Source organism: Rattus norvegicus, chromosome 11 (assembly GCF_021556685.1).
Source record: "Rattus norvegicus strain SHRSP/BbbUtx chromosome 11, alternate assembly SHRSP_T2T, whole genome shotgun sequence".
NCBI lineage: Eukaryota > Metazoa > Chordata > Mammalia > Rodentia > Muridae > Rattus > Rattus norvegicus.
The window spans coordinates 64,942,671-65,231,028 of record NC_141544.1 but is presented as its reverse complement, the minus strand read 5'-3'; the positions used below and the strand labels follow the sequence as shown (position 1 = coordinate 65,231,028).

The window sequence follows — 288,358 nt, the reverse complement described above, 5'->3', positions numbered from 1 at the left end:
CCCATGTTTTCTATGAGAGACACACATATAGTCTTTATATTTTGATTATCTCTAAAACAGCTCAATGACTGAGCCACTTCCTAACCAACATGTCTACATGTAAGACACTGAGGGAACTCAGCCCCCAGTTGGTTTTGATTGGTAAATAAAGTTGCTGGAAGCTAATGGTTGGGCAGGGAGACAGAGGCAGGACTTTTAGTATTCCCAGGTAAGGGACTGAGGAAGGATAAAGAAGAGAGAGCCACCATGCCTGGGAAGGAGGAGCGACGCCAGGACACAGCATAGCCACCATATAGGAGACAGGATCATGGCCCAAGAGGGCTACATGTCTGGGATGAGGACAGTAAAGATAAAATATAGGTTTTAATAAATAATAACTCAAGAATATGGGAGGGAGTGGATTAGCCATGTGGAGGTTAGGAAGTGGCCAAACATTGAGCTGTTTTTAGACATATCAAAATCTAAAGACTGTATATGTGTCCCCCATTTGAAAATATAAACATTGGGGCAGGTCACAAAAATGCAGCACTGCAGCCACATGCTCTATTGATAACATTAATTGGGTACTGCTACAATGAGGAGCTCAAAGTATTCCATGTAGCAAAGGAGTATGCAGAAGCATGGGTCTCTTTCACCACAGGTGTTCTCTTTCAGGAGCTACTATTTCAATAGAACCCCAGGACAGCCCTCCTAACACCTCCCATTTTAACCTCTTAGTTTGCAGTGCATGTATAGAAAGGGGTGGGGAGTATTATTTATGTAATGTGTAAGGTTTGAATACTGTCAGGAAATGATATAGAAAGGCTGGAGAATGATAATTTGTGGCAGAGCCTCTCAGACTTTCTCAATAGAACTTGACCATGAGTGAGATCTCCAGGTCAGCAGGCTCTCTCAGCCAAAAATAAAGAAAAGGTTCTCAGTAAAGGATTCTGTAACTCACAGTTTCTTGCTCCTTACAGGGAAGGTTAAAGGCTTACATTGATTTAACCTGAAAGGGAAGAACAGATTCTAAATTAAAATCTCTAAATAAATGTTACTCCTCACTCCTTTTATACATCCAGGCTGAGTGCCCAACTTCAGCTAATTGGGAATTTGGAAGTCAGATTTACAGTGTGAGTTAGCATCAGGTTACTGTGTGTCTTAATTCCAAAATTATTCAGCAGTGCACCATAAAAACGGAATGTTGTTCTGGTACTCACAATTAGACAACATTAGACTTTAATGTAACCAATTATGATCCAAGCCAGTTATGTAGGACATTGTGTTTCCATCACAAACCAACCAGTCTTGGATCAGTTCCCAGTTCGTAGTCACTGGATTTCTTTGGCATGATTGTATTTCCGTGTAGTTAATTATAATCCATCAAATCAAATACAATAACAGAACAATCCCTGAGGTTAGAAGTGGCCATGCAGGGGCACATCATGGATAGTTAAGTAACTAAGACAACCTTGTGATAGCCATGCCTTCGAGAATAGAAAAATGGGGCCAAGTATTAGAGATAAATGAATGATTCATTTAGTAGGATTGGCCCTGCAAACAATTACTTAAAGTACTGTAATTCATGTAATTTTTAATTAATTTTTTTGTTCAGAATCCTTCCTTATAGAAATGAACTGGCAGCAAAAAGATGAAAACAATAGGAGGTTGCTTATCCCCTAGGACTAAGAGACTATGGCGTTCATAGCTTTGAACTCAGGCCAGATGAGAACAGTTCCATAATCAGTATTAATCCCAGAGCCTGGAGTTCACAGACACTGTATGTTCCTTCGTGTTCACAGCCCCTCTCAGTATGTAGAGCAGAGACTACTGCATCTTATCGAGACCCCAGCTTGCTCATCTGTCAAATGGGGATAATATCACTCATGCTGCCCATTGAGCTCAACTGACTGGAGAGCTAAGTGAGAAGATGAATACACAAAAGAACCTCGATACCTTATAATGATAGGTCTAGAATGAAAAACAGAAGTCCAGAGTTTCAGGAAAGGAGCTGGAGTCTTTTAAGGATTAAAAAGCCAACAAGTTCCTACCCTAACATGAAATGTAGATGCTTTCTTACATTAGAAGCAAGAGAATGTCTACCTAAAATGATTTGCTGCCGTTCGCTCGCTCCAGCACAAGAACTGATTAGTTTGAGGCATGGCTTTCAAATACTGGCAAGACGCCTGTGCAATAGGAAGTGGTGACTCACATAATTGGAATTATCCTCAACAGACAGATTGTGCAGTCTCTGAGGTGTGTGTGGACTTGACCAGAAGCAAAAAGGAAAAGAAATTGAAAGGGAAAAAAAAAAAAACAAAACAGCTTGCAAGCCTACAGGACACCAAGAATCGCTCCAAGGAAAGCACCACGTGGTGGAGCTTATCAGACCTAGGATTGTTTCCTCCTGAAAGTCCACCTGTTGCTCATTGCCTCAAACAGTCCTGTGAGGGTTAAGTTTCCTCCAGTCAGTATTGAGCCAGGAGTGGAGGTTGAAGTCACTGTTGCAGACGCCTAAGTCAACTATTATAATAAACTGACTGAACCACTTGTAAAAACCACTCAACTAGGATAGTACAAACCAGCGTTTCCTACTGTAAAATACCCAGGATAACCTACGCACACACAAGGAGAGGGAGTGCATAATTGGCTAATGATTGCAAAGGTTTCAATGCACAGTTATATGATCCTATCTCACTGGGCCACAGGTCCTTGTTGTGCCCATTTTGTGAAGCCCTAAAGACCACCAAGGAGCCAACTTCGATATAATCACACTAGGGTCTCCATATTACAAACTCCAGCTTGGGTCACACCACCATCTCTAACAAAGCAGAGCAGAAATGTGAAGCCCTGAGCTCACAGCAAGACACGGTTTTACAGGAAAGAACAAGCAAACGAGGGGGGTTTCTAGCCTGATACACATCTGATTGAGGTGCTATTACGGAATTATGTTGCCCTTTAACATAATTGGCTGGTGTAGTACCCGAAGTATAAACTTAACTTCGGCTTTCCTCCTGATGGTTGGTTGTTAGAAAGTGGAGTGCCAGGGACAGGCCTGTAACCTGGAATGTAGCACTAGATGGCGCCGGCTTATTGGGGAGTAACCTGGGAACCTGTGCTAGGTGTCAGCTTGTTAGTTAACTGGAGTTCAATTTTAGGTCGGGTTCTCTACGATGGAATCTGAACCCAAGATCTGGTCTCTCTCACTTCCAAGCAGAAGGAAGTTACAGGGAAGATACGTTTGCCTCATGCTGACCAATCAATTAGGAGAGAGGAAATGTGGGCACTGGGCCATTTATACAGTGGTTATCAACTTGTGGATTGAGAGCCCCCCTTTGACAAACCTCTATCTATCTCCAAAATTAGTTACATTACAACTCATAACAGTAGAAAAGCATAGTTATGAAGTAGTAACAAAGATAATTTTATGATTGGGGTCACCACAACAGGGGGAACTGTCTTAAAGGGTCACAGCATTAGGAAGGTTGAGAACTATATGTTTTCTTAATATGTCCTTTAAGAGCTTACCCCTCCAGCCCTAACTTTCTTCCCCTAATTCCTACATACTAAGGTTTCCAGTATTCCCTAATAATAACACAGGCTGGAAAACAAGCTTTTAACACAGCCTGGTCATCAGATGCTTTGGGAGAAACTCCATATCCAAATTATAGCATTCCCCACAGACTTGTGTTCACCTCACAGGGAAGAGTCCCCCTGGCCTAAGTTATTGAAGCACTGCTTAAACGTCAAGTCCAAAGTCTCTACTTAATGCTCAAACCAAGCTCTTCACTGAGAGCTGTCAAAAATTTTAAAAGTTAAAACAAACAAAAACAAACAAAGCACCAGTTACCTCATTCCCATTTCAGAACAGAGGAAGAGAGATATAAAAAGTGATCATCAGAAAAACAGAAGACTGAAACCCACTACAGCAAACATTGAACCCTAAGGCTTCATAGCTGATATCCAGGGTACCTTGTTGTAGCATGTATGTTTCTAAGCACTTGGGGACACCCCCCCTATAGAGCTTTGCAGGCTGATTCACACTGGCTACTGTCAGGCTGGATACACTCATTTCCTATAGCTCTCCTTGGCCTTGTAAGCCTTTCATACCCCTCGTTTTCTGAAGTCATCGGCGTTGCTCTCACAGCTTCAGTATTAATCACCTGATTATGGGATGCTTCCAGGAACTCTGAGCACGCCACATCGTGCTTCCTGGGCATTTCTGTAAAATTCCTTGCTGGAACCCTCACTAGCCCTATTATTTTGTGTTCTGAATGGCTGCAAGGGTAGTTTCACATGATGCTAATAAAATCTGTAACCACTGGGAGCTATGTGTGGGCCCAGTTGAGCAATGGTTGCGAATGTCTCTGAGCGTCGTGGCAACTACTTATGCAAAACCACGTCACCTAAAAATAATTCACTACTCAGCCCATGGAAGCTCTTTTTATAAAGAATGGTATTTGAAGTGAGTTTACAGGTTTACTGCCGAGAGTAGGGTCTCACAGATTTTCTAGATTCATTGAATACATCTTTTCTATTGTTCTTGCAGAAAACACTGGGATTCTTTCTAATGACACTATTCGTTTTAGAACTGCACCCTTTTTGGCAGTACCTTCAAACACATTTCCTTTTCCGCTATAGCTCAAATTTTCAGTTTTTCTACTCTGTTCTTTCCTGTTTGTTCTCATAATGATTTTGGCCCAAAAGCAGTCAGTAAAAAAAGATGGTATAATCTAAATGGTGTCTAGAAATTTTATTAATTAGATAAGATAAACCAGTTTGTTTAATCATCTTTACAAATTTAGTTCACAAAACCTTTTATGTCATAAATAACAAACAGCCAAGTCACCCAGTAAAGTGGAAAGTGGGGGGCAGCTCTAGTCTAGTTCCCCCAAAAGATCCCATTGTTACCTGAAAGTGCCTCAATGTAGTCTCTGATGCCCACATTTCTATCTGAATTCTGGATCTTTGGTGATTGCCAGAATAAGTCATTAATCTCTTCTTATAAAATTCTGAGTGGTAAATAATATGCCAACATTTTCAGTCTGCTCCCATAAACCATTTCCAAACCCTTCCAAACAGCATTATTAGCTATACTCACAGCGAGGACCCCACTTTTTGATACCAATTTTCATTATCATTTAGCTTTCAGTCACCATAATAAAATGCCCCATAAAAAATCACATCTTAACTAATACATAGTTGCTCCCCTCATGTCTTGGTATGTGAACAATTTATTGTACAGGTCATTGCCACTGTAGTAAAATTCTGGATACTACTTTTAAATACCATGGTTTAATATGCCTTTCCCAACAGACAGTACCTCTCTAAAACAATTATTCTGGTAGATAGACTTAGCCAATGAAAGGAATTAAAGAAGGAAATTGGTCCAGATCTATAGGAACATAAGTAACCAGGGAAAGTCAAATTCAAATTTAAAATGGTCTTTAACAGTGAAACTTGCTAGGGGCCAATTTATACCTTTCTACATGAACTTGCATTGTGTTCAGTAGTAAAAGTAAAATAAAAATATCTCACTTTCAAAAATAGACATAAAGACATTTATGAACAACTGAGGAAACTAGGATGTAAAGTTCTTACTAAAGGCTATTAAAATTAATAAATTTTGTTAATTTTACACATGTGATAAAACATTATGTGAAAATAAATAACCTCCAGATGTCTTTATTTTATGAGGTACTTGTAGTAGTTAAGGATCAAAAATCATGACGGTAGGCTTGGGATTATGTGTCATGCCTGCATGAAGCTCTGGATACTAGTACCACAGAATGAATCTCGATAATTATGACTGGCAATGAAGAGTTGAACAAAAAGTTAAATAAATAGGATGATGGACAGATGATAAAGGTAGAGGTTGATAGCTCTTTAGGTAAAGCAATCATGAAAAATATTAGTTATTGGATCTAGTATATAATTCTGTAAATATTTATAAATTATGGTTTTGTGTTTGCATATTTTCAAAATAAAAATTAAAGCTAAAACGTGGTTTTATTTTAAATCACTTTTTATTTTTAAAACACTAGTTTGTCTGCAGCGTCTATTGAAAGAGAAAAAAGCAGATCTGGATGCGGATGATTCCCCATCCCTGTTTGTGTCAACTTAAAAAAAAAACCCAGTAGATTTATTGAACTAACATCCAAACGCCATGTATTTTATCCATTTACAGTATTTACTTCATCTGAGCATGGTGATACATACCTATAATTCAAACAATTAAGATGACAAGGTAGGAGAACCAGAAGGTTCATGACAGTCTAGGCTGCAAGTGGGACATTGTCTCAAAAAATATAAATAGAAATAACATTTATTTTAAAGCTTTTGATGTGTTTAAATAATTTGGCAACGATAACATAATTTGAGACTATTTGCCACATCCCCAGCATGTCCATTAACAATCATTTCTTCCCAGCCATTGACTTATCTACTTTCTGCCTTTATCCATTGCATATAAAAGCGTTCCTTTGTGTCTGGTTACTTTTTTTTATATAGTAGTCTTTTTTATAAATTAGTCATTTTATTTGTTTACATTTCCTTTTTTTTTTTGCAGACCCCACTCAAGAAAGAATGCACCAAACACATTCACATTTATTTTTTTAAAGCAAATGACAAAAACCCAAATTACCAGCTTTTCTAAACCTCAGCTTAGCATTACATATTTAAACAATAGTCAAACTGACGAGGTTGCCAGCATCCGTGCACAACTAGAAAACATCCTTAATTTACAGTAAACCAGAAATGTATTACCATTGATGCAGTAATAGCTTTCATCACTAAATACTGAAAATAAAATTGAAATATTTCTGTAGACGATTCATCTGGCAATGGTAACGTCACAGCAGGCTGACATTGCTCATAATTCCGCACAGTGGAAAGCAGATTCATGGTGGTGTTAAAGACGATCTCGTCCTAGCACTACTCAGGAGTCACGGGGCTCATCTCAGATCACGTTCTGTTTAAAGCAAAGCGCGTACAGAGATTACAACAATATTAAAGACAAAAGAAAAAGAAACAAAGGTCCTATTTTGTGGTCCCAACAACAAACTCAAAAATCTGACAAATGGGGGCTCCAATAAGCTATTTTATAAATACTTCGGATTAGGTACAATTATACGGAAAATCGAGTTCGTTTGAAATCTTCAAAAAAAAAGTTGCTGTGATTCCTCAAATGGTGCTTGTTATGGTTTAGCATTTCTGCTAAACGCGTGCGTTGAATTACTTGTTATCCAAGCGTAGCAGGTGCTCCTTACCATTTATCATCAGGGATTTAACTGTCCGTCTTCTTCAACTACTCTTTCTTTTCCTCCACAATTCTCTTTGTAGTGATTTTTTTTTTTTTTTTGCCATTAACTACTTTAGTTGAAGTTGATATTGATTTGAAGTCACCCATTCCACTGAAATGAGACATCATCTGGGTTCCGGAATGTGAAGCCAAACTCAAATGGACGGTCAAAATGACTTCCACCTCCTCCACCACCACCACCATTTAATCCTTCTTTGCCATATTTGTCATAGATGTCCCACTTTTTAGCATCCGATAACACTTCATATGCCTCAGCAACTTGTTTGAATTTCTGCTCTGCTTCTTTATTTTCAGGATTTTTGTCCCGGTGCCATTTAAGTGCCTGTTTCCAATACGCCTTTTTGATGTCCCCAGGTGAGGCATGTCTCTGCACGCCCAGCACTTCATAGTAATCCACCATGTTTTAACAGACTGTTGGAACAAATCAGAGGACGCAGTAGTCAGCGAAGGGGGAAGTCTGGCGGCCGGTCTCCTGGCGGCTCTGGCACAACTGTGCTAGTGGCAGTGGCAATGGTGCCAGCGTCTCCTCGCCATTTGTTTACATTTCGAATGTTATCTCCTTTCTCGGTGGTCTCCCCTTCGCTAACGCCCCACACCCCTCCCCCTCCTTTTTACCTCTGAGTGGGCGCTCACCCACCCACCCACTTCCACTCCACCCCTTCAGCATCTCCCTTCTCTAGGGCATTAAGCCTCCACAGAACCAAGAGCCTCCCTCCCATCCCACTGATGCCAGATGAGTCCTCTGGTACCTATGTTGCAGGAGCCATGGACCACCTAGTAGAGGGATGGAGCCACCAACCCATCTAAATGTTTTAACCCAGAATTGTTCCTTTCTAAAGGAAATGCAGGGACAAAACGGAGCAGAGGCTGAAGGAAAGGGCATCCAGAGACCGACCCACCATGAGATCCATTCCATCCACAGACACCACACCGCAACACTGTTGATGATGCCAAGATGTGCTTGCAAACAGGAGCCTGGTATGGCTGTCTTCTGAGAGTGTCTGGTTACTTTTATTTAGCATATTGATTTAGAAGTTCATAGATACCATGGTACATATAAATACCTTATTCCTTTCATTCTACTGTGGATATAACCTTTTTTGCTTATGGTTCCAGTACCCACTTAGCTCCTTTCCATGTTTGGGCCACCGTGAGTAATAACAAACAAGGGAGCTTTATGGACCGCATGTTTTCACTTTGCCTGTGTATGTGTCTAGGGGCAGAGTCACGGCGGGGTCATATGAAAACTCTATGTTTAGCAGTTTGAGAATGCAGTAGTGTTGTTTTTTTTCAAAGTGGAAGCATCGTTTTCCATTCCACCAGGCAATGAACAACATTACAACTCTACCATATCCACAACCAACAAATGCTATTATCTTTTTATCACAGTAATTCTTGTGCATGTTGAAGTGAATATATAGTATGTAATATGTAATGTGTAACATATAATGTGCAATGTGTTATAAATATATAGTGTGTAGTATATGTTATGATATATAACGCTTGTATACAAAAGTGTACATATAACCCATATATTCATATCTGCATGTCTGAAGTCAATATTAACAGTCTGTTGTTGCTCTCCACATTAATTTTTTGAGACAGGGTTTCTTGCTGAACCTGGGGTTTACTGATTTGTTGTCTGGCTGTCTAGACAGTCCCAAAGAGCCCTCCTTGTGGATGAATCTCATGACTCCTTCCTTTTCTGTGTGGATTCTGTGGAACCAAACACATGTCCTTATGCTTGTACAGCAAGCACTTTATGCACTGAATAATATTCCCCAACCATAAAGTAGAATAGCTGTATGATATTTGCATTTCCTAGGTAATTAATGCTGTCAAATATATTCATTAGGCATTTATATATACTCTCTGAAGACAGACTTCTTATTTTAACTTTTATTAATTATATTATTTATTTACATTTCAAATGTGGTTCCCCTCCCTGGTCCTCCTTCCACAAGCACCCCACTCCTCCTCCCTCCTCCCCTTTGCCTCTAACAGGGTGCTCCCCCACCCACCCACCCACTCCCACCTCACCCCTCTAGCATCCCCCTTCACTGGAGTATCAAGCCTCCATAGTACCAAGCACATCCCCTCACGCTGAGGCCAGATAAAGCAGTCCTCTGTTGGTAGTGGGGACCACAGATTGGCCCATGTATGCTATTTTGTTGATGATTTAGTCCTTGGGAGCTCTGGGGAGTCCAGTTAACTGATATCGTTCTTCTTTCTATGGGGTTGCAATCCCCTTCAGCTCTTTCAGTCCTTCCCCTAACTCTTCCATTGGGATCCCAAGGGTCAGTCTGATGGTTGGCTGTACATACCTGCATCTGTCTTAGTCAGATGCTGGCAAAGCCTCTCAGAGGACAGCCACACTAAGCTCCTGTCTACAAGCACATCTTGGCATCAACAATAGTGTAAGAGTTTGGTGTGTGCAGATGAGATGGATTGCATGGTGGGTTGGTTTCTGGATGGATGGCCTTTCCTTCAGTCTCTGCTCCATTTTTTGTCCCTGCCTTTCTTTTAAGCAGGAACAATTCTCAAGCTCTTTGCTCATTTTTTAGTTGGGTTATTTATTGCCTTTTCATTTTTGAATTGTAGGGGTTCCTTTGGCCTTCTGGGTACAATTTCTTTATCTGATATAGTATATATTTTCTCCCAGTCTATGTGCTTTCTTTTTCTTGATTGTGTCTAAAACAATTTGATTAGGCCTCTAGATGTGTTATGCTCGTCTGAACAAAATTTTCCAAAACTACTGTCTCGTTCTCCACAACTACTAGCTCTTCCACAGTAATTTACATGATTTATGATTGCAGTGTGGTTACAACTCTGAGTTTTAAAATAAATCAGAAGAAGAATAGCAGGCACTGCATTATGGGTGTAGAAGGTTGATTTGAAGGCAGTTTATTGTGTTTAGCTTGTCCTACCGCAGTGCTTGAAAGGTCTCACTCTCCCAGTTCACCATAAGCTGTCTCCAGGTTTCCCCTCCCCCATAGCACAAGGGGCCACATTTGCAAACATCAACAGGGGCAATAAAGATGGCGTGTGTGCAAGTTTCTCTCACAGAGGAAAGGTAGGAATAAAGTAAGATGGGAAAGAATCAGCATTGAGAAAGAAATGTTAGAGGCACTCTACCTCATTATGAAGGAAGGATAGGGCACTTTGAAATATAAAATTAAAAGGATTGAATACACTGTGAGAAGGTCCTGTCTGGAGGGACTGAATACAATGTGAAAAGGTCCTACTTGCAAGAAATGAATTAAGATCACGAAGAATGTGAGAGCCTTGAAAGAAGCCTTCCCTACCTGTGGTGAAATGGGGGAATAGTCTGCTTTCAGTATTTACAAATTGAGAAATGGTTACAGAAAGAACATTAGGAGAGACTGGGCTTGCATCTAAGCAGTAGAAAAATTTCCCTAGCATATGCAAGGCATTGGGGTCTATCCAAAGAACCAGCACACACTTGAGCATACAAGCATGCATATGTGTGCGTGCATGTATGCATGCACACACACACACACACACACACACACACACACACCACAAACACATGCACATACGGACACACACACTTGCAAACACACAATCGAAGTTATTAAGAAACTTTTGAGAAAAGAGGATGAGAACTGCTTGATAGTACAAATGCCCCTTAATAATCAAGATAATTGATATTTGCTGACTAATTACCATGTCTCATATCCTTTTGGAAGACACTAACAATTTTGGTGATTAAGTGAACCACATTGGGTAATATTTTCTTTTCTATGACCTAAATATGGACCTCCTAATTTGCTGAGGAAGATTTCGATCTAGTCTCAAATGCTTAATGGTTAGTTACCAAAAATCCCTGTAGATGGGTTTTTTGTATTCTTACTGTCTTCAAAAGCTGTGCGTGTCAGATGTGATAGCAGTTAGCAGATACCCTAAGGCTGTAGAGGGAATCTCAGGTCCCGATGTTGACCTAACTTTGTTCTGTCAGCTTCAGTTAGAAGTCCCTTCTTCACAAGAATTTAGATCTGTCCTCTTCCATGTTCCCTTATAAGTAACAGCCAAGCCAGCATTATATGACAGGGAAGCCCTGACAAACCTGGGAGTGTTGCTAGTCTATTTTCTGAAATCTACTCTGATCTCTCCTCAGACATGTACAGGACTCTTCTGTGTGGCTATAAACCCTTACAACTGTCTTCCCATGTATCAGAAAGAGGTCATGATCACCAAAAAGAGAAAGAGGCAATCAGAGACTCTCCCTCACATCTTTGCTGTGGCCAATTGTGCTTTCAGGGTATGCTTCACAATAAGTAGATGCCCTACAAAATGAAAAGGGAGAATCTCTAATCTAAGTTTTCTTCATGTCACTAAAGGACATGTAGGCACTGTGACAGAGCATGGCCTCACAGCTGTCTCATCCCTTGAAGCCTCTGTTTCCTTCCAGATAATATACAGGCAATATAGTTGGGCCTCCTATGGTTACAGGGACAATTAGCTTGTACTTCAGAGTGAAAGAATGCATTTGTAGTGCAGGGGCTGGAGGCTGGCCCAGATAATGCCCCCTGCAGATGTCTGCTCTTATTACAACAAGCATCTGCTATACTGTCTGACACACACACAAAAATCTATTCTATAGCAATTATTATGTAATGATTCTTAAAAGGCTGAAATTGGCAACCATTAGTTAGTTACTCGTTATATTTAGAGCAGGGAAATAGGCCTAGAAGCTACCATCTTGTGATTAGACCAGACAGGAAAATCTATTTTATCCTGTGCCATTCCAGTGATATTTTAGTAACTATAAATGAACCATATCCTTTCCCTTGTATCTGATTTCAAATGCAGACAATGGAAGTTTGAATGAACCCATGCCAATGTACTAGCCTCTAATATCAGCATGTTCTGGAATCTCTCCTTCTTATCTAAACTGATCTTATTTAAATTGACTCGGTCTGTATCCTTCATGTAACCACATGTTATGGTTCTCTTTATCCTGCACACAACTTCAATAGAAAAACACACGCATATTTTATCGAGAATAAAATCAAAATCTGACATCTTAGAATTCTTTTCTCTTTAGGGAAAGATATGCTTTGGCGGATATATGCTAAATGGGAATAAGCTACTTGGAAATTTCATGATGTTTTATGAGGGAATTACTATAGATGTGGTGTAAAGGAAATCTGTCTCCATCATTCATGAAACCATTAGAACCACAGTGCACACATTAGGCTCAGACGTTTTCTTGGTGGCTCCATATTCCAAAATGATCATCTTCACAGCCCACAGCACTAGGTAATTAATCCTGGGAATACAATAAATAAGACAGTAGAATGCATAGCATGAATTTCTAGGCAGCCGGATGGACGGGATGTGGCATAGTAGGTACAGTAATGCAGGGTGTGGCTTTGAGTAAAAGAGGATGAGGAGGAAGAAAGAAAGGACCCTAGTAATACTTCACTGTATGTTCATTTGTATCAAAAGAGCATCAGTGAGTCAGGCAAATGCCAGCAGACAGCTGAAACCTAAGAGGCTGTGGAGTTCTTAAGCTGCTGGCCTTCCTTTGCAATGATGGTGCCGCCTCATGTATTTGATCTCTCTTTGATTTCTAGTAGCTCAAAGGAGATCATACGGTATTAGAACCTTAGAGCAACATAAATAGTTTGAATTCAGCCCTTTCCATGAGTGTGGGGCTGGTTTCTGAAGTTTTGTGCATGTAGATAAAGGCAGTCCTTCATGTTTTGGATGAGCAAATGCGGTTGGTTATCAAAGTGAGAGCAGAATCCGAAAGCACGGCTTCCTGGTGAAAATGATCAGTGGGCCATTTTTTTTTTTTTTGAGAAGAGGGTTAGGTCTGATCAGGATTATTTAACTTTCATTATGTTGACATCAGAGCCATCTGTGATTCTGAATTTCAAATCACAGAAGAGAATCTGGTGCTGCAATGATTCTCGGCATCAAAAGTATCATCCAACATCATTATCACCGTAACAGCCATTAGAGAGCCTAGGAAAAAGCTGTTGAGTGAGTGCCGCTTCAGCAAGATAGGGAAAGTCAGGTGACTTCGTTGACTAAGACATGGAGACTCTGCTCTGACTGCTTATAGGGAGTCAGAAGGTGGGGGGAAAAACACATAGAACAATTAGCAAAATATTGAAAAGTCATGTTTCCCATCTTTCTTTGGCTCTTCTGAAAGACCATCAAAGTGCTCCAATCCTACAATATGTGAACATAGGGTTTTAAAAAGTTGTTTCAGATGGTCTCAGAGAGGCATGTGTTGTCTTGGTTTCTGTTGGTTGGACTTTCTGTGTTGTTGTCCTCAAGAAGCAAGTCATCTCACCTCTACTCGTCAAGACCTTGAATATAGATTGTAGTAGTTTGCAGTCTCATCGCTGCAACCAAATATCTGACCAAAGCAATTAAAGAAGGACACATTGGTTTGCATTACAGCTTCAGGGGAATGATCTGTCACCATAAGAAAGGTAAGCCAAGTGGAAGCAGGAGGTGGCTAGCCATGTGATGTGGTGTCCACAGTCAGGAAACACTGAATCTGAATGATCACTGTAACCTACGGAGTAGCAGCACTGTCCATAATTACAGTGAATCTTCCCACCTGAATTAACCCAATCTAGATAATCCCAAACAATCACAGCCAGAGATTTGTTTCCTTGGTGGCTTTTAACACGCAGAAGGTTGACAATGAGGATTAACCATCACAGTTACTTTGGACATCTCCCACATCTAATCCTAAACGTAGGATGTACACACCCCAAACTGTAACACACTTAACATGCTAAACATCTTGTCTCTCCTCTCCTCTCCTCTTCTCCTCTCTCTCTCTCTCTCCCTCTCTCTCTCTCTCTCTCTCTCTCTCTCTCTCTCTCTCTCTCTCTCAGTTTATTTATTTACTGCTGTTTTGTGTGCTGGGAATCAAACCTAGTAGTTTCTTAGGATGAGTAAACCCTCTCCCATTGAGCACCAACTCTAACCTAGTGGCAGTGTTTTAATTAGCTGACTCTGTCTATCTCTCCAACAGATAATGGGCTTCTTCTGGACAACTGCATCATAGTAGTTGGTGTGCAAAATAAAATGACATTCAGTGGAATTTAAAACCAGTTTCTTATGTGTCAACTTACTGAGCAGTTAGATATCTCATCATTGTAATTTTGCCTCTTAATTTGATGGTACATGCTTTCTGCTAATTTTGCAAATCAAAAAGCATATGAAAATAGGCAACGGTTTAGTTTTAAGCTATAAAAAGTTTCCTTTGTAATTACTACAATCTTGAACTTGATTTATTTCTTTCGGCACCATGGAATTCTATTATTACTTTGTATAATTCTATTATTACTATGTATAATTACTTTTGTATGCATCTCAGTTTATTACTGCATATTCATAACTTTGGTCTAGTCATTGAGTCTTCTGACACCAAACTCCGTAATTCATAACACTTCCAAGGAAATTATTGTTTGCACAATTCTTTTACTTCTCTCAAAAACTTATATTACACAAAGGAGATTTAAATGTGCATGTACACACTCACAAACACACACATATAGACACACACACACATAGACACACACACACACATATATATATACATACATACATATATATAATATATATACTTGAATTTCAAACTATGTATTAATTTCCATCACATGGGTTTTTGAGGACAAATGAAACAAACAAACGAACAAAATCCCAAACCATGGTGCAGTGTGGTTGACAAAGTGGCCTATTCAGGCTTACTCTGTCTGTGTAGGTGACCTGTTTCTGCCTTCTGGGTTGTTTGCATATTCCATTTAGTTTAAGAAAAACACAGAAAAGATGCACTGTTTGGTGTGAACACCTAGATCTTCTATGAACAATATGAAAAATATAAATTATATCCATATGTCACAGGTCTGCATTTTACTCATCATGCAATAAGTATCCTTGGGTCTGGATTGTATTGAACAAGAGGGAGTTAATAACGGAGAAATACATGGAATCAACTGAGTCTCGTAAGGCAATACTATTTCTTTTATGTTAGTAAATAACCATTTTGTTTTCACCAAGTCTAACGTCAATCAAAACAGAAGCATGGCAAATAGCTAGGATTTTCTGTTTACTCATAGGATCAATATATATAATGTATATATATATATATATATATATATATATATATGCCAAGCTCTTTTGATCCATCTGTTTTCTTTGCAATCCCATTCCAAAGTAATATTTTCTATCCAAATTTTGAAGCAAGCTTGGATGCTGGTTATCAAAGTCAGAGTGGAGAAATTCTGATCTGGAGATGGAGAACTTGCAAATTAGAATCCTGATAAAAACCTAATCAACTGCATTTCTCATTCATGCATCTCATGGGTATTAGGAAATGCAGTCATTCGGGTAAATCATGAGCACATTTAGTGAAGCCAAATCCTTGAAAAAGTGACAATTCTTCTGATTTTGCATTAAAATAATTTCGCATATATCTGCATATTTTTATTAATTTTGGTAAACATAAAAGCACTGGTTTGTTTATGACATCCATGCGTGTCTATCATTGTAATTTGCTTACACTTGCTCCAACGCCCTCTCGTGCTCCACCTTCCTCCTGAACTTCCTCCCTGTTCTGCCTTCCCACCATTTACATGTGGGTTCTGCATATGGGGAAGTACAAAACTCCCCTTTGTCTTTCTTCCTTTCCTCCTTCTCTGTTTTCTTCCTTTACTCCATCCCTCCCTTTCTCACTCCTTTTCTCCCTCCCTCTCTCCAGCTCTTCCTTCTTTCTTTTCATTTCATTTTTAATACTATGTGGCCTTTACTGACATAGAACCTTACACAGACCAATATGGCCTCCCACTGTCAGAGCATCTCCTGCCTCTGCCTCCTACATGCTGGGATTAATGGCATGCTCCAATATAGCTGGCTTTTCCCCTTTCCATCTCCCCTCATCCTCTCCAGCTCTCTTTCCCAATCCCTCTAGAATTTGTCCTCCCTGTACATAGTCTCCTTTCTGCTTTTCGCATCCTGTCATTATATTGTTCCATCTATCTTATGCTTATAAAGTTACTTTCCACATATGAGAGGGAGAAAACAAGATATTTGTCCTTGTGAGCGTGCCTTATTTCACTTTACATACTCTCCAGTTCCATGCCCTGTCCTACAAATCCTATGTCAATTCTTTTATATAAATAAAACTGTTTTAATAAATAAGACTAAATAAAACTATTGTGTGTATCATATCTTAATTATTATTTTATCTGCTTATGGGCATGTGGATTAGTTCATATCTTGGTTGTTGTCATAGTGCTGCAGCAAATGTTGGTATGCAGGTATCTCTGTGGTATATCTCTGTAGACATCTTTTGCTATAGTATATTTACATCTTAAGCAATGGTAAACTTATTCCTTAGTTCATACATAGGAATCAAATTCCAAAACACCAAAGAAAGTCTTTTATAAAGTCTTTGAAGTAGACAATGTTGTTATTTTTTTTAATTTTTGTGTACATATGGTGTGTGTATGTGAGAGAGAGAGAGAGAGAGAGAGAGAGAGAGAGAGAGAGAGAGAGAGAGAGAGAGAAAGAGAATCTGTATGCCACAGGAGTGTAGAAGTCTGAGGACAACCTTAGTAGTCAGTCATGGCTTCTACCTTGTTTGAAATACAGTGTTTCTTTGTTGTTTATTACTGCATATTCTTAGGAATGCTGGGATTACAGATGCATATGCCAGTGTCCTTTAGGTTTGAACAGTGAGCTTTTTGTCCACTGAGTCATCCTTCCAGTCTTAATAGTGTTGGGTCACAGCCCCCAAATCCTAACTAACCTCATCACTAATTAAAACTACCTGTGTGTATTGTCTGAACAGTTTCTACCTTGGTCAGTTTCAGAAAAATGCTTAGTAATTTTTCATTTCTTTCTCTTCCCATTAGGAAGACCACGCCCTAAAGTCACTGAAATGCTTTCTATTTTATTGTATTTTACATATTTAAAATGGTTCCTCCCACAGGATATCTTATATTTCTCTTTATAATAAACCAAGTAGGTGCCTCTACCCAATTTACTCACTGTGGTTACTGCCTCTGCTGCTGCACATAGCTTCCCTACCACCATGTTCTTCTCACCGACATTGCCTCTGCTGCTACATATGCTGCATACTTCTCACTGGGGATTACTTTTTCTTATGGGGGAAAAGTGCTTTTTAAGTAGCTTTACATAACTAGAAAGCCCATGGCAGAGAAAGAACTTGGATTTTTAAAACCCAATTTCACAAATACATCCTGTGCCAAGAATGAATGGCAGGGAGCCATTGCAGAACTCACAAGGAAGTCTACAGAGGGTTCCCGAGTCTCTGGGCATAGTCATGCAATGCTCACAGGCCGATTTGCCTGATTTCCTTCCTAAGCCTTAGAAGTACTCCGTGCTTTTGGCATTTGGCTAGTATATTACGATCTAATACCAACCCATAAAGCAATTGCTAGTGTTGGTATTGGTTAAAATACTAAAGTCTTTCTTCATTGACTGTGAAAGGAAAGAGGAAGGCAGGGTGAGAAAAAGAGTAAATGTGTAACTTATTCGTTTGAAGACTTTGTTTGTTCTACTTGAGATAGAGTCTTGCTATGACGGATCAGCCTCAAACATAAACTCTTCCTGCTTTACCCGCGGAAGTGATGGTATTACAGGGATGTGCTACCACGCCTTCAGAGGAAAGAGTAAAAGAAAAGGAAGTTAAAGAAAAGGAAAAACAGAACAAGAAGCCAGTAAATAAGGGACAGAGAGGTAGGGGTGTGTGTGTGTGTGTGTGTGTGTGTGTGTGTGTGTGTGTGTGCACGCGCGCGCGCTATGTGTTTAAGAGCAGTGTTGGGATGATTAATCTGATATGACGGGCAGAGCAATGTGAGACAGAAATATTCGAAGGAAATCATTGAAGAAGTCCTAGAATAGAATGACTGTACAGTTAGTGTCTATGGCAATGAAGGGAAATTAATAATTTATGGAAGAATAGACCACCCTGGCGACAGAGATAACAGGAGTGACTTCTCCCAGAAGGACTGGAGAGGTATTTGGCATTGTTAGATTCTGTCAGAGTCTAGATTGTAGACTCTGTTCATATATTTAAATTTTTGTTGTAAGCATATTCTCATGCGCATTTCCCTGCAAACAAATAAAGACCCCGGAAAATGGAACAATTTGACTTCCTAATTAGTAATTGGTAGACTTCCCCTGCCACCCTGGCAATCTCAAGAAAAAGGACCGTCAGCAAAACAACCATATTGCGGTGGAGGTAAATCACCAGCCATCTGGAACACTCCGTGGTTGCCTCAGGAAAACTATGTAACTATCAAAGCGGATTGCCAGTCTTCTGATGGAACAGGTTTTAGCCAGGACTTTTGAAACAGTTTGGATCAGGGGTGTTCTGCTGTCGCAAGCCCTGGGGCATTCTAGAAAACCTGCCAACTGTTTCTACCTAGGCCAGAAGACAGAACGTCCCCTGGCGGCATGCTAGGAGCGCTGCTATGATTGATGCTAGAGAAAGTTCTGATTGGTCTATACACTCGTTCTCTATGTTGCCTGCTAAGATTCACCTAGTGAATCAGCATAGAGACAGTCCCCTGTGCTGCCCTCATAGGTGCTGACATTTCAGCTCCAATAAAAGGCTTTCCCTCGGTGTCTTTTTTTTTTTCTCCCTAACTTGTATTTCAGTAACAAGGGCTGAGCTAGTAACACAGAGAAGGAATCGGTAGGGACAGCAGCGGCCGAGATAACTGTGCAGTCAGAACCGCAAGCTGGAAAAACAGACACAGTCAGATGCAGGACGGCTGAAATAGCTGAAGAGTCAGGGTGACTGGGCGGGGCAAGAGGGGCAGCCGAACTACGGGGAATACAAGGGAAAACAAAGAGCTGAGACTGAAGAAGGATCAAGGTTTGTTAGGAGCCAGAGAAGGGAAGCTGAAGGCCTCAGGCAGCAGAAGCTTTCCAGGAAGTGGTCAAACATTTCAGTCATCCTACACCAAAAGCTGTAGAACTGAAATCTCCATTTCCTAGGCGTGCTTGAAAGTCTAGGAATGTGCCTGAAAGTGGAGGCATCATGGTTGTTGATTGAGATGAATTTATGGCCTTGGGTAATAGAATACAAAAGGCAATGCAGGCGGATGTGGAGAGGGGCCAGGTTGTGGCAACGTACAGGCCGTGACAAACAGGATCAGAATGTTACTGGAAAGAGGTGGTAGGCTGACTTGGTTGCCTTTGAGATAAGACAGTGACGACAGCAACGCATCCACGGGACTGGATGTGAGCTGAGGCTGCAGACCCATATACCGAATTGATGCCACCAGCTCTCTCGCCCATTACGTTTCGATTATGTATAGTTTAATACAGTGGTTCCTAAGGCTGCAACCCTTTGATACAGTCCCTTATGTTTTGGTGACCTCCATCCATAAACTTATTTCCATTGCTACCTCATAACTGTAATTTTGCTACTGTAAATATTTGTGTTTTCTGATGGTCTTAGGTGACCCTTGTGAAAGGGTCACCCAACTCCCAAAGCGGTTGTGACTCACAGGTTGAGAAGTGTTGCCTCTGTTTTAATATGGGCAACTCGGTCTCACCTCGGCATTCGGCAGATGGGTAATGCTAATACTGTACAATTATATTCACCATTCTATGTAACTGCTGACGGGTAAACAACAGCGCTGAGTCTCCTTGCTTTCCCTCTACCTAACTTGGGGAAGTTTATTTTTGGTCTCCCGTGGATAGGCCCGGTCAATTCTAAGACTCTAAATGTGAATCTCTATGTTGTGCAGGGCATCTGAGACAAGGATCTAACATAGAAACAAGCTATGGAGGATCTATGATGATTAATATGTAGGAGCATCAAAACCCTACATACCTAACTACTCGGGGAAAGTGGTGTCTGCCTTGAGTCCCTTCATTTCAGCCTTTGGGCTCCACAGATAGATTGCTTTGCAAAGTCTGACATCTGGTGGTTCAAAGTAGATACAGTCAGTCTCCTCGTTTTCAGTGTTATCATTTGGGGGGTCTTAAAAAAAAGGATCATTTGTTTGCTAAAGAAATACCGTTAGAGTATTCTGAAAAATCATGTAGGAAAGCATATGTTATCAATAGAAATTTATGTCCAGATATTCCAAACTGCGAGAATGTGTCTATACTCTGTGCAAGTGGGTATAGGGAATCCTAAAAGACATGCTTGTTACCACTGAATGAACTGCAGTGGTGAGTCACCCAGGCTCTGTGCTCACTTAGAGTCTACAAAGCTACAGAGGCTCCTTCTTGCCTTTGCTCTCAGTGAAGTCTGGCGTTTATTCCAGGTCTAGCCAAGACGTACTTCCCCAGTCCCCTTTGATACAAGCTTCTTCAAAATCTCTAGTTCTTAGAAGTGTCTATGTAATGACAATTATTTTTAAAATAGCCCATAAATTTGAAAGAGCAAATTCATGCAAGCATGGTACATGGGAGGGTTGAAGGGAGGAAAGGGAAGGGAGAAATGATGTAACTATAATTTCAAAATATAATTTAAAGTCCCTTCTTATTGCTGCCTGTGATCTCTGTATTTCCCCATCTTAAGCTCATTCTTCTACTCTCTATCCCCTTCTCTGTATTCAGTGCACCATTTTCACTACACAATTGTGTGGAAACTCCAGGAGAATAAGTGAGAGACCAAGAAGTCCATGCCCACCGTCTTGCCCAGTACCGCAAATATTAATTTGCTATGGTTTGCAAAACTAAATAGTGAAGAACCAAGCACCAGGCTGGGAAAAGATACAGCAAACCAACTATTTGAAAAGCACTAATACCCTAAATGTACAAGGAACTCAAATGCTTCAATAAAAGAAAAGGATTAAAATTAGAAATTAGGAATTTCTCAAAAAAAAGTCATATGGATCCACAGTAAGTTTATAAAAATGCTGTCATATACTACATATGTCTTAGCTAGAGCAATAAGACAACTAAAGGAGATCAAGGGAGTACACATTAGAAAGGAAGAAATCAAATTTGGAGAAGATTCCATGAAGTGCTGAGAAGAAAGTTTACTCTTTTATGTTTGGGTAAAATGTTTGTAGATATCTGTTAGGTTCATTTGATTTAGAACATCTGTTAGTTTTGTTATTCTCTGTTTAGTTTCTGTTTCAAAGATCTGTTCATTGGTGAGAGTCAGGTGTTGAAGTCTCCAACTATTAATGTGTGTGGTTTGATGTGTGATTCAAGCTTTAGTAATGTGCTAGGAGGAACTTGACAGCACTAAGGGCCTTCAGAAAGAAATTGGAGCATTCTTATGTTAGCAATTTAAAGGCACACTTGAAAATTCTAGAACAATTAATTAAAACAAAGAGAATAGTACATAGAATTAAGGAAACCAAGAGCTGGTTCCTTGAGAAAAATCAAGATAGATGAGTCCATAGCCAAACTAATCAAAAGACACAGAGAGAGTAGTCAAATTAACAACATCAAAAGTGAGAAGGGAGATGGAATGACACTGAGGAAATTCAAAGAATAATTAAGTCTTACTATAAAAGTCTGTACTTCACAAAACTGGAAAATCTAAATGAAATGGATGATTTTCTAGATAGATACCATTTAACAAAGTTAAGTCAAGGTCAGGTAAATTATTTAAATAGTCCTATAACCTCTAAGGAAATAGAACAGTCATTAAAAGTCTCCCAACCAATAAAGGCCCAGGCACAGATGGTTTTAGTGCAGATTTCTACCAGACTTTCAAAGAAGAGTCATTACCAATATCCTCAAACTGTTCCACAAAATAGAAACAGAAGGAACATTGCCAAACTCATTCTATGGGAGGCCACAGTCACCCCGATATATAAACCACACAAAGACTCAAAAAAGAAAGAGAATTTCAGATCAATTTCCATTATGAAAATTGATGTAAACATGCTCAATAAAATACTCACAAACCAAAACCAAAAACACATAACATGATCAAGTAGGGATCATCCTCAGGGATGCAGGGATGGTTCAATATATGATATTCCATCAATGGAATCCAGCATATAAATAAACTGAAAGAAAAAAATTATAGGTCATCTCACTAGATGCTGAAAAAGCCTTTGATAAAATCTGTAGCAGTTAATAGTTAATCTTCTTTAAACTTCTAGTGGGGTTGTGCACGACTTCTCTGCACCCACCAAGAGCTCTGGATTAGCTAATGAAAGATATACACATGCCAGCTAATTTTGATATGCCTTACTAGTTTGATGGTTGGACACTTCCAAACCTCCCTGAGGCTAGCACACACTCCCCTCTGGTTTTCCTGGCTTAACACCTTCAAAATCTGTATTTTATCTTTGCTGCCCCCCAAACCCCTGGGCCACTTTCCCTCTCTACTGACATTGCTGGATGACTTTTCTCCTGCAGCTCTTAAATCTGGTCTCCTTGCCTCTGAGCCGTGGTGATTCTCCTCTCTTCCTTCTCTCAGTCCCTTGTCCACACAATCCAAAAGTCATACCTCCATCTCCTTGTCCAGTCATCGACTGGACAGCAATTCTTTATTATCAATCAAAGCCACCTGGGGGCAGGGACCCTCAGCATCTGGAAGTGTGGCTTTAAGGAGCCAGTAAAATAAAAAAATAAAAATAAAAAAAGCTCTTCTCTCAGACGTAAGTTGAGCATAATCATAACAATTATGTAAATCAAAAAGTATGATATACACTTAACATCTAGTCCATCATGTTTGTCAATTAAATAAAGCACTCTTCCATCTATTCTAACTTAAAGAGCTTAAAATTCTATACCTGAATTATGTTGTGATTTTAGCTTGCATTATTGTCTGAAAACTATCCTTTCAAATCGATATCATCTCTCTAAAGCTAAACAACTTGAGTTTGATTATGAGACTTCAACCCTCTCAGAAATCCAAGAATTACTACCTGAATACATAAGAAGCACAAAAACATACTTCAAAAAGTTAAACAAATTGTAGAAACAGCTAACTACTTGGACAGCCCCCTGTGTGAGAGCATCTATCCTCAGTTTTCTGGCCCAGAACCATCTGGCAGAGCTTGAAATGAAGCAAGAACTATGAAGGACTAGTTTACTCTGTCTTGGCATTGTTAAACTGTTGACTATCCTACACTGCGTGTCCTTTCCTGGAAAGTATTTTTTGTCTGGAGATGAATAGGGCAATTTTTGTCCAGTGGCTGTCTTGCCATATGAAGGTTTTGATGTTCTATTTCTTTGAACCATAAAGGGGGTACTTTCAGGAGCACATATGTCTCTAATCAAATGATCTTTAATAATGAATTAATATTAAATGTCATATTCTGTGAATTTCTAATGTTTTTGAACTATTTTAGCTATTTCTATTTGAATAATATTAAAAAACATTTCATTATAATTAAATCAAAATATAATATAGCCATGAGTTTACTATCTGGCTCTTAACTTGAGTTACTTAATCACCTTAAACAGTTTGCAATAGTAGCTATTAGAAGGACTGGGTCTAAGCCTTAATGAAGCTTAAGTGAGTTACATAGGCACAATGCCTATCTAAGAGTAGCAATATTAATTTCAATTTTTGTATCAATATAAGAAATTTATACTAATGAAAACCTTAACACTAAATCAATCTATAAATTCTGTACCAATGATAAAATTATAATATTGCATCAATTATAAATATTTATACCACTGTAAAATTGTGGCTATAAAATGCTTTGTTTAAGAATAAATTTAGTAATTCATTCTATTTCCTTACTATTCAAAGTTATAAATATTTCCAAATTATCCCTTAAAATGACAACCAATCTATAATTAATAAAATAACCATAACGAGCCACCTAAACCCAAGGAATTGGGATGATACCTCTCCACACTTCCTGCTGAATAGGAGTGATGAAAACTCTTTAAAGAGGTGAAGTAGGACAATTAGAACATTTGGTTAGACTTAAGAAAACTAGCTTTAGCATCTGTTATCTAGTCTCTGTGTGTTTAGAAGGCTCAGGACTTGACTGAGGTTTTGATTGAATTCGTCTGAAAGGTTGGATGAAGAGAGGTCATCTGGAATTATAAGCTATTCCTGAAGCTGTTTTGGAAGCAATTCTCTGGAAAGAGCTTCAGAAGGCAGAAGGCTGGAACAGCAGGTCATATCAGCATCCCTGAGGATGAATCTAGTTATACATTCTGCAATATATGACTCTCACAACCAAAATTTCAGTACTATTGAGATATTCTTATGGATTGTGCACAATGCATAGGTCAGTTAAGGATGAATTTTTGCTTCTTGTTTGAACAGGTGAAAGACAACTGTCTTTTTTATGAGTTAATTTGGTCAACAATCACTTGTAATAAATCTTTATTCATGCCGTTTGAAGGATGGCACAACCAATAAGATTTATTGTCTAATTTCAGATGAAGTTTTGGCTAGAGACATTATTATATCTAAGCCACTTATAGTGCTTTTCCCTGTAAGGAATCAGCAGATCCAGTTACCTGTCCTGTTTGATTTTCTCCCATTTTTCTTTTCAGTAGCCAAGATCTTCAGGGGGTCTTCCCTGTCATATCTGATTCATCTCATTCTAGAAAGTGTCCAAACACAAATACAGAGCCTCTCTCCCAAAATAGTATGTTCTTGGTCCAGTAACTAGAAATCATTAAAAGTATAGATGGAATTAATTTAATAGCTCAATCTCTCTTCCAGAGGAATTTTAATATCATTAATACCACCAAACTCATAATCATCTTCATTTTGATAATTAAACAACTCAAATTAACTAAAAATCTAAACAAATATTATTTGTTGAGACATTCCTCCACTATCTCCTGTTTTTTTCTTAGATGATTCAATTAATTTTAATAGTGAGATCAAGGCTTAAGTTTCTACTGTCAGAGATAAGGTTAGGCTCCCTATCCCCTGCTTTTTGACCTACAAGGTAAGATCAAAAGCCCCAATTATTTATTCATCTATGTATACTTAAATCCTCCCTTCAATGGAGATTAATCTCTCTGTGGGTATAGTTTTTCTTTATGTAACTTGAATTAGCATGTTTCTTTACCGGTCTGACACAACTTTTTCAACTTACCTCCTGCTCTTGACCTACAATATAAGATCAAAATCCTCAAGGTATTTATTCATCTATCTATTTAACTTTAATTAAGTTCCCTTCTCCTTACTGTATAAGCCTATTTCCAGGCTCTAATTTTGTCATACCGAGCAGACCAATCCTAGAAATTCCATGTAAACCATGTTTGAAGATTCCATTTTTCTCATTCCGTTTATTCTCTCTTTTTGCCCTTATTTCCTACATTTGAGATCAAAGGCCTGGATTTCTTTATTCCATATATATTTAACAACATTAAACAACTGCCATTATACTCCCTTCTATCCTTCAAAACAATTACATCACACTTCATTTATCTCTGTCCTTGATTATCTGCTGGTTGGAGGCCAGCAGCCTCAATTGTCTGCCTCTCTCTGCCTTCCTCCAAGCAGCCTGTCTCTTGCATAGCAGGGGCTCTCTGCCCCTCTGAACTCAAGCTCTCTGAGGCACCTTTGAGAAGGGCCCAGGGCAAATAATTGCTGGCAGCTGTTTTCCTTTGTTCTAGTTTCCTGATTTGCATGGCTTGGGAAGGAACCAGGTGACTCCACACTGTTCACTGGTTAATTCTCCCCTACTCCTAATCTTACATCAAGGCACATGTGTATTCCATTTGAGAATCTCCAATTAACTTTTAAAAGTGAGTTCTTGCCTACCAAGTTTCGTACTATCTGTAGTGGTGAAAAATCCAACTCCCCTTCATGTTAAAACTCCTGGACAGATCAGGGATATAAGGCACATGCTTAAACACAATAAAGGCAGTATACAGTGAGCCAATAGCTAGCATCAAATTAAACGGAGAGAAACTTAAAGCATTTCCACTAAAATCAGGGAAAAGACAAGGCTATCCACTCTCTCCCTATCTCTTCAATATAGTACTTGAAATCTTAGCCAGAGAAATAAGACAACTAAAGGATATCAAGGGCTTTCAAATTGGAGAAGTCAAAATATTATTCTTCATACATGATATGATAGTGTACATAAGTGAACCCCAAAAAATCTATCAAAAAATCTCAGGATAGCTAAACAATCCTATACAATAAAGAACTGGAAGCATCATCATCCCCGATTTTCAGCTGAACTACAGAGCAATAGTAATAAAAATCACATGGTATTGACATAAAAACAGATTGATCAATGGAAGTGAATCAAAGACACAGAAGTAAACACACAACTATGACTGTGGGCACTTAATTTTTGACAAAGAAGCCAAAACCATAGAGTGGGGGGCGGGAGCATCTTCATCAAATGGTTCATATCTCTCACCCTGAACAAACTCAAGTCCAAGTGGATCAAGGACATCAACATAAGACCAGATACATGGAATCTGATAGAAGAAAAGGGGGAGAATAACCTTGAATGCATTAGCACAGGAGACAACTTTCTGAACAGAACTCCAATGGCTGAGGCACTATGATCAATAGTCAATAAATGAGGCTTCATGAAATTGAAAAGCTTCTGTAAGGCCAAGGACAATTCGGTAGCCTACAGAATGACAAAAGATCTTCGCCAACCCAAATCTGACAGACAGCTAATATCCAAAATACATAAGAACTCAAGAAATTAGACACCAACAAACAAAATAACCCAATTCAGAAATGGGGTACAGAGCTGGACAGAGAATTCTCAACTGAGGAATCTTGAATGTTCCCGAAGCACTTGAAGAAATGTTCAACATCCTTAGTCATCAGGGACGTGCACATCAAACAGAATGGCTAAAACAAACAACTAAAGAGAAGGGAAATCTGGCATGAGGAAGGCTACCAGGAGTCTATGGGAGTGACCATAATTGATACACCTAACTGCAAGGAGGTGGGGATAAGGAGGCTGCTGTGGCCACCTCATTAGCAAGGTGGGACTTCCAATGGAAAGGGGACACCAAGCCACCCACACAAACATTGACCCAAAATGTATCCCGCCTACAAGATGTGAGTGGATAAAGATGGAGGAGAGATTCAGGACTTGGCCAAGCAGTGACTGAGCCAACTTGAGACCCATCCCATGGGAAAGACAAAGGCAACCCCTGATACTACTGATGATATTCTGCTGTGCTTACAGACAGGAGCCTAGCATAAGTGTCTTCTGAGAGCTGCATCCAGCAGCTGGTGGAAACAGATGCAGAGACCCATGACCAGACATTAGGCAAAGCTCGGGAGTCTTGTGGAAGAATGCAAGGAAGGATCGAGGGAGCCAGAGCTGGAGGGATCAAGAACACCACACGAAGGTCTAGAGTCAACTTACCTGGGCCGGTGGGGGCTCACAGAAATGAACTACCAACCAAAGAGCATGCGTAGGCTGGACCTAGGACCCCTACCTATTTGTAGCAGATATGCAACATGGTCTCAGTGTGGGTCCCTTAACAAGTGGAGTGGGAGGGGTGGGAGGAGTGGGGTTATGGGACTCTGACTCTGTTGCCTCCCTTTGGATCTCTTTCCCCTAGCTGGGCTGCTTTGTCGGGCCTCAGTGGGAGAGATGTATCTAGTCCTGCTGTGATTTGTGCGTGAGGGTTGGTTGGCACCCATGTGGGGCCTTTCCGTTTTCAGAAAAAGGGAAAAGGAGAATGGGGAGAGGAAAGGAGAGACAGGCTGTAATGGGGATGCAAAGCAAATAAAATAAGTAAATTAAAGGGGGATGATGTCAATATTGTTAACTCTTAGGAGTGAAAACAAAAGTTTCCTTGGCCATCACTTCATACAATTTTCAGAAACAGAAGTAGCAGCATTGGTGAGGATGTGGAGCTGGGGATCAGTTAAGCACTGTTGGCGTGATGCGTAGCCACAGAGATGCTGTGGAGGTTTCTTAAGAAATGAAGGGAATTGCTAAATGACTGCCTATGATCAAGCAATCCGATGTGTGGGGGTTACAACCAGAATGAGTAAGATGAATGGTTTGAAGAAATTACTGGTTGCCATTGTTCTTTGCTGTGTTATCCATAATGTCCAAGAGAGTAAGTCTATCTCCGTTCATGAAAGATGAAGCGATAGGAAAGAATGTGCTGTGTCCTCATATCTAATGGACAATTACTATTCAGCCTTAAGAAGAGTGTGCAACAATACGAGAGAACTTGGGGGACTTTGTGCTCGGTGAGATAAGCAAAGTAAAGGCACAGAGTCTCACGAAATTTGGGGCATAAAAAAAACTTCCTGAGCTCAGCAGATTTGTAACACAGCATGGTAATTATAGTGAATAACAATGTTGAAGTATTTGAAAATCGATTAAAAGAATAGATTAAGTTTTTTCTTACTGAAAAATAACTGATATGTGATGTACAGATATACTAATCACCTGGGACAAGGCATTCTGTTCTGTGTACTTATGTCAAAGCATCATCTTATACAAGACATATGTACATATTTTGTCAATTTTTAAAACAAGATTTAAAAATATTGAAAAGATGGGTATATACTTCATAATTTTTGTGTTATAATTCTATAACTAAAAACATTTACTTTCTATGTAATTCTCTTTAAGTTAGCTTAGTTTCCTTATTAATGTTTCATACAGTGATTTTCTTGAGTGTTATTGACATAAACTGGCCAAATGTGTTTGAAATATAAAAATAATAAATGTTGACAAATGTATGTAAAAATATTTCTACAGACATACCCACTGCCCCTTCCCACCAATTGGAAGCCTTCTGTCTCAGCCAGAGTTTCTGTCAACCACTAATACGCTTCCTGTCAGATATGCACTGGGTTGAATTTTCTAGAACTTTGAAATTCAGAGCCATCCACTGCATTTGTGTGGTTGATTTTAGTAAGCCTGGTTATTTTAAAAAATCATGCTTATTGTGCTGTTTTCCTATATTTTTTGAACACACCACACCACACACACACACACACACACACACACACACACACACACACACACACACCAGAGAGAGAGGAGAGGGGGGCAGGGGAGCACAGTTTATAAACCAATTTAACTCCTGATAGGTATTTGGCTTATTTCCTGGCAGTTGCTATGCAACCCCATAGTCTGGTTACTTTGTTTTTTTACTCTTATGGTTCCAGAAAACAGATATCCAGTTCATTTGGTGATCAGCACAAAGAGAAAACCAGCTCAGATAATATTTTAGGGAGCATGTGGTGGGCAACGAGAGGTTAAGGAGACTCTGTCAAATGCTCGGTAGACAGCTTCCTTGGCTTCCTTCTGTGTGTATTTCCTAACAAAGGGAATCATGTCTGGAGTCCTAGACCTACCAGCAGCCCAATGTTAACACTGCAGCTGATATATGGATCACATGAATGACAGACTTGGCTTCCCCTAAGGAAGGGTGGGAAGTGTCAGGGATATGCAGCTAATGTTCCCCAGGGACTGACCCCATCGTTGGCTGCTTTCTAGGTATGGCACTCAAATCTTTACTACTCCTAATTTTACAAAATTTTTCTGTCCTCTGAACCCCAGTCATAAATGTAGGACAAGAAGTACCTGATTTCAAAGTTTTGCCGACAAATATGATCTGATTTTTACCCCTCCCCAATGATTTAAACTGCATCCGTTAAATCTGCTTTTGGATTTGTTCAGGTTGGTATTTTCTTGGCATACTAACATGGGTGAGATTTCTATTATTCTGATGAAATACCATGGGCACACCAACTGAGGAGAAAGGGTTTATTTGGCGTATGTGTCCAAATTACTGTTCATCAGAGAAGAAAGTCAGGACAGGTGCTCAAGAGGGCAGGAACCTGGAGGCAGGAGCTGATACAGAGGCTGTGGCGGGGAGCTGCTAACATGGTTGCTCTCCCTGGCTTATTCAACCTGCTTCTCTGTAGAACCCTTGACCCCTAGACCAGAGGCAGCCCCACATGTAATGGGCTAGCCTTAACCACATCAGCCACTAAAATATATTACAACTTGCCTGCAGCAGACTCACAAAGGCATTTGCTTGGTTGAGTTTCCTTCCTCTCCTAATGGCTCTAGCTGGTGTCAAGTTGAAATAAAAGTAAACCAACACAGACACTTTAACATATGACTCCCATGCTAATAGATGACAAAAACAAAAAACCTGCAGAGGTTGGGTCTAGATTATAGATTTTGTTTTGGCTTTAAAAAAAAAAGTATTGCTTCTCAGCCTTTTGGCTAAGATCAAGTGTAAAAAAAAAATAAGTACTCTGTAAACTCTAAAAGGAAAGATTAGTCAATTGTTTCCTCAAGCCTCATGCTTTTCTCTAAACCATTTCGTGGATAGTTTTCCACTGTGTGCCTGTACTAGTGTCTGCAAACATGTCTGACTTTCTATATTTGCTTCTGTGGACCAGTTGATCTGGCAAGCTTAGATGAAGAATTACTAGCAGCAGAAATAACACTTGCTAGTTGTCAAAGCAAAGCAAGAGTCACAGTCTTCATCTTGAAACCTGGAGGCTTGAATTGCTTTCTTAAGGGTGACTGCTTCTATCAAAGTACTTATAGCATATATACATACATATACATCATATATGTATACATCATATACATATACATATAAACATATACATCATATACGTATACATCATATACATATATACACATACAGCATATACGTATACATCATATACGTATACATCATATACATATATCCGTATACATATACATCATATACATATACACATATACATATACATCATATACATGTATACATATACATCATATACATATACAGCATATACATATATGTATATACATATACATATATTCAAGAATACTTACCGCATATATATCCAAGTACTTACAGCATATTATGTATCTCCTTGAAAATGTATACAGCATATATATTTATATTCTATATATACTCCATATTATATATATACATATATTCTATATATATTCAGGAAAAGTGGCTCTAAAGCTGTGGGAAAGTAGAAAAGAAATGTCAATTCATTGACAAATTTTTATTTGATGTGTATATTTAAAGACTTTTCTGTCTTTACCCTTTGAGTTTTTAGTTACTTTTTATGGGAGAAAGTATATTTAGCTCACAGTTCCACGTTCTGGTTAATCGTGGCAGGAGATGGCAGTGACCGGGCGTTGAAGCATCAAGTCATGTTGTGTGCATGGTCAGAGGAAGAGAGCAGCGATGCCCAATGCTCGCACTCAGCCTGCTCTTCCCATCTGTACACAGCCAGGATTCTCTGCCCAGGGAACAGTGCTAACTACAGTGTGTGAGCCTTTCTACCTCAGTTAAAGTGACGTTATTTGTAATATCACCATGGTGGTTTTCTTCGGTTTATAATAGTGTTACATACCCTGTATGTCTTACAGACTTGGTAACTTCAATTTCATCTTGTAAGCACTTAAAAGTCACCACAAATCCTTCATAAACATTTAAGTGGACACTCAACATTATTCAATTTATTGCTTATTGCACTATTCTCCTTTTCTCAGTCTCAAGCCACATCCCCTTTGCTCTCGCTTGTGAATATCTTTATAAGTACTTTTTCTAATATAAGGTGCAATTTATGCTAGAGTCCCAGAACTGAAATTGCTAGGTAAATAATCTGAGAATTTTTTTCACTTTCTTAATACATATTCTTTAAAATTCAATATAATATTTTATTAATTCTTTGAGAATTTCATACATGGATAAAGTAGTTTTTTTTAATCACATTTACTCCTTACTCCTCTCCCTAGCTCCTCCCCAACATATCCCAACCCCTTTCCAACTTCCCTCTCCTCTCCTTTTTTTTGTTGTCTATATTTTTCTCTATAACCTTTAAGTTCAATTTGTGCTACCTCTAACGTCAGGGGATAGGAGCACCCAGTGTGCTGTGGTTGACTTACATCCTTAAAGAGAACCAGGTCTTCCTCCCAGAGAAGCCAATAGCTCCTCCCCCTCCTTGATAGAGTGGCGACCGCCTTGATCTTGTACTGGTCTTGTGCAGGGAGTCACGGCTGCTATGACTTGATGAGTGTAGCTTCACTGTCTTATCCAGAAAACATTGTTTCCCTGCGTCCTTCTCAACTGTGGGCTTTATAGTGCCTTCCCCCACCTCCTCCATGATGTTCTTGAGCCTCGGGTAAGTGGTCTGAAGTTAGATGTCCTCTCTATGACTGAGCGTGAAGCCGACACTCCTCTGCAATTTGATCAGTTGTGAATTTCTGTGACAAATGCTGCCAGCTGCACAAGCAAACTTTTGTTATATTTCAAGAGCTGCATTCGTCTGCACGTACAGAGAGATAAATTTGGAACGCAGTTTGATACTACGGTCATTTAGCAAAATAATAGTAGTAAGTGAATACACTCAATTAACCACTAGAATGATGTTTTTCTTTCCTGGAATGCACAGGATCACATTTTATCACATACATTGATTCCTTCTGGAGACAGTTCTGTGGTGACATGTGTTTTCTTATACACTCTCTTTCTTTAGCCACATATAGTGCCTAGGACTATAATCCTAGCACCTGGGAGGAAGAATTGGCGTTCAAAGCCAGCCTCCCAAATCTGAAGGCAGCTGTCTGAGACAGAGGAGCTGTCTCAGAGAATTAATTATTACTCAATTAATTAAAACCTAATTCCTTTCACTGGTCTCCGAAATTAGCAGGTTCGATAACAAAACCGGGATTACAACACATGGAATCCCTGAGACAGGGGCTCAGCAGATTCCTCACTAGCCGCCATAATTTTAAAAGACAAAATAATGAACCTCTCGTGGCCACTTAGTGACCCGTTGCTGGAAAGGAGAAGAGAGGAGCAGGGTGTTGAAGGGAACTACTGAAGCTACTGGACACTGGACAAGCCAAGTCCTAAGCCTTCCTAATTCCCCTTTAAAGGACTAAGCAGAGTGCTAGTGGCCAAGTGCCAAAGGGACCAATTTGCATTGCTTTGAGCCCAGCTGTCTCTGGGCCTGTGGTGTTCTGCCTCTCATTCCTGCAGCCCACAGTCTAGTGCAGGGTTGTGTGACACATGGCAGGATGAAGTGCCTACTGGAGCCATCAGACAAAGGAAGGCACAACCAGCCATCTGTTTCTCTTCTCACAGAAAGCCATAGATGTCTTGGGATTTCTCCTGATGAGAAGTTCGGGTGCTATAAGCTCGTTGGAGCCATCATGCACTTTGGAAACCTGGAATTTAGACAGAATCCCAGAGAAGAGCAGCTGGAGGCTGATGGCACAGAAAGTAAGACTTTACCAAGACACAGCTTATACTTCTGTTCCAAGCTCTGCTTTCTTTGCAGTTTGCCTGACTTTCTTGGGTCTTGATAAATGATGAAAAAAATACCATACCCCCTCTATTGTTGTTCCTAGAAAGTATTTTTCCAATCAACATCACGCTGGTGTAATGTCTCCCGATCACAGTAAAAGATGAATTCCTTAAATGGTAATTGATGAAGCCAGTGAGTTTGCTAAATTTGGGTGAATTGGGATTGACTAAATCATAGTTTGCCTCTAACACATAGATTATTGGGTACAGTAACAGACAGGAACAAATTACTATTCAGTGCGACAACTAACACAATGGAAGAGGGAACAAAGGCCCCTGGAATTTCAAAAGCAAATTAAGAAAGTCCACAGGGATAAAACCACAAGCTTCTTCACTTTCATTTGTAAAATCCGCACTCTTCCTTTCATGCCAAAAGGATTTGAAGCATTTTTCCAATAATGATCTGTCTACAGTGACATCATAAGTAGAAAACCATCAGTATGAGAAAGTCTTTCATCAAGTAATTTGATATATATCAAATATATAGATATAAATATATAATGAAATTTAAAAATTTGGCCATCATGAAATGGGATTTAGTGCACTCACATTATTATGTATCCATTGCTGTTGTCTATCTCTAGAATATTCTCATTTTCCTAAATTGAAACTCTAGAACCATTAAACTGAAAGAGTTCTAATCTGCTTGTTATGAAAGCAGTAGCAATTTTCCACAGCAGTGTTGCTCCTGTTTCATCAACCTTCTTTTTTCTAATTAAATCTTTTGCCTGAAAGTTCACTATAGGCTTATATTTTTCAAGACCTACTTTAGTAAGGGTTCTCAAATGCTTTGACTCCCCTTCTAGTCCACCATCCAAAGGTAGCGGAGAAAGTAACAGGACATTAGGAATGTATACCTGTTTAGCCTGGACCTTTCAGAGCTTCCAGAGACTAAACCAAAAACCAAGGAACATACATGGGCTGGTTCGTGGCCCCTGGCACAAGGGTAGCAGAGGACTTCCTTGTATGACCTCAGTAGGAGAGGATGTGTTTAATCCTGTGGAAACTTGGTGCCTCAGGAAAGAGGGATGCTGGTAGAAGTGAGGCGAGGGTAGATGGGTTTGTTGGGAAGGACTATATCAGAGGTGGGGAGAAAGAGGAAGGGATGAAAAACTTGGAGAGGGGAGATCAGGAAGGAGGCAACTTTTAGAGTGTAAATAAATAAAATAATTTAATAAAGATAAAAAATTAAAGTAGTTCTTTGGGGCGATTCCAATCTTTGTTGTCAGGATACCAGCAGTCCAATCCAGTTCAGTAGTGTCAGGATAGCAACAGTCCAGTTCAAAAGGATCACCAAACATGAATCAGCAGTGGCTACACAATCCAGCAGAAACAGCCAGGCCTCAGCTGAATTGACAAGAGTCAGTAGGAGTGATCAAAACCATTTCTGGCAGAAATTCTCTGCCGAGCCTTTCTATGTAAAGATGAGTAAGGATGAAAGTCCAGCAAAGTAAAATATTGTATCACCAGCAATGCAAGCCATTGTCACTGTCTGTTGGGTACTTATACTCAAATATCGTGTCCTCTGATAGGTCTGCTTCAGCAAAACATCACATGAGTGTGTCTGCTCCAGCAAAACATCACACGAGTCTGCTTGAGGACAGCATTACACGATATAACCAGAAATTTCCACTTCAGTTCACACTCTAAGTCTGGAAAATCACTGGTACTAGAGTTCCCTGGTAACCGATATCAAATACACTGTGTTTTGTTTACTTGTTCTTCGGTTGGTGGGCATAGAGCAATGCTGTGACTTTGGCATGTAATACCTGTTTGGGTCTCCTATTTCAATTCTAACTGGATCAAGTGGTTACACTGAGGAGCCACTGTTTGCTTTCCAGAGTTCCTACATTGATTTCCATCATCTCCAACAGTCCACTGCTTTCTGGTTCTCTAATTTCACTCCAACATTTGTGTTTCATTTTTGTTTTCATTTTTTAATTGTAACACCACCAGTGAGAAATACATATGTATAGCACAGTCATTCATGCATATGAACTATAGTAACCTTTACATTATTTTAATAGTAAAAAAAGAAATATACTGTGGTGGTCCGAATGACAATGGCCCCCAGAGGCTATATATTTGACTACTTGGTCCCCAGTTGCTGGAACTCTTTAGAAAGGTTTAGGAGGGGTGGCCTGTTAGAGGAGGTATGTCGCTAGGGGTGAACCTGTAATTCCCAGTATGCATTCTGTGTTGTGGTTGTGGATCAAGATGTGTACTGTTATCTGTTGCTTTGTCATCATGCCTTTGCTCTGTCATCTTAGATTCTAGCCCTGTGAAACCATAAACACACACACACACACAGATACACACACACAGACACACACACAGACACATATACACAGACACACACACAGACACACACACACACAGACACACACACACACACACAGACACACACACACACACAGACACACACACACACACACAGACACACACGTCATCTTGGTCATGGTGTTTTGTCCCATCAATAGAAAAGAAACTAAAATATACCACAGAGTGGAAATTAACGTTTTTTTGTGAGACATGACAGATAAAAAGGAGGACAGCAAGGGAGAACATTTAAGTTTTTGTGGCTGACATTTGGTATGAGAGAACATTCTTATGCAGAGGACACATCTGAAAATGAGATTTTTTTCCTGATTTGTTTAGTGTGGAGCAAAGACAATCAACAGCCAGATGTGTTTTAAAGCATATTGAACTGAAGGCCAAGCAGTGTGAATGAATAAAGTCATAGGAGAATGTGGATGTCATGTCAGAGAAGAGGACATGTGAATACAGAATGAAGTGAGGGTCCTGGTGGGAAGACCATGTGTGTTAGGTAAGGCTCTTCATAATAACAGAATTTATATAATGAATCTCTCTTCGTATCTGTGTGTGTGTGTGTATAATTGACATATAATATATAATATAATATACCATAATACATATACATAATACATTATTCATAATATATAATATAATTAATATGTAAATATTTGTCCTATACATAATATATAATATATATTTATAACACATACATAAATGGAGGATATTGCAATGACATGCAGGCTGCAGTCCAGATAATTCAGCAATGACTACATATGAGAAGAAAGTTCAAGAATCTAGTAGTTGCTCAGTTCACAAGTCTGAGTGCTTCAGCCAGTCTTCAGTATCTGCTGATACCTTGAAGAAGTCGGCTCTAAAGCCAATGAAGGAATCCATGTGTTAGCAAGGTGAGAGCAAGAAGATACAGAGCAAAAGCTTCCTTCTTCCCTGGCCTTATGTAGCCTTCTAGCAGAAGGTGTGGGCCAAATTAAAGGTGTGTCTTCCCTCCTCAAGATCCAGATCAAAGGCAAGTTTCTTCCTACCTCAACGGTCTCAACTAGAAATGGATCCATCTGCTTCAAACCAAGCGACCAGGATCTCACAGGTGTGCCCTCCATCCTGAATTACGGTTCATCCCAAATGTAGTTAAGCTGACAACGAAGAATAGCTGGTCATCACACCATGCAAGTATTTCTCACGGCACCTTATCACTTATACCTGTACAGCTACTGTTTTATTATTTACCTTTTATCCGCTTCTCCATTTATAGAAAACTTACAAGAATCGGGCATGCTGGCTCGTTTCTCACTCCTTTGTGTAATGTTCATAAGAAGCAAGTCGTAGGTTTCACACAATTTCACTCATAAATATTTTAGTACAAGTTTCTGAAAAACAGCCTCATGTTTTCAAAATGATCATAATACCATCATCTCATATTTAAATAAAGTTACTTAATATCAATTATTAAGCCGCTATTGTCTTAAACTTTTAAATATCATTTCACCTCCTCGAGTCAGGAAACAGTTACTGTTTTTACACTGTATTTGTTAATGTATGCATTAAATGATGTGTGTATGCATATGCAGATATGTGTGTGTGTGAGAGAGAGAGAGAGAGGGAGAGAGAGAGAGAGAGAGAGAGAGAGTACATGTGCATGGCCAGAGGAAAATATTGGCATTTTTCAGTCCTTTAAGACAAGGTATCACACTGGCCAGTAACAGACCACATAGATAAGACCCTCAGTTCAGTGCTGTCCAGCAAGCTCCAGGGATCCAACCCCTGTCTCCCTGCTTGGACTATGAACTTTTGTCACCCATACCTGACACTGTTCATAAGAACTCCAAAGATCAAACACAATTCTTGGCTTAGAAGGAAAATAGCAACAGAGCTGTCTCCCCAGCCCTCTCAACTTGTTTTAAATATGTATATTTCATACCATTTTCCCCTTACAAGTCAATCCCTGAACACAAAGCCGTATGGATTTTTCTTCTTTACACCAGAACATGCAGCATTTCTTTGATTCACACAGTTTTTAGAAACTGGATGATAGATCTTGAGTCTTTGTCTCAATTGTGAGTTTTCAGCCAAGAATACTCATGGTTTGTTTGTCTCTCTGCAATGCTGGCATCTGTTTGTAGTTAAGGAGCATGCCAATAATTCAATTTGGTTGTCCATGATGATGCTGTGCTTGTCACCCATTTTCCATTTCATAGTTGGAGTAGTATTTGGTTACCCTGTGCTACCGTTTGCAGAAAAGAGGAACGAGAAATACTTGACTCTGCTTTTATATTTTTAAAATTGTAAGCTGGCTGAGTAGTATCTTCCCATCATGAACAATGTATAATTTGCTTCTATATTGTAAGACTCTCATTTAGTAAGCATGTTTGAAGTGGTCTGGTTTCCTGCCATCGTTATTGGTAGTGGTGCTGAAATTGTTCTGTCTTTGCTCTGTGTTAGCTTGCTCTGTTATGTTAACTCCTGAGGTCGTTGACTTGATCCTGCAGTCATGGGTAGAATCTTTGTCATCCAGTGTGGCAAATGTTCTAGGCTTATCTTTTATCCCATAATTAATGCCTTCTAAAGTTCCTTATTTCTTAGTGGATATGGTATCTCAAGTTCACAGTTGGGTTACCTTTTTATTGTAGATTCTAAGGCTTTTGCAGATGGAGATAGCAAATATAATTTTAAAGATGGAATGATTAATTTGTTCCTAATGATACCTCCTATTGAAACTAATTAGTACAGAACTTTGCCTCTCTTTTATTTAAATGGTTTCTTTTTTTTTCTATCGAAATTCTCAGTAATCCAAGTATGACTATAATTGAATCCAAGTATGGCATACAATTGAATTTGTATTAGTTGCATATGTGTTAATTTTGGATAAAAACAGTAGGGATTCCAGAAATTTAATAATTCCTTGATAATTTCTTTTTTATATTAATTTTTACATCCTGATTGGGAAAACAGTCATACCATTGTATTCTTAGATCATTCATAAAAGTTCCTCAGTTATGACAATATCACCAACTATTAACTATCAATCTATCATCATCTACCTATCTATATGTTTATTTCTTTTTATTTTAAATTGAAATACTTATGTGCCTATATATTTATTTAGTGATAATTTGGTATGTATGTACAACACATAATAATCAAATCAGGGTAACTAACAGTTTCATCTTCTTATATAATTATCATTCCTATTCTTAAGGAGGATTTAGGCTCTTTGTCGTTATTTTGTATAAATTATACAATTTTAGACTGTAATAATCACTTTGCTTGGTTTGCTTGTTTGTTTTGTTTTCTGTGGATTTTTTTTTGAGACAAGGTTTCACTATATAATTCTGGCTGTCCTGAAATGCTCTATGTAGACCAGGCTGGCCTTAAACTAACAGAGGTCTGCACGCCTCTGCCTCTAGGGAGCTGGGATTAAAGGTGTCCACAACCACACCAAGCTGCCCGTAATCATGATTTTGTGATAATGAAAATAGGGATTAATTCTTCATGTCACCTACCATCTAACCTCTTTCAATACCACCACTCATATCTTTTCTAATTCTTCCTTATTTTTTCTTGTTTTCTATACTATACTATAGTAAGTACTTCTATAAGTAAGTGAGAATAGATTAAACTCATCTTTTTGTGCCTGGCTTGTTTCATTTACATGGTACCTTACAGTTTCTTTTATGTTATTGAAAAAATAACAAATATCTCCATTTTTTATTGCAGCGTAATATTGCATTGTTTGTGCATAGCATATCTCCTCACATGTTCATTTATTAATGGATGCCTTAAATTTTTCACAATTCTATTGTTGTAAATAATGTAGCAATTACTAGTAAATTTTAATTAGTAATAAGATTTCTGAATTACATTTTAGCTCTGTCTTTAGGTCGTTGAAGTCTCTATACTGTAATCCGTAGCTGGCTGTAATAATTTACATTCCCGCCAACATATCTCAGTGAATAAAAGTTCTTTATATTCTCGCCTTGACTTTCTTGTTAAGATGTATCCTCTTGATATTAGACATTGTAAATGAGGTAATATAATAGTTCATTGTGGTTTTCATTTGCACTTCTCACTTTTCATATTGATATGAAGTACTTTTTCATATGTCTTTTAACCATAAAATGCCTTCTTTTAAGAATTGTCTATTCAGATCATTACATGTTGTATAAGTGTGTGTGTGTACATGTACATATATATGCATATACATATATGCATATATATACACACACACATATATTGCTGGTTTTAGTTTCTTAGATATTTAAAATCCATTGTTAGATAAATAGTTGATTTTTCCAATATTCCATGTTGCGTCTTCATTTAACTGACTTTTTTTTAGCACTTCTTTGTTTATAATAGTTTTATTTATCTATGTCAGCTTTTGCCAGTGACATTGGTATATTAGTTGAACAATTACTCATACATTGTCTCAGTATTTCTCTTTTTCTTTCTTATGGTTTTAAAATTTTGAGTCTTACATATAGGTCACAGATATATTTGGACTCAGTTTTAATATATGGTAAGATATGGATGGTTGATTTAGTTCCATATAATCTAATTTTTCTCAATACCATTTATTGAGGATACTGTTATTTCTTCAATGTATGTTCTGATATTGTAAATAAACAAATGAACTAGCAATTCCAAATAAGGAGACTAATTTGTAGCTTCTTCATTCTGTATTGAGTCCAACTAGTGATGCTCATATGAGCTTGAGTATGGGAACATCTACAGGACCATGGCCAATATACCAAGATCCACAACCCTGAAAAACACTAAGTCTTCCTCCCCAGAAGCTATCAACTGCCAATAGCTCCCCACCCAGGAGTGGAGCCTCATGGACCTTACCCTGAACGTTGCTAGAATGTTCACTGCCTTGATCTTGTGGAGGTCTTGTGTAGACTACTGTAACCATTGGGAGTTACTGAGTACTCTGTCAAGTCTAAGAGATTCTTTTTCAAAGCAGTCCTCTCCAATCTCTAATTCCTACATTCTTTCTGTCCCTACTTCTTCAGTGTTCCCTGTTGCTTGTGAGAAGGAGACATGATTCATTCATCCCACTTAGGGTTGAACCCTCCACAGACACATATAATCTGCCTTCTTATCAGTTGGGCTTCTCTATATTAACTGCCACTCACTGCAGAAAGACACCTTTCTTGTTACAACTGAAAGCTCTTCTAATCCATGAGTATAGAGAAAACTGTTTGGAAAGAAGTTTGATAGTGTGTCTATCAACCTACAGTAACAGGCTGTCCCCTAGAGATCTCCAGCCATGAGTCCTTGGCCAGGGTAACAATACCAGACATGAATTTCCTTCCATAGAACAGGCCAATCAGAAATTGGTTAGTTATTCCCGTAACATCCATGCCAGTATTGTATCCATGGCCTTATCTTGCCAGATTGGTCATTATTGTAGCTCACATGGTTCGTAACTTGGTAAGTCTATTGAATTATCTCCCTTAGATACATTTGAAGCAACTTCTTGGATTATTAAACCAGAGACAGAGCTTCTATATTTCTCTGCAATTGAAGCATTTGCTATCCTGCAACTTTACTAATTTTGTTACTGTTGATGATTTTATCTACATATAGAAATACCATCTGCAGACAGGAGTAATTCGAATTCTTCTTTTCAAATTTGAATGCCTTTATTTCCTTCTTTGGCCTAATAGCTTTGGCTATGATCTGAACAAGAATTATAAAGTTGACATTCTTATCTTATTTCAGATCTTACAGAAAACACTTTTAGCTGTTCCACATTTAGTACAGGCTTGATCGTGTGTTTCTTACATGCAGTCTTTATTGAGAGATGATTCTAATACTCTGATTTGTAGCAAATATTTATCATAAATGCTGTTCAGTCTTCTCAAATCATATCTATGTTGATATGATTTTATCCCAGTTCTCGCTCTCTCTCTCTCTCTCTCTCTCTCTCTCTCTCTCTCTCTCTCTCTCTCTCACACACACACACACACACACACACACACTCATACACACTCATACCCACACTTCTTCCATCCCTAAGATAAAAGTGTATATTCTTGCTAATGTGACATTGAATTCTCAAAAATGTATTCATATCCTTAGTTTTTAAAACTTGTTCATGTATAATTGTTTATATTGTTGAGACTATCTGATAATGTCATTTTCATATTCATTTCTGAACTGGTATTTTCTTTGCTCTTTTTGTCAACATTGTTTATCTTCAAAAACTCACCTTTGGGAAGTCACCTCTCTAGGGCAGGCACACTCAGGGGCTGTGGCGAAAGTGTCTAAAACTTTCCTTCTCAGGCAAGGAGATTAAATTTTTTTCTGTTTATCTCTCCCTATTTCTTTCATTTCTTTCAAATTGGGCTATGCAAAGAGTCACAACTTCAAGTTTAGACTTTTGTTCTTGGTCTGATCTGCTTTAGAGTTTTTTGTCTTCCCCTTCAATCCCAAGGTTTCAGTTAAGGCTTTTTTTTTTTAACCATGTGTTAATCTTTCATTATGTCACACTTATACCATGAATTGTTGCCCTCATTTCATTAATGGTTTATCTATAGATAGTATTTTATTGATTATAAGATCATTCTATTAAATTGTATCTCAGTCACTTAGCATGTTTCCTCCATGTTGTGCTCTGTTTCTGGGAATTTCATAATGTTCCTTTGGAGTTGCCCTGCTTTGTTATATATTCAGCTTCTTATGTCCCCACCTACTCATCTAGTGTGACAAAAGACTCGTCCAGTTCTAGGGTGCAATGTCAGGAAGGGGGAAATGTTCATTAAGGAGATCACAGGGTATTGATTTTTCAGATGCTTTAGACCTGGATAGGCAAAGAAGTGTAGCCTCTTGATTTCTTCAGCTACGATCAATGTAAGTGATGGCTGTGTTTACCTCAGTGGTCTAGACTGCACTTGCTTATGGAAATAATCGTGGAACTTGGAGGATAACATTAACACAGATCTCATAAAAATAAGTTTTGTTGCTGACTTACAATGCTAATGAAGAAACCCACAGAGGGTTGTGCTGTCACAACACCTAAAGGTTGTGGCTTAGGGACATTATATGGTGAAGAGGTGGGACAATTGTTCCTTAAGTCATAAGGAGTGAACATGTCTGTTTCCATGACCAGGATCAGCAGTCCCTGCCATATTATTCAACCTTTTCTTCTGCTGAATGGCACTATATAAATGGTTCTGTTCTGAAGCACCTTTGGCTTTGGAGGTCAGGAGTCCACAATATAAGGGGTTTTGTTTTTGAGGGAGGATGTTGTTTGGTTTGCTAGAGTGAGACAATTCTGTGGACCCCCAAATAATGATCCAAACTGGGTTGAGGGGTCATCAAGACTGGAATTCTCTTCTATAAGATAATGACACCAGACTAGAGAAAAGATAGAGGGATTTCCTGTCAGCTGTTTTCTGGCAGCGAACCATGCTCTTGGTGGGGAGCTAGAAAACCACAGGTGCACTGCACCGTGCTGCCCTGTCTATGCTGCCATCCTGAGCATAGAACCACTTAGAGCTCCTGCCATCTCTGTGCTGTGTTCCAGTATCCTTTAGTCACCATTCTAGGAAGTTAGCCTGTTGCTCTGACTCTTCTCTGGGAGGCATGAACATGGCCATCTTTAATAATTTTGGGTCTTCCCTCTGCCTGATTTTGTAATTATTCCCAATTGATCATTTAAGAAGGAGTCAGAAGTATTAGGTGAATGATGAAGGGGGTACACAGTGGAAGGCCACCCAAGCCTAAAATGGGATTCTGGCCTTTAAATCCTTTTTGATCTCCAACCCTCTGCTTACTGAATGTTCTCTATGTGGTACAACTCGGGGCATTGTCTCGCCCAGGTCTCACCATCCTGTCGACATTCTCCTTGTGCTCAGTGTATTGCTCTCCACTCTGCTCTTTCAACTGGAAAAGTGCTAGTCATGTCTGCCACTTCCCCTCTTTCACATCACTGCTTTACACCTTCAGCTCCTTTTATACCAGTGTCCTGTCGCAGTCATTACACATGTACTTGTACATTCCTCTCACACTGGTCTGTTTTGTCTACTACTTCTAGAAAACTAATTGCCCCAAAGCATAACTTCTAGCTCACTACATCTCTGCTGTGATCTTTGAACATTTTCCTGGTAATGAATACCCAAAAGCAGCATTAGAGCTCTTAGATAGCCAGAAATGACTGACTTGCCCATCACCTGGCTTCTCTCTTCTGTGATCATACTATGGATGATATCACCTGTATGGGTTTATGTCATGGCACTTTCTGTCTCAGAATGTCTTGCTTTCCCATGTTTGCCTCTTAAATTCTCATGCTTCAGTGTCACAGCGAATGTGCTCTCCTTTAGGAATCTCATCTAATAATGCACTTCACGAGGGTTCTTTCTAATTACAAATTTTCATTATATTTCATTTCTGTGTCTCTTACTTGTTTCACTGACATGGGATTATAGCTCCTGATAATGAAGCCCTTACAGTCAGGAGATTTAGCATTGCGTGTGTATTTTACTATGACATCTGATACATACATACATACACACACACACACACACACACACACAGTATTAGACTTTTCACATTCCAAGCACCCAGTAAATTTGGCCCGATATATCAGTGAAATATGAATATCTCAAAACAATGCCATACTCCTCTGTAACAGTCTAAATTTAATACAAATATCATAGCCTCTCTTAAGAGAAGTGGGGTTTTAGGTTGAGAATACTGATCTTCCTTCCAGATTTATTTTCACCTCTCATTGCATATGTGTGCACACGCATATGCAGATGTGCACATGTCAGTACAATGCTCATAGAGCTAGAGGCAAATGTATCAGATCCTTGGAGTTACAAGCAGCTATGAGCTACCCTATTTGGGTGCTGGGAACAAAACTCAGGTCCTCTAGAAGAGCAGTGACTATTCTAAACCTCTGAGCCATCTTTCCAGCCCACCCTTCACCTTTCCTATATCTGAATATTCATAGATGAGACCTCACTTGGATAAATAATAAAGCTGAAAAATAACGATTTTCTCTGTGATGTCACCTTTTGTCAGGTGACGCTGTATAATGTTCTTTTAATCTCCACGATTCATAAATGTTCTTGTCAAACCTAGCTAACATTGTCCGATGGCGGTTCAAAAACTTGGCTGTACATCCAATTCTCTGTGTGGCCACTTAAGTTCCTAAAGCCCAGACCTCACTGGACCAAGCCAAACAGTTCTCTGCTGTTGTGATGCAGATGTTAGTACTTGTTTCAAGTTGTCAGCTGATCCCAATAGGCAGCTAAGGCTGTTGAAACAAAGACTGTTCTCAAACATTTCTGTGCGTCAGAATTATCAGAGTGTTTTAGTAATCCCTGCGAGCCCTAAACAGAACTCACTGTACTGAACATAGCACTAAAGTCTTTTACTAGATATCAGGGCTATTTGAATATACATTGATGTTTGAGAACAAGTACACTAACTAAACGCTACCTCTCCTAGTTCAGATCATGCTGAATGTTAAAAGCTATGATCAAATTCTAATTAAAATCCATGCATTGTCTCAGCCTGACCATGGGTCATTAACAGAATTCTGATATTTGTTAGTAGGGGTTTTATAAACCATTTGGGAACACAGTGAAAATCCAATTTTAGATATGTTTATGTTAGAAAGGATGTGGAGCTGGCAATGTTATATGCAAAGCCCTGGTTTCAATCTCCAGTGCTGTAAAATGACTTCGTATATAGAAATGAAGGAGAAAGAAATGAAAGTAGGAGAGGACATTAGGGAATTGGAAGAGGGCTGTCAGGAGCAGGTATATAAATGGAAGTAATAGGGAAAGAGTGGGTATGATCAGAGTACTTTATATCCGTGTATGAGAAGGTGTTGCATGCCTTTCCTCCAGAGACATATATAAACATCTATTTATCCTACATAGACTACCAATAACAGAGCAATAGAATTATTTCACCCAAGTCTAGCTAGTCTTGGTGGGTTTCCAGGTATTGCTTTTAGGAGCACAGGTGAGGTTTATTTGTGGGTGCATATGCAGGATAATATGTCATCTTGGCATAAGCTTGGCATAAGTCATCTGAGAGGAAGGGTGTTGAGGAAATGCCTGTATAAGATTAGGCTATAGGCAGGCCTGGTAAAGCATTTTCTTAATTAGTGATTGATAGGGGAGGCCCCAGCCTATTGTGAGTGGTGCCATACCAGGGCTAATAGTCCTGGGTTCCTTAAGAAGGCAGGCTGAGCAAGTCATAGGGAGTAAACCAGTAAGCAGCACCCCTCCATGACCTCTGCATCACCTCTTGCCTCCAGGATCCTGCCCTCACTGCTTTTGATGTTGAGTTAATTATAACATATGAAACCATGAGTGAAATAATCCCTTTCTCCCTAAGTTCCCTTTGACCATGGGTTTTGTGTCAGTAGTAGTTGCAGTCCTAACTAAGGCAGAATATGAGTGGTTTAGACAGCTATACCACCCAAAAGCCCATCAAGTATGGGTGAGGACTCACAAAAGTCACACAACTCATAGATAGCTGTTCCATAGAAGACCCCTTTCTCCTAATAATGTCTCACTGTTTATATCACCCTAAGGAGGGGTCCTGTGAGTCTTATAAGTTTCATGGGCTTCCTATGTTTTGTGCATCTGATTTAAGTCCAAGGGAAGCAACCATATAACAAAATGCATAACAAAACACACTATTCTCTAATAGGAAGTAATTAAAGCTAATCTATCCTGAATGTTTCATGATCATTTATTCATAGATTTGTACTAGATTTTGGTTGTGACACAATATGGTGGAAATGAAGAAATTTGTTTGTAACATGACAGCCACTATTGTTTTCTGACCTGCAAACCAACAGCATACATTATGGTATGTAATGTAAAGCTCCCAGATAAATCCAGGCACACTAGTCCTGTCTATAGTGATTATCTGTCTCTAGAATGAGTCAAAAAACATTCCTCCAATATTCAGTACTATTTTTGTTAAAGATCAAGGTGAGATACTGTACAGAGAATCTGGGTCTCTTTTGTTCATAGATAAAAATAGACTTAAAGTCACGTCCTCTACACTGGGAAAGGACATATTAAGTCTTTCCATGTGAGAAGCTATTCCTGAACACGGTTATTACCTATATTACCCATTTGAATGTTCCCAAAGCTTAAAGGAGCTCACTCTGGCTGCCTTTTCCTTGGGGAAGCATGATGCAATCCTTACTTATTACACGGCCACTCACTATTCAGTCCACTTACACCAATCACACTGCATTTATTTTCTTCTATTCAAATATGTTCGCATTGGGTTAGATGATTTAAAATCTTTTCCAATGGAGAAAGAACTATGATTCTGATTCTCTGGATTCAGAACCTAAAAACCATCAAGGTCTTTGTCCCAAAACATTCATTCGAAACAGGTAGATTTTAACATTGGCTGGGCATGCTGACTCTGGTTTTGATTTTCTACTTACTTTCTTGTGTTTTATTTTAAATGTTATTTTATGTTTATGATTTTCCTGCCTCTGTGTATGTATGATCACCATGTACTTACTTGATGTGTATGGAGTGCAGAAGGTGTCAAATTCCCTGGAACAGGAGTTATGAGTGGCTGTAAACTAAATGTGGGTGCTGGGAACAAATCAATATCTTTTGCCAGAGTCACAGGTGATTTTACAACTTAGCCACGTCTCCAGCCCCCAAATAGGTTTTTGCACCATAAAAAAATTTTATAGTAACTCAGGGGCTCACATCATTATCATTGTGAATGAACTAATGTTAAAACTAGGAGAGTGTTTTGTAGAAATGTATGGTTATTTTAGCTAGTTAACAAATCAAACACTTGAAAGTTTATAAGCCTACATGAAATTTTCAAGAACTCACAAAAAGAAAACTATATTTCTAATAAAAATTATATAATTTTTAACTATACCTGCTTGAAGTGGAAGCTTTAAGGATTCTTTGGAAAGTCAGTTGTGCTGGATGATGCTTTGCTGGGGCAAACACATGAAGGAGTGTTTTGTTAAAGTAGATACAGGTGAAAGACTAAGGCAGATTCATGAAAAACGGTTTCACTGAAGCAAACACAGGTGAAAGGATGCTCCACTAAAATAAGCAGGTACGTATTGGTCCGTCTTACTTTGTGCAGTTGGCCTGTACTTGTTGAGACGCTATAGAGAGAAACGTACCAAAAAACTTCTGGTGGTGTGCTGTAGTTTCTTGCTACTTAAGGGACTCAGGCTGATTGGCAGAGCAATGTCAGCTGAGACATACGCAAGTGCTAAGGCAAGACCCAGGGTCTAAATAGAACTCGATGAACAGTGACATAGGCTGAGCTTGGCTTGTTTATAGAGCAAGCTGTGCAATGCTCGTGGGTCTCTTATCAGAGCTGATCTTTGCTTCCCTGAGAGAGGTGCAGCAGAGAACTTTTCCGGGCATTCCTCTTGGTACCTCTGGTTGACTGGAGCTGAGGCTGAGGACTGGCAGTCTCTGCTAGGTGGTGCCACCACTGCTGATTTGTGTTTGCTATTCTGACTCTACTGAACAGGACCATGAAGTGTTTGTCAGTGGATCAAGCTGCCTTTGCTAACCTGTGAATTGAACTGCTAATCTCCAGACAACACAGACTGGAGTTGCTCCAAAGAATTTTTCTAAGCAAGTCTACTTCCCCCGCATCCTTTCTTTCCCACTACTTCTGGTGGGTAGTGGACTACAAGGGAGGTTAAAGTGTTTAAAAACCATCATTAAAAATAGGTGTTTGAAAAAATTAAATTATACCCTCTCATCAGGGTTATTACTCAGGGATTTTATGTAATTTTCTGTCTCAGCACATATAATGATTCTTTCAACACCCTAACTCTTAGAAGTGGCCCAGGGGGATGAAGAAGGGAAGATGAAAAGTGTGTGTGTGTGTGTGTGTGTCTGTGTGTGTGCATGCGCACGTGCACACGTGTGTGCACATGCATGCACATGTGTATGTGTATAAGGAAAATTGTGTTTGTTATTACTATTAATATTATATAATCTCATTCATAGTTAAAGCATGGCAATCACATAAATGTAGCAAAAACCTCTTTAGAAGGATGCATCAAAATTATGGTACCTGCCCTTACCCCTGTGGTAGGCAGGAGAGCTGTGAGGTCATCAGAGCAGGAGAGCTGGCCCTGACCCTTACCTGCTATAGCACTCAGGAATGCAGGCCTGTAGCTCATCTGGGCAGCACAGTGGAGATGACCTTCACGGCAGGGGCACAGGTGAGCCAGCCCCGATGGTGTGAGATGAATTGCTGAAGTGTACGAAGGAGACTTTCTACACATCCAAAACAGGGCAACAACAGGATAGCCTAATGGAGCCCCAGGAAGGTTCTAGTATCCATAGAGTCGCAAAAGCCACAGGCCTTCTAACCAGTCTAACAAGTCATTTCAATTTGCAAGCAACGTTATGTGGACAAAGGGTATACTGTGGGACACACTGTGACACTCTACAGCTGCCACAGTGAGATCATTTTTCACTGTTAGGGGAGGTCGCAAGGATGGAGGATGGACACAAGAGGAGGGATTTAGTGTGATTCTTCCCTCCTTAGATAAACCATATTGGCTACACCCTTCTAGAATCACCATGAGGTGTGTTTCTGTGGTCCTTTTAAATCCAGTCAAGTTGATGAGATTAACATAAGTCTATTCTCTATCAGCCTGATGTCCAACCATGTTACACATCACTTTACATCACAACATTCCCCTTTTGTGTTGTCCCCTAAAGTCCCATTTTTCTCTCATTAAAAATGAGTTTGAATGTAAAATTCTTCCTAGTCTCTAGTAGTCCTAACATTATTCAGAAGTCCAAATCCTCTTCTGAGACTCAAGGCTATATCTCAACTGTGAATTCTGATACCAAACTAAAAATAAATTATGTACTTTAATACACAATTATGCACAATAAACATTTCCATCCCCAAATAGGGGAATGGTTAAATAGCAGCCAGAAAAGGTCAAGCCAAAGCAAGACCTATATCTTACATATTATACACCAGGCCTAAAGCTTAATATCTAGCAACTGAGGCACATAAAAGAATCATCAGAACTCCAATAAACTTGGGGAGCTCTGCATTTGCAGCTCTGACAGCTACGGTGTGTGTAACCTCTCTCTTATTAGAAACTATTGTGTGTGTGTATGAAATATCTTCATCATACCCACCTCTTATCCTTCCCAGGAGACTTCTAGAACCCTCCCCTGCATCTTCCATGCCTTCATGTCATATATATTCTTACACATATATATGTATATATATATGATGTATATGTATACAATGTACATGTATATATATGTAGATACTGATATTAATGTTGATGTAGATGTTGATGTATATGTATATGTATATGATGTATGTGATGTATCTGTATATGCAGATGCAGATGCACATGTATATGTATTGCATATGCAGATGCATTTGCAGAAGCATACACATATGCATATATATGTATATGCTATATATAATGTATATAATATAAACAATGTAGGTATATATGATGTATACTATATATGTACATGTTGATGTAGATGTATATGTTCATGTGTATGTTGATATATATGATATGTATGCAGATGTATATGATGTATATGATATATATGTGTATTTGTATGTATATGATGTATATGTCTATCTACATGTGTAGATGTAGATATCCCATTGAGCTACTAGATCCCATTAGTGCTGCCCAAATGCATGTGAGTTTATCTCTAACCACTAGGGAATAGTCTAGTGTTCATATCCCAAAAGAAAAACTCCCCTCCAGAAGCTATTAAGCAACTATAGCTCCCATTTAGGAGTAGGGCCTGGGAGCTCCTTCATTATTCATTCTGGACTTTTAGCTGACTTGATCTTGTTCACAGATTGGGAAGAGTGCTGTGAAATCTGTCTTCTAGAATGACATGGCTGTTGCACACATGAATTACAGCATCTGTCCTTACCTGGATGGCTTTCAAGGGATTACAAATAACCCAAAGTTCATTTGGCTCTCGTCTGCAACATTTAACGCTCCCTAATCATGAAGTTCAGGCATCTGGTCTTGTAGAATTTTAATATAGTTATGGATTTTCTTTTTCTGGGAACTTTATTTTATAAAAACAAATTACTTCAAGTGAATTTTAAATCCTTTATATGCTTGTATATGTCATAGATAGAATTCAGACAAATTCCTAAGATGTTCCCCCAAATATCTTTTCAACCGTCACCGTTTGAAGTTCTCAGCTTTTTTTTTTAGTAGCCACACTTTCCTTGTCTATAATTTGATATACTCTTCTTTTCAAATTACATTTTTTCCAGCCCTCAGCTTTTTGCTCAGACTTTTCATTGAATACTACCATAAAAGCAGCCAGCGAAATGCCTGGGCTGCTTTGAAATTTTCCCCACAAAATTAATTAGTCAATTATCTCTAAACTCAGCCTCCCAGGAAGTCCCAGGACATGCACAAATATTCACAAGTTCTGCCCCAACATAATCTGAACAGTTCCGAGTACAATCGCTGACCAAGTCCTCTTCCTCTTAGAAACCTCATGAGTACAATTGTTACTGCCCATATCCCTATCAGCAGTCGGCTGTTCTCCATGCCCATCAGAATCGCTCAGTTACATCACCCTAAATAGGACTTTTCTAATCTTCCTCCCTTCACCAAAGCAATTCAAATGCTTCCCAACTACATTGTAAGAGTTTCAACAAAGACCTCGCGTCCCCCCTACTACTTTAATTATTCATGCATTTTTGTCACTGTAGCAAAAAACACCTCCCCTAAACGACTTAAGTACTGCTCAGGTTTGCTGTTCTGGGGATAAACCCCCAGGAAGGGGATTGTTTTAACTAACAGATTACAGGTCATCACTGAGGGAAGCCAGTGAAGAAACTCTGGAGGCAGGCACTCATCAGTGAGGAAGGCTGCTCACTGGCGTGCTCTCCTTGGCTGGCTTGCAGTGCTTTATGTTAGAAACTGGGACGACTCACCAACCGGTGTTAGAGTAGGGGTCAGGAAGCGGAGAGTATGCTCATTTGTACTAACTGGTGTTTCACCTCCTTGCCTTTATTTCCTCTAGACCACCAGACTGTAGAATCAGAGCTTTTCAGTCAAGATGGCTCTTCGTTTTCATCTCTACGTTTAATTTTGTCTTAATTCTCTCCCCCCAAAGAAGTCTTGTATCCATTAGTAATTGCTTCCCATGTTCTTTAATCTCCTCGGGGCTATGGTAACACTTGTTTTGTGTGCACAGAAATGCAATGCTATAGGCGGCCTTTGGTGTCTTCCCTCTCCTAGTTTAGTTATTCAAGTTTCAGAGCTGTAGAGTGCACACAGTGTTTCAGTCTGTTTGGGGCTCAGTAATATTTCATAGAATGAAGATGCCACATCTTGTTTATTTATTTATCCATTAATAGACATCTAAGTTTTTACTATTATGAAGAATGTGCAATTTTATATAACATGCTTTTATTTCTTCCTATCAATACCTAAGGGAAGACTTGTGTCTATAATAACTCAAGCCCTGATTTGTAATTACAAACTGTTTTTTCTAGGGTGGTCACATTGTTTTCTACTCCTACTAACAGTATAAGGGTTCCAATTTCTGTAAATGTTCGTGAGCTCTTTAGTTCATGATTTTCCTTCCTTCCTCCCTTCCTCCCTTCCTCCCTTCCTCCCTTCCTCCCTTCCTCCCTTCCTCCCTTTCTCTCTCTCTCTCTCTCTCTCTCTCTCTCTCTCTCTCTCTCTCTTTCTCTCTCTCTTCCTTTCTTTCTTTTTTCTGCTTTGGGAAGGCAGCTATTGGGCACCAGAGACTGGCCTCACATTCACTATATAGCTAGAGATAACCTTCAATTTCTGATCCACCTCTTCCTCCCAAATTCTGGAATTACAAGTGTGTCCCACCCTTCCAAGTTTATACAGTAATAGGGCTCAAACATGAGACATTGTACATGCTAGGCAAGTGTTCTACCAGTCATGTCCCCAGCATAGTCATTTCTTCTATAGTCACTTTAGTGGCTATGAAAGACATTTTCATGAAGCTTAAATTTACATATCCTAAAAACAGATCGTGCTTAAAGCATTTGACTATAGTGAAATGCATTTTAATAGTATTTTCCACATACCCTCTTTCTTCCCTTTTCATTTTCTTTTCTCATGACTAGATTTTAATAAAGCTATTTTTCATAAGTGTGAGTTAGTCAAGGAGGTAAGCCATCCTAGAATTAAAATTGAATAAGAATTAAGTCAAATTGCAGAACAGGTAAGCTGACATTTCCAGAACATTCTAAGATCTTGTAATAATATATCTTTAATAACATACTATATTTTTTCAACTACTGAGCATACCAACAATAAAATTGCATAAGAAAAAAGTTGCTACTTTGAAAAGAGATTTCAAAGGTTTATGATAAACCAGTCAATGTTAAGAGTGCATTTAATTGAAGTACGTTTTAGAAATTCCCCATAAGTAACCATTTCCTCCAAAGAACCCAGAAAGCCCTTCATTAGTGACCAACATCTTGGTTGAACAGCTAAGGCACTTATAAAGCTGCTGGCTCCTGATAGGAATAAAATTGTCACATAGGCATCCATCATTTGTGTAGTGCATTGATTTCAGTGGAATAGACAAGTGGTGACAGTTGAGAACACATTTTAGAATACAAGATAACATTAATATTTAATGAAGGGAGACAAAGAGTGGAAGTAGAAGATAGAAAATTATGTAAGTTCTGCTGAACAGAGTTTTGGGGGTTTTGTTTTGTTTTGTTTTTGTTTACCTTAAGGCATGGCTATTATGTAGCTCAGGCTAGCTTCAGCTTGTTCTATACCCAAATTAGCCTCAAACATATTATGCACCTATTTTGACCCTGAACTCAAGACCCTGCTGCTTTAGGCTCCAAAGTGGTGGGAGTTCAGGCAGTACCCACCATGTCTGACTCCAAACAGTAAGAGAGCACTGAACACTCTGAAGACCACTGAGCAGTGGCTTTACCAACATGCAATAAATACCTCAAGGCCACCAGATAGTGAAGCTATTTACCTATGTTAGTATCCCTCAGAATAGCGATTTATCTGTTCTGTTAGTCAATGTTATATAGGCCACAAGGCAGAATTGCATTAAACAAAGGCAAAAATCTTTGTTCCCCATTCCACCTAAGTCCTGTATAGATTGTACAGCTGTCTTCCCATGCGTAGTTCATGCCATCTGGGAGAAACAGCCCCCAAGGCTGCTACACAGACAAAGAAATTGTGAGAGAAGGATATCCACCATAGCTGCTTGGGGTAGATGTCACATTCACTAATACTCCAATTGTAAAATGAGTCAAATTATCCTTTCAGCTATAGCGAGTTGAGAAATGCAGTGTTCCTGGAAAGGGAGTGGTATGGTGAAGGGATAATCTTGCTGTCACTCATACCACTTACACAGATTTCATAGATATTATCTTCCTCCATTCTGACAATGCCCAGGGCCAGATAGCATAGGTACAGTTAGTTGCATGTTTTCCAACTGAGGAAACTGATGTTAAAGAACCCCAGTACCGTCTAAAAGTCACAGAAGTAGTATTTAGGCAATTCTCAAGATAATCTTACTTTACATTCATCCTAAATAAGATGTGCACATTTGAGACAGGCAAATATACACATTGGTGCTTGCATATATTCAGTTTTGATTGTAATTAACTTTGTTCCTCTTGTTAGCGTTAGGAAGCTGGTGTATCTGTATCATTCAAAGTGCTTACACACCTAATCAAAGTCAATTTCATACTTAGGCTTACTCTATAAACCTATAATTCCCTTTCTGTCATAATACTAGCTACAACACACTGAAATGATCTACTTACGTTTTCTTATTCCCCCATGACTTCAGTACCTCGAGGCCAAGTGCTGTGTCTGAGTCATCTTAGTGTGCCAGCATCTATCACAGGGACCTGCAGCCATTAGATGCTCTACAAATGTAAAAATAGACTAGCATGAGTGGAGCTTGAATGGAGCTCATCAGAAGTAATTGAGCTGTTTCCTTGCCATTATGATTAGAGGTGACTAGAAGTGTCGTAGACATTCACCCTGACATGCGTGCATGACATGCTATGATTATAGAACAAGTAGAATAAGGTCTTAATCTTTAGAAGTGACTGAGCCCATGGGAGGGAAATGAGCCCTTCATGTCTTTAATAGTGTCTTCTAGGTGACCAAGCAACCAGATAGTGAAGAAAGCTAGCATATTATTATTCAGGAAAAAATAAACATTCTTTTTCTTGATCTTTTCAAGACACTGAGCAAGAAAGCACACTTTCGGATTTTCTTAGGAAGATTATGCCTTTGAGCAGCAAGTGCTACCAAGTTACAGAGTATAGACGTGTTTTGTCTGTTGATAACAATTGCAAAGAATGGGAAATCCCTGCAGTGTAATCGATTTAAAGTTTAGTTCCAGCTTCAATGCTAACTTACTCTGCTACCTTTATCAGTTGTCTTCATCTTTCTGAGCCCTCTAGAGTAGAGGAAATTGAGCAAGGATGTGTTTCTCAATGGAGAGATGACCGGTGTGGTTCTCTATTCTGCCTTACAGCTAGGGCGCAGGGTCTCTGATAGAGAAAATGAAACATAAGGGTACTAGGCTACCAGTTCATATGACTGCCACATGCTGTTCAGGGAAGGTAGAATGGGACCCTAAGAATGGGACCCCAGCCCATGTTTCTCCAGATGAGAAGTGGCACAGGCTGAGGCTGGGGCTGTGGTTCTCAAACTCCCGGACACCTAGAGACAGCTGGGAACCTTGAGGAGTTGAGAATGGGGACCGCTCAGGCCTGAGATGAGCTCAAGGTCAAGGGCAGAGCCCGGTGGTGGAGGAATCCAGCTTAGCTCAAGGTGAGTGTCAGGAGTGCAGAAGGGCTTTCTGCAGGCTGAGTGGCTTGGTAACAAAGATTTTTCTCCCATGGCAGTGCTTGAGGAAGAAGACGCTCCTTGCTTGTCCAAAGTGTTTATTCATGGTGAAAAGAATGCATAGCATTTACTCACCAGTGGTTAAATACCTTTCCCAAGAAGAAATGTCTGGGAAGAGACACTTGTTGGTTAAACCCTCAGGACCCATCTAGATATCTCATTAGCATGGAGAACTCTGTGATCAGTTGTTATGATCCAATTAGTGGATAGTCATGGTCACATGCTCTAGGACAGAAATCTGGTCAGGAGCAGATTCAGATGCCTATCATTCTCAATTATGAGAAAGAATTACCAGGGTTCCCTAATCTGCATCACCTTACCAGTTTTTCTGTCTGGTAACAGGGTTCTACTTCCCCCACAACTGGCAACTAAGATAGGACAATTTCATGCAGTGACAGTTGTTTCTATATTTTTTACCTGTTTGTCATTCTTGGATGCCAACTTCTAAATGCTAGTAGCATTCTCAGCCATCCATTTATATACCAGATAGATAATGCCACCACATTTCCTCCCAAATGCATTCCTCTCAAGTTGAGTAATATCCTTCATCACAAAATATTTTATCCTTTTATTTAGAGACTGAGGAAATGGCTCTGTGTGTAGGCTGATGTCATTATGCAAGTGAAGGCAGGTACAGAATAGAACAAGGCCTGTCATTGGATGAGAAGGAAGGATGGGCAGGAGAAAAGTTTTAGAGAGGAGAGGAGACTGAGGAGAGGAGACTGGAACAAGGAGAGGGAGCAGCTGAGAGAACACGTCAGTCAGCGGATGTTAAGATTTTTCTCTGCACATTTACAGGTTGTCATGACTATTCTTAGGGGATGGATGTGTACAGGATTTTGTATATCTAGATGAACAAATTATATCATATCTAGATGGGCAGTTTAGATCCTTATCAATTGGTTGTATGTTAACTGTGTGGATGTATTGTACATTGAGTAATTAACATATAAATCTGGTTGTTGGGTTACAGTTTGTTGAGTCATGACTTCACTGGGTTGTTGGGAATGTGAGCAGAGTCCATGACAGGAAGCCATGCTAGGCTGTAGAATGCTTGGGGTGAGTGTGGCATGGGCCATGCTAGCATGGACTGCAGAACATTATGTGTGTGTCAGGCACGGTAACAACTCACCAAGTCACAATGTGTGAAAGCGGCTGGCAGAAAAACAGCTAGAGCACACAGATGCCCGTGGATTGAGAACTTCTGGGAACCTTTTCTGACCTTTTTTCATTATACTGCAATATCAGTAAGAGTAGTTGCTGCAGAATAAAGGAGTCTAAGTTTAAATTCACAGAACCCACATAGAAACCAGATACAGTCAAACACACCTATACTCCTAGTGCTGTGGGACAAGAGTTTGAACCCATGGATTTGCTTACCAGCCAGTGAAACCAAATAGAAAGCTTCATGTTCAGTAAAATAAGGTGAAGGGCCAGCAAGATGGCCTAGTAGATAAAGGCACATGACATACAAGCCTAATGACCTGAATTCTATGCCCATAACTCACATTGGAAAGAAATGACTCATTCCTAAAGTTGTCCCCAAGAATTCTGACACACAATACCTTTACTCACATATACACATGATAAACATCTTTCTTCTGACTCTCTTCCTCCCCCATCTCTCTCTCTCTCTCTCTCTCTCTCTCTCTCTCTCTCTCACACACACACACACACACACACACACACACACACACACACCATCTAAACAATCAGTAGTAAATTATATTTTTAATTAAGAAAAAAAGCAGTTGACAGACAATCCTGAGAGCTCAGAGGAGACAACTACTTCTGCTCACATTCCTGACCCAAGAGGAACTTGCCTAGTGTCCTCTGTGCCCTCTGAGCATGGAACTTAGGAGCAGTCATGGGCAAGACCCTTCTGGTTTCTGCCTGTGCTGAGAGCTAAAAGTCAATAGCCAGGAGCATTAACACACCTGAGAGTAGAGGTAAGATCAACTCTTCTGTTCCAAGTAACCGACCTGGTAGCCTCAGGACACACAAAGGCAGGAGGAGTCTGGGACAGGACACTTCCTATTTCTGCCTGTACCTGGAGCTGAACTGCTCCCACAGCTCTCTGCATCCAAATCCAGTGGGAGAGAGAGAGTTGAACTCTCAGAAGTGTGGATAATCCTGAGAGCTCAGGGAAGACCTCTATTTCTGCTCATATTCCTGGCCCAAGAGAAACCTGCTTAGTGACCTCTGGATATAGGAACCTAGGAGCAGTTAGGGACAGGACCCTTCTGGTTTCTGCCTGAGTCGAGAGCTGAGCCAGTCGCCAGGAGCTCTGACACACCTGAGAGCAGAGGTAAGACCAACTCTTGTGCTGCAAGCAACTGGCCTGGAGGCTTCAGGACAAACAAACCCAGGAGCAGCTCTCCATTCCCAGGTCTGGCTGAAAGAAAACAGGTCTACAGGAGTGCTGCCATAGAGACTAACAGGAGGGTCAAGCCACTGTCAGAGACAGCAAGACAAGCTAAAACCAGAGAAAGTCTGATGGCAAGAGGCAAGCAAGGAACATAAGCAATGGAAACCAAGATTACTTGGCATCATCAGAGCCCAGTTCTACCACCAAAGCAAATTCTGGATATCCAAGAACACTGGAAAAGCAAAAGGAGGAAACACACAAATCCCTTAAAGAATGACAAGAAAACACAACCAAAAGGTGAAGGAATCGAAAAAAAACCATCTAGAATTTAAAAATGAAAATAGAAGCAATAAAGAAATCACAAAGGAAGACAACCCTGGAGATAGAAAACCTAGAAAAGAGATTAATAGTCATAGAGATAGAAGAGAGAAACACAGGGACAGAATATACCATAGAAAACATTGATACAACTGTAAAAGATAATGTAAAACACAAAAAACTCCTAACCCAAAACATCCAGGAAGTCCAGGACACAATGAGTATATCAAAGCTAAGGATAATAGGTATAAATGAAAGAGGACGCCCAACTTAAAAGGCCAGTAACTATCTTCAACAAAATTATAGAAAATAGCTTCCCTAACCTAAAGAAAGAGATGCCCATAAACATACAAGAAGCCTACAGAACTCCAAATAGATTGGACAAGAAAATAGATTCCTCCTGTCACATAATAGTCAAAACACACAAAACAAAGAAAGAATATTAAAAGCAATAAAGGGAAAGGTAGAGTAACATATAAAGGCAGATCTATCAGAATTACACCAGACTTCTCACCAGAGACTATGAAAGCCAGAAGATTCTGGGCAGATGTCATACAGACACTAAGAGAACACAAATGTCAACCCAAACCACTATACCCAGCAAAACTCTCAATTAACATAGATGAAGAAACCAAGATATTTCATGACAAAACAAAATTTACACAATATCTTTCTGAATATCTAGCCCTGGAAAGGATAATAGATGGAAAACTCCAACAAAAGGAGGGAAACTACACTGTAGAAAAAGCATGAAAGTAATCTACTTGCAACAAAATCAAAAGAAGAGAGACACACAAACATTTTGTTGTTCCACCTTGAACAACAAAAATAGCAGGAAGCAACCATCACTATTCTGTGATATCTCTTAACATCCATGGACTCAATTCCCCAATAAAAAACACATCGATTAACAGACTGGATATGTAAAGAGGACCCAGCATTTCGCTGCATATAGGAAACACACCTGAGTGACAAAGACAGCCACTACCTCAGAGGAAAAGGCTAGAAAACAGCTTTCCAAGCAAATGGTCCCAAGAAACAAGCTGGAATAGCCATTCTAATATCGAATAAAATCAATTTTCAAGAAAAAGGTATCAAAAAAGATAAGGAAGGACACTTCATGTTCATCAAAGGAAAAAATCCATCAAAATGAACTCTCAATAACGAATTTCCATACTCCAAATGCAAGGGCAACTACATTCATAGAAGAAAACTTACTAAAGCTCAAGGCATGCATTACATTGCACACAATAATAGTAGGAGATTTCAAAACCCCACTCTCATCAATGAACAGATCATGGAAATAGAAAATAAACAGAGACATAGAAAAACTAACAGAAGTTATGAACCTAATTGATTTAACAAATATTTATAAAACATTTCATCCTAAAACAAAAAATATAACTTCTCAGCATCTCATGGTACCTTCTCCAAAATTGACCATATAATCAATCAGTCACAAACAGGCCTCAACAGATAAAAGAAGATTGAAATAATTCCATGCATCCTATCAGATCACCAGAGACTAAGGCTAGTCATCGATAACAACAAAAATGACAGAAATCACACATATAAATGGAAATTGAACAACGCTTTTCCCAATAACTTGGTCAAGGAAGAAATAAAGAATTAAAGACTTTTTAGAATTTAATGAAAATGAAGGTACAACATACCCAAACTTATGGGATACAATGAAAGCTGTGCTAAGAGGAAAACTCATAGCTCTGAGTGCCTGCAGAAAGAAACAGGAGAGAGCATACTCAGCAGCTTGACAGCACACCTAAAATCTCTAGAACAAAAAGAAGCAAATACACCCAGGAGGAGTAGAAGGCAGGAAATAATCAAACTCAGGGCTGAAATCAACCAAGTAGAAACAAAAAGAACAAAACAAAGAATCAACAAAACCAGGAGCTGGTTTTCTGAGAAAATCAACAAGATAGATAAACAATTTGACAGACTAACCAGAGCGCACAGAGAGTGTATCCAAATTAACAGAATCAGAAATGAAAAGGCAGATATAACAACAGAATCTGAGAAAATTAAAAAAAAAATTCATCAGATCCTACTACAAAAGCCTACATTTAACAAAACTGGAAAATCTGGATGAAATGGACCATTTTCTAGACAGATTCCAGGTACCAAAGTTAAATCAGGATCAGATAAACCATCTAAACAATCTCATAACTATTAAAAAAAAATAGAAGCAGTCATTAAAAGTCTCCCGACCAAAAAATCCCAGAACCTGATGGGTTAATGCAGAATTCTATCAGATCTTTATAGAAGACCTAATACCAATATTGTCCAAACTATTCCACGAAATAAAAACAGAAGCGCTACCCAATTCCTTCTATGAAGCCACTGTTACCCTTATACATAACTATACAAAGACCAAACAAAGGAAGAGAACTTCAGACTAATTTCCCTTATAAATCATGATGCAAAAATACTCAATGAAATTCTTGCAAACCTAATCCAAGAACACATCAAAACTGTCATCCATCATGATCAAGTAGGCTTCATCCCACAGATGCAGGGATGGTTCAATATACGGAAATCCATCAACATAATCCACTATGTAAACAAACTCAAAGGAAAAAAAAAACACATGATCCTCTTATTAGATGCCAAAAAAGCATTTGACAAAATTCAACAACCCTTTGTGTTAAAAGTCTTGGAAAGATCCTGAATTCAAGGCCCATAACTAAACATAGTAAAAGCCATATACAGCAAACTAGTAGCCAACATCAAACTAAATAAAGAGAAACTTGAAGCAATTCCATTAAAATCAGGGACTAGATAAGACTACCCACTCTGTCCCTACTTATTCAATATAGTACTCGAAGTCCTAGCCAAAGTAATTAGACAACAAAAGGAGGCCAAAGGGATACAAATGGGAAAGGAAGAAGTCAAAACATCACTATTTGCAGATGATATGATAGTATACTTAAGTGATCCCAAAAGTTCCACCAGAGAACTACTAAGCCTGATAAATTTACTTCAGCAAATTGGCTGGGTATAAAATTATATCAAACAAGCCAGTAGCAGTCCTCTACTCAAATAATAAACAAGCTGAGAGAGAAATTAGGGAAATGAAACCCTTCACAATAGTCACAAATAACATAAATTACCTTGGTGTGACTCTAACTAAGCAAGTGAAAGATCTGTATGACAAGAACTTCAAGTCTCTGAAGAAAGAAATTGAAGAAAATCTCAGAAGATGCACATGGATTGGCAGGATTAATATAGTAAAAATGGCCATTTTGCCAAAAGCAATCTACAGATTCAATGTAAACTCCATTGAAATTCCAACTCAGTTCTTCATAGAGTTAGAAAGAGCAATTTGCAAATTCATTTGGAATAACAAAACACCCAGGACAACGAAAAATATCCCCAACAATAAAAGATCTGCTGGAGGAATAGCCATCCCTGACCTCCAGCAGCATTACAGAGCAATAGTGATAAAAATTGTAGGGTATTGATACAGAGAGGGGCAGGTAGATCAATGGAATAGAATTGAAGACACAGAAATGAACCCACACACCTATGGTCACCTGATCTTTGACAAAGGAGCTGAAACCATCCAGCAGAAAAAAAGATAGCATTTTCAGCAAATGGTGTCGGTGCCACTAGAGCGTGTAAAAAGAATGCAAATTGACCCATTCTTATCACCCTGCACAATTCTTAAGTCTAAGTGGATCAAGGACCTCCACATAAAACCAGATACACTCAAACTAATAGAAGAAAAAGTGGGAATGAGTCTCCAACACGTGGGCACTGGAGAAAATTTCCTGAACAAAAACCACCAATGGCTCATGCTCTAAGGTCAAGAATTGACAAATGGGACCTTATAAAACTGCAAAGCTTTGTAAGGCAAAGTGCACTGTCATTAGGACAAAATGGCAACCAACAGATTGGGAAAAGATCTTTACCCATCCTACATCTGATAGAGTGCTAATATCCAAAATATACAAAGAACTCAAGAAGTTGGACTCCAAAGAGCCAAATAATCCTATTAAAAGTGGGATACGGAGCTAAACAAAGAATTCTCAACTGAGGAATATCAAATGCCTGAAAAATACCTAAAGAAATGTTCAACAACCTTAGTCATCGGGGAAATGCAAATCAAAACAACCCTGAAATTCTACCTCACACCAGTCAGAATAGCTAAGATAAAAAATTTAGGTGACAACAGATGCTGACAAGGATGTGGAGAAAGAGGAACACTCCTCCGCTGTTGTTGGGATTGCAAGCTGGTACTTACTCTGGAAATCAGTCTGGAGGTTCCTCAGAAAATCGGACATTCCACTACCTGAGGACCCAGCTATACCTCTCCTGGACATATACCCAAAAGGTGCCTCAACATACAACAAAGACACATGTTCCACTATGTTCATAGCACCCTTATTTATAATAGCCAGAAGCTGGAAAGAACCCAGATACCATATAATAGAGGAAAGGATACAGAAAATGTGGTACATCTACACAATGGAGAACCACTCAGCTATCAAAAACAATAACTTCATGAAAATCATAGGTAAATGGGTGGAACTAGAAACTATCATCTTATCACAAATGTATGCACCTACTGATAAGTGGATATTAGCTCAAAAGCTCAAATTACCCAAGTTGTAATCAACAGACCACATGAAGCTCAAGAAGAAGGATGACCAAAATGAGGATGTTTCAGTCCTTCTTAGAAGGGGGAACAAAAATATTCAGAGGAGGAAATAAGGAAACAAATTTTGGAGCAGAGACTGAAGGGATGGCCATTCCAAAACTGCCATTCAGAAAGGCTTGAAAGAGCTGAAGGGGCTTGCAACCCTATAAGAACAACAATACCAACAAACCATAGTTCCCAGAGAATAAACCGCTACCCAAAGAGTACATCTGGACAGAACCACGGCTCCAGCTGCATATGTAGCAGAGGATGGCCTTGTTGGGCATCAGTGGGAGGAGAAACCCTTGGTCCTGCCATGGCTGCTTCCCTTGCCCCCCTATGTAGGGCAATGTCAAGGCAGGGAGGCAGGAAGGGGAGATGTTTGGGGAGGCGGAACACCCTTATAGAAGAAGGGGAGTGGGGATGAGATAGAAAGCTTATGGATGGGAAATCAGGAAAGGGAATAACATTTGAAATGTAAATAAAAAATATCAAATTAAAAGAAGAGAAAATAAACAGAAAAAAAGCACTCAAGGAAGATACCTTTTTTACTTCCTCTACTATCTCTCTTTGTGTGTGCACTTGTGTATGTGCTCACGCATGCTTGCTTGTGTGTGTGTGTGTGTGTGTGTGTGTGTGTGTGTGTGTGCTCACAGGCACACATACATGCACATTCACATAGCCATACACTACACATCTACGACAGCAGCACACACACACACACACACACACACACACACACACACACACACACACACACACACACACAAAGATATCTATGCTTAAAGTTTAACAATGGTAACAGAGTAACTTTCATATCCTCCACTGGGGGCTTACTGTGGGTGGCTTTTTTGGATCACCTTATCCAATGAGCCTGCATGGAAGATCTTAATATTTCCAAGGTGACACAGCTATAAATACTAAAGCTAAGAGGTGATGTGAAAGGAGAGCTAACATTTATTGGCTACTAATGCCAAGCTCTGTGCTGTATTAAATCCTCAGCCTCACTTCATCCCTCACAACTCTCCTGACATTGTCATGCTTCGTTAGTGTGTTTTATAGATGAGAAAGGCAGGTATCAAAAGTTTTGACTGATTTTATTTATTTATTTATTTATTTATTTATTTATTTATTTATTTATTTGTATGTTCATTATTCCCTCATTTTTTTTATCAAGGTACTATGGCCCTGGATTAATCAAAGTCTAAGGCTACTCTTGAAACAGATAAGAAAGGGTCCATTTAACTCTTGACAATCAAGTGAGGGTTTCTCCTTCCCCTTTTTTGGATAGACGGTGATGACAGGATTAAAATGATCACTTTCTGAGCAGCGTTTCTGTCTTTGCTTTCATTCATTCATTCACTAGATGTTTATTTACTGTAATCCCGTATCTCTCTCTGCCAGTCCTCCTTCCAGTGTTTCTCCACGCTTCCGTACACCTGACCAAAATCTCCAGCCCCAGCTCATTTTTCTTTTAAAATATTTATTGTTCTTTTATGCATGTGCATGCTTTGCTGCATGTATGATTCTGTTCTGTATTTGTGCAGTACCCTCAGAGGGTAGAAGGTGGTACTGGATCCTCTGGAACTAAAGTTACAGGTTGTTGTGAATTGTAGGCTGTAAAGTTGGGTCTTCTGCAAAAGCGGCAAGTATCCTTCACAGCTAAGCCATCTCTCCAGTCCCATCGCCACTTTTTGAGAACTTAGGGAATGACAACAGTGACCAAGTTAGTCCTATGCTCCTGCATGTGTTTAACTGATGGCTGCAGGCAGAGTGGTTTCCTAGGCATTGCTGAGGATGGAGACTTTCTAATGCTTCATTTGTTCCACATGACTTTGCTACATAATACTAAACCTCCTGATGATGTCCAGCTTATAGATCACTGTAGAAACAACTCAAGATAACAAGCCAGACAGTGGGTGACTCACAACTGAATCATCACTATTGTGATGTTCTTTCTGTTGGCCAGGGGTTAATGTGATAAGCCTGCTAAACATGTTACATTAGGGGACACATCCTATTTCTAGAAGTGGGGAGTGTTTAGGTGAACTCCCCTCCTACTTTGGGTCTATAGGAAGCCTTTTGAACTGTGGGGTCCTTCTTCACACAGGAGAACAGTTACCCCAGACCCTTTGCCACAGACCACCAGAAAAGGACTCAATCTGACAGAAGACTGAGAGTCAAACTGATGCTCTTCAAGGTTATTTTTCCATCGGAAGAGGTGGGAACAAAAATAATAAAGGTTGTGAGCCAGGACTATGGGGAGCCTTCACGAACATTATTTGAATTAAACTGCAGCATCCCAGAGAGAGTAGGCCACTTGCCAATGCTCCTGTGATTTGACAAGAGCAGCAGCAGCAGGAGCAGCAACAGCAGAACAAAGTAACAATACAGATTTCTAATTTACTGCACTAATACTTCTGATTTCAAACTTGACTCCTCATAGGGTTTCACTGACACTAATTAAAATGACAAGAGAGACACTGTTCAGGAGAACCAAAGGAGAAGATAGATATTGGGCCCAGCTCGAAATATAGTCAAAACGAGTGGATGTTTGTAGTCAAAGAAGGGGGTGGCTAAAAGTGAAAAATTCTAAGAGAAAACATCGTGTAAGGGGGTTTGGGGCCCTGCAGATTGCTCAGTGGTGATTTACCTAGCATGTATAAGGTCTTGGATTCGATCGCCAGCATAGTAAGTAACAGAAACAACTTTAACACTGTGAAGAATCAAATTGAAATAAAAAATGTTAGTGCAGTAGATTAAGAACAGATAAAGTTAATAATTAATTAGTTAAATTTTGGGAAGTTGGAAGACCTATGACTTCTAGGAAGGTCACTATAATCCATGTAATCTTTATTTAAATTGATATGTGTCTGAAGATTATAGAATGGCAGTTTCCAGTAATTTTTTTCAAACATTCCTAGTGAGTGAAATTCTTAAAGGAAAACTATTATATATTTGTTAAAAAGTGGAACAGTCTAGCAGATTTCCTACTGAAGGTAGGCTAAAATCATACCCATGGAGCGTCCAGGATGCGGAAGTCTTTCTAGTTTGACTTAGCAAGCATCTTGCCCGGATTATGGTAGAAGGTCAAACATACCCAGTGGAAGTTCATTGTACAAAATGGAATAATACCGAGTCTGAATCATTGCATTTTAAACTGGGCCTGCATTAGCATTGTTTGCGTGCTACCAGATGCTGCCTGTACTCCTGGGCTCAAGACCACAGTTTGTAGAGCAAGGATTTGAGTGTGTTATGTACTCCAGGATATTTTGTCTGTTATTGACAGTACTGTGGTTCCTCCCATTTGGTAGGGAGGCTCCCAGCTGGCTGTCACTGTATCCCCCCATTCCCCTTTTCTTCATCATTTCTCTCCTCACTTTCTTCTTCTGCATTGTTCTTTTATTCAGTAGCATACTGGAGTCGCAGGTTAATAAATACTGATCAGACTAGGAAGTGTGTGCTGATAGAGGGTGCCTAAAATGGAAATGAATGCCACTGCCAGGCTTACGGCCATTTGCAGTGTGATTTCTGAGCATCTTCTGCTACGTATTTATGAAAGGATGTCTAAGTGGCTGACGGTCTGTATAAACCAAGTCCTGGATGCCAGGCTGCCAAGGCACTCTTCCCATGTGCTTTTGATTGCCATCGCCCCTTTGAAAATCTTGATGCAAGTATTTGTCAATTCATAGTTACATGAAGATTAGGAAACCTGACACAAACCTGAAGAAATATAGTCAAAACTCAATGCAAATCATTCTCTGTAAGCCTTTAAGTGATACTTTCATTGGAGAAGATCTATTTTTGGTATTAATAACACTCATTGTCATGATAGTAAGAATGTATCCTTTCTTCTTTCCATCTTAAATCCAGTTGAGTAGCTATAGGAGAAGCTTTCATGCTTTTAATTATAATTTCATCAGGTGTTATTTAATGGAAATAATCTTGAGTTTCTAAATATAACTAATGGAGTCAGGAATTTAAAGGAGCAGTTGTTACTAATTGACTATTTCCTCCAGATTGAAACGTTCGTCTTGGAGAGAGAAGGGGTGGCTTGTGAAATTCACAGGAAATTAGGAAATAAGATGCAGGAGTATTATGGAACTTGAAGACTCCCTCTGACCCTCTCCTGAAATGACAGAGCCACCTATTTCTGGAGGAGAAGTAGCTCTTCAGTGGAGTAGCTGCCTGCTGGCTATGCCAGGAACTTCACCGATGCAGCTTTTGTGCTTCCTCACCCATGTTAGCTGTTTAATAATACAAGTAGCCAAGTCACTCAAGCTACTATGAGTAACGCCTCACCCGAGCGCCTTCAGGTAACCACCATAACCCAAGATGGACTTGGGTGCAGTTGTTTTTGGCATTGTCATTACCCTATGTGAGGTGAGCAGCCATTTGGAAGCAATGCTTCAGGAAGAGTCACGAGACCTGGGTCTATCCACCATGCTCTGATGGTGGTTATGCCTTTTCTCCTTAGTATGTGCTCTCAGTGCACCTCTATTCTATTTTTCCTTCTCCAGCCATTCACATATTTGAAATATAATATGAGCTACATTGCATTGGCTTTACTAATAAAATTCCAACAGTTATTTATTCCAACATGCTTACTCTGGAGCAAAAGGAATACAGTAGAGAAGTTATTGGCTAGCTATCCATGGCTGCTCAGCATGTACAAGCTTGCATAGATCTCATTGAGAAAGTAATAGAATTCATCCCCCACCCTTGTCTATTTTCACTTAAGAATTATCTCTGCTTGCCATGGTCTATGTCAGTAAGTTGCCTCAGTTAGCAGATGGGGAATGGGTCTGAAAGACCCTGTCCATTTTCTCCTGATGGTCTTTGTGTGCAGCGTCCGTGGCATCCTAACTTGACTCTCCTATCAGCTGCCCCCCTCCATCATGTGTAACACAGTCTGTTGGCACATTTGCAGCTTTGCGCGTGGTCTCCACTGTCAAAGTGCAGGGGAGACTTATGGAGATTAAAATGCCATGCACTTGACTATAAGAAACGAGACGAAAACTCAAGCCTGGGTCATTAAGGTGAGGCAAATGAATAGACCTAGAGACACTTAATGAAATTTGGCAAATTAGCATGCAAATAAACAACTGCTATAAATCTTTAAGGCCAGTACCTTGCAGGATGTAGTTTGTTCATTTAATTGGACAAGTACCAGTTAGTTTAAGTAATTTATGACAGTGTTTCATGGCTTATTAGTAAATTAGCTTCAGTGTATGGTTTCTGAATTCAGTGATGTCCCTATATTCCAAAATCTTTCCCTGTGCTCTGGAAAGGGTAAATAGAATTTGTTGGAGGAGACTATGTGTTCTATTCTGTTGCTTGGTCCACAGGCGCAAACATTAGAAGCATGGCAGATTCTATATATCTCCTATCTTCTGCTCTAATTGTGGAGTATAGTAAACTTCAGTGGTGGGTGTGGACAGCCTCAAGGCTTTAACAGACTCCATGGAATCTCAGCAAGCCTGTGAGGGAGGAGGTAGGGTGAGGACCTTCTGCTGTCCTTGACAAGACCCAGATTTTATCACCATGCAGTGCCTTCTCATGTTTACTTATTAGACTTTAGATTAAAGCAAGACCTTCTGGGAAATAGCTATTATTCCTAACAGGTGTAAGCATCCTATTGATAATGTTCATTTCAATAGCCAGAGCCGATGAGCTTCCTAGGAGAAAGGACAGGGTGATTTTACAAAGAAAAAAAAAAAAAAGGAATGCATCAACCATGAGCTCATTGGAAACAGTAATAACAAAGAAACCACTGTGTTCTAATAAATGGTTTGTGATATAAAAGCTGCAGTTCTTCAATGAGAAAGAAAGCAACAGAGCTAAAGGTCTTAAGAAGGACAGATTGGGGTTCTGATAATTGTTCCTTAAAAAAAAATCTGCTACTTCAGAGATGACAAGATACAGATTTCAGGAAAGTGGGACATAGACCTTGTTCAGAGGCTGCTCTGTCCGTGATTGTTTCTAATTTCTCGTTGATTTGCAGCCTGATGCCTCCTCTTTGCTCGCCTTGGTTGCTCCAGCAACATGGATATAATTTCCTGTAGTTCTTTTGCTGATAAGATAAAATGAGGAAAAAAAATACTAGCCAGATGAGAGCGGCCAAGGTAAGTCTTTGGTTTCCTATGACCAGTTCTAAAGAAATCTGGGTCAGGCAAATGAGAAACACACAGATCGTTCTGGAAAATATCCTGTATTTGGGGGAAAAAAATCTAATGTTGGTTCAGGTTCTTCAGGCTATCAGAAGAAATTTTGTAAACAAAAAAAAAAATAATGATCATGACTAGTCCTTAAAAATATAAACATAAAAGAAAACTTAAACAGATCCAACATACATACACATACAAAATGTCAGGCCATTTGTCTCTGTGTATATAAAGAAAAACATTTTTATACAGAGAAGTTTCCTGTCAGTCTTTAAAGCTGTTTGTTGGTGGTTGGAGAGAGAGATCAGTGAGTAAGAGAGTTTTTACAGGACTTAGGACCTGAGTTTGGATCCTAGCACCCACGTAAAAGCCAGACATGGCCATGTATACTTATAACCCCAACCCCAGTGACTCACTGGGGCTTATGGATACCAGCATGGTTTCAGGTTCAGGGAGAGACCCAATCTCAAAGAAATGCAGCAGAAAGTGAAAGAGCTTGATGCATGACATCCTACTCTAACCTCCAAAAGTGTGCATACACAAGTCCATTCGCCCTAATGCTTGCATGCGCATAGAATGAAAATACACACACTTTACCTAAAACTAAAACAAAACATGTATTGAATATCAGCTTTTTATTATTTTATTGGTCTTCAAGTTTACAGAGACCTTCTGTTTTTCTGTGAATAAATCTATTACAAGATTAGTTTACACTTACTTCAAACTTGAACCATTCTAATTCATTTCAAATGTAGACATCAATAATTTGCATCTTTAAGTATTAATATATGATGACATGCTTACAAATATTCATAAGTCATGGTAAAATACATTATTATTTCTGAACAGATATGCCCCCAAGTTAAATATGCAAATTTTGTTACTTGTTTAGTGTAGTCATCTTGAAAATCTATCCTTTTGCCAATAATTCAGCTATCTTGGAAAGTCCCTCACAGAGTTGGAATTTACATAATATTTTATAATTTACTCATCCCAAGAGAACATTGGCTCTAATGCTTATCAACAAACTGCACTGAGTCAAAATTATATTTACCTGCCTGACATATTATTTGCTTTATTTTTGTGCTATGCCTTGAATAATTTTGATTTTATCCATATAATGATATAATATCATACAGAATGAATTTTCTATGTGTCAAGTCGGGAATCAAATATTCTAAATAAGCCTCTAAAATATTCTGAACTTTGGTAGCATCTTAACATTGAGTAAATACCATCCCCTCCCAAGGAGAGCTCTTTAATTATGCAAAATTAGATATTTTTAACATCTTAATATCTAGTCATATCTTGTATCTTCAGTAATTTTTCCTTTAAACATAAAAGTTTATGCTTTATTTACTATTTGTAACTGTTATGTGACAAAACTTATCTGGGGGAGATGTAACACACACATCTACTCACCTCAAATAGGGAACCCACACCAGACCAAAGTCCATCTTGGTGATCCAATGACTTTGTATTGGAATTATTTGAAAGAATGTAGGTAAAGGGTTACTTACAGGAGCATAAATGATTCAAAGACAATGTATCACCAAGGCCCTCCACAGCAAGGGTGGCTGGAAACCTGGAGCCCACTGTATAGTCTGCAGGCAGCACAACAGGTTGGATAATGTCCTATCCTAGTGACTCAAGTCTGGTCTAAACCTCTTGTATGCAGTTGACTGGTTTCTGATTCTTCCAGGCAGTTTGTCCAGTCTGAGCCTTCTTTTCTCCTCTGACTGGTGGTGGTGGTGGTAGTGGTGATGGTGGTAGTGGTGGTGTTTTTCAAGCTCTGCTTCACTTTGTTCCCTTTGTCTGAAGGGAACACAGTTTTTAACTGCTTACTCTGGCAGAAAGAGGCATACTTAATCTGATCAGCTTCAGGGACTTCCTGAAGTTATTTTGAGTTGTTAACCTTCCTGCTTAATGAGCTTCCCAGTGATATGGAATGTTTTAATCTGGAGAAAACTGTTCTCAATAGCAATTCTTATTAGTTGCAAAGCAGCTGAGGTCCCAGAAGTCAAACCAATATATCTCAGTGTTTATCTCTCACCTACTTACACGATATTTCCCAAGAACTTAGACTTCAGTAACCTCAGATTGGTAAAGAAAGAAAATTCCAGAAAGCATCATCTGGGCTTTTCAGAGTTTGTGTTATAATTGGAACTATGTCATAAAACAAGACATCATTTTTATCCTATTTAAAAATTATTAGTATTAATTGCTTCCTCTTGACCATATTAAAGAAGCAGGATACCTGCCCTAGATTTACAGAGGTTGATGAACATGAGACTCAGAAGAGATCAATATCTTCCTATCTTTATTTGCTCACATTTCCAGGAAGTTTGACACTTGACCCCATGTTGGGCCACATAGGAGTTGCTCTTAGAATACCGAAATATCCATGGATTTATGGCGGCAGACTCTGAAGAATAGGGCAGGTAACTAAAAATTTCCACAGGAAGATGTAATAAGCTTGTTTAAATAATTCCACATACTGGCAGTAAATTGAAGCCTATTACTCAGAGATAAGTAGGCACTGTATGTTGCCCTGTTGTAAGAAGTTGATTTGTCAGAGGACCTAGACCAGAATAGTCTTTGCTACTCCAAAGGTTTCGACTTGTTCTCACCCTTCATTACCCCCACTGGTTTCACCTCCTCTCACTAGATAGGAAAGAAAGAAGAATAGAGCATGCACATACGCGCGCGCGCGCGCACACACACACACACACACACACACACACACACAGAGAGAGAGAGAGAGAGAGAGAGAGACAGAGACAGAAGAGAGAGAGACAGAGAGACAGAGAGAGAGAGACAGAGAGAGAGAGAGACAGAGAGAGAGAGAGAGACAGAGAGACAGAGAGACAGAGAGACAGAGAGAGAGAGAGAGAGATTTGCTGAGACAAATTTCTTTCCTTTTGGTTTTTCTTTGACCACACTAACAACTGCAAACGACCTCCCCAAACAACCAACACCCACCACCCCTTGCCCACTGGGGCTCTAGCACTTATCTAGCCTCTGAAATGTTACCGGAATTCCAAACTTCACACAATTGCAGAAATTATCTGGAGCTGGCAAATCCATGCCTCTGCTAAAGCATGAGGAAAAGCATATTCAGCTGCTGTGGACCGTCCAAAGCAGCCCCATATCCCCAATTGTGGGATTAAAATGAAAATATATTCTTAAAATATTTTTTGTGGTTGGTTTAAAAAAAAAAAAGAAACCAAAATTCCAGAATTTCACTATAAGGGTGCACAGTAGAAGGAACCTTGTGATGTGGACACTAGAGCCCCTCCTGGCTGTCCCTGTATGTCAAGCTATACATCGTGTTGAGCCTTGAGTAGCCCACAGTAGTATGCAAAGGACAGTGAGTTAATTGCTATAGAAATCACAAACGTTAGTTATTAATAGTGTTTGCTTTAAGGAGTAAAAGTAAAAGATGTGTTAACCAACTTAATGTAAAATGGTATTTAAAGTTGGTTTCTATAGTATAGGTCCCATGGAAAATACAAGGATAGCTTAAAGTCGTCAGAAGAGCAGAGGTCACCATTGCCAATGTAGAAAGATCTCATGAGGTCAGGAGTAAAAGGCTAGATCTTAAGGGGTAGAGCATTTCAGTAGGTAAAGACGAGAAGGCAGTACAAAGGCAGGTGGAAACACTAGAGTGGTCAGTAAGAGACAGGGAACCAAAGGACAATATCAGATGTCAAATGGTCTACATGAAGCATGGGATGTTTAGAAGGAACATCTAGAAAAAAGAGGACATGTTAGATTTGACCTCATTTAAGGTAATATGGGCCAAAGAAAGTTATGAAGTGAGCAATAGAGAAGATACAGTGCTGCTGTCTAATCTGGGCATTGGATGAGGGAGGGTTTGAGTGATACCTGTGAGGGGAGACCAGTCAGAGGGAGATGGGAAGCGGGTACACTAATCCGTGTAAGAAATCAAGAGGTTCTGAACTAAGACTGCGTCCATACAGGTAAGTGTGTGTAACACACAAGCAGTATTGATGCCTGAACAGGGAGAGAGTCTGGCACTTGTGTTCTGAGGCAGGGAAACTGACTCGGGTTATTTACTGTGCAGTGTAGCACGGAGGATGTTATGGGCAGAGGATAATTATTTTCCTAACCTACTTGGACTTTAATTTGCTGCAGGGCCTCATATTTATTAAAAGTGTTTACACCTCTGGAGCACTTGAAAAATAGCTAAGATCTTAAAGAAACTGTTTTTCCCCCACTCCAGTGGTCCACTTTCCCAATCTGAAGTATAGAATATGCTGGTTCTATAGAAAAAAAATCTCTATGCAAAGTCAGTATTGTCTTCACTGGTGACCAAGGAACAAGGGATCCTCAGTTGCGGAAGGTGGCTCTGTACATACCTAGATGGTGTAGGTCTGAAGGTAATCTATGGATTCAATCAAAGAACACAGAAATTAAAAAAACTATATGCAGCACACTGAATACATAAACCATTTACTACCTGAAAGAATTGGTATTGGCTTAGGACCCCAAAGGCCAAGTTCTCAGCACAAAGATTTATTTGCCTCAATAGGACAAAGGGCACAGAACTTTATTTACACCTACAACACAGCAAGTTTCTTAATATCAGCATCACCATCAACATGTGACTGATGTGCTGCACAGGGCCTGGGCCATGAAGTCACCAGACAGTAATTGTTTTCAGCTCTATCAATAATTTCATGGTACCTCTCTTGTCCTTGATGTATATAGATATTTATTATAAAGATTATATGAATAAATATATTTATAGATTTAATATGTTACCTCAAGTCCTTATAATTTTCTTTCAGAATCCTTTGTGCACTGAGCTCACTATAAGCTTCATGAGAACAGAAAACACACTGGGGCTGTTCACCAGCAGCCTCCTGCATGTAGACACTCCCTGTTTAGAAGGCATTGCACACATATTTACTGACCTGTTGACGACCGATCTTCTCCAGAGTTTGTCATTAACAATGCATTTCTAGATACTATACATTGTCTTGGCTGTTGCCATGACCACAAGCTAAAAATAGCAAGTCCCCTAAAGAAGTAAGACCTCTATCTTCCTAGTTAGTGGCCACTGTGATCTCTGCTTCCAAGTAGCAAGTTACATACATGCAATTAGAATTCAGTATAAACTTTTATATGTGATACGAAGATATAAGTATCCTGAGTCCGTGGTGCTGACATCATCACAGCTGAATTCATGCTTTGGGGACAGAGCCGAAATTCTCACTTCAGATATGGAGGTTTAAAAATAAAAGCTTTATTTTCTGAGCACTCATGGAGGTGGCCAGTTCACAATCTGAACCGTGACCCCCGAAGGGAGATGCTACCACAGTTTTAAATGATTGGAACATAAATTGATAGCGGGGGGCGGGGAGCTGGGAGAGCTTCAGTTGTTATTCAATTGTATTCGACATAGTGGGTTAAGCAAGAGAGTGCACATTGGAGACTGGGCCATATCCAGGGCATGTAGCTTCTAGGATCTTATTCATTCTCCTAGACATTAGGTCCAGAGATCAGAGAGATGAGGGGACAAAGGAGCATGGAGTTAGTTAGGGCCCAACAGGCAATTGGGTGTATACTTTCACATCTTATGCTATTTGGTTAGATAACAGCAATTTCTATATTATTGACCAGTTAATGGACAATTAGGAAAACATTTGAGAAGGGAGATAGGTATTCCTTTCTAGGCCTGGAAACATGAACTTGCTTAACTCTGCCAGATGGAGAAGTTGTTCTTAGGATGGCTGGGCCCAGACAACTGTTTACAACAGAAGCTGTTTAGCTATGGGAAAGTCCCCAGTTTCCAGGGGCCTGGGGCCTTGAATTTAGTTTCTTCCTGTGATTAGTGGAGTCTGAAATCGAAATGGTAGTACTTAAAATAAGTTTCTTTTGTTTGTTCTCAACAATGACACATCTCTTTTCTACAGTGCACAGCCAGTCACAGATTGGCAGGTTTTGAGTAGACCCTTTTAATTGATGTTTTTGGTTCACACAAGTTAAAAATCACTAAAGGGGTCACCTGTACCAATTGGTTTTCTGTTCTCTTCTAAAATCTCATTGGAAAGTAGAGAATCAGGTTTATAGGTTCATATTCTCTGTGAGCAATGCAACAGTCTGTGCCAACTCTTCTTTAAATGAGATAGCATCTTCTCACTGCCTGGTCTCATCCTCCTGCATTTTCTACCCCCTACTCAGGCCGATTTGGGGCTCCTGATTGACATGTTAGGTAATGGAGAAGAGTTACCAGGAGTTAACGTTTCCAGGAGTTTTCAGTCACTAATGCCATAATTCAGGAGCATGCCTGATATTTCTGGGCCTCAAGAGGGGGTATATAAATGGAAGCAATTGCATTTGGACATTGCTAATCTTCAGATAGTGCATTTGACTGGTTCTAATAGCTCCTAAAGTGCTTTTGGGTACTCTATTAGGTAGTAGCCACATACGTGCATGGCTCCCAGCTGAGTAATTTTCTGATCTTAAGAGATCAGAGAGCAGTTGGGGCAAAGAATTGCAGTGAAAAACTAACTCTTCAGGGCATGTACTGTGTTCTTGGGAACCAGAAGAGAATTGCCCAAAATATGTTTAATTTAATTTTATTAATTTCCTTAACCATTTCCTAAAAATGATTGCCTCCAAGATTCTAACTCATCCAGATATTAATTTACCCTCAATAACCACACTACCCTGGAAAATCCGGGTTACTTATGAAAGACTTACAGATTTTGAAAAAAATAACAAAGACCATAGTAGCTTTTCCTGCAATGGAAAAACTGAGATACAAAGTGGCCAAGCATGGGGAACAGGATGGCTCAGAGGGTAAGGGCAATTACCAACAAGTCTGATGACCCAGCCCAATACGTAGGCCTCACATCCTAGAAGAATAGAGCTCACTTCTGAAAGTTGACCTATGATCTTCACACGTGTGCCTTGGCATATGTGTGCACAAGTGCACACGTACACAGTGAATAGATAAAATGTAATCAAAATCATTTTATAAAAAGAAAATAAGAAGTCTAAAAGGGAGATGTCATGTGGCTCACTGTTCAGCATTCAAATCTAGATGGGGAGAACAATTTTACACATATGCTTTCCATGCTGTCTTTCCATAGTGCCAATGAATTTCCTTGTTGCTCTTGATGTACATCGTAGAGTATGCACTACTGTGCTTTAGCATGGGCTGAAGAAAATAAATTTATTATTTTTATACACTATAGAAGTAACATATGAATGTTGCCCAAAACATAAATGACACAGAAAGATAAAATAGTAACATAAAGTTCACCATAGCATCACGGAGACAGATAGCAATTATCAACACACTTGGCCTCTCAGTATTTTTTTAATGCTTGCAACAGTCAACACGACTGCACTTAAGAACATTCCACCCTCAGGATCATGTTATATAAACCTTAGGTTCTGAAACCTCTTTTATTTCTTACATAAACCCACATTTGTCACATGCCTCTGTGTCATTACTCTAAAAGGTTATGAAGTTCCTTTGTGTACATTTCCCTTCAGAATATAAAGTCTTCTCTGATGAGCATGTGCTAATTAGTTTTAGTTTTGCTTATGTTTTGCATTAACTGCATAATGCTTTGTTGAATATCGCCGAACAGTTGTGTGAATATTCCCCACAGAAAAAGAACCAGAAATAGAAGCTTTGTGTTAAGAGGCATAAATACGGACATCTGAAGGTTTGATAGGTGTTGTCTTATTGTTTTTAAGAGATATGTTGGGGTTCTGCTTCCATCAACAGAGTAAATAATGTAACATAAAGAGTTCTCAATATGCTGCTACCCCCTTTCTCCTCTTTGCCATTCCCCCTCCTCCCTATGGCCTTCCCCTTCACTACCTCCGTCCTTCCCTTCTCTTCCTTCTCCTCTCTATCCCTACTTCTGTGCCCCACCCCCACTTTCTTCAACACAGTTTGTAGTTAAAGATTCCAAAAAAGAAGCTTCAGTCTAAACTGATGCTCCTCCAAAGTAATTTTAAATTATATCTATTCATGTATTAATTGTCTTGCTTATTTGATATTCCACATCTCTAATAGAGAATAAAGAATCTAGGTTAGAAAATTTGAAGGTCATCTTGGTGTTAAAAGAGCATGTTTATAGCATATTGCTTGTATGCTGTAGGATTGACTCTCCCTCTCCCTCTCCCTCTCCCTCTCCCTCTCCCTCTCCCTCTCCCTCTCCCTCTCCCTCTCCCTCTCCCTCTCCCTCTCCCTCTCCCTCTCCCTCTCCCTCTTCTTCTCCCTAAACAGATCAACCTAAATCTGTCTTCCGGATGATTTAAATATCGGCTCATAATAGGTTCTAGTTACTGAACTGTCCTTGGACAAACAGGAAGCCAAGCTGTATCCTTGTTTGCCTCTCTAGACTTTAGATATTCCCAGTCTGGAGACTGGACCAACTGTGATGCTAGCGGAGCATTCATTGGCACTCCCCGGTCCTTCAAGGATTAGCCTGCAGCTGTCAGCCCTGCTGCTTTCTTTCTTTCTTGGACACTAACTTGCTCCCCTCACTCTCAAGGTAAATATCTCAAATCGGAATGTGCTTCTGAGACTCTAGGATCTAGAGCATATAACCTAAGACAAATGCTTTCCACAAATAGAAAATGTGAGAAATGATTCCCTTCTTTCAAGCCGTTTTATTTCCCAGTCATAGTTATAGCTGTGTAACAGGGAGCAATGATTCATAATGGAAGCCTGGCTGTCAGGGACATTTTCCCTTGCCATAGGGAAGGAAGGATGTGTGTTTGGTAATCAGGGAGCAATGTAGGATCCAATGTTTTACTGTTGCTGTGAATGTCATCAGCATTAGACAACAGACTTGAAAGTATTTGGGAAATAGATTACTGTTCTCAGAGATTTGAAAGTGTCAGTGTGTTTATTATCGTCTTTATTTTAGGAAATCCTAAACATATTAATGATGAATCTGAAGTCAATAGAATCTCATTTTGAGAGTGGCATAAATCCCTGTGTGAACAAAGTGCCAGATAAGAATGAGATTTCTTGGTAATCTACATTATGAAGTACGTTTTATTTCATCTCTACTGAATACCTATTTTTTCTTCCAGGAGACATTTACCGCTTCATTTCACAGAAGGGCAGATTTTGAGAGAGAAAAAAAAAAAGAATGAAATTAATTCTTAAGATATTACTCAGATGAATATTTGATGGGTATTTTATTGCCCTTTTAGATGTATGAATAAGTGAATTTAAATCTTTTTGTTTTAATTTCTAATATGGCAGTTGGCTAACTCAACTTAAGCAAAATCCCTTTGAAGTAATCCGTATGTGTTGTCCTAGATAACTGGGACAGTTGCTTCTTGGTGTTTTGGCTAAGATAAAGTGTAAAGGACTTGGACATCAAAAGGCTGGATGTGTGGATCTTTGTCTTCTGTGTGTTCTTTGTAGAGGGTTAACAAGCACAAATGGAAGGGAAAGTCAATGAATGAGTTGCTCTTGAACTGAGACACAAATGGATGTCCCAAAGGCTTGCAAAACCCACATTCCACAGGCTAATATCAGGATGCTTGTTACTACCACTGGAAAGTCCCCCTGAAGTTTATGCTTTGTAACCAAATAGCCTGGTGTGGTAGCACATGGCAGTAATCCCAGCACTCCAAGGCGAGAGACAGAAGTATTTATTGCCACAAGTACATGACCAGCCTAGGTGGTCTACACAGTATGACTCTGTCCTAAAACAAGAGGAAAGACCCCAGTAACAAAAAAAAAATAAAAGAAATAAAAATCTGTCTAACATTTTACATTGAATTCCTCTACCATTGTCGTGAAAGGGGAAAATATACTACTTCCCCTCCCCCCTCCCCCTCCCCCCTCCCCTCCCCTCCCCTCCCCTCCCCTTCCCTTCCCTTCCCCTCCCTTCCCTTTCCTTTCTTTTCCTTTCCTTTCCTTTCGACTCTATTTCTTCAGGTTTACACTTCCGAGTAGTCAATGGTCTTGGTGCGTGGGGGTGAGGATGAGGATGGGGGTGCACAAAACGTTTTTAATTCACAAAATGAGTTTTTACTAGTGTGAACTGCATTGTGGATTCGGCGCCTCCCAGCCCTCTCCTTTGACATTCCAGTGCTCTCTGGAGTTACTGGGCTCAGAGGAGACCCCGTGACAAGCACTTCAGCTCACTAACCACGGATGGGAGACAGGGCCAGATGTTGCTGATGCTGGCGTCTGGGGCTCTGTATCTTGCATTTTTATTAACCTGCTGTAATTAAGACCCCAATCTTGACAGCCTGTGGCCTATTTCGGGAAAGTGGATGGTAAACAATGATGGTGCAGTTGGAGGTTTGGCAATGCAAACACTTCATGTTCATTCATGGCTGTGTGTTTTTGTCTCATTGTTTCTTATCAGCTGGGTTTCTGAATGCATCTAGGGACACTGCTTCCATGTAACAAGGAATCTAATTAGCTGCTTCGATTCTGGAGCACGTCTGTTACCTATCTGGGTTGTTTTCCATAAGTCAGCTCAGATTTCAGCAGGCTTTTTTCTTTCTTTCTTTCTTTTCTAAGTCCTAAGAAAAGCTTCATGATATAACCACCAACTTGTCATTTGTTTCTGAAAGGAATGGGTATGTTGAGCTTCAGATGGCAGGAAATACTACTTAGCTTGTCCCCTTGTTAGAAGAGATCTGTTTCTGTCCATGAGAAGGACCGGTTGTAAACATACAGTTTAGGTTGATCTCTGTGATCCAGACACAGGTAGACACAGCCGACCTTTGTATAAACAGTGCTCCATAGCTTCTTCCGCACGACTTGGGAAGTCAGACACACTGCTCCTTTCAAAGGCTTCCATCAAGACTGCAGCTGACAGCTGGAGGAGAGTGCTGCTGAGAACAAAGAGGTGATGGAAGGATGCTCATATTATAGAGTAATGGCCTGAGAATCATGTAAGGGAAAAAAGGCCGAAAGGAGCACCTCTTTGTAGCAAGATCGCAAATCTGTTCTGTGGTTGTGCTCATCTGCCCCGCCCCCCATCTTTTATTCTACATTTAGTTAGCCCTTTCCATTTTTCTTATAGATGACAGTTCTTTTTGGTGTTCTGACCACCCCAACCCTCTGACCCTAAGCTGAATTTTGATTGGCAAATTGATGTGAGAGGAGCCATTTTCACTTTCTTTTTCATCTGCCATATTTTCTTACAGTTCTTCCTCATTGAAGTCATTCCTAAAAACTCACATTGAAAGATTCCTACCATATATGCTGCATAATGTGAGCTTAATCAGGCGAGGAAGAAGTTAAAACCTGTGACCGATCACGGAAAACATACCAAATTCCAACTCTTTTTAACTGAGGGTGTAGCAATTAGGGTAATATGTGGGGTGACGGCCAAGGCATGGAGTCAAGGTATCCTTCTCTTTCAAGTGCAATGGATCCTGTCTTGGTTCTCCAGCAGCTGCATTATAGTGGCGTCTTGGAAAGACGAAGATATGGTGTGAAGGATTTTCAAGTCGGGTGCTAATGATGATTTTAAATAAAGGTAAACGTATACTCACTCCAGGTTCCAAATCACCTGTCACGCTCCCTTCTGACTTCCTTCCTTTTTGAGCGTTAGGCATTCATAGTTTGTTTGCTTGATAGTCTCCAGACCAGAAATCGATATGTTTTGGTGGTGGTGAGATATATGTTGACAGAGTTCCATTATTAGTTTCCCTTAAATCCAACATTTATGTAGCTGTAAGACCCTTAAATCTCTATTAAAGGGTAATAGACCCACACAGGGAAGAAATACATACAGAGGAAAGATGTGGAGCCTGAATTGGAACCCTGAAATATGTGTAGTCAATGGTAGCTGCCACCCAAGCAAGCTGTTGAATTCTCAGTAAGCCTGGGAAAGGAGAGAAGCTAACAAGTAACTTGGCAGGAGAAGAACCTTTGCTTTCTATTTCCCACACTGGCAAAGTGTAATTATAGATCACTAGCCAATGAGAGTGAAACACGATAAGGTAGAGAAAGTTCCTGTATCAGGATCAGGAGGTATATTTCTCTCCATTCACCATCTTACTATCACCAAGACAAAGAAGCTGGGAAGTGACATTTAATGCCTCTGCTTTACAGGTTTCCAGGCAAGAGAATGAGTGATGCTTGCCTTCCTGTGTCTCCCATTCTCCTCCCATTATTGACCTCTGTAATGCAGTGGACAAAACAAATGAGGGTGTCTCTAGTCCACTAGGAAAACATATATGTTAGGCCCTGTAATGCAAAGAATTGATTCTTTTATCCTAGCTATTGTTATTACTATTAAAATTTTTGTGAAAATGTATCCTATCGGTAGTAGAGAGAGATGTCTCTGTCTCCTTTAACTCCAATAAGTGCAAATTAACCTGATTTAGGATACAATTGAACTGGGCACTGTATCCTAGACTCTAAACAGAAACTCAATGAGCAGCTGAAAAGCAGAGAAAGTATTGTCTGTCTCTGTGGACACAGATCATCCTCAGGACCAGTGTGGAAACACTGAGGTAACAAGGAAATGTCAAGCTTGCATTGGTGAAAATTAGGGATGATAAGTGGGGTAGAAAGTACCTACTGTTATACTGTAGTTTATCCTGCTAGATTTTTCTTAGCTCTCATATCTAGGAATAGGGCTCAGTTCGAAGCAGAAACTTAAGCTCCATTTAAGAAAAAATGCAGGGGTTGGGGATTTGGCTCAGTGGTAGAGCGCTTGCCTAGGAAGCGCAAGGTCATGGGTTCGATCCCCAGCCCCGAAAAAAAGAGAAAGGAAAAAAAAAAAAAAAGAAAGAAAAAATGCAATGCCCCTCAAACCTCAATTGTGACTAAATTTACATTTTCATAAATAATTATCCAAGCAAAATCATGCCGAAGTATAAACACTGATTCAACCTTCCAGTGACTGAGGAGCTGTCTGTAAACAAATCAAAGCAAGGAAAAGGTGAACCAAATTCTGGAGTTAATTGTTTGCCCATGTGAACTCATCCACACAGTGTACTCATCTACAGAATAAAAGTTAAACTAGCTGAAATACTGATCGACTTTAGACAGCACCACTAGCCACAAAAAAGTAAAGCATAATCGACCCAGCTAATTTTAATTAATAAATGCTACTCTACCATGAGCACTCACATATTTTGTGAAATTTCTGATAACTAGAAGATTTGGCCTCATTTGATAGTCAACATCAGGTTATAACTAACGACATCTGAATAAGAAGCTAAGAAGCAAACTTTTCATTGAAAATAGATTTTATATAATATTTATATAGTATCCTGATTATTCAATACCTTCAATACCTTCCAGATCCTCCTCACCAACCCAAATCCATACCATTTTTTCTATATCTCATTAGAATAAAACAAATATTTTAAAAAATTAGATAAAAACAGAATACAAAGAGCTAAAGACAAAGCTTAAGAAATACATAGAGATACAGAGACACACACATTTGCATACACAAAGAAATTCCATAAAAACACAAAACCAGAAACCATAATACATAAACAGAAAGGATATTGAAGGTTAAAAGAAAAGGGAAAACAAGCCCTGACAAAGTATTATGAGACACAGACCCTCTAGGAATACCATGGAGCTCACTTTGTGTTGGCCATTTACTACTGGGCATGAGACCTTTTCTTAAGAGTGACTTGATTCCGGGGCTGGGGATTTAGCTCAGTGGTAGAGCGCTTACCTAGGAAGCACAAGGCCCTGGGTTCAGTCCCCAGCTCCGAAAAAAAAGAACCAAAAAAAAAAAAAAAAAAAAAAGAGTGACTTGATTCCCCATTGAGACTCCTTTGGAGAAAGTGGACTCATGTGAAAGAAGTTCTTAATTGGAGATCGCTTCGAGGTTAGTGATGTTTGCTTGTGCCCACTTTCCCTTTCAGTGCTGGAACCCCATCAGACCCAGACCTGCATAGGTCTTGTGCATCCTGCCATGGTCTTTGGGAGTTCATATGTATTAGTCCTGCTGTGATTACAAGGCCTTGTTTCGCTAGCATCGTCCATCCCCTCTGACACTTGTGATCTTTCCCCCTCCTCTTTTGGCAAGGATTCCTGAACCCTGAGGGGAGAGAATTGATGGAGACATCCCTCTGAGGACTGAATGTGCATGTAGTGTTTAGCTATAGGGCTCTGCATTTTTCCCACCTATTGCAGGAGGAAGCTTCTATGACGATGACTGAACAAGACACTGATCTCTGAGTAGAGCAGAGTGTTTATAGGAGTCATATACTGTTTAGTTTTCTTCTAGGTACCTGGCTTATTTCATCTCAGGTTCTTGGTCACCCAAGCATTGTCATTATCGGTTCCATGTTCTAGAGTGGACCCTAAATCAAATCAGATATTGGTTGGTTACTCTAAGGAGCTTTGTGTCACTCTTGTATCAATGCACCCTGTAGACAGGTCACCAGTGTAAACTGAAGAGTTTGTATCTGGATTGGCATTTCCCTTTGTCCTTGCATAGCATGCAGAGTACCTTGAAGAACCATGCGCATCAGTTAGCAGGCATGGAGGAAGGCGCTGGGTAGGCAGCAGCACCATGTCTCCGTGTTTAATGAGCTGTGTGGGTGTTGTCTTAAGCAATCGAGCCTTCTAATCAGTTTGTAGAGTACAACCTATGGCCTTGGCAACAGCCTGAGTTGTTTGGAGATTCCTGTGGGACCATTTTGGCCAACAACTCAATTATATTTAAGACATTCCCAGTACTGGAAGTTGTATTTGGTGATAAGAGATGGCCAGTTGGAGTTCTGCTTCCCTCATTATTTGGCAATTTTATTTAGATCACCTTCATATATTATTTGGCTTACAAAGGTGCTAGTGTATTAAATTCTGATACTACCCCTCAAATGGTCTTTACTTTCATCTGGTCCCATGTTCCCTCTTCCATTCCATTCTTCCCTCATCTTTTCCATTTGTTCCTTCAATTTTAGATTTCCCCATCCATTTACAACTATATATCCTATTTCCCCTTCCTAGGATGATCCAACCTTTCCCCTCAGTCCTTTACTCTTCACCTAACCTCTGGTTCTATGAATAGTAGTCTGAAGGAATTTATTTGAAGACTGAAGTATCTGGGGCAGAGAAATCATGGAATAAGAACTCTATAGGATACATATATGAGGTGTTACTTGATAAGTTGTGTGTCCAGGAACTGTTTTTGTTGTTATTTTAGTTTTCATTGATTTTTTTTTGTGTGTGTTGTTATTTTCTCCAAATATTGTTCATTTAGGCCCAGGCACTTAGGATTCCAATCATTTAGTAGGATATCCACCCTTAGGGTTTTCCAAGCCAGGTTGAGAAAGACTTGCTCTCAGGACTGTGCTAGTTGTCAGGTCCCTTGTTTGCTTTGTGAGCCTCTGTGTAAGGGATTTAAAGAAGGACTTCTAAAAGGATTGGGGGACTAGAAGGAGGTAGAAATGCCACAGGAAGACCAACAGAGTCAACTAACCTGGACCCTTGGGGTTCTCAAAGACTGTACCAAAAAAGGGTACAGATAGGCTGGACATAGGCTTCCCCACACATATGCAGCAGATGTGCAGCTTGATTGGTATGCAAGTTCCGGAGCAGGGGCTGTCCTATATCCTAATACAGTTGCCTATAAGATCAATATGTTCTTCTAGCTGGGCTACCTTGTCTGGCCTCAGTAAGAGACTCACTTAGACTTGATGTGCCAGGGTGCGATACTCATGGGGGGCCCAGAAAAGTGGACAGAGCATGAGGGAAGAATTGTAGGAAGGGAAGACTGGGAAGGGATATAAAGTGAACAAGTCAAAAAAGAAAGAAAGAAAGAAAGAAAGAAAGAAAGAAAGAAAGAAAGAAAGAAAGAAAGAAAGAAAGAGAGAGACAGGGAGGGAGGGAGAGAGGGAGGGAGGGAGGAAGGAAGGAAGGAAGGAAGAAAGAAAGAAAGAAAGAGAGAGAGAAAGAAAGAAAGAAAGAAAGAAAGAAAGAAAGAAAGAAAGAAAGAAAAGGTCTTTTAGTGAATGCTTCCATGAACTCTATGTCCCCTTCTATGGCCCCTTCTATGGCCCTTGCTTCACTGTGTTTGTTACTAATTATTTTTATTGGTTATTTTTTTTATTTATTTATATTTCAAATGTTATTCCTCTTCCCAGTTTCCCCTCTGTAGGAAACTAAATATATAGTCCTGGATACCTGGGGTAAAAGTACACTCTGTAAGTAGGAGGCAGTAACCTGTGAAATATCATGCTCTAGTTTTAAAATGTAACCTACTAGTAAAACATTGTTGATATATTTAAACATCTGTTTCAACAAATAAGAATATTCTACTAAGATTCCATTTGGCCTACATAATTTACATCTATTTGTTCTCTGGATATATTAAAAAAAATGTATGTGGATCCCAGCAAGATCAAGTCCTTCTTAAAACTTAAACCATATTTAATTTAATAAATTAAACCATGTTTTTGAGACATTATTGATAAGCAGTCAGATAGTACATTTTAGGTTTTTAAAACTTAAACTTTCTGAGATAATAAATTTATATAAATAAAGAAAGCTCCCTATTAGTTATTGGTGAAGAAAAATGTCCAGAGACATACAAAACGACATAGGTCATAAACATCCAAACAGAAGCCATGATCACTCTTCTTGGTTGCCAATCATGACTAGATGATAATATCCTATTGTTGAAGTCAGTTTTCACTTTGGATATAGGATAGAGAAATCAACCCTGAAAACTCTTTCTCTGCTGGCTAGCTGATATAGTTCTAGCAGGCTCTATACAGGCTCTCAGGTAAGAAGTGCATCAATGGTTTTACCTTGTGCTATATCCCTATAATAGTGACCTGAATGGAAAGATGGTCTCATCCATGGGAGAGTGGCATGGTGATTATAGGGGTAACTCACTGCTTTCTGAATAGAAGTGAGGCTTATTTCACAGGCAAGATTTCATGTGTGGCACTGTTGGCAAACCTGTTCAAAAGTCCATGGCCAGAAGTTCACAGGCTACAGGGAGGAGCCATTTGTTGTTGTTTTGCTGAATGACCACTCTGTCAGACTGCATCTAAATATTTGTTTATACCCATAGCTTTGTGCTGTCCTTAAGTATGGTTACAGAAGCTCCTTTTATCAGTGAGTAATGATTAATGTCCAGGTCCCTAACTAGTCAAAATGATGAGTAAAAATAATACTTTGTATTCAGTTGCACATGGGTCATCTTCATAACCATCCAAGACTCGGGGACTATCATAGAAGAGAATGCAGAAACAATGTAGGAGCTGGTGGGTGACAGTGTGGCTATAAAATACCGACAAGGCTGTTGAATGAACCAACTTATAGCTGCTGTAGTTTCCTGTACAGGACCTGCACAGGTTCCCTGAGGCCCCACCCCTCCTGGAGGAAATTTTGACAACTGGTAGCTGATGAAGGAAGGAGAAACCTTGGTAATATGGCTGCTGGTAGGTTGCTCATGCCCCCAGAGAAGTCTACATATTGATGTGCCTGTAGGCAACGCTTACTGGACTCAGGATTACTAATAACAATAAAAAAGAGGACATGGAGTTGGAAGTGATGGGATGTGGGGCTGTAGTGAAATATGGGGAGATAGTAGTGGATGAAGATGATCATATGTCTCATATATGAAACTTTAAAAGAATAAGATATTTAAAAATGTTAAAAATCTAAGGTTGATAAAGTTTTCTAAAATGTCCAGGAAATAAAAACAACAATCAATCTCTTGAACTGAAAAACTTCTTTTTAGCAAAGGAAACAGCTAATTGAGTGAAGGGGAAGCATACAGAGTGGAAGATAATCCTTGCCAGGACACACGAGAGAGGGTTAATACGAAAAACTCAAAGCAATCAAGAATTCAAACAACTTACTTGGTATTAAGCTAATGAAATGAACAGACTGACTGGTCTGAAAGGGAGACATACAGATGACAAATTTGTTAAAAAGTGTTCGCCAGCCAGGCTGGTAAGATGGCTCAATGGGTCAAGGTGTTTGCTGTCAGGTCAGACAAATTGAGTTCAGGCCTTGGGACTTCCATGGTGGAAGAAGAGAACTAGCTCCCACAAGTCGTTCTCTAACCTCTACCTTGGCATGTGCACTCATGCACGCTATATAGATGTAAAACGTGGTTTTTTTTAAGTGTTTAACATCTTTAGCAATCAGAGAAATGCAAATGAAAACTGTTTTGAGGTTCCAACTTACCCCTTTTCAGAATTGCTATCATCAAGAACTCTAATGAGAATAAGTGCTTGTGAGGATGTGTGGAGGGGGAAAGGAACTCTTATTTGGTATTGGTAGAATGTAAACTTGTACAACTACTATGCAAATCAGTCTACAGGTTTCTAGTAAATTGAAAAAAGAGAAGCTAGGGTAGGACCGCCTAGACTACCTTTACCACTCTTAGGCATACACTCAAAGGATCTAACAGAGAAACTTCCACATCTGTGAATTACAACAGGAAAGAAATGGAATATGCCAGGAAGTCTGTGAACACATTTATAGATAATAAAAATATGGCACATTTACATAGTGGAATTTTATTCAGCCATATAGGCTGAATAACTAGGCTCAGGAAAACAAAACTCATCCATTTTCTCACGCATATGGATCTGAGCTTCTAAAGTTATATGATGTGTTTACCTGGAAGTGAGTGGGTCTGGAGGCCAAGAAACCAGAAGGAGCCCATGAGATTGGGGAGAAAGGAGGTTTCCTGGGGAAGGTAGAAAAACGGGTAGGACATGAAAGTAAAGGGCAATGCGGGAGGTGGAGGGGATAATTGGGGATGAGGAGCAAGGAGATGAGGAAGAAGTGGAGGTAGGGAGAAGGTGAACCCAAACTAAGCACAGAAGAAGATGCTATTACTTTTCACATTGGTCCAAGCCATAGCATGAAGCAATGGCTATGAATCAAAATGTAGAAGACTGGGGTTGGGGATTTAGCTCAGTGGTAGAGCGCTTGCCTACCAAGTGCAAGGCCCTGGGTTCGGTCCCCAGCTCCGGGAGAAAAATAAACAAAAAAAAAATGTAGAAGATTTTGGAAGAAAAGTATCATATATCTACCCTACTTCCTTCCTGTTTGAGAAACCGGTGCCTTAACCAATGTGACTTTGCCTTCTAGTCTTGGATCAGGTTATTGGATAGCATTGCATCTTCTGAATCTTAAAATATTTTTAAGTCCTGGCTGGCAAAAGGGCACAGTGCCAAGGGCTTTCCTGCCTTAACCAACTAAGTGCAAGCATAATTCTCACAGCCCTCCACTGCTTCTGTCTTCCCTTAGGGAGGGAGGGGTTGTTTACAATGTGGAAGTGTGGCTCTCTGCAAGGGGTGGGACTCCCAATTTATAAGCAGCAGACTTGAACAGTTTTACACACACGTCCCACAGGCAAGTCTACAGGGAGGGTTGCTTCCAAGCAGGGAGGTGTTCTGACTACTTTATTGCCTCCCATGGGTTAGAAACCATGACTCTTGGTGACATGCAATCACAATCCTAACTTTTTTCTTCGGTTCAGCAGGTTCAGCAGGGACATTTATTACTAAATTTGGACATTTCATTGAAGGTTTTGTCTACTCTTAACAGAATCACAAAAAAAAAGCCTAGTAAAGTCTACAGAAGCAGCAATTGTTTAAGTCTCTCTCTCTCTCTCTCTCTCTCTCTCTCTCTCTCTCTCTCTCCCTCATGTGTGTGTTTCCTTCTCTCTCTCCCTCCTTTCATCCTTCCCTTCTTCTCTCTCTCCTCCCTCTCTCCCTCTCTCTCTCCCCCACTCTCCCTCCCTCCCTCCCTCCTTTTCTCTCTCTTTTAATTATCCATCCTGAGACAATTTAGACAAGTGAGCTTCTAGCCACTGAAGTTCGTCTTAGCATGGTTTCTCTTATGCCAAGCTGACCATAGGACTTGCTATAACTTGCTTGCATGATAATTTGTTAATTCCATCTATTTGCTCAAAGAAGGTAAGGGCCATTGCATTATGATTGCCAAATATATGAGTGAGATGGCTCTCTGGGTCTCCTGTGTTTATTAGTGTTCAATGTGGTATGGAAGTAGGGGTCAGGAAAGGGTTGTCTAGGACCAAGTGTTAATTTGAATTAGACTTAATTTCTCCGTAATTCACTTCCTTCATCTCTAATGAGATCATCTCATTATGATCTGCATGCTCTAAACTATGAATGCAGAGATTACGAAATATTTTAAAAATGTAAAGTAAAAATATTATGTGATTTCTTGAAGTCACCATCACACTGTATCAATTAGTAACATTCTGTAATTCCCGACAACTCTTTAAAAGCCAAAACAATTAAATCCCTTGTATATTTTTTTTGGTCTATGTTGGATTCCCTCCCTCTCTGGGAGCTGGACACATGTTTATCATTTTATGCTTCATGCACGATCGTGCCAGTTCTGTAATTTACTACTTTACTATATATACAGTCAAACTTTAAAGGCAGCATGAGTTTGCATGGTATTAGTCTTCATGCAAATAATACTGTTCACATGCATCTGTGTTGTGGAGTTTATCTTCTGTATCAGTACTGATAAGTCTAGGGATATATTCTTGACTTTAATTGCATGTGACTTGAAAGTTGCATGGGTGTTCCAAAATTTGTTAATTTTCCAGCTCAAGTAAGTTTAGCTTTCTTCCAGTTTAATTTTTTTCTGATCCAAGTAGTTTTCTCATGGCATTTTGCTGATTCTTTCTCCATATGTAGAAGCATATTTCTTGAAGACTGTGTTACTCAGAGTAGTCCACTCCTTAACACGAGGCTTTGATGGCTGGTCCAAAATACACTCTCAGAATGACATCTCTCTAAGTTTTAAGTTACAATCTAGTTAGTTTTTAAGTTACATACACTTTCAGCATTGCATGTTTTCAAAAATGCTTTTAATCTACTCCCCCATAGAGGTCTAAGAGAATCCCATGATCTCACCATCACACCCAACTCATGGCATTTCAGACTTCAAACAAAAAAATTTAACGTTGTTGTATTTTTGATAATGGAACAAACGCTTGTCTCCCTTTAAAAAGTAATATTCTTTATAGCTTTTTACAAATGTTATTTTATCATGGAGGAAGATATTCCTTCCATTTTATGTTATTAGACATTTCTATGGGGAAGATCTTTGAACTTCATCTGATTCTATTAGGACAATCATAAATTTGCCAAATCAATCTGTAAGTTGTTGAATCTGTTTACTTTATGGTGATGAGCTTGGTCGTTGTGCTACCATCAAAAGTTTGAATCAATATTCATGAAAAATGGCCTTTGATGTTCTTTACCTCTGTAACATCATCTGATTTTTGAATGAAGGTTATGCTAATCTCATAAAAGGACTGGACAATGTTTCCTTTTCAACACATGCCACTGTTCATTGCAATTATTTGGTCCTTGCCTTGGTAGAATTTGCCCATCAAATCAGCTGGATCTGTTGTTTCTTTTCTCATTGGTTTTACTATTTGGTTCAACCTATTTGACCGTGACTCTTCTACCAGAATTGAGGGTGTCTACTGCATTCTTCTCCCTCTGTGTATTAAAGCTGCGTCTCTTGCTTGTTTGATTAGGCCAGTCCAGATGTTTACCTTGCCCATAGGGATGCCCTGCTCAGACACCCTAAATACCAGGATTACAAATAGCAACCATGCTCGCACACCATTTATATCGGTCCTAGAGATCTGAATCCTAGTCCTCATGCTACATGGCAAACCCTTAGATAATGAGTTATGAATCTATACTTTTCTACAATGGTGTTTCTGGAATGTGATCATGGTTACTATATTTCTTCAGGTTTGTGCTTGGCATTGTTTCTCTGCCTTTTCTGCTTGTTTGCAGCCATTTATGTCACAGGTTTTCTTTATTGTTTCTTTGTTTTCTAGTTTATTCATTCTAAATCTGAACTATTTTTCCCCTTTTTTCCATGTACTTTGCATGCTTTTTGTTTTCTTTGTCCATGTTGGAGAATAAAAGTTAGGTCATTGTGATTGTAGTTTGGCATTTCAATATATGTGGTCATTTTAAAACTTACTCCAATCAACCTAAATAACATATCCATCATCTTATATATTTATAATCTGTCTTTGTGGCAAAAGCTCAATTCATTGCTTCCTTTGCTGTTCATAGCATTTAAATTTGACACCATTTCATTTATATTGCCTGCTTTTGCTTAGGCTTACTAAAAATAATTGCTTAGATTAATGTTAAGAAATATTATCCCAATTTTTTCTTCTAGTAATTTTACAGTTTTGATTCGTACATTTTTAGTCTTCAATTCATTGTAGTTGCTAAAATATGTCATTGATAAGAACCTATTTACTCTTCTGTGCATGAATATCCAATTTTCCAACACCATTTGTTGAAGATATTATCTATATCAAAATATAAAATATGATTCTAAAATCTATATTGACCATGAAAGATTCCAAATAGTCAAAGCCTTCGTGAACAAACCAAACAAAGATAAAGAAATTACATTACTGACTTTGAAATACATTTCACAGCAATCAAACAGCAGTGTGTATCTTGTAACACTTGTCAAGGTTCAGTTGCTCATGAATTTATTTCTGGGTTTTATATTCTGCTTCATTGGTATAGATGCTTAGTTTTATGCCAATATAATACTGTTGTGATTTTCAGTTTGATTTGAAATTTGGTAATAATGTGATTCTGGCAGCTTTCTTTTGTTTTTTAAGAATGCTTTTGCAACTCAGGACCGCGTGTGTGTGTGTGTGTGTGTGTGTGTGTGTGTGTGTGTGTGTGTGTGTCTGTCTGTCTGTCTGTCTGTCTGTCTGTCTAATATAAATTTTAGGATTATTTTTAATATTTCAACAAAATACATCATTTAACATATAAAAGTGATTATGTTTATCTATTGATTGCTTTAGGTATATAGAGATCTTAATGCTATTAAAAATTCCATTCAATGCACATAAGCAATTTTTCCATTTGTTTGCTATTCTTCATTTTTCTAATTGATGTGGCATAGTTTAATGTGCAAATTTTTCATCTATTTAGTTAGTTTAATTCTAAGTAGTTAAAATTTTAATATTACTCTAAATGGAATGTATTTATTGTTGCTCTTGTTCTTTAATTTCTGTTTCTGTAATAAACTATTCTGATAAAAGCAACTAAAGGTAGAAATGGTTTATTTTAGTTTACATTTATAGTTTAGTCTATCATTGTGGAGAAGACAAGACAGAAACCTGAAACTACTAATAACATTACACCCACAGTCAAGAAGAAGGAGAAAAATGCACACATATTTCAATTCACCTTCTATAGAACTATACAGACTCAAACCTAGGGAATGGTTCCACCCATGGGTCTTCCACTTCAATAAACACAATAAAGATAATTGTCTACAGTCATACACATAGGCCAAACTGATGTAGACAATACCTCAATGAGATTCGCTTCCCAACTGATTCTACATTGTGTCAAGTTGACAATTAAAACTAGCCAAGTCACATAGTTTTATTTATTTTTAGAATATTAACTGTTACTATCTGAAAATGTTACTATAGGGTGACTTTTTTTAATCCTAAAAACTTTACTAATTGAGTTATTATTGATCTTTACATTTGGGGATCAATGTCTATGTGTAGGTGAGGGCAGGCACAAGATAAGACAAGGTCTCTGATTGAGTATTGAAAAAGAAAGGCGGGGCAGAGTTTTTGAAAGGCGGGAGAGAAAGGAGAAGAGAAGATAGAGGAGAAGGATGACCCACCCCTGTGTGGCTTTAAATAGCCACAGATAGTTATGAATATCATGTAAGGGATGGATTATTACAGGACAATTTGTCTTCTGTAGATAGACAGTTTATATCAATATCAATTGGCTCTGCGTTTATTGTGTGAATATTTTGTGAAGTGAGAATTTACTGATATAAATCTGATTGAGAAATTATGAGCTTCTAGAGTTTTAATTTTTCTGGGTTACTGGGGATTGTGACTATAACACATGGGACTTGTGAGGCTATGACCTGCCAAGGGAACTTAGCTAGATAAATGGAGATGTTTCAAGGAAGAACTCCAAGCCAGAGAGTCTGCAGAGATGGAAACACCCTCCTGATGCCATGTGGCCTGACAGTGCTGGCACTAACATGAGATGGTGTTCCATTTCTTAATATTTACACTACAGGGTTTCCAACATATTAGTTCATATCATCTGCAAACAGATCATTTTGTAATTTGGATGTTCTTTATTTCTTTTCTTTCCTAGTTTTCTATATAAAACTTCAAGTACTATGTTGAATTGTACAGTGAGGGTGGATACCTCTTCTTCATGATTTTAAAGGAAATCAAGCTTTCATTCTTGTGGATATTGACAGAAGCCTTTTACTATACTTGGCTCTTACTCTGTTGAGAAAATTCTTTCTATACCTTCTTTACAGGAGACTTTGTCATAAAAAAATTGTGAATTTTCGGGGTTGGGGATTTAGCTCAGTGGTAGAGCGCTTGCCTAGGAAGCGCAAGGCCCTGGGTTCGGTCCCCAGCTCCGAAAAAATGAACCAAAAAAAAAAAAAAATTGTGAATTTTCCTAAATATTTTGATGCCTCTATGAATATTTGTTTAAATGTACCCCTCAGAATTAATGTGTTGATTCCTTAATCCCAAAAGCTATATTGCCATTATTAAGATGTGGGGCCTTTGGGAAGGAAATTAGGGTTAGAATTCATAAAAATGGAGCGTAAACCTTGGTATTAGTGGTTTTATAAGTAGCAGCATCTAAATAGGTCTACTTGCTCCAGCTCTCTATGCAGAGTCCTCTGCATATCCTGATGTAATCAGAAGGACCTCAGCAGTTGACATCCTCTCAGCAGTCGGATTTACCAATCCACCCAAAGGCTTAAGGTAAACAAACATGAATTCTTTATTCCCAGTTCATGGTGCTCAGTGAGAATGAAATAAAACAGTGCATCACATTACTGATTTCCTTATCCTGAGCTATTCTTGGATCCTACAGATAAATCTGAGCACTGTGTGATCCTTTTCACACACTTTTGAATTTGGCTTTCAAGTATTTTGGAAGACTTTTACATCCTCTTTCATTCAATGCTGTTGGTTGATGATACCTTTTTTTCTTAGTGTCTGTGTTTATCAATGATATTAGAATAATTATGAGTTCATAAAAGGAGTTTGGAAGTGATAACTCCTGTTTAATATTTTTTTAAGATTTAGGGAGGGTTGGAATTAATTGTTTAAATGGCTGGTAAAGACAGAATTCAAGAATTAAGTTTTGTGCTTTTGTTGGTGGTGGTAGTAGTGGTGTGTCTTTTACTACTGGTTTCATATTCTTATTATTTTGTTCATATGTTCATATCTTGTATTACTTTTGATTCTGTCTTGATATATCATGTATTGCTAGAAATTTTATTTCATTTTGTCATCTAATTCCTTGGCTCATCTTTTCTGTAGCAACTGGTTATACATTCTCTTAATGAGTATTTAGTTGCAATTTCTCACCTTTAATTTATAATTTTATGTATTGCAACGTTATTTCTGTGCTTCCTAGTCTACTTAAATGTTTACCTACATCATCTTTTCTAAACATTGACTGGCATTTTTATTATTATTTGTGACTGGTATTTTACCGATAATTTTTATGTACCTAGTTCTCATGTCCTGTCTCCATCTGCCAACTTTGTGCGTACTTTGTGCTTTCTTTACTCTAGTATCTCAAGTTCTGTCACAGGCTGTCAATTGACATCTTTTGTTTTAATATAGGCAGTTATCATAATAAACTCTTAGAAGTGGTTTTGATGTGTCTCATGTGTTTTGATAAGCTGTGCTTATGTTTCTATTTACTTCGTTATTTTTAAATCTTCCTTCTGATCTCTTATTTGGTGCACAGGTCATACAGGAGCTAATTATTTAATATCTCCATTTTTTTTTACTTTTCCAAATTTTCCCTCCTATTTTTATTTCTAATTTTATACCAAGGTGGTTGGGAAAGACACTTGAAGGGCTTGAGGAACAGCCTAGTGGTTAAAGAACTGTTGGATCTTCTAGAAAACCCAAGTGTGGTTCAGAACTTGATCTTGTCACTTATAAATCAAATATGCCTCCTTAGCTCTTTGTCAACCTTCCCCCTTCTCCTCTTTCTCCTCCTCCTTCAGTCTTTGAGCCTCCAAGGTTTTTCATCTCTTTGTTGAATTTCTCATTTTTTCATTTATTGCTTACTTGATTTTGTTTAGTTGTTCTGTTCCATAAGTTTTTGAAGGATATTTACTATACTTTATCTGCCCAATATGTGATTCTTCATTTTATTTTGTTCTTTTTATTGTGTTATAAGTACATGATTCTTTGTGTGACTTGTAATGTTTGCTTTAGTTTCTGCCCATCTGAAGAAACAATTCTACCAACATTTATGGGTTGGTTTTGGATTGGAAAAATCTACATCAGACTGTTTCTTAGACATCTCTAGCTACCCTATATATCAAATTCTATTATCAAGTTATGTGTTATATATGCACAGTTTTTTAGTTACCCTGTGTTAAATAGATCCCCATTTCTTGAGGATAAATTGATACCATATTTTTTTTTCATTTACTCCCATGTCCAACATGTTTCCTTGATTATCCATGTAAAGTCATTGTTCTGATGGTTGTGAAATTAAAGAAATAGGATCCTCTTGCTAAACTGTCTTTGTGAACAATTCTACTCTATGATTCTGGGCAGGAGAGTTGGCCGAATCCCCAGACATGGCTGCCCCTAGCATCCTAGGGTGTGCTCTCTCTTGATGGTTTTAGTTCATAATCAAGTCCTTGAAAGTAAGTCTGGAGCTTTGATAGCCCATGGTACCTTCATTCAGACTGGTAGGCACAGAGACTGGATTATAAAGGATACAACTTGGTATCTTATGCTGAGATGGGTCTGCAGCATAGACCCACAGAGTTAGACCTAGAGTCTAAGGCTGTTTGCCTGGCCTGGGACTGCCACAGGCTGGATCCTAGAACCATTAAGAAAGCTTCAACTCTGGGAGCATGGAATTTATTATTTTCTTTAATTTCTAGGTTTTAGCGATTTGTCTAAATAGCTGCTTAAATATTCTAGTAATATTTGACTTTAAGTATTGTATTTTTATTTCAATTTGTATGGTTTTGCTACAGACATTGGTGCCCTTTCATGTAAAGTTCTCTATATTTGATGTAGTTAAGTCCTGATAAACTGAACTATGTCGAATATATATTTAACACATATAACATACAGAACATTGTGATCAACACTGTAAGCTACCCCTCATGAGAACTTCAGCTGTTGACACAAAACAGTGTCATACTTCACAGTATTCGCCCAAAAAAGTACGTTTTTAAAAGTAATATCATATATATATATGTATGTATATATATATATATATATATATATTGATCTGGGAAGAGAGTATATGGGGGAGTGGAGGGAGGGAGGGAGAAGTGTGGTTGGGATGTAATATGGGACAGACGAATGTCAGAGATGTCATATATATATATGATATATAATATATATAACATCACATATATAGCAATAATATATATTACTCAAAAGATCTACAATAAAATTTACTTATGTTTAACTAACTCAAAGGGTTTTAGTCAAATTTGTTATGAGAAGCCAAATCTTTTAAGTTCAGACTTCATTTTAGAGACCCTGGCCTAAGTTTGAACTTAGGTAAACTAACAGGCTCATACATAGCATTAGTTTCCTAGTTGAGCTCCTCAACAAAACCTAAGCCTAGTTCCAGTCTCTAGGCTAATCCCCAACAAGACCATCATCTCCATGTTACTCCCTCAACAAACCTGCACCCCCAGGTTACAAGGCCATTCCCTGCCTAACAACCACCAATGCAGAGGGGAGCAGAAATTAAATCTATGATATGACTCCCAGCACCAACCAATCATGTTAAAGGCTGCAGTAGCTTTCCAATCAGGTGCTTGCACACTTAACTTGCTCCCCCACCTACTTGCTACTTACTATAAAGCCTTGCCCCAATAGACATTCGGGGCTCCCCCTACCAAAACCGTCCTGCGTGACAGTGGTACGTTAGAGGGGGCAACTAGATCGAAATAGAATAAAGACTCTGCTGGGTTACATCAGATTGGCTCCTGTCTGTTTTGGGGGGAATCACTAACATTTCCCTGGCACTACAGTTACTATAGGCATTCATCCATGTATCTCTGCAATTTCTGTATGTGTTTTGAAATTTTGGATTATAAGAAAGTGTTTAGGGATGAATAATCTAAGAGAATCTGATGTTTAGATTTATTTAGTATGTGTTCTTCAATGAATTTCTATGCTCTCTCTCCCAAGCCTGGAAAAGATATGTATTAGTAGCGTAAAAAACACTGAATCATAGTGTTCATTACCTGTGCGTTTCTGTACCAATTAGAGTATATGAACCTCAGAAACTCTGGTGACATTGGACCATGACAAAAATGAAACAAACACAAGCCTTCTGAAATACGAGATGTTTTTCTTCCACAGATCTCCTCCCATTTGTCTTCTTGACATCTTTCTCTGTGAGTGGATAGCTTTTAAAATGTTTTTCTTCTCTTTTCTTTTTTTTAAAACTTTTATTCATCTTTCATACATTGCATACATATACTTTTCCTTCCCTTCACTCCCCCAGATCAATTCTCCTCTGTGTTCCTTGGGGGGAAAAATAAGAGCAGGCCTCCCAGGGATATTCACTGAGCATGGCCTAACAAGACACAACAGGACTAAGTACAAACCCTAATATCATGGCTGGACATGGCAAGCCTGTAAGAGGAAAAGGGTTCCAAGCAGAGGCAAAAGAGTCAGAGATACCCCTCTCTCCCATTGTTGGGAGTCCCACAAGAACATCAAGCTACACAACCATAAGGTATATGGGAGGACCTAGCTCATAGGGTCCATGTTTACTCTTCAGTTTCTATGAGCCCCTATAAAGCCCCTATAATCTGAGCCTCATCAGATTACCTGGTTAGTTGATTCTGTGGTTTTAATGATCTCCTCAACCTCTCTGGCTCCTAAAATCCCTCCTCCCCGTCTTCTGCAGGGTTCCCCTGACACCACCTAGTCTTTGTCTGTGGACCTCTGCATCTGCTCCCATCAGTTGCCAGATGATATCCTTCTGAGGACAACTGGGCTAGCGATAGAACTATGAGTACAGTAGCATGTCATTAGGAATCATTTCATGGATTTTTTTCCCAATTTTGTTTGGTTCTATTCTGGGTCTCAGGTTGTCCAGCCTCTGGTTCCTGGTCATATGGGCATTGTCAGAAGTGGGCTCTCTCTCATGGTGTGGGCCATAAGTTGTACCTGTCATCGGTTGGCCACTCCCACAAGTTCTGTGCCTCCATTGTCCTAGCACATCTTGAAGGCAGGGCAGAATGTGTGTTAAAGGTTTTGTGGCTGGATTGATGTCCCAGTCCTACTGCTAGGTACCTTTCCTGGTTATGGAAGATGGGTAGTTCTGACTTACAGCCCTTTAGTAATGGAGATTACTAGGAGACTTTGTGCTAGTGTCATTCTCATAGATTCCAAGGAGTTTCTCCTGCACTAGATTTCTACGTCAGCCTTTTATGCCTCCTAATTCCAGTCATCTCTCCCAGTACTCACTCCCTCCGTTCCCCAACCGGATCTCATTTGTTCCCATCCCTATCCTCCCCCACTCCACCCATGAAATCTATTCTATTTTCCCTTTCTAGGGAGATCCATGTGTCCTCCATCTTGACTCCTCATTACTTAGCCTCTTTGGGTCTATGGATTGTAGCATGATTGTCCTTTACTTAACAGCTAATGTCCACTTATAAGTGAATACATATTATGTTTGTCTTTCTGGGTCTGGGCAGGCAAATGGATGGACCTAGATCAGCATTTCTTTTCTTTAATAATGGAAATGCTTGAAGATCTCTGGGTGGCTTCTTTAGTGGATATGAAAATATAGCCCTAAGGTACAGGGATGGGCTCCTTCCCTCTGTGATCAAACCTGAGCCTTCATACACACTACTGTTTTTAGTTTCCTATATGGTTACTATTCTGGAGCTGAGCTTTTAGTTAGAGATAGTCATAATGGAAACTCATCAGATTACCTATATTACCCTAAAAATCACCCTTAGAGTTCATCAGCATCAAATGAGGACCTCAAAATCCCGAATAAGCCATTATTTGAGAACTAATGAAAATGTATTGTGACTCCTAAAACAAAGCCCATGTTATGAATATTTATTATGTAAAGAATACCTTTTTCATCCAAATTAACTTGCTTTTCTTTGTTTACTCTTGAGTTAAGAACAGGCTCCATTTTATCCAGAGGAACAGAAGGACTCTCTCAGGTACGAAGAGCTAGCCTTGAATGAGGTGCTCCTTCAGAATTCAGCCTCTTAAGTCTGAGAGTGGGAACGGAGACAGCTGGGCTAAAGATGGGGGAACAACCAGAGAAAACCCTGGAGAAATCAGACTCTCTTGGGGAGGAGTGGAAAGCAACACTGTCTCCCTAGTCCAGGAAGGAGGAAGCCGCTTCCACAGCAAGCTGTTGAGAGGGAAATGGAAGCAAAGCCAGTGCCATTTAAATTCCATATATGGTCATCAAACACAGAAAGAAAAAAGCACACCACAGTTTCATCTCATTTTATTTATTTTGTGACTTCATTTAAATTTAAATTCTTATCTCATTCACCGCCTTGTGCAGAGGGACAAGCAGGATTGTAGTTGCTCCCTAGAAAGTACTGGGTAAGCTTGTCAGGATTACAGTACATCCCTTCCCCATGCATTTTTCCTGGGGCCTTTGTTCTTCTGGGTTTTGTTTTGCTTTTTTTGTTTGTTTGTCTTTATTTTGCTTGCTTATCTTACCATCATGCTGCAAATCACTCCTGCTGACGAATTGAATTCTTAAGTACCAGTTCTTAACCTTGACTTTGTGTCAAATTTGTGGACACAGAACAAAAAAAACAAACAAAAAACACTTCATGCCTCATCTTAGATATTCTTTATTAAGCAGAACATGTGATCTGAGTGATCTATATGGAAGACTGATGTCTGACCAAAGCAAAAAATCATTGTCTTAAACAACTAACTAATGTTGTTTACCGTCCAATGAGAACCCTTTAAACTTGTGCTCCACATGTTCCAGACCGCACAGTCCTGGTTTTATCATGTATGCCCCTGTGATAATGAAGTCACTCCCACAGTCCCCTCTGGCTTCCTAGATTGCTGTGAGTCCTAACCTCCCTAAAGAGAGGAGAAAGTTGTATCCACCTTTACATTCTTTAATTTAAAAAGAAGGAGGAGGAGGAGGGGGAGGAGGAGGAGGAGAGGAGAGGAAGAAGAAGAAGAAGAAGAAGAAGAAGAAGAAGAAGAAGAAGAAGAAGAAGAAGAAGAAGAAGAAGCTGCTTTATGAAAACAGAAAAAATATTGTTATTCTAGGCTGACCAAAATTAGGTTTTTGCTATTTGCCAATTTCTAGCAGGCCACATTCCTCAAAAAACTCTGTGCTCACATTTCTTTCTAAGACTTATTTAATATAGCAGTGATTCTAGAATATTAGTGCATGCATGCCAGCATTATCTGAGATGCTTGTTAAAGACCTTAATCCCTAAGTCTTGGTCCAAATCAGTTGATGATCTATACATACTATGAAATCACAGTTGACAACATGCTTGACTGTCAAGGTGAGGCAGCTTTGGGTGAAGCCTGGCCTCCAAGCCTCTGTGATCCTTCCTGTCACTGGGGACTGGCCTGTGCAATCCGAGTGGTATGAAAGACACATATGAATGCATCTTGTACAGAGACACAATAGGTTGCTGAGTGAGTCATGGACGATTCCAGACAAAGCATGAAGACTAACAGGACTTAAAGTATAACTGTGAAGAAAAGGTGGACAAGATTATGAAGCATTTCATAATGCATTTGAAGGGGTGTGGTTGAATACCAAATGGAGAAAGAATTGTTTTGCAATCTTTCACTTACTTTAAACACCAACAGGACTGAATGGATTCATTCCAGTTAAAGCTGAGAGTTTATACGATGACGATTGCGTTAGCTACATCTTCCTACATTTAAAGTAAAGCAGATCCCAAAATCTCCCTATCCTGTGTGATGACAGGTTCTGTGAGGGTGCCATATTGTCCTTTTAGAGTTGGTGGCAGGGTGCTGTATACATTTTGAATGGAATGTAACAGACAGTAGCTCTGTGTCCATCTGGGACAAGCAAAAATCAAACATTACTGACATTCACTGCATAGACCATACCCAGGTATCTTCACTGTAATTTCCACTTTAGCATTTTTCTTCTTGGTCTTAGTGACAGTGAATATTGGCTACTCTATCCCTCTCTCCGGCTGTTACCTAGGCGGCTGTAAATAGTTTGGGTTTTTAAACTTTATTCCGGTCTCGGTCCAATTAGTTAGCATCATTTGAGTCAGTCACATGGATAGGTACCAAGTTGCCCAACTTAGCATATGGCACAGGAAGGATAAGTGATAGAAGAAGAACGTGAAGTTAAATTGCAAGGAGTCCCTTGCTCACAAAGAACCTTTGAGAACTGATTCACAGACCATCACCTCTGTGCTATAATGTTGTTGTCAATTTGTCCCAAGCTGGAACCACTTGGAACGGAGGGAGCTTCAACAGAGGAATGGCCTCCCTCAAATTGGGCCACCGTCTATGTGTCTGTAGGGTGTGCCCTTGATTAATGATGGGTAGGGGAAGGGGGCGCCCCACAGCAGACAGTGCCACCCTAGGCAGTTAGCCCTTGTATAAGCAGGCAAGCCTAGCAAACCAGTAAGCTGCATTCTCCCATTTGTTTCTGCTTTAAGCTCTTGCTGTGGCTTGCCCCAATAATGTTCTGTCACATATAAGAAAAAACAATTGCTTTCCGTCAGGGTGTTTGATCACAGCAGCAGAGAAATAAACAAGGACAACCTCTAAAGAAGTTACTTAGATTCAAAGTTAGAAAAAGGTCCTTGATAACAAAAAGCCACTGGGGTGCTGGAGAGATGGCTCAGTGCATAAAAGAACTGTATTGCTCTTGTAGAGAACCTGGGTTCAATTTCCACCTCTCACTTATGGTACTTCACAACCACCCACATCTCTTGCTTTGGGAGGATTTAAGGCCTCCACAGTCTCCTGTGTTTACATGTGCATATACCCAAATACATGTAAATAAAACATAATTTTATAAAGGTGCTTCTTTATTTTTTATTTTGTCTCCCACACAGGAACAATAGATCACTCCGTATAATTAGCAAACAAAGGGAAGGACAAGATAAAAGAAGTGTATTCTGTGTTGTATGTGTATAACTTGTGGGATTTGCCGAAGACAAGGATTTTAAGTGGAAATAATAGTGAAATCTAGACAGGTGACTTGTAGGTGACCTTATGCATTTGAAATTCACCTCTGAGCAAAAATACATACCTCAGCACAATTTATTAATATAGATTAGACAAGTGGATTGCTGCAATTATAATTTTTCTACAAATATTTTATTCTCTATGGGAGAATGCTTGTAGTCTTTGTTTAAATACCGTATTCTGAGCAGGCATCAGCTTCAAATAGGTGCCCACAATGATTTGTCCTGAAACTGTGATTCAAGCTGCACGTCGCTGATGGCTGGAGGAGTGTCAGCTTCTTTGGGCCACAGGATTCTATTAAGTGCCTTAGAAGAGGTCACCTAATCTATTGAAGGGGCCTAAAAGATGGAAGGCTCTTCCAAATACACGCATCTCCTTTACTTTTTAACAACAGGATCAACGATCTAGGAATATTATTTCAGCTTCCTGGGAAAAGGTAGGTAAAAGTCCCGGGCAGAGGGCAGGCAATTATCTCCTCGCATTGTGTTAGGGAGCGTTTTCACCCAGCTGATAAATTACTTCCAGCTGTTGGCACCAATTTTCTCCTCATCGTGGCAGGAGCAAGAGACCCTGGTAAACGCTGAGGAGCAGTGCGAGCCGCTGATTAAATCCTAGATGCAGCTGGAGGCCAGAGTCAAGGAGTTATCTGGGCGGGCGGGTGGAGGAAGAAGAGGAGATAAATTCTGAGCTGACTGCCAGGGGGCGGAAACTGGAAGATGAATGTTCTGAGTTGAAAAAGGAAATCAATGACCTGGAAACAATATTGGCGAAGTCAGAGAAGGAGAAGTGTGCCGCGGAGCACAAGGTACTTTTTCTGGGGCGTTAGGAAGACAGGAAGACGAAGATGCCTGGATTCTTCGCTCCGATCAGGTGTGGGTATCAGAAGGACTTTGTTAAGCTAATTAATACAGTAGCCTGCAATTTTACAGTGACAGGAGCCAGAACCCGAGCAAAGTAAAAGGTCTGGTGAGCTGTATCTCTACTTAGAGTTCCCGTTTGAATGGATGGAGCCCCATTTAATCTACCAAATGAACTACTACTGACCTTGCAAACCAACAGGGCAAAACAGTTTTATTGGACCTGTAAGAACCCCAACCCTCAGGCGGAACTCAGGGAACCTGGTGGGGGAGCTGGCAGAATGACTGGAGGAGCGGAGTGAGATTGCAACCCCATTAGAAGAACAACATAGGCTGGCCTGACCACCCCGTTCTTCTCCCAGAGTCTAGACCACCAACCAAGGAGTGTACCTGGAGGGATCCATGGCTCCAGATACACATGTCGCAAAGAATGGCCTTGCCTGACAGCAACTGGAGGGGAAGCCCTTGGTTCTGGGGAAGCTTGATGCCCCAGCACAGGGGGATGGTGGGGCGGGAGACGGTGGGTGGGTGGGGGAGCATCCTCATCTAGGCAAAGGGGAGAATGGAGGGCGGATGTGGGATGGAGGGGCTGGTGGAGGGGTAACCGGGAAGTGGGATATCATTTGAGATGTAAATGAATGGAATTATTAATAAATAAAATAAAATCACAGAAATACAAAGAACGAACACGATGCCCTTTGCTGGAAGGTGCTCTGAGATGTGTTTGAACTTACAGCTTACCAAATTTAACCTCCCTTCATTCCAGGTAAGGCAGTGACTTTCAACCTTCCTAACGCTGGGACTCTAGTACAGTTCCTCCTGCTGTGGAATGTAACCCCCAATTATAAAATTTTTCATTGCTATTTCATAAGTATAACTTTTCGACTGTTAGGAATCGTAATCTGATACAGGGCCCTGCAGGTTGAGAACTACCTTCACTTGAGCTGTGGTTTTAGTGTTTGCACCGACACGTGCATTGGCTTTATTGAGGAGTCTGAATGAAGCATTTGATAAGCAACTAATCTCCAAGATGAAACTAATTCAGCAGGTGATTAAACGGTAGGACTTCGTGTTGCTCCCTAGGGGACAGATAGCTAGCTTCTAGCTTGCCTGTGCTGTCTGTTGGAACCCTCCCTTTACTGCCAGGCTCTGGGGACACCGAGGCATGACATGATCAGCATATTCCCCCTGGATACATAAAGGAATGGATACTTAAAGGAATGTGAACTTACCTTTACTGATAAAGTTATTGTTCTTTTGAGTTTTATTGACCAGAATATTCCATTTTCTCACCATGACAGATAATGGATCTTTATTTTTTTTTTTGTCAGTGTAAGAAAAGTGAATTTAGAGTTTGGAAAAGTATGTCAGGAGCTTGGCTAAATGGTCATTGATGACATTAGATATCTCATGAGTATTTTGAGCTATGAGAGAGAGCGAGAGATGTCCTTGGTGCTACACCAGCTTTCCAGGGCTGGCTCTGATTTGTCGTCTTCCCGCAGGTGAGGAACCTGACTGAGGAGGTGCAGTCTCTACATGAGGACGTCAGTAAACTCACCAGAGCCGTGCAGGCTGCTCAGGAGGCCCAGCAGCAGACCCAGGAGCATCTGCACATAGAGGAGGAGAAACTCAGCAACGTGAGCAAAGTAAATCAGAAGCTCAGCCAGCAAGTTGATGCGGTGAGCAGGAGCGGGCTGTCTGTCTGTCTGTCTGTCTGTCTGTCTGTGTATCTGTCTGTCTGCGTGTCTCCATGAATATATGCAGTGAGCATCAGTGGGCTGGATGGTAGTCGGTCTTCATAATACACGACTCACAATATTTTTTCTTTTTTATGACATAATGCCTACACATCTTTATGGAGGTCCAGTGCGTTTTCTTTATTCACTGCGTGTGCACACTGTGCAAACGAAGGCAGCAGCAGTGCCCAGTTCTTCATACGTATGCCATTTGTATGTACTGAGAGTTTTGAGCTTGTACTTTTCTTGTCATCTTGAAGTACCGCTTGTTTAATCTCCAAGCGTCCTGGTGCTACTATAGGAAAATGGTAAAAATAAAAATGCCCTCGACTGAACATCTTTCTTTCCTCGTGCCTCTCTCTATCTTTCCCAGTCTGTAGCAATCACTATTCTAGCTCCTTCTTTTTTTTTTTTTTTTTTTTTGGTTCTTTTTTCGGAGCTGGGGACCGAACCCAGGGCCTTGCGCTTCCTAGGTAAGCGCTCTACCACTGAGCTAAATCCCCAGCCCCTCTAGCTCCTTCTTTTATCAGACAATTGGATCCCCAAACATAGAGAACAAAAGTCGAAATTAACAAACCGAAATGCCGGAGACTGAGAAGTCTACAGAGCAAGGGGAATGAATTGGTGGAACGGTAGTTCCACAACACTTGCGAACATATGCTGCTGGCTTTTCTGGTCCTGGCTTATTTCACCCAACATAACGCTATCCAGCTCCATTTGTCTGGCTATAATAGGATTTTATTCCTTTTATGGGTAAATAGTATTCATTCCATCCTTTATGAATCCTGGCCTATCTTTATTCTCATCTACTATGGACATCTGCCCTGGTTATATATTTCAGCAACTGAGAATAGTGCTATAGTAACATGGGAATGTAACTTTGGGGTCCTTTGGATATATACCCAGTAGTGGAATTGTTGAATTTTATTACATATTTATTTTGCAGAATTTACATATGTATGCATATATACATGTACATTCTTTTCTGCAGAATGCCCATTCTGAATTCCATAATGGCAATATGAATTTACATTCCCCTCACTGTGTATAACAGAGTCTCCTTTTGTCCACATCCTTGCCAGCATTTGTTACTTTTGTCTTCATAATGATATTCATCCTCACTATGATGAGATGATATCTCATTATAGTTTTGATTTGCATTTTCATGGTGATTAGTAATATGGAGCATTTTTTCACATTCTTGTGGGCCATTGTGTGTCGTCTTCTGAGAAGTGTCTGTTTAGTTTAATTGTACTTTCCCACATGGGCTCAGCCTTTTTAGTGTCTTTTGTGTTCTGGATAAACTGTAGGTGTTGTCTTAGTTCTCTTATTTTCCTTGCTATACAGGACTTCTCAATTTCATGCAATCCCATTTGTTAATTTTGACTTTTGTTCCCTGTGTTTAAGGGGTCCAATCAATCTAACACACACACACACACACACACACACAAATACACAAATACACACACGTATGCAGACACACACACAAATACATACACATACACAAATACACACACATAAACACATGTATGCAGACACACACACAAATACATACACATACATACACGCACACACACACACACACACACACAATGAATACAAAAACAAAAAAAACCACCATTTCCCACACATTATCTTGAAATGTTTTAACAATATTGTAGTCCCCAATTTTACATTCAGGGTTTGATAGATTTTGAGTGGATTCTTTTGTATGTCGAATGGGAAGGATCAAGTGACATTCTTCTGAGTGTGTCTAATTTGTTTTATGGCATTACTTACTAAAGAGTTGAGCATCTCTCCACTCTGTTCTCGGTCTCTGTGTCAAAGGTCATTTGGCTGTGTGGATGAGGGTCAGTTTCTGGTGTGTTTGTATGCCAGGAGCATCTTCTTTGGGTCTTTGTAGCTTCACCTTATGCTTTGAAGTTGGAATTAGCATAATTCCTCTCTCTATCCCATGTACATACATACCTCATCGTTCCATTGGCTGCTTTTCAAACTGCTTCCATATGAAGGTCAAAATTGTTTTTCTATTTCCACTAAGAAAGTCATTGGTATTTTGATGGGAATTACACCAAGTGTATAGATCTCTCTGTTAATACAGTCGTTTTGACAGTATTATTACATTCTATGAACATGAAATCCTATTCCAACTTTCTGTGCTCTTCCCTAAGGGTTTTGTAGATGTCTTAGGTATGTATGGGTGTGTATACAAGTATATGTAGATGTGTTCATGTGGAAAGAGGAGGGCACATGTATACATGTTGTTTGCATGTAGTGGTCAGAAGCAAGCTCAAGTGTTGCTCTTGAGGAAATCCAGTGTTATTTATTTTAAGATGAGCTCTCTCGCTAGCCTAGAATTCATCAACTAGACTAGGCTTCCTGGCTTGTCTCTCAACACCCACTCTCCCCCAGGGCTCGGAGCACGTGTGTGGCACATTTGCCTTTCTTTTTTCTAATTAACCTGGGTTCTGGGGTTTGGGCTGAAGTCCTCCTCCTTGTACAGAAAACTCTTTAAGCACTGAGCTTCCGCCCAGATCCTTCTATCTTATAAATTCCTTGGTAGAGTTATTTTACTTCTTTAGCTAAATGTATACCTAAATATTTATTTTATTGAGCTATTATGGGTAGCATTGTTTTAAGATTTTTTAATCAGGGTATTATTTTTTTGCTTTTACAAACCTTCTTTGTAGGTTAATTTTATATCCTGCGATCTTAATGAATGAGTTTAAAACTTCTGACAGCTTAGTGATGATATTTAGGTTTACAGCCAATAAAATCAAATACTTTTCCATTTTCCATTCCTCCTCCTTCTTTCTCCCGTCTAGTTGTTCTTGCTAATACCTCCAGCAATGCTTTAAATAAAATTAATGACAGTGACATCATTATCTTATCTCTAACCCAGAGAGAAACAGTGTCTGCCTTCCCTCATTTAGTAAAGCACTGTGAGTTTCTCATTGATACCTAAGGATGTTGAGAAATGTTCAGTTCATACCTGTCTTTGAGGCTTTAAAATAATTTGTGAGTGGATGTTAGGTCTTACTGCTTTTTAAATTTTGCTTTGTGTTATTTTCAATGGATCAACAGTGATCACACACTTTTGGACCTCGATCTTGTTCTTGTGTGGTACTGTCCTTAGCTACTGACTGCTGTTGACCCATCCCTGAGTCTCTGGGCTGGCCTCACTCAGCTGTGGCATGTAATCCTGGTGTGTTGCCAAGTACTAGCGCTCCACGGATACCATTTCACCTACACTCATCGAGAATATAAATCACTGGCTTTCTGTCTTTTTGGTATCTGTGTGTGGTTTACTCTTTAGGTAATGCTGACCAAAAGGAGTTTGGACGGCTTCTCTTCACTGCAGTATTCTGGAGCTCTTTCAGAATTAGAACTAATCCTAGAGAATCCCTCAGTAAAGCCATCAGGTGATGGGATAAATTTTTTTTTTTTATTAACTTGAGTATTTCTTATATACATTTCGAGTGTTATTCCCTTTCCCGGTTTCCGGGCAAACATCCCCCTCCCCCCTCCCCTTCCTTATGGGTGTTCCCCTCCCAACCCTCCCCCCATTGCCGCCCTCCCCCCATAGACTAGTTCACTGGGGGTTCAGTCTTAGCAGGACCCAGAGCTTCCCCTTCCACTGGTGCTCTTACTAGGATATTCATTGCTACCTATGGGGTCAGAGTCCAGGGTCAGTCCATGTATAGTCTTTAGGTAGTGGCTTAGTACCTGAAAGCTCTGGTTGCTTGGCATTGTTGTACTTTTGGGGTCTCGAGTCCCTTCAAGCTCTTCCAGTTCTTTCTCTGATTCCTTCAATAGGGGACCTATTCTCAGTTCAGTGGTTTGCTGCTGGCATTCGCCTCTATATTTGCTGTATTCTGGCTGTGTCTCTCAGGAGCGATCTACATCTGGCTCCTGTCGGTCTGCACTTCTTTGCTTCATCCATCTTGTCTAATTGGGTGGCTGTATATGTATGGGCCACATGTGGGGCAGGCTCTGAATGGGTGTTCCTTCAGTCTCTGTTTTAATCTTTGCCTCTCCCTTCCCTGCCAAGGGTATTCTTTTTCCTCATTTAAAGAAGGAGTGAAGCATTCACATTTTGATCATCCGTCTTGAGTTTCGTTTGTTCTAGGGATCTAGGGTAATTCAAGCATTTGGGCTAATAGCCACTTATCAATGAGTGCATACCATGTATGTCTTTCTGTGATTGGGTTAGCTCACTCAGGATGATATTTTCCAGTTCCAACCATTTGCCTACGAATTTCATAAACTCGTTGTTTTTGATAGCTGAGTAATATTCCATTGTGTAGATGTACCACATTTTCTGTATCCATTCCTCTGTTGAAGGGCATCTGGGTTCTTTCCATTTTCTGGCTATTATAAATAAGGCTGCGATGAACATAGTGGAGCATGTGTCTCTTTTATATGTTGAGGCATCTTTTGGGTATATGCCCAAGAGAGGTATAGCTGGATCCTCAGGCAGTTCAATGTCCAATTTTCTGAGGAACCTCCAGACTGATTTCCAGAATGGTTTTACCAGTCTGCAATCCCACCAACAATGGAGGAGTGTTCCTCTTTCTCCACATCCTCGCCAGCATCTGCTGTCACCTGAGTTTTTGATCTTAGCCAATCGCACTGGTGTGAGGTGAAATCTCAGGGTTGTTTTGATTTGCATTTCCCTTATGACTAAAGATGTTGAACATTTCTTTAGGTGTTTCTCCGCCATTCGGCATTCCTCAGCTGTGAATTCTTTGTTTAGCTCTGAACCCCATTTTTTAATAGGGTTATTTGTTTCCCTGCGGTCTAACTTCTTGAGTTCTTTGTATATTTTGGATATAAGGCTTCTATCTGTTGTAGGATTGGTAAAGATCTTTTCCCAATCTGTTGGTTGCCGTTTTGTCCTAACCACAGTGTCCTTTGCCTTACAGAAGCTTTGCAGTTTTATGAGATCCCATTTGTCGATTCTTGATCTTAGAGCATAAGCCATTGGTGTTTTGTTCAGGAAATTTTTTCCAGTGCCCATGTGTTCCAGATGCTTCCCTAGTTTTTCTTCTATTAGTTTGAGTGTGTCTGGTTTGATGTGGAGGTCCTTGATCCACTTGGACTTAAGCTTTGTACAGGGTGATAAGCATGGATCGATCTGCATTCTTCTACATGTTGCCCTCCAGTTGAACCAGCACCATTTGCTGAAAATGCTATCTTTTTTCCATTTGATGGTTTTGGCTCCTTTGTCAAAAATCAAGTGACCATAGGTGTGTGGGTTCATTTCTGGGTCTTCAATTCTATTCCATTGGTCTATCTGTCTGTCTCTGTACCAATACCATGCAGTTTTTATCACTATTGCTCTGTAATACTGCTTGAGTTCAGGGATAGTGATTCCCCCTGAAGTCCTTTTATTGTTGAGGATAGCTTTAGCTATCCTGGGTTTTTTGTTATTCCAGATGAATTTGCAAATTGTTCTGTCTAACTCTTTGAAGAATTGGATTGGTATTTTGATGGGGATTGCATTGAATCTGTAGATTGCTTTTGGTAAAATGGCCATTTTTACTATATTAATCCTGCCAATCCATGAGCATGGGAGATCTTTCCATCTTCTGAGGTCTTCTTCAATTTCTTTCTTCAGTGTCTTGAAGTTCTTATTGTACAGATCTTTTACTTGCTTGGTTAAAGTCACACCGAGGTACTTTATATTATTTGGGTCTATTATGAAGGGTGTCGTTTCCCTAATTTCTTTCTCGGCTTGTTTCTCTTTTGTATAGAGGAAGGCAACTGATTTATTTGAGTTAATTTTATACCCAGCCACTTTGCTGAAGTTGTTTATCAGCTTTAGTAGTTCTCTGGTGGAACTTTTGGGATCACTTAAATATACTATCATGTCATCTGCAAATAGTGATATTTTGACCTCTTCTTTTCCGATCTGTATCCCTTTGATCTCCTTTTGTTGTCTGATTGCTCTGGCTAGAACTTCAAGAACTATATTGAATAAGTAGGGAGAGAGTGGGCAGCCTTGTCTAGTCCCTGATTTTAGTGGGATTGCTTCAAGTTTCTCTCCATTTAGTTTAATGTTAGCAACTGGTTTGCTGTATATGGCTTTTACTATGTTTAGGTATGGGCCTTGAATTCCTATTCTTTCCAGGACTTTTATCATGAAGGGGTGTTGAATTTTGTCAAATGCTTTCTCAGCATCTAATGAAATGATCATGTGGTTCTGTTCTTTCAGTTTGTTTATATAATGGATCACGTTGATGGTTTTCCGTATATTAAACCATCCCTGCATGCCTGGGATGAAGCCTACTTGATCATGATGGATGATTGTTTTGATGTGCTCTTGAATTCGGTTTGCCAGAATTTTATTGAGTATTTTTGCGTCGATATTCATAAGGGAAATTGGTCTGAAGTTCTCTTTCTTTGTTGTGTCTTTGTGTGGTTTAGGTATAAGAGTAATTGTGGCTTCGTAGAAGGAATTCGGTAGGGCTCCATCTGTTTCAATTTTGTGGAATAGTTTGGATAATATTGGTATGAGGTCTTCTATGAAGGTTTGATAGAATTCTGCACTAAACCCGTCTGGACCTGGGCTCTTTTTGGTTGGGAGACCTTTAATGACTGCTTCTATTTCCTTAGGAGTTATGGGGTTGTTTAACTGGTTTATCTGTTCCTGATTTAACTTCGATACCTGGTATCTGTCTAGGAAATTGTCCATTTCCTGAAGATTTTCAAATTTTGTTGAATATAGGTTTTTATAGTAAGATCTGATGGTTTTTTGAATTTCCTCCGAATCTGTAGTTATGTCTCCCTTTTCATTTCTGATTTTGTTAATTTGGACACACTCTCTGTGTCCTCTCGTTAGTCTGGCTAAGGGTTTATCTATCTTGTTGATTTTCTCAAAGAACCAACTTTTGGTTCTGTTGATTCTTTCTATGGTCCTTTTTGTTTCTACTTGGTTGATTTCAGCTCTGAGTTTGATTATTTCCTGCCTTCTACTCCTCCTGGGTGTATTTGCTTCTTTTTGTTCTAGAGCTTTTAGGTGTGCTGTCAAGCTGCTGACATATGCTCTTTCCTGTTTCTTTCTGCAGGCACTCAGAGCTATGAGTTTTCCTCTTAGCACAGCTTTCATTGTGTCCCATAAGTTTGAGTATGTTGTATCTTCATTTTCATTAAATTCTAAAAAGTTTTTAATTTCTTTCTTTATTTCTTCCTTGACCAGGTTATCATTGAGTAGAGCATTGTTCAATTTCCACGTATATGTGGGCATTCTTCCCTTATTATTATTGAAGACCAGTTTTAGGCCGTGGTGGTCCGATAGCACGCATGGGATTATTTCTATCTTTCTGTACCTGTTGAGGCCCGTTTTTTGACCAATTATATGGTCAATTTTGGAGAAAGTACCATGAGGAGCTGAGAAGAAGGTATATCCTTTTGCTTTAGGATAGAATGTTCTATAAATATCCGTTAAGTCCATTTGGCTCATGACTTCTCTTAGTCTGTCTACATCACTGTTTAATTTCTGTTTCCATGATCTGTCCATTGATGAGAGTGGGGTGTTGAAATCTCCCACTATTATTGTGTGAGGTGCAATGTGTGTTTTGAGCTTTAGTAAGGTTTCTTTTACGTATGTAGGTGCCCTTGTATTTGGGGCATAGATATTTAGGATTGAGAGTTCATCTTGGTTGATTTTTCCTTTGATGAATATGAAGTGTCCTTCCTTATCTTTTTTGATGACTTTTAGTTGGAAATTGATTTTATTTGATATTAGAATGGCTACTCCAGCTTGCTTCTTCTGACCATTTGCTTGGAAAGTTGTTTTCCAGCCTTTCACTCTGAGGTAGTGTCTGTCTTTGTCTCTGAGGTGTGTTTCCTGTAGGCAGCAGAATGCAGGGTCCTCGTTGCGTATCCAGTTTGTTAATCTATGTCTTTTTATTGGGGAGTTGAGGCTATTGATATTGAGAGATATTAAGGAATAGTGATTATTGCTTCCCGTTATATTCATATTTGGATGTGAGGTTATGTTTGTGTGCTTTCATTCTCTTTGTTTTGTTGCCAAGACGATTAGTTTCTTGCTTCTTCTAGGGTATAGCTTGCCTCCTTATGTTGGGCTTTACCATTTATTATCCTTTGTAGTGCTGGATTTGTAGAAAGATATTGTGTAAATTTGGTTTTGTCATGGAATATCTTGGTTTCTCCATCAATGTTAATTGAGAGTTTTGCTGGATACAGTAACCTGGGCTGGCATTCGTGTTCTCTTAGTGTCTGTATGACATCAGTCCAGGATCTTCTGGCCTTCATAGTTTCTGGCGAGAAGTCTGGTGTGATTCTGATAGGTCTCCCTTTATATGTTACTTGACCTTTTTCCCTTACTGCTTTTAATATTCTTTCTTTATTTTGTGCGTTTGGTGTTTTGACAATTATGTGACGGGAGGTGTTTCTTTTCTGGTCCAATCTATTTGGAGTTCTGTAGGCTTCTTGTATGTCTATGGGTATCTCTTTTTTTAGGTTAGGGAAGTTTTCTTCTATGATTTTGTTGAAGATATTTACTGGTCCTTTGAGCTGGGAGTCTTCACTCTCTTCTATACCTATTATCCTTAGGTTTGATCTTCTCATTGAGTCCTGAATTTCCTGTATGATTTGGACCAGTAGCTTTTTCCGCTTTACATTATCTTTGACAGTTGAGTCAATGATTTCTATGGAATCTTCTGCTCCTGAGATTCTCTCTTCCATCTCTTGTATTCTGTTGGTGAAGCTTGTATCTACAGCTCCTTGTCTCTTCTTTTGGTTTTCTATATCCAGGGTTGTTTCCATGTGTTCTTTCTTGATTGCTTCTATTTCCATTTTTAATTCCTTCAACTGTTTGATTGTGTTTTCCTGGAATTCTTTCAGGGATTTTTGCGATTCCTCTCTGTAGGCTTTTACTTGTTTATTAATGTTTTCCTGTGCTTCCCTAAGTGTGTTCATGTCTTTCTTGAAGTCCTCCAGCATCATGATCAAATATGATTTTGAAACTAGATCTTGCTTTTCTGGTGTGTTTGGATATTCCATGTTTGTTTTGGTGGGAGAATTGGGCTCCGATGATGGCATGTAGTCTTGGTTTCTGTTGCTTGGGTTCCTGCGCTTGCCTCTCGCCATCAGATTATCTCTAGTGTTACTTTGTTCTGCTGTTTCTGACAGTGGCTAGACTGTCCTATAAGCCTGTGTGTCAGGAGTGCTGTAGACCTGTTTTCCTTTCTTTCAGTCAGTTATGGGGACAGAGTGTTCTGCTTTCGGGCGTGTAGTTTTTCCTCTCTACAGGTCTTCAGCTGTTCCTGTGGGCCTGTGTCTTGAGGTCACCAGGCAGCTTTCTTGCAGCAGAAAATTTGGTCTTACCTGTGGTCCCGAGGCTCAGGTTTGCTCGTGGGGTGCTGCCCAGGGGCTCTCTGCAGGGGCAGCAACCAGGAAGACCTGTGCCGCCCCTTCCGGGAGCTTCAGTGCACCAGGGTTCCAGATGGTCTTTGGCTTTTTCCTCTGGCGTCCGAGATGTGTGTGCAGGGAGCAGTCTCTTCTGGTTTCCCAGGCTTGTCTGCCTCTCTGAAGGTTTAGCTCTCCCTCCCACGGGATTTGGGTGCAGAGAACTGTTTATCCGGTCTGTTTCCTTCAGGGTCCGGCGGGGTCCTGCCGCTCCTGGGCCCTCCCCCACGGGAGCCCAGAGGCCTTATACAGTTTCCTCTTGGGCCAGGGATGTGGGCAGGGGTGAGCAGTGTTGGTGGTCTCTTCCGCTCTGCAGCCTCAGGAGTGCCCACCTGACCAGGCGGTTGGGTTTCTCTCTCACAGGGTCTGGGAGCAGAGAGCTGCTGCGGGCCGGGATCCGCGGGTGGGGGACTTCCGGTAAACACAGAACGTGCTGGGTCCTAGAGAAATTCTGCTTCCATGTGTCCCAAGCTCACCAGGCAGCTTTCTTGCAGCAGAAAATTTGGTCTTACCTGTAGTCCCGAGGCTCAGGTTTGCTCGTGGGGTGCTGCCCAGGGGATCTCTGCAGCGGCAGCAACCAGGAAGACCTGTGCCGCCCCTTCCGGGAGCTTCAGTGCACCAGGGTTCCAGATGGTCTTTGGCTTTTTCCTCTGGCGTCCGAGATGTGTGTGCAGGGAGCAGTCTCTTCTGGTTTCCCAGGCTTGTCTGCCTCTCTGAAGGTTTAGCTCTCCCTCCCACGGGATTTGGGTGCAGAGAACTGTTTATCCGGTCTGTTTCCTTCAGGGTCCGGCGGGGTCCTGCCGCTCCTGAGCCCTCCCCCACGGGAGCCCAGAGGCCTTATACAGTTTCCTCTTGGGCCAGGGATGTGGGCAGGGGTGAGCTGTGTTGGTGGTCTCTTCCGCTCTGCAGCCTCAGGAGTGCCCACCTGACCAGGCGGTTGGGTTTCTCTCTCACCGGGTCTGGGAGCAGAGCGGGATAAATTTTTTAAAGGCAGAATATTTTAGCATATTGTTTGAGCACCATGGCAGTTTTCATTTCTCGGAGCTGGGGACCGAACCCAGGGCCTTGTGTTCGCTAGGCAAGCGCTCTACCGCTGAGCTAAATCCCCAACCATCATTTCTATTTTGTATTTCTGTTATAATTCTATTATAACTCCTGTGTTTTTTCTTTTCCTTTTTTTTTTCATAGTTAATCCAACTCAATGTTTGTCAATTTTTTTTTGGATCATTTCAAAACAGCAACATTTTTGTAATTCTGATCTCTCATATAATCTTTGGTTCTGCTTTTATTTGTGTCTCGCTCCTTATTTTTTTTTCTTTGTTTGTTTGTTTATTACACTGTCCTGCTAACTTGTGGGTTGGCTTGTTCACATTTGTTCACATTTTACTAATGTCTTGAGGTACATGGTTATTATATCTATTTAGTACCTTTCTGTAGTGATCACGTGTGTTTATTGCTGTAAACTTCCTTCTCACAGGTGCCTTGGCAATGTCCCACAGTTATATTACATTATTATTTATTATTATTTTTACAAGGTTTAAACATCATTTTTAAGTCAGTTATCTACTAATAATTTGGGAGCATATTATTCATTCTCATGTATTTGTATATTTATTGTTTTTGTTGTGTAATTTTATTTTGTTGTAGTGTGAGGAGATATATAATATGAGATTATTTTAAAAAACTGACTTACAGAGAGGCAGGAACAGATGCTGGTGGCCCTTCCCTGTACATGCTATGCACATAAGACTGGCATCAGCCTTAGTCCCAGGGTGAGCCAGTGCCTCCTGGGCATGGACAGCATAAGAACCTTGAACTGGAGACAGACTGAGTGGGCTATGGACGTGGACCAGGGCTGTGTTAACTATGGACAGAGACAATGAAGAGCCAGGCTAGCAGTAGACAATCTGGAGGAAGTGCAAACAGTTCTGGGGTCTGAAGCTGAGAATCTCCTGAGCACTTCTCCCTCCTTATCGCCTCATTCATTTGGCTGCGATAAAAAGCTAGAACAGACTTGGCAATTCATGAAAACAGAACTGTGTGCTCCAGTTCTGGAAAATGAGAACTCCTAGATCCAAGCACTGGTATGTGTGATTCTCTGACGCAAGCCCATGTCATCTTTCATACATTGACATCTTCCTACCGCATCCTTATAGAGTAGAAAGACTAGGGTCTTATACCTGAGCCTCTGTCTATCTTATTTACTGACAAAGTCCCACCTTCTAGCATCTTGAGGGTTAAGATATCAACATAAAAATTTTGGGAGAAACAATCATCTGTGAATCATCTGATTTCAGGCTTTACATATATCTTTCAGAAATTCTCCCTTCATAAAATTTTATGTCTTTCCTGACAAGAAGTTCTGTTATGTCTTCTAGATTATTTAATTACTGAATAGGAAACATATCAACAAACAAAAAAATACTATAACTGCTATCTAACTTCATTATAAACTTTTAGGAGTTGGTGTCATTAATCTAGAAACTGGGCTGTTCTAACCAATATGGTAGGGTATAAGAACATGGCATGCTATAATCCAGATGGTACCAAGATGAGAGAGTGGATGTGCATGTGTTTTGTGGTCCTTGAAAGGACCAGCGATGCTGGAGGGGTTTCAAGTACTCATGGATAATCCTGTGGAGACAGATTTCCTGGTGTTGTTCCAGGAGTGTAGAATGTACAAAGAACATTTTTATGTCTCATGAAGAAATACCCTTTAAGTAAATGGACCACCCCTAAAAAGAGCTTCCAATAAAGAGACAAGCTGCCTCTCCCTGCAAGTGATCAATCAGGAGCAAACAGGACACGTTTTATTGGTTCTCTCTCTATGATATTATATATTATAATCCATAATCTTTAAAAATTTCATCCATCACCGATTTCTTGATTATTTTTAATGCATGGATATGTGTGGGGTTGTTTGTTTCAAAATGCTTTTGTAACTCTGCATTGTTAACAGAATCTGGTACTTTCCATTTTTCTGATAGAAAGTGGTTGATGTGAGCGCCTTTGGTGTATAAAATCTACCTATTTATTTAATTAAGTAGCCTTTTGTTTTGGCAGTTGGAAGGTGACTTTGAGTGGAAGAGGAAAACAGAATGGGATGTGAAAGGGAGAAGCTCAAGCTGGAGGATGCCAAGAGGGCACTGAGAAGCTGGAGAGCAGCTGAGCAGGGCAGCTGAGGAAGTGAGCACCTTTTAACAGCCAAGGTTATTCTGGGAAATCTTAACACTGAGAGGAACAGTGCTCTCATTTCATTTAGCAACAGGTTCCTAGGCCAGATATCTCAAGACCCAACAGAGTGACCAGAAACCTGGAGAATAGAGAGTTTTTATTTGATGGACTTTATTATAACCACTGCCAAAACAGGATTATAGATAATCTAGAGGATAGGCAGAAAGTGTCCCCTGAGCAGGTAAGAAGGGAGGAGCAGGGCATATGAGAAGTGAGCTTTAGGAATTTGAAGTCAATGACGTCAATGCCATAAAATGCAAAATACATTAGCTTTCATGTGAAGATTGATGGACACTTTCAACCCTTAAATACTTCTTTGCCATCCATAGCTTTGTTAGCCCCAATACAGCTGATTTTATAATTTAGTTTAGAAACATTAAACCTTAAACCTAAAGCAGGACATGATAACAAATAAATTTCATTTTCAGCTAATCGAGGTTCTTCTGATCCCGAGGTACTGAGGGGAAGGTGGCTTCTTCTGTGGTTTAGTTCAAGCAGCCAGTGAAATAGATTTTCTTACCTTGTCCCTTTGTCTTCCTCTAATTCGATTTCTTTTTGACCACTAAGGATTTACAACTCATTTGTATTAAACTGAAGAAGGGAAATAATTAACTCTGAGCATGAGATGCAGTCAGGTTAAAGCTCGGAGCGCACTGATAATTGGGGTCTGCAGTAAAATGGAAGGCTGTGTAGTGAGCAACGAATATTGAGTTTGTGGTATTTTCAGTTGTGTGGATGTTTCACCATCGGACCTGCTGGCAGTGAGGCTTTACAGGTGTTATCCTAGGAGACCATTGAACTTGGGATGTGTTTGGAAGAGACAAAATAGAGTAATGGAACAGCGCAAGCCACTCACAAAAGGACAAATGCCTCATGATGTGAAGTGTCCAGAATAATAAAGTACAGAAATAAAATCATATAATTTCTGGGGGCTAGGAGGAGTGATTGTCCAATGGGTATAATGTTTCAGATATGGAGGATGATTACGCTCTAGAGAGTTGCTGTATGGCAGCGGGTGTAGTTGATAGTTCTGCACTGTGCACTTAAATATAGTCAAAGAGTAGATCTTATGTTTGCCATGAGATCTGCTCTCGGTGAGACTTCACTGGTGTTTTACCAGAAAGCTATTACATTTGGTATATGTTTAAAACAGTTAAAAATAAAAATGAACAGAAATCATGGTGATATCTCTTAGGAAATTGTCAGGTTAAGTAATCTTGAACACATCACAAGGGAGCCATAACCTAAAATGAATATACTGACACATGTGATGTCACTTTAAGAAAATATAGTTAAAGGAGAGGCAAGGTAGACAAGTGTCTACGGAAGATGTAAAAAAATACATGCTAAGAATAATGTCTATAGTATAACAAAGTCTATAGTATAATAACAACATGAACAACTCATTAGGCAGAAAGGCAAAGAACACACAAAGGGCTCATTGAGTGCAATAGCCAGTTAGAATAAAGCAATGAAATGTTAATCTGTTTTCTGAAAAGATCACATAAATGCTGACATTGTGGATGAGTATATAGGAGTCATGATCTCACATGACTATTGAAGACCCACATACCTGTGAATAATCTAGCAGTTTCCACTCCCAGAAACTACTCTGGACAGAGGCAGTATGTACATGAGCAATGTTATTTGTAAAAGTAAATGTTGGAAGGACACTGGACTTATTAATAGTAAAGTTCATAAGTAAACTACAGGATGTCTAAAAATGGAATAATACATTTAGTTCATTGTAAATGAAATAATAAGAAGGCAACATAGAAAACATCTATGAAAAATGAATTCGATACATTAGAGTTGTACATGAATAAATTTATACAATACTAGGCATATTATAAGTACAAAAAAAAAAAACTTCTTGCAGCTACATAATACTCATGATACAAACCTTTCAGCACCTGGAAGAAGAAGTCTGGAAGGATTCATACTAAATACACAAAAGAGGCTCCTCTTAGAAGAAAATGGGGTTGCAAATAATACCTACAGATGAATGTCAACATGTAAATGAAAGGATGGATTCTCCAAGTAATCAGTTCATCTGTGATTTGTTTATAGTCTGAAAATATTTAAGGAAAGTCGTTTTGTTTTTCAGAATTATAATTTTTACCCTTTTTCAGAGTCAGGAAGAATTCAGAATGTGTCAGTCAAGTTGGCCAATCAGTTATCTTGGTGGCTAAACATTGAACAGCAGCTAAGAGCTTCGTGGGGGTTAACCTGACACCTGTGCTCACCTGTATTGAGATCCGTAGATGGAGATCGGTGATTGGATAGAAAATTCTCTGCCAAGACATCCTTAGTCTAAGCCAACTGTAGACAATATGGAAAAATAACATTAATTACCAAGGTAAAGTACCCCATGGATCCGTGACCCTAGGGAAAATTACTTTTTAAGTTTAAATTTCCTTCTGAGGGTAATTAAAACTACACCACTTATTCACTGAATCCTTTCCATGAAAGAGGCAGTGAGCAGAAATCCCAAGCTGTATATTTTGCTCATTTATCTTCCTGACAACCTTTGTGCTAACATTATTAAATGCTGCTGTACGCTGGTGAGCAGAGAGCATGACCCACTGTATGCAATCAGTGTTAGCAATTTAATTTTTTGTGATTATTATTCCTTATGATTAGAAAGCAATTATCCCAAAAAATCAGTAAGTTCCAGAGCTACATGTGATTTCAAAATGGTACTTCATAGCACACAGATATTTATAATAAACATTAGGCCATCTGACTATTTCACACTATATTACCATGTGAGAAAGTAATTAAAATTATATGAAGTAAATTAAAAACATGCCTATATTCACAGTATTTACATACAACCAGATAAAAAATATTATGTTGGAGCTAAATGAGTATCTCAGCAATATTACAGTGGCTTGAAATAATTTAGAACTTCTATACTTATCTTCTGATATTACCTGAGCCAAACAAGAAAGTCGAACTCATTCTCTTATGAATATATTTTATTTTTAGACACAATATTAATCTTCAAGTGATTATCCTATTCGAAAGGCATATCTCTGAAAAATTAACTTTATACAATGTCAAAACCTCAAAAATTTCAATTTACATAAAACCCAAATTTTAATGATTTCAAAAATGTCTTTAAAAATGTCACAGTAAACCCCATTAATTTGTACAATTAATATATGTCACTAACTTTCAGTTTTTAATATCCCCACAAAATTATTTCTAAAACATATCCTGAGAATTCAATGATATTATTATTAGAAATAAATGTATCAGATCCTATGATAACTAGATGAAAAGAGATAATAGTTTTTTAGGGATAAAAGTCATACTTAACTTCCTGGTACCTTTTCAGTCATACATTACTTACATAACTGGTAAATTATTTATATGGTATAATCGAGAAAAAGGAAATTCCATCCAGAGACTGCCCCACCTATGGATCCATCCCATCTGCAGACACCAAACCCAGTCACTATGGCTGATGCCAAGAAGTGCTTGCTGACAAGAGCCTGATATAGTCTCCTGACCAATACAGATGCAAATGCTCACAGCCAGCCATCAGACTGAGCTTGGGGCCCCAGTGGAAGAGTGGGGGAAGAACTGAAGGAGCTGAAGGATTTGCAACCCCATAGGAAGAACAATAATATCAACTACCTGGAACCCCCACCCCACCCCCAACCCCCAGAGCTCCCAGCAACTAAAATGCCAACTCATCAACCAAAAAGCACACATGGAGGGACCCATGGCTCTAGCTGCATATGTAGCAGAGGATGGCCTTATCTGGTATCAATGGGAGAGGAGGACCCTTGATCCTGTGTAAGTTTGATGCCCCAGCGTAGGGGATTGCTAGGGTTGTGGGTGGAAGGGTGAGTGGGTGAGCATCCTCATAGAGGCAGGGGGAGGGGAATGAAATAGGGTTGCAGAGAAGAAACCAGGAAGGAGGACAACATTTGGAATGTAAATAAAATAACCAATTTTTTTAAAAAAATTAGTTTTCGCAAGCGCAAGGCCCTGGGTTCAGTCCCCAGCTCCGAAAAAAAAAAAAATTAGTTTTCAAACCAACTGCACCACAACATCTAGTAAGGCATGATACCCCTATGTGTATTCTCACCAGAGCACTGCAGCATTTAATAATGTTAGCTGAAATGTTGTTAGGAAGATAAATAAGTGAAGTTTTAGCTCAGCGGTATAATAATAAACCCCTAAGGGTACAATACCAAGTATAATAATCTTGGTGATCACCAACAACTCTCTAATTGGACTTGAGGCACACTGAACAGGAGGGAAATCATGTCTGGTACTAGAAACTAGTCAACTATGTGAGATTAGTGAGGTCATAGATCTTCGAGGAGTGCCTACTGCCACCATTTCACTGAACCAACATGGGCCTAAGTACACTCTAATACTTATACTTACTGTTACAGACAAGTGTTGTGCTGACCCCTCATCGAAGAAACTTCCTTTCGCAATAAAAAAAAAAGACCATTACAGAAAACCACAGACACCCAAAATGGGGAAAACAAGTGATTGTGGGTGCCTAGTCCCAATTAATACATTATATAACATAACTCCTACAACTAAGGCCTAGGTCTTGGGTGTTCCATTGTTGTGAAGAGATCCATAACCACAGCAACTCTTATGAAAAATCATTTAATTGGGGCTTGCTTAGACTTCCAGAGGTTTAGTCCATTTTCATAATGGTGGGAAGCATGACGGTGTGCAGGCAGACAAGGTGCTGGAGAATTAACAGAGTCCTACATCTGGATCCACAGGCAACAAGAGGAAAGACAGACATTGGAACTGACATGGACTTTCAAAAACCCCAAACCCACCCTCAGTGGCACTCTTCCACCACCAAAACTATGCCTACTCCAACAAGGGCACACCTCTTAATTTTTCCCAAGTAGTACCACTTCCTGATGACCAAGCTTTCAAATATATGAGTCTGTGGTGGCCATTTTCATTCAAATCACTACAGGGAGCATCATGGAAGAGGGATCAGAAACAAGCAGGAAAGCTGTAGTGAGATCGTTTCCTAGACATGACAGAGGAACTTCATCCTGATACCTGCCTTACAAAAGACCTGAAGAAGTACACACTGATAGCCATGCCCACAGAAAAGGGAGAATCTCACATGCCCTTGCCTCTGGACAAAGAGCTGTAGGCAATTACAGAATGCTGAGAACAGGAAAAATGGTCCTCCCCAAGGATAAGCACCCTAATTGGTTATCCAACACCATATGGCCACCTGTGACCTCGTATACATACAAGTAATATTAAACGGATATAGCCCGCTTTATTTATATATTTATCCATGTGTGCATGCACGTATGTGTATGCATGCGTGCGTGCGTGCGTGCGTGCGTGCGTGCGTGCGTGTGTGTGTGTGTGTGTAAAACAATAAGAAAAAAGACGCTATGTTTTCAAGAGGGAGAAGGGTATCTGTGACAGATGAGAGGGATTAAAAGGAAGGGTTAAATGATGCAATTATCTTAACTAAACTTTTTAAAGAATGTCCAGTCTTATGAGTAAGTTTATGATTTCTGTGCTGCCCCTCATACACCATCTAAGATACCTGTAAACTGAATAAATCACAGAAGAAACTCAGACCTGAAAGATTATCTTGTGTTATAATTACAGATTTATTAAACTTAAATGTGCAGAAACTGGTCCTACTTTAAATATTATATCTTATTATATCTGTTAATTATATGTGTGCTTGTATTTAGTTTTATATAAAATTATAAACATTTTTGAGGTTTTATTCATTTTGTTTCATACTAATGAAGGTTTGTCTGAATCTACGCATCACATACATGTAGTGCCCACAGATGCCAGAGAAGGGCATCAGATCCCCTGGGACTGGAGTTACATACAGCTATGAGCTGACCCATGGGTCCTCTGGAAGAGCAGCCAGTGCCCATAAACACAACTATCTCTCCAGCCCTAAACAGAGCATAAACAACAACAGCAAAAAGAAGAGGAGGAAGAGGAGAAAGATGAAGAAGAGAAAGAGGAGGCAGTGCCATGAATTAGTTTTCCCTAAGTCCTGATATATTTATATAATGGAAAGCAAAACATATTCTGAACTAGATTCAGTGCATCTTCTTTTTGTTCTAATCTATGACTGATTACTGAAGGTAATTTTTTTTTGACTTTCTTTTTTTTTATTATTATTAACTTGAGTATTTCTTATATACATTTCGAGTGTTATTCCCTTTCCCAGTTTCCGGGCAAACATCCCCCTCCCCCCTCCCCTTTCTTATCGGTGTTCCCCTCCCCACCCTCCCCCCAGTGTCCCCCTCCCCCCAACAGTCTAGTTCACTGGGGGTTCAGTCTTAGCAGGACCCAGGGCTTCCCCTTCCACTGGTGCTCTTACTAGGATATTCATTGCTACCTATGAGGTCAGAGTCCAGGGTCAGTCCATGTATAGTCTTTAGGTAGTGGCTTAGTCCCTGGAAGCTCTGGTTGCTTGGCATTGTTGTACCTATGGGGTCTCGAGCCCCTTCAAGCTCTTCCAGTTCTTTCTCTGATTCCTTCAACGGGGGTCCTATTCTCAGTTCAGTGGTTTGCTGCTGGTATTCGCCTCTGTATTTGCTGTATTCTGGCTGTGTCTCTCAGGAGCGATCTACATCCGGCTCCTGTCGGTCTGCACTTCTTTGCTTCATCCATCTTGTCTAATTGGATGGCTGTATATGCATGGGCCACATGTGGGGCAGACTCTGAATGGGTGTTCCTTCAGTCTCTGTTTTAATCTTTACCTCTCTCTTCCCTGCCAAGGGTATTCTTGTTCCCCTTTTAAAGAAGGAGTGAACCATTCACATTTTGATCATCTGTCTTGAGTTTCATTTGTTCTAGGCACTTAGGGTAATTCAAGCATTTGGGCTAATAGCCACTTATCAGTGAGTGCATACCATGTATGTCTTTCTGTGTTTGGGTTAGCTCACTCAGGATGATATTTTCCAGTTCCAGCCATTTGCCTACGAATTTCATAAAGTCGTTGTTTTTGATAGCTGAGTAATATTCCATTGTGTAGATGTACCACATTTTCTGTATCCATTCCTCTGTTGAAGGGCATCTGGGTTCTTTCCAGCTACTGAAGGTAATTTTAATGAGCCTCAACAATATTACCCTGCTGAAGAAATGATGCTCTTTACAGCACTTCTATCTATACTCAAGAGGTAGGAGTTCTCTTTTTTTTTTTTCTTTCTATTTTTTGGAGCTGGGGACCAAACCCAGGGCCTTGCGCTTGCTAGGCAAGCGCTCTACCACTGAGCTAAATCCCCAACCCTGGTAGGAGTTCTTTTAACTCACATTTTTTCTAGTTTTTTTTTCTGGCTCTAGTTATCAGATGACTACACACATTAGTGATCTTATACTTCCTCCAATTATAATGTTACCACGAATTTCCTTGGCTCAAATCTGTTGCAAACTTGGGTACCAACCTAGGGTACTGAGTTTGTTAGAACTGTATGTGATATTAAATTGATATTTATCCAAGTTTTCTTTCTATTGCTACGATAAATATTACAAGCAAAATATCTTGGTGAAGAAAGGGCCCTTAACTTCCACATTATATTCTGTCACTGAGAGAAGTCGGGGAAGGAACTCCAGGAGGCAGAAACTTGGAGGCAGAAACAGAAGCAGAGACCATGGGAAAACACTGCTTACTGGCTTGCTCAGGTTGAGTTCGTATACAGACCATGACCACCTGCCCAGTGATGCCACTGACCCAATGGGCTGAGAATTTCCAACCATCCATCTTTATTCAAGAAAATGCCCCAGTGTCTTGCTTATAGGCCAGTACACAGCAAATACATTCCTTCACTGACACTCCCTTTCCAGATGACACAAGCTCCTGTCAAGTTAACAGAAACCTAATCAGCACGACTTCGTGCTTCTTGAGCAACTTTCTTGAAATTGGTATCAGTTCTATTGATAAGGTTGTTGCTGAGCAAATGATTGCTGACGATTGTCAAATGCACAAATTCTAGTTTAGTATTGTATACAAATTTCAACGGTTTGCTTTAAAAGATTATTTTCTTTCTTTTCATATGAAGGAAATTTCTTTTTTCTTTCTTGCTTTTATTTTTTCATATAAGGTCTCACTATTTAGTGCTAGGTGTCCTAGAACTCATTATGTCTAAACCAACCCTTAAGGTATGGCCACCATGCATGTCTGAGAGGTTTCACATCCACAGGGGAGGGCTCTTTCCTACAGTTTTTCTTTCATGCTGTAGTGATGTTGCCTATTACTAAATACCTACAGGTCTAAAAGACATCTGGATTCTAATTCTGATCTTTGTAGTGATTTGGGGAAAATCACATATATTCTGTGTTCTATTTTCTTTCATCACAGATTGGGATAGTGTTGTGTTAGTGTTCTCACTTGTGATTACAGAGAGAGAGAGAGAGAGAGAGAGTCAGAGAGAGAGAGAGACAGAGAGAGACAGAGAAAGAGACAGAGAGAGACAGAGAGAGACAGAGAGAGAGAGACAGAGAGAGAGAGAGAGAGAGAGAGAGAGAGAGAGAGAGAGAGAGAGAGTCTGGAAGAGTAACTGGAAGTTGAAAAGATTAGGTGAATCCTAGTAAAAACTGAGAGTAATAACTTTAACAGCCAGTAGCTGTAAGATATGAATGAGAGACCAGAGGAGGCAAGGGAGATCAGTTTAGCTGAACTAAAAATAGTTAAGGAAAAAAGAAGCAAGATGTGGCAGCTTCATGAGGACCTCTCTGCACTTCGAGGTGATACATGAGGTGCGGACACACAGACTGCTCACCTGAGCTGGAGGGTCAGACAGGAAATGTCAACCGTGCAACTGGGAACAACCTAAGACTGACTAGCTACAAGTGGGTGATGTCCTGACCAGCTGAGCTGATGACCAGCACTGTGTATTCCTTTTAGATTTTTGAACTTGGAAGTGCACAGACAAGGGAAGGGGGAGATCACACTGCTAACTTGAGATATTTGATAATGGAAGCCATAATTCTTGAGACTGTGTAGATCAGGCCTGGCCTCAGTGGTCAGTGTCAAGTCCCTTCAGCATCACTTCAGTATGACTTGAAAGTGGCTTCTGGTGTTGTTAGACTTCTAGTCACTTTTGCTCACCAAGCCTTTTGGTACTGGCATAAGTAGGATGAAAAGTGAAGCCAGTAGCTCAGTCTGTCTTGAAGAATGATTTTTGTGTTGAGATGACTCCCCAAGGGTGGCCCAGATACTTAAAAAGCCTGTCTGAATGAATGATAGACCCAAGCAGCCTTCCTGAGAGAAGGGGACATTTTCCTCTTGTATCCTCTGGCATCTTTTTAACCAACCAACACAAGAAGAAAATTTTATCACATGCCCTGTAGCCCTCATCTGTTCCCTCACTGACCCTATGCCCAACAACCTCTCATGTCAATGGCTCGTATCAGACCATGAGTAGCAACTGACTAACTTCCCCCATAACAGAAAGACGTTTGCTTTATATTAAGCAAAACAAATGGCTAGTTGTTGCAGCCTCTGCCCCTTATGGGTAGAATTTGGTACAATCTGAGAAAAATATGATGCAGCAATTGGGATTTGTTAACAGCAGATCCTTCACTTCTTGCTAGCATTTCCCCTCATCCTATTATGTGGTTGTAACAAGACACCTGATGTCAGAGAATTTATCAATTACAAAGGTGTTTCTTCTGATCCTAGAGGCTGTGAGTGAAGGGCAAGATGAAGGTATCCAAAGGTTCGGTGTCTGTGATGACTCCACTTTAAAGCTGGTCCCTCTGCTGCCTCCTCATATGGAAGATGTGAAAATGGATCAAGCATTCCCTTGTTCCTCTTTAAAATGTCACCAGTCCTCTTCATGATTTGCTCACTTCTTAAAATATCTGCCTGCTAACACTGAGTAATGTAAAGTGCCTTTCAATTTATGAATTTTGGAAGACATTGAATTCGTCGTTTCTTTGTTTCCCATCCCTTACATTTTTGGAATATAAGTTGAGCATCCCTAGTCTGAAATATTTCAATCAAAAATAGTCCAAGACTTGAAAAAGAAATCAATATTAACACAATGATACATATAACAAATTTTATACCATAAAGTACTATTATTCAAGTTCTGTTAAATATACGTCTGTGCATGCATATGTGTACATGTATTTATATATGTGTGTTATAAATATATATATATATATACAGCATTGATCTAACAAGTTTTGTGTTAGATTAGAGATGTTATCTGATTGTACATGTGCAAATATCCTCAAATTCAACAAAACCTAGAATTGAAACATGTCGGGTCCCAGGAAGTTTGAACAAGCTATGTTTAACATTTATAAACCCTGGGAACATTTAAGCATCTCTTTTACATTCTGAATTTACTGTGGATTCTGTCTTCCCCTAGGTGCTGAGCACTGCCTTACTTCATGCCCTGTAGGCTTTATGTGTTACCCTCTCAGCCCACCTGAGACTCCAAAGGACCTCCCTCTCCATATCCTTGGGTGGGATTCCCAATCAATCTCAGAAACTCTTCTTTTGTATAAATGTTAGTGGGTTGTAAAAATTTTAATGCTATTGATAGGCTTATTGTAAATTCATACTCATTAGGCATGGATTCCAGTACTTTCTGACATTCTGCAGACCCCACTGATGCTTATAGAAGTTTACTTTTCTATTCCACCTCCAACCTTATTTCATACAAAAATCCATCCTTGGATTCTAATCCTGCCTTCCTGAATATTTTCTTTCAATAAATAAGGCCTGATAAGATCAAAGCCACAAAGTAGAACTTATCTCTTCAACATATGCATTGGTTTTTTTCCCCCACTCCTTACTTTTGATCCTGTTTCTATGAATAAAATATTGCTCCACATCACCATTATTCACCCATTTCAAGAAACAAAATCAAATCTCAATATTTAAGACCTTTCCTCCAACACTAGAGAACATGTCTTGGGAGGAAAACAAAGCATTCACATCTGTCTTCTAGCTGTCTCTCTGACAAGAGGTGGTGGTCTGCTTAACAGATCACCTGAGAGCCTTGTCACTGAAGTTCATAATTCTGCCTCTTGGGTCTGGGGGGGTGGACGGGGTTACTGCATAGGTGTGCAGACAGGTGGTGACTGAGGTTCGGGTCAGTGGAAGGTTACTTCACTCAAGCATCAAGTCCAGGGCAGACATAGACAGAACAGCTGTTCTAGGTTGACTATTTCTCTCGATAGCCTCTCCACATGCCTTATAGGGTCTTTCTCAGAGCATGGCTGCCCTATGGAGAGCTAACTTCAAACATGATGATTCATAGTACTAAGAGCAAGTGATCCAAGAGACCAAGATAAAAAAAACTGCAGGTATTCATATAAATTCCCACGGTGAAGAGTGACAGCTCAGTGTGGCTCTTGTCATTCACTAATTGCAGGGTCAGAGGTCTACAAAGGCTGTCCTACTGGACAGTAGAGTCACTGGCTACCTGGCTAACTGTCTTAAAGGCTCTCTTATCCAGTCAGATGCATAACTCATGGCCCAGCTTCTCCTTTGATCTCTGTGCTCTGTCTTTAGTGCCCTTAATTTTCTTATATTTTCTGAGAGATCGGTAATTTTGTCCATTCCCCAAACTAGGAAATGTGAAACCAAGCTGGCTATCTTCTTTCAAAGCTGGCATTTCTGGAAGCTTCCATCACTGTCAGCCTGGCTTGTCCCATCTCCTATGCTCTAAAGTTCTTTATTTCTAATTGCTACAGCAGTGGGTCACTCCCTCCCATTCTGCTTCCTACTACCATATAGACTTGTCCTTACTTCTCATCTAGAGTATTTCAGCGGTTTCTTAAATTACCTTCTGTGCTTCTCACATTTCCATGTTCCAATTTACCCAACATAACACCCAGATTAATTCTTCTAATGCATAGCTCATTGAATTATTTCTCTGATTAAGAATGAACTCCAAACTTCTGCTCTCTGGGTTTGCTATGGTCTGTGAGTACTCTCAATCCTCCTTGGTAGTTTTAGATGTCATTACTGTGATACATGGACCTTCATTTCAGCCAGCTTAAATGCCTGCCATCCATCTGATATACATTTCACCAATATTGCATGCTATGTGAAATGTTCTTTTCTACAATTCTCAATTCAACCTCTCCTATTAACGTTTTGCATGTTCCTGAATTTCTATGGCACTTTTAAAGTCCCCATGTTGAATTGTGTAGTCTTTTAGCATTGCTTAAATAGAAAGCATCTCTCAGGCAGAAAATGGATTTTATTAATATTTACATAGCTTTTTATACTCTTTGAACCCAATTACTAGCATTAACTTTTACACATGCCTCCTAGTGTTCATGGGTTCAATGACTTGTCTAAGGTCACACAATTAAACAGCAGAGAAGTGCCTAAACCCTAATTATGTTTATGCATGTGTATGACCATATTCTGCTACTGCCTTAAATATTTTGGTAGTACAAATTGATCCTGTTCATTCTCTAAGGCATATATGTTATGCTGAACTTTTGTTTGAATTGTTTATTTCATCTTTTTCCAATTATGATGCCAAAAATATTAATGTTCACCAGCACAGTAGAAACAAAAGCATTTTCAAAGGCATATTATACTGATAGAAGGACCTAGGGTAATTTAGAAGTGATAGGCAATCTCAAAATTACCTTGATTATTTCGACTTCCCATTGGCCTTGCATTTCTGGGACACAACACTTTTAGACATTTTAAAAAGCAGCATTAAGAACAGCGTGAATCAATTCATTAACCAACTCTCTTCTCTGGCACCAAAAAAAAAAAAAAACTTGTTGGTATAAGTGCATGTGTGTTTCCTGCTTACATTTCAAATTATTTTGAACATACAACTCTCTTCATTTGGGGAGTATCTTTACTCTCTTTTGAATGACCTACTTAAAACATGCATTATCAGTAGCAAACATTATGCCACTGGTTAGTACTGTCCATGGATACCCACCAGGAGGACTTATACTTGGATCAAGTACCCTGTTTGTCTACCCACATATGTTAACCACTCATAGAAATGCAGGGCCCAGAGGACCTTTCTACATAATGAGGAACTCATGGCCTCTTCCTCTTGTCATTTCTTCACACCATTGACTTAGTAGTTTTACAGAGGCACAAGCCTTTTCACTTTTGCAAACATTCAGGTCTATAAACCCTAAGCCTTTCCAAACCTGGATATGTTTGTCCTGCTCTGTTATTTGATCATTTATTGTTGGAAGCCTCATCAAGTTGGCTTTATCTAGTGGCAAAATAAGTCAGCTAGGATATTAAGTTAATGAATCCTTTGCCTCCATTACCTCATTTTAAAGCATTTATGATCTAATCTTAGGCTCTTGTCTGCACCTGTGCAGTCTGTTTACGGTCAAATCCCATTCAGACAGTTATCTGTGTGAATCTGCAAAAAGCATTTAGTTCCTCTGATGCTCAGTTTTCTCACTCATAAAGCAGAGCCAATCTAAAGTCTTAAGGGCTATTACAAGGAGAAAAGCAAGGGTGCCAACTGTTCCTTTCAGAAGTGAGAGAAAATGCATTCAACATGCAAAATGTAATTAGAAACTACAAACTACCTAGGAATGTTTCATTTATCACTACGATGCCACATTTCTAGATGCTGGTAGAGCATGCGGGTAATTGAGCGTACCTGGCCATTAACATTAATACTCTAACCTCTGCGAAGCTGATGGATGGGAAGCAGGTCGTTGACTCTCTGCCAGGTCTGGGTTCGCAACCAACAAAGCCCGTACGCACCGTGGAGCATCTGTGAGCTAGAACTACATCGCAGTCCCTGTCAGTTTCCAACTGAGCATGCACCTGAATTGGTTCGAATATTCTAACCACATAAGGAAACAACTCTGGGGGCTGGAGTTTATGACAAAGGTTTGAGTGTGATCTCAGTAAATATCAGTGGGTATTATGACCAATCTCCCGTTAAATCTGTAATAATTTGAATGTCTTAAGCATTTATTAAGTTCCTACAATATGCCAAGCATTGCATTAAAGATACAAGAAGGTATAAATTAGTATCCTTTCTTAAGGAATTTGGAATGCTATGTTTAAATACTATGTTTAAAGATGAGAATTTTCAGCACAGTGTGTGAATTAAAGAGATATGTACAAGGTTTTTGCTGACTCCAAATATTACACCAGTGGGGCCAGAGGAATGGCTCAAGTATAAGACACAAGTCCTTGGGCAAACACAAGGACTGAGTTTAATTCCCCTGAAGCAACATAAAAAGCAGACACACATGTTACAGTGGACGGCCCCATACCCATGCACACTTGGATAGCAATGACTAAACTCATTGGAATATAAAAGGAGAGCATGAAGTCTGGAGGAGGTGCTGTGTCCAGGAAATATGGTGGGAGTTACACAAGAGAAAGAGAGTCAGATATGGTGAAAATATACTCACAAGAATGAATAAAATCTTAATTTTTAAAAGCATACATGGCTGTATGTACCTATGACCCATGCTTGCCGTCCAACTACTATAAAAGAAGTGATGAGTCCTTGTCTCAAGGCAACAGGGCACAGAATTATAAAGGAAGACACCTGATGTCCTATTGTGGCTTCTCCATGGGTGTGTGGACACAAGCCCTAACTATGTTCGCTAACCTGGGCATCCGTTTTTAAATGTTCCTGGCCTTTTTCTGAGTAGTTACTAATACTATTAGGCCCATCACCAGCTTCACATTGTCATCAGTTTTCCTTGTCTTCTCAAAATGTTGCTGATGTGGTCCCTTCTTTTATCTCTCTCCTAGCACTCCTTCTCTGTATAAATGAAGTAGTAATAAAAATATTGCCATCAACTGAGATATAACCCATAAAGAGTCAAGACAAATGGATCATGTAATAAACACCCAAACACTGCTCACTACCTGGCATGATTATTGCTACTGGTATTATCATCATTATCAACCTAGAGGCAGGTAGAAGATATTTTTAAAAATTCTACATAATTATTGGAGCGAGAAGTCCACCATTTGTTTTGGTTATTTATCACCATGTTAAGATGTAAATAAAAAGAATAAGGAAAGCAGGTGAATATAATCATACTATATTATACACAATTTCATGTCATCATGAAATTCTTTACTTTGTAAGATTAATGGAAAATGACAAAAATAAGGCAAAATTATAAAATTCATAGAAAATTATAAGTTATAACAATTTCATAGGTAAACAAGGCCTTTTATGTTACACATAGCAATTCTTATCTAATCTAAGAACCTTATGTTTAGAAATCTCCATTAGTGTCTAGAGCACTGGTTCTCTCCTAATACTGTGACCCTTTAATATAGTTCATATTGCAGTAACCTCCAATCATAAATTTATTTTCATTGATACTTCATAACTGTAATTTTGCCACCATTATGCATTGCAATGTAAATATTTGTGTTTTCTGGTGGTCTTAGGTGACCCTGTGAAAAGACTATTCAACCGATAACGGGGTCACAACCTACAGGACTGTTGGACCAGAGTATAACAAGGATTTTTCACGTCATTCTTCACCTAAATCAGGTAGGAGTTCAAAGCCAATGGCATCCTTTACTTCAGACTTGAAAGCCAGTTCAAGAAGCTGAACTTTGAACTGAGGTGCCAGCCTAAGAAGATTATATGGAGCCTTAGCTTGCTTCCTCAGAGGGGCAGTTGCCTTGACTGCCCACATTTTTTTTTTTTTTTGCTGTTACAGCTCAGATCCATTGACTTGCTTGTAGCCTGATTTATCATCGCATGCTAGTTAATATTTATATCAACTTGACAGGATCTAGAATTACCTAGGAGACAAACTTCTTAATATGCTGCAGAGTCTGATTGGGTTAACTGAGGTGGGAAAACTAAATACAGCCAGCACCTTCCCACCAATTGGCACCCCAGCCCGAATAAAGCAAGCTGGACACCAGCATCATCTCTGCTGTTGGTCTAGGGACTCAACGGAACCAGCTGCTTCCTGCTCCTGATGCCACATCTACCCCACCATGCCGGACTGTACCCTCAATCTGTGAGCCAAACCCTCCCCATATTAAATTGTTGTTTTTAGGTATCTTGTCCTAGAAGCAACACTAAAAGTAATTATCATGGCCTTCTGGTTTGTCTCTCTTCTTCCTCCTTCCCCTTTCTATGTACCTATCTACCCTCAATTTTTACCCTTAAGTATGTTGCATGCATAACTGTACAAACTGAGAATATGTGATCAATCAGGTACTGTAATCTCATGAGGTGCCAGAAAATAACCATGTCTGACAACTTATTAGTGTCTGATTTTTTTTTTTTACTTTGTTGTACAGAGGACGACAGAGCTCCACTGAAGATCCTAGTACATAGAAAGTTATATATCACCCCTACTACCTACAGTTTGAGCCTCTTACAAGCCCAGGTCCTAGGGTATGTTATGATTTCACAACTTAGAAGATGTGTCTTTTTGGTGTAAACTGAAATCTTTACAGCAAAAGGGATAACAAGGGTCCCTTCCACTCAACTCTTTTTTTTTCCCATCTTTATTAACTTGAGTATTTTTTATTTACATTTCGATTGTTATTCCCCTTCCCGGTTTCCGGGCCAACATCCCCCTAACCCCTCCACCTCCCCTTCTCTATGGGTGTTCCCCTCCCCATCCTCCCCCCATTGCCACCCTCCCCCCCAACAATCACGTTCACTGGGGGCTCAGTCTTGGCAGGACCAAGGACTTCCCCTTTCACTGGTGCTCTTATTAGGATATTCATTGCTACCTATGAGGTTGGAGCCCAGGGTCAGTCCATGTATATTCTTTGGGTAGTGGCTTAGTCCCTGGAAGCTCTGGTTGCTTGGCATTGTTGTTCATATGGGGTCTCAAGCCCCTTCAAGCTCTTTCAGTCCTTTCTAAGATTCCTTCAACGGGGGTCCTGTTCTCAGTTCAGTGGTTTGCTGCTGGCATTCGCCTATGTATTTGCTGTATTCTGGCTGTGTCTCTCAGGAGAGATTTATCCAGTTCCTGTCAGCCTACACTTCTTTGCTTCATCCATCTTATCTAATTGGGTGGCTGTATATGTATGGGCCACATGTGGGGCAGGCTCTGAATGGGTGTTCCTTCTGCCTCTGTTCTAAACTTTGCCTCCCTATTCCCTCCCAAGGGTATTCTTGTTCCCCTTTTATAGAAGGAGTGAAGCATCCGCATTTTGTCATCCTTCTTGAGTTTCATGTGTTCTATGCATCTAGGGTAATTCAAGCATTTGGGCTAATAGCCACTTATCAATGAGTGCATACCATGTGTGTTTTTCTGTGATTGGGTTACCTCACTCAGGATGATATTTTCCAGTTCCATCCATTTGCCTATGAATTTCATAAAGTCATCGTTTTTGATAGCTGAGTAATATTCCATTGTGTAGATGTACCACATTTTCTGTATCCATTCCTCTGTTGAAGGGCATCTGCGTTCTTTCCAGCTTCTGGCTATTATAAATAAGGCTGCTATGGACATAGTGGAGCACGTGTCTTTTTTATATGTTGGGGCATCTTGTGGGTATACGCTCAAGAGAGGTATAGCTGGGTCCTCAGGTAGTTCAATATCCAATTTTCTATCCACTCAACTCCTAACTGTTTCCTTGGGTCTGAGTAACAAGCAAATCTACTTTCCCAACCTACAAATTAATCCTCAAAACTTTGTCATCCCTAGGGGTTGGGGATTTAGCTCAGTGGTAGAGCGCTTGCCTAGCAAGTGCAAGGCCCTGGGTTCGGTCCCCAGCTCCGAAAAAAAGAAAAAGAAAAAGAAAAGAAAAAAAAAAAACTTTGTCATCCCTAAAGAGAGCATTGACCTGCTATTTTCTCTTTCTGAGAAAGGTCACATTTCTGTTTCTTGGGATCTCCAAGAGTAAAAATAATGTGCAATTAGTGGAAACAACTCTCAAGATCAAAGGACAGTAGAGGTTTTCCATGCCACCAGGTAAGACTTTGGTCAGGACTTAGCTCTCATTGAGTAACTTTTAAGAATGGTTTTATAACATATGGACTCACATATCAGATATCCTGAATATCAGGTATTTATACTATGACAACAGTAGCAAAATTGTAGCTATGACATATCAGTAAAAGTAGTTTACAGTTGGGTGTCACCACAGCTTGATAAATTGTATTAGAGGGTCACAGCATTGGGAAGGTTGGGAACTGTTGGCCTAGATGATTGAATCTTCATTCCTCAATGGGCATTTGTACTCCATTTTCTCTCACACACCGAACACATCTGTACCCTACAATCCTGACCTAACTTTTCTCTCCCCTTGGAAAAGTTCATTAACTCTTTAGAAACTTGGAGATGAGGGCTAATCAAGGGGGGATCTGGAGCAAATCAGTCCTGTAGAGAAGATGGTATTTAAATAAAATCAACTCATTTTCAATATGCCTTTTTAAAATAGGCTTTATTATCTTCACATAAGCTAGAAACAGGGCCTAACAGATAACTTTATCTCTGTCAGAAAGATGGAGTGGAATCACTAGGGTGGCAGGAGTCTTTCTATTGCCACTGGTCTGTGGTCTATGCGATCATCTAGAACTTCCTACACATTGATTGGTGCGCCATATCCATTTGATAGGTTAGAAGTGGTCCAGTGTCTTGCAGTGTATTCTTTACTGTCAACCATTATTAACAGTTCCTCATTGTGTAGTCATTTATATTGTATTTTCAGTTTATTGCCCACTTCTTTTTGTCTTGACTGTTCCATTGTTTACAATGGTTGTTTCCCATTCCCGAACTTTACTTTTTTGCTGCACTTTACATTGACTTGTCTTCTGCCTCAGTGTGTTTGCATACTACATAGACCATGTAGCTAGAGGTATGCAGAATTATGTTTAGCACGGTATTTTCAGAGATACAATTTTTGGGACAGTGACAATATACAATATATTATTTATTATTGGTTATTAATTAACATGCAGTTTTAAACACAAAATAACCATTAAGCTGTCTAACATTTCTTCCACCAGACACTTGTTTTTGTATGCTAAATCTAAGGTCAAGATACAGTCAGGATGAGTTATCAACATTAAGAACTTGAAAATCCTGAAGAGGAAACTATTTTAGCACTAGCCAGGACACTAGGAAACTTTTCCTGTTGCTACATTGGCTTGAGAGGCTCAGTCTTGTTAGAAACTCCACAATTTGGTTTTCTGTGCCATTGAGAGTGTGGCAAGTACATAGATGCCACAGTCCAGATGTTAGCAGCCAGAGAATAACTATACATCTGTCCTGAACTAAATCTGCATGAAAGGCTTTAAGAGGCACTGCAGTTTCTCCTACTTACTGCCATTAATTTTCTACTCACTTTTTTGATGAGGAAATTGGTGGGCGAGAAAATGGAATGAGTGGGTGGGAGCTAACAATTATGCTTAGTATGTAGCTCCATTTTCTTCACCCCTTTCACTCTAGCATATGGGAGGGAGCTTAAAGTGAATTTTTCTTTTATTGGAAATAGATTAGTTTTCTTACAATATATCCATATGGTTCCCTTGTGCCTCCCAGTTCCTTCCCATATTTCCTCCTATCTAGATCCATACATTTCCTGTCTCACATTAGAAAATAAACAGGCATCTAGGGAATAATAACAAAATAAGAGAAAACCAAAATTAGGAATAAGGGCAGAACCAAAAATACTCAGAAGAAAAATATCTAAAGAAAAAGTCCAAGAAATACATATACTCACAGAGACACACACATTTGCACACACAGGAATCCCATAAAAACTTAAAACTGGAAGTCATCGTGTATACACATAGAAACTGTAAAGTTAAAAAAGAAAATGATCTGATTCAACACTGACACAAAGAGCCTCTGAAGATGTTGTTGAGTTCATTTCATGTTGGTCATCTACTTCTGACCATGGACATGCCCTTAGGAGTGGTTTGTCTTTCCAGTGAGAATCCTTGGAGAAAACCAATTTTTCATTTACAAGAGGCTTTTAATGGTTACCTTCTGGGTTAGAGATGGAAATATTTGTCACTTCTCCTTCCAACGCCAGGACCCCATCTGGTGGAGACTTGTGCAAGCCATGTGTTTGCTGCCACAGTCTCTGTGTGCGTATATGTGCATCCATTGTGCTGTGTTTAGATGGCCTGGTTTCCTTGGTGTCCTCCAGACTCTCTGACCCTTAAGCTCTTCCCACCTCCTCTTCCATGGAGTTTCCTGAGCCCCGGGTTTAGGAATGTGATGGAGACACCTCATTTAGGAGTGGATGTTCTAGTCTCTCACTCTGCATAGTTTCTGGCCGTGAGTCTCTGTATTTGCTCCTATTGGCTGGAGGAGGACACTTCTGTGATGCTGGCTAGCAAGGCACTGATATAGGACTATAAGCATATTATGATAAACTTTTAATTATTAACCTTGTAATCAATTCCCCAGTTTAGTTTTCTGTGCTATGAGAATGTGGCCAGTATTATAGATGTCATATTCCAGAAATGGCCAACATTTTGGGCTATTAACAGTTATGAGATGTTAAAAATATGAGGTGGCTTCTAGTGTCCTTATTAGTACCAAAATAGCTTCCTCTTGCAGATTTCCAAGTTTTTAATGCTGATAATTCATTGCGACTCTAGCTTGACCCTATATTTAGCATATGGAGATAGTTATCCATTGGCAGAATAAAGTTAGACAGCCCAGTACTCGTTCTTGTAATTACCCAAGCCTCCCTTCCCCTCACTGAGTCCAGCAGTATATTTTCTTCTGTGGCTACAACCTCTGTTTCTTTAACATGCCCTATCCTGTGAGTGCTTCATGTCAGGTTTCAGAGGTGACTATACTACACACATTCAAATAAGCTACCAACAGATACTGTTGCTGTGATATAAACATAGTGTTCCGTGTGGTTTAAATATGATGTTTTACTCAGACATCTTGAAATTGTAGGCCTTTAATTTTTTTTTAATTATCTTTAACTATCTTTAGTCCAGTCATTATCTCCCTCACAGTCCACCCTCTACAGTTCCTCATCCCATTCCTCCTCCCCATCTCCAAGAGGATATCCCCACCAGGACAGTCCCATCACCCCCACCAGGTCTCTCCACTCTCTGGGGCCTCAAGTCTCTGGAAGATTAGGTAGGTCTTCTCTCACTGAGGCCAGACCGGGCAATCCTCTGCTTTATATGTACTGGGGGCTTCATTTTAAGCAATGCTCAAAACCCACAAGGAGTCTGTGAGGTTAAGCTATGTCATTATAATACAGATGTTTCTCGTTTTTTTCTGAGTTCTCTTCCCATGTGTATGGGCCTCACTGGGAGATCATTCATTATGCAGTGAGGACCCCATGACTGCATTGTCCGAGTAATTGCTGAATTCACTTCTGTGTGCTCAGCATTAGAAGTAGTTTCACTTATGTGTCCTTCATGAAGCAGTAAAAGTTCAATCTATTTCATTTTAGCTGTGTGCATTTTTCTTCTTAATGTTCTGAGTGTCAGGAGAAGTATGCATACAACTTCTGCTTCCTGGTAACATAGGAGGTGTGATTAAGTCTGAGCTAACTGAGTGGCTTTATTCAGGAAGTGTGAAAGATCAGCTGACAGACAAACTATACTTATGCAGATATTTCCTCCAGAAGGAACAAAGTAATCCTGTCACTTTGAAGTAAGACTGACAGCATTTGCGGCCAATTACAGACTCAGAACTTAGGTAAAAATTAGATTTTAGAAAACATCCACAGACCATCATGAACTTGACAACTTCGGTTCTTAAAGAATTATTTTGATGAGCTCAGTGGTAATAACACATACGACTTTGAAACAGCGCATGATGTCGTGATCTGTAATAAGATTCAGGGGCCCCTTCTTATCTAGGAGGGACTCACTTAGAGGATGTCTGAAAGCTTGGATGGTACCAAGCCCTCCATGTGCTATGTTTTTTTCCTACTTAATGACTAAAAAGCTGATAAAATGAGCACCATAAATATGTTGGATAAAGGGATGATTCATGTCCCGTGTGGGACAGAGAGATTGCTCCCACGGTATTCAGAATGGCAAAACAATTCAAATTGACGAGTTTTTTTTATTTATAGAATGTCCATTTTGTGTTTTTTAGCCCAAATTGACCTTGGGTAGCAGGAATCACAGAAAAGGAAATCAAGGACAAGACAAGGGTACATCCTGTGGGGTGTGTGTGTGTGTGTGTGTGTGTGTGTGTGTGTGTGTGTGTGTGTGGTGTGTGTGTGTTGTATATGTGCTGTGTGTGTATTGTATGTATGTTGTGTGTGAGTATGTGTTGTGTGCATTGTGTATATTGTATGTTGTGTGTAGGTGCTGTATGTTGTGTGTTGTATGTTTCATATGTGCTGTGTGTGTGTTGTATGTGTGCACACATGTGGATGAATGTGCATGCATTTGATCTTTAAATCTTGGTGTGTAGCTCTTAAATCCCTTGAAACCTCTGCAGTGCTAAGATGGCCTTTTTTCTCCTAATGCATGGATAGCTGGCCCTGGATAGTTTCAGGAGGGAGGCCGGTCACTGGAATACTCAAAGCATGCTTTGAAGGTGGGGATTTCTAGCCTTACTACTAGGCTTCTGGAGATTAGGGGAACTGAAAGTTGTGTCATTCACCAGTAGCCAATTAAATCATTTGTGCTAACATAATGAGGTTTCTACATTTTCCCAAAAGACTCTGTACTAGACATTTCCTGGACGAATCATGTTTATAAGGGGTGTTACTCCTGAAGAAGGCTCTTCCCTTGCCTCTGCATCGGGCCATTCATCTGTGTACTTGGAATGTCTTATATAATAAACTAATACTTAAAAGTAATTTGTTTCTCTTAGTTCCACAAGTTGGTGGAGATAAAAGACAAAACAAACACAAAACAAAAACAAAAAACAAAACAAACAAATAAAAACCAAAAAAATGGGGTTGGAGATTTAGCTCAGCAGTAGAGCGCTTGCCTAGCAAACGCAAGGCCCTGGGTTTGGTCCCCAGCTCTGGAAAAACAAAAAAAAAAAACAAAAAAAAACAAAAAAACAAAACAAAACAAAAAACAAAAAACAAAAAAAACCCAAAAAACCCAAAAACAAAAACCTTAAAGTAGGGTGTAAAAATACTGCCCATCATTCAACTAACTGCATAGGTGGCAACATGAAATGCAAACAGGTTTACAGCCCTGGGTTGCCAGTTTCCGGAATCCGATGTGATATCCAGGTATGTTGTGTCAGAACTGAGTTAAACTGTAAGCTCTCAGCTGATGTGGGATAGAGAATTGTTTGATGTCTAGGGAGATCCCACACACACATCTGGTGTTGGCAGTACTGTGTAAACGAAGTAGACCGAGCAACAGACTGTGGCTTCCTTCCTTTATACTGTAAAATGAAATGTGTCAACATTTAGAAGGTTTCCATAATTCTGTGAATACATGTTTTCACATCATCCCTTCATGATATTACAAAATTATGTACAGTAAGGGATCTTTTCAGTGTTTTAGCAGGGATTATTATACAACAGCAGAGCATTTAGCTAGCGCACAGACGGCCTTGGGCTTGATCCCCAGTAACTAAGATATATAGACACACACACACACACACACACACACATACACACACACATACAACATAGACACAGACACACACACACATACTACATAGACACACACAGACACACAGACACATACTACATAGACACACACACACACACACACACACACACACACACACACCATGCACACACCAGTTTAAGATAGGCCAATAAATTTAATGAGAGAGTAAAAGTGTTCTTGATATGACTTGATTTGTTAAATTTGAGTCACAGTCATTTGAAAAATAATAAAAATATGCATTTGTTGTCCATTAACATGCCTATAAGAGGCACACAAACAACATGTTATTAATAGAGTAAATTCAAAATCAAATGTGAGATTCTGGCTAACTTTTATTAAGCCTAAGATTTTTTTAAAAGAGTAAACATAGTCAACTAAAAAGTAAACTTGGTTGAATTTGAAAAACGGAATTATTTTCCTAGCTTATATTGAAATTTAGACATATTGTATTTAAAATGTGTTAATAACTATATTGTTAAATATATGGAAAAGATTGCTGTTAAATCCTTAGCTTTTACTTTTTATTTTAGTAATCATGGCTATATACAAGACGTAGTTGTTCAAATGCATTACCTTCAGAGTTTATAACTAGAGATTCTTGAAATGCATAACACCCTGAACACCCATTACAATAAAACGTCATTTAAAGAGGTAGAAAATTTGTACAAAATATCAACTTATTCTTAAACTCTTGTTGTTATAAAAATATAAAAAATAAAAAAAGTATGGTTGTCTTTTATCCTCCTAGGTCTGGAACCTCAGTGCCCCAAGATATCTGCTGGATATCTTGCCAGAAGCACACATTCCAACTCCACAGCGGCCCAGACCAGCTGCCCCACACTCCATTACACTTAAATCTACACATGAAAGAACACACAACACAATAACCTTTGGCCCAATTGATAAGACATAACTGCCCACCTAAGCATACAAAGCCCAATACACATCCATCCCTTAAGAACATTAATAACAATCTGTAAGTACACAGAGCGGAATCTTAACGTCACCTGCCATATTGTCCTGCCACGGCTTCTCTCTCTCTCCCTCCTGTCTCTTCCTCCTTTCCCTTCCAGTCTCTTCCTCTTCCTTCAAACTTCTCTCCCGCCCATCCTTCCTTCTCCTCCAATGACAGGCCTACTTCTATCCTGTACCTGCCCCTCACCTGTATTTTACAGATTCAATGGGGAAAAGGTCCTGGTGAAGTCCCTGAGTCCTGAATACATGACTAGGCAGCTGTCCTTGGGGCGGTGGAATTAGCATCAAAATACAGATAACTCCAGGGCAAACCACAACAAACTCTTTTTGTGAAAATATCAACTCAGAAGCTGCTTAAGTTTTAAAGGTTGTCTTGGGCATTTAGTGTCATTTACAGGCCAAAGAACTTCTCATTTTCATTGTACAACAGAGAAATCACAAGAAGGTCAACATATAGATTTTATTTCTAAAAGTCTTTTCTTATTCGGCATACTGTGCAACGGAAATTGTCAAAACCTAAAGCAAGTCATTTCACTTCTTAAAAATAATCTTGTGGAAGTTCCACTCCCCCATTAAATTTATCTCAAATATTTTATTTTAGTGGCTTTTACAGCATGTTTGGTTTTCCCATAAATAACTTCATAATTTTTACTTTAAAATGCTAAGCCATACATTTTAGCTAAAAAGCAGCAGCAGCACTTTACACCCAATGATTTCAATGTAATCCAGTATAGACACATAGTTTCAATTAATTTGCTGACACAAACGTTTACAAAGCCCCAGCAACATTCATATTAAAGGAGACACATTTCTGTGGCCCAGATTTAAAACGCAATTAATTGCCTTAAACAGGGAGCCTCGGAGCAAATCGAGCGATGGACGTTGCTGCTCATACTGTGTTTGATTTGGGAACTCGTATTTTATTTAATAACCACCCAAGAAAACATTTGTCCTATTCGTTTCGTTAAAAAGAAATGCAGAAGAAAAACACATCTTAATTTTAATACGGACTTACTTTGTAACTATTTGTATATATCTCAGTGAAAAGCTGCGTCAAGCAATGCTTTGAAGATACCCTAACTGGAGCACCGCACTCATTGTCAGCAAGCATTTTTTCCCAGTGTGGCGGGAGCACAGATTCTCCCTCCGTAGGTCTTCTTAGCTTCTCTTTTTTCTGTATTCTCCTAATAGCTTCTCACACATTGTCACTCAAGAATGCACAGTAAATAGAGCAGGTGGCAGAGAACTACACAAAAGGCAATATCCACATAGCTACCTCTCAGAAAATACTGTCTCCTACTTCCTTTTAACTCAGACTGTTGAAGAATGAGACTAAATGATATTGCGGGGTAGAACTTTCCCTATGTTTTCTTTATTGTCCTAGTTATTCATGTGACAAATAAGTACCCAAGTCACCTTAGCCAAAACAAAAACCATTGCCTTCAAGCTGAGGACCCCTGAATCGCCTGTAAAAATATTCAAGTCAACATTGAAGACACACCACTGCCATTGAATATTAACAACTGACTGTAGCTTTTACTAATTTATAGATATTTTTCAAGTCCTGTGTATGAATTGCCCTGAAACAATGCCAGAATTGGAGCAATCGTGTTGATTTATGAGCCAAAAGTCATTATAGTAAGCATAAATTAGAAAAAATTAAAAATTTAAACTGCCAGAAAATTTTATTCTAAGGGATCAATAAAATGTTTTGGCATATATAATATAGTAATTTATAAATTAATAAGTCATTATAATTTTTGGATACATTCATATTTTTTTTTTTATTTGCTCATGTTCCCATACCCTCATTTGCCCTCTCCTGTCCTGGTATTCCCTTTTTCCCCAAATACTCCTCCTCGTGCTTTCATATCACAAGTTTGTGGTTAGATACATGTATACATACATACATGAATATATGCATATGTGTATACATACATGGATTATGTGTGCATGTGTGAGTGATGGTTGGCTTAATGTCAACTTAATGCCAATAGAAGGACCTCAAAAATTGTACTGACTGCCTTAGCTGATCCACACTTTCCTCCTGGACTAAGGACCAGTGGTTCTCTAGAAACTTTCCAGGTTTTCCAAACCAGGGTGGGGATTCAGAGGCACCCAACCTCACGGAGAGAAGCTACAGGCTTGTCAGCCTGTCCAGTGTGAGAAAGATCTTCCAAAGGCTGAGGCATCCGTACTCAGGAGTGTGCAGCTACCAGGTTCTAAGGCCTTCAAGTCTAATTTAAAATTCTATTTCAATGTAAGCTTATTTGATAAATTGGGTGTGTGCGTGTGGATCCTATCAGATCAATTCCTCAGTGAACAGACACACACACACATACACACACACACACAAACACACACACACAAACACACACACACAAACACAAACATACACACACACAAACACACACCATGTATGAAAGAAAATATTAGTTATGTTTGTCTTTCATTCTCCTATACTTCCATTGTTTTTCTGCTTTTTCTCTAGTAAGGCCTATTTAGAAAAATGAAAAGACAGAACCAGCAAAACCACCCCTTCCCATAAAAAGTATATAAGACAAGTATGGTGTCACATGCCTTTAGTCCCAGATGAAAGCAGATCTATGTGAGTTTGTGGCCAATCTGGTCTACATAGTAAGTTCTGGGACACCCAGAGCTACATTAACACTCAGAAAACAAATAACAAACAAACAAACAAAAACCAAGAACCAGTTGCTCGTATTGTCTATAAAATAGTTCACATTTTTTAAAAGCATGTGTTTATTCTGAACACCCAGCAGCTTTAGGACATCTGAGGATGCTCTATTCATGTTCTCTTTTCTTCTTTTTCAGCATCTCATTTCCTCCCCCTCTCCCTCTCTCTCTCCCTCTCCCCCTCCCCCTCCCTCTCCCTTTCCCTCCCCCTCCCCCTCTCCCTCTCCCTCTCTCTCTGTTTTTTTCCCCTCAAAGGCCTCCTTCCTCATCATTTCTCTGCTTCCTTTAGCACAGGCACCGTTACCAACATCATTCTAAATCACTTCTTTCATGTGGAGATGTCTGTTTCTTTCTAGATGTCCTCATCTAATCTGTTTCAGTGTATGATGCATAGCAAAAGAGCATACTTTCTGTTATCATGTTATCTCCATTGAACTTAAGACTTCAGAGGTTAGGAATTTGGGGAGCTGGAGAAATGGCTCAGCTGTGTAAGAGCATACTGTTCATGTAGAGTATTCAAGTTCAGAACTCAATTCCCAGCACCCAAGTTTGGCAACTTACAACCGCGTATAACTCCATTCCAGGGGACCTGATTCTCTTTCCTGGCTTCTGTGGGCATTGCACTCACATGTCAAACTCATGTCCATTTACACATAAGACCTTCAATTTTGTTTTCACTCAGTGTGATAGGTAAAGGTTGAACATGTCTCTGCCAAGGTTTCTAAGCTTCCAGAAATTATCCCTAAGATCCAACCTAGAAGTTTCTTACAGGTGGGAAGCTAGGCCACAGAATTTCTTTTCACATTAGCCACACTCAGAAACTCTGATTGTTTAAAGGTATCATCTTCAGGAGGAGTAGAAGGCAGGAAATAATCAAACTCAGAGCTGAAATCAACCAAGTAGAAACAAAAAGGACCATAGAAAGAATCAACAGAACCAAAAGTTGGTTCTTTGAGAAAATCAACAAGATAGATAAACCCTTAGCCACATTAACGAGAGGACAGAGAGAGTGTGTCCAAATTAACAAAATCAGAAATGAAAAGGGAGACATAACTACAGATTCAGAGGAAATTCAAAAAATCATCAGATCTTACTATAAAAGCCTATATTCAACAAAACTTGAAAATCTACAGGAAATGGACAATTTCCTAGACAGATACCAGGTACCAAAGTTAAATCAGGAACAGATAAACCAGTTAAACAACCCCATAACTCCTAAGGAAATAGAAGCAGTCATTAAAGGTCTCCCAACCAAAAAGAGCCCAGGTCCAGACGGGTTTAGTGCAGAATTCTTTCAAACCTTCATAGAAGACCTCATACCAATATTATCCAAACTATTCCACAAAATTGAAATAGATGGAGCACTACCGAATTCCTTCTATGAAGCCACAATTACTTTTATACCTAAAGCACACAAAGACCCAACAAAGAAAGAGAACTTCAGACCAATTTCCCTTATGAATATCGACGCAAAAATACTCAATAAAATTCTGGCAAACCGAATCCAAGAGCACATAAAAACAATCATCCAGACACCCGCGGACCCCGTCCCGCAGCAGCTCTCTGCCCCCAGACCCGGTGAGAGAGAGACGCAACCGCCTGGTCAGGTGGGCACTCCTGAGGCTGCAGAGCGGAAGAGACCACCAACACTGCTCACCCCTGCCCACATCCATGGCCCAAGAGGAAACTGTATAAGGCCTCTGGGCTCCCGTGGGGGAGGGCCCAGGAGCGGCAGGACCCCTGCCTGAGACACCGCTGGAACCTGAAAGAAACAGACCGGATAAACAGTTCTCTGCACCCAAATCCCGTGGGAGGGAGAGCTAAACCTTCAGAGAGGCAGACAAGCCTGGGAAACCAGAAGAGACTGCTCCCTGCACACACATCTCGGACGCCAGAGGAAAAAGCCAAAGACCATCTGGAACCCTGGTGCACTGAAGCTCCCGGAAGGGGCAGCACAGGTCTTCCTGGTTGCTGCCGCTGCAGAGAGCCCGTGGGCAGCACCCCACGAGCGAACTTGAGCCTCGGGACCACAGGTAAGACCAAATTTTCTGCTGCAAGAAAGCTGCCTGGTGAGCTTGGGACACACGGAAGCAGAATTTCTCTAGGACCGGGCACGTTCTGTGTTTACCGGAAGTCCCACACCCGCGGACCCCTGCCTGCAGCAGCTCTCTGCCCCCAGACCCGGTGAGAGAGACCCAACCGCCTGGTCAGGTGGGCACTCCTGAGGCTGCAGAGCGGAAGAGACCACCAACACTGCTCACCCCTGCCCACATCCCTGGCCCAAGAGGAAACTGTATAAGGCCTCTGGGCTCCCGTGGGGGAGGGCCCAGGAGCGGCAGGACCCCTGCCAGAGACACCGCTGGAACCTGAAAGAAACAGACCGGATAAACAGTTCTCTGCACCCAAATCCCGTGGGAGGGAGAGCTAAACCTTCAGAGAGGCAGACAAGCCTGGGAAACCAGAAGAGACTGCTCCCTGCACACACATCTCGGACGCCAGAGGAAAAAGCCAAAGACCATCTGGAACCCTGGTGCACTGAAGCTCCCGGAAGGGGCGGCACAGGTCTTCCTGGTTGCTGCCGCTGCAGAGAGCCCGTGGGCAGCACCCCACGAGCGAACTTGAGCCTCGGGACCACAGGTAAGACCAAATTTTCTGCTGCAAGAAAGCTGCCTGGTGAACTCAAGACACAGGCCCACAGGAACAACTGAAGACCTGTAGAGAGGAAAAACTACACGCCCGAAAGCAGAACACTGTCCCCATAACTGACTGAAAGAGAGGAAAACAGGTCTACAGCACTCCTGACACACAGGCTTACAGGACAGTCTAGCCACTGTCAGAAAGAGCAGAACAAAGTAACACTACAGATAATCTGATGGCGAGAGGCAAGCGCAGGAACCCAAGCAACAGAAACCAAGACTACATGGCACCATCGGAGCCCAATTCTCCCATCAAAACAAACATGGAATATCCAAACACACCAGAAAAGCAAGATCTAGTTTCAAAATCATTTTTGATCATGATGCTGGAGGACTTCAAGAAAGACGTGAAGAACTCCCTTAGAGAATAAGTAGAAGCCTACAGAGAGGAATCGCAAAAATGCCTGAAAGAATCGCAAAAATCCCTGAAAGAATTCCAGGAAAACATAAATAAACAAGTAGAAGCCCAAAGAGAGGAGACACAAAAATCCCTGAAAGAATTCCAGGAAAACACAATCAAACAGTTGAAGGAATTAAAAATGGAAATAGAAGCAATCAAGAAAGAACACATGGAAACAACCCTGGATATAGAAAACCAAAAGAAGAGACAAGGAGCTGTAGATACAAGCTTCACCAACAGAATACAAGAGATGGAAGAGAGAATCTCAGGAGCAGAAGATTCCATAGAAATCATTGACTCAACTGTCAAAGATAATGTAAAGCGGAAAAAGCTACTGGTCCAAAACATACAGGAAATCCAGGACGCAATGAGAAGATCAAACCTAAGGATAATAGGTATAGAAGAGAGTGAAGACTCCCAGCTCAAAGGACCAGTAAATATCTTCAACAAAATCATAGAAGAAAACTTCCCTAACCTAAAAAAAGAGATACCCATAGACATACAAGAAGCCTACAGAACTCCAAATAGATTGGACCAGAAAAGAAACACCTCCCGTCACATAATTGTCAAAACACCAAACGCACAAAATAAAGAAAGAATATTAAAAGCAGTAAGGGAAAAAGGTCAAGTAACATATAAAGGGAGACCTATCAGAATCACACCAGACTTCTCGCCAGAAACTATGAAGGCCAGAAGATCCTGGACTGATGTCATACAGACCCTAAGAGAACACAAATGCCAGCCCAGGTTACTGTATCCAGCAAAACTCTCAATTAACATTGATGGAGAAACCAAGATATTCCATGACAAAACCAAATTTACACAATATCTTTTTACAAATCCAGCACTACAAAGGATAATAAATGGTAAAGCCCAACATAAGGAGGCAAGCTATACCCTAGAAGAAGCAAGAAACTAATCGTCTTGGCAACAAAACAAAGAGAATGAAAGCACACAAACATAACCTCACATCCAAATATGAATATAAAGGGAAACAATAATCACTATTCCTTAATATCTCTTAATATCAATGGCCTCAACTCCCCAATAAAAAGACATAGATTAACAAACTGGATACGCAACGAGGACCCTGCATTCTGCTGCCTACAGGAAACACACCTCAGAGACAAAGACAGACACTACCTCAGAGTGAAAGGCTGGAAAACAACTTTCCAAGCAAATGGTCAGAAGAAGCAAGCTGGAGTAGCCATTCTAATATCAAATAAAATCAATTTCCAACTAAAAGTCATCAAAAAAGATAAGGAAGGACACTTCATATTCATCAAAGGAAAAATCCACCAAGATGAACTCTCAATCCTAAATATCTATGCCCCAAATACAAGGGCACCTACATACGTAAAAGAAACCTTACTAAAGTTCAAAACACACATTGCACCTCACACAATAATAGTGGGAGATTTCAACACCCCACTCTCATCAATGAACAGATCATGGAAACAGAAATTAAACAGTGATGTCGACAGACTAAGAGAAGTCATGAGCCAAATGGACTTAACGGATATTTATAGAACATTCTATCCTAAAGCAAAAGGATATACCTTCTTCTCAGCTCCTCATGGTACTTTCTCCAAAATTGACCATATAATTGGTCAAAAAACGGGCCTCAACAGGTACAGAAAGATAGAAATAATCCCATGCGTGCTATCGGACCACCACAGCCTAAAACTGGTCTTCAATAACAATAAGGGAAGAATGCCCACATATACGTGGAAATTGAACAATGCTCTACTCAATGATAACCTGGTCAAGGAAGAAATAAAGAAAGAAATTAAAAACTTTTTAGAATTTAATGAAAATGAAGGTACAACATACCCAAACTTATGGGACACAATGAAAGCTGTGCTAAGAGGAAAACTCATAGCGCTGAGTGCCTGCAGAAAGAAACAGGAAAGAGCATATGTCAGCAGCTTGACAGCACACCTAAAAGCTCTAGAACAAAAAGAAGCAAATACACCCAGGAGGAGTAGAAGGCAGGAAATAATCAAACTCAGAGCTGAAATCAACCAAGTAGAAACAAAAAGGACCATAGAAAGAATCAACAGAACCAAAAGTTGGTTCTTTGAGAAAATCAACAAGATAGATAAACCCTTAGCCAGACTAACGAGAGGACACAGAGAGTGCGTCCAAATTAACAAAATCAGAAATGAAAAGGGAGACATAACTACAGATTCAGAGGAAATTCAAAAAATCATCAGATCTTACTATAAAAACCTATATTCAACAAAATTTGAAAATCTTCAGGAAATGGACAATTTCCTAGATAGATACCAGGTATCGAAGTTAAATCAGGAACAGATAAACCAGTTAAACAACCCCATAACTCCTAAGGAAATAGAAGCAGTCATTAAAGGTCTTTTTGGTCCCAACCAAAAAGAGCCCAGGTCCAGACGGGTTTAGTGCAGAATTCTATCAAACCTTCATAGAAGACCTCATACCAATATTATCCAAACTATTCCACAAAATTGAAACAGAAGGAGCCCTACCGAATTCCTTCTACGAAGCCACAATTACTCTTATACCTAAACCACACAAAGACACAACAAAGAAAGAGAACTTCAGACCAATTTCCCTTATGAATATCGACGCAAAAATACTCAATAAAATTCTGGCAAACCGAATTCAAGAGCACATCAAAACTATCATCCACCATGATCAAGTAGGCTTCATCCCAGGCATGCAGGGATGGTTTAATATACGGAAAACCATCAACGTGATCCATTATATAAACAAACTGAAAGAACAGAACCACATGATCATTTCATTAGATGCTGAGAAAGCATTTGACAAAATTCAACACCCCTTCATGATAAAAGTCCTGGAAAGAATAGGAATTCAAGGCCCATACCTAAACATAGTAAAAGCCATATACAGCAAACCAGTTGCTAACATTAAACTAAATGGAGAGAAACTTGAAGCAATCCCACTAAAATCAGGGACTAGACAAGGCTGCCCACTCTCTCCCTACTTATTCAATATAGTTCTTGAAGTTCTAGCCAGAGCAATCAGACAACAAAAGGAGGTCAAGGGGATACAGATCGGAAAAGAAGAAGTCAAAATATCACTATTTGCAGATGATATGATAGTATATTCAAGTGATCCCAAAAGTTCCACCAGAGAACTACTAAAGCTGATAAACAACTTCAGCAAAGTGGCTGGGTATAAAATTAACTCATATAAATCAGTAGCCTTCCTCTACACAAAAGAGAAACAAGCCGAGAAAGAAATTAGGGAAACGACACCCTTCATAATAGACCCAAAAAATATAAAGTACCTCGGTGTGACTTTAACCAAGCAAGTAAAAGATCTGTACAATAAGAACTTCAAGACACTGAAGAAAGAAATTGAAGAAGACCTCAGAAGATGGAAAGATCTCCCATGCTCATGGATTGGCAGGATTAATATAGTAAAAATGGCCATTTTACCAAAAGCGATCTACAGATTCAATGCAATCCCCATCAAAATACCAATCCAATTCTTCAAAGAGTTAGACAGAACAATTTGCAAATTCATCTGGAATAACAAAAAACCCAGGATAGCTAAAACTATCCTCAACAATAAAAGGACTTCAGGGGGAATCACTATCCCTGAACTCAAGCAGTATTACAGAGCAATAGTGATAAAAACTGCATGGTATTGGTACAGAGACAGACAGATAGACCAATGGAATAGAATTGAAGACCCAGAAATGAACCCACACACCTATGGTCACTTGATTTTTGACAAAGGAGCCAAAACCATCCAATGGAAAAAAGATAGCATTTTCAGCAAATGGTGCTGGTTCAACTGGAGGTCAACATGTAGAAGAATGCAGATCGATCCATCCTTATCACCCTGTACAAAGCTTAAGTCCAAGTGGATCAAGGACCTCCACATCAAACCAGACACACTCAAACTAATAGAAGAAAAACTAGGGAAGCATCTGGAACACATGGGCACTGGAAAAAATTTCCTGAACAAAACACCAATGGCTTATGCTCTAAGATCAAGAATCGACAAATGGGATCTCATAAAACTGCAAAGCTTCTGTAAGGCAAAGGACACTGTGGTTAGGACAAAACGGCAACCAACAGATCGGGAAAAGATCTTTACCAATCCTACAACAGATAGAGGCCTTATATCCAAAATATACAAAGAACTCAAGAAGTTACACCGCAGGGAGACAAATAACCCTATTAAAAATTGGGGTTCAGAGCTAAACAAAGAATTCACAGCTGAGGAATGCCGAATGGCTGAGAAACACCTAAAGAAATGTTCAACATCTTTAGTCATAAGGGAAATGCAAATCAAAACAACCCTGAGATTTCACCTCACACCAGTGAGAATGGCTAAGATCAAAAACTCAGGTGACAGCAGATGCTGGCGAGGATGTGGAGAAAGAGGAACACTCCTCCATTGTTGGTGGGATTGCAGACTGGTAAAACCATTCTGGAAATCAGTCTGGAGGTTCCTCAGAAAATTGGACATTGAACTGCCTGAGGATCCAGCTATACCTCTCTTGGGCATATACCCAAAAGATGCCTCAACATATAAAAAAGACACGTGCTCCACTATGTTCATCGCAGCCTTATTTATAATAGCCAGAAAATGGAAAGAACCCAGATGCCCTTCAACAGAGGAATGGATACAGAAAATGTGGGACATCTACACAATGGAATATTACTCAGCTATCAAAAACAACGACTTTATGAAATTCGTAGGCAAATGGTTGGAACTGGAAAATATCATCCTGAGTGAGCTAACCCAATCACAGAAAGACATACATGGTATGCACTCATTGATAAGTGGCTATTAGCCCAAATGCTTGAATTACCCTAGATCCCTAGAACAAACGAAACTCAAGACGGATGATCAAAATGTGAATGCTTCACTCCTTCTTTAAATGAGGAAAAAGAATACCCCTGGCAGGGAAGGGAGAGGCAAAGATTAAAACAGAGACTGAAGGAACACCCATTCAGAGCCTGCCCCACATGTGGCCCATACATATACAGCCACCCAATTAGACAAGATGGATGAAGCAAAGAAGTGCAGACCGACAGGAGCCGGATGTAGATCGCTCCTGAGAGACACAGCCAGAATACAGCAAATACAGAGGCGAATGCCAGCAGCAAACCACTCAACTGAGAATAGGTCCCCTATTGAAGGAATCAGAGAAAGAACTGGAAGAGCTTGAAGGGGCTCGAGACCCCAAAAGTACAACAATGCCAAGCAACCAGAGCTTCCAGGGACTAAGCCACTACCTAAAGACTATACATGGACTGACCCTGGACTCTGACCCCATAGGTAGCAATGAATATCCTAGTAAGAGCACCAGTGGAAGGGGAAGCCCTGGGTCCTGCTAAGACTGAACCCCCAGTGAACTAGACTATGGGGGGATGGCGGCAATGGGGGGAGGGTTGGGAGGGGAACACCCATAAGGAAGGGGAGGGGGGAGGGGGATGTTTGCCCGGAAACCGGTAAAGGGAATAACACTCGAAATGTATATAAGAAATACTCAAGTTAATAAAAAAAAAAAATCATCCACCATGATCAAGTAGGCTTCATCCCAGGCATGCAGGGATGGTTTAATATACGGAAAACCATCAACGTGATCCATTATATAAACAAACTGAAAGAACAGAACCACATGATCATTTCACTAGATGCTGAGAAAGCATTTGACAAAATTCAACACCCCTTCATGATAAAAGTCCTGGAAAGAATAGGCATTCAAGGCCCATACCTAAACATAGTAAAAGCCATATACAGCAAACCAGTTGCTAACATTAAACTAAATGGAGAGAAACTTGAAGCAATCCCACTAAAATCAGGGACTAGACAAGGCTGCCCACTCTCTCCCTACTTATTCAATATAGTTCTTGAAGTTCTAGCCAGAGCAATCAGACAACAAAAGGAGGTCAAGGGGATACAGATCGGAAAAGAAGAAGTCAAAATATCACTATTTGCAGATGATATGATAGTATATTCAAGTGATCCCAAAAGTTCCACCAGAGAACTACTAAAGCTGATAAACAACTTCAGCAAAGTGGCTGGGTATAAAATTAACTCATATAAATCAGTAGCCTTCCTCTACACAAAAGAGAAACAAGCCGAGAAAGAAATTAGGGAAATGACACCCTTCATAATAGACCCAAAAAATATAAAGTACCTCGGTGTGACTTTAACCAAGCAAGTAAAAGATCTGTACAATAAGAACTTCAAGACACTGAAGAAAGAAATTGAAGAAGACCTCAGAAGATGGAAAGATCTCCCATGCTCATGGATTGGCAGGATTAATATAGTAAAAATGGCCATTTTACCAAAAGCGATCTACAGATTCAATGCAATCCCCATCAAAATACCAATCCAATTCTTCAAAGAGTTAGACAGAACAATTTGCAAATTCATCTGGAATAACAAAAAACCCAGGATAGCTAAAACTATCCTCAACAATAAAAGGACTTCAGGGGGAATCACTATCCCTGAACTCAAGCAGTATTACAGAGCAATAGTGATAAAAACTGCATGGTATTGGTACAGAGACAGACAGATAGACCAATGGAATAGAATTGAAGACCCAGAAATGAACCCACACACCTATGGTCACTTGATTTTTGACAAAGGAGCCAAAACCATCCAATGGAAAAAAGATAGCATTTTCAGCAAATGGTGCTGGTTCAACTGGAGGTCAACATGTAGAAGAATGCAGATCGATCCATCCTTATCACCCTGTACAAAGCTTAAGTCCAAGTGGTTCAAGGACCTCCACATCAAACCAGACACACTCAAACTAATAGAAGAAAAACTAGGGAAGCATCTGGAACACATGGGCACTGGAAAAAATTTCCTGAACAAAACACCAATGGCTTATGCTCTAAGATCAAGAATCGACAAATGGGATCTCATAAAACTGCAAAGCTTCTGTAAGGCAAAGGACACTGTGGTTAGGACAAAACGGCAACCAACAGATTGGGAAAAGATCTTTACCAATCCTACAACAGATAGAGGCCTTATATCCAAAATATACAAAGAACTCAAGAAGTTACACCGCAGGGAGACAAATAACCCTATTAAAAATTGGGGTTCAGAGCTAAACAAAGAATTCACAGCTGAGGAATGCCGAATGGCTGAGAAACACCTAAAGAAATGTTCAACATCTTTAGTCATAAGGGAAATGCAAATCAAAACAACCCTGAGATTTCACCTCACACCAGTGAGAATGGCTAAGATCAAAAACTCAGGTGACAGCAGATGCTGGCGAGGATGTGGAGAAAGAGGAACACTCCTCCATTGTTGGTGGGATTGCAGACTGGTAAAACCATTCTGGAAATCAGTCTGGAGGTTCCTCAGAAAATTGGACATTGAACTGCCTGAGGATCCAGCTATACCTCTCTTGGGCATATACCCAAAAGATGCCTCAACATATAAAAAAGACACGTGCTCCACTATGTTCATCGCAGCCTTATTTATAATAGCCAGAAAATGGAAAGAACCCAGATGCCCTTCAACAGAGGAATGGATACAGAAAATGTGGGACATCTACACAATGGAATATTACTCAGCTATCAAAAACAACGACTTTATGAAATTCGTAGGCAAATGGTTGGAACTGGAAAATATCATCCTGAGTGAGCTAACCCAATCACAGAAAGACATACATGGTATGCACTCATTGATAAGTGGCTATTAGCCCAAATGCTTGAATTACCCTAGATCCCTAGAACAAACGAAACTCAAGACGGATGATCAAAATGTGAATGCTTCACTCCTTCTTTAAATGAGGAAAAAGAATACCCCTGGCAGGGAAGGGAGAGGCAAAGATTAAAACAGAGACTGAAGGAACACCCATTCAGAGCCTGCCCCACATGTGGCCCATACATATACAGCCACCCAATTAGACAAGATGGATGAAGCAAAGAAGTGCAGACCGACAGGAGCCGGATGTAGATCGCTCCTGAGAGACACAGCCAGAATACAGCAAATACAGAGGCGAATGCCAGCAGCAAACCACTCAACTGAGAATAGGTCCCCTATTGAAGGAATCAGAGAAAGAACTGGAAGAGCTTGAAGGGGCTCGAGACCCCAAAAGTACAACAATGCCAAGCAACCAGAGCTTCCAGGGACTAAGCCACTACCTAAAGACTATACATGGACTGACCCTGGACTCTGACCCCATAGGTAGCAATGAATATCCTAGTAAGAGCACCAGTGGAAGGGGAAGCCCTGGGTCCTGCTAAGACTGAACCCCCAGTGAACTAGACTATGGGGGGATGGCGGCAATGGGGGGAGGGTTGGGAGGGGAACACCCATAAGGAAGGGGAGGGGGGAGGGGGATGTTTGCCCGGAAACCGGTAAAGGGAATAACACTCGAAATGTATATAAGAAATACTCAAGTTAATAAAAAAAAAAAATCATCCACCATGATCAAGTAGGCTTCATCCCAGGCATGCAGGGATGGTTTAATATACGGAAAACCATCAACGTGATCCATTATATAAACAAACTGAAAGAACAGAACCACATGATCATTTCATTAGATGCTGAGAAAGCATTTGACAAAATTCAACACCCCTTCATGATAAAAGTCCTGGAAAGAATAGGCATTCAAGGCCCATACCTAAACATAGTAAAAGCCATATACAGCAAACCAGTTGCTAACATTAAACTAAATGGAGAGAAACTTGAAGCAATCCCACTAAAATCAGGGACTAGACAAGGCTGCCCACTCTCTCCCTACTTATTCAATATAGTTCTTGAAGTTCTAGCCAGAGCAATCAGACAACAAAAGGAGGTCAAGGGGATACAGATCGGAAAAGAAGAAGTCAAAATATCACTATTTGCAGATGATATGATAGTATATTCAAGTGATCCCAAAAGTTCCACCAGAGAACTACTAAAGCTGATAAACAACTTCAGCAAAGTGGCTGGGTATAAAATTAACTCATATAAATCAGTAGCCTTCCTCTACACAAAAGAGAAACAAGCCGAGAAAGAAATTAGGGAAATGACACCCTTCATAATAGACCCAAAAAATATAAAGTACCTCGGTGTGACTTTAACCAAGCAAGTAAAAGATCTGTACAATAAGAACTTCAAGACACTGAAGAAAGAAATTGAAGAAGACCTCAGAAGATGGAAAGATCTCCCATGCTCATGGATTGGCAGGATTAATATAGTAAAAATGGCCATTTTACCAAAAGCGATCTACAGATTCAATGCAATCCCCATCAAAATACCAATCCAATTCTTCAAAGAGTTAGACAGAACAATTTGCAAATTCATCTGGAATAACAAAAAACCCAGGATAGCTAAAACTATCCTCAACAATAAAAGGACTTCAGGGGGAATCACTATCCCTGAACTCAAGCAGTATTACAGAGCAATAGTGATAAAAACTGCATGGTATTGGTACAGAGACAGACAGATAGACCAATGGAATAGAATTGAAGACCCAGAAATGAACCCACACACCTATGGTCACTTGATTTTTGACAAAGGAGCCAAAACCATCCAATGGAAAAAAGATAGCATTTTCAGCAAATGGTGCTGGTTCAACTGGAGGTCAACATGTAGAAGAATGCAGATCGATCCATCCTTATCACCCTGTACAAAGCTTAAGTCCAAGTGGTTCAAGGACCTCCACATCAAACCAGACACACTCAAACTAATAGAAGAAAAACTAGGGAAGCATCTGGAACACATGGGCACTGGAAAAAATTTCCTGAACAAAACACCAATGGCTTATGCTCTAAGATCAAGAATCGACAAATGGGATCTCATAAAACTGCAAAGCTTCTGTAAGGCAAAGGACACTGTGGTTAGGACAAAACGGCAACCAACAGATTGGGAAAAGATCTTTACCAATCCTACAACAGATAGAGGCCTTATATCCAAAATATACAAAGAACTCAAGAAGTTACACCGCAGGGAGACAAATAACCCTATTAAAAATTGGGGTTCAGAGCTAAACAAAGAATTCACAGCTGAGGAATGCCGAATGGCTGAGAAACACCTAAAGAAATGTTCAACATCTTTAGTCATAAGGGAAATGCAAATCAAAACAACCCTGAGATTTCACCTCACACCAGTGAGAATGGCTAAGATCAAAAACTCAGGTGACAGCAGATGCTGGCGAGGATGTGGAGAAAGAGGAACACTCCTCCATTGTTGGTGGGATTGCAGACTGGTAAAACCATTCTGGAAATCAGTCTGGAGGTTCCTCAGAAAATTGGACATTGAACTGCCTGAGGATCCAGCTATACCTCTCTTGGGCATATACCCAAAAGATGCCTCAACATATAAAAAAGACACGTGCTCCACTATGTTCATCGCAGCCTTATTTATAATAGCCAGAAAATGGAAAGAACCCAGATGCCCTTCAACAGAGGAATGGATACAGAAAATGTGGGACATCTACACAATGGAATATTACTCAGCTATCAAAAACAACGACTTTATGAAATTCGTAGGCAAATGGTTGGAACTGGAAAATATCATCCTGAGTGAGCTAACCCAATCACAGAAAGACATACATGGTATGCACTCATTGATAAGTGGCTATTAGCCCAAATGCTTGAATTACCCTAGATCCCTAGAACAAACGAAACTCAAGACGGATGATCAAAATGTGAATGCTTCACTCCTTCTTTAAATGAGGAAAAAGAATACCCCTGGCAGGGAAGGGAGAGGCAAAGATTAAAACAGAGACTGAAGGAACACCCATTCAGAGCCTGCCCCACATGTGGCCCATACATATACAGCCACCCAATTAGACAAGATGGATGAAGCAAAGAAGTGCAGACCGACAGGAGCCGGATGTAGATCGCTCCTGAGAGACACAGCCAGAATACAGCAAATACAGAGGCGAATGCCAGCAGCAAACCACTCAACTGAGAATAGGTCCCCTATTGAAGGAATCAGAGAAAGAACTGGAAGAGCTTGAAGGGGCTCGAGACCCCAAAAGTACAACAATGCCAAGCAACCAGAGCTTCCAGGGACTAAGCCACTACCTAAAGACTATACATGGACTGACCCTGGACTCTGACCCCATAGGTAGCAATGAATATCCTAGTAAGAGCACCAGTGGAAGGGGAAGCCCTGGGTCCTGCTAAGACTGAACCCCCAGTGAACTAGACTATGGGGGGATGGCGGCAATGGGGGGAGGGTTGGGAGGGGAACACCCATAAGGAAGGGGAGGGGGGAGGGGGATGTTTGCCCGGAAACCGGTAAAGGGAATAACACTCGAAATGTATATAAGAAATACTCAAGTTAATAAAAAAAAAAAATCATCCACCATGATCAAGTAGGCTTCATCCCAGGCATGCAGGGATGGTTTAATATACGGAAAACCATCAACGTGATCCATTATATAAACAAACTGAAAGAACAGAACCACATGATCATTTCATTAGATGCTGAGAAAGCATTTGACAAAATTCAACACCCCTTCATGATAAAAGTCCTGGAAAGAATAGGCATTCAAGGCCCATACCTAAACATAGTAAAAGCCATATACAGCAAACCAGTTGCTAACATTAAACTAAATGGAGAGAAACTTGAAGCAATCCCACTAAAATCAGGGACTAGACAAGGCTGCCCACTCTCTCCCTACTTATTCAATATAGTTCTTGAAGTTCTAGCCAGAGCAATCAGACAACAAAAGGAGGTCAAGGGGATACAGATCGGAAAAGAAGAAGTCAAAATATCACTATTTGCAGATGATATGATAGTATATTCAAGTGATCCCAAAAGTTCCACCAGAGAACTACTAAAGCTGATAAACAACTTCAGCAAAGTGGCTGGGTATAAAATTAACTCATATAAATCAGTAGCCTTCCTCTACACAAAAGAGAAACAAGCCGAGAAAGAAATTAGGGAAATGACACCCTTCATAATAGACCCAAAAAATATAAAGTACCTCGGTGTGACTTTAACCAAGCAAGTAAAAGATCTGTACAATAAGAACTTCAAGACACTGAAGAAAGAAATTGAAGAAGACCTCAGAAGATGGAAAGATCTCCCATGCTCATGGATTGGCAGGATTAATATAGTAAAAATGGCCATTTTACCAAAAGCGATCTACAGATTCAATGCAATCCCCATCAAAATACCAATCCAATTCTTCAAAGAGTTAGACAGAACAATTTGCAAATTCATCTGGAATAACAAAAAACCCAGGATAGCTAAAACTATCCTCAACAATAAAAGGACTTCAGGGGGAATCACTATCCCTGAACTCAAGCAGTATTACAGAGCAATAGTGATAAAAACTGCATGGTATTGGTACAGAGACAGACAGATAGACCAATGGAATAGAATTGAAGACCCAGAAATGAACCCACACACCTATGGTCACTTGATTTTTGACAAAGGAGCCAAAACCATCCAATGGAAAAAAGATAGCATTTTCAGCAAATGGTGCTGGTTCAACTGGAGGTCAACATGTAGAAGAATGCAGATCGATCCATCCTTATCACCCTGTACAAAGCTTAAGTCCAAGTGGTTCAAGGACCTCCACATCAAACCAGACACACTCAAACTAATAGAAGAAAAACTAGGGAAGCATCTGGAACACATGGGCACTGGAAAAAATTTCCTGAACAAAACACCAATGGCTTATGCTCTAAGATCAAGAATCGACAAATGGGATCTCATAAAACTGCAAAGCTTCTGTAAGGCAAAGGACACTGTGGTTAGGACAAAACGGCAACCAACAGATTGGGAAAAGATCTTTACCAATCCTACAACAGATAGAGGCCTTATATCCAAAATATACAAAGAACTCAAGAAGTTACACCGCAGGGAGACAAATAACCCTATTAAAAATTGGGGTTCAGAGCTAAACAAAGAATTCACAGCTGAGGAATGCCGAATGGCTGAGAAACACCTAAAGAAATGTTCAACATCTTTAGTCATAAGGGAAATGCAAATCAAAACAACCCTGAGATTTCACCTCACACCAGTGAGAATGGCTAAGATCAAAAACTCAGGTGACAGCAGATGCTGGCGAGGATGTGGAGAAAGAGGAACACTCCTCCATTGTTGGTGGGATTGCAGACTGGTAAAACCATTCTGGAAATCAGTCTGGAGGTTCCTCAGAAAATTGGACATTGAACTGCCTGAGGATCCAGCTATACCTCTCTTGGGCATATACCCAAAAGATGCCTCAACATATAAAAAAGACACGTGCTCCACTATGTTCATCGCAGCCTTATTTATAATAGCCAGAAAATGGAAAGAACCCAGATGCCCTTCAACAGAGGAATGGATACAGAAAATGTGGGACATCTACACAATGGAATATTACTCAGCTATCAAAAACAACGACTTTATGAAATTCGTAGGCAAATGGTTGGAACTGGAAAATATCATCCTGAGTGAGCTAACCCAATCACAGAAAGACATACATGGTATGCACTCATTGATAAGTGGCTATTAGCCCAAATGCTTGAATTACCCTAGATCCCTAGAACAAACGAAACTCAAGACGGATGATCAAAATGTGAATGCTTCACTCCTTCTTTAAATGAGGAAAAAGAATACCCCTGGCAGGGAAGGGAGAGGCAAAGATTAAAACAGAGACTGAAGGAACACCCATTCAGAGCCTGCCCCACATGTGGCCCATACATATACAGCCACCCAATTAGACAAGATGGATGAAGCAAAGAAGTGCAGACCGACAGGAGCCGGATGTAGATCGCTCCTGAGAGACACAGCCAGAATACAGCAAATACAGAGGCGAATGCCAGCAGCAAACCACTCAACTGAGAATAGGTCCCCTATTGAAGGAATCAGAGAAAGAACTGGAAGAGCTTGAAGGGGCTCGAGACCCCAAAAGTACAACAATGCCAAGCAACCAGAGCTTCCAGGGACTAAGCCACTACCTAAAGACTATACATGGACTGACCCTGGACTCTGACCCCATAGGTAGCAATGAATATCCTAGTAAGAGCACCAGTGGAAGGGGAAGCCCTGGGTCCTGCTAAGACTGAACCCCCAGTGAACTAGACTATGGGGGGATGGCGGCAATGGGGGGAGGGTTGGGAGGGGAACACCCATAAGGAAGGGGAGGGGGGAGGGGGATGTTTGCCCGGAAACCGGTAAAGGGAATAACACTCGAAATGTATATAAGAAATACTCAAGTTAATAAAAAAAAAAAAAATCATCCACCATGATCAAGTAGGCTTCATCCCAGGCATGCAGGGATGGTTTAATATACGGAAAACCATCAACGTGATCCATTATATAAACAAACTGAAAGAACAGAACCACATGATCATTTCATTAGATGCTGAGAAAGCATTTGACAAAATTCAACACCCCTTCATGATAAAAGTCCTGGAAAGAATAGGCATTCAAGGCCCATACCTAAACATAGTAAAAGCCATATACAGCAAACCAGTTGCTAACATTAAACTAAATGGAGAGAAACTTGAAGCAATCCCACTAAAATCAGGGACTAGACAAGGCTGCCCACTTTCTCCCTACTTATTCAATATAGTTCTTGAAGTTCTAGCCAGAGCAATCAGACAACAAAAGGAGGTCAAGGGGATACAGATCGGAAAAGAAGAAGTCAAAATATCACTATTTGCAGATGATATGATAGTATATTCAAGTGATCCCAAAAGTTCCACCAGAGAACTACTAAAGCTGATAAACAACTTCAGCAAAGTGGCTGGGTATAAAATTAACTCATATAAATCAGTAGCCTTCCTCTACACAAAAGAGAAACAAGCCGAGAAAGAAATTAGGGAAATGACACCCTTCATAATAGACCCAAAAAATATAAAGTACCTCGGTGTGACTTTAACCAAGCAAGTAAAAGATCTGTACAATAAGAACTTCAAGACACTGAAGAAAGAAATTGAAGAAGACCTCAGAAGATGGAAAGATCTCCCATGCTCATGGATTGGCAGGATTAATATAGTAAAAATGGCCATTTTACCAAAAGCGATCTACAGATTCAATGCAATCCCCATCAAAATACCAATCCAATTCTTCAAAGAGTTAGACAGAACAATTTGCAAATTCATCTGGAATAACAAAAAACCCAGGATAGCTAAAACTATCCTCAACAATAAAAGGACTTCAGGGGGAATCACTATCCCTGAACTCAAGCAGTATTACAGAGCAATAGTGATAAAAACTGCATGGTATTGGTACAGAGACAGACAGATAGACCAATGGAATAGAATTGAAGACCCAGAAATGAACCCACACACCTATGGTCACTTGATTTTTGACAAAGGAGCCAAAACCATCCAATGGAAAAAAGATAGCATTTTCAGCAAATGGTGCTGGTTCAACTGGAGGTCAACATGTAGAAGAATGCAGATCGATCCATCCTTATCACCCTGTACAAAGCTTAAGTCCAAGTGGTTCAAGGACCTCCACATCAAACCAGACACACTCAAACTAATAGAAGAAAAACTAGGGAAGCATCTGGAACACATGGGCACTGGAAAAAATTTCCTGAACAAAACACCAATGGCTTATGCTCTAAGATCAAGAATCGACAAATGGGATCTCATAAAACTGCAAAGCTTCTGTAAGGCAAAGGACACTGTGGTTAGGACAAAACGGCAACCAACAGATTGGGAAAAGATCTTTACCAATCCTACAACAGATAGAGGCCTTATATCCAAAATATACAAAGAACTCAAGAAGTTACACCGCAGGGAGACAAATAACCCTATTAAAAATTGGGGTTCAGAGCTAAACAAAGAATTCACAGCTGAGGAATGCCGAATGGCTGAGAAACACCTAAAGAAATGTTCAACATCTTTAGTCATAAGGGAAATGCAAATCAAAACAACCCTGAGATTTCACCTCACACCAGTGAGAATGGCTAAGATCAAAAACTCAGGTGACAGCAGATGCTGGCGAGGATGTGGAGAAAGAGGAACACTCCTCCATTGTTGGTGGGATTGCAGACTGGTAAAACCATTCTGGAAATCAGTCTGGAGGTTCCTCAGAAAATTGGACATTGAACTGCCTGAGGATCCAGCTATACCTCTCTTGGGCATATACCCAAAAGATGCCTCAACATATAAAAAAGACACGTGCTCCACTATGTTCATCGCAGCCTTATTTATAATAGCCAGAAAATGGAAAGAACCCAGATGCCCTTCAACAGAGGAATGGATACAGAAAATGTGGGACATCTACACAATGGAATATTACTCAGCTATCAAAAACAACGACTTTATGAAATTCGTAGGCAAATGGTTGGAACTGGAAAATATCATCCTGAGTGAGCTAACCCAATCACAGAAAGACATACATGGTATGCACTCATTGATAAGTGGCTATTAGCCCAAATGCTTGAATTACCCTAGATCCCTAGAACAAACGAAACTCAAGACGGATGATCAAAATGTGAATGCTTCACTCCTTCTTTAAATGAGGAAAAAGAATACCCCTGGCAGGGAAGGGAGAGGCAAAGATTAAAACAGAGACTGAAGGAACACCCATTCAGAGCCTGCCCCACATGTGGCCCATACATATACAGCCACCCAATTAGACAAGATGGATGAAGCAAAGAAGTGCAGACCGACAGGAGCCGGATGTAGATCGCTCCTGAGAGACACAGCCAGAATACAGCAAATACAGAGGCGAATGCCAGCAGCAAACCACTCAACTGAGAATAGGTCCCCTATTGAAGGAATCAGAGAAAGAACTGGAAGAGCTTGAAGGGGCTCGAGACCCCAAAAGTACAACAATGCCAAGCAACCAGAGCTTCCAGGGACTAAGCCACTACCTAAAGACTATACATGGACTGACCCTGGACTCTGACCCCATAGGTAGCAATGAATATCCTAGTAAGAGCACCAGTGGAAGGGGAAGCCCTGGGTCCTGCTAAGACTGAACCCCCAGTGAACTAGACTATGGGGGGATGGCGGCAATGGGGGGAGGGTTGGGAGGGGAACACCCATAAGGAAGGGGAGGGGGGAGGGGGATGTTTGCCCGGAAACCGGTAAAGGGAATAACACTCGAAATGTATATAAGAAATACTCAAGTTAATAAAAAAAAAAAATCATCCACCATGATCAAGTAGGCTTCATCCCAGGCATGCAGGGATGGTTTAATATACGGAAAACCATCAACGTGATCCATTATATAAACAAACTGAAAGAACAGAACCACATGATCATTTCATTAGATGCTGAGAAAGCATTTGACAAAATTCAACACCCCTTCATGATAAAAGTCCTGGAAAGAATAGGCATTCAAGGCCCATACCTAAACATAGTAAAAGTCATATACAGCAAACCAGTTGCTAACATTAAACTAAATGGAGAGAAACTTGAAGCAATCCCACTAAAATCAGGGACTAGACAAGGCTGCCCACTCTCTCCCTACTTATTCAATATAGTTCTTGAAGTTCTAGCCAGAGCAATCAGACAACAAAAGGAGGTCAAGGGGATACAGATCGGAAAAGAAGAAGTCAAAATATCACTATTTGCAGATGATATGATAGTATATTCAAGTGATCCCAAAAGTTCCACCAGAGAACTACTAAAGCTGATAAACAACTTCAGCAAAGTGGCTGGGTATAAAATTAACTCATATAAATCAGTAGCCTTCCTCTACACAAAAGAGAAACAAGCCGAGAAAGAAATTAGGGAAACGACACCCTTCATAATAGACCCAAAAAATATAAAGTACCTCGGTGTGACTTTAACCAAGCAAGTAAAAGATCTGTACAATAAGAACTTCAAGACACTGAAGAAAGAAATTGAAGAAGACCTCAGAAGATGGAAAGATCTCCCATGCTCATGGATTGGCAGGATTAATATAGTAAAAATGGCCATTTTACCAAAAGCGATCTACAGATTCAATGCAATCCCCATCAAAATACCAATCCAATTCTTCAAAGAGTTAGACAGAACAATTTGCAAATTCATCTGGAATAACAAAAAACCCAGGATAGCTAAAACTATCCTCAACAATAAAAGGACTTCAGGGGGAATCACTATCCCTGAACTCAAGCAGTATTACAGAGCAATAGTGATAAAAACTGCATGGTATTGGTACAGAGACAGACAGATAGACCAATGGAATAGAATTGAAGACCCAGAAATGAACCCACACACCTATGGTCACTTGATTTTTGACAAAGGAGCCAAAACCATCCAATGGAAAAAAGATAGCATTTTCAGCAAATGGTGCTGGTTCAACTGGAGGTCAACATGTAGAAGAATGCAGATTGATCCATGCTTATCACCCTGTACAAAGCTTAAGTCCAAGTGGATCAAGGACCTCCACATCAAACCAGACACACTCAAACTAATAGAAGAAAAACTAGGGAAGCATCTGGAACACATGGGCACTGGAAAAAATTTCCTGAACAAAACACCAATGGCTTATGCTCTAAGATCAAGAATCGACAAATGGGATCTCATAAAACTGCAAAGCTTCTGTAAGGCAAAGGACACTGTGGTTAGGACAAAACGGCAACCAACAGATTGGGAAAAGATCTTTACCAATCCTACACAGATAGAGGCCTTATATCCAAAATATACAAAGAACTCAAGAAGTTACACCGCAGGGAGACAAATAACCCTATTAAAAATTGGGGTTCAGAGCTAAACAAAGAATTCACAGCTGAGGAATGCCGAATGGCTGAGAAACACCTAAAGAAATGTTCAACATCTTTAGTCATAAGGGAAATGCAAATCAAAACCACCCTGAGATTTCACCTCACACCAGTGAGAATGGCTAAGATCAAAAACTCAGGTGACAGCAGATGCTGGCGAGGATGCGGAGAAAGAGGAACACTCCTCCATTGTTGGTGGGATTGCAGACTGTTACAACCATTCTGGAAATCAGTCTGGAGGTTCCTCAGAAAATTGGACATTGAACTGCCTGAGGATCCAGCTATACCTCTCTTGGGCATATACCCAAAAGATGCCCCAACATATAAAAAAGACACGTGCTCCACTATGTTCATCGCAGCCTTATTTATAATAGCCAGAAGCTGGAAAGAACCCAGATGCCCTTCAACAGAGGAATGGATACAGAAAATGTGGTACATCTATACAATGGAATATTACTCAGCTATCAAAAACAACGACTTTATGAAATTCGTAGGCAAATGGTTGGAACTGGAAAATATCATCCTGAGTGAGCTAACCCAATCACAGAAAAACACACATGGTATGCACTCATTGATAAGTGGCTATTAGCCCAAATGCTTGAATTACCCTAGATGACTAGAACAAATGAAAGTCAAGACGGATGATCAAAATGTGAATGCTTCACTCCTTCTTTAAAAGGGGGGACAAGAATACCCTTGGCAGGGAATAGTGAGGGAAAGATTAAAACAGAGACTGAAGGATCACCCATTCAGAGCCTGCCCCACATGTGGCCCATACATATACAGCCACCCAATTAGACAAGATGGATGAAGCAAAGAAGTGCAGACCGACAGGAGCCGGATGTAGATCGCTCCTGAGAGACACAGCCAGAATACAGCAAATACAGAGGCGAATGCCAGCAGCAAACCACTCAACTGAGAATAGGACCCCCATTGAAGGAATCAGAGAAAGAACTGGAAGAGCTTGAAGGGGCTCGAGACCCCAAAAGTACAACAATGCCAAGCAATCAGAGCTTCCAGGGACTAAGCCACTACCTAAAGACTATACATGGACTGACCCTGGACTCTGACCCCATAGGTAGCAATGAATATCCTAGTAAGAGCACCAGTGGAAGGGGAAGCCCTGGGTCCTGCTAAGACTGAACCCCCAGTGAACTAGACTGTTGGGGGGAGGGCGGCAATGGGGGAAGGGTTGGGAGGGGAACACCCATAAGGAAGGGGAGGGGGGAGGGGGATGTTTGCCCGGAAACCGGGAAAGGGAATAACACTCGAAATGTATATAAGAAATACTCAAGTTAATAAAAAAAAAGGAAATAAAAGGTATCATCTTCACCTTCAATATCATCATTGACCTGTGAAAACATCTTAATACCATAGCAGGCATCAAGACAAGATAGGAGCACTTTCCGTCTGAGAATTCATTCTGAATATATCTTATACAGAACGTGTGCTTTTACAGAATGAATAGTCTTATATTCTATGTACAAAGAAGTCATCTGGAATTAGTTCTTGAAAACTTATTGGTATACTTGTGGGGCTTTTTGTTGGTTTTTTCCCATTTCAATAATAATAATTTTTCATCATCCAGGGAAGATGAAATACATACAGTATGATACTTTAACAATCTAATTTATTTGAAATAACTTACTTTTGTGTATATATCTGTATGGATTGTGTGTATTTGTGTGAAAGTGTACATGCATATAGCCTGACATTGGATGTCTTCCTTAATACCTCCTGATCCCATCTTTTTTGACACAGAGTCTCCCACTGAACATTGAGCTCAGTGATTTGGCTAGGATGCTTACCCAATGAGCTTCAGACAATTATAATACATAATGCCATGCTTGGTTTTTATGATACCAATCTGAAATCATGTCTTCATGTTACAACAAACGCATTACTGAGTCATTTCTCTAGCCCTAAATGTATTTATGGGGCATCTGTAGTGATGTTGAAATCAAGTTAAACATATCTATTTCCTCAATAGTTTATTTCTTTATGGAGAAAATACTTGAAGTCCTTTTTTTATGTTTTCATGCCTTATGGAATGCACAGTTCATTGGCTGTAATCAATAGCTATCCTACTGTGCAATAGCACACTAGAAAATCTTATTGCTAAATATAACTTAGACACACTAATTAAACTCTCCTAGTGTTTCTCCTGCTTCACAGCCTCTGAGTACCATCATTCTACTCTTGAACTCTAGGACATAGACTACATTTTACATAAGGATCAGATCATGTAGTTCTTGTCTTTCTGTGCCTAGTTTATGTCACTTTAGTTGAGCATCAACTCAGCTTAGATTTCTAAAATGAGACGATTTTATAGTTTTCCATAGCTACATGATAATTCAAGATATATAGGTAACATATTATTGCTATCCACTAATGATGTTGATGCACACTTTTTCTCATTTCCTGCGTATTATAATTAGTGTTACAGTAAGCATGTGAATACAGATGTCTCTATAATATTCTGATTCTATATCCTTTGTCTTCAGCATTTGACAGTTGTGTTAATCTTTTTCCTCTGGTCATATTGGCACGATCCTAAGTCTCTAAGCCTAGTCATCCTTGGGGTCCTAGCCCTACAAGCAATATCAGTGGTGGGCTTTCTCTCATGGCACCAGTCTCAAGTTGGAACAGTCATTGGTTGGCCATGCCCACAAGTTCCATCCCACCTTTCCTCTGGCACATCTTGTAAGAAGAACAAATTGTAGGTTGAAGGGTTTGTAGTCAAGTTGGTTTCCTAATTCCTCTGCTGTTAGGTCTTACTGGTTTCTAAAGAGGACCGATCAGGCTCCATCTCCACCATTACTAAAACTTTTTGCTAGGGTCACTCTCATGGATTTCTGGAAGTTTCTATTGTACTGCTTTCACCTTGCCCCCCAAAATCCTCCCTAATTCCAGTCATTTCTTCAAGTAGTCTGTTCCTCTGCTCATCCCACCCAATCCTTCTGGTTCCTATCCCTACCTGTTCCTAATACTCCCATAAAATTGATTTCCCCTTCCTGGGGAGATCCATATGTCCCCCTTTCAGCCCTCCTTGTTACCTATCCTCTTTGGGTCTGTCCGTTGATTATAGCATGTTTAAGTTTTATCTTACAGCTAATATCCACTTATAAGTGAGTACATACCATGTTTGTTTTTCTGGGTCTGGGTTATGTTACTTATGATAATTTTTTCTAGTTCCATCTATTTGCTTAAATTTTCATGACGTTATCTTTTTATGCATCTGAGTAATACTCCATTGTACAAATGCACATTTTGTTTACCTATTCTTTGGTTGGGAGATGTCTAGGTTGTTTCCAGCTTATAGCTATTAAGAATAAAACTATTATAAACATAGCTGAGCCAGTGTCCTCGTGGTAGGATGGAACAGCCTTTGCTGTTAATTTTCTGATGAATCACTCTATTGTTTTTCCATAATGGTTGAAGCAATTTATATATTCATCAAGAGTGCGAAAGGGTTTCCCTTTCTCGACATCTTTGTAGCATTGGTTATCTGTAGAGAGTTTGAAGTTGATATTCTTGCCCTTGTTGTTAGACATTCTAACTAAGTTTGCTGATATGAAATTGCATTTCCCTGTGTAGTAATGTTGGGCATTTTTATAGATCTTTCATTCTATATGTCCTCACTTGAGAAATGTCCATGTTAGTTTGTTTTTCATTTTAATTAAGACATTTGATAGTTTTTCTATTGAATTTTTAATTTCATTAATGTATTACTAGACACAGAACTTAGAAATATTTTCTCTCATTCTGTAATTGAACCCTTCACACTATTGCTTCCTTTACTCTTCAGAACCTTTTTAATTTTATAAAGCTCTATTTAATCTGTGTTTGTTATTATTGCCTGTTGTTATTTATCTCCTTTTGGAGAATTTTCCAAAATATCTTTTCCTTTCCAGTATCCAAAGTTATTTCTTCCTTGTTTTCTATAGTAAATTCAGAGCATCAGGTACACATTTAATTCTTTAATCTACATTGAGTTAAATGTTGTAATTGGTGAGAGAAAGGGATTTAGTTTTAATATTCATTGAGTGGCTATCCAAGTTTTCCAACACAATTTATTCAAAGAAAATCTTCCTGCATTTATGCAATAACAGTGAGAGGTTTTTACACCACACTCTCAAAAGATATGTTGTCCATTATTTGTATAGGGAGAGATGGCTATATGGCCATGAAAATTAATGTAAATCTGCAACTGACAGGGGTGAGGAAAAAGGGGGAATCTCCAGGTCAAGACAGAGACATGGGATAAAAGAGGTACCCAAAAATCAATGGGGGTGACCTTAACTGTGATTCACTGCATTTGGGGATATGGAGCCTTAAGAGGCCACCAGTGGAGCAATAGAGACACCAACCTACCCACAAAACTTTCAATCCAAAATTTGTCCTGTCAACAAGAAATGAAGACAAGAGAGGGAGTACAGACTGGTGGAATAGCCAACCAATAACTGGCCCAACTTAAGACCCATCCCATGGGCGAGCATCAATCCCTAACTCTATTGATGATACTCTATTATGCTTTCAGACAGGAGAAAGTTGTCTTCTGAGAGGCTCCACACAACATCTGACTCAGACATATACAGACATCCACAGCTGAACAGTGGCTGAAACTTGGGGACCCTTATAGGAGAATAGGAGGAAAGATTTGGAGCCCAAAGGGAATAGGAAGTCCACAGGAAGAACAACAGAGTCAACTAACCTAGACCCTTGGGGTTCTCAGAATCTGAACCACCAACCAAAGAGCATACATGTGCTGGACCTACGCTTCCCAGCTCATATCAATCTGTTGGTTGCCGTTTTGTCCTAATGACAGTGTCCTTTGCCTTACAGAAGCTTTGCAGTTTTATAAGGTCCCATTTGTTGATTCTTGATCTCAGAGCATAAACCATTGGTGTTCTGTTCAGGAAATTTTCTCCAGTGCCCATGTGTTCGAGACTCTTCCCCACTTTTTCTTCTATTAGTTTGAGTGTATCTGGTTTTATGTGGAGGTCCTTGATCCACTTGGACTTAAACTTTGTATAAAGTGATAAGAATGGATTGATTTGCATTCTTCTACATGCTGACCTCCAGTTGAACGAGCATCATTTGTTCAAAATGCTATCTTTCTTCCATTGGGTGGTTTTAGCTCCTTTGTCAAAGATCAAGTGACCATAGGTGTGAGGGTTCATTTTTGGGTCTTCAATTCTGTTCCACTGTTCTATCTGCCTCTCTCTGTACCAATACCATACAACTTTTATCAATATTGCTCTGTAATACTGCTTGAGATCAGGGATAGTGATTCATCCAGAAGTTCTTTCATTGTTGAGTATAGTTTTCACTATCCTGGGGCTTTGTTATTCCAAATGAATTTGCAAATTACCCTTCCAATTCCATGAAGAATTGAGTTGGAATTTTGATGGGGATTGCATTGAATCAGTAGATTGCTTTTGGCAAAATGGCCATTTTTACTATATTAATCCTGCCAATCCATGACGATGGGAGATCTTTCCATCTTCTGGGATCTTCTTCAATTTCTTTCTTCAGAGACTTGAAGTTCTTGTCATACAGATCTTTCACTTGCTTGGTTAGAGTCGCACCAAAGTATTTTATGCTACTTGTGACTATTGTGAAGGGTGTCATTTCCCTAATTTCTTTCTCAGCCTGTTTATCCCTTGAGTAGAGGAAGGCTACTGATTTGTTTGAGTTAATTTTATACCCCAACACTTTGCTGAATTTGTTTATCAGACTAAGTAGTTGTCTGGTGGAACTTTTGGGGTCACTTAAGTATATTATCATATGGTCTGCAAATAGTGATATTTTGACTTCTTGCGTTTCAATCTGTATCCTTTTGAACTCCTTTTATTGTCTGATTGCTCTAACTAGGACTACGAGAACTATATTGAATAAATAGGGGGAGAGTGGGCAGCCTTGTCTAGTCCTTGATTTTAGTGGGGTTGCTTCAAATTTCTCTCCATTTAGTTTGTTGTTAGCTACTAGTTTGATGTATATTACTTTTACTATAGTATAGGTATGGGCCTTGAATTCCTGATCGTTCCAAGACTTTTAACATGAAGGGGTGTTGAATTTTGTCAAATGCTTTCTCAGCGTCTAATGAGATGATCATGTGGATTTTTTTCCTTTGAGTTTGTTTATATAGTGGATTACGTTGATGCATTTTCATATATTAAACCATCCCTGCATCCCTGGGATGAACCCGACTTGATCATGATGGATGATAGTTTTTATGTGTTCTTGAATTTGGTTTGGAAGAATTTCATTGACTATTTTTGCATCAGTAGCATAAGGGAAATTAGTCTGAAGTTCTCTTTCTTTGTTGGTTCTTTGTGTGGTTTGGGTATAAATGTAATTGTGGCTTCATAGAAGGAATTGGGTAGTGGTCCATTTGTTTCTCTTTTGTGAAATAGTTTGTACAGTATTGGTATTAGGACTTCTATGATGCTCTGATAGAATTCTGCACCAAACCCATCTGGTCCTGGGCTTTTTTATTTGGGTGATGTTTAATGACTGCTTCTATTTCTTTAGGAGTTATGGGGCTGTTTAGATGGTTTATCTGACCCTGATTTAACTTTGGTACCTGGTATCTGTCTAGAAAATTTTCCATTTCATCCAGATTTTCCAGTGTTGTTCAATATAGGTTTTTGTAGTAGGATCTGATTTTTTTTAATGTCCAGATTCTATTGTTATGTCTCCCTTTTCATTTCTGATTTTGTTAATTTGGATACTCTTTCTGTGCCCTCTGGTTAGTATGGCCAAGGGTTTATCTATCTTGTTGATTTTCTCAAATAACCAGCTCCTGATTTTGTGGATTCTTTGTATAGTCCTTTTTGTTTCTACTTGGTTGATATCAGCCTTGAGTTTGATTATTTCCTGCCATCTACTTCTCTTGGGTGTATTTGCTTCTTTTTGTTCTAGAGCTTATAGGTGTGCTGTCAAGCTGCTAGTGTATATTCTCTCCAGTTTATTTTTGGAGGCACTCAGAGCTATGAGTTTTCCTCTTAGCACTGCTTTCAATGTGTTCCATAAGTTTGGGTATGTTGTGTCTTCATTTTCATTAAATCCTAATAAGTCTTTAATTTCTCTTTTTATTTCTTCCTTGATCAAGTTATCATTGAGTAGAGTGTAATTCAGCTTCCATGTACATGTGGACTTTCTGTTGTTTTCATTGTTATTAAAGACCAGCCTTAGTCCATCATGATCTGATAGGATGTATGGGATTATTTCAATCTTCTTGTATCTGTTAAGGTTTGTTCTGTGATTGATTATATGGTCAGTTTTGGAGAAGGTACCATGAGGTGCTGAGAAGAAGATATATTCTTTTGTTTTAGAAAGAAATATTCTATAGATATTTGTTAAATCCATTTAGTTCATAACTTCTGTTAGTTTCACTGTGTTTCTGTTTAGTTTCTATTTCTATGATCTGTCCATTGATGAGAGTGAGGTGTTGAAGTCTCCCACTATTATTGTGTGAGTTGACATGTGTGCTTTAAGCTTTAGTAAAGTGACTTTTATGAATATGGGTGCCCTTGCATTTGGAGCATAGATGTTCAGAACTGAGAGTTCATCTTGGTAGATTTTTCCTTTGATGACTATGAAGTGTCCTTCCTTATCATTTTTGATAACTTTTGCTTGAAAGTCAATTTAATTCTATAATAGAATAGCTATTCCAGCTTGTTTCTTGGAACTATTTGTTTGGAAAAAATTTTCCAGCCTTTTACTCTGAGGTAGTATCTTTGTCTCTGAGGTGTTTCCTGCATGCAACACAATGGTGAGTCCTGTTTACGTATCCAGTCTGTTAGTCTATGTCTTTTTATTGGGGAATTGAGTCCATTGATGTTAAGAGATATTGAAGAAAAGTGATTGTTGCTTCCTGTTATTTTTGTTGGTAGAGGTGGAATGATGTTTGTGTGGCTCTCTTTTTTGAGGTTTGTTGCAGGAAGATTACTTTATTGCTTTCCTAGGGTGTAGTTTCCCTCCTTGTGTTGGCATTTTCCATTTATTATCCTTTGTAGGGCTGGATTTGTGTAAAGATAGTGTGTAAGGGTGTTTTTTGTTTGTTTGTTTGTTTCTTTGTTTTTTTTTGTTTTGGTTTTTTTTTTTTTTGGTCCTGGAATATCTTGGTTTCTCCATCTATGGTAATTGGGAGTTTTGCTGGGTATAGTAGCCTGGGCTGGCATTTGTGTTCTCTTAGGGTCTTTATGAAATCTGCCCAGAATATCCTAGCTTGCATAGTCTCTTTTGAGAAATCTGATGTAATTCTGATAGGTCTGCCTTTATATGTTACTTGATCTTTTTCCCTTACTGCATTGAATATTCTTTCCTTGTTTTGTGTATTTGGTATTTTGACTATTATGTGATTGGATTTCTGATCCAATCTATCTGGAGCTCTGTATGCTTCTTGTATGTTTATGGGCATCTCTTTCTTTAGGTTAGGGATGTCTTCTATAATTTTGTTGAAGATATGTACTGGCCCTTTAAGTCAGGAATATTTGCTCTCTTCTGTTCCTATTATTCTTAGGTTTGATCTTCTCATTGTGTCCTGGATTTCCTGGATGTTTTACTTTAGGACTTTTTTGCATTTTGCATTTTCTTTGACAGTTGTGTCAGTGTTTTCTATGATATCTTCTGCACCTGAGATTCTCTCTTCAATCTCTTTTATTCTGTTAGTGATGCTTGCGTCTATGACTCCTGATCTCTTTCCTAGGTTTTCTGTCTCCTGGGTTGTCTCCCTTTGTGATTTCTTTATTGTTTCTATTTCCATTTTTAGTTCCTGGATGGTTTTGTTCAATTCCTTCACCTGTTTGGTTGTTAATTCTTTAAGGGTTTTGTTTTTGTGTGTGTGTGTGTGTGTGTGTGTGTGTGTGTGTGTGTGTGTGTGTTTCCTCTTTAAGGGTTTCTATCTGTTTATCTGTGTTCTCCTGTATTTCTTTAAGGGAGTTTTTTATTTGAGCAGAAGTGGTGGTCTCACCTGTGCTCTCAGGTGTGTCAACACTCCAGGGAGACCAGCTCTCTTCTGGCAGGATTTGGGTATGGAGAGCTATGTGGTGAATAAATGAATTTGATAAAGAATTTAAAGCAAAAAAAATGTTCCTTTCACATTGAGAATGCATGGGTGTTTTAGCATCTGAAAATAAATAAATATAGTGTAGCAATCATCTAGAATCAAGAGCAATAATTAAAGAATTAGTTTACTAGTTGTCATAAAGGCTTTGGAAATGTTCAACTTTCATTTTGGATAAAAGCCCTAAAGAACCTAGGGATAGAAAGAGTTTTCATCTCAATAAAGGCTATAGATGACAAACCAAATGAAACTATTTAGTCTAAAATCAGAAACAGGACACTGGTGTGAACATTTACTACCTTTATTCAGAGAGAGCTTGAAATCTTAGCAACAGCATCAGTTCAAAGCCAAGTACAGTGGACTTCAATTGGAAAGGAAGTATTCAAAGTATCTCTATAGGCAGATGACGTAGCCCTATTCTTTTAACTTGACAGACTGTTAGAGTATGAAAGGAAAACAGCAGGACAAGCAAGTGTGAAGCTGCCAGCACAAGGAGCTTGCCAAGAGGGCAAGAGATAGCCAAATTTGGGGGGTTAGGGTCCAAGAAAACAGGAATGATTAGCAAATTAATTCAGCAAGCAGCAGTACAAAGGGGAAGGTGTCTTCAGAGAAATGTTCAGAAAACCCAGAGAGTCAAAGAAAACATGCTTGAGCTTTTGGCTACCATCCACAAAAAGAGATAAAAGGGAAATTAGTCTTTTTGTGTTGGAATTCAGAAAAGCAGTACATTTAGCAGTGCAGTATGGTGCGAGCTCTGTAAGATATTGCCACAATTCTATTTTTAAAGGAGCCTAAAGACTCCCCCAGAAGCTTCTTGTGTCTGTTAAATACTTTATTCAAAATAAAAATATACAAAATCAACACAAAACATGTAGTTTCTCTATATCACAATGAATTTGATGGAAGAAAAAGAGGAAGAAGAGGAGGAGGAAATAGAAAAGACCCCAGTAGCTATAGCATCTCAGAACGAGTCATGCTAGAGTTACCATGATATGTGAACTTAAACTGTATTATAAAGGCATAAAATAAGTGGTAGTAGTACAAAACAGGAAAACAAACCAATGGAATGAAATGGAACATTCAAAACTAATTCCACAGAGGTGCCAAAATATACATTGTGGCAAAGGTAACTTTTAAAACAAGTAGTTCTGAGAAAACTGGATATCCTTATATGGAGGGCAAACTGAATTCCTCTGAGGAAGAAAAAAGAAGGAAGGAAGAAAAAAGGAAGAGGGAAAGAATAGAAAAGAAAGAAAGATAGAAAGAAAAAGGATAGAAAGATAGAAAGAAAGAAAGAGAGAGAGAAAGAAAGAAAGAAAGGAAGGAAGGAAGAAAGAAAGAAAGAAAGAAAGAAAGAAAGAAAGAAAGAAAGAAAGAAAGAAAGAGGGAAAGAAAGGAAGATAAACCAAAGACTTAAGACCTGATACGATTTAAGGAAAAGTTCATAATCTAGGAAAAGGAAAAGACTCTGAATATGATTCCCAAAATTTGGACAATAAAGTATGAATTGATAGATAAATCTACACTGAATTAAAAATTATATAAACAAATTAACCATCATAATAAAAAGCCTACAGAACAGAAAACCTTTGCCAGCTATTAATCTAATAGGGGAATAACATATAGAATATATAAAGAAGTAAACAAAATATGTTTTGAAAGTTGCAGTTGTTAATACACGGACAATGACGTAAAGTGACACAAATACAAATTAAAACTACATTGAGATTGTTTCTCAAGGTCAGAATGACTGTGATGAAGAGCACAAAACACAGCCAGGGCTGGCAGAAACAGAGACAGGAGCCTATACATTGAGGGCGGGTCTAAACGTGTACGACCACTGTAAAGTCAGTATGCTGGCTCCTTAAAAATGACTACATTCTAAAGTCTACCTACATCATTTCTGGGAGTATACCACAGAGACTAAAAGTGACCCTGTCACCATAGTCTCCACCTCTCTCTCTCTCTCTTTCTCTCTCTCTCTCTCTCTCTCTCTCTCTCTCTCTCTCTCTCTCTCTCTGTGTGTGTGTGTGTGTGTTGCTCAACCGTAGCAAACGACAAATAATATTATTTTAGGAAAAACATGGGCAGACCTAGAGATCATGATGATAACTGAAATAAGCCTGCTCACACACATAACCATCACTTCCTCTCATGTGCAGAATCTCCCGGAGAGGCTCTGTGTGTTAAGGACTGACTATTAGAGATATAGACGCAGAAGAAAAGCATGGGAGAGAACTCAGGAAAAGATGAGGAGAGGGGCTGAAATACGATCAAAGTACAATACAGTCACATATGAAAATATCATAGTGAAACCTTTTTCTTTGCATAGCATATACTGAAAATATTTTTAAAAAACTCAATGTTTTTACTCTAACCCCAAATTATAATAATTTGATGGCATATTGTTCACTTTTCTTTTTGTTTTTTATTAACTGGAGTATTTCTTATATACATTTCGAGTGATATTCCCTTTCCCGGTTTCCAGGGAAACATCCCCCTCCCCCCTCCCCTTCCTTATGGGTGTTCCCCTCCCCACCCTCCCCCCATTGCTGCCCTCCCCCAACAGTCTAGGTCACTGGGGGTTCAGTCTTAGCAGGACCCAGGGCTTCCCCTTCCACTGGTGCTCTTACTAGGATATTCATTGCTACCTATGAGGTCAGAGTCCTGGGTCAGTCCATGTATAGTCTTTAGGTAGTGGCTTAGTCCCTGGAAGCTCTGGTTGTTTGGCATTGTTGTTCATATGGGGTCTTGAGCCCCTTCAAGCTCTTCCAGTTCTTTCTCTGATTCCTTCAACGGGGGTCCTATTCTCACTTCAGTGGTTTGCTGCTGGCATTCGCCTCTGTATTTCCTGTATTCTGGCTGTGTCTCTCGGGAGAGATCTACATCCAGCTCCTGTCGGCCTGCACTTCTTTGCTTCATCCATCTTGTCTAATTGGGTGGCTGTATATGTATGGGCCACATGTGGGGCAGGCTCTGAATGGGTGTTCCTTCTGTGTCTCTTTTAATCTTTGCCTCACTATTCCCTGCCAAGGGTATTCTTGTTCCCCTTTTAGAGAAGGAGTGAAGCATTCACATTTTGACCATCCGTCTTGAGTTTCATTTGTTCTAGGCATCTAGGGTAATTCAAGCATTTGGGCTAATAGCCACTTATCAATGAGTGCATACCATGTATGTCTTTCTGTGATTGGGTTAGCTCACTCAGGATGATATTTTCCAGTTCGAACCATTTGCCTACGAATTTCATAAACTCGTTGTTTTTGATAGCTGAGTAATATTCCATTGTGTAGATGTACCACTTTTTCTGTATCCATTCCTCTGTTGAAGGGCATCTGGGTTCTTTCCAGCTTCTGGCTATTATAAATAAGGCTGCAATGAACATAGTGGAGCACGTGTCTTTTTTATATGTTGGGGCATCTTTTGGGTATATGCCCAAGAGAGGTATAGCTGGATCCTCAGGCAGTTCAATGTCCAATTTTCTGAGGAACCTCCAGACTGATTTCCAGAATGGTTTTACCAGTCTGCAATCCCACCAACAATGGAGGAGTGTTCCTCTTTCTCCGCATCCTCGCCAGCATCTGCCATCACCTGAGTTTTTGATCTTAGCCATTCTCACTGGTGTGAGGTGAAATCTCAGGGTTGTTTTGATTTGCATTTCCCTTATGACTAAAGATGTTGAACATTTCTTTAGGTGTTTCTCAGCCATTCGGCATTCCTCAGCTGTGAATTCTTTGTTTAGCTCTGAACCCCAATTTTTAATAGGGTTATTTGTCTCCCTGCAGTCTAACTTCTTGAGTTCTTTGTATATTTTGGATATAAGGCCTCTATCTGTTGTAGGATTTTCCCAATCTGTTGGTTGCCGTTTTGTCCTAACCACAGTGTCCTTTGCCTTACAGAAGCTTTGCAGTTTTATGAGATCCCATTTGTCGATTCTTGATCTTAGAGCATGAGCCATTAGTGTTTTGTTCAGGAAATTTTTTCCAGTGCCCATGTGTTCCAGATGCTTCCCTAGTTTTTCTTCTATTAGTTTGAGTGTGTCTGGTTTGATATGGAGGTCCTTGATCCACTTGGACTTAAGCTTTGTACAAGGTGATAAGCATGGATCGATCTGCATTCTTCTACATGTTGACCTCCAGTTGAACCAGCACCATTTGCTGAAAATGCTATCTTTTTTCCATTGGATGGTTTTGGCTCCTTTGTCAAAAATCAAGTGCCCATAGGTGTGAGAGTTCATTTCTGGGTCTTCAATTCTATTCCATTGGTCTATCTGTCTGTCTCTGTATCAATACCATGCAGTTTTTATCACTATTGCTCTGTAATACTGCTTGAGTTCAGGGATAGTGATTCCCCCTGAAGTCCTTTTATTATTGAGGATAGTTTTAGCTATCATGGGTTTTTTGTTATTCCAGATGAATTTGCAAATTGTTCTATCTAACTCTTTGAAGAATTGGATTGGTATTTTGATGGGGATTGTATTGAATCTGTAGATCGCTTTTGGTAAAATGGCCATTTTTATTATATTAATCCTGCCAATCCATGGGCATGGGAGATCTTTCCATCTTCTGAAGACTTCTTCAATTTCTTTCTTCAGTGTCTTGAAGTTCTTATTGTACAGATCTTTTACTTGCTTGGTTAAAGTCACACCGAGGTACTTTATATTATTTCGATCTATAATGAAGGGTGTCATTTCCCTAATTTCTTTCTCGGCTTGTTTCTTTTTTGTGTAGAGGAAGGCTACTGATTTATTTGAGTTAATTTTATACCCAGCCACTTTGGTGAAATTGTTTATCAGCTTTAGTAGTTCTCTGGTGGAACATTTGGGATCACTTAAATATACTATCATATCATCTGCAAATAGTGATATTTTGACTTCTTCTTTTCCGATCTGTATCCCCTTGACCTCCTTTTGTTGTCTGATTGCTCTAGCTAGAACTTCAAGAACTATATTGAATAAGTAGGGAGAGAGTGGGCAGCCTTGTCTAGTCCCTGATTTTAGTGGGATTGCTTCAAGTTTCTCTCCATTTAGTTTAATGTTAGCAACTGGTTGGCTGTATATGGCTTTTACTATGTTTAGGTATAGGCCTTGAATGCCTATTCTTTCCAGGACTTTTATCATGAAGGGGTGTTGAATTTTGTCAAATGCTTTCTCAGCATCTAATGAAATGATCATGTGGTTTTGTTCTTTCAGTTTGTTTATATAATGGATCACGTTGATGGTTTTCCTTATATTAAACCATCCCTGCATGCCTGGGATGAAGCCTCCTTGATCATGGTGGATGATTGTTTTGATGTGCTCTTGGATTCGGTTTGCCAGAATTTTATTGAGTATTTTTGCGTCGATATTCATAAGGGAAATTGGTCTGAAGTTCTCTTTCTTTGTTGGGTCTTTGTGTGGTTTAGGTATAAGAGTAATTGTGGCTTCATAGAAGGAATTCGGTAGTGCTCCATCTGTTTCAATTTTGTGGAATAGTTTGGATAATATTGGTATGATGTCTTCTTTGAAGGTCTGATAGAATTCTGTACTAAACCCATCTGGACCTGGGCTCTTTTTGGTTGGGAGACCTTTAATGACTGCTTCTATTTCCTTAGGAGTTATGGGGTTGTTTAACTGGTTTATCTGTTCCTGATTTAACTTCGGTACCTGGTATCTGTCTAGGAAATTGTCCATTTCCTGAAGATTTTCAAGTTTTGTTGAATATAGGTTTTTATAGTAAAATCTGATGATTTTTTGAATTTCCTCTGAATCTGTAGTTATGTCTCCCTTTTCATTTCTGATTTTGTTAATTTGGATACACTCTCTCTGTCCTCTCATTAGTCTGGCTAAGGGTTTATCTATTTTGTTGATTTTCTCAAAGAACCAACTTTTGGTTCTGTTGATTCTTTCTATGATTCTTTTTGTTTCTACTTGGTTGATTTCAGCTCTGAGTTTGATTATTTCCTGCCTTCTACTCCTCCTGGGTGTATTTGCTTCTTTTTGTTCTAGAGCTTTTAGGTGTGCTGTCAAGCTGCTGACATATGCTCTTTCCTGTTTCTTTCTGCAGGCACTCAGCGCTATGAGTTTTCCTCTTAGCACAGCTTTCATTGTGTCCCATAAGTTTGGGTATGTTGTACCTTCATTTTCATTAAATTCTAAAAAGTCTTTAATTCTTTCCTTATTTCTTCCTTGACCAGGTTATCATTGAGTAGAGCATTGTTCAATTTCCATGTATATGTGGGCCTTCTTCCCTTATTGTTATTGAAGACCAGTTTTAGGCCGTGGTGGTCCAATAGCACGCATGGGATTATTTCTATCTTTTTGTACCTGTTGAGGCCCGTTTTTTGACCAATTATATGGTCAATTTTGGAGAAAGTACCATGAGGAGCTGAGAAGAAGGTATATCCTTTTGCTTTAGGGTAGAATGTTCTATAAATATCTGTTAAGTCCATTTGGCTCATGACTTCTCTTAGTCTGTCGACATCACTGTTTAATTTCTGTTTCCATGATCTGTCCATTCATGAGAGTGGGGTGTTGAAATCTCCTACTATTATTGTGTGCGGTGCAATGTGTGTTTTGAGCTTTAGTAAGGTTTCTTTTACGTATGTAGGTGCCCTTGTATTTGGGGCATAGATATTTAGGATTGAGAGTTCATCTTGGTGGATTTTTCCTTTGATGAATATGAAGTGTCCTTCCTTATCTTTTTTGATGACTTTTAGTTGGAAATTGATTTTATTTGATATTAGAATGGCTACTCCAGCTTGCTTCTTCCAACCATTTGCTTGGAAAGTTGTTTTCCAGCCTTTCACTCTGAGGTAGTGTCTGTCTTTGTCTCTGAGGTGTGTTTCCTGTAGGCAGCAGAATGCAGGGTCCTCGTTGCATATCCAGTTTGTTAATCTATGTCTTTTTATTGGGGAGTTGAGGCCATTGATGTTGAGAGATATTAAGGAATAGTGATTATTGCTTCCTGTTATATTCATATTTGGATGTGAGGTTATGTTTGTGTGCTTTACTTCTCTTTGTTTTGTTGCCAAGACGATTAGTTTCTTGCTTCTTCTAGGGTATAGCTTGCCTCCTTATGTTGGGCTTTACCATTTATTATCCTTTGTAGTGCTGGATTTGTAAAAAGATATTGTGTAAATTTGGTTTTGTCATGATATATCTTGGTTTCTCCATCTATGTTAATTGAGAGTTTTGCAGGATACAGTAACCTGGGCTGTTAGGGTCTGTATGACATCTGTCCAGGATCTTCTGGCCTTCATAGTTTCTGGCGAAAAGTCTGGTGTAATTCTGATAGGTCTGCCTTTATATGTTACTTGACCTTTTTCCCTTACTGCTTTTAATATTCTTTCTTTATTTTGTGTGTTTGGTGTTTTGACTATTTTGTGACGGGAGGTATTTCTTTTCTGGTCCAATCTATTTGGAGTTCTGTAGGCTTCTTGTATGCCTATGGGTATCTCTTTCTTTAGGTTAGGGAAGTTTTCTTCTATGATTTTGTTGAAGATATTTATTGGTCCTTTGAGCTGGGAGTCTTCACTCTCTTCTATACCTATTATCCTTAGGTTTGATCTTCTCATTGAGTCCTGGATTTCCTGTATGTTTTGGACCAGTAGCTTTTTTCCGCTTTACATTATCTTTGACAGTTGAGTCAATGATTTCTATGGAATCTTCTGCTCCTGAGATTCTCTCTTCCATCTCTTGTATTCTGTTGGTGAAGCTCGTATCTACAGCTCCTTGTCTCTTCTTTTGGTTTTCTATATCCAGGGTTGTTTCCATGTGTTCTTTCTTGATTGCTTCTATTTCCATTTTTAATTCCTTCAACTGTTTGATTGTGTTTTCCTGGAATTCTTTCAGGGATTTTTGTGACTCCTCTCTATGGGCTTCTACTTGTTTATTTATGATTTCCTGGAATTCTTTCAGGGATTTTTGCAATTCCTCTCTGTAGGCTTCTACTTGTTCTCTAAGGGAGTTCTTCACGTCTTTCTTGAAGTCCTCCAGCATCCTGATCAAATATGATTTTGAAACTAGATCTTGCTTTTCTGGTGTATTTGGATATTCCGTGTTTGCTTTGGTGGGAGAATTGGGCTCTGATGATGCCATGTAGTCTTGGTTTCTGTTGCTTGGATTCCTGCGCTTGCCTCTCGCCATCAGATTATCTCTAGTGTTACTTTGTTCCGCTATTTCTGACAGTGGCTAGACTGTCCTATAAGCCTGTGTGTCAGGAGTGCTGTAGACCTGTTTTCCTGTTTTCTTTCAGCCAGTTATGGGGACAGAGTGTTCTGCTTTCGGGCGTGTAGTTTTTCCCTATCTACAGGCCTTCAGCTGTTCCTGTGGGCCTGTGTCTGGTGTTCACCAGGCAGGTCACTTGCAGCAGAAAAGTTGTTCTTACCGGTGGTCCAAGGCTCAAGTTTGCTCGTGGGGTGCTGCCTACGAGCTCTCCGAGGCGGCAGCAACCAGGAAGATCTGCGCCGCCCTTTCCGGGAACCACCGTGCACCAGGGTTCCAGATGGCGTTTGGTGTTTTCCTCTGGCATCAAAGATGTGTGCAGAGTGCAGTCTCTTCTGGTTTCCCAGGCGTGTCTGCCTCTCTGAAGGTTTAGCTCTCCCTCCCACGGGATTTGGGTGCAGAGAACTGTTTATCCTGTCTGTTTCCTTCAGGTTCCGGCGGTGTCTCAGGCGCAGGGGTCCTGCTGCTTCTGGGCCCTCCCCTATGGGAACCCAGAGGCCGTATACAGTTTCCTCTTGGGCCAGGGATGTGGGCAGGGGTGGGCAGTGTTGGTGGTCTCTTCCGCTCTGCAGCCTCAGGAGTGCCCACCTGACCAGGCCGTGAGGTCTCTCTCCCACGGGGTTTGGGAGCAGAGAGCTGCTGCGGGCCGGGATCCGCGTGTTTGGGACTCCCGGTAAACACAGGAAGTGCCCGGTCCTAGAGGAATTTTGCCTCTGTTTGTCCTTAGTTCACCAGGCAGGTCACTTGCAGCAGAAAAGTTGGTCTTACCTGTGGTCCCGAGGCTCAAGTTTGCTCGTGGGGTGCTGCCTACGAGCTCTCCGAGGCGGCAGCAACCAGGAAGATCTGCGCCGCCCTTTCCGGGAGCTTCCATGCACCAGGCTTCCAGATGGCGTTTGGTGTTTTCCTCTGGAATCAGAGATGTGTGCAGAGTGCAGTCTCTTCTGGTTTCCCAGGTGTGTCTGCCTCTCTGTAGGTTTAGCTCTCCCTCCCACGGGATTTGGGTGCAGAGAACTGTTTATCCGGTCTGTTCCTTCAGGTTCCTTCAGGTCCTCTATTTTTCACTTTTCTATATCATTTGTCTTTTAATGTTCTGTTGTCATTGTTGTGAGTCCTTTGTTTAGTTTCCATTCTAAAGGTCTGAGTGGTTAATCACAGTTTTGAAACACTGGAGTGTTTAGTGTGTTTGTGAACTGTTATGCCTTCTGCTTTGTTATTCGTTATTAACACTAATAATCAAGATAACAAAAATGCCATCTTACCAAACGTTATCTACAGATTTAATGCAATTTCCCCATAAAAATTCCAATATAATTCTTTGCAGACCTTGAAAGAAAAATACTCAATTTCATAGGAAATAAACAAAAAAAACCAGGATACCTAAAATAGTCCTGAACACTAAAAGAACTTCTAGGAATATCATCATCCCTAATTTTAAGCTGTGCTATAGAACAATTAGTAGTATAAACTGCATGGTATTGGCATAGAAACAGACAGATTGATCAATGGAATCAAATCAAAGATACAGAAGTAAATCCACATACCTATGGATACTTAAATTTTGACTAAGAAGCCAAAATTATACAATGGAAAAAAGAAAGCATCTTAAACAAGTAGTGCTACAATAACTGGATGTCTACATGTATAAGAATGCAAATAGATCCGTATCTATCATCCAGCACAAAATTTAAGTCAAAGTGAATCAAAGACCCCAACATAAAACCAGATACACTAGTAGAATGGAAAGTATGAAATAGCCTTGAACTCATTGGCACAGGAGTCAACTTCCTGAACAGAACATCAGTCATACAGGCATTAAGATCGACAATTAATAAATGGGACCTCATGAAACTGAAAAACTTCTTTCTGTAAAGCAAAGTACACCATCAATAGGGCAAACAGCTGACAGAATGGGAAGATCTTCACCATCCCTACATCTGACAGAGAGCTGATAACCAAATTATATAAAGAAGTCAAGAAACTAGACATCCAAAAGCCAAATATCCCAATTAAAAACCCATAGTCAATGGGGTACAGATCTAAACAAAGAATGCTTCACAGAGGAATCTCTAATGGCCAAGAAGCACTTAAAGAAATGTTCAACACCTTTGGCTATAATGGGAATGCAAATCAAACATAAAGGATGGGACTCCGTCTTACGCCAGTCAGAATGGCTAAGACCAAAAACTCAAACGACTGTTCGTGCTGGTGAGGACGTGGACCAACAGACTACTCCTCTGTTGTTACTGGAATAGCAAGCTTGTACTGCCACTTTAGAAAATAATTTGATGATTTCTCTGAGATTAGGAATATACCTACCTCAAGACCCAGCTATACCACTTCTAGGCCTATACCTAAAGAATGCTTCTCCATACCACAAGGACACATGCTCAACTTTGTTCATAAAAACCAGAACTTGGAAACAGTCTAGATGTTCCTCCACTGGAGAATGGATAAAAAAAATAGTACATTTACACAATGGAATGTTACTCAGATATTAAAAACAATGACACCATGAAATTTTCAGTCAAATGTATGGAACTAGAAAAGATCATCCTGACTGAGGTAAATCAGGACCAGAAAGACAAACATAGTATGTGCTCACTTATAAGGGGTATTAGCCATAAAGTACAGAATAACCATGCTATAATTCCCAGCCCCAAAGAAGCTAATTAACAAGGGGGAATCAAGTGGGGATGTGTGAATCTCACTGAGAAGGGAAAATCCAATAGGCATAGAGGAGAGAACGGGGGAGGGTACTATGTGGAGGTAAGGGTAGAGATGGGAATAGGAGGGATCAGGTTGGAATGGATGGAAGGAGAGAATGCTGGGAGACACAGCTGCAAAGGGGACACATCTCCGGGACAAGCTAGAAACTTAGGGCAATGGAAATTCCCAGGAATCTATCAGAGTTACCCTAGTTAAGATTTCTAGCAATGGGGAGGATGGAGCCAGAATGGCCATCTCCTATAATGGAATGAGACTTCTAACTGAGGTATTGGGCCACCAAAACAGCCACAAACCTTCTACCTACACTTTTCCCTGTCTATAAGATATGCTGCGATAAAGATGGAGCATAAATTGATGGAATGATCCAACTCAAGACCTATGCCATGACAGGGAACCCACCCTTGACACTGGTAATGACATTCTGCTATATTTACAGACAGGAGCTTAGCGTAACCATCAACAGAGAGGCTTCAAGTAGCAACTGATGGAGATAGATGCAGAGACCCACAGCCAAGTATTTATCAGAGCTTGGGGAATCCTGCAGAAGATGGAGAGGAAGGAACCAAAAGGAGTCAAACGCCACAAGAAAACCCACAGAATCAACTAAACAGGATCCATGGGGGCTCAAAGAGATTGAACAGCCAATTAGATAGCCTGCATGGGGCTGACCTAGGCTGTCTGCACATACGTTACATTGTGTAGCTTGGTCTTTATGTGGGAGTAGAGGCTATCTCTGACTTTCATGCATGCCTTTGGGACTCTTTCCTCATATTGCCTGCCTCTTCTAGCCTCAATAGAAGATGAACCTAGTCTTACTGCAATTTGATATGACAGAGCTTGTTGATATCCATGGGAGGCCTCCCTGTCTCGAAAGAGAAATGCAGGAGAAGTAGATGGTGGGAGGAGGGGGCGTGAGAGCAGAATGCAAAGTAAATTAATTAATTTAAAACAAGCGTAAGTCCTCAAATTGAAGAGTTCCACTTAGCCATTCTAACAGGTCTTATGGGGATTAATTTTCTTATATTTGTCTGAAAATGTCTTTATATGTCCTTTATTTCTAATGGATAGTTTTGGTGGATGCAGTGTTCCTGCTTGACAGGTTATCTTTTTCCTTTAGTAACTTGAAAATCTCAGGTTACTCTCTGCTGGCCTGTAAGGCTTCTGGGAAGCCTGCTGTCAGGCAAATTGGGGCACCTTTTGTGCATTTTCTCTTGATGTCTTGAGAATCTTACAGCATCGAGAGCTTGATTATAAAGTGTCTTAGAGGAGGCTTGTTTATTAGATCTCACCAGTGATATCTGAACCTGGGTATTTATAGCCTTGTCTTGGTTGGGGAAATGATATTGCTTCTTTAATAAGCTTTCTATCCTTCATGTTTTCACATCCTTCTGGAATCCCAATAACTCAAATGTCTGTTCTTCTAATACTGGCCCAAAATGTATTCAAGCTTTAATTTCCCCCACTTCGTTCCTTTCCTTTGGCTCTTCCAACTGTGTGTTTTCAAGTAGACTGCCTCTGAGCTCAGCGATTCTTTATTTTGTTTGATACATTTTGGCTATTAATGTCTTGTAACACTTTTTAATTTTGCTGAGAGTATTTTTCAGTTCAAAGATTTCTGATTGTCTAATTACTTCCTTTTATCTGCTAGATTTGTCTGTCAGAAGAGTAACTCGTTCTTGACATTCTCTTGAAGCTGGTTGAGATTCCTTACAACAGCAGTTTAAATTCTCCACCCAACAGTTCACCCATAATATCTGCTGCCTTTTCATTTTCTGGTAGGTTATTTTGCTCATTAGCTGAAACTATGCTCGCCTGAAAGTTCAACTTTTTAATAGAAACTTTTATTGTCCTTTGTTCTTCAGTTATAGCTATAAAATAATTTATTAAAAGGTATAATTATAATACATAAACATATATACGTATACTCTATATAAACAGCACTATGACTTCATTCTCTCTCCCATTCTAATTTGTACAGGTATTTTTCACAATTTATGCTTTCTAAAATATGTACATATATGAAAGGAACATAGAGACACCAAATGAGAGAGGAGACAATGCCCTGACAAGACATCTTATGTTACCAAGTGAAGCCGCTAGTGCCAGAATTTGGTTAGATCTTGTAGAGTCGTTAGCCAAAGTGGAAGCCCTAAACATCACAAGCTATGACTAAGGCTACTGATTTTTTCCCACAACCTGACGATAAGATCCTATTGCTGAAGATAACACTTACTGATGTCACTGGACACAGAAAAACAGAGCTGGTGTCTCACTGGAAATTCATTGTGCTAGAGTGTGCTCTGCATGCTACCAGGGGAGAAAAATAATCATCAATATCACCGATATGCAAACTCCATGACCTGCCAGGGAAGTATACTGATACAATAGTGGCATAAATGTTATAGGAGTAACCAATCACTTTTTAAACATTGTACTGTAGGCCACTCCATGAGATCAAACCCATACATGACACTACTAAAATGGCCAAGAACCTGAAGAGATAGGTAGCCATGGGCCTAAGGAAAAACCTAATACTATGATTCTTCTAAAGGAACATAGCGATAAAATGACTTCTAATGATCTATTGCTATGCCCATCGATCAGTGCCTCAAGCTTTTTAGCATAGAGACTCACGGCTGGACAATAAGCAGAGTGAAAGACTTTGGAGCACTCAGTCCTAAATGGTTTTCCTTCATAAATCCTTCTCTTCAAGGCTCAGGAGCAAATGAAGAAAGGGAAGTGGAAAGATTGTAGGAGCCAGAGATGATGCTGACTCCAAGGAAACACGTGTCTTACAAACATGGTACGACTGACACACATATGAATGAACCCACAGAAACTGTGGCAGCATGCATAGGGCCCTTACAGGTTTAAGTCAAATGGGATTGCATCATTGAGAAGAGAAAGCGGCCTAATAGTTCTTGAGGCGTGTTGCTGTGTGGTGTTGTATAGACATTAAAAGGTTAATGATTTATTACAGGCTCCATTATCTGCTTTCGTTTCTGCCTGACTTTACAGAACTGTAAGCAAAAATCTGTGATGCTGTGGTTACTTGCATTACTTCAGCACCTAATGGCGCTGTAAAACCAGGTTCCTGTGGCTCTGCTGTTGATGTGTTGCTGTTATTCAGCACTAGAGGATGAGATGAACCAAGCCGCAACTGACTGAAGCCTACAGTTGCTGTGATGTTTAGCCTGAACAGTGGTGTAGGGGTTTGGATGAAGATCCTTCCCAGCTTCAGCTCAGTATTTGATCACATGGCATGAAGTCGTTGGCACTGTTTTGGAAGGTTTGGGAGGTGCAGCCTTGTTGGAAGAAGTACGTCACTGGGGGTGGGCTTTGGGAAGAGAAACCCACCTACTTTCAGCTCACTCTCTCTGTTTTGTTTAAGATTTGAGCAGCAAACCACTGAACTGAGAATGGGACCCCCGTTGAAGGAATCAGAAAAAGGACTGGAAGAGCTTGAAGGGGCTCGAGACCCCATATGAACAACAATGCCAGGCAACCAGAGCTTCCAGGGACTAAGCCACTACCTAAAGACGATACATGGACTGACCCTGTGCTCCAACTGCATAGGTAGCAATGAATAGCCTAGTAAGATCACCAGTGGAAGGGGAAGCCCTGGGTCCTGCCAAGACTGAACCCCCAGTGAAGGTGATTGTTGGGGGGAGGGAGGTAATGGGGGGAGGATGGGGAGGGGAGCACCCATCTAGAAGGGGAGGGGGAGGGGCTAGGGGGATGTTGGCCCAGAAACCGGGAAGGGGAATAACAATCGAAATGTAAATAAGAAATATTCAAGTTAATAAAGATGGAAAAAAAAAGATTTGAGCTCTAAGCTTTCTGTTTCTGGTTCATGCCTGCTGCTTGCTTGCTGCCATGATTCCCTGCCACAAAAGACTCTTATCCCACTGGAATCAATCATAAGCTCAAATAAATTCTTCCTTGTATAATGTTCCTTTATTGTGATCTTATATCATAGCAACAAAAGTAACCAATAGATGAGGGAAGCAGTTAAAATATCTCTTCATAGGGCTGGTGCTAACCCACATGCCTCATTGACAACAATGCACAGAACCTAGGCTCCCACTGCTGGAGGAACGCATTCTGTTGAAGTAGAGTCATGGCCAAAATGTCCTACCACCAGCCATCAGAGAAGGTTTATAGAAATCTAGTAAATTATTATTCATTATCTCTGCTTGATACAACGACCATTTAAGAGGCTCAATCCATGGACACTGCCCAGGACCTGAGAAGGGAGTATTAGGACTTTCGAAGGATTAGATTTTACCAAATCAATGCTGCTTCTAAATCGAAAACCTGTGATTTCTTCCCTGTCTTGCCTAACCTGCAAACTCAGAAATGGAGTCGTCTGGGTTATTCTACCAGATTTGGGTGAAGCCCATGAACTATCAAGTCAACACTAGTGTTGGTTATAGCTGACTCTCACAGCTGTATAAACACTCTCTAGAGTACACCGAAGCCCATGTCGCAGCTGGGAATTATGCTAAGTTGAAAATACAAAACAATGAGGTTCAGGTCTAGAGGTTCTGTTTATAGCTACTGGCCTGGAGGTTAATGGTGCTCATGTTTAGGGGAACGGGCGTTATAAATAGTCCCATATCTGTTATACCTAACATTAAACTGATTCATACCAGGGTCTCACAATTCCAGGAAATTTAATCTCGAAGTAAAAAACAATCCTAATACATGCAAGGTGAGCATAGACATGGGTTAAGCTTTAGTTGACATTTGTATCTTGGCTTAAATGCCAGAGAGGCCTCAGGGGCTTTGTGTACAAACTCTGAATGCAACTTTGAACCTTAGATTTCTGCCTGATGTTGGTTCTGACCAGCACTAAGCTCTGACAGCATCCTGTGTTACCTTTCTTGCCCCATTCTCATATAGGAGGCTTGTTCCTTCTTTTGTTGCCCAGGCTCAGGTAAGTATAGTACCCACATTAACCACATGGGGTTACTATAGTCAGAGTGGCACCCACTGTACCTGGATAATACAGTTCCAGTGATGCTGAATGTGTGGACAGGGCTGGGCAAGAGCTACTGTGATCTGCTTGGCACTCAGCATCACTGCGACAGGCCCTACACTGTATTTAGAGGCTTTATCAATTTTCTTTTCTAAAGTAGAAGGCTTCTCTTTCCAAGGTGCTCAGACTTGGAAGTGGGATAACTTTTGAATGTATCTTTTCTTATTCTTATATTAAAACTTCTATTATATGGCCACTTCCATGGCTTCCTTACTTTTTAGGAAGGAGTTTGACGCATGAAGTACAAGTGTGTGTGTGGAGAGATCATCACTGGGGTGGGGGACCTTACTCAGATGCTGCCTTCCCCACTCACTTTCTGAGCTCATTTTAAACGTCTCAGTCTTAATTTCCAATAATAGAAAATCCATACAATATCTTTGGGTCTTCTTCACTAATAGTTAACTCTCTACAGTACCAAAAAGCAGTGAATTACTGCTTTAACTCAGACACTTCCTTATAATGCTTTAGAGCTCATTCGTGGTAAGAGGGGTGAGAAGCAAACATTCTGAGCCTGTAACATTGTGTTAATTGATTGTGTGCTTTCGCTCATTATTAGCTCAGATTTTAATACAATTTCTCATAAGCACAATATGTCCTTTCTATAAGTAACAAAATAAGCAAGGAGAGAAATGTATAATAAAATTTCTCCCCCTCATGGTTCTATTTTCTCTCATTTAATAATCACCTGGAAAATACAAATCAGATGTATTTGTGTGTGTGTATGTGTGTGTGTATAACACGTATTTTATATTACTCATAGCTCTTGTAAAGGGTGAGATACAGATAGATAGGTAGATAAATATAGATGTGCCATTTGGGTTCTAGTGGGCTAGTTATTACTCAGATTGGCTTACTTCACATGTTTTGTTTTTCCATGAAGAAATCTGGAGATTTCATAGAATGGCCTGAGATGCCCAACAGTAATATATGCTTGAAGTCCCTTCAAGTAACCCTTGCTAGAGTGATGTACCAACTGTTAAAGTTTCAATGAAGACTCCAGAAATAAATATATGTCAGCAGTGGACAATTTCTGCTCAGGGAAACTGCAAACACCATGTTAAACCAAACAGGACTACTGTGTGGGCTACAACCAGCAAAATTGTAGACATGGGACTTTACATGCTTTCGGGCTCCCATGCCCTACTGCTGTTCTCTGGAAGCTAGACAAACAATTCAGAATGAGGACAGGTTTGTGTTGTGTCTGTTATACTTCTATATTGGAAATACATAGCCCATCTTTTGTTCTTAGCATGCTTCATTATAGGATTTTCCTTGAGTCTCAGGGAAGACTTTTCTTTATATGTTAGAATGATGTTGAAACAATGGAGCCTTTGTGAACCCCTGAGAACAAGCTGAATACCTTTTGCACTGTAAAATGACCATGCATCCTTGATGGTGTGAAACACAATGCTATATTTTGGATCTAGAATGTCCCTCAAAGGCCTACTTCTTAAAGAGCTGATCACCAGCTTGGGTTTCCATTACTGGGTTGTATTAGAAATTTCAAGAAATAAGACCTAGTGCGACATCTTTACTTCACTGGAAGCATGCCCTCAAAGAGGATTTGGGGCCTCAGCCACTTCCTCTTCATCTCTTTCAGCTCTTGGGCACGAGGCAATCAGTTTTGTTCACTCTGTGCTCCCGTCATGGTGTGTTCCTTCACCCAAAGCAGTTGAGTCAATCAATCATGAACTAAAGCATCTAAAACAGAGTCAAAGTAAACCTTTAGCCATTGTGAGTTGTTTGTTTCAGATATTAAAATACCAGAAGGCTATCTGACACATCTCTTCTTTTATGAATTAGACCCCCGAATTGTAATTATTTCAAAAATGTACTGCCAAGAATTGGCAGAACATCATATAAGTGAAGAATGGTATAGAAGAAAGCATGTGTTCTTTAAGGAAGTTCATTTTAATAGACCTTTATCAACTTTACACACACACACACACACACACACACACACACACACACAGTTTCAGTCACATTTAAATAAGTAGGCTTTTCTCCTTAGAAAACTGAGTTATAGAATTCTTACATTACTAAGCTGCAGGACTTAAACTAGTTACTACACACTAGTGCCTAGAGCACAGACAGTTCTGAGTAAACAGTAGCTGGTGTTACCTTTTTTTGAAACATGCCTGTTGAACACCAGCCCTTCGTGGAGGGCTCCATTCAGAGAGTTCTGGACAGGCTTTTGCTAAATATTGAAAAGGAAAAAAAAAAACAAACCGAAGATGTGGATGGAAATCATTTGGTTGTTCCCAGTGCCAGTAAGTCATGAGGCGTCACTGAGCAATACCATATTTTATGTCTTTTATGGACTCTTCATGTAGGCAAGTTCCTAAGCAGAATAAGAGGTGGGGGGACAATGCTCTGGTAAAACATCTCCCAGGAAAATAGGTAACTTCAGTCAGTAAATGAGAGGAGGCAGCTGGAAAAGGAGATCAGAGTGGCACAACTAGCATTTCTAATAAGTAATCTGGGTTTTTGTTTTGCTTTCACAATTCTTCATCTGTCAAGCTCATTCTCTTCTGTAAACGAGGGAAGATAACTTTGCTCCATGTGGCAAAGCCTGTTACCCCTCTTTGTACTGTGAGGAACCTTGACATGGAGGCTCTTCTTCAGTGACTCATATTTCTTGTACAGCTTCTAAGATTTAGCATAGACCAAATGTCTGCATCTCGTGTGCACTGTTACCTGTACAGAAGGTCAGCAAGGCTCATGGGACTTTCTCACCGAGAGATTCAATTAAATAGAAGGCCAAAAGGAAATTAATAAGACTGAGGTAGCTCAATATTATTTTTAAGTGGTCAATACATTATAGAAATTAGTCATTTCTCCTCTGAGCAGCAATATTATTGTGTGACACCAGTGAAATGACTTTTCAGGGGAAAGCATATTACCTAAGAATACAGATGAATTCCTTGATCCCTGGTACTTAAAGTTAATTCTTAGTTCATATTCAGTTACCCTGCTGTTAAAACTTCAAAGTCCCCCTCTTACTAGAAGCCACGTTATTCTAATGCTGGAGGGACTTGAAAAATATTGTTTAAAATATTATACTATATTCTTCATTTTCACTTATTTTCTTTTCTACACTGTGTATGAATTTCTCAGTTTCTACTAGTTCATACCTCATCCTTCATGCTAAATATTTCTCTCATGGTATGTTGGTCATTTGACGTGGGTAGAATTATAACCTTATAGATGATGAAATCAAAATACAGAGAAGGCTAACAAGTTATTCAAGGCCTTGCACCTTGTGTCAGTTATACTGTTTAGGGATGCGCAGATACTGACATGGCTTGGTTTCTATTTTAGAAGACCTCTCTGGTTTCTAATTGGCATACAAACTCCTCTTCATCTGATTTCAGGTTCCTCCTGCCACCTCATCTCACCATCTCTCCCCACCCCCACCCTTACTCCTCTTTGGTTGCCATGGCTTCCTGTCTTCATCTCAGGACTCTGTCAGCTGGGCATCAGGATTTTATAACTTGTTTCTATTACTTGAAGATCCTTCTCCAAAGTCCTTAGGGAATACTTGGAGTAAGTAGAGGAAGCCAAACACCGTACATTATACCATTCTGGTTTGTTTTCAATGATTAGAACTTTTAAGTGTCAAATGGTTTGTACTTATTTCGTGTTTGTCTTTATTTTTTTTTTTTTGACTCTTTAGGGCAGGGAACTTGCCTCCTCTATCCTTACAATGTGATCGCCTGGATGAGTTCTTTGATAGACACATATTGTGGAAGAGGAAAAGCCACAATTTGAACCCAAGTTTCCTCAGATTCACCTTGGATTTATTGTTCCTCATTTGCTGTCCAAGAAAGTCTGACTGAGATTGCCATTAATGAGACATTGTGCCCCCAGACTTACAACTGCCTACAGTGATGCCCTTTTCAATCAGTAAAAAGGGCACAACATGCAAAGACTAGCTGGATTGTGGTTCTTCCTCTTATATAAGGTTATGACCCTCGGATGATGTTATTTGGCTAGCTAAACCACGATTTAAATGATAAAAAAAATGCTCATTTAATCTTAGCTCCGTTATCCAGTCAAAACAAGGGCTATCTACAACTCTAATACAGGTTTTTCTAATCTTCATGCATATTTACTCAAGTTAAATACAACTAAACATCCAACTTTTAAAGATGTAAACATCACACTGATCCAGCCCTATCAAGACGCTAGCAGTTACCACTGGACAGCATATGCAAGTGTAGAACACCTTCATCATTGCCTGAAATTCTATTGGGCAGCCCAGTTTTAAAGCGAGAAGAACTGAACATTTCAGAGATGTACATGTGAAATCAAATACTCTCTCTTCCCTATTAACAGGTTGAAAAGCCCAGCTTAAACCTTGGTGATTCTTTCTACTTCAACGTGGTAGGAGGAACAGGCAATGCTAAATGAAACTGTGACTGCCGAGTGATAGCAAATTCCCTGCTCATCACTATTCCCACGACCCAGGCCTGTCTATTACTGCAGTCCGCATAGACAGGCTGACATTTCCCCCAAATAGACCTTTCTTTCCTGCTTTAATGGCAAATTAGAAACTCTCTATTCCTTATCGTCTTGTCCTCAATATTCTCTCTGCTCTTATCTTACTGGGGTCAGGCTAACGTAATCTTGAAAAGATGCCACCTCCAAGTGTTTTGTGGGGAAAGCAATTGATGTGCAAGCACGAGGAGGGCATGAGTTTGGATTCCCAGTGCCCATGTGAAAAAGCCAGGAATGGTGTGATACAGGTCTATATGTAATTCCTTCAGTGGATGAGGGAGAGACAGATGAAACCTGGGAACTTGTGGCCAGCTAGTCTAGTCAAAACAGCAGACTTCAAGTTCACTGAGAGACCTTAACTTAAGCAATAGAGGAAGACACCAGTGTCGAGATTTGGCATCCAGACATGCATGCAGAAGTGAACATACTATCACACATGTGCGCGCACACACATATACTATATACGAAATAAATAAACTGATAGAAAAACACATAGCCATTGTTAATAATAATGGGTGCCTTTGAAAACTGTATCCTTCTAAATTCCCAAGTTTTCAGCAAAGACAGGCAAATCTGAACTTGAGCTTCTACAAGAACAATATAAGGAAGAAGAGTTCAAGGTTGCACCGCACTGGGAGGTGCAGAATGAAGTATGGCTATAACGCTCAGGTGTATGGCAAGGCTGTCCTCAGCCTGGAGCTGATCACCCGCAGGAGGAAGAGAGGAATGACTGTGTCTCTTCCTGGGGAATGTTTAACAAATCCTTGCTGAGTGTATGAATGAGCCCAAGCTTAAATGTTCACCCTGAGAAAGAAACAGGTACTCTAGAGGATGGACAAATGATGACACAAGGTAAAACACGTGAGCCTATAAAAAGGGATGAATAGAACAGAATCTCTGTTTAGTAAGGGGGTGGGGCATATACAAAAACCTTCATTGAAAAATGTGACTTTCAGCTTTTATTTGGAGTGAGCCTGTTTATGTATGTATGTATGTATATATATATATATATATATATATATATATATATATATATATATATGTTCACTGTCAAAGTCACTGGGTATCTGGTGTAGGGCTTATACCAAGTGTTTGTGAAGATAAACAGGGATAGCTGACGATGCTAGCATCTGCTATTTTGGCTTACTGGGCAAAGGTAGCTTTAAAAAAAACTGTCAGGGGTTGGGGATTCAGCTCAGTGGTAGAGCGCTTGCCTAGGAAGCGCAAGGCCCTGGGTTCGGTCCCCAGCTCCGAAAAAAAGAACTAAAAAAAAAAAAACTGTCTCCAGGCCATCCCTAAGATTTTATAGGCAAGGCAACATAAAAGTTTAAAATCGTTTTTTTTTTTTTTTTAGAAAGTACACAAACGTGAAGCTTGGCAGAATGAAGCCTCAGGACATGGCACAGTACTGAGACACTTTGCTTGAATGCATGGTCGAGAGAAGACATCGGAACTGGCCCTAGCTTATCATCATTAAAGGCTTCTTCAAAAACAAGTGTCTCTGCTTTGGTGCACCTTGCAAAGGCACAAGACAGATCAACACATTTTCTGTGGCTTCATACAGAAATAATATTATGTCGGTTGCGCACCTGAACTGGGAGTGGGGTTGCTGTGCCCTTGCGGAACAGCTGTTGGACTGTATCCCAGAAGAGAACCAACTGATCCACCTCTAGCCACAGTAGCTCATGAAGGGCTCAGGAATGACAGTTTCTAAAAATACATTCAGTAGGTGTTTATAAAACCCTAGACCCTAGAAAAGTGGAACATTGACCTGAAATGTCTCCTTGTATCCAAATCTGTCATTCACTTCTAAGTAAGATTTCTTTTTCCTCCCAATGATTGAAGACTTCAAGTGAGCGAATCCATGTCTCGCTTTTTTGATATTTTTCTTAAGGTTCTATAGAGAAGAATGTTTTGTGACCTTGTATGTTGTGATTTGTTCTACAGTATTGTGAAAAACTGAGGAAAAATAATGAACAAGCATAGTAATCTTATACTTTTGGTTGTGAGCCTAGCCTTTAACGGCCGAGCCATCTCTCCAGCCCAAACAAGGTAGTCTGAAGACCCCTTTTGCTTTAAGGTCACTTGAACATCATATAAATAAACCATTATGTGCAACTTGCTCCTCATTACCTCAGGGAGCTAGACAGTGCCAAACAAAAATCTAGAGTCCTGTTTTGAACTGGAAAGTTGAAAACCTACCTGCTTTGATTTCCAGGTTGGGATGTTCATAGCAAGTAGTTTTAGCAGCACCAAGCTCACTTGAGGACCAGTTACTGCCTCTGAGTTCAACATTCTCCAAGGCAAGAATTTAGCTTCTAAACTTTCTCACAACCTTTTCCATATGCAAGCTTATGGGGAGCAAATTATAAAGCAAAGTAATAAATAATTGGTAATAAGGGTGCACCCACATTGTCAGGACAACAGATGTGGCTTTTATTCAAAAGCTTCATGTTCTACCCAGTGGACCCTGAAGTCCTAGGCATGCCAGCATAAAAACAAAGCTTTCTGATATTGATCAGTTTGGTAAAGGAGGCACAAGTCATGTGATTACGTTACAAGACTCCCATTTTAGGTTGGGCAATGTATCAGAATCTCTTCTTAGGAAGAAGAAGGCAAAGAAGTGAAGTAACATGGTTAAAAAGCCAGTAGAGTGTGCGATTAGAGCCCAGAATCTCCCTGGATGTACTCAATATAGACTGGGTTCTTCAGGACTCACCAACAAAGGGCTTGTTCCATTTTTTTCTATTGAGTTGCATGACAGTTAATCTTGGTTGTCAACTTAACTAGAAAAAAAGAATTTCCTCAAAATAGGTAAAGCACACACACTTGTAGGTATATCTTCAAAAATGTTGGGCACATGCAGTAGCAATCAGGAGGGGAATCTGTCTCAAATATCCTTAACAGTGTCCAGTGGGCTGAGTTCTGGGTAGACCATGAAGTTGGAATGAGGGGAAACTCGCACATGCATGACTTTATTTGTGTATGCCTTTGGTTTTCTATTTCTATATCCCTGCACACCAGAGTGCAACCTTTGAAGGGAAAATTATACTGGTAACTCTTCAGGGCTTTCCAGGCCTTCTGCACCAAACTGGAACTGCATCTTTGGTCCTTCTTGTTCTGAGGCTTCCAACCTTTTGGTATGAACTGATTGCTTTGGTTCTTTGTCTTACAGATGGCTATGATGGACCTATCCAGCCTCCGATCCCATAAGCCAATCTAATAAATCCCCTCTTGCAATTACGCATACATTCCATTGGCTTTGTCCCTCCAGAGAAGCCTAGCTGATACTGATTAGTTTTGTGGTGCATGATGATTCCTGGGGACCATTCTCCATTTAACAACATTCAAGCGGAGAAAGCTATTGTAGAGTCTGTTCATTCATCTAAGAAGTATGATGGCAGAAGAAGAATAGGAGAGCCAGCAGCCTGAAGGAGATGTAAGCAAGAAAACACATTTCATCAGCTAGAACTCCTAAGAGCGTTGTATTGCTGGAGTACCAGGGAAGGATGTTTGATAAAGCACTGCACAAGAGAAGAAGCTGCAGGGAACACAGAAGGACCTAAGGACTATTATGAGCAGTGGGATCTCCTAAGTAGGCACTGGATGGGTGGATTTGGGATGGATTTTAATCTGGGGAGTGGAGCTGATGGGAGGAAGACAGAGAGAATTGGGCCATTTTTAACAGCTACATTATAAGAGGGAAAAAGAATGAGCAGAAAAATGCAAAGGAGTTCTCTGGAAGGTGCATAGCCACAGAGCTCCTTCAAGACTGAACATGCCTAAGGATGTTTTAGTAACTTGCTGTCACTAAGATTATTATAACAATATTATTTCTTCTGGCTCTATCAAAACAACTTTTTATCTTACCCCAACCAGAATAGCAAAGATCAACAAAACAACAGACGACAAATTCTGGAAAGGATATGGGGAAAGGGAAACCCTCCTTGGCTCTTGGTTGAATTACAAACTCATTTGCTGTAAAAATCCGTGTGTAGAGTGCTCAGGAAGCTATATTCAGTCTACCATATGATCCAGTTATACCACTCCCTGGAAATGACTTAAGGACATTATGTCCCTCTCCACAGATAAGCTCAGCCACAGTCATTGCTTCTCTAGTCACAATAGCTAGAAAATGGAAATAGTCTAGTTGTCTTTCAATGGATAATAAAAATGTGGTACATAGGTACTACACAGCACGAGTGTATATATACATGTGTGTGTATTCCCAAATATATATATGCAACCTACTTGGTTCATATGTTTCTCATATGTATATAATTTCAAGGTTTACTACAGGGTGTTAGATAATCAATTGGAGTACTCTTCCTGTAGGAAGATTATTTCTACCTCTCTCATCATTCCTTAACTCTTTACATTTCTCTACCCAGGGTTGAGGCCAGATCAGATTTCTCTCTCCCACATTAGCATGTCTATTGGTGTCCTTATTCAGGTCTTATTTAAGCAGCCATGTTGCTGAGACCTCATGGGTGAAGTTTCTCTGACACTTTCAGAAGACAACCTCACAGCAAACTTCCTGCTTCTCCAGCTCTTACAGTCTTTCTGCTCCCTCTATTCAATGATCTCTGAGCCTTAAGTGCAGGAGTTGTGTAATAGATGCATCAGCTGAAGCTGGGCACTACACAGTCACTTGTTCTCCGAATTTTCATTGGTTGTGTTTTTTCTAATAGTCTTCATCTGTGCAATAAGATGTTTCTTTGGTGAGGGAAGAAAATACATCTATCTGTGAGTACAAGGGAAAATTCTAGGAATGCATTTAGATATTATCCTGGTCCAGTAAAGTATATTCTTCTTCAAAATGCATGACTTCACTAGCCCTAGGTAATTAGATAGGCTTCCAGCACCAAATGTGATTTCCTTCCTGTGGACCTTAAGTCCAATTAGAGAGCTGTTGGTTACCACCAAGTTAGGCATGCCATTACTGCACCCTTAGGATAATTGCCATGCTGGTCATTGTTGTAGCATCATGGTTTGGTAGAACTGCTGATTTATTCTCCCCTTTTGAAGCTTTACGATGCCTTCTTGTATCATGAAACCTAGTTTTCACAGAGAAGGCTTTCAAGTCAGATCCACCTCAGATTGCGTAGGTCCTCGGTCAAAAGTTCATGGTCCCTCAGCAACAAAGATTGTGGTGGTTTGACTATACTTGGCCCATGGAAAGTGGCACTATTAGGAGGTGTAGCATTGTTTGAGTAGGTGTGGCCTTCTTGAAAGAAATGTGTCATGGTGGGGTGGGATTTGCTCAAGCTCTACCCAGTGTAGAAGGGACCCTTCTCCTGACTGCCTGTAGAAGAGAGCCTCCTCGTATCTTCTTTTGGTTCAAGATGTAGGCTCCTCCAGCACCAAGTCTGTCTGCATGATGTCATTCTTCCCATCACGATGATACTAGTCTTGACCTCTGAACCTGTAAGCCAGCTCCAACTAAATGTTTGCCTTTATAAAACTTGCCATGGTCATGGTGTCTATTCACAGCAATAAAACCAAAACTAAGACAAGGACTTATCTTCAACCTTTGTGAGGCAACCAAGGCAAGAGCACTAACCTATATACCTTTGGGAGTGTCTTGGAAAATACAACAATAGAAGCATGACTGCTTCTCATGACTGGTGTTGGAGGCTTGTGTTACATGGCCTATGGCTTTTAGGAGGAGAATTGTCAGCCCTGAGGGGAATTTTTCAATTTAACTATATACAAATAAATGGACTTATCTCTATGTAATTTTAAGTAAGGAAATAATATAATTCCTTATGCATTTTAAGGCATCCTTATTGTTGCTTTGTCTTTCTACCTCTTCTGTATTTTTCTCCCTTTCTCCTCCCTCATTAAAATTCCATACATTTTTCCCATTTCTCCCTTCAAATAGCTTGTGCCTGATATTCCTCCCTCTATTCCACACCCCAGGATCATTTTTCTTCAACTGTTCCAAATTGTATACTCGCATCTCAAGTGTTGGAACTAGAATCTGAAGATGAGAAACCATGATTGCATATATGTTTGTCATTCTGGGTTCGGGTTACCTCATTCAAGACGATCTTTTCTAGTTCCATTCATATACCTGCAAATGTATGTATGTGTGAGTGTGAGTGTGAGTGTGTGTGTGTGTGTGTGTGTGTGTGTGTGTGTGTGTGTGTGAGTTACTGTTCTATTTCTATGGAGAGACATTATGACCAAGGTAACTTGTAGAAGAAAACATTTAACTGGGGGCTGCTTGCAGCTTCAGAACGGTAGTCCATTATCATCATGGCGGCAGTGTGGTAGTGGGTATGTAGTCATGGTGCTAGAACAGCGGCTCTAAGATACATCCTGATCTAGGCAGCAGGCAGTGAGAGAATGGAAAAGAGAGAGGGTTGAAGTGGAAATTTCTGATTTTGTTGAAGACTCAGTTGTATCGTGTGATGTTTCTCTGGAAATCACCTTGTGAGAAGATTTATGCTGAAGCAGACATATGAGAGGATTTTTTTTCTGAAAGCGAACACGTGGTATTTTTCTGGAAGGCGCCTGGTAAAAGGGCATGTGATGTTTTGCTGGAGCTGATGCTTGAGAGAACACGTGATATTTGTAAAAAGTGTAAGTATGACGCAAAAGACAGTGGTTGATGCTACAATACACACACACGTGTGTGTGTGTGTGTAAAACAAAAATTAAAGAAATGGAGAACCATTAATTTGTGAGAAAGAAAGGTGATTCTATGTGGGAGGGGTTAGTAGGAGGAAAGGGAGGCAAATGGTATAATTATATTTTCTTTTCAAAATGTTTTTAAACATTTTTAATGTTTAATTTTAAATGTTTTTAAAAGTTCTTAAAGTTGTATCAGTTGTTAACATATTTCAATAGACACATTGGTAGCAATCTAAAGGATCCTGAGTTTAAGGGTAAGTAACATCCCGGTGGACACGGGAGCCAGAGGCTACAGGAAGGCGCTTTGTGGACCAGGCACTGACTGCTTTGGCCTCCTGTGGGCCTGAGTCACCGAACACTTTGGCTCTTTTCCTCGGGAGAAGCTGGCAGTTCCATCGCAGGAGGCTGTGGAAGCCAGGAATGCCTCCCTGGAGAGGGCCAGGCACAGGCTCCAGCTGGAGCTGGGGGATGCCCTTTCTGACCTGGGAAAGGCTCGCTCTGTGGCAGCGGCCCTGGGGCAAAAACAGCAGCACTCTGACAAGGCTCTGGCTGCCTGGAAGCAGAAGCAGGAAGAGGCCCAGGAGCTGCTGCAGGCCTCTCAGGAGGAGGCCTGGGCCCTAAGCTCTGAGGTCCTCATGCTCAGTCAAGCCTGTGAGGAGAGCACCGACTCCCAGGAGATGCAGAAGAGGCACAACCAGGACCTTCAGGGTACTGTCAGCTGGGCTTGCAGCCAAAGCAAGACAAGGGTTTGGGGAAAGTCTGGCTTGAGGTCTACGCTATGTTCCCAGGGTAGAGAGCCTTGACGTTTTTCATGTACCTATCCATGTGTTTGTTTGTTTGTTTGTTTACATTCATGCTTTAATGCTTTATTCTGAGAACAAAAGCAAACAAACAAAACAAAAAAACTTGTTTCTACAGATGTTATTTGTATTAAATTAGACTCGTTCTAAAATCAAGACTGCGTTTGTACGGTGGCTTCTAGTTCTACTCCCTGAGGAAGCCACTTGAGTTCTTGACACTGATTTTTACCAAGGTTGTTTGTGTGTGTGTGTGTGTGTGTGTGTGTGTGTGTGTGTGTGTGTGTGTGTGTGTTTGTGTGTTCATGATGCGCTTTTTAGCCATCATATGTTTATCTACAGAAACTATTTCTAAATCTGTTTCATGGCTCAGCAGGAAAAGATGCTTGGCATTCAAATATGGTGGGACAGTCTGAGTGCGATCGCCAGAACCAACATAAAGGTAGAAGGAAGGAACCAACTGGGCAGATTTATCCTCAGACATACACACGCATGCCACGGTGTTAGATCCAGCACACATTATACATACATATATACATACATACATACATACATACACACACACATACATACATACATAAATACATACATGCAGGCACCCACACACATACACACACACACACCAATAATAAATAAAGTTTAAAAAAACTGTTTTCTATAAGGCATTCTATGAGGCAAGCACTGTTCTGTACGCTAGTACTCATGTCTTTTTTGTTTTGCTTTGTTTTTTTTTTTTTTTTAATCTGAAGAAGAACCTTGATGTCAGTTTCTGTATCTCTAAATGGAGATTATATTGGGTCACATTAGATTTGGGTCACATTTGATTAGAGAATGTCTCTAGATTCATAGCTGACAGTAGCAGACCTGTGCTCCAGTGTGTATACACATCACTGCTGTGTTATAATGCTTTCCCATGTAGCATGTGGTTCTTTGCATATTTTTTAATTTTAATTTTGAGATTGTAATGATTACATTTCTCTCTTCCCTTTTCTTCTTCAAACCCTCCCATATACCCCGCTAATTTTCCTTCAAATTCATGGCCCTTTTTTCAATGACTACTGTTGCATGCATATGCATATAAGAAACATTTTATGGGCTGAGCAGGTACAATATTCTAGAATATTGTACTGACTAGTTTTGTGTGCCAACTTGACACAAGCTGAAGTTATCACAGAAAAGGAGCCTCAGTTGTGGAAATGCTTTTATGAGACCCAGCTGTAAGGCATTTTCTCAACTAGTGATCAACATGGGAGGACCCAGCCCATTGTGGGTGGTGCCGTCCCTGGGCTGGTAGTCTTAGGTTCTACAAGAAAGCAAGCTGAGTAAGCCAGGGCAAGCAAGCCAGTAAGCAGCATCCCTCCATGGCCTCTGCATCAGCTCCTGCTTCCTGACCCTCTTGAGTTCCAGTCCTGACTTCCTTTGATGATGAACAGCAATGTGGAAGTGTAAGCTGAATAAACCCTTTCCTCCCCAACTTGCTTCTTGGTCATGATGTTTGTGCAGGAATAGAAACACTGACTAAGACACACACACACACACACACACACACACACACACACACACACACACACATATAAAACATGCATGCATCCAGGGCTGATCACTTGACACTGGACAACCAATTGATGTGCTCTTCCCTAGGGAAGACCGTTTTTCCTGCTCTCAACTTTCCTCAGTTCTTCGTGTAGGGATGAGGCCTCATGGGCTTCCCCCAGCCACTTTGGCACATCTATCGGTGCCATCCTTGTTCAACTCATGTTTAGACAGTCATGTCTGTGAGACTTTATGCACGTAGCTACTGATGATACTAGGAGACACAATATCATGGCAAGCTCCCAGATCCTCTGGTTCTTACAATTTTTCTGCTACTTCTTTTGCGATGTTCCCTGAGCATAGACGTGGGAATGCTTTATAGATACATCCACTGGGTCTCAGCTTCTCAACTCTGCATTTTGATTGGTTGTGGTTTCCTGTACTGTTCACTCTCTATTGAAGTTTCCTTGATGATGAATGAAGACTACACTTATCTGTGGTTGTAAGGAGAAATGTTTATGATTGTTGTGATAAATTATGCTGCTTTAATAAAGTGGTGGTTGTAAATTCTTCTCCAATAACTATGACTTTAGTAGCACTGGTAGTTATCTAGGTATGTAGTACCAGACATGGTATCCTCCTTGTTGAGGAGGTCATAGTCCAATTAGAAAAGTGTTGGTTACCACTAAAGTATGAATATCACTAGTGCACCCTTTGACTTTACTGCAGCCTGCTGGTCATTGATGTGGTTCATCATTATCATTGTTGGGTAGGACTGTTCATTGCCTCCCTTTGGAAGCATAGTGCCTCTAATGAAAACTAGCCTTAAGGAGAGGGGGCATTCAGATCAGTTCCAGCTCAAGGGTCTCTAGGCTCTGTTTCTGGAGTGCATGTTGTCTTCAGTAATAAGAACTTACATCTGTGGGACAAACACATGGTGTATGTTTGAGGTGTCTCTTGGACAGAAACTCAAAATAGGGCTTCTCGTGTGTGGTATTGGGGTTTCGTTAGGTGGTCTTTGGTTTGAGAGATCACTATCAGCCCAGATGAGAAGAGTTCATTAAAACTCTCAATAGCTATAGTTATAAAAAGAATTATGTTTACTGTATGTGGTGGTTTGAATATGCTTGGACCAGGGAGTAGCACTGTTAGGTGTGGCAGTGTTAGAGTAGCTGTGGCATTGTTGAAAGAACTATGTCACTGTGGGCATGGGCAATGAGACCCTCCTCCTCCTAACCACATGGGAGCCAATCTTTTCCTAGCAGCCTTCAAATGAAGGTGTAGAACTCTCAACTACTCCTGTGCCATGTCTGCCTGGACCTTGATGGCAATGGATTGAACCTCTGAACTTGTAAGCCAGTCTCAATTAAATGTTGTCCTTATAAGAGTTGCCTTTGTCATGGTGTCTGTTCACAGCAGTAAAACCCTATCTAAGACACTACAGGTTTTTTATGTTTTGTCTCTTTTTTTGGTCGATAGCTAATAGTATGATTCCTGTGGCCTTTATAGGCATCCTTATTGTTATTTTACCTGACTTCCTCTTTTCTATATTCTGTCCTTCCCCCCCCTCCTCCATAAAGAGTCCCCTTCCCTATTTCCTCTATCAGTTACTAGTATCCCACTCTCCCCCTCTCTACTTTGCTCTCCAATACGCCTATACTGGCAAACATTCTCCTTTCCTATTTTCTGCAGTTACTACTGGCTATGGACATACATCTGGAGACTTGGAGCTGAGAGTGTCTATTGAGAAATAGCATGCGACACTGTCTTTCTGTGTCTGGGTTACTTCACTCAATGTGATCTGTTCTTGTCCCATCCATTTACATTCACGAAGACCTGCCACATACTTTGAAAAGCTGTCTATGGCTGTGAAAGTAACTACAGCAGTAAAGTGCTTGCTATGCAAGCACAGGGGCACTACTGTAACCCCCAAAATGAACAGCAAAAATCTAAGCGTGATAGAGGGTGTGTTATTCCAGAGCGGGGAGGCAGATATCAGTGGGACCATGTGACTTACTTACAAGCCAGCCGAAGCTACTTGGAAAGCTGCAAGCCATTGAATTATCTTGTCTGGAAAGAAAAGGTCATGAAGAATGCCACCCAAGGTTGACCTTTGGCCTCTACACACAGGTATAAACACATACATAAGGACACTCAGCATGAGCCCAGGACCCCCTCATAAACACACATACTCCCCAAATTAAAAAGGCTCTGTAGCTTTTATATTGAAGGTGGTGGATACTTCTTTAACTGTACCTTATTCATTTTTCAGATCTGCTTATCCACAATGGCAAGTACTTCTGCCTTAGCGCATCACACACATACATTTGCACATTTGTAAAAATAGTGCAGACGAGTAAATCCCTAGAAATGAAATTTCTGGGTTAAAGGAATGAATTTAAAATTTTTGAATATCCTGCCAAACAGAAATCCAAAAACGCTGGATGCTTATTGCAGAGCCAGTTTGATGTGCATGTGCTCTGGAAGCGAATCTGTTACTATCACAGTCTTCTCCGTTGACCTGTGTTGTATACGACTCGTTCTGACTGGGCTGTGAGATGTGCTGGAACTGTGCCCCAAAACCTAGCAACACAACCACCTAGGGAAAGGAAGCCATGCCCACCACAGAATTTCTGATTCACTGGGTAGAGCCCTACATTTGCATTTCTTACAGACTTGCAGGTGAAGTTAATGCCCACACTTAAGGTAAGACTGAAGTTTGGGGGCTTGTTTTAAGCTCCGCTGGTGATTGTAAGGCAGAGTCTGAGTTGAGCCAAACTTCCCCTGCATTTCCTCCAAGCAGTGAAAATGACTTGACTCTCATTCTTTCAGCTCCAGATTTCCTGGTACTATTTGGCCCTGCACCATGCCTTTTAGAGAATAGAGCCTCTCTTCATGAAGAATCTCAACCAACCACAATAGTACAGTATCCGGTGGCTAAGTCTTTTCACTTCTGGCTGCCTCACTCTGTCAAAGGCTCGTGTTGACAAGAGGCTCATCAGAACAGCTCTGGGCCTGACCAAAAGTTATTGTCCTTCAGAACCTTATCTGTCTGGCTGGCCTGTCTGGGATCATGCTTTGGCTACTGGTGGATGATACCTTGCTTATGCTTAAATTTTCTATCCCAGTATTGATTGGTGGCTGGCACAATGACAGAGAAGCACACCATTGAAATGTAGAGATTCCTAATCTGGGGTCTGTATGTGAGAGTGGCTCTGTGTAGATTCTGGCATAGCCCCTGATAAGCAGAACTATGTGAAGTTACATGTATGCATACTTATGTGCATGGCACAAGACTCTGAATTAGGTTCTGAGAACCCCCACCCTCATCAACTATTAAGACAGTTCCTGGCAGCTGGCAAAAGAATATGTCATAGAAGGGGTGACTTCTAACTTATAGTAAAGGGTAGCCTTGCTGTACAGTTACCAAGGATGAAATGGGTCCCAGTAGTCCTTTGTAGAGAATGTTGTGCTGATATCATGGATCAGAGATGTAATCTCCTCTCCAACATAGATGATCTTTCCTCTCTCATGAACCAGATTAGAGACATCACCAAGAATTTAGCAGAAATGGAAAAGGTCAGGTAATAAATCAACACGAGACCAAAGCACAGGCCACACTGGAATAAACAGAGGTAGATCAGTGGGAGAGGAAGCTCTCCCTGGGAAAGATCAGACTTCCAGCATTAACAACAGGTTTCACAGTGTGCCACCTACCAATATGTCCATAACTCTAGTCTCCTGGATCTGACACCCTCTTCTGACCTCCTGAGGCAAAAACCCATACAGGTAAAATAAGTTGTTTTTTTTTTAAGTCAAAAGACTAAATATTCTCATACCTTTCTCCTTTTTAAACAATCAGTTAGAAACACTTTCCCTTGACCCAAAGAGAGGCTCCAGGTAGGTTTTGAATGAGATTCCAAGTGGCATTCTCAGACAATGTTTCTGAAAGCTCAGACTATTTGGTAGAAACTTCAGTGTTGTGATACAAAGGTCACAAACAGTATCTACCTTTGTCCCTGGTGTAGGCTACATAATTAAAAGGATTCCCCCTGAAGATGACCTCATTACAGAGAAGGTGGGTGAACTGAGAAGTTGGTTAATAAACCCTATGGAACCTCTCTGCTCCCAGGTGAACTCCATCTTCTTGATTCAACCTCTGAGCATTTGAGCATTGACGAATTGACGAGCTGACTCCTTGACTCGTTGATGCGTTGATGTGTCGACGCATTGACACATTGACACATTGACATTCAGCTGCTCTCTCTACCCCATCAGGACAGGAAATGAAATGGTCATCAAAGACCTTTAGGAAGATGAGTTATGATAAAGATGCAAAGCCTGCTCTGTGAAAGTGCTGTCATTAGACTCACCCTAGCACTACAGCTCTGTCAGAAGCCAGGGTGGTAGATGTGTCCATTTGGCACCGTGTGCAGCTTTCCAGAAGCCATCTCAGCTTGTTCTAGATCTTATGTGTCCCTTCATGTCTTCCACATTTGCATAAAGAATATCTTCGAACAATCGAATGAGTTCAGGTGGCAGAGTGGTGTCCCTGCCAGACTGGCTCTCGTGTGCTTGAAGAATTCTTTTATTTACTTCCTGTCTTTGGCTCTCTGGCCATCCTTTCTGGGGGCCCACTGAAACAGCTATGGTAACTATATGGCTTTATAGTAAAAAAAAAAAAGTTACACATAATATAATTTTCCACCGCCAACGTTAGCCCTTCTAGTGTGCTCAATCAACCATCACTCAGCTCAGAGGATGACTTTGAGGAAATTAACACCACTAGATGGCAGTATTTTCTGCCGGCCTTATAGCATGGCTATCAATTTGGACATGTATGGGGGTAGGGGTGGGGGTTATTTTGTTTTATTTTTAGTTCTTTGAGAGTTTCATACGACATATTTTAATCTTATGAATGCCTGTCCCAATTCCTTCCAGAATCCAGTCATCCATTCTTCCCAAGCCACCTAATTATATGCATTTCCTTTTATTCTTCTATTTTCATTCCTTCCTTCTTTCTTTCCTTTCATGGAGTCCTTCCCTCATAAAGAATCTGAGAGTGTGCGTTTACAATAATCGTAGAGTTTTTTCTTTTTTGAGTGAATATTTACAGAATATATATATTCAGAATATATATTCAGAATACATATATATATACATATATATACTGAAGTTATCCCAGTGAACACCTTTAAACATTCATGTTCTCAGTGCATTCTAGAAGGCTAAAGGTGTCCATTTCCCCTTGAAGAAACTTGTCATTCTCTCTGAGTAAGTTCTTACCTAAGCTTTTGCATGGGATTTATACTGAAGTCATCACCAAGAGAACAAAAGAGACTTAACGTTTTTTATTTGAGAATTACTACTCTGTTTTGCTTTGAAAACTAACGGCAAGCTTCCTCGGGCTACAGAAGGTTGGCTCGTCATGAGAACTGTCCAGAGTTAACTGGCCAACAGACAGCAACCCACTTAGGCTCTGGTGTCATCAGTATCTAGCATTGTTTTAATTGCATTTCTTTCTCTTTTATACACATTTTGCCTTCAGAACAAGGTTTAAAATTTACATTTTAAAAGTGGACACATCTTTATAACATTCCTGGAAATAAGTCCCTCACTCCTATCTAAACACTCAGAGGGTCAGTAGATCTGCCTACTGTAATAAGGGTCCTGGTTACAATAAAATCTATGAAGTGCATCCTGAACCGCTTTCTTCTGCATCTGAGGGCATCAGGGCACTACCCCTTGCTCCCTGAACGTATTCACCTTTCCCTCTATCTTTCTGTAGTGTCTATAATTAAATATAAGGGACCAGCTAGGAGTTGCATCCTTCCTTGTTCTACATTTAATACTCTTCACTGATTCATCCTAAAAGTAGAACATTCTAGAAAAATTCAAGTGTAATAAATGTAAGCATTTAAATATAGTCTCATCCAACCTGGTGGGTTTCTATTTTAAAAACTACTTTAGAATTCCAGTTCTTGAGCTAAAGGGCCTAAGAATCTCAATTCCATGAAGGGGGAAAAAATACAGCAAATACAAGCAGCCACCTGTCCTAATCTTTAGGATCTAATTTGAACCCAGAGCTCTCCAAGGAACCCTGAAGAGAACTGCTTCAGCAATGGAGATTTTTGAGATTAGAGAAACCTAAAAGTTCAATTCAAACAGGGTCTTCAGTGGATGCTTTTAACATATTCACTTCAGAGAACGGAAGGAAATGAGAGGAAGAGTCTCCACTGCCATGTCAACTCTCAGAAGCTGAAGCAGAACTTGAAAAGGAGAGGAGGGAACAGAGAACTGTAGGGCTGCACCCTCATATTGATGAGGAACTGCCTGTGCATTTCAGGATCTTCTCAGGAACATAACGCATGTATTTAGGACAACGTTTGGAATCTTGCCAAAATTCAAAGTGTACTGACTAGTTTTGTGTGCCAACTTGACACAAGCTGGAGTTATCACAGAAAAAGGAGCCTCCCTTGAGGAAAGGCCTCCATGTAAGTCTTTTTTTTTTTCAATTAGTGATCAAGGGGAGTGGACCCTTTGTAGGTGTCCCATCCCTGGGCTTGTTGCTCTTGGGTTCTATAAGAAAGCAAGCTGAGCAAGCCAGGGGAAGCAAGTCAGTAAGTAACATCCCTCCATGGCCTCTGCATCAGCTCCTGCTTCCTGCCCTGTGTCAGAGTTCCAGTCCTGACTTCCTTTGGTGATGAGCAGCAACGTGCATGTGTAAGCTGAATAAACCCTTTCTTCCCCAACTTGCTTCTTGGTCATGATGTTTGTGCAGGAATAGAAACCCTGACTAAGACACAAAGCAAACCAAAACCAAACAAATACAAAACAATCTCACTGTGCACTAGAGTCTAGGGCATTAGCGTGATGCCATTCACAGGAAGCAAACAATGCTAATCACTACAGGTTTTATTTTCTTATGTTCTACTGTCACATGAGACTCAAGGAAACATAGACGTGTACTCATGTGCTACACACAGAGAAGGAGGGGAGAAGGGAGGGGGAGAGGGAGGGAGGGGAGGGAGAGAGGGAGAGAAAATATCCTTGATTCAAATCTCTATCTTAGGTAGTCAAAAAACAGAAGATGAAGAGCCATGGAGGAAACACCTGTCAGATGAGAAAGAAGGAAGGGTTTGCAAGTCCCTGCCTGCTGCTGGGAAAGGACAAGGCAAGCCTGGGGCTGCTTGATGTGTCCCTGTTGAAAGAGCTGAGTGTTAGCAGTAACTAAACGACATAGGCTCCCAGTTGCTGGATCTTTTCTTATTCTGTTATAACTGGTTGGTGACTTCAGACATTATATTGCTTAGGTTCTAGGGGAAGACAAGAGATAAAAACAAAACCAAACAAAACCCCCACAAACTAAGAAGGTGGGGAGGGCGATTGGGGAGTCAGCATTGGCAAAGTCATGCCCAGTGTACAGATCAATGGTACAATTATAAACACAGGTGATTAGCAACGATCATATTATCTATCTGATTAGTCCCCCTAGGTCAAAGCTATGTGTTAAAAGGAAATCATTTGAGCCTGAAGTTTAACTTGTTTTCAATATATTGGTTATGCAACTAATAGACAGTAACAACCAAAACAAAGGAAGACCATTAATGTGTGGACTGGCTTCTTTCTCAAAGCTTGTTTTCAGCCTCAATTCCCATGAGGTCAATATTTAATAAGAGTGTCACGCTAAATTTGGCTGCTTGTGTGTTTGAGTTAGCCTAGCTCTTGCTTTCTGGCATTTCATAGAACTGACTGTGGTGAGGAAATCTGGTCTACTTGAAAGGCTGCGAATCAGGCTCTCAAAGAAGGTTCTGATGCACTGCAAAAATACTGCGCCTTGAAGTCTGTCCTACTTCCTTCCACAAAGAACAAAAACTGAAAGTCTACTTTTGCAAGGGGGAAAAAAAAAAGCTTGACTTCAGGTAACGTCAAACCTCAGCTATAAATAAACCCTGTGAGGAAAATGAATCCGCAGAGAGTTTGTGTCGCATCAGGTACATCTGAATGTCGGAGAACAGTTCCCCAATTATAATCATCAGAGCAAAGGAAGTCAGAGATCCAAACAGCGAAGGTTAAGAGGAGAAAGCTGAAGGGAACATGAGCTGTGACGGGCTGGAAAAGGAAGGGGCGGCTGAGGCTCTGGCACGAGCTCAGGGTACGCTTTAGCTGATGATTCACAGTGGCTATAATCAGTACATCCAGAAAGGACAGATGAGCATCTCACAAAACAGTGCACACCCCACCCCAGACCCTCTCTGCTCTGTGGGGGTGCAGATTGTAGCAAATGCCTTGCCCTAATCTGGTGATTCAGTCTGAGTCTAGGGCTAGGAGGAAATGGTGTAGAATTCCAGAGGAAAATGTATGTAGGCATGAAAGTCAAGCAATCAAGAATAATAAGTCAAATTTTAGGCCTCAGAGGAAATGATCACCTGAAAGCAGGATGAGGGTCAAGGTCATGTTTCTGTAATCTCCACAGAAACTCAGGCAATCGGATGATATAGAACCCAGGAAATTGCAAGGACAGAGAAAACAGCAAAAGGCCGAGACTCAGGAAAGGATCAGACCTTAATAATGCAGCAAATTGTGAATGAACTCACTAATTCCTGAGTGACCCAGCCTGGATCCATTAGTAGGGAAATGACGGAACACATATTACACAGAGTGTTCTGGAAATAACAGGGCCTCAATACTCAGGAACCCATAGGAGCCCTGGTTGCCTGCCAAGCAATCAAGCCAATCAAAATTCCACCAGGAATGGGCGTGGAACTCACAGGCCCCACCTCTGAGCTATTACTGATGGCTGCTGGGAAGACAGTTCCTTTTCTTCGAGGGATGTGCTCCTTGGTAGGTTGCCCACGTTGTAGTGGTTGGCATGGCATCTATGCGCATATGGGGCAGCAGTAAAAAAGGACACGGAGCGGGAGGAGGATTTGATGGGACAGTATGAGTTTGGAGAAAGGGATAAGAGGATGAATAAATAAGAATATGGTATAAAAAACCTGAGTAGGTAGCATATGTGGAGAATATTTACTTACAAATATCTGTGCTCTTGCTGTTGGCGGTTACTGCTGTGTGTATCAGTCTGGCCAGGGTCTCTATACTTCTGTGGATGATTCAGCTGTTTATGGTTTTATTTACACAGGTGTTTTCATCCCCATGGCTAAAGGGAAGGAAGGGATTGTTCAAATCCTGATGGATGGACTACGGGCGGGGCCCTAGTGCCTGCACTTGACCTCCATCTCACAAACAAGAAAGGGGAGCAGCTCAGGGCCAAGCAATGCTCATAGTCACCAGGACCGTAAAGTACCAGTGTAGAAAGTGGGCTGATTAATGGCGTATGTTGCTCACTTCCGTCCTCCCTGTGACCAAATAGCAGTGAGATAATGTTTAAGGGAGGAAATATTTATTTTGATTTCTGGTCTGCGAGGTATTAGTGTCCTGTGACATCAGGGCACTGATGCATCAGAACAATTCATATCCTGTCAGCCTGGAAGCAGAGAGGAAGGAACGTAGGAAGAAGCCACTGCAAAACAGACCTTCCAAGGACACGCTTCCTAGTGACCTGCTTCCTCTACTTACCCTGCCTTTAGCACCTCTCAATACGCATTTTAAAAATCTACCAAGGAATTAATACGGTAATTCAGAACCCACACCATCTGTTCATGTCTGAAATACCATCAGAGTCATACTTAGAACTGTGCTTCATGAATCCCCTAGACACCTCTAAATCTAATCAAAGTTTACAACGAAGAATAACCCTCACATTGAGACATACTGAATCCTTTGGAACCACAAGCTAGTGTTTTCTCCATATTGTATTGTCATTCCCATGAAACGATTGTGAGTAGAAAGAGAACAGTGTGGATCAAGTTCATGGCTTGTCTTGCCTGGTCTCTGCTCTTCAAAGACACAACCAAGGAAGACGAGCTTGGAAATGGAAAAACTAAAATTCCTTGCTATAAAATTCATTTATTTGTTTGGATTTGAGCAAATAGAGAAGGCCCAGGCAAGCTTTTTCCTAGAGAAGGTCAAACAGTAAATAGGATATGTGAACCTCGCTATCTCTGTAAATACTACACAGCTCTTCAGTTGTAGTTTGAAAGCAGCCATTGACAATAAAAGCTTAACTGAATGTGGTGAGATTTCACCATAGCAAATAATTTGCTTGCTCTGGTATCTCTGGATACTCGGGTATTCAGTGATGTTCAACCAGCTTTCCCTTCTTACTACTCCATTCCTCCAAATAAAATTATGCTAAATTCTGCCATAAAATCTCAATTTCTACATGATTTGTGACTTATTTTTTTTTGACTAAATCTCTTCTCAATTTTAAATAAAATATTTGGGGGTGTTTGTTTTTCAGGAATTAGTGTGTTAAACTTTAATGTGATTCATGGGACTAAAAATATCTTGTTAATCATTTCAAGTTCACTCATATGCATCCTGTTTAGGATAATCTGATATTTCTTGAAGTAGATGAGAAATATTAAAAAGAAGAGTTGACCCATGAAGTTACCAATATAAAATCATTTACTATTTAAAGCTGTTTTCACTGCTCCTGTTTTTATTTCTTTTCTCATATCTGAGAGACAAAAAGGAACTTCTTATTATGCTGCCTTAAAATATTCATGAGGAAGTTTGGGTTTTAAAACTTTTTTTTTACTCTGAATGCAGTATGTTAATTGTTTAGCAGGCATTTTAGGGCTTGTATCATTTCCAGTTCTCTTAAATGGCATTTTTTTTCTTGTTGCTGGTACTCAGAAAGTTTCACAGACAATGAGGAAAAAGCTACCATTTGAAACATTCAGCTTGTTGTAACAGAATGTATTACTGTATGGAAAATTTTGACAGCAGGTTAAAGATGATTTCGTCTTCCTGTATACCGAGAGCTGGCTGGGCAAAAATGTAGGATAGAAAAATGTCTACAAGCTAGTGCCATTGAGTTTGTGGAGGCCACTATTTCAGAAGTCACAGAGTGGGTGCTTACACAACAGAAATTCATGTTTACACAGTTCTACAGTCTGTAAAATCTGAGAAGAAAGGGTTGGCAAGTTTCATTTCTCCAGAGACCTGTGCCCTCTGCTTACAGACTGATAGTTACCATATCACAAAGTCCTATGTGCTCTTTCTGCCTTTCTCACACATCCTTGCTATCCTCTCTTCTTCTTATGAAGATACTGGATTAAGGCCATTTTTATCTCAATTGACTATTAAAGGTCCTCTTTCCAAATACAGTCACATGTCTGAAGCCTGAGGGTTAGAGCTTCAACAAACAAATTGGTGGATAGATCATTTATCCCTTAACTGTCTCAGTTAACTTACTATCCATGTAGTCCTGTAGGCTTCCAACCTCAGAGCTTAAAAGCCTGGTACCTCTGGACAGATATTAAAGATCATCCTCAATCGTGGAGGCTAGTGAGACAGGGCTAGTGGAGGAATTGCACTAACCCCGAGATGTGGAGGCAAGAAGAACTTTTTCTCATCCACTTCAATAACTTCTTCTGAAAATTAATTCCCATGAGGAGATACACCATCATAAGAAGCCAAGCCTACCTCTGACCCAGCTGCCAATCTTCATCATACTCATCTGCAGACCATGGAGACCAACCTTAGAGGTCAGGGTGGGGGCCTCAGGACAATCAAATGAGCGACCTAATTCTCACCCAAGATATACTTTTGCAGTTAATTCAGGAAGTTTCTATAAGGAAATAGCAGAGAGGATAAGGATGAGAAATATCCCAGAATTGTCTATTGTATCTGCTCAGCAGTGAAGCCCATTTCATGTGGTAAGTTTAACAGGAGAGCTGTGACCACAAATCACTCAGATAAGCAACTTAGCAACCAGTCTTAAAGCTAAAACACCAAGTCTTTATGTTTGCTCAAGTCTGAGTTCAGAGCAAGTCAGAATTAATAATGAACCGTAATTCACATTCCTTCTAGAAGTGAGCTCTTGACTATTTGATGATGACAAAGATAGGGAAGAGAGATTTGGGGCTCATACAAATACAAACTTGTGTACTCAAGGCTTTGAACTGTATACTTCACAGAGGCTGAGTACATCAGTCATAATTTGTTCACATGGTAGTAAAAGATCTGCAAGAACATTGAGAAATGAAAATTGTCGCAGATTCTTTAGGTTTTTGGATGGTTGATTGGGTTGCTTTTGTTATTTTGAACACACAATTACTGTCAAGTTTTGGGGTTTTTTTGTCAGTTTCCAAATATATTTTCAGCAGTGTTTTTTTCTCAGAAAACAATATTAAAATAAGTTAATAACACATAGAGATGACTTTTCTGAACCAATTTGAAAAATATGCATGTTATGTTAGTAGGTTCAGTGTTGCTCTTCTATTATTATTATTATTATTATTATTATTATTATTATCATTATTATCACAGAATTGCTAAACTGGGGTCTACAATTTGTCTCAACCTCAACCTCTTATTCCTGGTGTGTCCTGATATTAAGATTATTCTTCTTTCCTGACAAATATAGATTCTGCCCTACACAGACTTGCGAGAGATTTTAATAAAGTTAGAGCTGTTCCCATAGGAACCTTGCAAAGATTTAGGTGCTTTCTTGATTGGTCTAGGGGTCGAGAGATGTTGATCAGTAAGCTATGATATAGACTCTAGTGTAACTGGTATAACTCCCCACTCTCTTTGTTTCTAAAATGAAAACCCTTCAAACTTCCGCTCTCATTACAAAGCATCCTTAGACATTGATTTAGTTACAGTGGTGTAAAGCTACAACAGAAAGTTGTTTGGTTGGGCTTGGTGGTACATGCATATAATCCTAGCTAATCAGGAGCTGGGGTGGAGGGATCTTTAAGTTCAAACCTCCCCTGGCCAATTTAAAGTTGAGAACTTGTCTGAGACTATAAACCAGAAGGGGAGTCGAGCTGTATCTCAGAAGTAGAATACTTGCCTAGCATGTATGATACTTGAAACTCAACTCCCTATACTGCCGAACAACTATTATGAGTGGGGGTCATGAAGGTAACGACACATGATGTGGTTCAGAACCCATCAGATGGGTTGATTTGCAAGACACGTTTGCAAATTTTCAGAGAAACAGCCTAAAGAATTTATAAAGAATTTATAAAGGACATTTAAAAGTTCATTGTGTCAAGGACTCAGAAGACTGGAATGTGGTTAAGGAGGTAAAGAGTTAATTTTCTGCTGCTACCGTCACAGATAGAAATAAGAACACTACTGCAAATTAGATTATGAGTCATATTCCTTATACTGTGATAGAGAACCCGAGTTCTCATTTTATCTATGCCCGAGACTTTACTGGAATCTAAGTTTTAAAGGTAATGGACTAATTTTTTCTGTTGCAGACATCATGACACTGGGTAATGCAGGTCCCAGTGAAGCAGTGACTATTTGATGATTTTAATTAGACTTACCATGAAAGTTAGAAATAGCAACAGAACAGAAAGATTCTGAAAAACTTGCATGCACTTTGGCCAGAAAAGAAATTTGTATAAAGTACCAATGGAGGGAAATGTGAATGCTAAGAAGACTGACACTCTTATAAAGGAGACAGTTTTTACCAGGATGATGAACAGCATACTTTGAAGGCATTTTAGAAAGAAGCATGATCCTACCATTGAAGAGTCAAAGGTATAAAACTGTTATGTAATTTCAGTGAAAAAAGGAGCCTTGGATAATGTGTTTTCTCAAAGTCACTTCTTGAATTATCCTTGGCATTTGCTTGTCCACGTTCCGCTATCTGGGCATAGGGAAGCTACTTCTGTCGTTCACGCATGCCGTGCATGACTTGCTTTGATAGCAGGTGTCACAGCATCAAAGCAACTCTAGTTGGTTTTACAATCATACAAAAAGAGTGGCCATGTCATGGAAGCATCCACAGACATTGTTTTCTGAAGCCTTGAGAGACTAGACATTGTATGATGGTGTTAAGGTCTCTGCAAACAGACCCGCATGGCAATTCAGTTGCAGCTATGCATATGAATCCTAAACTGCAATGAAGATATCAGATAGTTTGAGATATAAAATGTGGGATGCCTGCCAAGAGTCATGTGAATGTCAGTCATTAAGGCACCAGGGCAGGGCTTCGCCAGCCCTTGGAAGTTCTCAATGTGCTACCCTATGTCTAGGCTACTGGACACAGGAACTTAGAATTTATTGTTTGTCCTGCAGGGTTTAAGTCTCACTTTGGCCCATCTATCTATTACTCCTGTTTGGAGTGGAATAGTTACACATTGCCATTGTGTAACAATTATGTATGTTGTTTTGAACTTTTCAGGGGCTCGCAATTAATAGTTTGTCTTGAATCTTGGAGTAGACTTTGGACTTGGAATCTTGAATTGTTCAGATTATATCACAGATGATTAGAAGCATTTTTAGATAATGAGAAGGATATGAGGCTTCAAAAGATAGGTAAGATGTCTATGTGAGGTGTCTCCCCAAGGTCTACGTTTTAAAGGCTTATTCATCAGCTGTTAGGTGGTAAAGACTAATGGAAGGAACTTAGAGGATCTATAATGAAAGTGGTATTGGGAAGCTGGGCCCTTGTGTTCCTTTCCCAGCTCTGCTGTGTGTGTGTGTGTGTGTGTGTGTGTGTGTGTGTGTGTGTGTGTGTGCGTGTGTGAGAGAGAGAGAGAGCTCCCTCCTCTTCTCTCATTCTCTCCTTTCCTCCCCCCTCTTTCTCCCTCCTTTTCTCCCACATTATGAGCCATAATGAAGCCAGCAGGTCCTCATGTGTGCCCAGCATCGTGTCACCATCAAGACACCACAGCTTGTTAACTACATGGTCAAGGGACAATTGACCAAAGTCTCTGAATTGGGCTTGTGAGCCAAATTAAAGCCCTTTTCTTATGAATGGTCTCATCTTGGATACTTATTACAGTTTACAAAGCTGACTCATTTTATTAATTGTCCAGTATTTTTCCTGGATTTTGATGTCTCCACTTCTTAGAGTGCTGTGAACACAGCCGGCATCTCCTCTTAGCCAGGGCATGTGTGGTATGTTTTCCTAAATGTTATTCTAAAATTAGGAGGAAACAGCCATGGGCTATTGATTCCCTTCAGTCTACTCTAGATCCTCAAGCTAGAAACAGAACCAAGACCACCATACTGAGGAGGATAGAAGGAATCTCAAGGAAATATGACTCCACGTACGTTTGCCAACTGGCTGGTGTCACAGCCAACTATATCCTCAAGCCAGCTTCAATCAAAGAAGTTATTTTCAAATGAAGTTATTACAGGACAGAAACGCTTCTGAGTAAGTGACTAAGTGCAACAGATTGGTCTGAGCAATAGACATGAGAACAGCAAATCCCATCCTTCAAGAGCACAGGAAACAGGGCTACATTCAAACTGGTAGAGCTCTGCTTAGGATGTGTGTGTACAGGTGTGTCTCCCAGGTTGAACTGAAAGGAATTCTTGCTCAAGGCCCATGTTTTCTCTTGTAAGACCTTCACCCACAGCTTGGTGACAGTGCACACCTGAACAGTAATCTGAAGGAGCAGGTGGCTGTGTCTCAGTAGCAAATGTTTTTCTTCAGTCAGAAGAAGAGGAACTGAGGTCCTTGCAAAAGTAGACAGAATATGCCCATAGCTTGTCAAAAAAAATAGTTAATGGAAGCCACAGAAGAAATTATATTTTCTATGCCAAGGTCAGGCCTATAAGCCCTTGTCATTACCTGGGGCAGTTGAAGACAGCAGTTCTTGTTTGGAGTTTTTTCCCAAGTCATACAAGATGGCCATGACAAGCCTTGGATTTTATATGGGAATCATGGGGAGAGCTGTGCATCGGAAGGCTTTGTTTCCAAATGTGATAGACTCTCATCACTGTAACAGTGCCACCAACTGATGGTTTAAACAAAAAGTGTATTCTCTCACAGTCCTAGACACTAGACATCCAGAATCAAGACATCTTCAAGGCCGTGTGCCCTTTGAAACCTGTAGAAGATTCCTTAATTAACTCCCCAGCTCTACCTGGCTTTCTGGCACTCTTTTGTTTTCCTTGGCTTGTCAAGGCATCATTTCACATCAAATCCCTTGTCTTCACATCAAATTTGCAGTGTGTATTCACATCATCTTCCCTTTGTGAGTTTCTTCCTCTTTCCAGATTTTCGAATTTTATACACACTAATTGTGTCGAATAGGACATACCCTAATAAATCATTTGTTTAGCTAGATTGCCTCATTCAAGACCATATCTCCAAATAAGGTCACATTCTGAGACCTTAATTGTAACTTAGGTCTTCAATGTTTCTTTTTTCTTTTCTTTTTTTTTTCCTGTGGGGAGGAAAGATACATTTTCACTCACAACACTAAATTTTTTGTCAGAAAAATGTATTGTCAAGCATCCATATCCAGGGAAAAGAGCAATGAGTCATGCCCAGTTTGCCCACGCTCTCTAAGAAACTTGATTTTCTAATACTCCCTGATTTAAAATATCCTCCTTCATCAAAGTTTGGAGATATCCAAACATTCTGAGTGGCTATTGACAAAGAGGCTAACTGTCCATTCTAGCTTCTAGGGTAAGGCTGTGTGAGTGACATAGAACCATATTCTTGTATCTGTCACTATTCTGCTGGAATTGGTAGAAGCGATAAGTAGTTAGGAAAAATATATGCATTGAAATGGGCCACATGCTAAGGGATTTTAGGGCAGCCCCCATAAGCCAGATGAGCAAGACTTGCATGGAGACAAAATATCTCCACTTTCCTCAAACAGTGGAGATGTAGTAAACAATATAGCGACTCTGAGTGTACTGGAGGAAGCTATACTCCCCCACAATCTAGAGTTAGGTAAATGTACATTTTTCTTCATTTGAGTTAGGAAAGACATAGAAGAAGTCAGCTAGGCAGAGAGAAGAAGACTTAGGGATGAAACATGGGTTGGGTACTTGGGATTTGGAGGGAAATTCACGCACTAGAGTACGGAATGGGAAGGGAGGCCCATCAGAAATAATAAGTGGATGAAAGTTCTGACAAAGCTGGAATTTTATTTGCAGATAATGGAATTTGCAGAAGCATTGTGAGTATTTGAGTATGATGTCATTAGATCTATCCTTCAGAGGTGACTTTTATTAAGGTTATATGAAAGCAACAGGGAACAGACTCGCATGCCCTGGGGTATAGAGGAATAGCCATGGAGTCATTTTCATTACAACAATGGCTAGCAAATGCCAAGAACATTTAGTAGACAGAGTCCAGAAGCCCATGATGAACGAGCAATCTTACATCACAAAGACGTTCCCTTTCTAGAATAACAATGGTCCCCAGTTAGAATGTTAGTGAAAATAACACATTCCAGAAAAGCACCAACTGCAAGATGCTACAATCATTTTGTGCCTAGAGTTTGACTTTTGGGTCCGTGAGCATCATCGACTCCTTTGTCCTATGCAGCAATTAGGTTCCATACGTCATGCATAATCCCAGCAAGCTAACACATTTGAACATTTTCTCCTTTGGGAAAGTTAATCTAAATATGACCGTATAAGGAACTGCTCTGGGCCAGGGCTGTGGATCAGTAGTGTAAAACTGGGTCTTCTCCATCACTGGTAACACTCCAACATGAGAGGGGTGCGGAGGGAGAGAGAAAGAATATTATATGTAAAATAGATAAAATTTAAAAAATAAAATAAGTATAATGAGTTAGATTCTTTTTTTTTATTAACTTGAGTATTTCTTATTTACATTTCCAATGTTATTCCCTTTCCCGGTTTCCGGGCAAACATCCCCCTCCCCCCTCCCCTTCCTTATGGGTGTTCCCCTCCCCATCCTCCCCCCATTGCCGCCCTCCCCCCAACAATCACGTTCACTGGGGGGTTCAGTCTTAGCAGGACCCAGGGATTCCCCTTCCACTGGTGATCTTACTAGAATATTCATTGCTACCTATGAGGTCAGAGTCCAGGGTCAGTCCATGTATAGTCTTTAGGTAGTGGCTTAGTCCCTGGATGAGTTAGATTCTTATAAAGTGGAATCTTGAATTTTATTAATGGATTAACACATCGAAGTTTGTACTACTGAGTGTAGTTAGCGATGGATCACTTTCCACGCATGTAACTGTTGATTGGAAACCTTCTGGAGTAGAGAAAAGAGAGAGATGTGGAGGTCAACGAGAGGGACTACAAGCACCAAGAGGAGGAGAGGATGTCGAAATGATGATAAGCTTTGGATGTCTGAACACAGGGCAGACTTTCCCAGGGGTTTTGGACTCACTTTCTGAACAGTGCAGATTTGAGACTCTTACCACAGACCCCTTGCATCGGAGGCTCTGCTGAAGAACCAGGGACTCAGATGTTTCTCCTGCGCCATGCCTGATCACGATGCGCACGTTAAGCAGCACTAGTCAAGGTGACCATGCTTCCCTCAAAACCCTCTTGCTTAGAGCCACAAACCAACTACAGAGCTTTGCCCAGTGACAGGTGTGTCCTTTTCAAACCTAAGCTGTGACAATACAGCTGACCCCTGTGCGCAACACATCTACCCTGCTTCCTCCTTTAAAACGAGCTCATTAAGCTTGTGGAAATGTTAAATATCACCTCCCTAGGACAGTTTTAATGAGTACTATACAAACAAATCAGCATTTATTCTCGTGCCCTCCTTTAGGAATAAAGAGCTTCTGTGGAGTTATGTGCAGTGAGCCTCCATAAAGCACTCCAGGGAAAATACACTTACTTCTGGGATGCCTTCTTTCTCTGCTCCAGGCTTAATCTGCCCCGAGAAAGGCTGTAAGGGAGGGAAGGGAAAGGTGGTGTGAAAGGATGAACTGAAGAGAGAAATGAAAAGCCGGCAGCCCGTGCTTTTTGCGCACCCTCTTTGTGCTAAGGTTTCCCATGCTCACAAAAGCTGTACTTCAAACACAGGGCAGATGCTGCAGACGGGAGCTTGGCCTCCAGCGCCACAATCAGGAAGGAACTGGGGCAGCGTGGCTGTGGAACACAAAGGCCTTCCTTTAATAGAGTTCTAGGGACTGGGTCTGAGCTTTCTGCAATCTGCTTTCCCATCGCCATCACCCCATTTTCCTCATCTCCTTCCCCCTCATCCCCTTCCCTCTCTGGCCTTCCCCTTCTCTCCCTCCTCCTCCGCCTCTTCACCTAAGAATAAGAAGGACGGAAGTGGGAAAGAGGGAAATTGGTTTTCCTCCTGTAGCAGTGTGCTGGAATCCTCCAGGTGGCTGCAGGTGACTGTGACTTCTGCTCGAGGACATTTGTTTCTATCACACTGTAAAGGCAGAAAAACATTCCTCAATAAGTTAGAAACTAAATCCATGCTCTCGCTCTGCAATATTCCAAATCCTCCTTTCTGAGTCAGGCGTCCATCTCTTTTCTCCCGAACCTCTAAATAAAACCCCCTCATTTGATCTGCCTTTTGTGACCAAGCCACCACTCAAGCTGGAGATCTTGCTTAACTGCCTAAGGCTGACTATGCTCAGTACCCAGAGCTCTTGCCTGTACTTCGCTGGCCTCAGCTTACCTAACCGGAATGCTGTCCTTCCTTAGAACGCAAGCCTCCTCAGCCAGAAGAAGAAACTGGAGGCTGATGTTGCTCAGGCGCAGAAGGAAGCTGGGGAGATGCTTCAGGCTTGTCAGAAGGCAGAAGAAAAGGCCAAGAAGACAGCTGCTGAGGTGGGCCTATGGACTGCTATTTCCATAGTTCACTGGAACAACAGAAGCCTTAGGCATGGCCCATCTGCCTCTGGGAAGCACTCCATTGATTCTCCATACAGTCAGGAGAAGGGTAGGGTAGCAACCCTGTTTCCAGACAGAACAAAAAGAAGCCAACTACGTCTTCCAGTCTCCCCTGACAATGAGAAGTGATTGAGCTGCTAAAAGCCAATGCTATATGAATACAGATGTCTGGGTCTTGCTTTTGTTAGATTTATCTATTTCTACATATGAATCATTATACCTAATATCTAGAAGCAGTTTTGTGTTTTATGGTAAGTGTCGTTTGTACTATAGTCTTTAATTGTTTTATCATGACAATTTAGAATCCTTGCTTTGATCACTTGTTATCCACTCCAAGCTACTGCTTGGGTAGCAAAAGCAGGCTGATAAAGATAGCTTGAGGGGCTGGTGAGCCCTCTATGGAATTTATTATGTAAAGCTTTTGGGTGGTGATGGTCTTAGTTGCTTTTCCTAACGTTTTGATAAGATACTTTGACAAAGGCAATTGAAGGGAGAACATGATCTTTATAAACTAACAGTTTAGGGGTACAGTCCATCAGGACAGAGACATAGTTGAGGGGTACAGTCATTAGAACACTGAAGTCAAGATTCAGTAGCTTGAAGTCGCTGGACACTTTGCAACCAGAAGCAAGAGCAGAAAACAATGAATTAATAAGTGCATGGCAGTTTCCAGCTGGCTCTGTTTTATTACAATCCTCGATTCCCTACTCAGGGAAATGGTGCCACCCATAGTGGGCAGGTCTTGTCACATCGATTAATGTAATTAGGATAATGCCTCACTGGCACTCTCAAAGACAAAGTTATTTTAGACCTCATCAAATTCAGGATTAATGCTAACCAGCACACAGCCCTTTTCCTGAGTGATACTAAACTCCGTTTCAGTGTACCCTTGTGGTAAAAACATCATCCTTCAGCCACCTTCTGTGGGCAGATGCCACGATTCTGTCCAAGAGCATAGCAAGTAGATGGTATCATTGAGAAAATGTCCATTGGCGAAGACAGCGTGAAGGGGCAAGTTTTGATGTAAAGGACCATGGATTGCAGGCCCTAGAGCTTGCTGAGTAAGTCCCTGGCTCGATTCTAGACTCCGCCTACCACTCCCCACAAAGTGCTGTCATGAAGCCCATCACAGGTACGCACGCATGCTGTAGCCGAGACTCTGTTGTGGGAGGGGTAGATGTCGATCTTCTGGTTAAACAGTGCGGGATTGTGGAGAGAGGACCTGCAATTAAATTTTATATTAGTCATTTTGAAATTCAAAGGAAGCAGGGTGCTTTAATCTGTGTTTGCTCAAGTTATTTGGCACAGAGAGAATAAAATCAAGCCTTTGCTCCAAATCACAGCCGCCAGGTCACTGTCAAATCTAAGCTTCTCCTGGCATGGACGCATCTATGTGCCACCATCAATTTTCATCTAGGCACATTCTTCTCTCTGGTGGAAACGAGGTGTGGGGAAAGCTAAAGATGTTTACTGACCGAGGGAAAGATAATCTGCATAAATGAAAGATCACAAATGGACAGAGGAGTTGAAAGAGGTTTTGTCTTTCCTCCTGCTTGCCAGGTGTCTATAGAAACACACGAAGACTCTGAGTGCTTGACCTTGCTGTGTGCTAGGTGATTTTCTCCATAATGTTCGTCCCCTATCCAATTATCCAAGAATGTCACTTCTGTTTTCATTTTTATTGGTTATTTTATTTATTGACATTTCAAATGTTATTCCCCTTCTTAGTTTTCCCTCCACAAGCCCCTATCCCCTCCTCCCTTCTTCCAGCCTCTATGAGGGTGCTCTCTCACCTGCCCACCCACTCCTGCCTCAGTGCCCTAGCATTCCCCTATGCTGGGGCATCAAGCCTTCACAGAACCAAAGGGCTCCCCTCCTAGCTATGCCCGATTAAGCTATCCTCTGTTACATATCCAGCTGGATCCATGGGTCCCATGTGCACTCTTTGGTTAGTGGTTTAGTTCCTGAGAGCCTTGAAGGATCTGGTTGGTTGATACTGTTGTTCTTCCCATGGGGTTGCAAACCCCTTCAGCTCCTTCAGTCCTTGCCCTAACTTCCCTATTGGGGTCCCTGCACTCGGTACAATGTTTGACTGCATGCAGCCATGTCTCTATTGGTCAGGTTCTGTCAGAGTCTCTCAGTGGACAGCTATACCATGCTCCTGTCAGCAAGCACTTCTTGGCATCAACAAGTGTCTGAGTTTGGTGTCTGTAGATGGGATGGACCCCTAGGTGGGGCAGTCCCTAGATGGCCTTTCCTTCAGTCTCTGCTCCACTCTTTGTCCCTGCATTTCTGATATTATTTTCTTCTCCCTTCTAAGTAGGACTGTAGCATCCATGCTTTGGTGTGGTCTTCTTTCTTCTTGGGTTTCATATGGTCTCTGAGTTGTATCATGGATATTCCAAGCTTCTTTTTGGCTAATATCCACTTATTGGTCAGTACATGTGTGGTTTATGCGACTGAGTTACCTCACTCAGGATGATATTTTCTAGTTCCATTCATTTACCTGTAGTCACTGTTTTTAATAGCTGAGTAATATTCCATTGTGCAAATGTATCACATTTTCTGTATCCATTCCTCTACTGAGGGACACCTGGTTCTTTCCAACTTCTGGCTATTATAAATAAGGCCATTATGAACATAGTGGAGCGTGTGTCCTTGTTATATGTGGAACATCTCTTGAGTACAGCTGGGTCCTCAGGTAGTACAATGTTCAATTTTCTAAGAAACCACCAGACTGATTTCCAGAGTGGTTGTACCAGCTTGCATTCCCACCAGCAATGGGGGAGAGAACTCATAGCTGCCTCTGTAATTCACTTTGCTTCAGTGATCTACTTGGTAGCCTCATGCTCAACTTCTGAAGATCATTTGGTCAAACAGATAGAGAAGCATGGGTTAGGAGGGCAGTGTTCTAGCATCACATGCACTAAGAAATTCACAATACAGTTTCTAATTTGGGTCTTTGCACCCTAGACATGGTGCATTGCAGGCACATTCTCCACTACTGAGCTATATCCCCAGCTTGGTAGAGTTCTTATGACAGCCATGAAGTACTACACTCTTGTTCACATATCCGAAGTGAAGAGCAGACTTCACAGTAACCTTGCTCCTGCAGAGTGCCTGAGCTGAGAGCATCTGTTACTGCCAAATGCCTGGAGCCTAAACACATTTCCAGAAGTGAATCAGAATTGTAGACGTGAGATGGGAAAATAATCTGTGGAGGCAGTGCTCTGTGCCCACCGTTCCCCGTACATCACTTGACATCCAGTTTTTAAATTCAATGAGAAATTATGTCCCCACACTTTCATTCAATTAAAACCATTGTCCCAGTGAGGCATCTTTCCTGCAACACACGAGTTGTATTATGATGTTCTTATGGTGCTTCACCTTTGATCTCTTTCCCTGCAGTGCAGCCCCATCTTCCCCATGGCTGGAGTTATCTCTATTGCTTCACGGGCAGCAGCGGTTAAAGAAAACATGGTGGGAAGAAAAGAAAGAGACAGAGAAAAAACATGGCACCCAGTCAGACCAAGAACTGAGGCTCAACAGCAGAATGTGAAAGTCATCTGGCTACTGGGCTAGCTCCATTTCTTCCCTTTTTATTTAATCAACAAATGTATGTAAAGAACCAAATAAGAAACAAGACAGCAAGTCCATTGGAAAGAACCAGAAAGACTATGGAAGACTTTGAAAGGACTCACAGAAATGTCCAGATAAAGTAGAATAGACTGCCATTCTGAGGAACAAAAGGCAAATCCAGAAACCTAAACTCAGGTTAGCAGCTTGCTCAGACTTGACCACCCCAATTCAAAAATTCAAAGCCTTCGTATCTGGGAATGTCATGCCAGACCGACAATCCACTTCTACTCCCATCATTTGCTTCTAGCCTTCAGAAATCTTTAGTCTGACCTCAATCCATGGATTAATTCTTGCTTGATATTGGGGCAGCATGGAGGACTTGGTGAAATGTACCTTCCTTTCACTGTTCAGTGAAAAAGCATCTCTTCCCATTTACCACAATAGCCCTGCCCAGGGAGGGCAGCCAAGTCTACCTAAGCACACCCACCTTTCCATTCTTGCTCCTGTGTCACAACAGAGTGAAGAATAAACCTGGTGAGATGCAGCACAGGGGTTAGCTCAGGTCTGCACTCCCCTTAGTAATTAGTAAGCCACTGCTGCTATCACATGGCCTCGCCCTTCTGACCTCATCTAATCTTAGTTCCCTTCAAAAGCCCACTCTTGTAAATATTGTTAGTGTATGATTTGGGAGGATTACATTTCCAACAAGTAGACTTTGGAGGTGTGTGGCCAAACCATTCTTACTCACTAGACACATATTACACATCAGACTACATGACCTGTAGCATTCAATTTAATAAGGCACCATTCTCTTTGAGGTGCTGAATCAAAACACCTATAACAACTCCTTTCAAGCAATAGATAGAGATCACAATCAATATGTCGACAAACAGAACTATGTGTTAATTTCCTAGAAGGTAGATGTCCAAAATGGCTGTGAAAATATGGTTTTACAGTTTATCCATGAGAAAACTACACACATGCTGACCTACCCCCAGTTACTCCTTCCTTGGGAGAACCAAATACGGTAGTTTTGCTTGAGTAGTTCAAGAGACAAGAGCAAGAATGGGGTCAGTCTGAAGAGGCCCATTCATGCCTCAGGATCCAGGCTTCAGTTCTAAAATATGGTCAGAGAAGCCACATGGAGAGGTGACATTTGGGTCAAGGAGAAAAAAGGAAGTGACAGGTGAGTGATCCCTGCAAGAGCAGCAGCCCTCAGCCTCTCCCACCAAGGTTATGCCCCCTTCCATGCCTATTTTTCTACTTAGCAACTGACCTCATCCAATATATTCTATATTTCACTTCGATTGGTTTGCTTCCCCTCCTGAGAAATCATGCTTATATGGGGGAGAGATCCGTATCTATTTTGTCCAGGGTTCTATCCTTAGCACTAGAACATGGTGCTCAGAAAGGGAAGTATTGAGTTAACGCTCTGTTCATTTTGCTTTTGTGACTCTAAAAGGCTACAGGAAGTTCCTGGATGTGCCTTTCTTACAAAGCAGGGCTGTAGGCATGCATGTGACATGTATGTAGCAGAGATTCAGGGGCTGATCCAAACAGTCTGAACTGAAGGTGGTGGGGAGGGCGGAGCTTGAGATCAGATAGTGCGAAATAGAATCTTAATGTTTCTGCAGGCAAGCTTGCTGTCTGGATCCGTGCAGAGCAGATGTGCATGTGGGTGGGATTTTGCGATGCTGCAGTTTAAGAAAGGCAGCTTACCTCCCGTGTTTGAAGTAACCTCCACATTCCCTCGATTCTTCCCAGTCATTTTATGAGCTCACATAGTTCAATAGACTCTCGTTTGGTGAGGGAGTTCTCCCAGAGAGACTGCACTGGGTAGCGCTTATCAGAAAGAGAATGGAGCACCTTCCCTTGACTATTTCATCCTTTCAGTTGATTTTCCAGTTGGCAAATGTTTGGCAGCTTTGTTACCAGTGTGTGGCCTGAGGTCATGGCTTATTATAGGCATGAAACCTGTAAAGCAAGCAGGAATCTCAGCTCCAACACAATGCAGAGTTCCAGAGAGAAACTTGAGGGGTGGAGAATGGTATAAAACAGCAGCTATCAACTGCTCCGGGAAGCCATTCTCGACAGTGGGGCTGGACATTACCTGCCGCAGGGAGCACTTCCGGTCTGAAATAGTGTCTTGGGACACCATGAAGGTTTCTCTGACTTGGATTTTCTTGAGCAGCGGGCACAGGCTCTATGTCCTCCGGCTTTTTTGCTTTCGGTTTGGCTCCATCCCTATCCAGAGCGTGTGGAGAACAAAATGAGAGCCAGCAAGTTGCAATAAGAATTGGAAAGCTATTTATGCCATCTTTATCTTTTCACACGTAGTGTTTGCAGCACTTTCAGAAAGATGCCTTCCTGTGAGAGGCTGAGTGAGAACAATGTGTAAATGAAGTGACTAGGAGAGGCTCAGAGTGGCCATCCCACCAGCAGACTCTACAGGATGTTCCCTAATTAGACTGGGGACATTTTGACTCTTGTTTTCTGGTTCTGGTTTCACACACACACACACACACACACACACACACACACACACACACAGAGAGAGAGAGAGAGAGAGAGAGAGAGAGAGAGAGAGAGAGAGAGCCAGGTACACCTGAAGTAATGATAATGGTCATTTACTTACATTTTTATGTTATTCCTTCTTTTCTACGTTTTCTTTCTAATTGGATGCCCCCCCCCAATAAAGGAGAGACTCTCTTGTCCACATGCTAATGCCCTGTGGCCTCCTTACACATAGTAGGTGGGAACACTGCAGTGTTGAGCACAGAGACCAGGTGTCAATGCCTAGTCCTTTCACATTGCAAGGATAACTTATCCAGAGGGAAGGAGAGCTGAATGGGCACACACTGTTATAGATCCATTGACAGCCCAGGGCCAGGCTGTGTGGATCTCAATTCAGGTTCTTGAGACTGAGTTGTTAGAGACGTCTGAACCTCCTTCCCATGCAGCAGGAGGCACGGTGTTGATAAGAAAGCAGGGCACTTCAAAAGCATCATCTTGGGCTAATTAAGATGAAATGAACTGCTTGCATGGCTTTTATTACTAGATAAGTGGTTCTTTTTTTTCTGAGATGAGTCTGTCTGACACTTACTTAGAGCATATGGGGCCTATCAAAGCCACTGAGGAGTGAGCCCATGGCGTGTGTAGCTAAGTAAACACCCAGAGAAAATGAAAGCTTGCTACTCTATCTTCCGCAGGGTGAGAAAGCTGCCACGCTGAAGGAGTAAACTGATGCTCGTTAATGCCTGGGTTTTCCTTTTATTTTCTCATTGATTATGCTTATTGTTTTCTTCTTTAAACACATTCATTATGAAGAATAACAGCAACAAAGCTATAATTTGGGAGGAGAGGGTATTGTCCCAAAGAATGCATTATTTTCCTATTGTATCTCCGCTCTGTTTCTTCATTACAGTTTGGAATGTGCTGTAATGAGGTGTGTTTCTTAATTATGTCCAAGTGTCTGCTTAGAGCAGAGCCATTCAACTTGAAATGATTTTCTGCTGTCAAGTCAGAAAGCATCGATTGAGTACCACTTTTGTGTAAGATTTAGGGTAGATCATATAACTTGAAAGCTACACTACGTGGACATCCACATCTCTTCTTTGGTCCATGTTTAATTTAATTTTGTTTTCTAGACAAGATTTTGCCATGTGGACCAGATTGGCCTCACAGAGAACTCACAGAGGTAATACCCATGAAAAGTACAAGAACATGCAAGCAGAATTGTGAAAGAGAGAACCTCAGACTCCAGTGTAGGCTGATCCAGAACAAAGTGTGAAAAGGAGGATTGGGTAGAGTTGCTCTGAGGAAGTCTCCATGCAAAGGGCGCTAAGACAAGATTCCCATATTGAAGAGAGTGGGTATGAATGACATGGGTAACTCTATGCGCCCTGTCACTTCAGAGGCAGTCTGGGAACTATGTAGCCTCATTGCCAGTGCAGTGGCAGATCACAAAGGCACTGCAGGTGGAAGCTGCCAAGGAACTGCACTTGTCATAGCTGAATGGGAAGTTCTTTTCTGGAAGGGACGCACAGTCACAAATGTGAGTAAAACAGTATGTCATACTTCCGATTAAGATGTGACCCTTTCGGGGCTGGGGATTTAGCTCAGTGGTAGAGCGCTTACCTAGGAAGCGCAAGGCCCTGGGTTCGGTTCCCAGCTCTGAAAAAAAGAACCAAAAAAAAAAAAAAAAAAAAAAAAAAGATGTGACCCTTTCACCTTCCCAAGTAAGAAACATATCATTAATATCTGCAGACATGGTATACTATGATTATAAATTAATCTTGTATTGATATTAGAATTATTATAAACACAGTTATGAATTTCCCAGTTTCATAAGTGAGAGAGGTAGAGGGATAGGCAATAAAAGCACACACACACAGACACACACACACACACACACACACACACATATGTATATATATACACATAGTCCTGCCTCAGTTCCTTAGGTATCTACTTATGATTCAGCACCTTTAAAGCTAACACTTAACTGTGTACAATCAGAACAAACTGCAGGGTAGAATGGACTTCTGCATGGTAGAAATAAATTGGCTAAAGCTACAGAGGAGGGATGTGTGGATAAATATGGGCCTATGACCCTGGTTGCTGGGGGGAAGTTTGTGGAGGGATCTGGTAGAAGTTGAGTCAGGGATAGAAGAGGAAGATATGAAGTGAATCTTTAATAGTATCTAAAATGTCCATCAGGTGTAAAAGCTTAGTTACTGATTCTGTGTTGCTGGGAGACACTGAGACTTTTAAGATGAAGGGTCTAATGGAAGGAAGTCTGGTTGAGTGTGTGATCAAAAAAACATTGGTACCCAAGAACTTACGTTTCTGTTTCCTAGATGCCCGTGACAAGAGGGTTCCTCTGTCACTTTTTATCTTAAAGGTGATATTAAGACCCTGCACCTCTATCCCCCTACGCCCTCTTTCCTAGATGCAATAGGATGAGCAGTTTCCTCCCAGGTTCAATGTCTCTGTGGTACACTTGCCTTGTCGAGGGTGTAAAAGCCACCTGGCCAATTGATTAAGACCCAAAAGTCCTGAAACAGTGACAAGTACATCAACCAACCAGTCAGTCAGTCAATTAATCACCTTTCTTCTTTGAAGCTATCTCCAATATTTTGTTACATGCTAATAGAAAAGGAAGCCCAAAGAAACTGGGTCATTGCAGACTGTCCAGTGGGGTGATTTGGAAACATTTAGAACTGGCAAGTTTAGAAAAGCAGAATAAAGCAAGCTTCGAATGCTGTGAGCAGAAGTTGAGGGCTCAGACACCAGAATGCTCATAAAAATTTTCAAAATAAAGGTTTTTGCTCCTAGGATTTCAAATAATGTAAGGTCTCCTCTGGAAATTAAGATAGAGACCACCTTTGTCCTACTCTGGCAAGTAATTTGAATGTCTTACTGTGACAAACATTCCAGGTGTATTCGGTCCCTACCACACCCTTGTGGGAGGCTGAGCTTTGAAGGAGACTCGTGGATCTAGCAGAGGAAATGTCAAGGCATTCAGGCAGTGACAGGAATACTGTTGGCCACTTTAGCCAAGTTGATCATGAAAAATGGGAGCAAAACATAGGGGAAATACCTAAAAAACACAGTTTGGCTCCAAAATGAGTGGGTTCAAAGGTGCTGATGAGGGCATAGGAGTGCTGCTAGTGTGTCAAGGGGATCAATGGTCTTAAAAGAAAACCACACACTTTGTACCAGGATAACAGGAGTATTTCCTCAAGAGCACCGAGGAATGGTCAAACTCTTGTTCATCATGGGGTCGAAGGAGTGGCTGTATAAATGTGCTTCTAGACTCTCCTTTGAAAGGTGAGTGTTTGGACCTCAGCTAGCACTGAGTTAGTGATAGAGTTGTTTCCCTGGATCATTTTCCTCATGAGTATGGACGACATTAGAACCCTCAGAAGTGACTATAGCCATGGTCAAGTGGGCCTTGGTCAAGGATCCGGTTATGGAAGACCTTGGTACCACCTACATAATACTGCTTCATAACATGATGAATGTCAAAGTTATGGGGGTCATGAAGGCTTCCACTTAAATTTCAAAATAAAGTTTAGAAGGGCAACCGGCAACCGTGAATAGGGGAGTCGGAATACCTGATGGAAGCTGCTGTTAGCTTGATATGTGCAGCAGTGAGAATTGAAGCCTTGATGGACCCTTGGGAAGACAGAGGTGCCAAGAATATGGAACATCTGTAGTCTGCATCTGTGTCGACCCCTAAAAGCAATGTATGCAAGATTTGGTAGTCTGCCTGTGACAGTATTGAAAGGTGTCACAAACATTGTAGTCTGGAGCCTAGCAAATGGATGTTTGTCTGATGGAGATAATGAGGCTGTCTTCTTCCTCTACACCTCTGAAATCTCTTTCTATAAAGTGGGTGGCCTTGGGTTATCACAGGATCACTATTGTGGTCCTCTGCTTCATAACATGTCCCAAAGCAACACAGTCATGTGACCATAGACTGGTCTCCCAAGTTAGGAGCTTTCCTGCTTCTAGGTTGTTAATTCCAAGTGTTTCCTCACAGCAATGGAGACCTGACTTAGACCTAGAAGGCTACGGGCGGCATGTGGAGCCAACCTGAGAGAGGTTGTGTGGAATGAAGCCAGCAAAGCCATAGAGACAGGTTTGTCCAAGCCCTTGGGAATGCCATCATGTACCCAAGATCCAAGACATGGAGTCTTGGGATTTATTTGTCCCATAGAGTTTTTGTCTTGGTTTGGTCTGACTCTTCCTTTCCTGGCCCAGAATTCTCTCCTTGGGATTGGGAATGACTATCCCATGCCACAATCTTGCAGGTATGCTCTTTGTTTTGATTTTTATGGCTCACACACAGAAATTTGTTTCAAGTCTCTGAATAGACTTTGGGCTTATACTGTTGAGTAAGGCTAGTACGGGTTAAGATTCGGAACATAGACTAATTTGCTTTGTGCTAAGAAAAACAGGAAGCTCTGGGGACCAGAGCAGAATGTTATAGTTTAAATCATGAATATTCCACAAAGGCTTAAAGACCTGGTTCTTAGCATACACCATTATTGGTGGGTGATGGAAATGGTACAAACTGGGGCTTATAGAAAAATGGTACTGGGGACATGCCAACGAAGGGGTATTGGGACCCTGGTTCTCCTTGCCTTCCTTCATCTCAAACTCTGCTGGTCCTTTGCTTATGCACACATGCCCTCCTTTCTTGACTGCCATGAGATAAGACAATTCTTCTATCACATGCTCCCCACATAGTGATCTACTCTACATAGGACTAAAAAGAAGTAGCCAATGAGTCATGTTTTGCAATCTCTAAAATTTTGAAAGGATTGCAAGTATTTTGATCCAATAACACAAGTTTACCAGCAGATGGAGCTGGTAATGAAATGTGAACATGAGGGGTTAGATGTGACATCAGTTCCTCAAGCTTCAGTAGGTTGAGATATTTTATTTAGGAAGTTAAAGAGCTTTAAATTGGAATGACTTAAATAACAGTGGCACATGAAAGGTAGAATGTGGGCATGAATGGCCCTACTTACTCGCTTACCTTTTCTCTCCTTTCTAAAAATAGCATGAGCTCCACAGAGTACAGTTGAGAAAAACTCTAGTCTGGACTACAATTAAGGCAATGAAAACAGGTGCTCCTAGGTCCACAGAACTTAGAGAATTGTCCTTGGCCTGCTGGTTTTCATACTAGGATTCCAGGAAATTTGCATTTTCTATAGCTCATTACCTGAAGCTGAGAATCAGCTGGAGAGTTCAAGTGATAGGCTGTTGGAAAGATGTTTGGTTTCCTGTTTTTGCACATGTGGATTTTGCAATGACTTGCTAATGGATTTTTCTCCTACTGAGAAAATTTGGGCAAGGGTAGTTTGGCTGAGATGGAAGGACAGAAGACCAAATTGACCCCTAGGGTTTTTGACTTCCAGCTGGTGGGTTGCTGCTATGGACCAAGAGAAATGACCCTGTTGTTCCTCAAAAATACAAGTAATAATTTCTCAAACTATGGAGCAGGAAGAGTTAAGTTTTATAAATCACAACTCTGAGATGATATGTGATATGTTTCCTACCCTCATTTCTTCACCCAAAGCTTTGCTTAGTAGAGAACACAGGATCCTTCAAACAACCTTCACAGGCTCGTCTCTGCATTTCAAGCAGAGGCAGACAAGGAGCGTCTGAGTAAAATTTTGACTCAGATGGACGAAACTCAGCTGAGAACACAAAGTCACAGCAGCAACTGGAGGCAGCAGAAACTTCCAGAGGCAGTTGCGATGCCATGGATTTCCCAGCTGTTGCTGTTGGCTGATACCCTGTGCTATAAGGGAGCAGTTTGGCAGAAGGAACCAGGTTAGCATAGTGTCTGCCCATTCTCTGGTTTTGCTCAAATCAGGATTATGGCTAATAATTAAAAGACATACAGAGAGAGAGGGAGGAAGGGAGGGAGGGAAGAAGGGAGGGAGGGAGGGACAGCTTTCCCCTACAAGAAGTCAGAGCATCCTCCCTTGACCTTGAAATTGCAACCAAACATGTCCTCTGCAAGATGTTAGCTGAGTGAAAGGAAGGTTGGCACATTCTGGATATAAATGTCATATTGGGGCATCCTTATAATCAAATCTTAGATAAATATACAGTTTACACTGCTTTTTTCCAGATTAGCTGGAATACACCTATTGACAAAGCCACCAGCACTGAGATATAAATGTCTATCTTGGGTTGCTAACCCTGAAGCCTGATAAGTTCATAGACCACCACTAATAATCACCGTGCACGTGTATATGCATGTTTATGCCTGATAATATTATCTACTAAGAGGATTGATTAAATGATGTGGGCTAAAACATCATTGAATCTAATGAATGACTATTGATTCATGTCAATTTTTAAGGTCAGCGCCCTCTCTGCCTAGGAGAAGAATGAGACATTGAACTAATTGACAAAACCAGCAGCCATGGCTGTTCCACCACATGGCAAACCTGTGCATACTACGATGACATACAGTTGGTGGAAAGTACCAACCATGCTCTGGGATTCCAGGGATTAACAGCTGTCAAAGTGGACCTCGTGTGCCTGCCACCAATGTTGGGAGCATCACCAAACTTGATTTCCCACTCAGTACTCCAAAGTCTTGATGAGGCCTTTCATACTTTCAACTAGTTCCTGTCAGAGCAAACAACAAAAATCTATATAAAGCTTGTGGGGCTTTTTATCTTTTAGTATTATTTATATATTTATAAGACACACAAGTTAATCAATACCTTTCCAAGTATTAGGTGCAGCAGCATGGGCTGAGTGATGTCAAGGAGAGGGTAGAGATAGCGGAGTCTCAAGTCGATAAACTCAAAGCGGAGTCAAAATTAAAAAAAAAAAATGTTGAAATGCATTGGCCTGGGGCTCAAACATCCCATGGACCAGGGTAACAGATTTTGTCTTCTCTTCCTTTTTAAAAAGAATAATGAGAGGAAAGCTAGTTAAAACTCTTCCCAGATAGGATTTAAGGAGTAATTTGAGAAGAAAGCATTTATTTATTTATTTATTTATTTATTTATTTATTTATTTATAAATTGCTAGAGTCAGGATTAGCTGGACCCAAGTTTGGACCCTCAGCTCATGTGTGAAGGCTCCTGCTCACGAATCCATGCAACAAAGATGCTTTGGAAAGCTTAAGTAAATCTTCTGGGAATCCCAAATGAATGCTTTCCATGCTACCCTAGAATAGAGCGTTGTCCTGTATCTCTGTAGACCTAGGAGGGGAGGTGCTTATCATTGAGGTAATGACACAAAGCAAGGAAGACGAGTGCTGGGTTATAGGTCTCTGCTTTTTATCCCAAATACTCCCCCAAGCACAGACAATGGATCTTGCTACAGCTCTGTGCTTTTTTAACTGGCTATTCCAATGTAGTGGTAGACGCTAGTGCCCTCATTTTCTGGTGAGGGAAGGACACAGAACTCTGAACTGAGTACTGGATAGGGGCCAGGGCAGGGGTAGTGAGACCGCAGCTTCCTTACTGGATCATAGATCCAGATCCCTGGAACATAGGTTTTCAGTGAGATTTAGCTTTAGGGAAAGTATGTTAGAAGAGATTAGAAAAAATGAAATGTTAGCTACTATTCACTAAGTGACTGTAAAGTCCTACGACAGTCCCCAGGGCACATGACAATCTCCTTTCATTTTCAAAAGTTGGTGTGCACCTAGACTTTTTATTTATAATAACTGAATTACTAGTAATCCTACAAGGTGAGTAGATAGGATTATCAATAGTAAATATCGACTTTGTTGGAGGAGGCTAAAGGAAGACCTGAAAGACACTGAGATCTAAGTCTGAGAAGCTTGAGACACTGGTAGCTCCAGAGAGATCTCTCAGTGCTGCCTGGACAGCAGTCTCAAGCTTAAGTATGGCCCCAGTTGGAGGGCTCTAGGGGAGTGGCCTGACTGCTGGCCTCAGCTGAAGAAATGTCACCCCACTGATTCAGGGTCTCCTGTGCAGAGTCTGTCCACAGAAAGGATTTGCTTAGGGAGGGGCTTCCCCTGTGCTCCAATTGTCCACATTGGCAGGAGGTCATGGGTCCTTCAAAGCACACCCACGATTTTCACCTTGTCACAGTTGTGTCCAGGAATGAATAAAACAAGTGAAGCAGAAATTGCTTCTGGCAGGAGATGAACTGGAAAACCTTGCTGGGCAGTGTGATGACTAATGGGACCCCATTCACAGAGAAAGAGCCTAAAATCCTTCAACTGCCATAAACACAGGAAAGGGTTTCTTGACACCACCATGGTTGCAGAAGCTTTTCCAGTGGAGGGGAGGGAGGAGGCAGAAACAGAGAGTCGCAGAGCATGTCCCTGGGGTGAGTCACCAGGGTCTGCTCTCTGGTAGCAGATAATCTCCTCAATTCCCTGGGTCCCTATGAAGTTCATAGAGATCTTCGAAACCTCTGGAAAAGCCTTGCACGGGTCTGAGAGAGCTCCTCTGCTCACAGTCACTTGATGTTGTAGAACACACTGACACACACTTGGTTTTCCAGGTTCCAGAAAAAGTAAGGAGTTCCTCTTTATAAACATTGATCAGAGAAATAAAAGGCGGGTGCTGATCTATGAATCAAAACTTAAATTGCATTTGAAAGAGACACTTGAAAAGGACATGTTTATGGAGCGCAGAAGGTACTTTAAACAAGGTGATTAAAGAAATGTAAAAAATTAAACAGAATTTAATTTCTTTCAGAGTGGCTGGAGCCTTCTGATCCTCAAATGAAAGTGAACTACCTTGTAACATTGAACACCAAAGATTAAACAGATACAAGAAAGTACTTTTCCTTTTAATCCCTGTTGCCTCCTCATATATGAGATTCCTAGAAGACTTCTTTAGGCTAATTGTGTTCCAAGTGGGGGGAGGGCAGGTTGGCAAGTGGCTAGGAAGGTAGCTGACTTTGCTTAACTGGGGCTTTCATTCATTGCTCTATTTTTAGCTCAGTGGCTAAGCACTAGACGCAGACCTTGCCCCAGTTAGGGATGTCAAATGTGCAATTAAGACCTTCCTAAATGACTCCGGTGAGGCTCCGGTGGCCTTTTAACTGCTAACGTAAACTGCTCCACCTAGGACAGTGGCAGGCTACATGTAGGCTTTGTATCACTACAATGTAGCTAAGCAGGGGGGCTGTGTCTTAGAATTCCTCTCTGCCCATTTCACATCTCAGAATTCTCCCCTGCAGGGTTCTACATCGGAGCTGGCCACCAGAAAAACTCACAACTGGTTGGGTTGGCAAATGAGAAGGGGCAGATGTTCATTTCTTACTCATAAGGTCAGTAAATGACACCGTGATCCTTCATACAGTATAACCAGAGGCCAAAAACCTGAGCTGGCAAAGATCAGTGACTACCGTCAAGATTGATAGCTCCACCAGAACCTGCCAGTTTCCTCTGGCTTTACAGAGTCCTGGACACTCGAGTCTGCAGCTCTAAGGCACCCAGAGAAGCAACCCCTGCGAAATACCCCCAGTCTTGCTCTGGAGGTCATGAATAATAAGATACATGTCTGGTTTGCTCCTTATAGACTGCCCTTATTCTCATTCTATGTCCAGATTTATCTCCCTGCCATGACCTAGAGACAACGTAGGCCTGGCCCCAGCAACTGTGCAAGGATGGATCTCAACTGCAGATCCTATCTTCTGTCATTCTCAGGGGTTCTGTCTCTATACCCAATCCCATTCACTCTGAAGGCTCTGAGATTAATTCGGGGGCTTTGCACAGTCAAAAAGCAAAGCCAAACCAAAACCAAAACAAAACAAAAGCCAAAAGGCCAATCTTGTCTAACAACGTCTGTGTGTGGGCTTTGGTCTCTATATTTGTGTCTCTAGTTGCTGCATGGGGACCGTGGTGGTTCTCAGACTTCTGTTCTCATACAATATCTCTGTCTTTAAAACAACAACAACAAAATAATAATAATAATAATAATAATAATAATAATAATAAAAAACAAAGCAAACAAACAAAATCCACTGCTCCTAGACTCCCACAGGAGTACTATTCCTCCTACTTCATTAACTAGATTTATCTAAGGTCCTGTGCTGAGTCAGTTTTGAGGTAGCAGATCAACAGTTGGTTCAGACAGGTTAAAGCTCAGCCTCTTGAAGATCAAGGCTACTTCAAGCTCAGGACACCAAAGTAGGGTTTGAATTATGGGGACAGGGAGTCCAGGAAACCAAGGTAGGAACCTGGACGCAAGAACTGAAGTTAAAGCAGACACCACAAAGGAACCCCTGTTGATTGGTTTGTTTCCCTTGGCCCTCAGCTGGCATTCTTACAGTGCCCAGGCCAAAGGTGGCCTCAACCGCCCATGTTGTCCCCAGTCTAATGGAGACAGCCCCTTAACTGAGGTTTCCTTTTGCCACTCTATCAACTGGACAGGCAAGGCTAATATGGTGTAAAGCGATGACTCCTTCAGCCTTGGGGCATTTCCAAGAGCACTTTAATAGGTTCATTTAATGAGGGATTCTAGCTTATCAAGTAAAGCATTGAGCAACACCCCACTAACAATTTTACTATGACGTCAAAAGCTACCCAAGGCGCCTCAGTGGTGTTGGCACTCACTGAAGTCCAGCATCAAAAGGAAGCCTGGGACAGCTTCGGGCCTTCAATATATCCATCACTCTGTCTGAAGGTCTGTCCTCCATGCAGGGGCACAACACCCTCTTTTGCAGAGTGGAGAAAGCCAAACTTTCTTAGAACTCTGTTTTTCCCAGTGTCTTGGTTTCCCTTATACAGCAAGCATTACTCTTTAGAAACCTCTGCCTCAGGTTTCTCTGAAGTAGCAGGTACTTTATTAGCCTGGTGCAATATATTGTTTCCCATGGTTTAGGCTATCAGTCTGGCTTGTTCTTTTGCCTAGGATTATTTCCCTGGGGCACTTTGAGCTGTCTCTATTATATCTCTACTATTAAAGATTGCAATGTCTGGGGCGCCACTTTATCCTTTACTTCCCCCAACATCTGGGCAGACAGACTCATCAAAAGCCTGACACTTGGAATTTTTAATTAGCATTAATTATCATCAACTGAGTCATGTGCATACATAATCTTTGAGTTATATAGTTTTATAAACGTCTTCGTAACTGACTGGGGCCTTCTGCAATGTGGGTTAGGGTTCCAGATATTTTTCTTTTTCATTTTTGATTTTTATTTTCCTTTTAGAGCAATCTTTTACTTAAGTCAAAATTACTATGTAAAACCCATTCTCATCTGAAGTCATTACCTCTTAACTTTAACGTTCTTTACCAAAAATATACTTTCCTTATAACTCTCTGCCATCTCTTTTCTTGATAGTTCTGCTCTACCTTATTTGTCTTTAGAAAACATGTTTTTATTAATAAAAAAAGTCTGTATTCCAATGAAAACATGAAAGGCTACATCTGAAGTACAAATAACACACACTAATACTAGAGATATGTCTGTCCTCCTTCAATAAAAGGCAGGATAAACGTCTGATGTCTCTGATGCATTTTGTATTTGTCTCCTTCTTTAAAGGTACCTGGTTACCGCTGCACATTAGCATGATGAACTACAGGAATAAGTCACTGCTTTCAATAATGAACTGTAAAAGGGAACTGAATCCCAGTTACATTCAACTGAAATAGGATCAATTCCATACGATAGCATTTGTACACTGAACAATGGCTTTTCTTAAAAATGACCATTTTTAAGCCAAACTTGGTCAAGGTAAGATCTTTGGGAAAAATTTGTGTTTTGTTTTTGAATGCAGTAGTAAACAAGTGGGGGAGGGGGAAACCACAGACAGACAAGCAATAGCATCTACTTCTTGACAACATAATCACAAACTGAGAAAGCACCATGGACACCGCAATATGGCTCAGCAGGTAAGGGTGCTTGCTGCCAAACCGGAAGACTTGCGTTCAATCCCTGGAGCTCACATGATAGAAGGAGAGAATTAACTCCAGAAAGCTGTTCCCACCTCCACACATGCCCCATGGCACATGCATGCCTGTCCCACAAAACAAATAAATAAATGCAATAAAATCACCCTTTAAACATTTGCCTTTACTTGCATATATGGACATCTCAAAGTAGGCATGCCAAGAAGACTGATCTTATCATAAAGTTGATTAAAATATCAGAAAGACTTAAGTACCACAGATTTTTTCTACTCAGTTGCAGGAATTTGGAAGCAGATTAAGTTTTGGCCCAGGTTAAAATCATACCTAAAATCAATTGACTTAGAGCAATGGTGAACATATATGACAGAATTACATTAAATCAGCATGCGTGATGAGTAAAATATAATAGAAAGTGTCCATCTCTGCATCTTTGAGGTGTGTAGGAAAGGCTCCAATGAACATAAGAGATCAAGAGGTGAAGCTTGTTAAGTAGATGTAGGTTAATAGCTTTTCCTATTTAGGGGATAAAAGGCAGAGGGGAGGGAGGCTGGGGAAACCTTGATCTTGTAAAGAGCTCATTTAGCCTGTTGAGAAACACCCCCTTCCTTAAGTAACCTCTCTGATCTCACCACAGTTGACAGATTTTTAGTATAATGTCCATTCCTATTGAAAGACCCCCCGGAGGAGACCCAAGTGCCCAATGACCGAGCCGAGTCCACTCAGATGCAATCAGCAAGAGGGTTTATTGGAAAACACAGGTACCTGCGGGCACACAGTCTCTTCGGAGGACTTGTGCGCCCAGCAGCTCCAGCATGGGGCTTTTATAGGGTTTGGGGAAGCAGAAGTGGGCGTACAGAAGCAGATGCATAGTTACGGAGATTGGTGGATTTAAACGAGGCACATAGACATGTTCACATATGATTGGCTATTTCACATGATGAGGTAATAAGGTATAGCTACACACATTGGCAGGTCTGAATCATATTCGAATGAGGTTGTAACGTGGTAAGAGAGTACGTGCAGGCTGGGACGTCCTGAATGTCGTGGGGGGGGGGGGGGCTAGGGGCTTATCCCTTCCTGCCAGGTGGCCTGTGAGTCAGATCCGGTACTCCTAGTCTGTTCTGTATTCCTTTCCTTTTATGGTCTGTTAGTTTTAAAGGTGACTAGGCCCTAGGTATCTGGGCGTGCCTGGGCTTGTTCAAGCCTGTTGTAGCTCTGAGTTAAGACTCATGGCGGGGGGGGGGGGGGTCTTAAACTATGAGGAGTCTATGCAAATAATAGATGGCACCTGCTGGGGTTTCCCACCCCCATCCCCCACCCCCCACCCCTTCTTCCACTCCCCATCCTCCCCAACCCCTGCTGTAACCCCAAGAAATCAGTTCCTGATCTGGGTGTGTCTATGCTGTGGGAAGATGGTCAGTAGGATATGAACAAATAACTCATTTGCATGTCCCCTAGCTTCCAACCAGATCATCTTTCCCAGGGAGGTAAAAGAAACAGTGAGGACCAAGTATAGCTCTTTGCATTGTAAAGGAGGATCCCTGTAAGGAGCTGGGTCTGTAAAGGCTGGATGACTAGAGCGAGGGGACCGGGGAGTTTGTGGTGAGACTGTGTCTCCTAGGAATGTCAGAAAGAACACCCATAAAGTCTCATCGACGTGACTGCTTACATGTGAAATGAACAGGGGTGATATCAATAGACATGCCAAAGTGGATGGGGGTTAAACCTACACAAGAACTAGAGGCCACTAAGGAATGCTGAACGTGGAAGAAACAATCTTCCCTGGGGAAGAGCACACCAAGTGGTTATCCAGTATCAAGTGGCAGTTCTGAAAACATATATACAAGTAATATTATACAGAGTGAGCAGGTTCAAGAATTTAGATGTAGCAGCCATCAATGAAAAAGAGGCCATGGATTTGAAAGAGAGTAAGGACATGGGTGTGGGAAGGTTTGGAGAGAGAAAGGAAAGGGAGAAATTATATAATTATATTATAATTTCAATATTAAAAGACAACATACCTTCAGTGCTTGTGGAGTGTATGGAATGTGGATGCACAGCCTGGTGGTGTCTCTCCAGGGGCCACGTTCTGCAAGACCTTTCGTAACACCAGGATGCAAGCCCTGGCTATAGGGATCTCTCAGTTTATTTCTTTTTACTTGGGTTCAAGAAAGTCTCTCGCTCTAAAAAGGGTGAGTGTTTTATCTTACAAATGGTTAGGTCCATCAGAAAAGAAGCTTGTCCCCACAAATGGCTCCAGTTCTTTTTCCATATTGCCATTCATGTTTGAAATGGGTGGCCTTTTCCCTGGACCTCCTATTTCAGGAAGGGTCTTACTACCTGGGAGACTAAAACCGTTATTTCAATGCTTGACTTGTTTACAGCAAACTAACAGCAACACAAACTGAGCGTTGGTAGAGTAGGGTGACATAGAGTTGGGATACACAGAGCCAAGAGTCCAGAAGAGGTTGAAAACATGAGGAGCCCTGGGAGGCCCCAGCAGCTCATAGGAGCCCAGGGAGGTATCAGGATTGAGTGGCATCAGTCTGCGCTGGGTATTCCAAGACTCAGGGATGCTTCCTCACATTTATAGCATGGAGCCAGCAGGTTAGATTTCCAAATGCCTAGGTTTCCTGGCATCATGCCCTCTGAGGCTGTTACTGGAACACTTAGTATCTGACTATTCATAAGCACCCAGACAACCCCTCCCCGTCCCACTAACTATATCCATCAGGGATGCGAATGGAGGAAACAACGGAAGGAAAAGATGGCTAAGGGGAATATCCATCAGGGAGAGAGATGAGGAAAATATTCAAGGCTCCTTTGTCCGTATCTGGGAACTGTACAAGAGTGGGACAGTGTCTTGTTCTGTAGGGTATCTTAATGAAGACCAACTCCTAGCCTTGGCATGTGACCAGATAATCCTGTTCAGGTAATTTTCAAGTAACCGTTGCCCTAAGAACCCGTGACTACCCCCTCCTCCTGCTTACAGTTTAAAGCAGCTCCTATCACTCAGCCCAAAATGAGTTGGAAGTTTAAGAGATTAGAAACACAAATCTTACCTCCTAGCTAGTTCACCAACTGACATCGCCAATTAATGTCAGCCTTGGAGGACACCACTCCAGGGCTTTTAGGTCCTTACATTCACAAAGGACTGAGCTGGAAACATAGTTGTATCTAAAGCAGTTCGTTTTTCATTTGCTAATCTTACTTATTCTCCCTCCTCACTAGGTAGCAGATGTGTTATAATTGGTCCAATGACATTATTACCTCAGTAGAGTTTCTCTTTACTTTGGACTCCTTAGTACAATACTGTTTATGAATGTCTGCCACAGCAGTATACGAATATTACCACAACCATATACAAAGTATGGAAATAAGACACTAAGATCAGTCGATAGAGAACATTATATAGGTGACATTCGCACCACATATTTGTTTTTCCTAATGTACTCCAGACTTCAAAACATGATGACGGAAGTCACAAATGAGCCCAGTTATGTCAACAAACTCATAAGTACTGACATCAGTCTATTTTCTCTAAGTTGATTATTAAAATGAAGGCAGCAGAACATCATATCAATCAAGCTCTTCATTCTCTCCCTGCAGAGCATTTCCAGGGCACTCTTACCCTGTTAGAAGGCCGTTGAACAATGATGCAAACCGAGCCAGAAGCCTTCCTCAAATTGTCTTCACGGCTAGCTTTCAGCACCTGTGCCAGCCAGGTGTTGCCAGTTGTAGCTCACCAGGTCACTTTAGGGATGATCAAACCTCTGTCCCTAAAACAGTCTTGGAGATACTGACATCCTTGCTCTCCAGGAACCGGTAACTCACCATCCTAATTCCATAACTGTTATAGAATTATAACAGTTCAAATAACTCAAATAACTGTTATCTAAAACTAGGGAATGATACTACATTATATCGGTCGTCTTGTTTCCAGGCAGTGCCTGGATTTCTTTTTCCATCTCTGTGTAATCCAATCACCTTTGCTACTTCCTTTCCACATCTTATTCCATCACAGAACATTCAAAATGCATTTTACTGGAGAAACGTGGCATCCAAATTAGCAATGCATTTCTATGATTGATTTTCAAGTGCTCCACCTGTTCTCATCAGAACTAGTTATAGAATTCTATTGAGTTCTTGGTGGAAACTCATAGCAGCCGCCTAGGCTGACTACAGCAGTGATGTATACTAATAGAACAGTTATTTCCTAAGTGGGGTTGGAACCCTTTGCACACAGGTACCCATCCTCTTATTGGAGGTAGCATATCAGTGATTGATGCTTACATCTTGAAGAGTCAGTGTAGTTCTGGAACTCCTTCATTGGCATTGCAGTATAGGGAGTAATCTACATAAAGAAAGACATTTAATTACAATAATTGTGCAAGCTAGGGAGTTCAATATCGAGTGTTATCATCTCATGAGCGCCTTTTGGGCACTACAACCCATGGCAAAAGTCTGAAGTTCACGAGAAGTCAAGAGAAAGTGTTTATTTTTAGAACAAACCAATCTTGAGGGTAATCAACTAATTTCCACAATGTCTGAAAAATTCTCAACACAGTCATTTTTTTTCTATTGGGGGCTTACCATCTGACATTGTTACACACTATTTCTAATGCATGAGCTGTAGGGTCATGTTCAAAGCCATGCATAGGAAATAAATGTCTTCACAAGAGTGGAACTGTCCAGTCTGACAAGTTATTACCTGGACTGGCAGTGAGGAATGGTGAGGTGACAGCATCTATCAAGTACATCTTCAGGTAACAGCAGTGAGTCAAGTGTAGGATTTCTTTCGTAAGTCAAGTATAGGATTTCACTTACTGGATGACTCTTCTGAAGGAGACTGACTAGAAGCAAGAAAATGAATCGTGTCTGTTGTTCAAGTCAGAATAACCACTTTTATCTTAAACATTTAATGATGTTAGTGGGTTTTTTGTTTTGTTTTGTTTCTAGATCACATGGGCTGACAAGATACAAGGCATCATTTATATCTGTGACCATAGGTCATGAGACAGTTATGAAACCCACAGCCTAAGACATGTCGGTCAACTTTAATGTACTTACTAGAAGTTACTGAGCTTTAAATGTTTTTAAAGCAAGCCTAACATAGCTCGACCTTACTTATATTCTGACTAGTGGAACATACAAAATCATAAAACCTGTTGCAGCAAAATGAACCAAATTCTACATTGCGTGGGAAGGACTGGTTACCTGGGGGCCTAGAAAATCTGGAAAGTGTGGACAGCCAGAAATCTGGATGAAAACCATGATCTACTTGCCTCTACTTTTATTCGAGTCTCTTCCTTTCCATTTTAGCATAACCCCATATTTATCAGAAGAGCAAGCATCATGAGCAGGCTCTGGTGAGCATCCAGATGTACAGAGCCACCAGATATCTTTACAAACAGTAAATCTTCTTGTCTCTTTAAAGAAAAAGATTCTACTCAGTGAGAAAAAAACAAATTGTATTCTTCCACTATGTTATCCTGGAATTCCTCTTGCCTTTCCCCAACCTCCACACCAAGTCTTACATAATGACATTTAACTTAGAAAAAAAATTACTTCCTCTGTTGTTGGTGATAGAGATAGTTTTACAATGCTTTTTGAGACAGTGTCTGGCTATACAACTCAGGCTGACCTCAAGCTCCTGAGTGTTGGGATTATAGACTTCAGTTCAACATCTGTCTGTCTGTCTGACTGTCTGTCTGACTGACTGACTGTTTTTCCCTCCCCCCCTTTGTTCCTTCATTTACTCGTTTCTTATTTCTTCTTTACTTTTGTACACCTTTAAATTGATAATGCCTTAATAAAGAAAATGATGACTTACCTCATATCCAGTGAAGTTATAACCCTTGCTAAAGTGATTGACAGAGACAGAGCACATGTCTAAAAGAGAAAACAAAATAAAATTCTCTTTGTAAGGATGTGAACCCTTACTCTTTTCTATCTCTGTGTAATTGTGAGAGTCACCTTTGCTACTCCCCTTTTCACATCTTATTCCAACAAACAATACTCAAAATGCATTCACTGGAGAAACATGGCATCCAAATTAGCAATACATTTCTATGATTGATTCAAGTGTTCCAAAGGGAAAAATAAATACAAGTCAACCAATCAGTAATTCTTGGCTCATTATAGCTGTTGGCCAGGCTTCCACCAACCACTAACAATGGAAATGTCCTGGCCAAGCAAGAACTGACTAGTGGCAGTTACAGCACAAGAATAGATGACTTTTGTCAGAACAGTCTAGGCTTGCTGAAAATTCTGGGCCATTTAAACATAGCCTAGAGGGCAGGCATTTTAAGTAATAGAAAACAGAATTAAAAGTCAAAGCATATGAATCACAGTAAATTAAACAACAACCAGAAACCTGGGGACAGGTAAGATTTTTCTGGGATTTAGTATAACAGCTCCAAATACACTTTCATTACATCTAACTGCAGAAAGATCGAACATTTCTTTTTATAATCAAAAGGAATATAACCTGACCTGAATTGTGCTCGCTTACATCATCAGACCCACAATCCACTTCTTCCTCTGGCAGGGGAAGCTGGTTAGATTGACCTTCATCAGTGGAGTGTCTGTTTCTTCTGGTCCCTAGTTTGGTTGGAGATCAGAGACAGAGTTAAGTAGGTTTGTATCCCCCCAGCTCTTTCCCTGTAGAGTGTCCTTCCTCTGGTTGTATCTTTTCACTGGAGGTCATTCATCCATGAGAGAGTGATTTGTTTTGACTTCTCCATTTCAGGATTAGGGAACTCTTCTCTCTCCTTGCCACCTCAAGTTTAAGTTTGGCTCTGATTCAGACGTGGTAGCTGGGGGTTGAATGCATTATCTTTTTTTCTTTCCTTTTTTTTTTTTGCTAACTCTGAACAGTTCTGAATGTTCTGTGTGTTTCTGTGGGACTGGATGTGGGCAGACTTTCACTGTAGACGCTGTCGATATTAAGTAGCATATGACAACCCATCTCCCATAATTTGAATTTAATCCAACCACAGGGTCATTATTTTAGGCCAGAAAATGAATCTGGAAACAAGTTAGACTTACTTGAGATACATCCTCTCTGACGGTTTCTAGTCAATTAAGAGACATTCATAACAAGCAAGCAGGCCAGCCTACCTATTAGACTGAATGATCACAAGGTTGATGAAATGATCTCTTGTTGTCACTTGAAAAACCTCATTCTCAATAATGGTTTTCTGGTGACTAAAATCTCGGATTTGCAAGAAACGTATGCATAGGACATGAGACTTAGCTGAATCCCCAGGAAACCTGAGGCTTTCTTGGTGGCAGGATAGAATGAGGAAGAACTTCTGGGAGCATTATGTTAGTGTTGCTATTGATGCTAGTGGGCAGGGCGATAGTATACAGTCCCACAGAGCTGCTTTGCATTTGAGCATCTTCCAGGACTCACATTTCCTAGAATGCAGAAAGCCCTACTTTGTACAGATTCCTTCTGCGTCAAGGTCTGACCATTCATGTACATACATCTCAATGCAGAGGTCTAAGGATTGGTCATCACAGTATCTTAAAGGCATCATTTTAAATGATTGTTTGGTAATACAAGTTTGTTTCATAGAAATTAGAAAAAAATGGTTTTGATGTGTCAAGGATTTCAAAAAATGACTCAAGATTATAGCAATTTTTGAAAGCATCAAAAGTAAAAGGAAGTCTGAGCAGTAGATTACAGAGTCCAGAGACAGGAAGGAATTACCTGCCTGAGGTGGGAAGCTGGGAGATCAATGATCGAACCACTGCAAAGACAACTGTTTAAGGATTTATTTGATTTCCCTCTAGCTAATTTTTAGTACAAGATGATTGGCTCATCCAGTTGATTATTTTAAATAACATTTTGGCACTATTTTTTGTAAAGAAACACAGGGGTTTTGTGTTTTGGGGGTTTGTTTGTTTGTTTTTAAGTTAATTGAACCATCTTACCTACTAGTGATTAAAATAGTAAAAACCTGGGACTAGTAAGAGTGAGCTATGAGGAATGGGCTCATATATACTTTAGTGTGCCTCTGATCACCTTGCTTGGTACAAATTTTAGGAAGCAGAATAGTTAGGTGAAAATGCCAGCATGTTAATGGATAAATTGGATAAACTGTAGAATAACTCTCAGAAAAATAAGATATTTACAGCCACAGCCAGCAGTGTAGTTGCGAGCGTCCCTGCATTGTTAACAAGGGATGGAGCACCCAGTAGCAAAGCCAAATTCTCCATATGATCTGCAGGGTCCTTGGAGTGTCTTCTCACTGTACAGCAAAGTTCTGCTATCACCATCAGTAACAGTAAAGGGGGCGACCAAGCTCCAGGAAGTTTTCTCTGTAATACTCTTCCCTGACTTCGCACTACAAAATATCAAAGTGTGTGACCTGAAGGAAACTTACCAAGTGAGACAAATAAGGGTAGGTTAGTACCGATACATTACATTTGCCTATTAAGGTTGGTTTTTCTTGCAGAGGGACAGAATTAATATGGAGAACATTTCATACAATGAAGGGGCCCTTAAAACCTTTATTCAAAAGTTAGTATAAATAAACCCTTCGTATAAATATGTCTGGTCTCAGGCTCTCTGTTACAAGAAACCTATGGTTACTATAAGGTCAACCAATTTGGGTCTAGATGAAAGAGAAACTTTGAAAGGTATCCTAAAACTCAAAGCACAAAGACTCTACTCTGCATTTTAATTTTCTATTATTTTATATTACATCGGAAAATAAACACTTTTTTTAATAAAGGAAAGATTAAGAATGGAAACTGTGTTAGCCAGTAGTTCTCCTTAGACCTTCAGGCAAGAGCAGTTTCCACTCTAGCTTGGAGAAGACAGTCCTAAGGGCACAGCAATAGGCCATTCATGGTGATGAGATGTATGTTTTCCCTTGTGAAAATAACCCTGCACGATGTAACTGCATCAAGTCTGATCTGTGACCTTCAGTCCCTGCCCAAATGAAGAAATTGCCACACAGCAGGACAATTTAGAAAAGATTGCTTGGGGCCATTCGGTTCCAGAAATTTTTCGTTGAGCAGATCCCAAATGCTACAGTTTAGGCATGTGTGTATGGTGTGACATCTCAAAGCAAGGCAGCAAATGGAAATTTGTAATTAAGGATAGAGAAAAAAGTGTGGTGGTACGAGCCAGAATGGCCCCTATAGGCTCATATCTTTGAATGCTTGATCCCCACTTAGTGGGACTGTTATGGAAGGATTAGGAGGTAAGGCCTTGTTGTAGGAAGTGTGTCTCTGGGGGTGGGCTTTGAGGATTGAAAAGCTCATGCCATTTCTAATTCTCCTTCCCCCCCCCCAACCCCCAGAGGCTTTCAGCTACTGCTCAGTGTCATGCATACTTGTCTGTACTCCACCATGCTCTCTGCTATGATGGTTACCTCTGAAACTGTAAGTCAGCCCTTCAATAAACTGGTATCTATATGTTGCCTTGGTCATGGTATCTTAGTACATCAACAGAAGTGTAAATAAGACAGAGCTGGTACCAGGGTGTGGAATCTTACTGTGATAGGTCTAACCATTCTGGGTTATTTTGTTTTTTGTTCCTTGTGGTTTGGTTTTTTGTTTTTGTGTTTTTAAGAAATGGAGAAGACTTGGGATTTGGACTAAGAAAATGGTTGAATGCAGTAAGCAGGACTTAGTGGGGTGTCATAATAGTAATTTGGAAGGTAAGGTTCCACCCAGAATCCAGCAACTCTGAAAAGAAAAAGTTTTTTCCTAATTTCACAACAAATGACAGCTTATTCAACTGTCACACTAGGAGTGGAGCAAGCTTCAACCCAAGCACACAGCAGAACTGGGCAACAATAGCCAGGTGGATCTGGCTTTAGAGTTAGGAAGGAGTAAGAGGTTATGGAATTTTCCTGTCACTAAAGAAAACTGGGAAAACCAGACATGTAGCAGGTGACTCCCAGCATGGTGGCCTGAAAAGGACATTGGATGAAGCTCTGAAGCTGAAAACTAGATTATGTTAGAGACCCCCAAAATGCTTCAAATGCTAGAGTCATGATATGTCTACCAAGGATTGCTGCATACAGGGAGTAGAACTGTTCAAAAGAGTGAAGCATTTTGCTGTTAGCAAAGCTGGAAACACTGAGTCATCTAAGCCCTTTGACATCATACTTGGAGTTAAAGGATTGAGAGTTTGCCCTATTGTGTTTCAGTCCAGAATTAACAGCATTTTAGTGTGAAAAGGTTGGCTTAAGTCTCAGAAAAGACTGGACTTTTAAACAGTTTTGAGACTGGAAGACTATGAAGACCTTTGAAGTTGGATTGAATGCACTTTGTACTATAATATGGTCATGTGCCTTTAGGGGTTAGGAAATGGAATGTGCTAGTTTGAATGTGCTAGTTTGAATGCAAATGGCCTTTCTGGGCTCATATAGTTGAATGCTTGGTCCCCAGTTGATAGAACCATTTAGAAAAGATTAGGAGGTGTGGCTTTGTTGGAGGAGATGTGTTTCTGGGGATGGACTTTGAGATTTCAAAAGCCACAGCATTCCCAATTAGCTTATCTCTCATCTATCTATCTATCTATCTATCTATCTATCTATCTATCTATCATCTATCTATCTAATCTATCTATCTATCATCTATCTATCTAATCTATCTATCTATCTATATATATATATATATATATATATATATATATATATATATATTTATCTATTTCTAATGGATCAGATGCAAACTTTCAGCCACTGCTCTAACAAAATGCAGGTCTATTTACTGCTCTAATTCCTACCAAAATGGCCACGCATTCTAACACTCTGCAACTGTGAGCCCAAATTAAATGCTTTCCTTCACGAGTTGCTTTGGTCATGGTGTTTTGTCACGGCAATAGAAAGAGAACTAGCTAAGAAAGCAAGTCTCAGTTAAAACTTCATACCTAGTACATGACTGTCATCCTGGTTCCTTCTCTGATGGGATGCTCCTGCTATCAGCCTCTTCTTAGGGAATGTGGACGGAATCTCTCCAGGCTGCACTGGACAGGGCTTGTGTGAGAATGAGAGGTTCTGAAAGTAAAATCTTTTCTGGAGCTGGAATTACCCTGATGCTTTACTTTTGGTGAAATGAAATCTAAATTTCTGCTTAAGGAGATGGGCACATGTTGTCTTCCGACAGCTACTTCCTGATTGTTTTTCTATACTCCAAAATGAATCCAATATGAGGCAATGGTTTTAAAAATAGAATTTGGGCTTCACTGCATTTTACATAAAACTAACACTCTTATTGGGGAGAAAAAATAGGAATTATAAATGCATCCTTATTTTTCCATTCTATATCATCAAAAGGGATTTTATCACTGAGCATAGAAGCCTTCTTTGAAGATCACATAACACATGGATAACTAAAAATTCTTGAGACACATAATAATTTTCATAACATCAAATATCCTTATTAAGGGATGAAATTGGGGTTTCCTCTGTGACAAGGCCATAGAGTAAGAGTGGGGAAGTCAACCACGTTACCCAGAAAGCCAACTACATGGCCCACATTCTTTGACTATGGCCAGTAGACTAGAAATATTCCTTATAAACAAAGATTTTGGCAACTGAGAGGAGTGAAAAATGAGCAGACCTGAGTACATCAAGAATGGGCTTCATATATTATGTGGTCATTTTTTCCACCAAATTAACGTTTGCCAGCATCCAGTAGTACCCAATGCTAACTTCCCCTGTGCCTACAGCTTCAGCTCCCAAACCAAAACTATAGGGTATATATTACAAAGGGCAGTGAGCAAGAATTGAAGGTATTTATCTTAGAACCACCAAAACATGCGTATTTCCCTTCCTTTAAAAACACAGAAACAATGAAAAAGAACTCTTCTGGGAGTAGCTGATCAAAAGATGGTTGTGTCTCCTACCACCATGAGGAAAAGTAGCTTCATCAGTGACATTTTGAAAAGTCTTACCGAACCTTTGTTGTAACATCAGAAGTTGATTAGCCAGTCCTATTTGCAACTTACCTACATGCACCCTGTGGAGAGTGAGAAAACTACACTCAGTTGAAGAAACATTACACAAATGTTCGCCACGATCTCACACATGACGATCTTTCAAAGTGACAGGGAAGGAACTGTGATCTATCAGCTCTTTATTCTATGAGAATTGAGGGTAAGTAGCAATTGTGTCCTGTGGTGAACTCATATTCTAGTCCAAGACAGAGTATCTCCCATTTTCTACCTCGAACCAAGTAACATGAAAATTTTGGTTTGGTCAAGAAAAATTGCTCCTGACCGTACACCAGAGTGAAATGGAGTCACTTTGATTCCTCCAATGAGCACCTAACAACAAAAACAAAAAGTAGTGAAGACCAAACCGTTGGGTGAATTTTCTAAATTATCCTTGTGATTAGGAAGGAATGCAAGTGATAATACTTATGTATGCGGGAAAAGCTTTCTGACATTTGTATTGTAGTGTTTCATATAAGAAAAGTGGTCCTTCAGAGCTTCCAGGGACTAAGCCACTACCCAAAGACTATACATGGACTGATCCTGGGCTCCAACCTCATAGGTAGCAATGAATAGCCTAGTAAGAGCACCAGTGGAAGGGGAAGCCCTTGGTCCTGCCAAGACTGAACCCCCAGTGAACGTGATTGTTGGAGGGAGGGTGGCAATGGGGGGAGGATGGGGAGGGGAAGCCCATATAGAAGGGGAGGGGAAGGGGTTAGGGGGATGTTGGCCCAGAAACCGGGAAGGGGAATAACAATCAAAATGTAAATAAGAAATACTCAAGTTAATAAAGATAAAAAAGAAAGAAAGAAAGAAAGAAAGAAAGGAAGAAAAAAGAAAAAAAGAAAAGCTGTCCTTATTCCATTTTAAAGATTCCGTCTAACATTATATTAGGCCTTAAAGTTGTTCTGAAATGTAGCCTTCCAGGGGGAAAGGTCCTGTATCATAATTCTTCCACTCTGAAACAATGCACCTGCCGCCAAGTCTGGCAACCTTAGTTCAATAGCCAGTATCCACATGGCAGAAGGGCAGAACCAACTCCCACATATCATTCTCTGAATTCCATAGGCACATTGTACCATCCTGTTCCCCCAAATAAGTACAATAAAAATATTTTGAAGATTAATGTTCAAAACAGCAATAGTAATAGTCAAAGTTAATAAATCTTTTACCTGGGGAGAATCAGAACTTGTGATATGCTAAGAGACATGTATTCCTATGTAGGAGGAGGAGCTATAGAGAGATAAACAAAAATTCATGGACAGATTTCCTGTTTTTATTCAGTGTATAAATAATAAGGTAGGTACTTCTATTTTATGAATAGGAGCTGATGCTCATAACCAATGCAGCCAAATTATCCCTGCTGCAGATGGGTTTTCTTTCTTGTTTGTTTCTTTGTAGATTCGTTCCAAGTAGTTGCCAGCCTTGGACAGAGCACCTGTACACAAGACGTCCAATGGAGCCCACCTGCAAAGGCTCACTCTCGCCTCCATGTTTTCTTGAGAAGAGAATTTTCAATAGCACACTCAAAAGATGAATTGGATCCTGTAATATTCTCTGTACTTTTAATATGAAATGGACCAGGAGCCCCAGTTTCTTCTGAACTGCTTTCCGGGATACAGTATTGTCCATTTCCCATGCGATATGTGAACGAGGATAAACACCCAGGATACTGCACACCAGGAAGCAGCTCTCTATGTTCCTCTTTATATAGTTCATTACCAGCGTGTGGAAAGCTGCACAAGAGAAACAGTGGGGTATGAAGAACTGTGGCCAGTAGCTTCCTTATCAATACCTATGTAATAAGAGCTAGAGTCTATGAGCAAGGTTTCTCAGTTTCTTAAAGGAAAACTAGATCCAAACAAAAACTGCAGAAGCTTAAGATCAGGTGTGGTTACCCAGCAAGCACAGAGAGAATATGCTTCGATTCACAACAAATAACACTCTCTAGTCTCTAAACGTACTTACCTGACAAATGTAATGGCCTTACTGAGGAAGAAACCGGATCGAAATCTATAGAGTTCATGTAGCACTCTCTGTATTCTTTAGCTACTGACTCAGCCTATTTGAATTTTGTTTTTTAACATACAATTCTGAGTCAACACATAAAACAGTTAAAGCAGTCAGAGGAAGAAGGAGTGAGAATTATATAAAACAGCTTAGCAGAGGATTTCCTCCCAAAGCTCACACAGTGCTGTACAGAACTCTGTTATACAAAATACTGTATGTAGAGAGAAACTCTTATAAACATTGCCTGTCAATAAAAAAAAATGGCCAGTGAGCAAAGGCAAGAAACAGGAGGTAGAACACTGGCAGGAAGAGAGAGGATTCTGGGAAATAGTGAGAGAATAATAGGAGACACAGGGAGGTTCAAGGGAAGGATGAAGGCAGTAAAGCAGCAGGTAGTGGATCTCAGGACAGAATACAGAGAGATTCAAGTGAGATGCTGAGGGGACAGGAATGAAGAAGTGGGACAGGACTGAAGAAAGGTAACTAACCATGACATAGACATAGAATATTTTAATGATTAAATAAGTTATGAGCTAGTCAGGGGATAAGCCAAAGCTTTTGTCCTAGGCATTTATTAATAAATAATTAATCTCAGAGTTGTTATTCTGGGAGCCAGAGCTGGGAAAGAAAAACTTGGAATTTAAAAAAATTTTTTTTTGGTTTACAACCCTAGCTGTGTTACACACTTCCTTACACTCTTACTCACTTGACAGTATACCTCAAAGACAATGTAATCTCTGTTCTGGCCCACTACACTACAGCAAATATTGCAATAGAATGGTCATGATGCTTATGGTTTTCTAACGCACATGAAAGCAGTTCTACACTTATATATAGTCACTTACATGTGTAATATCTTTATAATTGCTTTGTTTCATTTGAAATGAGTTCATTTCATGGACTACAGTCTGGCCTCAAGCCATTGGATCTGACTCTTCCAGTCTCCCTAATAGTATAATTACAAGTACATGCTAGCACACATGCTCCATAATAGCATTATGTCTTGAAAACCATGCTTGAAAACCATCTTTAATGGGTGACCATTAAGTTGCCATCTGTACAAGAACCCATCTCTCAATGCTCAGTGAGCATTGTGGAAGAAAGGGCAAAAAGACTGGTAGCCAGAGGTTAGGACAAGTGTAGGAAAACAGTGTCTTCTGGGCATGACAGAACAATTGCACCCATGAACTTACAGCAGCTATGGTTGCCTGCACAAATCCCACAGAAGATCTAGCCACTCAGTATTCAAGAACAGAGAAGTCAGGGCAATGAGCCTCTATGCCCAGTTGATACTGGCTAGGGAACGGATATAGTTTTTGTTAGACATATGCCCCCCTAATAGGTTGACCATGTGTAGAAGATGGTCCTATGACCATACATATATGAGCAGCACTAATTAGATTTAATGGGTTATTTAAAATGAAAAAAATGAATATAAATTTGAAGGTCTAAGAGAAGTTGAAAATATGGAATGGGGATTGGATATGATAAAAATACATTGCATACCTATATAAATAAAAATAGTATATGCTAAAATAATAAAATACAACTGCATTAATAGCAAATTTATAATAGTACGAAAACTGATTGTGAAATAAAGAATGCTAACATACCATATGAGATCAGCACACTTGTCATTAACATTACTATATCAACAAGAATTCTTGGTAGTATAATTAATTATGAATAGACAATGACATTATTTCAATTGTTTATGTTTTATTTTGATGCCAGTGTAATTAAACATAAACTTGACCATTGGCAACCATGAATACATTAATCATATAATATGGCTAGAGTTACATTATAGTTACTACAGAGAGGATAAAACCATATAATATCAACAGTAACTTCATTTGAATTACAAAAAGGCAATTTAAATTTAATTCAGTATTTCTACTCACCATGTTGGAAGAAAATTTTAAGACTGATGATATTCAGTGCTAATAGAACTACAGGAGAAATGACTGTTCTTATGCTGCTGATGTCACTGGAAAATTAAAATCTTACCTCTGCTACTTTTATTTCAGATAATTTGTCATCATTTTATATAACTATAAAGACATTCATCACAACTGAGTCTGTGATGGAAAACACTGGAAGTCCCAAACACAGGGGAAATGGCTATATTAATCATCACGTCCCTATACTATGAGATATTATGGAATGGGCACAGTCTATGATATTAAGCATTAAAACAATGAGGTAGATTTGTAGGTACTTTAAAGGAAGATATTAGAATACCAAGTTCAAAAAAAGCTATTTCAGAATTGTATCAAATTATATCCTTACGTCTTACTAAATTTTACATACACACTTACCTCCCACTTTAGCACAACTTTGTTTCTGACACATTCATTTGTTCTTCCCACAGGGAAGATATAAATTCCTTCACCTAGAAGGCTCGATCTTTTGACAGTCAGAGAGGCATTCCCATGGTGAATTTCACTGTGAAAGAGGGATGTCCAGTTTGCCTATCTTAGGTACTTTGCCTCCAAGTGATCCATGCCATGATAGAAACTGTGAGTGAGCATAGTTTTCTTAATTTCTCCAGTGAATTACAACTTGAGTCCCACTCTTAAAGGGGTAAGGGAGAATTACAGTTCATCATATCTTCCACGAATACGTTGCTCATTATTACTAATAATTACTGAAGAAGGCTGGGAAAAATATGTCTAACATCGGAACAGAGACAAAAACAAAGAGGGTTAGTGACAGGTGCTTGAAAGGGCTTAATGTCCAGAGTACCTGAGTGAACGTCCACTCAGAATAGCCTGAGGACCACATCATCAAGAAGCCCTGGATTGCTAGTCATTAGAAACAAGTCCTGACACTGTGATGGAGTATCTTCCCCTTCAGTTGAATCTCTAATTGAATCAAAGTAATGATGTGGTTGGTGACTATCCAGACCATAAGCTTATTAGCTTTTAACCCACTTGTCCAACAACAGAGAGAGTCTGTCTCTCTCCAAATCACTGCTGTAGTACAGGAAAGAGTAAATGTAATGGAACTCAGCTTTGATACCTCCTGTTATATTAATAGTTTTTGAAGTTAGCTAGAGCCACAAGGCCCTAAAACTGGGGGGTGGGAGGATTAGTTTTACTGGGTCAATAAGCATGTGGAGCACTGAGAAGACAATTCTTGGTTCAGCATTTTGTTACCAGTCCGGAAGTTAGTCTCAGCCCAAGATGGCATGGGCCCGGAGACCAAGAAGAGAAATGAAGTACTACATTGACTTTGGCTTCAGAGTATGTATTACGCTTATTACTTTTCATCATACTGAGAGAACGCCTGATCAAAAGCAACCTAAGGAAGAAGATATTTATTTGGGCACATTGTTTTGTAGGACTCAGTCCATCCTGGATAACTCTATTGTTTCTGAGTCTGAAGTGAGGCAGGACATCATACTGATAGGAGCATCTGTTGGAGGAAACAGACAAGAGGAAAAGGGACAAAAGCAAGGTACAACTCCCTAGGATTTCCATTATGACCTATTTCTGCCTGCTAATCCCTTGTTCAGTGTGATCTTCAACAGCTGTACCTTCAGCTTCAACAAAGGGACTTTATTATGCACAAGGCAAACAGAAGTAGAAGGACAAATAGAAAACAGCTAGTAGATAGAAACCACAGACAGAGAACAAAACGTCACCCATCAGATGCATGTAGCATCATGAAGAAATAATCAGAATAGTCTGAGTGAGAAAGTACATAAAGTAAGGCCATCACATCACTGCTGAATTCAGCGTTGAGGTTCTCTCCACTGATAAACTTCTGGCTTCCTGTTTCTACTGGAGGCACTTTTATATTGTGGGATAAACAATAATAATGTCTGTAAGGACTAGTTTGCCTTCTATCTGTTCTTAAAGACACAATGTTTTGAATGTGTTCATCTGCTTGCTCCCTCCCTGTGATGACAGAATTTTAGAGGACGCGTACTAAAACCATGCATGAGCCTTATACAAAGAGGGTCTCCACACTCTCAAAACCCACTTTCAAAAAATATTTAAGTAGTACACTGTTAGGTCTCATATATCCAGAAATAAGCTCACACTGGATTATAGAAAGATTTCTAATAGTTAAATAAAAGCCAGCACACTTGTGAAAGCAGTTCGCATCTACCAAAAGGAATCATTTCCCTTACCTTTGGCAGAAGAGACATGGGGCTCTCTATTGACATGTACCTGTGGTTGCATATCAAAACCCATGCTGGCGTCCAGGCTCCTTCAGTCTCTAATCACAACTCCTTGTTATAAATTTCAAAATCTATGCTAGCCTCTGGACCTTCCTCCAACTCGGCCAGGTACTCATCCTCATTATCACCCAGCCCCGCTTCCTATTCTCTCTCTTTGTTGTCTCCTTGCTCTTTTTGTATCTCTTGTTCTCTCACTATCTCCACTGTTTTCTCCTGCTCTTCTCCCTTCTCTCTTAGACAGTCCTGGCCACGCTCAGTCTACTTCTCTTTCTCCCTGATCTGGACTCATCCAGATGACTCTGGGTATTTTTTCTCTCTTATTTACAATAAAATCCTTCACCTAAATCTTATTATGGAGCAGCCATTTCAGTGGTTTCTTTTCTGTACCTCCTCACATACATACATAATAATTTTCCAACATGTGTTAGAGTCCCCATCTCCTAAGTTTTCAGAACCTCTCAAAATAACACCAGTAGCCGGAGCCAAACATTTAACATACGAACCTGTGAGGGACAATTCACATTCAAACCACAATAGGGCCACACTCACAATACCTTATAAGTCAGACAAATGAAATTTGGGGAATATTATTCCAGACTTAAATATAAAATGATAATCCTCTTGCCTTATCAGATTTTTGTTGTTGTTTTATGTGAATGTAAAAAGATTAGAAAAATCAAAACAACTCAAGACGAGTAAGGATTTTTGTAATGAAAACTTAACTTTGCCATAGCATTGGAAACAGCATCCCATTCTTTGAATAATCATAAAAAAGCGAAAGTAGGTCCGATTTTCTTCTCTGAATTCTAAGATAATAAAATGATAAAGAACCTTCTATTATGAACATTGGAAGAAATTACTTAGGATTTTTGTTAATGTAGCTTAAGAGTGAACAACTGGGCGCTGGAGTTGCTCTGTTATACCCTTTGACCTTGTCCAACCCTCTGAGGATGTTTTTCTCCTCCACGCCTTATCACACTCCCAGAGAGACTTAGAGTCTCTCCAGCAAATGAGAGAGACATCCTCGTGCTAGGAAAGCAGCATGGAAGGCATAGTGGATAAGAAGTGACTGGGGGCTGATAACTGCTCTGCTCTCTCCCTCCTCTGCTTCAATAACTGACAAACGGAACAACCTGAAATCAAAACACTTCTGTACAGCAAAGTAGGCAGCCTACAGGAAGGGAAACATCTTTACAAGGTAAACATCTTGAGGGTTAGTATACAATAAGGTAACAAAACAAAAGTAAACATCAAGAAAATAAGTGCTAAAGTTTCAAAACTAAAGAGAGTTTTTAAAAGATGGAGTTCAGAATATGTTCCGCATCCTTCAACCTCAAAAAGTGCAAATTAAAATTGCCCTGAGATTTTGCTTTACTCCAATCAGAATGGCCAAGATTTTAAAAATAAGTCAGGAAATGCTGGCATGGATATGGAAGGAGGAGAACATTTTATTCATCGCTGCTATGAGTGCAAACGGGTAGAGCCATTATGGAAATCAGTGTGGAGGTTCTTCAGAAAGCTAGAAATAGATCTACCCTGTGTTCCAGCTCTACCACTTCCGCAAAGACACTCAAAGGTCACTGTATCTTACCATGGAGATATTTGTGCTTCAGTGCTCCTTGCTTCTCCAGTCACAATAGCCAGAAAATGGAAATAGCCTAGATGTCCATCCACTGATAAACAAGTAATGAAAATATTACTATTTGCATAACTGAGTGACAGTCAGCTAAGTGAACACAGCACTAAAATGACTCCCAATCGCACACGGTCGTAACCACAGATCAGGACATCACCCAACCCTCGTCTTCAGGTTGGGTGAGAACGGAGGAGAAGAAGAGGGGTACGGAAGGAGTTGGAAGAGTGATTATGGCCAAAATACCTTGTGTGAAATTCCCAAGGAATTAATAAAAGTACTTAAAACAAATAAAACCAATGAGTAAGTAAAGACTCACTCAAGAATCCTTTTGTGTTATAGTTTTTAATATAATTGTTCAGTGAGCAGCTATTTTAAAGTGATTGCTGTACATTCAATGAGCACCTGTGATGTTCAGCTGACTAGCTTTGTATCTACATCTTATTTATTTACAAAAGTTAAGGGTTTATATGGCTCACGTGTGCAAAGGCCAGTTTCACTACGTTCAGATGCAGCAAATCTGGCATCCAGATGATCTCACTATTCAAAAAAAAACCCCTCTGTTCTGACAAAAATAACCATTTTTACCAGAACTGATACACATACGAACTCACAGAAACAATAGCAGCATGCGTAAGTCCTTCATGAGTCCAAGCTAGTTGGTACGAAAATACTTAGAGGGGAAGGGAAAACTGGCTCCTCGCCCTAACCAAGAAGCTATCTCTAAATGACAACGGCTTGCAAAGGAAAAATTAGTTTTCTTCTATGGATATATTAACCACACTTAAATGTAGGCCCCCCTGTCCAGATGGACAATGTAAGAGAAATCAGTGGCAATTCTGGAAATTTCATTTTTATCTCATACCGTTTTGTTTGAAGATTTTTTTTAACCTTATTGGACTTTCACTTTATGATACGGTTTCTGATTTTGTGTTTTCAATGGTGTCTGTGTGTGTGTTACTCAACTTTTTTCTTTATTTTTTAAAATTTATTTTTTAATTATTATTTCTAGTTTGTTTTCTAAAGAGAGAGAGAAAGAAGGCATGGAGTTGGATGGATAGGAATGTGAGGAGGATGTGAGAAGAGGGGAAAGAGGAGGACTTGTGATAAAAATATATTGTATACAAATTATTTTCAATAAAAAGAACGTTTTGCTACTATATGTGTGTGTGATACATTTACCAAAAATTTATTTGTATAATAAAACCTTCTCTAAATTTGTAAGAGGTCTAAACTTTTGATTTTGGCTAGTGTGATAGTTCAGCTATCCTATTGAACTGAAGGTTCTAAATTTTATTTCTATCCATAAACTGACTCAATTCGTAAGGGACTTTAGTATAGTTCTGCTCTGATGCTAATTATTGCTGGCTCTTTTAACTGTGTGATAAGCCTTCTAAGATCTGATGCTTATGAAAACACTTTATCTCAATGGCGTTCTCTAAAATAAAAATGTTAATGATGGCTTAAAATATAAAGAATCTCTGTGATGTAACCTTGAAAATCTGTCAAGCTGAGGTACCAAACTTCTACTCTGAAATGGTACCAAATTTCTAGTGACTTTAGTAGTAGACAACATAATAGAAAGAGCTTTAAGTGAAACCATGGAAGAAAACACGATTTTTAACTCAAAGGAACACTTCTAGCCTGCTGTGTCTGCTCATCAACAAACCAATCACCCAGGAAATCCCCCAGTGCTGAGGAGATAAAGCTGGTTTGGACCTTTTTAAATTCAGAATATTTGAACATACACAATGAGATGACTTAGGAATATGACCCAAAACTAAGTACCACTCATTTACACCCACCTATACATTACACACATAACCTAATGGTAATTTTCAGTTTCACTCTTTTGGTCTGTGTTTTCCCTGTGTCCTGGCACACAAGGCCAGCTGTGGACTATCCCACCCGTGGAATCACATCACCGCTCAAAACGTTTTAGCTCTTGAAGCAGTTTGGATAAAGAATGCACAAATACACAGGCTATAGTCAATCTACTTTTTCTGTTACTGTTAATCTCAGATGATACAAATAACTAACACCCGGATTACAAAAGCAGTTACCTTGAGATCCATGAGGGGACAATGTGATAACAGAGACGAAATGTGCCTTCATGTCTCGCAGAGCTCATGTTAACTGTGTTAACTGTGCTGCAGAGGGGAGGGGGAAAATGTCATGGATTGTAACTACAAAAGAGGATTGAGAAGAACTACAGTGCCTGGCTCCAGGAGATTACTTTATTATACAGGCACACAGATAATTTGTCATAGCCATTACACACACTATTATATAAATTCAGTGGCATAGAAGTTCGTCCTGCATTATTGGAGAAAATCCAGTTATAATACAACCTTAAATACCATGTTCCTGGTTTTGTTTGTTTGTTTGCTTGTTTGTTTTCTAAGAGCACACGTTTTTGAGGACACTAGCAGGATCCATCACCACATCTACATTATGATATTAATGTAGAGGGTTGACGTCACATTGAGACCTGAGTGTGCTGTACGTTAGTCGCTGATAAATGGCTGTTGAATGAATAGGGATTTGGCAGTGATCCTACAGAGGCTCTCTAGACAATAGCTGTTATTTATAAAGCTTTCTACAGCATGAATACATTGCCTTATAGTAAAATAGACTAAAACCAAATTCAATTCAATATTAAATGCCAGTGATAACTATGACATTGTTTATTATCACATATAAAAAGAGCCAAAGCATAGCACCAACCTTAGTGTAACCCACAAGGCTGCTGTTAAAATGGGGGCCGGGGAGCTCCGAGTGTCTCTGTTTGAATGTGAAATGTTGCATATGGTCGTGTATTCGAACCCTCAGTTCCTTGTTGGTGGTCCTTTTTTCTTGCTGAGGTTTACTTGATGTGGCCTTGCTAGAGGAAGATGCAGATGTCACTCAGATAGAATATGGACTTTGAGAATTTATGGTCTGGTCCTACTCTCCCCTCACTGCCCCCTTTTGTTCTTCTGGTCAATGATCTCTCAGCTCCTTGCCCCTGCCACCTGTTGCCTTGCCTTCCCAACATGTTGAGCACTTATCCCCCAAGGCAATGCAAGTCCAAATACAATCTTTCTTCCAAAAATTGCTTCTGCTCTTCGTGTGTTATCACAGCTACAGACAGACAAGTTACTAACACAGATGATTAGCTCCTTGTCCACACACGACATAGTTCCAAATAAAATAGAACTGATTCTTCTTGAATGATGGGATTACAGTTAATTTTTTATCTTTGAGAAACAGTGTCTTTAAGAATAGCCTATAATTTGTCTTAAAATCGCTAGAAGATTTTAAAGAACCATTTGGCGGTTCTACAATTGAGAATGTGCTTCAAATATGCCGTAAGATATAAAAATTTTAGAATGGTTAGAATTATTCTAAAAATTTAAATTAGACTCCTCCATCAAAACAAAATCCGATAGCATAATTTATAGTTTCAATATCACGTTTTAAATGCTAGAAGGAAATAATTAAATTTGCAACTTTTGCAGAGTTTCTTCAACTTGACTCATTTTCTGATTTTCTATTAAAATGTGTTCATTTTCTGTTAAGCTTGTTTGTATTTTATTAAAGTAGATTTGCTTAATAATTAGAAAAGCAATAAAGAAAAAATAAATGTTAAAATATAAATGACGTCAGCATATATAACAGGACTATTAGCTTCCATCCCTTCAAAGCAAGAGCTAGAATATTTGGTAAAATGAAAACTTTTATAAAATTGTACTATTTATTAAAATAAGATGCATTTCATCTTACAGATATACCTACATGTGGAAGATACTAATATATACTATATCACAATGACAATCTGTGAATGAGAATATTAGTAGCTAGAAATTTATTTTTTAAAGATTTATTATTTTTATTTTATTTTTATGAGTATTTTATCAATATGTATGTATGTATGCATGTACGCATGTATGTATGCATGTATATATGGATGATGGATGGATATATATCTACCTATTTCTAGCTTCACTAATCCTTTTTTCCTTTTAATTTAATTTTTATTTTTTATTGGATATTTTTTATTTATATTTCAAATGTTATCCCCTTTCCCTGTTTCCCGTCCATGCCCCCTTCTTCTATAAGGGTGTTCCCCAATCCACCCACCCACCCACCCATTCCTGCCTCCCTGCCCTGACATTCCCCTACACTGGGGGGGTGGCCAGCCTTGGCAGGACCAAGGGCTTCTCCTCCCATTGGTGCCCAACAAAGCCATCCTCTGCTACATATGCAACTGAAGTCATGGGTCTGTCCATGTATACTCTTTGGACAGCGGTTTTGTCCTTGGGAGCTATGGTTGGTTAGTATTGCTGTTCTTATGTGGCTGCAAATCCCTTCAGCTCCTTAAGTCTTTTCTCTAACTTCTCCAGTGGGGACCCCTTTCTCAGTTCAATGGTTGGCTGTAAGCATCTGTCTCTGTATTTGTCTTGGTCTGGCAAAGCCTCTCATGAGACATCTATATCAGGCTCCTGTCAGCAAGAACTTCTTGACATCAGAAATAGTGACTGGGATTGGTGGCTGCATATGAGACGGATCCCCAGGTGCGGCAGTCTATAGATGACCTTTCTTTCAGTCGATGTTCCACCCTTTGTCCCTGTATTTCCACCTGTATTTTGTTCTACCTTCCATGAAGGACTGAAGCATCCACATTTTGGTCTTCTTTCTTCTTGATCTTCATATGGTCTGTGAATTGTTTCTTGGGTATTCTAAGCTTTTGGGCTAATATCCACTTATCAGTGAGTGCATACAGTGTGTGTTCTTTTGTGACTGCATTACCTCCCTCACAATGATATTTCTAGTTCCATCCATTTGCCTAAGAATTTCATGAAGTCATTGTTTTTGATAGCTGAGTAGTACTCCAGTGTGTACATGGACCACATTTTCTATATCCATTCCTCTGTGGAAGGACATTCGGGTTGTTTCCAGCTTCGGGCTATGAACACAGTGGAGCATGTGTCCTTGTTATATCTTGGAGCATCTTTTGGGTATATGCCCAGGAGTAGTATAGCTGGGTCCTCGGGTAGTACTATGTCCAATTTTCTGAGAAACCTCCAGACTGATTTCCAGAGCGGTTGTACCAGTTTGCAATCCTGCCAACAATGGAAGAGTGTTCTTTCTCCACATCCTCTCCAGCATCTGTTCTCATCTGAGTTTTTGATCTTAGCCATTCTGACTGGTGTGAGGTAGAATCTCAGGATTGTTTTGATTTGCATTTCCCTAATGACTAAGGATGTTGAACAATTTTTTAGGTGTCTCTCAGCCATTCAATATTCCTCAGCTGAGAATTCTTTGTGTAGCTCTGTACCCCATTTTTAACAGGTTTATTTGGTTTTCTGGAGTCTAACTTCTTGAATTCTTTGTATATATTTGATATTAGACCTCTATCAGATATAGGACTGGTTAAAATCTTTTCCCAATCTGTTGGTTGTTGTAATGACAGTGTCCTTTGCCTTACAGAAGATTTGTAACTTTATGAAGTCCCATTTGTCGATTCTTGATCTTAGAGCATAAGCCATTGATGTTCTGTTCAGGAAATTTTCCCCAGTGCCCATGTATTCAAGCTCTTCCCCACTTTTTCTTCTATTAGTTTGAGTGTATCTAGTTTTCTGTGGAAGTCCTTGATCCACTTGTACTTAAGCTTTGTACAGGGTGATAAGAACGGGTCAATTTTTATTCTTCTACATGGTGATGTTCAGTTGAACCAACACCATTTGTTGAAAATGCTATCTTTTTTCCACAGTATGGTTTTAGTTCCTTTGTCAAACATCAAGTGACCGTAGTGTGTGGGTTCATTTCTGGGTCTTCAATTCTATTCCCCTTATCTACCTGCCTGTCTCCGTACCAATACCATACAGTTTTTATGACTATTGCTCAGTAATACATCTTGAGGTCAGGGATGGTGATTGTTGGTAGTCTGTCTAAGCTACCACAGCTACCTGGCAATAGCCAGGTATGCTCTGCCCCACAGTTGCCTAGCAACAGTCAGCTGTGCCTGACACTATATAAGGGACTGCTTACTCCCTCCTCTCTCTCTTGCTCTTACTCTTCTCTTCTCTACTCTTGTGCCCTCTTCCCCTTTGTCCCTTCTCTCCCCATTCCCCTCCCCCACTTCCCTCCATGTGCCCATTGTAGGCCTCCTTTGTTCCTTTCCTGTCCTTTCCTCTTCTCTTACTAAACCTTTTCCATGTGGTACCATTTTGGTTTGGTGTGTTCTCTCTGGACCTGGGACAAGATTTAAATCCCAACATTGATTTCCCCAGAAGTTCTTTTGTTCTTGAAGATAGATTTCACTATCTTGGGTTTTTTGTTATTCCAAATGAGTTGCAAATTGTTCTTTCTAACTCTATGAAGAATTGAGTTGGAATTTTTAATGGTGATTGCATTGAATCTGTAGATTGCTTTTGGCAAGATGGCCATTTTTACAATATTAATCTTGCCAATCCATGAGCATGGGAGGTCTTTCCATCTTCTGAGTATTTTTGTATTGATATTCATAAGGGAAATTGGTCCGAAGTTCTCTTTCTTTGTTGGATCTTTGTGTGGTTTATGTATAAGCATAATTGGGTAGTGTTCCTTCTGTTTCTATTTTGTGGAATAATTGGGACAGTATTGGTATTAGGTCTTCTATGTAGGTCTGATAGAGTTCTGCACGAAACGAATCTGGTCCTGGGCTTTTTTGGTTGGGAGACTTAATAACTGCTTCTATTTCTTTTGGAGTTATGGGACTGCTTAGATGGTTTATTGGATCCTGATAAGACTTTGGTACATGGTATCTGTCTAGAAAATTGTCCATTTCATCCAGACTTTCCAGTTTTGTTGAGTATAAGCTAGCGTCACTAATCCTTAAAAGAATTCCCTAAGTAACTGTCTTCATTTTCCTTTAGCAGGCTTCCCTTAACTTACTCTGTATTTCTGTTTGTAGGCCATATCAAGATTGGCCTTTGTCACTGTCACCAAGAACTTCCATATGATATCATTTGTAATCTTACTCAGCCCCTGAATACTGTCAGCACAGTTGACTACTAGCTCCCCATGGAAGACTCTGCTCTGGCTTCACAGTACTGAGTTCTGTTACTTTTCTTTTCACTGGACCCTTGGTCCTTTTATGGTGGTTCTTCAGCTTGCCCTGATTATGAAGAAACAGAGAATGTTCCCAAGCTTTCTACTTTCTCTATCCAGCCCCTCTGTACAAGAATCTGTTCTAGATTCCTTTTGCACCAAGATTCTGGAACATGTCCATGGAGTCAAGGTGGTTTAGCATGAGTCATTATTCTACAGACATCACTAAGTCAGCATGAGCCTTTGATAAGTGCCTTTCCCTTCTGATTGTTTTGCACTCCACACTCTTCAAAGCTAAACAGTAAGAATGATCATGTGCTCCCTCAAGTACTCACTTCAGTAACTGACACGAAATTCTCCCACTTCTTTAAGCCAGATATTAAGCTTGTTTCTTCCACATCCTCAAGCCCCATATCAAGTCATTGACTTGTCTCTTGTCTGCCTCTCCCTTACTCCATTGTCTTCACACTGCTCCAAAGCACTACCACCTCTTATGCTGAGATCTAAAAACAGGCATCTGGATGATTATTACCCTTGCCTCCTTATAGCTCACTGTCAACACAACAGGCAAGAACCATATTTTCAAATATCTAAGTCATTCTGTGATATTCCCCTAATTAAATCTGACAGTGGCTTCTCACAACCAAGAGTAAGATTTAAATTCTTCTCCCTGTACATTGAGCTCTCTATGATCTGACTCCTTCAACCTTCCCCACAGTAGCCCATAATGTATATTCTCAAAGACTCATGAACACTAGTACTCCACTCCAAGGGTCAGCCTAAGCATGAGCTGAAAATTGGGTCCTCGAGACAATTTAATTCCTGTATTTTCAATAAAGTGACTAATTACAGTAACCTACTTATCATCCAAGATAAAATACCATGAAGAAAGTACACAAAAGCTTGATTTAACACTGTAGAAATCGGTTCAGCATTCAGCGAAGTGAGGCAGTTAATGAGTATTTGGCCCTATTTTTATGCCTAGGTTTTATTTTTAGACATTTATTTTTTCCCCCTCAAAGCTGCAGAAAGCTTCTACCTTGGATGGAACTGGTTGTCCAAGTTGTAATCAGCACACTGACAAAAGGGTTCAAATGTTAGAAGCAGCTTGCTCTGGTATACTCTGGCCAGATTCCAGATGTGAGGGAGAAAAGCAGAAACCAGCTTCTGTAAAGAAGATGAGCAAAAGGAATCCAGATGCTAAAGGTAATCAGTCAAAGGAAAAAGCCAAAGGCTATTTCGACAATGGTAGCATAAGGGTGAGAGAACAGTTAGCCCTGTGCTCATCATAACAGCTACAGACCAAAGTGATAGGAGCTGTCACTACCAAATGACAGTGGTGCCACACATCACTCTGGGGTCAGGTCAGAGTCTTGAAACTGTACATTACCAACATAAAGCTAATCCTGGTTTCCAGCCAGCTGAAACCACAGCACACGTCAATGGCTCTGTTCTGCAAGGGAGCTGTACACCACACGTCTCTGGGCCCCTTCTACCTTCTGAGTTCCTTTGAGGAAAAGTCAATTCCAGGCTACTTCCTCCCCCCCCCCAACCCCCTGCACTTCTTAAAATTTGTCTCTCCACAGGGTCCATGGCGCTGAGTCAATTTGTAAAACAAATGGAAACAGAAGGAAAACTCTTTGCAGCATCCTGGGGATTTCTCCTGATCATCTACTTAGATTTTTAATAGCATTGACTTTGTTGAGACAGAATAAGAACAAAAGAATGGGGGATAGAGTTGCTTTCTCTTTATGCAAATATCTCCCCTGATGTTTTACAACAAAACTCCACCACATTGGGGATTCATAGATGAAATTAAAAGTCTGGCTCTCTAGGGGGTACCACTATTGCCTTTGGATCTATTGGTTGAGATCCCTGTTTGGTTTGGGAAACCAGACTAAGAGTCTGTGCTGAGACATCCTGGAAGGAATAGAGGTATCCTTGTAGAGCATCGAGGATGGAAGAAAAGGATTGAAACAAGAACAGATACTAGATACAAGATGATGGTCGCCATATTGCCAACCAGCAAAGCAAACAGCCACTTTTTAAGCTGCAAGCTCTAAGGACCAGAGTACCTTTACAGAATAGTCTACTAGTCAAAATTTTCCTATGATCAATGACACTCCTATTTTCTTTCTGGTAGTACACCTGACCTCTTGGGACAGCTACTAAGGAAGCAAGATACTATGATTCACTCTTTAAAAAAGTTCCATGTATTATTTTTAAGTTTGTGTGTGTGTGTGTGTGTGCGTGTGTGTGTGTGTGTACTAGTGTGTGTCTGCACACACAGGAATGCAAGCGGACACAGAGTCCATCCAGGACTGAAGTTATAGGTGGTTGTAAGGTCCCTGATGTGTGTGCTGAGAATCAAACTTGGGTCTTCTGGACAAACAGCGGGATGAACTCTTAACTGACTAGCCATCACTCTAGCCCTAGTATATGGAACATTAATGACAAGATATGTTGCATTATTATGGAGGTGGGGGACCAGAGTCTCTGTGAGTCTCTCTGAGTCAGGTCTAGACTGGAGTTGCTGCAGCTCCCACAATGGAGGACTCATGAAAGGATCTGTTGACTTTGGTCTTTCTAGGTGAGTCGAGGTCTTCTGATGGCATACAGAAATGTAGAAGTTGAACTGAGACCTGGGGTTTCTTAGTTTTGTTTTGTTTTGTTTGTTTTACTTGATCAACTTCCAATCCGTTAAGGACCCAAGAAAGTAAATACCAAGTGTGCTTGGTAAATTGAGTACGACAAAATACCTATTTTTAAAAACTTCTGTCTTGTTTTATGTTTGTTTTTTGGTTTTTTTTTTTTTGTTTGCTTGCTTGCTTTTGTCATCTTGACACAAACTATTGTTATTTGGGAAGAAAAACTTCAATTGAGAAAATATACATCACCAGATTGGCCTGTGGTCCATTTTCTTGACTGACATTGGTGTGGGAGGCTCAGTTCACTGTGGTAGCACCACCTGAGCAGGGTGTATAAGAAAGCAGGCTGAGCAGGCAGGGGGGACAAGCCAGTAAACAGCATCTTCTTTGGTGTCTGCTTCAGTTCCTGCCCCCAGGTTCCTGCCTTAGCTTCCTTCGTTCACAGTCAATGGACATGACTAAGAGAAGCCAAAGAAACCCTCTCCTCCCCAATTTGCTTCTGGTCATGATGTTTTATCACAGTAATAGAAACCCTTAGCAGGACAGGTACTCATTTAATTTCTGATCTTTTTCTAATTAGCAGGCAGTTAATGGTCTGCCCAGGTCCTTTACAATTGCTTCAATCAATTTAGCTTTCCTATGTGAATTATCTGACTGCTACTGCCTGTTCTATAATTGCAAAGTTCTTCAGAAAAACAGCGACTGGATGGTAGAAGCAGTAGGCCTGGGATTCAATGGTTTCTCCACAGCCTACTGCAGTGGTAGGTTTAATGCAAAACACCTGCAGTCCAGAGCTTGCCAGCCTGAAAGCTGGGCCTTGCCCTGAAGTCACACCCTTGTCTCCCTTCTATCTCTGCCTCACCCTTCACTGCCCTCACTTCCTTATGGGCACTTCCTTACTAGGATCCTTCCTTAGGATCACTAAGGCTGCTTGCTCACAGATCTCCTCTCAGGTAAGGTTGGGACACTGAAGCAAAACTCAAGGCAAAGCTCTTGGATAAGAGACAGTAGCCTGAGAGAATCCAGGCATGGCTTCCGTGCCTTTAAGGACCATTTCCCAGTTTTGATTCTAATCATGCATGAGATGCTGCCTTGGGGAAAAGAGGTCAATTATACAACCCTCCACTGCAGGGTTGTGTATAAGAAGGAAATAGTCAGTCAGAATGGGCTTTTCTTTTTTGTTTTTAGGGAGGATGCTGTAAAATCACAGGAAGAGAAACAGACAAAGGAAATCATCATGGGGAACAAAATAGACAGCAGGCACCTTGTCAAGCACATAAAAGCAGGAAACAATTGAGGAAGACTCCATTAGGAGAAGTATTGAGTGTGTACAAATGTGAAGCCTAAAACTTCTTAAAAAGAGTAACCTCTCCCCCTTTAAAACATGTCAATAATGCCAACGGCACACTAAACTCGTGGGCAAAGCCAAGGTCTCCTCCTATCTGTGCACTGCTGCTCTTCTGAGCTCATTGAATAATTTAACAGAGCCGTATGTAACAGAATTTTAATTTTGTAGAAAGACGAGAACAAACAGCATTTCTGCAGCAAGGAAGCTGAATAGGGTGCAGTTTTAGGGAAGGCTAAATAAAAGCAGGTTACAAAAAAGAGGAATTAAAAAATCTGCTCTCAGGTAAACTGTAAGAAAGATAATGACAAAAGACTGAAAAGGTATTGTAGCATCCTAGAAGTGGCTAGAGTTTCTTGAAGATCTCTGGTCATTTTCAAGGAATTAGCATTGGAGACGTGGGATATTATATTATAGACTTGGGTAGCACAAGAAAGGAGGCTCAGAAAAACAGTAGTTGGTTCACATATTCAGTACCAGTCTTGCCTCTCCCCTCCTCAGAAACCTACACTCTGGGTGGATTCCTTTAATTTTACAAAATTCAGAAATTCATTTACATATTAAAAAAACTTTGGGCCTTATAGTGCAGACATAGGATTTCCACTGAAGTGACAAACAGTCCCAAATCCTACATGTAGTGTCAAAGAGGAGGCTCAGCACTATGTGGTCGGTGAGGAGTCAGGCCACTCTGACACAGGTTGCTTCCCGGGATTCTTTACTTTTGCCACCTAATTCTCACATCAGCATTTCATCCTATGCTGGCCAAAGGCATTACATACAGATACATCTATGGAATGCTGAGAGCTAGGCCCAGTGCACCTCATTCCCAGTGTGAGTGTAATTGATTTAAGCCCTGTGTCCTCTCTTCGACAGGCAATAGGAAACTCCTCCGTAAATCTCCATATTGAGGTGTGTTAGTCTGGACGAACTGTAACTGAACATCAAAACCAAAGATTTGGGGTACAGAGCAAGCTCAAACCAATCTTGAAAAGACTCGGTCCTAGCTGTGTGTATGGCCTGGACCTTCCTTCCCGTGATGCTTTATGGCAGACTACTTTCAGCGAGCACTTCTGCCTATGTACACTTGGATTAGTGACTTCCTCTCCTTAGGATTTAATGCTGCTGCTAACCTGACGGCCTGGTACACAAGAAAAGAAAAACTACTGGCCCAGCTCAGTGAATCACTTCTAAAGTACAGTGGTTATCGTATTTGCTTTGTGCCAGTGAGATTTCTGTAGCACCCAGGGTCAATTCTGCCAAATAACTTTTGTTTATAAAGCTTTGTGTCTGTAGCCCTGTGTTGTATTCACAATCCCTTCCTATGTTAGAGTTGGAAAAATGGTAAGATTCTAAGGTACAAGAACAAGTACATCACATTTATCCTGACTTCCTAAGAGACAAGACTGAGTTTTTGTCACACAGCAAATCTGACATCTTTTGGACCATTAAAAATATACAAGCTGAACATCACCCACGGGTCGTAAACTCTACACGGATGAGCCAGACAGTTCTTAATCTCAAAAAAGCTCGGTCTAGTGCCAAAAGACAGGTGGATTATGAAAGAAATAAATCACGATACCGAAAGATGAGCAGCACTAAGAGCCCTCACAGGGTGCAATCTAACAGGAGAGCCTGCTGGGGTAGGGTACTTAGAAAAGGCTTTCAAAGCATCCGTTTTGAAGAACAAGGAGAAAATGACCCAGAAGGAAGAACAGAAAAGAGAGAGGAGGGTTAGATATTCTAACCGAAAAGAGAACAAAGCAGCAGCCGTACGGAAACATAAATCTTAAGTGATGCCATGAAGCAGCCACATGGAAGAGAAAATGCTGGCAAGATGTAGAAGGGACTTATCACAACCATCCTTAAAATTCATATGAAGTGCATAGGAGCTAATGAGGAAGTCAGGCTTACACTTACACCGGGTGCGCCAGTACTATTTTAACGACTGATAAGGGAAGCCAGCCTGCGACTAAGATCACAACAGGCAACCATTCAAAAGCAACTTACAAGTGTGAAAAGGGTAAACTAAGGACAATGTGAAACATAGCATCACCGTCCCTTTGCTTCTGTGCTAGCAGAATTCCTCTGTCCAGTCCTGTGTAGGATGTGACCATTCCCAGCTAACTGGAGAATTGAGATGCTCATGAAAGGTAACTGAGATGGCCAAGGCTGGCTCACGGCAGGTCTTGGAGTCCTCCAAACTTAGAAAAGGAAACTCCAAACTTAGAAAAGGAAAAGTTTGTGGACACCCTGGGGTAGAGCAGGGTCAGTGGTGAGAGGTGCAAGCCAGCCAGAAAGTTTCAAGTTTCTTAAAAATAAGAAGCCAACTATCATTCTAAGATGTTTGAGTGTGGAACCATGACCACAATGCCTAACATAATCACCCTTCCCTACTTATAACTTTGAGTCTAAGAGATTAATGATGTATAGTGGAATCGATGTTCAATATCTTGCACAGCTCGTTCCCCCAAAATAAATGTCTGAAATCAGTTTGAAAAACAACAACCACTCTTTGAACAATGAGACTGAAAGAGTCTGCTCTTAGGAGGATGCCTACAGTAACGTGTTGCTTTGCTCCCTGACTCAGTTGTCTAAGCCTCAAATTTAGTGAGCTGCAGTACCCATATAACAGGTTTGAGGGGATAAGTAAATAGTTCAAAGTCAACAGGAGATAGATAATAGAACAGACCAATGAGATATATAGATCCTATAACTTCTGAGTCCATTCTCCTAGCTGTTCTGAACCTCCTACTTGTAGACAGTTAGTTAAGCCATACATTTAAATCACCTTGAAATGAGTCCTCAGATGTCTCCAGGTGTTTAGAAGTGACACCAAATTAAAATTAATCAGTGAAGAAAAAATACCTAAAGCTTTTCTGGCCCAGGAACTAGATCTTGTATTTTTCTATATAACAAAGTATAGAAAAAGACAAAACAACCCCTCTCCTCTTGTATCGCAGCAAAATGCAGGAGGAAGTCATGTTATCTTTTACCAGGATAAAGAGGCATTCGTGTGCTTGATAATAGTGCAAGTAACATTTAATCTGAAGCTACAAACATTAGATATGAGCCATTGGAATTTTATAGTTAGTTGAACGCACCTTATGTTGTGTATAAAAGGTTTCTAACCAAAAAAAAAAAAAAAAGTACATTTGCCTATTTGCCTTAAAGTTCCTGTTTCCTTTTAATATAAACAATAAAAAAGAAAATACTGATTTTCAACTGAAGCATCATTTTACAAACATAAGAGATTTCTGCTCCACCAGAACAGAGTGGGGCTGCCTATTTGACCCTTCAGGAAATCTTATTTCTTTTGAACAAAAAAAAAAAAAAAAGAGCCAATTTCTGTTTTCACGAGGATTATAGAAATAAGCCTATAAAACAGTGAAGTAACTTCAAAGTAACTCATTTTTGTAAAATATAAACAATAAAAAAAAAGTATGTCTGTCTTTTATCCCCCTAGGTCCAGCACCTCAGTGCCCCAAGATATCTGCTGGATATCTTGCCAGAAGCACACATCCCAACTCTGTGGCGGCCCAGACCAGCCGCCCCACACTCCATTACACTTAAATCTACACATGAAAGAACACACAACACAATAACCCTTGGCCCAATTGGTAAGATATAATTGCCCACCTAAACATACAAAGCCCAGTACCATCCATCCCTTCAGAACATTAATAACAACCTATAATTACACAGATCAGAATCTTAATGTCACCCGCCATATTCTCCTGCCACCGCTTCTCTCCCTCTCCCTCCTGTCTCTTCCTCCTTTCCGTTCCAGTCTCCTCCTCTTCCTTCAAACTTCTCTCCCGCCCATCCTTCCTTCTCATCCAATGACAGGCCTCATTCTATCCTGTACCTGCCCCTTACCTGTATTTTACAAATTCAATAGGGAGAAGGTTCTGGTGAAGTCACCTGATTCCTGAACAGTGACTAGGCAGCTGTCCTTGGGGCAGTGGAATTAGCATCAAAATACAGATAATTCCAGGGCAAACCACAACATAACTAACTGAGCAATAATGAATCTGACGTTTTTTTTACAAAATAACTGTTTGTACATCAACACCAACAATTTAGTGTTAAATTAGCTAAGTGTTGAATCAGCTAAGACTTTAGAGAGACGATGTAAAAGTGCTAGTTTGGTGAATAAGTTTTCACTTTCAGAAACATCTAAGTTTCACTCATTTTGACAAACGGATATGTTCATTCATACAAATTAAGTTTCCCAATGCACCTACCTCAGCCAAACTCTATCCAGTTCCATTCAATTCTAAAACTAGAAATGCTGTAGAATTTTCTGGACTCAGGAAAGATGTTGCAAATTCAGGCAAGGAGCGTGAGAGAGGAGATCAACCACTAGTGAATAACAGATGGGGTGAGGGGCTTTATGACCGAGGCATCTTTACCTGTGCTTATCCAGGAATTCACAGTGAGAACCCCACCTGGCATGATTTGCTGCTGAAAAATGATTGTGTTTCCTTTGTGGTGCTTTCCAGTCTCATTATTTAAAAACCATCTGCCGCCTGCTTCAAACAATATAGAATCCTCTATCTTTTCTCTCAAGCAAAACCAACTTTTCATAAATACGCCCTCTGTATCTGAGTCTTATCCCTTTATACCATCACTCCATATACCTTCCTGTTTTTTATCAAGGATTCTCACTTAGAGGCTCTTTCCTATGCTTAAAAACACACAGTATAAGATTCCTTGGCCCTATTGTTCTCCTGTGTTTCAGTCTTATTTGCAATCGCCTTTCCCTTCAGAGCTTTGACTGGATTGATATTTTGTTGGAGAAGCTAGCTTGCCATGAGCCTGTTTACTCAGATAGCAATGAATGCACCCTATTGCACTGACTCAGAGAAACAGACTGCCCGGTGTATCTTACTCAGCAACAATCACTTTGGATACACTACGTACCATGGTCTTGCAGACAGAGATTCTGTTTAAACTCCTACAGCCTCTCATAGCAGCTTGGCAAGGTCCAGAGAATCAATCAAGTCATTTTCTTCAAACATACAGGTTTATCAAGTAGCTGAGTGTCCTATCCTGAGATATTCTGCCTGCCTAGGCCCTAGGAATTATTCTACTGTGAAGATGCCATTATGGATGATACAAATAAAACATAGGATCATTAAGGACTATTATGAATTATTTCCATATCAACACATTTGAAATTTTAAATGAAATAACTTTATGAGCACATATGTTCACCAAAATTATTCTATGGAGATAATATTAAAAAACTTGAGTAGGCCAATAGTAAGTTATAAAATTGAGTCATTTAATAAAATGTATCAACAAAAAAGAGAAACCTGGAACCGGTATTTTCACTGGTGAATTTTGTGAAACTATTAAAGACGAATTAACACTAATTTTTAACTATCCCCCCAAAATGATGAAAATGAATGAGTTCTCCTGAACTCAGCCAATGAAGCCACCACAACCTTGATAACAAAGGCAGATAAGGATAAGGATATCACCAAATGTATAAAGCCATAAAAGGCAGCGTCCCTGATAATATAGATTCAAAAAAACCTAATACACAAAATGGCCAATACAACAATCAAGCAGAATTTATTATAGGAATATAGGGTTGGTTCACTGCGTGTAAATCTGTTGATGCCATGCATGCCTTCAATAACACAGAAGACATAAATCATATGATCATTTCAATATATACAAGATGTAGTATTCAATAAAGTCTAACATTCAGTCCTGATAAGCACATTCAATGAATTATGTGCAAAAGAAATGTACCTTGATTTTAAAAAGCTATGTGGAAAACCTCTAGTCAATTGTTGAGGAAAATCTGACAGTATATTATTCATGATCTGGAACAAGTCATCTATGATCACTCACCATTTTTTTTCTTTTTTTTTTTTTTTTTTTTTCGGATCTGGGGACCGAACCCAGGGCCTTGCACTTGCTAGGCAAGCGCTCTACCACTGAGCTAAATCCCCAACCCCAACCACTCACCATTTTAACAATGTGATACTAGAAGTCTTAGCCAGAACAACCAGACAAGAGCAATATGTAGAAGGCACCCAAATAGCAAAGTATTGTCCCTGTTTAGAGATATCATGATTTATCCAGAGAAAAACTATCAAATCACTAAAGAAGCTAAACAAAGGTGCTAAGTAAACCTAGTAAAGTTGCCAGACATACGATCATCATGCAAAAATGGATTGGTCATTTTTCTATCACTGTACAAAATACGTGATTTAATCAACATTTAAAAAAACTACTTTGGATCATAATTTAAAATTTAAGGCCATTCTCACTTGGTTCTATCCCCTCCAGCCTGTGGTAGCATAACATGGTGGGACAAAATCATGTACTACCTGGCCAACAAAGTAAAGAGAGAAAGAGAGAAAGTCACTCAACAATTGAAAGCATGTCGTTAATGGCCTAAAGACATCCTGTTAGACCCTATCTATTTAGGGTTCTATCACTTCCCAATGACACCGTTGGCTAGACTAACTTTAAAAATATAATCATGTGAGGCTAGAGAGATAACTCAGAGAGAGATTAAGCACTGGTTGCTTTTCCAGAGGACCATGGTTCAACTCCCAGAACCCATATGGTGAGTTCCACTCCACCTATAAATTCAGTTACATGGTATCTGATGTCTTCTTCTGATCTCCAAAAGGACCAGACACACAAATATACACCTAGACAGATATGCAGACAAAACACCAGTACATACAAAGCTTAATTAAACTTTCAAATGATCAAAAATCTAAATGTAGTAACTAAAGTACAAAACTCCTAGAAGAAAAGAAGGAAAGTACTACAAGACTAAGACACCAGTGTAGGCGCTGATCTCCTAGATAAGACTCTAAAGGATTGACAACAAAGTCAGAGAAGACAATTGGACTTGCATCAAAAGAAGAAACTTCTTCATGCTGAAGAAAACACAGTGGGACAACATGTGGAATGGGAGAAAATAACTAATCATTCGACAAGGCATTAATACCAAGAATGAATAAGAAAATCAACATCATTTTGATGATAATATTCCAGGGATTTTTGTTTGTCTATTGAAAATAAAACTATTTTCATACAACATATTCTGATCATGGTTTCTTCTTCCTCACCTCCTCCCAGATACTCCATACCTCCCACTCTTTCAACTCCCTGCCTTTTTTCTTTTCTTTCTTAAGAAAACAGACAAGCAGAAAAACAAACAAGAATAAAACAATATTTAAAAAAAACTGACCAAAGAAACAAAGGAATGCAGACATACACATATAAAGCCCTTAAAAACACAGAATCAGAAATGATAACATACAAGAAAAGACCAATAGAATTAAATAAATAAATTTAATATTGATAAATGTGAAAATATCCAAAGCAATATGAGACACAGAATACCTCCAATTGGGTCCACTCTCTGTTGGATATTTGCTGCTGAACACGGAGCTTGTCCTCAAGTGTGGTTTGTTCTCCTATACATTGGAAAAATGAGTTTTTCGGTTTGAAGTTATTAATTGGAGATACCTTTTTGTTTGGGGATGGGATCTCATGTCTACTTCCCCATCTTAGTTCTGGGACTCCACCTTGTTTGGACCTGTACAGACCCAGCGCATGCTGTCACCGTCTGTGTGAGTTCATATATGCATCAGTCCTGCTGTGTTGGGAAGACACTATTCCCTTAGTCTCATCCACTTCTTCTTACTCTTAAATTTTTTCTGCCTCTTCCTTAGCACTGATGAAAGGGACTTTATGAAGACATCCCATTTAGGACTTAATGTTCCAAGATCTCTCATTCTCTGAAAATAGTCCAATTGTTGGTCTTTGTATTAATTCTCATCTACTGAAGAAGAAAACTTCTTTGAATATACCTGATTTAGATACTTATCTATGGGTACAGGTAGAATGTTGTTAGAAGTCATTTTGTCACTACCTTTCCATTAGCAGAAATATAATATTTGACTTTTCCCCACCTAGGTCCATTCTTTATGTAGGCAACCCAAGCAGTGTCAAGGATTGTTTCCATCTCACAGAGTGGGCCTTTAATCTAACCAGATATTGGCTGGTTACTCCCCGAGATACTGCACCACCATATCACACAAGCAGGTCAGCATTGTAGGTAGAAGGGTGTATAATAAAGTTGGTATTCACTTTTCTCCTTTGATAATGTGCAGGGTAATTTTCACACCATGAAATCTAATCACGAGGGTTGAAGATTCTAGGAAGCCAACAGCTTAACTTCTACATCTTCAATGGGCCATATAGGTGCTGTCTTCAGCAATAGGGCCTTATCAATTTATTGAGAGCAACCACTAGCCTTACCACTCGTCTTATTTATTTAGAGGTTTCCATAGGGCCCTTTTGGCCAAAAGCTCAGTTAGCTGTAACCCATTTCTGGCACTGGAAATTTCACTTGGTAGAAAGAGATGTCTATTTGGGGCTTTGTCTCTCTCATGATTTGATGATTCCATTCAGATTTCTATGATACATTTATATAATTATATAATATATAATATAGTATATACTATATATTTTAATTTCTATATGTTTTGAATTTAAATTAAAAAATAAATATATATAAAATATATAATTTATATATATTATATATTTAAGAAGCTTCTACTGTAGTAGGTTTCTGTATGATCCCTCAAATGGTCCTTAGAGTTTAAATAGTCCCTCCTCATATTCTCTCGCTTAAGCCTTCTTTCCTCTTCCTCACTGTTTAATCCTCTCATTCCAGACTCCCTCCTGTTTCTTTATATGTCTCTCCCTTATGTACAGTTCCTTAATCTATACTTAACCTCTGTGGTTATTCAGATAATAGCATGCTTATCAGAGGCTTGAAAGTTAACATCTACATATAAGAGAACAAGTGCTATATTTGTATTCTGGGATCTAGGTTAACTTACTCAAGATAATTTTTCCTAGATCCATCCATTTGCCTGTGAATTTCATGAGTCTGCTCTATTTTTACACATCTGATAATATTTTACGTTGTAAATATATCACATTTTGCTGATCTATCATTCTTCTGTTGGCGGCATCTTTAGGGTTTACAATTTCTGATTCTAGTGAATAGAGCAGAAGTTTACACGACTGAACAAATATTTCTGTAATATGCTATAGATTCCTTCAGGCATATACCCAAGAGTGGTAGAGCTGGGTCTTGAGGTAGATCTATCTCTGGCTTCCTGAGGACTCACATCACTGATTTCCATAGTTGTGGTACAAGTTTTCACTCCCACCAGGGAAAGATGAACGTTTCCATACGCCTCACCAGCATGAGCTGTCATTTGTTTTATTAATTTGGCCATTATGATTGTATAATATAAATTTTCAGAGTAATTTTGCTTTCTTGATGACTAAAGATGATGAACATTTCTTTTATGTTTCTCAGTTATTCATATTTCAATTTTTGAGAATTCTGTTCAGTGTTGTACCCAATTTTTAATGAGTTATTTGACTTTTTATACCCATGTATTTTGGATATTAGCACTCTACTGGATATGTGGTTAGTAAAATCTTTTCCCGTTCTGTAGCCTGCTGCTATTTCCAGATGCTGATGTCCTTTGCCATTTAGAAGCTTTTCAGCTTCATGAGGAAAAGTCTTTTCTTTTGCCAGTAAATTCAAAGCTATTCCCCCACTTTCTCTTCCTTCTGATTCAATGTATTTGGACTTATGTGGAGGTCCTTGATCCATTGAGATGAATTTTGTGCGAGATCTATTTGAATTCTTCTATGTAGCCATCAAGTTTGACCAGCACCATTTGTTGAAGATGCTATCTTTTTCCAGTTTATATTTCTGGTTTCTTTATAAAATATCAGGTGTCTATGGGTGAATTGACTCACGTCTAGGCCTTAAATTTGATTGTGTTGATCAATGCATCTGTTTTTATCCCAGTGCCATGCTGTTTTTATTACTAAAGCTGTATAGTAAAATTTAAGAATGGCAATACCTCTAGAAGTTCTTTTATTATTCAGGACTGTTTTAGCTATCTCGATTTCTTTTAAGTTACTTTCCATATGAAGCTGAAAATTGTCTTTTCAAAGACTGTGAAGATTAGTGTTTGAATTTTCATGGGAATTTATTGAATCTGTAGATTTGTTTTAGTAGGATGGCCATTGTAACTATATTAATCCTACCAGTCCATGATCATGGGGATCTTTCCATCTTCTCATACCTTCTTCAATTTATTTCTTCAATGTCTTAACATTTTTTTTTCCGGAGCTGGGGACCGAACCCAGGGCCTTGCGCTTCCTAGGTAAGCGCTCTACCACTGAGCTAAATCCCCAGCCCTTAACATTTTTAACACATAAGTCATTCACTTGCTTCACCAGGGTTACCCAAGATACATTATTGAGGCTATTATGAAAGATGTTCTTTCCCTGATTTCTTTCTTAGTGTGTTTATTTTTTCATAGGAAGGCTACATATTTGGGAGAGTTAATTTTATTTGGGGATTTTAATTTGTTCTACTTTTTTGAAAGTCTTTATCAGCTGTAGGGGCGCGGAACCATGAAAGGCAGCATGGTTCCTGATTGAGCTAAGGCTAGAAACCCCGGTGACCTGAAGGGACGGTAGGTGTTTCGCCTGACTCCTGGGCACCAGGCCCCTGTCACTAGACACAGCCCTTCATGAACTTGAGGCCATCAGTCACTTAAGAGCAATGCCTCAAGCCCCTCCACAGGTAGAGGACATGACCACAGGTCATGTAAGCTCAAGACAGATCTCCATTATAATGAGGTGCCTAAAGACCTGGAGACTTACATTCCTTCCCAGACACTTCTCCTTGCAAAAGATATTTAATCTCACGCCCATCCTGAGAAGTGGGGTATGGTTTTACTCATCCACCTTCCGCCATGAAAATAAACGCCTTAAAACCATGGACTGCCCCTTTTCACCACTGTGGGGAGCCGCCATGGAGAGGGCCCTCACCTACAGAGCCACCTTCTAATCTCCCACAGAAGACCTCTCTGCCCTTCCAGTCACATCAGCTAAGCCAAGCCCAATCCTGCAGCCACCAAGTCAAGCCAAGAACTCATCCCCATGGGACCAGCTGGAGTTCCCCTCTTTCCCCCTTAGTCCTGGGCTAGATCCAGCCCGCGGGCCCCCACTCCATTCTCAGGCCTTCCACAGCATCTAGTGGTACCTGAGAGCCTGAGACCAGATGGCCGCACACCTCAGACTGTGCTTCCCCACCCCAGGAGCAATGTCCCATGGCTTCCCTACAGCCTAGGGATGGCGTGGGGGTGGGGTAAGCATGGTCAACTTCCAGCATCCTGCCTCCCCGAGCAGCAGAGCCTTGTGGCAGAGCAGACACAGAAGCCCTAACCTAAGGGTTTCCTGATAAAGTTTTAGGGCCATTTGTATACATAATTATATTATTTACAAATAAAGATATTTTGAATTCTGGCTTTCCTATTTATATTCCCTTGTTCTCATTCAGTTGTCTTTTGTTCTAGACAAAACAACAAATACTAAAGTGAATAGGTATGAAGAGAATGAACCTCCTTGTCCATTAGGGAATTTGTTTGAGTTTTTCTCTGTTTAAGTCCATGCTGGCTCTGGGTTTATTGTAAACTGCCTTCATTACATTGAAATATGTCTCTTGCAAGCCTAGTCTCTCTAGGTCTATTATCATGAGGGGTCTTGGATATTGTACAAGGCCTTTCTATATCTAATGAGACGATCATGTGATTTTTGTCCTTCTGCCTGTTTATGTGATAGATTACATTTATGAATTTACGTTGTTGAAACAGTCCTTCATTTCTGGAATGCATCCAAAGTGATCATGGTGGATGGTTATTTTGATGTGTTCTTGGATTCAGTTTGCAAGTATTTTATTGAGTATTTTTGCATCTATGTTCACAAGGAAAATTGGTTTGTATAATTCTCTTTCTTTGTTAGGTCTTTATGCAGTTTGGGTGTCAGGGTAACTATGTCTTCATAAAAATGAATTGGGCAATGTTCTTCTGTTTTTACTTTATGGAATATTTTGAGGAGTGTTGATGTTAACTCTTCTTTGAAAGTCTGGTAGAATTCTATGCTAAAACCATCTGGGCCTGGGGTTTTTGTTTTGTTTTGTTTTGTTTTGTTGTGTGTGTATGTTTTCATTTGTGTTGTTGTTGTTGTTGTTGTTGTAAGACTTTTAATAACTGCTTCTATTTTACTGGGGTTATAGGCCTGTTTAGAATTGTGACCGTCTTTTCATAGACTTTCCTTTGATAAATAGATAGTATTCTGCTCCATCTCTTCTGATAGCGTGGGTTTGAAATCTATTTTGTCAAATATTAAAATGGCTACACTTGCTTTCTTCTTGTCTATTCTTGATGGTAAGGAGTGTTTGTTGGATGCAACAGAAAGATAAATGCTATTTCCTTCTTTTTTAAAATTTTTATTTGTTAGTTTGTTTATTGAGATTTCAAATGTTATTCCCCTTCCTGGTTCCCCCCCAAAAAAACCCCATTACACCCCCTACCTCCACAAGAGTGCCCCCCACCACCACTCCCACCCCACCACCCTAGCATTCCCCAATGCTGGGGCATCAAGAACCAAGGGCTTCCCCTCATGTTGGATGATGTCATCACGCAGGTGAAGGCAGGTACAAGATAGAATGAGGCCTGTCATTGGATGAGAAGGCTGGATGGGTGAGAGAAAAGTTTTAGAGAGAGGAGGAGACTGGAACAAGGGACAGGAGAAGTAGCAGAGAGAACGTGGAGGCGGATGTTAAGAGTCTTCTCTGCACATTTACAGGTTGATAGGAATATTCTTAAGGGATAGATGTGTACAGGGCTTTGTATGTCTAAGTGGGCAATTATATATTATCAATTAGATCATAGGTTATTGTATTACGTGTTCTTTCATGTGGCGATTAAATTGAATTTAAGAGAGTATGTAGTGACTGTAGACACTGGGCCACCATGGAATTGAGATGTGTATGTCTGGCATGTTGGCAACCTGTCTTGGGAACTAGATAGGTAGAGAGATTGTTGCCAGGCTCAGAGAGTAGCTCTCGGCAGTGTGATATGGGATGGAGCAGAGTGGGCAAGACGCTTTGCTGACTGAGATGAAGCTATCCACCAGATATCTTGGGGCACTGTGGTGCCAGATCTAGTGAGGGATAAAAGACAGCCTTTTTTTTATATATATAACTTTACAGCAACACCTTCCCATTGATCCTCTGCTACATATGCAGCTGGAGACATGGGTCCCTCCATGTATAATCTTTGGTTGGTGGTTTAGGCCCTGGGAGCTCTGGGGGGTTCTGGTTGGTTGATATTGTTGTTCTTCCTATGGGCTTGCAAACCCCTTCAGTTCCTTCGGTCCTTCACCTAACTCCTCCACTGGGGTCCTTGTGCTCAGTCCAATGGTTGGCTGGAAGCATTCATATCTGTATCATTAAGGCTCTGGCAGAGCCTCTCAGGAGACATCCATATCAGGCTCCTGTCAACAAGCACTTCTTGGCATCAGCAATAGTGACTGGGTTTGGTGGCTGAATATGGGATGGATCCCCAGGTGGGTCAGTCTCTGGATGGCCTTTTCTTCAGTCTCTGCTCCACTCTTTGTCCCTGTATTTCCTTTAGACAGGAGCAATTCTGGGAGAATATTTTTGAGAAGGGTGGGTGGCCCTATCCCTCAACCAAAAGCCATGCCTAACCACTGGATATGGTCTCTACAGGTTCTCTTTCCCCTTTGTTGGGTAGTAGCCACCAGAAAGTCCCAAATGCCAGAAAGCAAGAGCCTCACAGGATCCAATGGGGATGACATTAGTTGAAATAGATCCTATATTCAGATCAGTCTGTAGACTGAGTCTTTTTGTGGGGAATTGATGCCATTGATGTTGATAGTTATCAATGAACAGTGTCTTTTATTCCTGTTGTTTTGTAGTTGTAGGACAGATTTTTCTCCCTTTGATTTACTCATGGAGGACTATTTGTTTTTGTGTTTTCTTTGGTGTGCTTAATCCCTTCAGATGAACTATTTCTTCTAATGTTTTCTGAGGAGCTGAATTGGTAAACAGATACTGATTAACTTTGGTTTTAATTTGGAACATTTTTATGTCTATTCATAGTGATGTGATAGTTGAACTGGACATAGTAGTTTGGGCTGTACCTGAGGCTTCTTACAAGTTTGTAAACATCTTTCTAAGCTCTTCTGACTTTCAGACTCTCTATCGAGAAGTTGGGTGTTATTATAATGGATGTATCTATTCATGTTTCTTGGCCTTTTCCTCTTGTAGCTATTGATATATTTTCTTTGTTCTGTAAGTCTAATATTTTGGTTATTATATGCTGAGGGGACTTTCTTTTCTGGTCCAGTTTCTTTGGTGTTCTGTATGCTTTCTTCTACTTTGATAGGCATCTCCTTTTTTAGAATTTGTAAGAATTTTTTTCTATGACTTTATTAAAAATATTATATGTGACCCTGAACTGGATTTCTTATCCTTCCTCTATTCTATTGTTTACAAATTTGTTCTTTTCACACTGTTCCATATTTCCTGGATATTTTTTGCCTACTTTTTTATATTTAATATTTTCTGACTGAGGTATCCATTTTTTTCTGCCTTATCTTTAAGACCTGAGATTCTCTTTTCCATTTCTTTCCTGTTCTTCCCTTGATGGTCACTGGGGTTCCTGTATGTTTCTAGATACTAGGAGATGGTAGACAGGAAGGGGAATGGAAATTGCCTACCCACGTCCAGATCAGGTATAACCATTGATGATCCCA

The 288,358-nt window shown here is 40.2% G+C and overlaps 1 protein-coding gene and 1 long non-coding RNA gene across 4 annotated transcripts; one reads left to right on the top strand and one right to left on the bottom strand.

Annotated features, from left to right (window-relative positions):
• The first annotated feature begins 68,913 nt into the window (after positions 1 to 68,913).
• Positions 68,914 to 190,595, top strand: Myh15l1 (myosin, heavy chain 15 like 1). 3 transcript variants are annotated; one of them, XR_015633745.1, is made up of 4 exons: positions 68,930 to 69,228; positions 104,878 to 105,054; positions 188,290 to 188,416; positions 189,355 to 190,453. It is a non-coding gene; the product is annotated as a myosin, heavy chain 15 like 1 (long non-coding RNA). The 3 variants fall into 3 exon arrangements; XR_015633746.1 differs by lacking the exon at positions 188,290 to 188,416 and having other exon boundaries at positions 68,914 to 69,228; positions 190,033 to 190,595; XR_015633747.1 differs by lacking the exons at positions 188,290 to 188,416; positions 189,355 to 190,453 and adding an exon at positions 127,454 to 127,652 and having other exon boundaries at positions 68,922 to 69,228.
• Positions 190,596 to 203,069: 12,474 nt separating this feature from the next.
• Positions 203,070 to 260,965, bottom strand: Hhla2 (HHLA2 member of B7 family). The gene is given in 5 exon segments (XM_087577258.1): positions 203,070 to 203,374; positions 254,766 to 255,083; positions 256,218 to 256,370; positions 256,373 to 256,486; positions 260,902 to 260,965. Coding segments are annotated over 5 exon segments (954 nt in total).
• Positions 260,966 to 288,358: the final 27,393 nt, after the last annotated feature.